The following is a 288,358-nucleotide window of genomic DNA, read 5'->3' on the forward strand; positions in this document are numbered from 1 at the left end:
GCAGACCTCACTATCTCCTAGCTAATGATCTCAAGACTCCTTCCTCCTGGATACACCTGCCAAACATGTGGTAGGAGGTGTGGCTCTCGGATCGGGATCATTAGCCACACGAAGGCTTACAGAACCCACAGTGACGCAGAATTTCCTCGGTGGAAAACTATATACTCATTAGACAGTGATTGCCATCAACAGCATCACCAGAATATTTGGGGAAACCAAGAATCTTGCCACAGTGCCGAATTCTTCCAGTATTTTGTGATTGTATTTATTCCACTAACTTGGAAGTATGGCCTGACATTGCCCATCAGTGACAATGCTAGCCAACTATGACGATGGGCCGAATGACCTCTTTCTGCACTGTATGGACTCTATATTTCTTTGCTCTAGATCAGTGATCCTGCATTATGATTGGCTGTGAAGATGGAAGAGGTGATTGGATGATATAGACACTGGATTGTGTTTAGCTGAAAGGCGTTGCACTCTGATTGGCTGAGACAGTGACTCCATTGTGATTGGCTGAGATCTACCCAGCATGTGAGTGGTTGATACAAATTGTAAACGGCTGGAGGAAGTCTACTCTGATTGGTTAAGACCGAAACTAGTCGAGACCTAACGCCGGCTGTGGTTGGCTGGGATATTCCACATTTCGATTGGCTGAATCAGGCCTATGATTGTGATTCGCTGAAGAATATCCATTCTGAGTGGTGGAGACTACACCGGAATGTGATTGGTCAAGACTTTGTGAGCTCTGATTGGCCAAATGAGGAATTTGACTATGATTGGCTGGATGATGGCCAACCCTATGGGTTACGCTCAGACCGTGTGTAGTGATTGGCTGGAGGATGAGCGTTCTGATTGGTTACCCTAGCCGCTGTGCAGTGATTGGTTGTGAGTGTGAGCGGGAGGACAATGGCGGCGCTGAGTGAGTTCCCGGAGCTGAAGGAGGTGAAGCGGGGCCTGATGGCGGTGAGCGGCCTGTGTCGGGAGCGGGGCCTCCTGCAGAGCGGCAAGTGGTGAGTGTCCGAGCGCGACACACCCCCCACCCCCCAAACACCCCCCACACTCACCCCCCAACCCCCCACCCCCCACACTCACCCCCCCACCCCCCACCCTCAACCCCCCACCCCCCACACTCACCCCCCAACCCCCCACCCCCCACACTCACCCCCCCCACCCTCAACCCCCCACCCCCCACACTCAACCCCCAACCCCCCACCCCCCACACTCACCCCCCAACCCCCCACACTCACCCCCCACCCCCCACCCTCACCCCCCCAAACTCACCCCCCGACCCCCCACACTCAACCCCCACCCCCCACCCTCAACCCCCCACCCCCCACCCCCCACCCCCCACCCTCACCCCCCCACCCTCACCCCCCCACCCCCCACCCCCCACCCTCACCCCCCCACCCTCACCCCCCCACCCTCACCCCCCCACCCCCCCACACTCAACCCCCACCCCCCACACTCACCCCCCACCCCCCACACTCACCCCCCACCCCCCACCCTCACCCCCCCACCCCCCACACTCACCCCCCACCCCCCACACTCACCCCCCCACCCTCACCCCCCCACCCCCCACCCTCACCCCCCCACCCCCCACCCTCACCCCCCCACCCCCCACACTCACCCCCCCACCCCCCACACTCAACCCCCACCCCCCACCCCCCACACTCAACCCCCAACCCCCCACCCCCCACACTCACCCCCCACCCCCCACACTCACCCCCCACACTCAACCCCCAACCCCCCACCCCCCACACTCACCCCCCACCCCCCACACTCACCCCCCAACCCCCCACACTCAACCCCCAACCCCCCACCCCCCACACTCACCCCCCCACCCCCCACACTCACCCCCCCACCCCCCACACTCAACCCCCCACCCCCCACACTCACCCCCCACACCCCACCCCCAACCCCCCACCCCCCACACTCAACCCCCAACCCCCCACCCCCCACACTCAACCCCCCACCCCCCACACTCAACCCCCCACCCCCCACACTCACCCCCCACCCCCCACACTCAACCCCCAACCCCCCACCCCCCACACTCAACCCCCAACCCCCCACCCCCCACACTCAACCCCCAACCCCCCACCCCCCACACTCAACCCCCAACAACCCCCCACACTCACCCCCCCACCCCCCACACTCAACCCCCCACCCCCCACACTCACCCCCCACCCTCACCCCCCCACCCCCCACACTCACCCCCCCTCCCCCCACACTCACCCCCCCTCCCCCCACACTCACCCCCCCTCCCCCCACACTCACCCCCCCTCCCCCCACACTCACCCCCCCTCCCCCCACACTCACCCCCCCTCCCCCCACACTCACCCCCCCTCCCCCCACACTCACCCCCCCACCCCCCACACTCACCCCCCCACCCCCCACACTCAACCCCCAACCCCCCACCCCCCACACTCACCCCCCCACCCCCCACCCCCCACACTCTCGCCCTCACCCCCCCCCCATCCCCACCCCCACCCTGACACTCACCCTCACCCTCACTCCCCACACTTGCCCCTCACCCCCACCCCTCACCTGGCACCCAACCCCCCCACCCCACCTCTGCCCCAACACTCATCCTCAACCTTCACCCCACCCTCGGGGAAGCTCCAACACTGTCAGACCTTTTCCAGCAATTTTTTTTTGTGTGTGAATTGTGATCAGTCTGAACCTTTGGGAGTCAGGGGACCGGTCACGGTCACGTTGGGAGTTATTGCCAAGTAGCATTGAATCCCTACAGTGTGGAAGCTGGCCACTCAGCCCATTGGGTCTACACTGACCCTCCAAAGACCATCCCACCCAGACTCACTCACCCACCTTGTCCCTGTAACCCTGTATTTCCCATGGCTAATCCCCCCTCGCCTGCACGTCTTTGGACTGATGTTATCTATCATCATTGCTGGGAACTAGATAACTTACGTACGTGGTGTTTAATGTTCTAGTTAAGAATCACAGAAAAAGGCCCTTTCACAGCAACATTCTAAAATAAAACAATCAGAAGTTTATATATCTGTTACTCTATAAACTCAAAATTGAAAACATTATCTGTATATAAAAAGAAAACAGCAAGTATAACTGTCCTATATTTGACTAGTTCAACTTTAGAATAGTCAGATCGGAGCACCCGGAGGAAACCCACACAGACACGGGGAGAATGTGCAAACTCCACACAGACAGTCGCCTGAGGCTGCACTTAGATTAGATTACTTAGTGTGGAAACAGGCCCTTCGGCCCCACCAAGTTCACACTGACCCTCTGAAGAGAAACCCACCCAGACCCATTCCCCTACATCTACCCCTTCACCTAACACTACGGGCAATTTAGCATGGCCAGTTCACCTAACCTGCACGTGTTAGGACTGTGGGAGGAAACTGGAGTACCTAGAGGAAACCCACGCAGACACGGGGCGAATGTGCAAACAAATTGAACCTGGTGCTGTGAGGCAGCATTGCTAACCACTGGGCCACCCTTAGCAAGTGTAACCTTATGATCCAGGATCAAGTATGAGGTTTGTGGTTGGGGTGTTATTCCTTATCCATTTGCTGATACAAATGTTGGTGTCAATGTATTTTCTCTGGGAACTGTCGCATCCATCTATTTCACATCTTTGTATGTCAACTGTGACCTCAAAGCCAATGTCATCCTTCTTTCCTACCAACAAAGATATTGTTGCAGGGTTTGAGCTGTAGGGAGAGGCTGAATAGACTGGGGCTATTTTCCCTGGAGCATTGGAGGCTGAGGGATGATCTTATAGAGGTTTATAAAATCATGAGGGACGTAGATGGGTTAAGTTGACAAGGTCTTTACCCCAGGATAGGGGAGTCCAAACCGAGAGAGCATAGGTTTAAGGTGAGAGGGGAAAGATTTAAAACAGACCTGAGGGGCATCTTTTACATGGAAAGGTGGTGTGTGTATGGAGTGAGCTGCCAGAGGAAGTGGCGGAGACTGGTACAATTACAGCATTTAAAAGGCATCTGGATGGGTACATGAATAGGAAGAGTTTAGAGGAATATAGGTCAAATACTGGCAGATGGAACTAGATTAATTAGGATATCTGGTTGGCGTGGATGATTTGGACTAAAGGGTCTGTTTCCAAGCTGTGCATCTGTACCCCTGTGACCCTTTCCTTTTCACCAGTGCCTTCAAATGTCTTCATAATCACCCTTCCGAGTCATCATCTGCTGTAGCTGTGTTTTGTTTTTAGAAACCTGATAGACTCAGGTTTATTTTTTCTCTCTCTCACAAATTCAGGTTGATTCTTCAATCTTGTTTAAATGTTTGAGGTTGTTACTGACATATCTGCAATTAACCATGTTACTTATGGGAACGGAGTCGTAAGTGTTGGAGTTGCCAATTATTGATAAAAGATTTAAAGTATATCTGTAAATCACTTTAACTCAATCTGGATCTCTCAAAGTAGCTCATGTTGTTCAGCTTGACGCTCATGTGCACAGGTTGCCTTGACACATGGCTATTCTAAAGTCGGGTCAAATATAGGACAGTTATATTTGCTGTTTTATTTACAGATGGTGTTTTCAACTTTGACTTTATAGAGTAATTAGTTTATAAACTTCTGGTTATTTTTATTCTATCATGTTGCTGTGAAATGGCCTTTTTCTGTGACTCTAACGAGAAGACATAACATCAGGTACGTAAGTTATCTTGTTCCCAGTGATGATGATAGATAACATCAGACTTTAACTCAATCTGTCAAATCTGCTATTATGTCTAATGATTTTATTCACTGAGGTGTTAAGGTTGATGCTAGAAGTAGACCCTTTATTTAGTCAGAAGATGAAAACATTTCTACAATCTCAACATTTTGACAAGTCATTAAACAGAGTTTCACGTACAAGACACATAACTCAAAATGAACACTGTCCTTTCCGTTACCCTGATGGGTTTATATCTTGTTACAAGGAGCTGAGGGTGGGCTCTGAATTTCTCTTGTCCTGACTTAAGGTTGATGTTTTTATGTGTAGGGCTTCAGAGTTGGCCTTCTCCCTGGATCCTCTTCCTAAAGATGAAATGCCAGCTGCCCCAACGTTAACAGAGGTATGACAGTCCTTTCTTTAAACAGTTCATTACACTCAACTATAGAAACAGTTCAGAAGTAGTGTTAGCCCAGCTGATGTGTTTTTCCAGTCATCTACTAGACTGAGGTTGGAAAATGTTTTAAAAGGAACATTGGGTTGATTCTCTTCTCCGTTGCATCTATTATCACAGTATCCCTACAGTGCAGAAGGAGGCTATTTAGACCAATGAGTCTGCACTGATCCTCAGAAGAGCATCCCTCCCAGACCCAGCTCCCCTACCATAATCCTGTAACTCCCTCGTCTACCCTAGCTAATCCACCTAGCCTACGTATCCTTGAACACTACAGACAAGTTCAGCATTCAGTCCACCCTAACCTGCACATCTTTGGACGGTCGGTGGAAATGGGAGCACCTGGAGGAAACTCACACAAACACTGGGAGGATGTGCAAACTCCACACACACAGTTGCCTGAGGGTGGAATTGAACCTGGATCCCTGGTGCTGTGAGCCACCCTGCCACCCTCCTTACAGAGGAGACATATGGCTTCATTAAAGCTGAAGGGGGATAATGGGATTATAGTAACAAAATTATTCGGTACAATTTGCACTTGTGTATTGTGTTACTTGCTTAGAAGGGAGTTGGAGGGAGGCAGATAAAATCTTTGAAATACCTTTTCATTCTATTCTGTGCATGAACAAACTCGTAATTGGGTAGCAGAAAAATATCAATTGTTTTGCAGTTCAGCACCCAGGGTTGAGTCTAAAGGTTGTTAGCGATTTATTTTTGAGTTATTGGTTGGTTTCACTTTTATTTTTGTAAAACCGTGTTTCTATTTAGGAAGACCTGGTGGATTTGGATGCCTACACGTTAGCCAAGTCATACTTTGATTTGAAAGAGTATGATCGAGCAGCCTATTTTCTCAAAGGCTGTCAGAGTCAGAAGGCCTACTTCCTGTATATGTATTCCAGATATCTGGTAAGGGAACACTCCGGTAATAGTGATGCCTCTGTTAAATCACCCAGCAGATGTGTTTCTGGCCCTCTTTCACTTTTGAACTTTTTTTTTAACATTCAGTCCAGAATGTGGAAAGCAAATTTAGTCTTGTTGACCTAGTTGGACGGAGTTGTAACTATACATTATTTTATAAGATCTGATAGAAACATTATAATCTGTAATGAGTCATACAGCACAGAAACAAATCCTTTAGTACAACTTGTCCATACCGACCGACTTTCCTAAACTGAATTAGTCCCATTTGCCTGCATTTGACCCATATCCCTCTAAATCCTTCCTCTTCATGTAACAGTCCAAATGTCTTTTAAATGTTGTAATTGTACCAGCCTCTGCCACCTCTTTTGACAGCTTGTACCATACATGCTAGACCCCCTGTGAAAATGTTGCCCCGTAGGTCCCTTTTAAATCTTTCCCCGTCTCACCTTAAACTTATGCTGTCTAGTTTTGGACTCCCCTACCTTTGGGAAAAGACCTTGGTGCTTCACCTAATCTATGCTCCTCATGATTTGATAAACCTCAATTAGGTCACCTCTCAGTCTGTACACTCCCAGGGGAAAAAAAAGCTCCGATCTCTCCCTCTAACTCAAATCTACCCATCCCAATAACATCATTGGAAATTTTTTCTGTCCACTTTCTAGTTTAACAACATCCTTCCTGTAGAAGGGTGACCAGAATTGTACGCAGTATTCTAGAAGAGGCCCCACCAATGTCTTGTATATCTGCAACATGACATCCCAACTCCTATATTCAATGCTCTGATGATTGAATGCAAGTGTGCCATATGCTGCCTTCACTACCCTGTCTACCTGCAACGCCTTTACGGTCTTACCTGTAACTCCTAGGCTTGCAATCTCCCCTCCAAAGCACAAGATTCTGGATTCAAGCCACAATCCTGGGTTTGAGCACAAAACCAAAACCAACACTTCAGAGTAGCACAGAATGCAGCACTATCGGAGGTTCTGCCTTTTCGTGAGATGTTAAGCCAAGGCCCAGTCTGTCTTCATGGGTGATGTAAATGATCCCAAGATGCCATTTTAACAAAACAGGGAGATAGTCTCCTGGCCAGAGTTTGTCCCTCAGTCAATGTAATAAAAAAAAGGGTGTCTTAAATACCATGTTGGTGTTTATGCGGGCTTGCTCTGCACAGATTGGTTATCTTTTTTTTTAAAAGAAATCTCTGGTTGCACTTTGAGACATCCATGGTAGTGAAAAGCACCGCACAAAAGAAAGTTATTTTGTTCAGTTTCTCACGTTTTCAATATCGTTACCCTGCTGTAAAATTTTAATGTTCTCATCTTCTGTCAAAAGAATGACAATGCTAGACTTAACACCATAAGACATAGGAGTGGAAGTAAGGCCATTCGGCCCATCAAGTCCACACTGCCATTTAATCACGGCTGATGGGTATTTCAACTCCACTTAGCCGCACTCTCCCTGTATCCCTTAATTCCTTGCAAGATCAAGAATTTATCAACCTCTGCCTTGAAAACATTTAATGTCCCGGCCTCCACTGCACTCTGCAGCAATGAATTCTACAGGCCCACCACTCTCCGGCTGAAGAAACATCTCCTCATTTCCATTCTACATTGACCCCTCTAATTCTAAGGCCGTGCCCATGGGTACAGTCTCCCCGCCTAATGGAAACAACTTCCCAGCGTCCACCCTTTCTAAGCCATGCATTATCGTGTAAATTTCTATTAGATCTCCCCTCAACTTCTAAACTCTAATGATTATAATCCCAGGATCCTCAGCCGATCATCATTTGTTAGGCCTACCATTCCAGGGGTCATCCGTGTGAATCTCCGCTAGACACGCTCCAGTGCCAGTATGTCCTTCCCGAGGGGTCCTGTTCTGTCCTATGGTGACGGCCTGTTCTATGGTCCGGGTCCATTCCTGATTGGTGGTTTTTGAAATTAATGATTTTTGGCACGCAATTTCTTGTCTGTATTTGTGAAGTCTGTTGTGAGCGTCTGTAATCATTACCTGGATCATCCTGAATCCGTTCTGCCTGGCTGTGTCCCTGGCCTATGTGTTGTTGACTGGTAGTCTGCATCTGACACATGGTGGAAGGATTCGATTCTTTCGGCATTCGTGCAGGAACCGGAGTTGTTCGTATGTGGTGCTTCGGCGGTTGGCACAGGATTCCCATTTCCTGGCTTGTCTTAGCGTCTCTCGCCCGTAGGTGTTCAAAGTTTGTGAGAAGATTTGTAGCTCAGGTGCTCGTTGTTGTGGTTCTGTTCGCCGAGCTGGGAATTTGTGTTGCCAGCTATCCTTAATAGCCACGACCAGCTATCCTTAGTAGCCACACATGCAGATGACCAGCAACATGAATTCGACTGGGGCAACACTACTATTATAGGACAAGCCAAACAGAGAACAGCCAGGGAATTCCTAGAGGCATGGCACTCATCCACAGATTCAATCAATAAGCACATCGACCTGGACCCAATATACCAACCACTGCAACGGACAGCTGGAACTGACAACCGGAAGTGGCAGATTCAAACCACTACAAATGCCGGAGGAAAGATCACAGAAGCGCTTCACAGGAGGCTCCCAAGCACTGAGGATGTCACCTAGACAGGGGACGAAACATCTGCAACACACATTCCCAGCTCGGCGAACAGAACCATAACAATCTTTCTTGTCTTTGTATCCTCAATACACCCACAAATTCCTGCCATTGTTGTTCTATTGTCGTCCTACTAGGCTCTGCTTCCAGTCAATTTTGGTCAGTTCCTCTCTCATGCCCTTGTAATTAACTTTATTTAACTGTAACAGCATTACATCTGATTTTGCCTTCTCTTTCAAACTGCAGGCTGAACTCTGCCATATTACGATCACTGCGTCCAAAGTGTTCCCTTAATTTAAGATCTTTTATAAAGTCTGGCTCATTACATAGCAGTAAGTCCAGAATAGCCTGCTCCCTTGTGGGCTCCATCACAAACTGTTCCAAAAAGCCATCCTGTAAGCATTCTATGAATTCCCTTTCTTTGGATCCACCAGCAACATTATTCACCTAGTCCACCTGCATATTGAAGTCCCCCATGATCACCGTGACCTTGTCTTTCTGACATACCCTATCTATTTCTTGGTACATCTTGTGCCCCTGGTCCTGACCACTGCTGGGAGGTCTGTACATAACCCCCACTATGGGTGTTTTTTTGCCTTTGTGGTTCCTCAGCTCCACCCACACAGACTCCACAATATCTGACCTTATGTCATTCAGTGCAATAGATTTAATTTCATTCTTAATTAACAAGACACCCCTGCCTCCTCTGCTCACCTCCCTGTCTTTTCAATAAGTCATAAATCCTTGGATGTTTAACTGCCAGTCCTGAACCCCCTGCAACCACATTTCTGTGATGCCTACCACATCATAATCATTCATGATGATTTGTGCCTTTAATTCATCTACTTTGGTATGAATACTACGAGCATTCAGGTAAAGTGCCTTAATTGCTTATTATTAGAGAAATTGGAAATTATAAGATGTCCTAAGTTATCCTTCCTTTTTGCTGTATTTCTCGTTTGCCTCGAGTTTAAACCCACCTGCACACATGCTATCCTGCTGCTTATCTTTCCATTTAACTCCATACTCCCTGTCGCTTTTGCTTTCCCTTCCCCCCCGCCCCCGACTCAGATGTTTAAAGTCCTACTGACCACCCGATTTATCCTTTTCACGAGAGCACTGGTTCCATATCGGTTCAGGCGGAGACCATCCCAATCCCATCGGTACAGTTGGTCCCGGTTCCAAAACTGATGCCAATGCCCCATAAAATGGAATCCCTCTTTCCCACACCAATCCCTTAGCCACGTGTTTACTTCCCTAAATTCCTTATCCCTATGCCAATTTGCACGTGGCTAAGGCAGTAATCTGGAGGTTATGACCCTTGAGGACCTGTGCTTCAATTTCCTTCTTAGTGCTTGATACAGGTCTTCCACGTCTACTTACGTGGAAATCACTTGCCTTCCCAACAGCCTCCCTGTTCCAACCTCGCTCCCTGCTCTTTAAAACAAAAAGCTCTCCACGTGTATTCGTTGGTTGAAATCCCAGTGCAACTTGAGATGACCTGTTCCCAAACTAGTCCCATCTGCCTGCACTTGACCCATATCCCTCCAAACCTTTCCGAATCATGAACCTATCCAGATTTCTTTTAAACGTTATAACTGTGTCCACATCCAACCACTTCGTCTGGAAGTTCATTACACAGAGAATGGTTTGTGTGTGGAAAAAGGTTGCCCCTTGTGTCCTTTTTAATTCTTTTTTCCTTCCCACCTTAAAAATATGCCCTCTTGTTTTGAACTCTCATACCGTTGTCATATCTATCCCCTCATGACCTTACGAACCTCAATAAGGTCACCCCTCAACCTCCTACACCTCAGTGGAAAAAACTTCCAGTTCATTTTTATATCTCAAACTCTCCATTCCTGGCAAGATCCTGGTAAGTCTTTTCTGAGCCATCACCAGTTTAACAATATCCTTCCTGTAACCGGGTGACCAGAACTGCACATCAGTACTGCAGAAGAGGCCTCACAATGTCCTGTACAACCTCAACATGACGTCCCAACTCTGACACTCAAAAGGTCTAAACAATGAAGGCAAGCATGCCAAATGCCGCCTTCATCACCCTGTCTTCCTGTGACGCAAATTTCAAAAAATAATGTACCTGAATCCCTAGGTCTCTCTGTTCGACAACACTGGGGCTTTACCATTAACTGTACAAATCGTGCCCTTGTTTGTATTTGTTTAGGATGGAATAAAATCAAAATGTTGGAGAAACTCAGCACTTGTGGGGAGACAAAAACAGACTTAACATTTTGAATCTGGTATGAGTCTTCTGCTCTGAAGGGGAATCACATTGGACTCAAAACATTAACTCTTTCTCTCACCACAGATGCTGCCAGACCGACTGAGTTTCTCCAGAACTCTGCTTTTCTTTCAAAGTTCCAGCTTCCGTAGTGTTTTAATTTTTTGTTAGGGTAACATTTGCCTGTTTATCAGACTCCAGTTTCACATCAACTTTGTTTCTGCTGGCTGAAGAAGTGTAACATGCTGCTCAGTTTTATCAAGTCTCTTGGTGAGGGGGAAGGAGTGATTGTTTAAAAAGTCAAAAATGAATAGGCTTATTGTAAAGATAAACTCCATTGGTGTGGAATGTAGCTCTGGATCTATGCTGTGATTTGAATGGAATGAATTTATTCAATATTGAGTAACGTTTTTTGTATTCTAGTCTGGAGAAAAGAAGAAAGATGATGAAACAGTGGACAGTCTGGGTAAGTCAATAACTGGCCACTATAACAATAAAGCTGTGATTTTAGTTATTGTGTAATGGAGTCTTCCTGTTGGAACAGCAATGATAATATTGATATTTTAAAAATGTTGCTTTGCACTGTTTCTCCTTCCTTGCCTGAAGTGTTGGTTCTTACTATGTTATGGTAATACATGCAATGTTCATCTACCAATATCGTGGGGTCATGCTGCAATGAGCCAGGCCCTTCAGCCCACTATGTCTCTGCTGACCAATAAACATCAAACTACAGTAATCCCACTTACCTGCACTTGGTCCATAGACTACTATGCCCTGGTATTTGAATTGTTTATCTGGTTGTTCCTTAATTTACAGTGTAGGTTTGCTCGCTGAGCTGTAGGTTTGATATCCAGACGTTTCATTACATGGCTCGGTAACATCATCAGTGGTGACCTCCAAGTGAAGCGAAGCTGTTGTCTCCTGCTTTCTATTTATATGTTTGCCCTGGATGGGGTTCCTGGGGTTTGTGGTGATGTCATTTCCTGTTTGTTTTCGGAGGGGTTGATAGATGGCATCTAGATCTATGTGTTTGTTTATGGCGTTGTGGTTGGAGTGCCAGGCCTCTAGGAATTCTCTAGCATGTCTTTGCTTAGCCTGTCCCAGGATAGATGTGTTGTCCCAGTCGAAATGGTGGTTTTTTTCATCCGTGTGTAGGGCTACGAGGGAGAGAGGGTCGTGTCTTTTTGTGGCTAGCTGGTGTTCGTGTATCCTGGTGGCTAACTTTCTTCCTGTTTGTCCTACGTAGTGTTTGTGGCAGTCCTTGCATGGAATTTTGTAGATGACGTTGGTTTTGTCCATGGGTTGTACTGGGTCTTTTAAGTTTGTTAGTTTTTGTTTGAGAGTGTTGGTGGGTTTGTGTGCTACTAGGATTCCAAGGGGTCTTAGTAGTCTGGCTGTCATTTCTGAAACTTCTTTGATGTATGGTAAGGTGGTTAGGGTTTCTGGCTGTGTTTGGTCTGCTTGTCGTGGTTTGTTCTTGAGGAATCTGCGGACTGTATTTTTTGAGTATCCGTTCTTCGTGAATATGTTGTATAGGTGGTTCTCCTCTGTTTTCCAAATTTCGTCTGTGCTGCAGTGTGTGGTGGCTCGTTGGAATAGTGTTCTGATACAGCTTTGTGTGTGTGTGTTGGGATGGTTGCTGGTGTAGTTAAGTATTTGGTCAGTGTCTGTCGGTTTTCTGTACACGAAGGTTTGTAGCTCTCCGTTGTCCTTTCTTTCGACTCTGACGTCCAGGAATGAGAGTTTGTTGTCAGTTTCTTCCTCCTTGGTGAACTTTATGCCTGTGAGGTTATTGTTGATGATGTTAAATGTCTCTTCTATCTTTTTTCGTTTTGTGATGACAAAGGTGTCATCTACGTAGCGGACCCAGATTTTTGGTTTGATGGTTGGTAGGGCTGTTTGTTCTAGTCTTTGTATTACTGCTTCTGCTGTGAATCCTGATAGCGGAGATCCCACGGGTGTGCCGTTGGTTTGTTTGTAGATTATGTTGTTGAAGGTGAAGTGGGTGGTGAGGCACAGGTCCACTGGCTTCATGATGTCCTCGTTGGTAATGTGATTGATGGTGGTTGGGGTGTGTGTGATGGTCTCTTCTAAAAGTGTAGTAAGTGTTTCCTTTGCCAGGTCGATGTTTGATGGAGGTGAACAGGGCTGTTACGTCGACAAACAGGAAGAAAGTTAGCCACCAGGATACACGAACACCAGCTAGCCACAAAAAGACACGACCCTCTCTCCCTCGTAGCCCTACACACGGATGAAAAAAACCACCATTTCGACTGGGACAACACATCTATCCTGGGACAGGCTAAGCAAAGACATGCCAGAGAATTCCTAGAGGCTGGCACTCCAACCACAACGCCATAAACAAACACACAGATCTAGATACCATCTATCAACCCCTCAGAAAACAAACAGGAAATGACATCACCACAAACCCCAGGAGCCCCATCCAGTACAAACATATAAATAGAAAGCAGGAGACAACAGCTTCGCTTCACTTGGAGGTCGCCACAGATGATGTTACCGAGCCAGGTAATGAAATGTCTGGATATCAAACCTACAGCTCAGCGAGCAAACCTACACCCTAAACCTCAACCTGAGCTACAAACCTTCACAAACCTTGTTCCTTAATTGTTGCAAGAGTACGTGGCTCCACCACCCCCTCAGGCAGCACATTCCATGTTTCTGCCACCCTCTTTATTCAGACCTCCTCTAAACCACTTCCTCCTTACCTTAAACTTATGCCGTCTGATCTTAGACATGCCTGCCACAGGGAACAAACTCTCGCAATCTACTGTCTATGCCTCTTGTAGTTTTGTATAACTCAATCAACAGCACCGTCCGTGCACACATGCACGCACGCACACGCGCACACACCCCCGAACTAACCCAGGTGGCATCCTGGTGAATTTCCTCTGCACCCTCTCCAGTGCAGTCACGTCCTTCCAATAGTGTGGTGATCAAAACTGCACACAGTATTCCATCTGAGGCTGAAACAATGTCTTATAAAGTTATAACAAGACTCCTTTGCTCCTATATTCCCCGCCCTGGCAAATGAAGACAATCATTCTGTATGCCTTCCTCACCCTGTCTACCTGAACTGATACCTTCAGGGATCCAAGGGCTTGTACACCAAGGTCCCTTTGTTCCTCAGTACTCGTTCATTGTGTAAATCCTTCCCTTATTATATCTCCCAAAACACATCACCTTGCACTTATTGGGATTAAATTCCATCTGCCATTGCTCTGCACAGTTTACAAGCACCACCAATTTTTGTGTCACCTCCAACCTTACGAATTATGTCTCCTTCATTCTAATCGAAGTTGTTAATATAGGTTTAGGGTGAGAGGGGAAAGATATAAAAGAGACCTACAGGGCAACTTTTTCACACAGAGGGTGGTATGTATATGGAATGAGCTGCCAGAGGAAGTGGTAGAGGTTGGTACAATTACAGCATTTAAGAGACATCTGGATGGGAATATGAATAGGAAGGGTTTGGAGGGATATGGGCTGGGTGCTGGGCAGGTGGGACTAGATTGGGTTGGGTTGTCTGGTTGGCATGGGTGGGTTAGACCGAAGGGTCTGTTCCCATGCTGTACATCTCTATGACTCTATCTAATACCTCCCCCTTATTAATCTTAACTTGTTCTCCAATCTCACCAGTTGAACTGCAATCCCTGGTGACAATGTCTTTCGCCTCCGTGATTACAGATTAGAAGTATTAAACCCTCACCCACATCCACTGGTTTCACGCGTAGCTTACCCCCTTTGGTCTCTAATAAGTCCCACTCTTTCCCTGGTACTCATCTTAATTCTTTTTTGTAAATGAATTCATGAGCAAATTTTTTTAACATTACAAACGTATAAAATTATTGAAGAAAAACAATCAATAACAAATATCAGTATAATAAAAAGAAAAAAAAAACACAAATTACAATACAACTATGTACTATCCTCCCCTGTAATACAAAGCAAAGCCAAAAAAGGGAAAGCAAAAAAAAACACAAAACACAGAATAGCTATGCTCGGCGCAAAGCTCCCAAACAGAGGAACGGGAGCATTGTGTATATAGAACATAGAACATTACAGCGCAGTACAGGCCCTTCGGCCCTCTGTTGCACTGACCTGTCATACCAATCTGAAGCCCATCTAACCTACACTATTCCATGTACGTCCATATGCTTGTCCAATGACGACTTAAATGTACTTAAAGTTGGCAAATCTACTACCGTTACAGACAAATAATTCCATACCCTTACTACTCTCTGAGTAAAGAAACTACCTCTGACATCTGTCCTATATCTATCGCTCCTCAATTTAAAGCTATGCCCCCTCATGCTCGCTGTCACCATTCTGAGAAAAAGACTCTCCCTGTCCACCCTATCTAACCCTCTGATTATCTTATATGTCTTTATTAAGTCACCTCTCAACCTTCTTCTCTCTAACGAAAACAACCTCAAGTCTCTCAGCCTTTCCTTGTAAGAACTTCCCTCCATACCAAGCAACATCCTAGTAAATGTCCTCTGCACCCATTCCAAAGCTTCCACATCCTTCTTATAATGCAGTGACCAGAACTGTACACAATACTCCAAGTGCGGCCGCACTAGAGTTTTGTACAGCTGTAGCATAACCTCATGGTTCTGGAACTCGATCCCTCAATTAATAAAAGCTAAATCACTGTATGCCTTCTTAACGACCCTGTCAAGCTGGGTGGCAACTTTCAAGGATCTGTGTACCTGGACACCGAGATCTCTCTGCTCATCTACACTACCAAGAATCTTACCATTAGCCAAAAGTACTTTGCATTCTGGTTACTCCGACCAAAGTGAATCACCTCACACTTGTCCGCGTTAAACTCCATTTGCCACCTCTCAGCCCAGCTCTGCAACTTATCTATGTCTCTCTCTGTAACCTACAACATCCTTTGTCACTATCCACAACTCCACCAACCTTAGTGTCGTCTGCAAATTTACTAACCCACCCTTCTACGTCCTCATCCAGGTTGTTTATAAAAATGACGAACAGCAGTGGACCCAACACCGACCGTTGCGGTACACCACTGGTAACTGGACTCCAGGATGAACATTTCCCATCAACCACCACCCTCTGTCTTCTTTCAGCAAGCCAATTACTGATCCAAACTGCTATATCTCCCACAATCTCATTCTTCCGCATTTTGTACAATAGCCTAAAGTGGGGAACCTTATCGAACGCCTTGCTGAAATCCATATACACCACATCAACCGGCTTGCTCTCATCTATCTGTTTGGTCACCTTCTCAAAGAACTCAATAAGGTTTGTAAGGCACGACCTACCCTTCACAAACCGTGCTGACTATCCCTAATCAAATTATTCTATTCTAGATGATTATAAATCCTATCTCTTATAACCTTTTCCAACAACTGAAGTAAGGCTTACTGGTCTATAATTACCAGGATTGTCTCTACTCCCCTTCTTGAACAGGGGAACCACATTTGCTATCCTCCAGTCTTCTGGTACTATTCCTGTAGACAATGACGATTTAAAGATCAATGCCAAAGGCTCGGCAATCTCCTCCCTGGCTTCCCAGAGGATCCTAGGATAAATCCCATCTGGCCCAGGGGACTTGTCTATTTTCACACTCTGCAGGATTTCTAATACCTCTTCCTTGTGAACCTCAATCACACCTAGTCGAGTGGCCTGTATCTCCGTATTCTCCTCAACAACATTGTCGTTTTCTAGAGTGAATACTGTCAAAATATTCATTTAGTGCTTCCCCTATCTCCTCTGACTCCACACACAACTTCCCACTATTATCCTTGATTGGCCCTAATCTTACTCTCATCATTCTTTTATTCCTTAAATACCTATAGAAAGCCTTAGGGTTTACCCTGATCCTATCCACTAACAACTTCTCATGTCTCCTCCTGGCTCTTCTGAGCTCTCTCTTTAGGTCTTTCCTGGCTACCTTGTAACCCTCGAGCATCCTAACTGAGCCTTCACATCTCATCCTAACATAAGCTTCCTTCTTCCTCTTGACCAGAGATTCCACTTCCTTTGTAAACCACGGCTCCTGCGCTCTACAGCTTCCTCCCTGCCTGACAGGTACACACTTATCTAGGACACACAGGACCTTTTCCTGAATAAGCTCCACATTTCTAATGTGCCCATCCCCTGCAGTTTCCTTCCCCATCCTATGCTTCCTAAATCTTGCCTAATCGCATCGGAATTGCCTTTCCCCCAGCTGCGACTCTTGCCCAGTGGTATACACCTAACCCTTTCTATCACTAAAGTAAACATAACAGGATTGTAATCACTATCACCAAAGTGCTCACCTCCTTCCAAGTCTAACACCTGGCCGGGCTCATTACCCAGTACCAAATCTAATGTGGCTTCGCCCCTTGTAGGCCTGTCAACATACTGCGTCAGGAAGCCCTCCTGCACACACTGGACGAAAACTGACCCATCTATAGTACTCGTACTGTAGTGTTCCCAGTCAATATTTGGAAAGTTGAAGTCCCCCATGACAACTACCCTGTCTCTCTCACTCCTATCGAGAATCACCTTTGCTATCCTTTCCTCTACATCTCTGGAACTATTTGGAGGCCGATAGAAAACTCCCAAAAGGGTGACCTCTACTTTCCTGTTTCTAACTTCAGCCCATATTACCTCAGTTGACGAGTCCCCAAACATCCTTTCTGCAACTGTAATACTGTCCTTGATCAACAATGCCACACCTTTCCCCTCTTTTACTATCTTCTCTGTTCTTACTGAAACATCTAAATCCTGGAACCTGGAACAACCATTCCTTTCCCTGCTCTACCCATGTCTCCGAAATAGCCACAACATTGAAGTCCCAGGTACCAACCCATGCTGCAAGTTCACCCACCTTATTCCAGGTGCTCCTGGCGTTGAAGTAGACACACTTCAAACCAACCTCTTGCTTGCCGGTGCCATCTTGTGTCCCTGAAACTTGATTTTGGACCTCCCTACTCTCAACCTTTTCTGTAGTCGAACTACAATTTTGGTTCCCATCCCTCTGCTGGATTAATTTAAACCCACCCCAATAGCCTTAGCGAATCTCTCTCTCTCTCTCTCTCTCTCTCTCTCTCTCTCTCTCTCTCTCTCCCCCTCCCACTCCCACTCCCACTCCCCCTCCCCCCCTCCCCCCTCCCAGGATATTGGTACCCCTTTGGTTCCAATGAAGACCATCCTGCTTGTAGAAGTCCCACCTACCCCAGAAAGAGCCCCAATTATCCAAGAATCCACAACCCTCCCTTCTGCACCATCCCTGTAGCCACGTGTTCAACTCCTCTCTCTCCCTATTCCTTGCCTTACTAGTACATGGCACGGGCAACTAACCAGAGACAACAACTTTGTTCGTCCTTGTTCTAAGCTTCCATCCTAGCTCCCTGAATTTCTACCTTAAATCCCCATCTCTTTTTCTACCTATGTCATTGGTGCCTATGTGGACCACGACTTGGGCTGCTCCCCCTTAAGGATCCCAAAAACACGATCAGAGACATCACGAACCCTGGCACCTGGGAGGCAACACACCAACCGTGAGTCTCTCTCTTCCCCACAGAGCCTCCTGTCTGTCCCCCTAACTATGGAGTCCCCAATGACTACTGCTCTGCTCCTCTTACCCCTTCCCTTCTGAGCAGTAGAGACAGACTCTGTGCCAGAGCCCTGTGCCCCACTGCTTTCCCCTGATAAGTCGTCCCCCCCAACAGTATCCAAAACGGTATACTTATTGTTGAGGGGAATGGTCAGAGGGGATTCCTGCATTGCCTGCCGGTTCCCTTTCCGTCCCCTGATTGTAACCCATTTTTCTTTTTCTTGTACCTGAGGAGTGACGACCTCCATGTAACTCCTCTCAATAACCCGTCTGCCTCCCGAATGATTCGCAGTTCATCCAGCTCCAGCTCCCTAATGCGGTTTTCCGTATATCCATATTAACCCGGGAGACCCCTCCAGGGCCCAGGGCTTAACAAATCTAATCATCCTGGTTAACTAAACACCTGAGTTAAGATGACTGACAAATCTATATCCAAATAACCCAATAGGGCTGCCATGTCTTATAAAAATGGTCTGTTGTGTGGTGTACCATGTTTGTAAAAAGGTCCAAGGGAATGTGCTCCATAATTAATTTCTGCCATCCCAGCAAACCTGGCGGGTTCTCAGACATCCAATTCATCAGAATATTCTTCCGTGCACAGTATGCAAGAATATTAAACAGTTTCTTCCCATGCCCGTCTAAAGATGGTAAATTGTTACACCTAAGAGGAGAGATATCAGGTCTACTTTGACTTCAGTCCTCAATCCCCTCCCTATCTCTCCTGCCACAGCGCTCCAATAAACACGGAGCCTGTGGCCTGTCCAGAAGCAATGGTTAAGAGTACCTACACTTATTTTACATTTGGGGCACACTGAAGATGCTCTTTTTTTTAAACTTCACCAGACAGTCTGGTGCCAGATGAGCCCTGTGCAGAACCTTTAACTGCGTAGCGCATGTCCTATTATGGATTGAGATCTTTCGAGTGTTCTCCCATGTTTCAGAAGAGATCTCCACTCCCAGCTCTTGCTTCCAGACCTCTCATAACTGGTTAATATCCTGCCAGGGCCTGCCACCCAGCAGGCGATAGAGGGCACTAACTGAAAGGGTGCTTGTGGAGTGTAGCAATAACCTCTCTGTATCGGGTTTATAGGGCTTCGTGAGAAGCGTAGTCTTCTTCTGGATGAAATCCCTAACCTGAAAAAAATAGAAAAGTTCTCTGCTGGGTAACCCATATTTGCGGCTCAGTTGTTCAAAAGACATCATAACCTCCCCCTCAAACAAGTCTCCCAAACTAGAAACTCCTCTCGCTGCCCATAGTTTGAACCCTGAGTCCATCATTCCTGGTTGGAACCCAGGCATGGCAACTATGGGTGTAAGTGGCGAAGTCTTGGATAAACAACCCTCACTCTGACGCATCGCCCTCCATACCTTGACTCTATTAATAACAATGGGGTTCCGGCAGTGGACTATAACTGTCCTCATCTTATCCATGAACAACAGGTTAATAAGAAGACACTTTGCCTGGCGGGCCTCGATATCCAGCCATATTGAGTTTGGATCGTTACCGATCCAATCACAGACAAAGGACAGCAGGAAACTCAATTGATACCTCCTGGTGTCTGGGAAATCAACTCCTCCCCCTCCTTGAGGCAACTGCAATTTAGTAAGTTTGATGAGGGGCTGCCCACGATGCCAGACAAAGGAACCAAACCACCCCATAAGCTTCCGCAGCGGTAACCTGGGAAACATTATAGGGAGCGTTCACGTGGGATAAAGCAAATGAGGAAGAGAGATGAGAGATACTCGGCCCAGCCATGAAATTGGAAGAGCTTCCCATCTATAAAAATCTCGCCTAATATTGTCGAGCAAGTGAGCAAAGTTAGTCCGAAATGACAGATCAAATTTGGGGGTAATAAAAATGCCCCCTGCCCGTGACCACTGAAAAGGGAACTTCAACTTCTGGCACATCCTGAAGGTTCCCCAAAAGCATAGCCTCTGACTTTGCAAAGTTAATCTTATTTCCTGAAATAGTCCCAAATGAATTGATACATTATATCAAATGGGGTATGGAGGTCATTGGGTTCGATACTCATCTTATTCTTAATATATTTCGAAAAGTTATGTTCATAATCCCCAAAATGCTCACCCACTGAAACTTCAACCACTCGACAGGCGTCACTCCCTGGGATTAGGATGAGCACTGCCCTGCCTCTCATGGGACTGTCTACCGACTGACACTAAAAGTTCTCCCGGATGCACTTTAAAATTTCATCCCGTCTATTCCTTTCACGCTGAGGTGATCCCAGTTAATGTTAGCAAAGTTCAACTCCTCTGCAACAAGAAGCTTGTTTCTGTCACACCTTTTGATGATTTGCCACACATCTCCTAGCAAGGCAGGCACCACTTTGGTTTTATTTCTAAGCTCTACCAATTGGCTCTTTCAGGATGTCTTCCCTCACCTCTCTCATTCCCTCCCACCCCAACTTCTCGACTGCGTCTGAAACCTCTGTCCCCTGGAATGTTGGGCTGTCAGTCCTGTCCTTCCTTCAGCCAGTCTCAGTGACTGTATCAATCTCATATTCTCACCTACTGATTAATGCTGTAACTTCACCTGCCTTACCAATCATCCTCCTTGTATTAAAACAGATACAATTCTGGACCCACCTTGTACCTGATCCTGCCCAGGTCTTCTCCACCTACTGGACTGTCCTCGTCAGCCTTCTGTATGTGATTGGACCTTGCTCCCGACTTTGTTAACTCTGTTCACCGTCCCCTTGCCAAATTAGTTTAAAACCACCTCAACAGCATCTCCATATCTATCACCAGGCTGAGAGAGAAACAGGGTCTTTAACTGCTAGAGGCATCGTAGATGTTGATGCAATCTGTTCTCATCTGACATCTGCATGTCTGTAATGAGTGCAGGAGCAGGGACCATAGAGAGTAGGAACAGGGGTTGACTGTTTGCCTCATCCAGTCTGCTCTGTCATTCACCTCGATCATGGCTGATATTCCACTTCACTGTCATTTTTTTCACACTGACTCTTAGATATTAATCTAGAAATGCACAATCAACTAGAATCTGGGATATGTTTTTCCTACTCTCTACTCCTAACTCAGGCCCACTCAGACTGACTGTAGAACTCCATTATCAAGCTGTCTGAGTTAAGTTAACTCATTGTGAGCCAGGAATCAAAACTGGCCACGTCTGATCTGTGTGATTCAGCTCCTCAGTCATTGCTGCTAGAGGAGCTGCGAGAGAGACTTAAATCTTAATGCCACACGTTGGTATTGGATATATGGTGCATCAATTACCTTTTTTTTTGTTTGTATCTCTTTAAAATCAGTAAAAGTAATATTGTATATCATTTTGTATTGGAAGTTTTAATTCATAAATGTGCATCTGCAATTGGAGGTGTTATCCGCAATATTTTTTGATTAATTTGCATTATTAATAGTTTCTGTGTTTCATTAAATGTGCCAGGACACTACGCTGATATTCTTGGGGGTGCTAAACTGTTGAGGAAAGAATGCTTTAAGTCTAAACACACTTAATTGGACCGTAATTTAGATTTCTAAAGGTTTGTAACAGCATAGTAATTCAGTATTTGAAGTTCACGGGTGCGCGCAAGTTTTATTGACATAATGCCAGCCCCTTTTGAATGGAAGCCTGTAAGACGCTGCATTTTTGGTGTGCTGAACTGTAATCTGTGACTGAAGCTCCATCTCGGAGCTCCCCAAGGCCTGTATATCTGTACATCTTCTATCTGATTGGCAGGACCCTTGGAGAAAGGACAAGTGAAGAATGAGTCTCTGAGGGAATTGCGAGTTGAACTGAGTAAAAAGCACAAAGCCAGGGAATTGGATGGATTTGGACTATACTTGTACGTATTAGCTTGCATGAGATAATGCCTTTTTGTTTTCTGATGTGTGTTGAACAAGATAGATGACAATCCTGAGGAAGGTTACGCCACTGAATTTCCGCACCAGTTTGTATATATTAGCAGGTGGGTTGGAGGGGGGAGGAAGGATGTTGCTCAGGAGTTGTCTCAGCCCCATATTTCAGATGCTGTTGCCATGGATTGTAATCCAGAAGTGATAAAAAGACAGCTTGGAAACAAATAACGACCATAGAAACTGCTCTGTGACATTGTGGCCAGGGAGGAATAACCAGCTGAAGGAATATCTCATGTTTTTATTGGTATGGCTTTAATGTGATGTGGAAGGGCTGGTGTTGGACTGGGGTAGACAAGGTCAGAAGTCACACAACACCAGGTTATCATCCAACAGGTTTATTTGAAATCGCAAGCTTTCAGAGCGCTGCCCCTTCAGGTGAAGTCTTGAAATCACGAGCTTTCAGAGCACTGTTCACTTCACCTGATGAAGGGGCAGCACTTTGAAAGCTTGTGATCTCAAATAAACCTGTTGGATGATAACCTGGTGTCATGTGACTTCATACTTTTGACTTTAGTATAACCAGTCTAAATAGCAGATTGCAATGCTGATCAAGTCCTACACATATTCTCAGTCCTTTAATCACACTGCATCTCGAGGAATATTCAGCAGCAATAATGGAAAGAGGCATGCAGTTAATGTTTCACGTTGGTGACCACCTCATTGGAATTGGGTCTGATGAATGGTCATTGGGCTGAAACTTTAGCCGTTTCTCTCCGCACAGCTCTGCTGCGTACTTGCAGCATTTTCCGTTTGTATTCCTGATTTGCAGCATCCATGGTAAGTTGCTTTTTTCTGTGAGTAACAAGCTCAGTTCTGCTCAGTTCAGGTCCTTGGGGTACAGGAAGAAGAGTCTCCGATCAGAGATGCCAGAGAGCGGAGTCAGGAAAGAGTGGAGGAACTTTGGATTCTTAGTGTTGTGCCTTTGTAAAGTGGTGTAACCCAGCAAATGGTATAGAAAAGAGAATTCGAACACTGCCTCAACCTAAACTATAATGATAGTGCAAGGGGCTCGATATAAAAAGTGGTGAAAGGTAAATTGTCGGGAAGGCCCACTTGGTTCCAAGAGGAATCCAAATGGGCAGGGTAATATTGTGAAAAGTCGGAAATGTCAGAGGTACAGCAGGAGAGCTGCTGGCTGTTTTTGGATTGGTGTGATAAATGTCAAGTTCCATGGAAACTGAAGGGAGAGTGGTAAAGTATTCTCTCTTTGTGTCAATTACAATTAAAATATATTCTTTCTCAGGCTGCCAATGGATTCCCATAGTTACTTACAAATTTGTGTATTGATTACCAGTCTAATAAGATCGATATATTTTCCTTCTAAAGACAAAAATGACCGCACACATAATGCCAGCCTCATTGCGGGAGCATTAACTGAAAAGGTTTTCAGTGATTAATTGCAAACTGGGCGAGAATCCGGGTGATTGAGATGTTTGTTTAACAGAACGCAAGCAAGAATTGGTACCATCAGTGAGCATAAGAGATGAGGATCATGTGACGTTAAGTTATTTTAAAATGATGTCAGAGTTTGAAGAGAGAGCTCAACAATTTGCTGTCTTTTAAATTGCCTACCATTATATCTGATGGCACAAGTCATCTCAACCTAAGTTACGTTTTTAATGCTTTCTAACTGGATGCTGATTCTCTTTGCTTTATCTTGTGAGTTTAATTATGATTATGAAAGTATAGATTCATTAATATATCTGTGAGCTGTAATTCAGTCAGCGTTTGTCTGTTAGGTATGGCGTAGTCCTGCGGAAACTGGACTTGGTTAAAGAAGCCATTGATGTGTTTGTGGAAGCAACACATAGTTTACCTCTGCACTGGGGAGCTTGGCTCGAGCTATGCAATCTCATTACTGATAAGGAAATGGTGAGTAGATTAATCAGTCCTTTCTTGAGGGGATTTGGTTACACTTGGCAATTTAATGACTCTTTAATTTCTCTATAACCAAGTGCCAACTTCTGGCAGAATATTTAATTGCAAGGACGTACAGAGGAACCTCAGTTATCTGAAGGACACAGGCCGGGGGGAGTATTTTGTTTGGTTAATCAAATTCCGGATAATCGAATGCTGGATAACATTGTTTAGCCAAGCATCAGGACCTTGCGATCTGGCTGGGTAATCCGAAATTCGGATAATCGAATGCTGAATAATCAAGGCACCTCTGTAATAAAAAGCATGAAATTGGGCTGGGCATCAGTAATTTTTAAGAGCTGCTGTTCCAAAAGTGAATGATAAAGAAATAAACCTTGATGTTGGGCAAACTAATGGGTGAAAACATCCCCTCGTATCATTCTGGGAAAGGTAATAAAGAAGCCCCAAGTTTAGTTTGTCACTCTGTTTTGAGTTAGCAATTCCGCAGCAAGGCTGAGGTGCTGCAACAGTTTTCTGTTCCTGACAATGTTCGCTGTCCTGGGAAAATGAAGAAAGAACTTTACTCTTTCATGGTGCCTCTGGTTAAATGAGGAATCCAGTTGATAGGACTAACACCCAGAGGGAGATTCCTAGTTTGGTGCTGAGTGAGTGCTACAGTACTAGAGGTGTCAACCTATTTGCCCATTCCAGGGCATTTGAGCCAGACATTTACTAATGCTCACTTCAAAGCCCTTTGATCCGCTGGGTGTAAAGCCAATTTGGAGGGTTCCGTGTTCTGAAGGATTGTGATACATCCAGGTGAAGGAAGCCCATCCATCCCAATTTAATTATTTATCTAGAACAATCCCAATAGTCTCCTGTTGCAGCGTTGAACGTAAGAAACATAAGAACTAGGAGCAGGAGTAAGCCACCTAGCCCTTGGTGCCTGCTCCCCCATTCAATAAGATCATGGCTGATCTTTTTGTGGACTCAGCTCCACTTACCCACCCTCTCACCGTAACTTTTGATTCATTTACTGTTCAAAACTCTATCTATCTTTACCTTAAAAACATTCAGTGAGGTAGCCCCAACTGCTTCACTAGGCAGGGAATCCCACAGCTTCACAGCTCTTTGGGTGAAGAAGTTCCTCCTCAACTCAACAGAGATCTGCTGAATTGTTTCTTAAATGGTTCTCTTCCTCCACTGCTTTGCCTAGAGGTTCAGCTGTCTTCTAGCCCATGAGTTATAGCTCTGCTTTCTGTGACTTTCATGTTGGCCTGTAAACCCTTCTCATACCTATTGTACTTTGTATTCCCCTTCCAGCTCAAGCCCATGGTGCTTCCCAACACATGGATGAAAGAATTCTTCCTGGCTCACATCTATACAGAGCTGCAGTTGATTGAGGAGGCATTGCAAAAATACCAGAACCTCATTGATGCTGGCTTCTCCAAAAGCACTTACATCATCTCCCAGATTGCTGTAGCTTATCATAATGTTCGAGGTCAGTATTAGGGTCAGGATGACATCTCCTTGTTTTTGTGTCGTAAGATCAAATTGAGATTGTCCCGCATTTTTGGGAATGTTACTTTTAATTCAGTCCTTCGGTTCTTGACAGTCATCCGTTTAGGAATGTTTGTGGTAAGGGCCTGGTCTCCACAGTGACCCCTCATTATAGATGGTACCTTGCTTTGATCCAGCCCAGTTCCAACCAAATCCTTCACATGTCTGTCTAATATCACTTGTAGATGAGAAAATCAAGTGGAAGACTTGGCCAATCTAAAGTTGGCATTGTCAGTCTTAATGTTAAAGCTGCATGTTTGCATATTTTCTGAAGCTGTAAATGCAAACCAGACACTAGTGTGTGTCTCCCTTTCTTCTTAATCTACAGTCATAGTCTTCAGGTCCTGGCATCGTACAGGAGATGATGAGTCCCTTCTGATTCATTGATCTTCTTTGCAGTGTTTGGAGATGACAGCTTTTGCTGTAGGGTTTGCTGCAGGTCACATTATCCCCAAGGACCCCCTCTAAAGAGTGTCTGCAGCTTGGGATTCTGGAAGGGGATGAGGTTCAAAATTGGCTTCAGCCTGGACTTGCCAGTCACTTCAAAAGCAGTAGGTATAGAGGTTCTGCTTTGGGTGCAGTCTGTGATGGTGCGAACCGCACCCTTTTTGAGAATTCAGGGATTTCCCTGAATACAAAATTACCGAATACAAAATTTGCAAGAACCAATACAACTGGCAAACATTTTAAAGTAGTATTTTATTTTTAATTTGCCTCGGAAGGTATTCCTTAACACATTTGTTTGTTGAAAATGACTTGAACAAAAGTACAAAAACTATTGCTTAGTTGGATTGTGATACAATAGTTAGTTTCCTGGTAAATTTAACTGTAAATTATATCGAAGTCCTTTGCAAATATGTTATTGTCCTTATTCCTAAAAGGTCTGGCTCAATTTTTAGAGCCTGCATAATGGCCTGTGGGTAAGTGCAGTTAGCAGGAACTGGTGGTCAGCTCATCATTAAGCGTGTGGCTTGTTTTGTGAATGAGACGTGCTCCTAGCACATTGTTCTCTCAAAGCTTTTCAAAAATGTTGCGGAGATTTGATTTTCACCAAACTTAAGTTTCCATGATCCTTCGTGCTGGTCCTGCTGAGTTCAGGTGACTTGCACTGGAGCATTGAGACTGATCGAGTGAAAGATCCAGGCCAAAATCCCCAGACTGATTTCTTATTTAACAATTCATTTTACTTACTCTATCATCCCCACGTCAATTTGCACACCTCGACTGGAACTCTTTGATCATAATGGCATCCTGGAGCAAATATCCAGAAAGATTAGTTTCCCAGGAATAAATGGACCTTTGCCATCGAGTGTGCCATGCTAGACATGGACAGTGCGTTGGTGTTTTGGTTGTTGAAATTTAAGGTTGATGTGTCTTTTGATTGGCAGAGTTGTTGTTGTGGTAGAGTATTTGTTTAGTTGCAACTTGATCTCTGTACTTTGCACTGCAGTTGTTGCATGGTTAAACTTGTAAAAGTGAATGTGAATTTATTCAAATAATTTCTTTTTTGGTCACACAAGAATATTGAGGGATTTCCAGTTTGGAAGTTGAAATGTTTTCATGGTCAGGTATTTCGCAGGAGCTGTGAACTCTTAACTGTCGTCTTTAGATTTTACCTCCTTGCCGAGAGAGAAAACACACCTGATCAGTCAAGGGGTGTCTCATCTTGTTTTTCGAATAATGTTCCAATTTTTTTATTCAAACAGTTTCCATGTTTACTTTAATAACTTGTGAAGTTATCTTCACCCTTATGTGTATAATTGCTGAATGATATGTGTGTTATCTGTGTCCATTTAACAAAGGGTTCTTTTGATTTATCATACTCATGTAGTTATCTGACAATCTCGTGTATTCAGGAAATGTGGAACTAATTTTGTTTCTTTTTCCCCTAATCTTTAGATATTGATAGAGCTTTAACCCTTTTCAATGAGTTACGGAATCAGGACCCATATAGGATAGAAAATATGGACACATTATCCAACCTGTTGTATGTTCGGGTAAGGCTGAGTGTTCTCGTTGATACATTAACGATCTGCATGAAGGAACTGAGGGTGCTGTTGCTAAGTTTGAAGATGATACACAGACAGATGGAGGGGCAGGTGGGGAAGTGGGAGGCCGTAAAAGGATTTCTGCTGAAGGGCTTTTGCCTGAAACGTTGATTTTCCTGCTCTTTGGATGCTGCCTGACCTGCTGTGCTTTTCCAACACCACTCTAATCTTGAGTCTAATCTCCAGCATCTGCAGTACCCCACTTCTACCTGCAGGAGGACTTGGACAGGCTAGGACAGTGAGCAAAGAAGATGGAATAGAGTGTGGGAAAATGTGTGGTGATGCACTTTGGTAAGAAGAGTAGAGGCATGAATCGAGAGAGTGGTGCTGGAAAAGCGCAGCATCTGAGGAGCAGGAGAATCAACGTCTCGGACATAAGCCTTTCATCAGGAATGAGGCTTTTACAGACAAGTCTCATTCCTGATGATGAAGGGCTTATGCCCGAAACGTCGACTCTGCTGCTCCTCGGATGCTGCCTGACCTGCTGCGCTTTTCCAGCACCACTCTCTGATCTCCAGCATCTGCAGTCTTCACTTTCTCCTGGAGTAGAGGCATGGACTATTTTCTAAATGGGGAAAAAAAGCTTCGGAAATCTGAAGCACAGAGGGAGTTAGGAGTCCGAGTTGAGGATTCTCTTAACAATAACATGCAGGTTCACTTGGCAGTTAGGAAGGTATTTTGAGAGAGTTAGAATCTTCATCCGGAGGTTGACCGAAGAGGTTACCTAGTATGGTGACGAAACGTCTGAGAACAAACTGCCAGCTCAGTGAGCAACCTAAATCCAGAGTTAGAATACAGGAGCAGGGATGCACTACTGAGGCTGTGTAAGGCTCTGATCTGAGTGCGTTAGGAATAATGGGAGCAGTTTTAGGCCCCGTATCTAGGGAAGGATGTGCTGCCATTGGAGGAGTTCCAGAGGAGGTTGACAAGAATGATCCCTGGGATGAAGGGCTTGTCTTATGCTGAGAGGTTGAGGACTCTGGGTCTGGATGAAGGGTGGATCTGATTGAGCTTTACAGAATACTAAGAGATCTGGACAGAGTGGATGTGGAGAAGATGTTTCCATTAATAGGAGAGACCAGAACCCGAGGGTACAGCCTCAGAGTGAAGGAACACCACTTTCAGAATGTCTTTAGCCCAAAGGTAGTGATTCTGTGGAAGCCAAGTCATTAAGCGTATTTAACACAAAGGTAGGCTCTTTGTTGGCAAAAGGATCAAAGGTTAAGGGGAGAAGGCAGGACAGTTGGGTTTAGAAACGTATCAGCCAAGGTGGAATGCCAGAGCAGACACGATTGGCTAAATGGCCTAATTCTGTTATAGTTCCTCACATCACTCGAAGGTATCTAACATCCGAGGATTACACACTGTTGAGTCAACTTTGTTTATCTTGATCGTTCCGGCCAGAATACAATGGTATTTTGTCCCAGTTCTTCATTGCAATGGTTTTATTTCACTGCTCTTGTAAGTCTGCTCAATGTTACTCCCCTCTTGCATTCTGAACTGTCTTTCTTCTATTAAAGCTTTTGCTGAGGTTGTACAGGACATTGGTGAGGCTTCTTCAGGAGTACAGTGTCCAGTTCTGATTGCACAATTCTCGGAAGGTTGTTATGAAATTGGACAGGGTTTGGAAAAGATTTACCAGGATGATCCTGGGAATGGAGGGTTTCAGATCTAAAAATAGACTAGAAAGGCTGGGAGTTTTTTCACTGAAGCGTAGGAGGTTGAGGGGTGACCAACCTTATTGAGGTTTATAAAATTGGGAGGTATAGATAAGGTTAATGGCAATGGTCTTTTCCATCGGGTGGAGGAGTTCAAAACTAGGGGGCATGTTTTTAAGGTGAGAGGAGAAAGACTTTAAGAAGGACATGAGGGGCAACTTTTTAACATAATGGTTCTGTGTGGAATGAACTTCCTGAGGAAGTGGTGGATGTGGGTGCAATTACAATGTTTAAAAGGCGTTTGGATAAGTACGTGATTAGGAAAGGTGTACAGGGGTAGGGGCCAGGAGCAGGCAGCTGGGACTAGTTTAGTTTGGGAGCGTGGTCAGTGTGGACTGGTTGCACTGTAGGGTCTGTTTTTCTGTGCAGTGTGATTCTATGACTCTTATGTCTTCATCAAAAGAGCTCACTCCTTAAAGCTTAGTAACTTTTCTCATACTCCAGCTTTTCTTGAGTTTCTCTTTGCCTCTCGACCATAAGTCTGCACAAACTGGAATAATATCTGTAAAGCAGGAGATGTTCCCTCAGCACAGCTCTGCTTCTGATTAAGATTGAAGGAAAATGTTTAGCATCTGAATATTTTTCTTTTCTATAAAAGTGCCAGAGTCGGGAATTTTATTTTCAAACCTCAGGCATCAAATTCTTCTCCTTTTTAAATTCCTCTTCAAGTACAGGTAGATAGCAGCAAGGCTCTGTGCAGCCTTTGGGACTCAGTGTAGAGTTCAATCATTCTAAAGCCTGAAAACTATCTTCAACAGCTTTTATCCATCCCCACACCCCAGGTCTGTCATAGCATTCAGCACAGCTAACCCATTGTTTTAGACACTCAACCACTCATCGTCCTTTGCTTCTCTGCTGGCTTGCTATCAACAATACTTTTGTCTGCAACTACCAACCTCTCTCTCTTCTCTCTCCCCCGCCCCCCACGCACCCCCCCCCCCCCCGCCGCCTACTCTTTCTCACTCTCTGTCTCCACTTCCAGCTATCCGCGCTCTCCTCCTCTCCCCTCCGGTCATTGAGATAAATACTCTCCGTTCTGGGCTTGAATCGCTAACTTTGATTTCTCTCCATAGACTTGCTGAGTTTCTCCAGCAATTTCTGCTTTTCTTTCAAGTCCTAAATGTACTTAAAGAGTTAGATTTATCAAATAATTTGATTTAGCAGCTTTGAATTAGGAAAAGTGGACTGGAATTCCAGTGAAGCGACTTGCTTTCTGGCAATTGTGGGAATTTGGAGTTGTTGTTATCAATCTGTGCCCATGTTTATGTTTCCATTAGAATATGAAACCCGAGCTCAGCTACCTGGCTCACAATCTCTGTGAAATTGACAAGTATCGAGTGGAAACCTGCTGTGTGATTGGTGAGTACAGTTGCCCTACATTTTGCATTGATCCACCTGGTGGGTCTCTGTTGCATCCTTAGTTCCTTTCGTTATTTAAGTTTCTCAGTCTTCTGCATTAGCTACTTTTACCAGTACCTCACTAAAATTACATTAACTCTTTGATACATATCAACTGTGTTCCATGGAAGGTGCCTGTACTCTTTGTAATATTCCCTATACCCAGGATTGAGAACTGTATGTAAAGGATTACAAGTTTGAAGATGTTCATCACCCAGTTACACAGAACACTTCACTGTGCTCCACTGCATTCAGTTCTTAGTTTAGAGGGGTTTCACTGAAGTCAGCAGAAGGTCCACAGTGGATTTATTCTCTGACTATCTTGGCCAAGTCCTTCTCACTCAGACAGCTGAGAACTAAATTAAAGAGAAGTAAATGTCTGGCTGCATAAGGGAAATTGAAATCTGCCTTGGTCACAGAACCAACAGGAGTTTGAAGTATCACAGAGCTTCTGTATGGCGAATTGCAATTGCACAGACTAGTTCGTCAGGCTGATTAGATTCGCTACAGTTATGGACACAGGCCCTTCGGCCCAACAAATCCACACCGACCCTCTGAAGAGTAACCCACCCAGACCCATTCCCCTACCCTATATTTAGCCCTGAATAATGTACCTAACATGGTGGGCAATTTTAGCATGGCCAATTCACCTGACCAGCACATCTTTGGATGGTGGGAGGAAACCGGAGCACCCAGAGGAAACCCACACAGACACGGGTGCTAAATGTTGATTCTCTGCAACAGTGGGACAATTCAAAAGAATAAACTATGAAGCTAAAACGTTTCTACTGGAGTTGAAAAAACTGCAATGAAGACTGTGACAATGTTGTTGCTTTAAAAGTTATTTTGTCCTGGTTTTTTTTTGAAAGAGGGGTTATAAAGGCAGAGGTGCCAAAATGGCTAATGGTAACATCTTAAGTAAACAACGTAGGAGGGCTTTAGAACATAGAACATTACAGCGCAGTACAGACCCTTCGGCCCTCGATGTTGCACTGACCTGTCATACCAATCTGAAGCCCATCTAACCTACACTATTCCATGTACGTCCATATGCTTGTCCAATGACAACTTAAATGTACTTAAAGTTGCTGAATCTACTACCGTTTGCAGACAAAGCATTCCATACCCTTACTACTCTGAGTAAAGAAACTACCTCTGACATCTGTCCTGCATCTATCGCCCCTCAATTTAAAGCTATGCCCCCTCGTGCTCGCCGTCACCATACTTGGAAAAAGGCTCTCCCTGTCCACCCTATCTAACCCTCTGATTATCTTATATGTCTCTATTAAGTCACCTCTCAACCTTCTTCTCTCTAACGAAAACAGCCTCAAGTCTCTCAGCCTTTCCTCATAAGACCTTCCCTCTATACCAGGCAACATCCTAGTAAATCTCTTCTGTACCCTTTCCAATGCTTCCACATCCTTCTTATAATGCAGTGACCAGAACTGTACACAATACTCCAAGTGCGGCCGCACTAGAGTTTTGTACAGCTGTAGCATAACCTCATGGTTCTGGAACTCGATCCCTCTATTAATAAAAGCTAAAACACTGTATGCCTCTTAACAACCCTGTCAAGCTGGGTGCCAACTTTCAAGGATCTGTGTACCTGGACAACGAGATCTCTCTGCTGATCTACACTACCAAGAATCTTACCATTAGCCTAGTACTTTGCATTCTGGTTACTCCGACCAAAGTGAATCACCTCACACTTGTCCGCATTAAACTCCATTTGCCAGCTCTGCAGCTTATCGATGTCTCTCTCTGTAACCTACAACATCCTTTGTCACTATCCACAACTCCACCAACCTTAGTGTCATCTGCAAATTTACTAACCCACCCTTCTACGCCCTCATCCAGGTTGTTTATAAAAATGACGAACAGCAGTGGACCCAACACCGACCCTTGCGGTACACCACTGGTAACTGGACTCCAGGATGAACATTTCCCATCAACCACCACCCTCTGTCGTCTTTCAGCAAACCAATTATATATATCTGCTATATCTCCCACAATCCCATTCCTCCGCATTTTGTATAATAGCCTAAAGTGGGGAACCTTATCGAACGCCTTGCTGAAATCCATATACACCACATCAACCGGTTTATTCTCATCTACCTGTTTGGTCACCTTCTCAAAAAACTCAAGGTTTGTGAGGCAGGACCTACCCGTCACAAAACCGTGCTGACTATCCCTAATCAAATTATTCTTTTCTAGATGATTGTAAATCCTATTTCTTATAATCTTTTCCAACACTTTGCCAACAACTGAAGTAAGGCTCACTGGTCTATAATTACCAGGATTGTCTCTACTCCCCTTCTTGAACAGGGGAACCACATTTGCTATCCTCCAGTCTTCTGGCACTATTCCTGTAGACAATGATGATTTAAAGATCGATGCCAAAGGCTTGGCAATCTCCCAGAGGATCCTCGGATAAATCCCATCCGGCCCAGGGGACTTATCTATTTTCTCACACTGCAGGATTTCTAATACCACCTCCTTGTGAACCTCAATCACACCTAGTCTAGTGGCCTGTATCTCCATATTCTCCTCGACAACATTGTCGTTTTCTAGAGTGAATACTGTTGAAAAATATTCATTTAGTGCTTCCCCTATTTCTTCTGACTCCACACACAACTTCCCACTACTATCCTTGATTGGCCCTAATCTACCCAGATGGCCTCCTTCTTCAAAGACCGCAATTTCCCCTCTGACGTGATCGACGATGCCCTCCACCGCATCTCCTCCACTTCCCGCTCCTCAGCCCTTGAGCCCCGCCCCTCCAATCACCACCAGGACAGAATCCCACTGGTCCTCACCTACCACCCCACCAACCTCCATATACATCGTATCATCCGCCGTCATTTCCGCCACCTCCAAATGGACCCCACCACCAGGGATATATTTCCCTCCTCTCCCCTATCAGTGTTCCGAAAAGACCACTCCCTCCGTGACTCCCTCGTCAGGTCCACACCCCCTACCAACCCAACCTCCATTCCTGGCACCTTCCCCTGCAACCGCAAGAAATGCAAAACTTGTGCCCACACCTCCCCCCTCACTTCCCTCCAAGGCTCCAAGCGATCCTCCCATATCCGCCACAAATTCACCTGCACCTCCACACACATCATTTACTGCATCCGCTGCACCTGATGTGGCCTCCTCTATATTGGGGAGACAGGCCGCCTACATGCGGAACGTTTCAGAGAACACCTCTGGGACACCCGGACCAACCACCCCAACCACCCCGTGGCTCAACACTTCAACTCCCCCTCCCACTCCACCAAGGACATGCAGGTCCTTGGACTCCTCCATTGCCAGACCATAGCAACATGACGGTTGGAGGAAGAGCGCCTTATCTTCCGCCTAGGAACCCTCCAACCACAAGGGATGAACTCAGATTTCTCCAGTTTCCTCATTTCCCCTCCCCCCACCTTGTCTCAGTCAAATCCCTCGAACTCAGCACTGCCTTCCTAACCTGCAATCTTCTTCCTGACCTCTCCGCCCCCACCCCCACTCCAGCCTATCACCCTCACCTTGACCTCCTTCCACCTATCGCATTTCCAACGCCCCTCCCCCAAGTCCCTCCTCCCTACCTTTTTATCTTAGCCCGCTGGACACACTTACCTCATTCCTGAAGAAGGGCTCATGCCCGAAACGTTGATTCTCCTGCTCCTTGGATGCTGCCTGACCTGCTGCGCTTTTCCAACAACACATTTTCAGCCCTAATCTTACTCTCATCATTCTTTTATTCCTTTCCAATAGAAAGCCTTAGGGTTAACCCTGATCCTATCCACCAACAACTTCTCACGTCTCCTCCTGGCTCTTCTGAGCTCTCTCTTTAGGTCTTTCCTGGCTACCTTGTAACCCTCGAGCGCCCTAACTGAGCCTTCACATCTCATCCTAACATAAGCTTCCTTCTTCCTCTTAACCAGAGATTCCATTCCTTCGTAAACCACGGCTCCCACGCTCTACTGCTTCCTCCCTGTTTGACAGGTACATACTTATCTTGGACACACAGGAGTTTTTCCTTGAATAAGCTCCACATTTCTAATGTGCCTATCCCCTGCAGTTTCCTTCCCCATCCTATGCTTCCTAAATCTTGCCTAATCGCATCGGAATTGCCTTTCCCCCAGCTGCGACTCTTGCCCAGTGGTATACACCTATCCCTTTCTCTCACTAAAGTAAACATAACAGAATTGTAATCACTATCACCAAAGTGCTCACCTCCTTCCAAGTCTAACACCTGGCCGGGCTCATTACCCAGTACCAAATCTAATGTGGCTTCACCCCTTGTAGGCCTGTCTACATACTGTGTCAGGAAGCCCTCCTGCACACACTGGACAAAAACTGACCCATCTATAGTACTCATACTGTAGTGTTCCCAGTCAATATTTGGAAAGTTGAAGTCCCCCATGACAACTACCCTGTCTCTCTCACTTCTATCGAGAATCATCTTTGCTATCCTTTCCTCTACATCTCTGGAACTATTTGGAGGCCGATAGAAAACTCCCAAAAGGGTGACCTCTCCTTTCCTGTTTCTAACTTCAGCCCATATTACCTCAGTTGACGAGTCCCCAAACATCCTTTCTGCAACTGTAATACTGTCCTTGATCAACAATGCCACACCCCCTCCTCTTTTACCATCTACTCTGTTCTTACTGAAACATCTAAATCCTGGAACCTGCAACAACCATTCCTGTCCCTGCTCTATCCATGTCTCCGAAATGGCCATAACATCAAAGTCCCAGGTACCAACCCATGCTGCAGGTTCACCCACCTTATTCCGAATCTCCTGGTGTTGAAGTAGACACACTTCAAACCAACTTCTTGCTTGCCGGTACTAATCTTGCGTCCCTACTCTCAACCTTTTCTATACTGGAACTACAATTTTGGTTCCCATCCCCCTGCTGGATTAGTCTAAATCCACCCCAATAGCCTTAGCAAATTTCCCCCACAGGATATTGGTACCCCTTTGGTTCCGATGAAGACCATCCTGCTTGTAGAAGTCCCACCTACCCCAGAAAGAGCCCCAATTATCCAAGAATCCACAACCCTCCCTCCTGCACCCTCCCTGTAGCCACGTGTTCAACTCCTCCCTCTCCCTATTCCTTGCCTCACTAGCATGTGGCACGGGCAACAAACCAGAGACAACAACTCTGTTCGTCCTTGTTCTAAGCTTCCATCCTAGCTCCCTGAATTTCTGCCTTCAATCCCCATCTCTCTTTCTACCTATGTCATTGGTGCCTATGTTGACCACGACTTGGGCTGCTCCCCCTCCCCCTTAAGGATCCCAAAAACACGATCAGAGACATCACAAACCCTGGCACCTGGGAGGCAACACACCGACCGTGAGTCTGTCTCGTCCCTACAGAATCTCCTATCTGTCCCCCTAACTATGGAATCCCCAATGACTACTGCTCTGCTCCTCTTACTCCTTCCCTTCTGAACAGCAGGGACAGACTCTGTGCCAGAGCCCTGTGCCCCACTGCTTTCCCCTGATAAGTCGCTCCCCCCCAACAGTATCCAAACCGGTATACTTATTGTTGAGGGGAATGGCCACAGGGGATCCCTGCACTGCCTGCCCGTTCCCTTTCCGTCCCCTGATTGTAACCCATCTGCCTTTTTTTTTGTATCTTAGGAGTGACTACCTCCCTGTAACTCCTCTCAATAACCCCCTCTGATTCCGGAATGATCCGAAGTTCATCCAGCTCCAATTCCCTAATGCGGTTTTCGAGGAGCTGGAGTTGGGTGCACTTCCTGCAGATGCAGTCAGCAGGGACACTGGTCGTGACCCCTACCTTCCACATTCTGCAGGTGGAACATTCAACTGCCCTCACCGCCATTCCCATGATTCTAAATTCCCAAGGAGACTGTTGGAAAAAATAAGGAATAAAAAAATAAACTCATTACTTTACAATCTGGCGCACAGGTCCTTTTTTTGGTTAGAGGAGGAGGACGGGTGGGAGACAGTACCCGAGTAGTGTTTCGGGTAATGCAACCACATAAATATATGACTTCCCAGAAGTCCTTTGCTCCTCCCTCGCACCTCTCGCAAATGGAGGCCCGATTCCCGAGGTGAGTTCCTTTTAATGCGGGAAAACCCACCATTCCTAGCAGCCCTCACTTTACCATTCCTCCTCCTCCTCCTCGCCGCTCTGACGTTTTTGGTTAAAATGTTAGAACAATGGCAGCAGCCTGGATGGGAGTGGCCAGCTCTCAGACACCAGGCTGTCTCGATTTTTGTTTGTCAGTCAGAAGGTGTTTGGCTCCCAGAAGAGTTGTAAACGTCAGTGAATTCAGTTATAACTACAAATTGAGGGGTGATAGATTTAAGACAGATGTCAGAGGCAAGTTCTTTACGCAGAGCGTGGTAAGGGCGTGGAATGCACTACCTGCTAATGTAGTCAACTCAGCCACATTAGGGAGATTTAAACAATCCTTGGATAAGTGCATGGATGATTTTGGGATAGTGTTGGGGGACAAGCTGAGAATAGTTCACAGGTTGGCGTAACATTGAGGGCCTGTTCTGCGCTGTATTGTTCTATGTTAACAGTAGCTGCTACTTTTTCTGAAATCTCTCTTGATATTGTTTCCTCCTGGATTGGAGAACTACATGTAGGAATCTGTCTGAATTTACCTTTTTTTAATCAAGGGATGTGTTTATGGGATGTTACTATAATGGAACAGTTAATAGGTACTGTATCTATTATTTGTTTTCCTACCATGTTTTCTGATAGTTATATTATTCTAAATTCCTCTTTCATTTGTTTGTATCTTAACTACAGTGTTTAAATAAATTGTTTTGCTTAATGTGGAGTAGTTTGACCAGTTGCCTCACGTCTGGAACACACATTTCATACCTACCTTTAAAATAGGAAAACATTAGGGTCTGGGCTACCCTCTTAACAGATCTTGAAAGGTCTGGTCTGGTCTGGTCTGGTCCGGTCCATAACAGGACAGCATTTATGAAGTTGCCTATACGTTATCCCCATGTGTGGTTAATATTTTGCTGACTTGGAGGGAAAATACTTCTCAGCAGTGGTTGATGAGATGGTGATATTTCGTCTTCCCTGACCGAGGGTTCTCGAATACTTAATTACCTGGCTAAATGCAGATTAGTATTTGCTGCTTGGACCTTTAAGTTTTAAGCTGTTGTACAGAAATGTAAGCCTAATGTCACTTCTCTTCTCACCAAGGCAATTACTACAGTTTAAGGTCTCAACATGAGAAAGCAGCCCTGTACTTTCAAAGAGCACTGAAGTTAAATCCTCGTTACCTTGGTGCTTGGACATTGATGGGTCATGAATATATGGAGATGAAGAACATATCAGCAGCTATTCAGGCTTACAGGTATCTAATGTAGTTGTTCACTTACACATGCTGTTTCAACTGATAACATCCAGGCAGGATTTCACTGCCCTGAATCCCCGTTTCATTTATTTACAATAGAAAACTCGACTGATGCTTCACTCCTCATACTGGAGGACAGACTTGGTCATGAAGCAGAACCAAACTGAGGTCTAATACCTGCTGCTGCTTTCACCTTCCCCGTGGCCCCACAGAATCAGAGAATAGTTTCAATCATTCAAGCCAGTGTATCCGAGCTGTTTCCCTAAGAGCTCCTCCCTGCAGATAATTATTCAGCTCCCTTTTGAAAGCCAAGGTTGAATCTGTCTCTACCACATGCTGGGGCAATGCATTCAGAACTTAACCCCGCACTATGGGACTAGATTAATTTGGGATATCCAGTCGGTGTAGATGAGTTGGACCAAAGGGCCTGTTTCCATGCTGTGTGACTCTGTGACTATAGTTGGCTTTTCTAATGTTCACCTGCCTCAGAGTCCTCTCGTTCTCAGCCCTCCTTCCATGGCAGCAGGTTCTCCCTATCTGCTCCGTCCAGACCCTTCATGGCTTTTGAACATCTCTGTCAAGCCTCCTCCCATCCCTTTCCTTGGAAACTGTCTCCGTTATCTTCAGTCTATCGTCGGACACGACGAGGCCATTCACCTTGCTGAGTCTGCTCACTATTGTGGTTGATTGAGTACTTCAATTCCCTTTACTCTCACTATCTCCATACTCCCCTCACAATCGGTAATCTGAAACTCTACATAAACATACTCCAAGATTGAGCTTTCTAGTCCCCTCTGACCTACAGAATTCTAAAGCATAACAATCTTCCAAGTAAAGGAAATTCTCCACATCTTGATCCTAAATGACACCCCCTTCATTTTGTACTGTGTCCATTTATTCTAGAACCTGCCCCCTTCAAACCAGAGGAAATACCTGACTTGCATCAACCCTGTCTACTCCTTTCATTGTTTTGTAGATTTCAGTAATATCACTTCTTCAAAACTGTATAGAATATAGGCCCAGTTTGCCCCCAATCCCTTTTCATAAGTTAGTCTCATGATTCCAGCCTCGGGGTGACTGTCTGTGTGGAGTTTGCACATTCTCCCCGTGTCAGTGTGGGCTTCCTCTGGGTGCTCCCATTTCCTCCCACAGTCCAAAGATGCGCAGGTTAGCGTGGATTGGCCAGGCTAAATTGCCCCGTAGTGTCCAGGGATTTGTAGGCTAGATGGGTTAGCCGTAGGAAATGCAGGATGAGAGGGATAGGGTGAGGAGTCTGAGGGGGATGCTCTTCAGAGAGTTGGTGTGGATTCAATGGGCTGAGTGGCCTGCTTCCACACTTTAGAGATTCTATGATTCTACAATCAAGCCTGGTGAATATATGTTGCACTGGCTGTATGGCAGTAATATCCTTCCTCAGCAAGGAACCCGGGACTGCACACACTACTCCATGTGCAGTCTAACTAAGCTTCATTACTCCCATAAGTAAACCCTTGTGTAATAAAGGCTAACATTCCATTAGCCTTCCTAATAGCGTTTGCATATTAACCGTCAATGACTTAGTGACAAGGGCACTTCAGATCCCTTGTACATTTTATACTTTCCAAACTCTTGCCATTTAAGAAATAACTTTACACCCTTCCTAAAATGTATTGCCTTGAGTTGGACAGTTACTCTACAGGAGGCTGAATCTGCATTTTGTGATGGTTCAATGGGAAACATTAGATGTATGTAACTAGTCTGAACGTAACCCTTTCAGCCCTGGTATAATTATGGAGAATGTGTAACTGCTCTGAGTCTAATATATCCATCCTGAGGCTAAAGCTGGAGTCTGAGCAGGATTCTGAGAAACGTGCCTTTGGTTGGCTCTGTAGCCATGAGGGAGCAGTCTTTATCAGTTACTCCTTGTGTTCCTGCAGGCATGCTATTGAGGTGAATAAACGAGATTACAGAGCTTGGTACGGACTGGGACAGACGTATGAGATCCTCAAGATGCCGTTTTATTGTTTGTATTATTACAGACGAGCCCATCAGCTCAGGTAAGTCACTGCAGGGAATAAAGCTACAGTACCACATGCTGCCTGGAATTTGGGAAGATTTGGAAACAGTGTGTCTTTTCCCCACAGACCGAATGACTCTCGAATGCTCATCGCTTTGGGTGAATGTTATGAAAAGCTGAATCAGCTGCCTGAAGCCAAGAAGGTACTTCCCTGCCTTGTTTTTATTCAGAAGCTAAACTGACTTTGAGAGTGGCCCTGTAAATGATGGTAACTTCGTACAGCTTCAGCAGAGAATTGCGAAAAACAGTGGTTTCAAATCAGTTAAATGATCCAAAGGATTTCACAATAAAAGCAGGGGGCATAAGTCCAAGAGCTTGCATTGCCATTTCGATCCCTGCTAAAAGTCTGTCTGGTAAAAATGGTTATGTTTATTTCTTTTTCTTAAAGTCACTCATTAGAATTATCTGTATTATTCCTGTTGTTTGCATGCTATTTGTCAGCATTATATTGTCTGTTATTCCCAATTGAAGAGATTTTCGAGTTGATTAGACACTTCAGGTTCTTCTGTCTATACTCAGTTCAGATCAGTGGATTAACTTGTAACAATCCTTGCTTGTGGGAGCCACACTTGCACAACCTGTTTGAGAAGACTGCTTCCCATGTTGTGCTGTCTAACCGGTTTGCCACAAGATCCTGAAACAAGTGACTTGTCTTCCTTTCTGTCTCTCATTGGCAGTGTTACTGGAGGGCGTTTTCTGTTGGTGATGTCGAGAAAATGGCGTTGGTCAAACTAGCAAAGTAAGTGTTTCTCCGCGGAGAGCTCTTTAACGATTGTAAAGGTTGGTTTTGTCATATCCTGGAAATTGGGTGAATGTTCCAACCAGACTATTTTACAAATTCATATTATGGAAAAGTTGGTGTTTGTTACCTTATGAAAAGAAATGTAATGAGGAAGGTTGCTAAAGATTATTAGTGTCTTGGAAAGGTTAGTGATGGTTCACTCGAATAATCTCAGTCATAACAGTTTATAGCTTTAGATGTTTTGAATGTTAGAGCTTAAGGTTATGGTGACTGATGCCAAAAGATTTGAAAAGTTCAGTAGGGAAAGTGGGTAGTAACTAGTAACAATAGCCTCCGGATTTAAGAATAATGGCACAAATGAGGATTAACTGTTCGCTAAGGTAGATGTGACGAACCGCAAAAAAGTATATCAGCAAAGAGTCTAGACTCAAAATGTTAGCTTGCTGTCTCTCTTCATGGATGCTGCCTGACCCGCTGTGATCTCCCCAGCATTTTCTTGCTTTCAGAACCTACAACCAAGAGTCATCCTGGCAGTGAAGGAGAAAATAGGAAGTTGTAAAAACGGGAAGAAATGAAGTTGATTTGTATTTGAAATCAAAGTCTCTCTGCACTATTTATAGACTTACAGCACAGAAGCAGACCATTCGGCCCATGTCGAACGGATCATCAAAAATCTAGCTCTACTAATTCCATCGACCAACCATTGGCCCATAGCCCTGAAGGCTCTGGCAATGGAAATGAATTGCTAAATACTGTCTAAATGTTACAAGAGTTTCAGACAGTGAGTTCCAGACTCCAACTGTTAGCGAGTTTTGAGAAGATTTGTAGCTCAGGTTGAGGTTCTGGATGCTCGCTGAGCTGGAAGGTTAATTTTCAGACGTTTCGTCACCATACTAGGTAACATCATCAGTGAGCCTCCAGATGAAGCACTGGTGGTATAAATAGAAAGCAGACCGTACCAGTAGTGCTTCATCCGGAGGCTCTCTGATTATGATACCTAGTATGGTGACGAAACGTCTGAAAACGAACCTTCCAGCTCAGTGAGCAAACATACATCCCCTCCCATGGTCTCCTCAACCTTCCTCTTAACCAGGAGACTTAGAGGTAGAAGATTACTGACCCCTCTACTAGTTACTAATGCAAGATTCCAGTTAACTGACTTGTCCTTAACTGCCTGTTCCATTGTGAAGCAGTTGCTGAGAGATGGACCAAAGTGATTTGGTTGGGAACACACATCTAAGATTGGAAATGACAAGTGGGAAGGCAAGCCGCTGTACCCCTGCTGTGTACTAATACACTGCTTCCTGTAGCAGTCTGAACAGAGGATCAAACAGTGGGACACATTAAGCTGCACTTTTGTTTTATTAAGTCTGAGATCTCAGTTATATTTTACTGTGTTAAAACATCTTTACAAAGGATATTCTAATCTGTTTGTAGCCAAACAAAAATGACATAAATAAAAACCGAAAGCGAGTGCTATAAATCGGAAGCAAAAGCAGAAGTTGCTGGAAAAGCTCAGCAGGTCTGGCAGTGTCTTCCTCAGGTTCTGAGGAAGGGTCACTGGACCCGAAACATTAACTCTGATTTCTCTTCACAGACTCTGCCAGACCTGCTGAGCTTTTTCAGCAACTTCTGTTTTGTTTCAAAAACTACATAAGATTGTGGAATTGGCAGAGGAAGTATAAACAAACATCTAATGTAGTCTGTAATGCTGCCAACATTGCCAGTCTCTCGGTGTTGGTTGGGTCGTATTGACTTAATGTCTATTCCCTTCCATAATGTTGCAGGATTCACGAGCAGTTAGGTGAATCAGATCAAGCAGCACAGTGCTACATCAAATATGTCCAAGACATCTGTGATTGTGGGGTAAGTCTCTTCAAGGGTCATGTGACACTGGCAGACCCGAACAATGTTATCTACACTGGTGGACCCAAGGTAGCAGAAACACGAGTATTTGTTCTGCTGCTGTTTCATTTGCAAAAGGAGGCCTTCCGATCTGACCCCTCCAATGTGTTTTTTTTTTAATCCGTGTACTGTATCCTTCTGTTAGCACATTGTGACCATCTGTCTTTGCAGCTTGTTAAAAGCTCAAGATTTGAACCAGGTAGTGAATTTCGGACCGGATTAGTGGATTGAGCCTGTTCTTCCATTGGACTAAGTCATGGTTGGTCTGCCACATAACTTCATAGATACATTGTGCCTTGCATTCCTGAATATTTTTGGTAAATACATCAACTACAGATTTAAAATTGAACTATTGATCTAGATTAGTTGTTGTTTGCAGAATATTTCCAAAATTCCATTACCTTTGTGCTTAAAAGTGTTCCCTAACTTCACTCGTGAAAGGGCTGGTTCTAATTTTTGGATCGTGCCCCACAGTTACAGGCTCCTCCACTGGCAACAAATAGTTTCTCTCTGTAGCTATCTGTTTCCCTTACTTTATTGGAAACTCTGGGCAGTTCACCCTGGGGGAGGGAATTCCAGGATTTTGAGCCAATGACACTAAAGGAATGGCAATATTTTCCAAGTCAGGATAGGGAGTGGCTTCAGTTATAGAGGAAATTCGAAAACCCGAATTAAAGGAGGAGTTAAGGGTGCAGAACTCAGGAAAGGTTATTAAAGTCTCCAGCACACACAGGACAGAGTGTACTTAAAAGGTTAGCAATCAAACTCCAAGCACACTGGACAAACATGACAATGAGAAGAGGGACGGTTACTACAGGACTGAAGGTGTTATATTGGAATGCACGCAGTATGAGGAAAAAGGTAAATGAGCCTGTGGTGCAGATTGAAATTGGCAGGAATGATGTTGTGGGCATCGCGGAGACATGGCTGCAAGGGGATCAGGATTGGGAGCTGAATATTCAAGGATATACATCCTACTGAAAAGACAGGCAGGTGGGCAGAGGGGGTGAGGTTGCCTTATTAGTAAGAAATGAAGTAGGGTCAGATGGTGTAGAATCTGTGTGGGGTAAAATTGAGGAACCACAAAGGTCAAAAAAAACCAAACAGTAGTCAGGAGCTGGGGTGCAAGATGCACCAGGAGATAGAAAAGACAATGTTGCAGTGATCATGGGGGATTTCAATATGCAGGTGGACTGGGAAAATCAGGTTGGTAGTAGATTGCAAGAAGAGGAATTTGTGTAATGTCGACGAGATGGCTTTTTGGAGCAGCTTGTGGAACCCATGAGTGGATGTTGGGAAGATGCCTCCATTGGTAGGAGAGACTAGGATCCTGGGGCACAGCCTTAGAGTAAAGAGAGAACCTTTTTGAATGGAGCTAAGGAGAAACTTCAGCCAGTGAGTGGTGGATCTATAGAATTCATTGCCACTGAAGGATTTGGAGGCCAGATCATTGAGTATCAAGGGTTATGTGGAGAAAGGTTTCTCATCCCCAATCAGCCATGATTGAATGGCGGAGCAGACTCAGTGGACTGAATGGCCGAATATCTGCTCCTATATCTTATGCCCTTGTATTCTAGCCCTTTTGAAATGAATGCTAACATTGCATTCGCTTTCCTAACTACCAACTGGACCTGCATTTTAACCTTAGGAGTCCTAGTTCTGCATTCTCTTAAGTCCCTTTGTGCTTCAGATTCCCAAAGCTTTTTGTATTCCTCCAACCAAAGTGTAAGCAAAATTAGGGCGCGTGGTATTGGGGGCAAAATACTGACTTGGATTGAAAAGTGGTTGGCTGACAGGAAACTAAGAGTAGTGATAAACGGCTCCCTTTCAGAATGGCAGGCGGTGACCAGCGGGGTACCGCAGGGATCAGTGCTGGGATTGCAGGTTTTTACAATATACATTAATGATATAGATTATGGTATTAAAAGTAATATTAGCAAATCTGCCGATGACACAAAGCTGGGTGGCAGGGTGAACTGTGAGGAGGATGTTAGAAGATTACAGGGTGACCTGGACAGGCTAGGTGAGTGGACAGATGCATGGCAGATGCAGTTTAATGTGGATAAATGTATGGTTATCTACTTTGGTGGCAAGAACAGGAAGGCAGATTACTACCTAAATAGAGTCAACATGGGTAAAGGGGCAGTACAACAAGATCTACATGTTCTTGTACATCAGTCAATGAAAGCAAGCATGCAGGTACAGCAGGCAGTGAAGAAAGCTAATAGCATGCTGGCCTTCATAACAAGAGGGATTGAATATAGAAGCAAAGAGGTTCTTCTGCAGCTGTACAGGACCCTGGTGAGACCGCACCTGGAATATTGTGTGCAGTTTTGGTCTCCAGGTTTGAGGAAAGACATTCTGGCTATTGAGGGAGTGCATCGTAGGTTCACAAGGTCAATTCCCGGAATGGCGGGACATCATAGAGATGTACAGCATGGAAACATACCCTTTGGTCCAAACAGTCCATGCCGACCAGATATCCCAACCCAATCTAGTCCCACCTGCCAGCACCCGGCCCATATCCCTCCAAACCCTTACTATTCATATACCCATCCAGATGCCTCTTAAATGTTGCAATTGTACCAGCCTCCACCACATCCTCTGGCAGCTCATTCCATACACGTACCACCCTCTGCGTGAAAACGTTGCCCCTTAGGGCTCTTTTATATCTTTCCCCTCTCACCCTAAACCTATGCCCTCTAGTTCTGGACTCTCCAACCCCAGGGAAAAGACTTTGTCTATTTATCTTATCCATGCCCCTCATAATTTTGTAAACCTCTATAAGGTCACCCCTCAGCTTCCGACGCTCCAGGGAAAACAGCCCCAGCCTATTCAGACTCTCCCTGTAGCTCAGTTCCTCCAACCCTGGCAACATCCTTGTAAATCTTTTCTGAACCCTTTCAAGTTTCACAATAACTTTCCGATAGGAACACCAGAATTACAAGCACTATTCCAACAGTGGCCTAACCAATGTCCTGTACAACCGCAACATGACCTCCCAACTCCTGTACTCAGTACTCTGACCAATAAAAGAAAGCATACCAAATGCTCCCTTCACTATCCTATCTACCTGCGACTCCACTTTCAAGGAGCTATGAACCTGCACTCCAAGGTCTCTTTGTTCAGCAACACTCCCTAGGAACTTACCATTAAGTGTATAAGTCCTGCTAAGATTTGCTTTCCCAAAATGCAGCAACTCGCATTTATCTGAATTAAACTCCATCTGCCACTTCTCAGCCCATTGGCCCATGTGGTCCAGATCCTGTTGTAATCTGAGGTAACCCTCTTCACCTCCAATTTAGGTGTCATCTGCAAACTTAACTAACTGTGCCTCTTATGCTCACATCCAAATCATTTACATAAATGATAAAAAGTAGAGGGCCCAGCACTGATCCTTGTGGCACTCCACTGGTCACAGGCCTCCAGTCTGAAAAACAACCCTCCACCACCACCCTCTGTCTTCTACCTTTGAGCCAGTTCTGTATCCAAGTGGCTAGTTCTCCCTGTATTCCGCAAGATCTAACCTTGCTAAACATGAGGAACCTTGTCGAACGCCTTACTGAAGTCCATATAGATCACATCTACTGCTCTGCCCTCATCAATCTTCTTTGTTACACTCTTCAAAAAACTCAATCAAGTTTGTGAGACATGATTTCCCACGCACAAAGCCATGTTGACTATCCCTAATCAGTCCTTGCCTTTCCAAATACATGTACATCCTGTCCCTCAGGATTCCCTCCAACACCTTGCCCAACACTGAGGTCAGGCTCACTGGTCTATAGTTCCCTGGCTTGTCCTTACCACCCTTCTTAAACAGTGGCACAAGTTTGCCAACCTCCAGTCTTCCGGCACCTCGCCTGTGACTATCGATGATACAAATATCTCAGCAAGAGGTCCAGCAATCACTTCTCTAGCTTCCCACAGAGTTTTAGGGTACACCTGATCAGGTCCTGGTGATTTATCCAGCTTTATGCGTTCCAAGACATCCAGCATTTCCTCCTCTGTAATATGGACATTTTTGCAAGGTGTCACCATCTATTTCCTTACATTCTATATCTTCCAATCCTTTTCCCCCCATTTTCTGTGGCTCCACACAAAGGCCGCCTTGCTGATCTTTGAGGGCCCCTATTCTCGCCCTAGTTACCCATTTGTCCTTAATATATTTGTAAAAATCCTTTGGATTCTCCTTAATTCTATTTGCCAAAGCTATCTCATGTCTTACTGTCCCACAGGTATAAACACTGCCACTGCATCACAAGAGCCCTAGTAATGTACTACTCTAAAGGGTGTGCAAAAGCAGAGACACCTGTGTGTGTAAATGTTCCATAATCTCATCCTTAATAATGAACTCTCAAATTTTGTCGATGACTGAGGTCAGGTTTAACCGGTCTTTAATATCCCATCTTCTTTCTTCTTCCCTCCTTGTACAAGGGTGTTACGTTAGCTATATACAATAGTCCAGCTGAAATCTAACCAGTCCTATATAGGTTCAGCATAAGCTTCCTGTTCTTTTACTCTCTGTCCTGTTAATGTAGCCTAGAAGAGTTTTTTGTAAACAATCCTCACTATCTGTCCTGCCCTGCCATCTTTGATGATGTCCACACTTATGCGCACAGGTGTCTCTGCTTTTGCACACCCTTTAGAATAGTACATTACTAGGGCTTTTGTGATACAGTGGTAGTGTTTATACCTGTGGGACAGGAAGCCTGGGTATAGTATCATCTCTGAGCAGATTGATATTTGGAAACAGAAATGAGGGTTCTTGTGGTGCGGTGGTAATGACCCTAAACTCTGGTTAGAGGCCTTCAGCTCCTACCTAACACAGGAGATATGTCAGAACGTCATTGAATAGGTTAAGGTTAATTAAAAGGAAGGTCCAGAATCATAGCCTTTATTTTGTACTCTGTCCATACTCTTTGCACATCTCTGTGCGTATGGAAGTAATGTTTGCAAATCACCAGTCCTCAGGCACCATCCTCAAACCTAGAGAAGATTGAAAAATGATTGTTTGTGACTCTGCAATTTCTGCCATCACTTACTTTAAATTGTTGGATGCATTGTATCCAGCCCTGGTGTGTTATCAATTTTAAGTACTGACATCTTATTCAATTCCTCCTCTGTCACAATGACCTGGGAAGGATCTGCCTCTCTGGTCAAGACAGCTGCAAATACCTCAGCCACGCCCCTTACTTCCAAGTTTAAATCCTTTTTTTTGGTCCTAATCTTTGGGTTTGTGAATACTTTGGATTTTCCCTTTGTGTCAATTCTCAGTCTTTGCATAATCCCTCTTCTTTATTGTTTCACCTTCTGAATTTGTCTTGCTAATCAATTATGTTTTTTAAACTTAAATTCAGAGCTGTCTGGTTAACAAAGGAGATTGCTTGTCCCACCATTTTCTGATAAGGGGGAGGTGACGGCCTAGTGTCTTTATCACTAGGTGGTAGAATTTGAATTCAATAAAATTAGAAATTGAGAGTTTTGGGGCAGGGCGGTGGCTAAGTAGTTAGCACTGCTGCCTCTCAGCGCCAGGGTTCAATTCCAATCTCGGGTGACTGTGCAAGCTCCACACAATCTCCCCATGCCTGTATGTGTTTCCTCCCATGATCCAAAGATGTACAGGTTAGGTGAATTGGCTGTGCTAAATTGCTTATAGTGTTCAGGGTTCTTTAGTCAGGGGAAATGTAAAGTAATAGGGTATGGGAACACGTCAGTGTGGGCTTGTTGGGCCAATTGGCCTGTTTCCCCAGTGTAGGGATTCTGTGAATATATCACAACTGTGCCTGAACCATCTCTTTGAAGAGAGAGCCTGTAATACAGCTTTGGTTCCAGTCTGTCCAGTACAGTACAGTTCCTGCCTCTACCAGTTGATTAGTCTTACTGTGGATAGACCAATATCATTCTGGTATCACTTCTTGATGAAGGGCTTTTGCCCAAAATGTCGATTTTTCCTGCTCCTCGGATGCTGTCTGATCTGTGCTTTCCCAGCACCACTCTAATCTAGACAAGTATTATTCTAAAGCTTGTGATATCATGGTCACTGTCCCCCAAATGTTGCTTGGGCCACCTCGTTTCCAAGATCCTACATCCAACAATGCATACTTTCTTGCTGGACCTGTAGGAAATTCTCCTGAATACAATCTAGAAATGTCTGCACTTTAGGCTACCACTATTCCAGTCTATATTTGATAATTAGTTTCCCATTATAATAGGTGTTTACAGTTCTGATGTGTTGTACGTATTTGTCCCTCTACAGCCTAGTAGGCGGCACAGTTGCCTCACAGTGCCAGAGACCCAGGTTCAATTCCTGCCTCAGGCAACTGTCTGTATGGAGTTTGCACATTCTCCCTGTGTCTGCATGGGTTTCCTCCCACCGTCCAAAGATGTGCAGGTTAGGTGAAGGGGTAAATGTAAGAGACTGGGTCTGGGTGGGTTGCTGTTTGCAGGGTCGGTGTGGATGGGTCAATAGATGTAATTGTAGTCACCTTTTCCTTTAGCCAAAGATACCTATTATTCTCCTTTTTATCTTTTCTGAGTACCTTGTAGCCATGGATATTTAACACTCAAACCTGCCATTTGAGCTAGGTTTCCCACCTGATATTTGGTGCCTGTCACTCCCCACTCTTATAACAATTTTAACCTTATTTTGACTATTTTCAACTCACTGCCATCAGCAGAAAATAGTCATAGTCCATCTCTTGTGTGGTTGCTGTAGTCTAGTTTTGGCACACGTTACAAGTTGATCTTATTGAATGATGGAACAGGCTGGAGGGGCTGAATTATCTATTCTGCATAAACCCCATTCTGAAGCTGAATCTTTGAGGTAGTGATTGAAGAGCATGCCTGTGTAGTTTAATGACTTAGAGAACAAAATGTCCTGAATGAATAAATTCTTCAACATTCAGTTTTGTGATAAGGTTGTGAGGATGGTGTGATGCAGTCTTAACACTTGCTCACACATACAAATCTCCAACAAATACAACCTGGACTTTCGAAGCATGAATGTGTTTTTGGGGGGTTGCTTTACAAACTTATCATTTTGCTCTCCCAGTTTTTTTTTTAAGAAAATTCACTTTGCAGTTCTTGACACAATTTACACCACAGCTTGCAAAGTGTGTTTGGAGAAAGGTATGTGTAAGGCTTTTTAAGTTTCTCCCTCACCTAATTATCCTTCTTCACATTTTTAGGAGATTCTGGAGCATCATGAAATGAGCACTGCGTTTAGAGCTCTGGCTCAGTATTATTTCAAGTGTAAACGATGGGATGAGGCATCAGTTTGTGCACAGAAATGCTGTGATTACAATGATGTAAGTCTTAACCACCACTCTTTATCAAATTCTTTGAATTGACCATATGCTGTAGTTGGAACTCAAATAAGACTATTTTGCTAATGTTCAACGTATTTCCCCAGAAAAACCCCTTTTGATTACGTTTAGAGACAATACTGCAATTAGTAATCCCCACCAGCTTCAAGATTTGAATTGTTGAATGGTAAACAAAAACCCACACTGGAATAAACTCAAATCCAAATCCCATCTGCTCATCTGCACTAGATCGGGCCATAAGTGAAAGAAAATTCATCCACTACCATCCCAAAAGCAGAGTGGGAGCCAATGAGACAATGCTCTTGGTAATCTGGCCTCTTTGATGTTTTGGTTTATACAGTTCATATAGTTTACTACCAAATAAAATGCTGAGAAGTGCAGAAGTACCCTGTGCCTCTGACACCATTTGAAAAAAGAGCAAAAGGAATTATTTTGTTGTGATTTGAATGCAAGTTTTTGAACAATTGAGAACAAAGTTAATGTTTTTGCTGTGATTTAATCTTAATCTAATTTGTTCCAGACTAGAGAAGAAGGAAAAGCTCTCCTGAGACAAATTTCACAGCTTCGCAGTCAAGGTGATATGACAGCAACACCCATGGGTGCTGACATATCACGGACATTTGTCCCTGGAGTCAATACCCCCTCTGCAAAACTGCCACCACTCAATTTATCTTCCATCACACCATGAATGTGTCAGTGCTGCTATCAGAAACTAATACATCTCCCACTATTGGCTTTGGTATAGCCTCAAATAACTGAGGGCATGTCAATTGCTACTATTTGGAACTTAAAAGAGATTGTTCAAGTTTACTGCATATCTGTAAATATTAAATGTTTATACACATTCCTGTCTTGGTAGAATATTCTTTAAAAAATGTTTTCTTTTTAGGTAAATAACATTTTAATCAAATCCTTAAGCAAATAACCAGAGCTAGGTATATCCAGCTAGTTGTGAAGAACTGGACTCCCTCATCTTTTGATCAGTCAACATTAGTACTTCAATATTCCTCTGAATTTAATTAAAACTTCAGCTAAATCAGTTTAAAGCCATTCAAATCAGTATCTAGCACAAAAGCAAGATTATGCCATTTGGTCCCTCACCTCAGCTTTTGGACCAAATAACTCAAATCTCTGAGTGCAGTTGAGATCAATCTCCATTTCCCATTTAAGAGACCCCTTTATTGTTAAAAAGGGTGTCCCCCTAGTTCTCATTTCTGCAAGTGGAAACATTCTTTCATATCCAGGATCTTGTTTCAGTAAACTCAAAGGATATAGGTCCAACTTGTCAAACTTTTGTTCACAGCCCCTCATTCCAGCAATCAGAAAATGACTTCACTTTACTACTTGTAATGCAATGGCCCTTTTTCCTGCAAGATGACCAAGACTATATAACCATTTTCTAACAGTAATCCCTCTGTCTAGGGTTGGTGTACAGCCATGGACTCCATGATTAGAAGTCAGTGTTGTTGACTATGCACAGGCAGGGGAACGGTGCTGTCCTGTTGTGGTTTCACCAATGCTTTTTACAGCTGCAGGAAAACTTTCCTGCTTTTATGTTCCCTGTCCAGTCACAAGGGACTACAGCAACATTCTGCAATTTCTCCCCACTTAAATACTACATAAATCAGCAGTAACTCCATATCAAATGCCATCACCGCTTGTAGCAACGCTAGCAGGATATGCCATTATGTATTTAAGAAATTCTTTTTAATTTCACATGCATATGGCAAGTTACAAAACAGTTAAGAGCAGACACCAACTTAAGGATTTGAAGTTACAACAATACCATAGACTATTTTAAGTACAAGAGTGGTATCTTTGGCATTGACAAGCACATACAATCTCTTAGAAGATGCTAATTAAGAATGCTGTGCAATGGGTCCTGTTATGCTATAACAAGAAAGTAGTATTAACAGTTTCCTTAATGTACCAAAAGTAACAATTTAAGTTCAATGACTTGTAGCCCAACAGCTACATACTTTAGTTTGAAGTAGTTAGGAGGGGCTGCTTAAAAGAAACCCAACCTATTATTAGGAGTATTGTATCAAGTTCTGATAGTTAAAGCTCATTTGATCTTCATTAGAAATTAGTGTTCAACAATCCCATTGAAAGTTAGCACTGTAACATTTCTTTAAAAACTGCAGGTACATTGAACACTAGTGTTTAACCATTAAAATCATATGAATTACTCACATTCTGAAATACATTCAATAATATCAAGAGACTAACAGAACAGACTAACAGCTTCCAGGTAAAGAAAGTGCACACAATTTACACTTTGGTGCTAAACTACTTTCACCTCAAATGAATATATCTTTGGAATATACAGGAAGATAAATATATGGCTTACTTGAAAATTTGGTTATTATACTCATAGTAGCGATTATACAAGCTTAAGGAAATAGGGTTAACTAGCTTACTTATTTCCACAAAGCAGATATTACATAATACAGAGGGAAAGTTTTATCTATTCAAAGCCCTCAATCTGTACAAAAACGTCAGGGCAAAAAGAAAAAATTCTAAATCTTAATACTTAAAAATAGTAACCTTAATCTGTCAGAATATTTGAAGATAATCTCTATACACTACCCCTGTTTAAAAAAAATCTAACATGAAGATAATTCCTTGTTCATTAACTTGTGGAGCAGAACTCCAAACCATATCTGAACAAATACTGGCCAGACAAAGTTTGAAAACTGGATTCTGAGCAACATAATATACAAAATACTCAAAAGCAAGCACACATAACCTCTGGCACAAATCTCCCAAACGTACTGTTCCTAATTTCACACAAATCTTTGCAGAAGAGTTAAAGGGTTATAAAAAGAGCAAAACACTGAAGTTGTCATGTAATTTTTTTTTAGATTTAACCTAATTTCCAAATGCATTTAAAAATTAAAAAAAAGTATTATCTACAAAACCCCCAAGGCTTAATAGTTTATTGATATTTTGCACTAGAGAGATGCAATGCCTTATCCATTCTGGCCCGTGATCGCAAAATATAACTGGAGGGAGTGCTACCTCCTGGCTGTTGGGCAAGCCTCAGTGGGGTCAAGAGACCAGTTAGAAATGGCTTTTTCCCTGGAGGTGGCTGATTTTCAATATTGCCAGCACAGCGTCGTTTATTGCAGCCGGGACCTGCCTGAAGTTGGCGGACTGTATGGTACTGCTCCGCGATGCATGCGTTTTTTTTCTTCAGATCCAACTTTACCAAAATAAGCAGCTTCTGCAGATCTGCCAACGTTTGATCCTGTCAGAAAGAAAAAAAAACAGACTTTTCAATATGCTTCGCTATACAGTATTCAAGTCCTAAATGAAAATGCAATCCAATTTTAATTAGTTAAAAATATTACCTTCTCATTAAACCCAAGCTCAGCAACAAAGTATGTGCAGAGGAAAACAATTAGTCTCCTACCAGACCTATTCTAAAATTCTAGGATGCAATCTCTGTTTACTAAATGTTTGGTGTTTGATGTGGGATGTTATTAAACAGTGGTTCTCACAGGAACCAGCTACTTTGTAAAAGCATTTAGATTTAATGCTAAGTCTGTAAAGACGAGCTGAGCTTAAATTTTGATTTCTGGTGTAGATTCATTTGCAGCCAAAATAAGCGTAGACTCAGCATTCTTGGAGAAAAAAAAACATTAAAGTGGGAAACCATGACATTGACCAGCAACCAATGCTGAAAAAAGGAATGTGCAAGGATGAGAGTTAGCAAATGGGTAGCCTTGAATGTGGTGCCAAATAAGGGTCAGATAAAATGCTGGCATGGCAAAAGACCTTCTCAATAATGTATAAGTTGCCATAGTCCCAGAGGACCATAGGTCTGTTCTCATCACAGAGACGATGACTAGTGGTGGTTTAACCAGAGTCACCACACCTCGATGGAGGGAATCTTCAAGTGATCTCAGCCAGTATGGGAAATGAACTCGCGCTGTTGGCATCACTGCAAAAAGCAGCCATCAGCCAACTCAGCAAATAGACTCCCAACATGAGTCACTTCTGAAGTCATATCAGACTGGAAATTTGAGCACACTCACCATAATGCTGACTTTTTCCAGCACTTGCTGTTTTTATTTTGACATATCTGAAAGATGGCACAGACTTGGAATTAAAAGCACAATTGCTAACATACCTGTTTTACTATTAAGTCTTCACATTTGGCTAGAGTGCGCCGTAGGTTTTCAGCTGCAGTGTTATGACAACATGCTCTTTCTGATATCTGCAAAGCCTGGCCTATTTTCTGCAGCTCATTCTGCAGCAGCTTTGCATTCTGAAAATGGGGAGACATAACCAAAAAGAGGTGTGAATTAGGACAATTAGGTTAAAGCAAAAAGTACACTATAATAGATAATGTCCCGGCAGAAGCAGAAGATTCTGCAAATCGCTTTGAAAAGAGAAGTTGTAATTAAAGATTTTACAGCACAGGTGACTGACTCTGCCAGCAGTGATTCCGAAAGCAGAAACACTGAGGTCCATGCCTGAAAGCTTTTCATCTATGGAATGATCTAATCAAATTGAAGTTATTATTGAATCTGTTTCCACTCCTCCTTCAGACATGCATTCTACATCATAACCTGTTGAGAAACCCTCCAGGTTTTCTTTGTCAGTTTTAAAATCTGTTTTCAAAAGTTACCAAGTGCATCATTAGAAACTATTTATCCTGTTCAAGAAAAGTAGAAACAGGAGTGGGCCATTCAGCCCTTCAATCCTGTACTATTATTTAATAACATCATGGCTGATTGGAGTTGAGGGTACAATCCATTTTTAAAATATAATTCCCTCTAACATTTGATTCCGTTGTCAATCCAGGATCTGTTTCTCTGCCTTATATTAAATTGTATTTTAAAATGACCCTACCTTCACCATTGAGAAAGATCATTCAACAGACTAAGCATCCTCAAAAAGAAAATCCACAATCCCAGTCTTAAATGGCAGGCCCCTTATTTTCAAATTGTATCCCTCGTTCTAGTCGCTCCCACAAAGAGGACAGCATTCTTTCAACAACTGCTCTGTCAAATCCCTTCATGATCTCATTTTCAATAAAATTGTCACCCCCAACCCCAAATTTTCTAAATTTCAATTGCTATTAACCCAACCTTTCTTCACAATATACCCTCCATTCCAGGAGTAATTAAAGTGAAAAGTTCGCTGAACTGTGCACAAGGCAATTGAATCCTTAGTAAGGATACCAATGCTGTGTCCAACTTTAGCAAAGGTTTGCTATTTTTATATTCCATTCCCCTTGCAATAGACAACACTATTTGCCTTCTTAAACACAAGCTGTACTTGCAGACGAACTTTATAATCCATGTTCCAGGACGCAGATGGCTCTGGACTACAAAATTCTACAATCTCTCCATTTAAATAACGAGTCACACAGCACATTCAACTCGTCTATGCCGACCAGGTTTCCCAAACTAAATTAGTTCCATTTCCCCCTAAACCTTTCCAATCCACAAACCTATCGAAATGTCTTTTAAGTGTTGTAATTGTACCCACCTCTACCACTTCCCCAGTAGTTCATTCCACATACAAACTGTCCAGTGTTTAAAAAGTTGCCCGTCAGGTCCCCTTTAAATCTTTCCCCTCTCACCTTAAAAATATGCCCCCGGTTTTGAACTCATCCACTTCACAGTAAAAGACCTTTGCTTTTCGTCTTATCTCATGATTTTATAAACTTCTAAAAGTCACCCCTTAACCGCCTATACTCCAGTGGAACAAAGTCCCAGCTTATCCACCTATCCTTATAACACAAACCCTCTAGCCCCAGCAATATCCTGGTAAATCTTTCCTGAACCCTCTCCAATTTAACATCACCCTTCCTATAGTGGTGTGACCAGGACTGTAAACAATGCTCGGAAGAGACTTCAACATCCTGTATAACCACAACATGACGTATCAACTCCTATACTCAAGGGCCTGAGCAATGAAGGCATGTGCTAAAACACTTTCTTTATCACCCTGTCTACCTGCGATGCAACTTTCAAAGAACGATGTACCTGAACCTCTAGGTCTCTGTTCAACACCACTATCCGGAGGACCTACCATTAACTGTAAAAGACCTGTCCTTGTTCATTTTACCAAACGCAACACCTCGCAAATATCCAAATTAAATTCTATTTGCCACTCCTCAACCTTTTGGCCCCAATGATCAAGATAGTTTTTTTAAAATCTTGATGTCATCTGCAAGCTTACTAACCTTGCATATGTTCTAATCCAAATCATTTTATACAAAAACAATAAACAAAATAGGACCCAGCGCCGATCCCTGCAGAATCAGTGGTCACAAGCATCCAGTCCAAAAACAATCCTCCACCAATATTCTGTTTCCTAACGTCAAGCCCATTTTGTATCCAATTGGCAAGATCTCCCTGAACCCCATGTGATCTAACTTTACTGATTAGTAAAACTTTTGACAAGACTCTGTATGGTAGACTAAAGTCTATGTTAACAGTCTACCGCTCTGCCACCACTCTTTGGTCACATCCTTTTAAAAAAAAACTGTTTGTAAGACAATTTCCCACACAAAGCCATGCTGACTACCCTTAATTAGTCCTTGCCTCTCTAAATGTAAATCCCATCTTTCAGAATCACCAACAACTTATCCAGTGATGTCAAACTCTCATGTCTGTAGTTCCCAGCTTCTTACAGCCTATCTTAAATGATGGCACAACACTAGCCACCTTCTAATTCTCCAGCACTTCACCTTTAGCTATAAATGATACAAATGTCTGTGCTTGGGGACCTGCAATTTCCTGCCTCACTTCCCACAAAGTCCTGGGATACACTTGATCAGGCCCAGAGATTTATCCACCTTGGCATTTAACACCTTCAGCACTTTCTCTTCTGTAGCGTGGATTGTTTTGAAGACCTCAATATTAATTTCCAGTGTTCCCTTTCTCCACAGTAAAAATTGAAATATTTGTTTAGTAATCCAAAAATCCAAAGGTGAATTGGCTGTGCTAAATTGCCCAGTGTTCAGGGACCTATAGGTGAGGTGTATGAGTCAAGGGTAAATGTAGGGGAATGGGTTTGAGTGGGATTCTCTTCAAAGGGTTGGTGTGGACTTGTTGGGCCAAAGGGCCTGTTTCCACACAATAGGGATTCTAATTCTATAGCTCTCCCATTGCCTGATTCCACACATATATAACCTCATTGTTCTCTAGGGGGCTCGATTCTCTGCATAGCTCTCAAAACTACTTGCAGCATTTCTTTGGATTGTCCTTAGCCTTGTCAGATAAGGTCATCTCATAACCCATTTACCCTCCCCATTTCCCTCTTAACAATGACCCTATACTTCTTATACTCTTCCAAGATCCACATGATTCCAGTTGCTGAAAACTGATACATGACTTCTCATTCTTGACCAAAACGTCAATGTCTTTATTCATCCATTGTTCCCTACTCTTACCACCTATACCCTTCACTCCAACAGGAACATAATACCTCTGAACTCATTATCTTACTTTTAAAATTCCCTATTATAACCCTATTATTCTTCTATAGGTATCTGAGATCTCTACATAATGGCTCAATTTCCCTCTGACTATTGGGGGGCCTATTGTACAATTCCATCAAGGTGATCATCCCTTTATTTCCAAACTCCACCCATATAGCTTTACTTGACTATCCCTCTAATGTTTTCCTTAAATCAAAAACACCACTTCCCCTCCTCCCACTCCCTCAGCCCATGTTTCTATTATAGTTATGATGTCCCAGTTCCATATTCCCACACTTGCTCTGAGTTCATATGCCTTAACTGTAAGACCACTTGGAGATAAAATGTAGTTTAATTCTTCGAGTTACTTCGTTCTTGAACTTGCTCTTGCCTGCCTTTTCTTTTTTGTTTTAAAAAGTTTCAGAACCATCGTCACTGGTCTCTCCCTCAACTTTGGATTCCCCCACCTCCTCTCCATACTAGTTTAAAGGCTCTTGGATAGCATTAGCAAATCTCCCCACCAGGCAACTGGTCCCCTTCCAGTACAGGTAAAATCGGTCCCTTTTGAACAGGTCTCTCTTACCCCAGAAGAGATTTCAATGATCAAAAACTTAATCCTTGCCCATTGCACCATCTCCTCAGCCATTGATTTATCTGGGCAAAAGTGAGGACTGCAGATGCTGGAGGTCAGAGTCTGGAAAAGCACAGCAAGGTCAGGTTGCATCCGAGGAGCAGGAAAATCGACGTTTTGGGCTTCCTGATGAAGGGCCTTTGCCCGAAACGTCGATTTTCCTGCTCCATTGATTTATCTGCCCTAGTCAGTTCCTCTATAACACGATGGCTGGGTTCTTGTGCAACCCCACGTTATAGAAACTGCTTTAAAGTGTTGGCAATGTAATCATATTACAGCCAACACACTTTAAAAGTTCACACCATAGAAACAACACCCCGCCCTTCAATTGTGTTACAGTGAACTCAATGACGAATAACCTGTATCATCTTATTCCTACTCAATAGCATGTGGCACCAGAAGTAATTCAAACAGTACTAGCTTTGAGGTTCTGCTCCTTATCCTTCTATCTAACTTCCTATATTCACCCTAAAGCAACAACACATTCCCTAATTATGTCATTCTTACCAATGTGTACAACAACTTCCATTTTCTCAACCTCCTCTTTGACAATATGCTGCAAACTGTTAAGGACTTGCATCAAGAACCCCTTAATTCATCACACAAGCAACTTCACATTCAAGCTTTCCAGCCAAGGTCTGGCCCCAAAAGCATTACTGAGATAAATGCATTATGGTGTCTCAACACAGCAGTATGGAAATCTAAAGTCATTCCAAGCAATCAGTTGGCCAGAAGTAGTTTAAAATATTAACCCCACCAAACTGGGTCAGAACAAAGAGGAAATACAGGACTCACTCTCTGCCCTGCTTCTATCTTCCGGTCAGCATCAACAGTGAGATGTTTCATTCCAGCTGGAAGCTCAATCATGTCCTTGTATCGCTTCAACTCTGTAACATGGCAAATTAACAGTCAATGAAAGAAACTGCGGACTTTGTGGAAAGCACACATTTAAGTCTAACTACGGAATACAAGTTTCAAAGAGACATGCTTCATGAGGAAGTCCCACTGAAAAATTCCTACAAATCTTGATGCCAAGCTTTCAGTTTAAGATGTTACTATTAGGGGCAACACACTTTAAAATTGAAATTTAGTGGCAACATGAGAATACAGATTGCTTTTCAAGTTCGTCAACAAATCAGGTCACAAAAGCAGTTCATTGCAACTTGCAGTCACAGTAGAACTAGCATAGAAACCTCAACCCTTACTTAGGCAAGTATTACTTACATTATCATAGTAGTCAGAACCTCAGCTGATAGACAATTAGGGAGCTAAGTAAGGGTCTACAACTGCTGGGGACTGTATCAGTCAAGTAATCCAGGTGGCTCATTACCTACCCAATGTAATTCTTAATTCTAGGGTCATCACTCCAAATTCTACATTGGGGAATGAGTTTTGTAGGAAATGGTGCTATGATTGAGGTTACTAGTAGAGAAATGCAGACAATTCCATGGAAGACAGGGGTCCAAATCTCATGATGTAGAATCTAAACAACTGCAGAATTTTCTTTGGAAAAAAATAATATCCACTAATTGAAACTGGTTTCAGCAATAATGATCAGGAAACTACTGAATGCCATTTAAATCCAGCTGTTTCACTAATGTCTTTGGGAAAGAAAAATGGACCATCTTACCTGGTCCACTATGCAATATGGTTTACTCTGACCTGCCCTCGGAAATGTACTGAGCGGCTTGCCAGGCTAAAGGGCAATTAGGAGCAGACATCCAAAGCTGTCCTTGCCTGCCATCCCATAGCCCATCAACAATTTTTTTAAATAGCTACTTTTCTCAGCGTGGTTGGGGAACAGATGTTCTCCTGAATTATACAAAGTGCAGCACAGAAATAGTCATAGTATTAATATACTCAGATGAGAAAGGCTATTGAAATATTCATTACTAGAAAAACAATATAGAAAATTTGCTCCAGTTTAGAGGGCATTGGCAAAAGCACATTTAGATTGCATACAGCTTTTACTTTAAGGATTTGACTGGGGAGTGAGGTTGAAGAAAGGGGACGAGAATGGGGAGGGGAAAGAGAAAGATACTGCAAGGATGCTTTTTCCCTTGTGGGAAAAACCAGAACTGAGGGACTGTTTAAAAATGAAAGGTTCCTCATTTAAAGCAGAAGCAAGGAGAAATTTTTTCAGAGTTGAAAATCCGAAATTCTCTTCCTCAGCAGGGTGGAAGCAGGGAAATTAAATATTCGAAGTATGCTAAATTGATTCCCTCGGGAGGTCAAGAATCCAAGGGTATAATGGCAGGCAGGAAAAAGCAGCTGAGCTCAATCATTCAGCAGGCACCAGAGCGAGCTACCAACTGCAGAAGAGTCATGTTTGCAGGAGATACCCCTATCAATAGAACCATGAGTAGGGCTGCCATTTGGTACCCAGATCAGTGGTAATTCTATTTCACCATACAGCCGTGTAAGAGTCATCAAGCCACAACTTCCTGAAGCAATGAGCTGAATCACTGCCATGGCAACTCTCACTCTGTGCAAGGCTAGTCACAAACAAGTGGACAACTTGTAGAACATCGAACATTACAGCACAGTACAGACCCTTCAACCCTCAACATTCCACCGACCTGTGGAACCAATCTGAAGCCCATCTAACCTACGCTATTTCATTTTCATCCATATGTTTACCCAATAACCATTTAAATGCCCTTAAACTTGACAAGTCTACTACTGTTGCAGGCAGGGCGTTCCAAGCTCTTAATACTGAGTAAAGAAACTACATCAGACATCTGTCCTATTTCTATCACCCCTCAATTTAAAGCCATGTCCCCTCTATGTCACCATCTGAGGAAAAAGGCTCTCACTGACCATCCTTTCTAATCCTCCGATTACCTTATGTATGCCTCAATTAAGTCACCTCTCAACCTTCTTCTTTCTCATGAAAAACAGCCTCCGGTCCCTCACAAGACCTTCCCTCCATAACAGGCAACATTCTAGTAAAACTCCTCTGAACTCTTTCCAAAGCTTCCACATCCTTCCAAAAATAAAAAAATACAGCGACTAGAACTGGATGCAATACTCCAAGTGCAGCCACACCAGAGCTTTGCACAGCTGCAATATGACCTCATGGCTCTGAAATTCAATCCCTCTACCAATAAAAGCAAACACAACGTACACCTTCTTAACAACCCTATCAACCGGAGTGGCAACTTTCAGGGATCTATGTACATGGACACCAAGATCTTGTGCTGCTCATCTACACTACCAAGAATCTTACCATGAGCCCAATACACTCCTTCCAAAGTGAATCATCCCATTTTTCCACATTAAACTCCATTTGCCACCTCTCAGCCCAGTTCTGCAGCTTATTGGTGTCCCTCTGTAACCTGCAACATCCTTTGGCATTATCCACGACACTAAGGTTAGTGGATTCATCTGCAAATGTACTAACCCATCTTTCTATGCCCTCATCCAGGTCATTTTTATAAGTGACCAACACTGGACCCAAAACAGATCCTTGTGGGACATCACTAGTAACTGAACTCCAGGATGAACATTTCCCATCAACCACCATCCTGTCTTTTTCTCAGCTAGCCAATTTCTGATCCATATCATCCTCAATCCCATGCCTCCGTATTTTGTGCAATAGCCTACCGTGGGGAAACTTCTCAAAGGCCATACCGAAATCCATATACACCACATCAACCACTTTACCCTCTTCCACCTTCTCAAAGAACTCAAAAGGTTCATGAGCACAACCTACCCTTCACAAAATCATGTTAACTATCCCTAATCAAATTATTCCTTTCTAGATGATTATAAATCCTCTCTTATAACTCTTTCCAACATTTTACCCAGAACCGATAAAAGGCTCACTGGTTTATAATTACCAGGGTTGTCTCTACTCCCCTTCTTGAACAAGGGAACAACATTTGCTATCCTCCAGTCTTCTGGCACTATTCCTGAAGACAATGACAACATCAAGATCAAAGCCAAAGGCTCTGCAATCTCTCCTCTGGCTTCCCAGAGAATCCTAGGATAAATCCCATATGGCCCAGGGGTCTTATCAATTTTCACACACTGCAGAATTGCTAACTCCTCCTTATGAACCTCAATCCAATCTAGTCTAATAGCCTGTATCTCAGTATTCTCCTCAATAACATTGTCCTTTTCCAGTGTGAATACTTACGAAAAATATTCATTTAGCACCTCTATCTCCTGACTCCACATACAACTTCCCACTACTGTCCTGGACAGGCCCTCGTCATTTATTCATGACCATACCTATAGAAAGCTTTAGGGTTTTCCTTGATCCTACCTGCCAATTCTCATGTTCCCTCCTTGCTCCTCTTAGGTCCCTCTTGGTTAAATTGTAACCAAAGCACCCTAACTGAGCCTTCACATGTCATCCTTACATAAGCCTTCTGCCTCTTGACAAGAGATTCAACTTTTCATAACCCACTGCTCCCACGCTCACCCACTTTCTCCCTGCCCAGGTACATATAAAGGACACACAGTAGCTGTTCCTTGAATAAGCTCCACATTTCTATTGTGCTCATCCCCTGCAGTTTTCTTCCCGATCCTATGCATCCTAAAGCTTGCCCAATTGCATCGTAATTGCCTTTACCCCAGCGGTATATACCTATCCCTTTCCATTGCTAAAGTAAACATAACCGAATTGTGGTTACTAATCACCAAAAAGTGCTCACCTACCTCCAAATCTTACACCAGGCCTGGTTCATTACCCAGTGTGGCCTCACCCCTTGTTGGCTTGTGTGGGAGAAAATCCGCTTCCCATCCACCCACAGCATGGCCACAAAGAATATAAGGAACCATGTCTGTGCTCAGCCACAACAGAAACTACCCAGAGTGCCTCAGCCTTAACCAAACAGGCTAACTCAGACACTAGGCAGCAAACAGGAGATGACTCAAGTCACTTCCAGACTGGGGAATACACTTTGTAAGACAGCCTTACAATCGACTTCCTAGCACATCGTAAGCATAACTGCTCCCAAAGCAGTAAGGACAGCCTCACTCCTCACACACACTGGAATTCTAAAAGATGCTCAGACTGAAAGGCACCAAGGTGTACCATGCTTGCAGACTAACCACAATGGAAACTCAATGATGCCAGGATGAGAAACATTAACCCCTCCTCTCACAGAGGATCGAAATCTCCTGACTCAAATCACTGACACATTGCCGTCCTCCCATTGATTAGGTTTTACTCTTGATTGTATTGTAACTCGCACCACATTACTGTCCCCCTATAAAACTGCCTGTGCCTACTGCTTGAGGAAGAGAACCCTTGATTTACCTGTACAGACTGTCAGTTCTGTTTCAGCCTAGTCAATTTCTCTTCTAGCTATATCACTCATAATAAACAGCTAGTCAATTTCACCCAATCTGTGCTTGTGTGGTCTCTATTCAATTGCATAATTTCTCCGACAGCCTGTCCACATACTGTGTCAGGAAACCCTCCTACACACATTGGACAAGAACTGACCCATCTAAAGCACTCAAACTACAGCATCTCCAGTCAATGTTTGGAAAATTAAAGTCCTCCGTAGCAACTACCCTACTACACCCACTCCTATCCTGAATCATCTTTGCTATCCTTTCCTCTACATCTCTCAAACCTTTTCAGAGGCCTATAGAAAACCCAACAGGGTGACTTTTCCTGTTTCTAACCTCAGTAGATGAGTCTTCATCAAACACCCTTTCTGCCTCCATAATACTGTCCTTGACTAACAATGCCACACCTCTCCTTTTACCACCTTCCATGTTCTTACTGAACCATCTAAACCCTGGAACCTGCAACAATCATTCCTGTCCCTGCTCTACCCATGTCTCTGAAATAGCCACAACATTGAAGTCCCAGGTACTAACCCATGCGGCAAGTTCATCCACCTTATTCAGAATGCTCCTGGCATTGAAGTAGACACACTTCAAACCACCTTCCTGCTTCCAGTGCACTCTTGCATCCTTGAAACCTTATTTCTGATCTCACTATTCTCAACCTCCTGGACACTGGAGCTACAGTTTAGGTTCCCATCCCTTCAATAATACTTTTCAAAAAAAAAAAACAACAGTTCCAACATATCCAATCGCCAACCTCAGGAGGTACCTTCGTGGGTGTGTACACAGAAGCAAATCTTGGTCAAAGGTTTAAAAGCGAGTCTGACTCCAGTGGCATCCTTTATCAAAAAGTGAACCTAGTTGAACTCAAATCCTGATCTCTTGCCATCTTTTGTTTTCTCTCCCAGCCACAACTTTACCTCACCATTTAAATTTTAAATATGATTCAAAATAAAAACTAGATTAAACGTGGATGGTGCGAACACAGCTTCAGGCTTCACAAAACAACAAGACCAATTCAAAGGTTATTCCCTAGGAATAGTTGGGTAAGTCAGTGCAGGATAATGAGTTTATGACAGTGATGACTTTCATTGCCACCAGATGCTCCATATCTTGCAGTTTGGCATGATCTAGGTGATTCACCGGTCACAGCCTACCCAAATCATTGTGCTTCCTCAGCCAGTACAAACAAGTAGGTGATGTTCAGATCAGCTAACCAAAGTGGTACCTTGCAAGGTAGCAGTTAGCATTTTCATTGGAGTTGCACAAGAAGCTAATGACATTCTACAGTGAAGAAATCCTTATTCTGTCCAGTGGAGAGTTTAAAAATCTGTATTTGTTCACCTTACCGAACATTCAGTTTCATAGTTGAACAACGTTGAATGCTGGCTCAATTCATTAATTGCCATAATCAAGGCTTTAATTAAAAAATGCATCCATCTCAACTTGCCAACAACCCTGTACTCCAAACATTCTTAAAACAAAAACACCAGAAGTATTCAGAACAGCAAAGACCACAAGTATGTTATTTCTTCCTGCCTTTATTTCTACCCATTTTTTATTTGCTGGGATTAGCAGGCACTGGTACCAGCTACAAGGGGCACTCACCTTCTGCACTGAATGCTGCCTGTGCTTTGCTTTGCTCCAGCTCAGTTTTCACATTTGCCAGTTCCAGTTTGAGATTGTGCAGTTCATCAGTGAGCTTCGTATTGGCCAAGCGAGTAGATTGCCTTGTTGACTGGCTGGTAGACTTCCTCTCTGCCTTCAATTGTTGTATAGTTACTTCTAGTTCTCTGATTTTCTGTGACTTGGAGTGGGGAAAAACAAAAAAAACTCAAAAATAAAGGTTGAGCCAAGGAGTTATTGTGATCAGCAAGGCATATAAAAACAAGTAGTATCTCATATGGAAATACTGCACTTAAAAATGAAAAGCCCGCCTGTCTCTGAAGAAACTTAAAAGCTCAAAATATTACATAGGATTGGCAAGCAAATTTGCCTATAAAACAGCAAAGAAAATTACATCTCAGGGTGACCAGAAAAAAAAATCATTGTCAAGTAGAATTGACAATGGGTGCAGATCACACATGGGAGCATGGAAGAGAACCAATGGCTGAAAGGGAAGCTAAGGTCACCAGGCAAGCCATTTTTTCTGGGAGTGTGGAGAATGCAGAGTGGTATAATGACACTACAACTAACAGGCTGTGGAAAAGGTTGCTAAGGATTGGGTGGGATGGAAAGGTGCAAAGCATAAGGTCTTAAACTTCTCAAAAGCAATACTCTGCTAACTGGATCAAGTGAGAAAAACTTTAAAAATCACCAAGATAAATGAACAAAGTAATGAATAAAAGATTATTCCATCAAAGTTAAGAGTTTATGCTTTTGGGCAATTTCTTAAAACAGCACATTCTGGTCATAGCCGGATAGCAGGCTATAGCAAACCTGACATATGCAATAAGATAGGATTTTTGACTTCATAGTGAAGGTACCCAACACAGGTGACAATAGTATGATCAAATTTTACATGCAGTTTAAAAGGGAGGGGAGACAAAAGAGATGGTCCAAAACTCGCATTTTAAATGGAATAAAGAGCAATTATAATAGCATGAAAGCAGAGCCAGTTAAAGTGAAGTGGTAAATTAGGTGGAGATAGATCAATAAAGATCCAGTCACAGACATCAGAGGATATTTCAGAATACACAGAACAGAAATTCCAGTGGGAAGAAAATTCTAAAAAAGGGGGAAGCCTACTATTCACGGTTAACTAAAAACGTTAAAGATAATTATGGAATTTAAAGAAAAGGATTTAATTAAGCAAAGATGAAAGAGAGAAAATTAGAAACACCACAAATAGGAAGAATTCCCATAGACAGAGAAAAAAAAGAATTCACAAAAGATAGGACTGATCATATAGAAAGTGAATGAAGAGTAGGGAATTAATAGTGGAAGTGAGATGGCAGATATTTTGAGTACGTATTTTGCACCAGGCTTCAGTGTAAAGTATTAGACTATAAATTAATATTCCAGGAATAGCTACAAATTCAGAATTGGAAGAGAGAAACTCTAGAAAATTACAACCAAAGGAAGTAGTACCCAGCAAATTGTATCACCCTGAGCTCCAACAAAGCCCATCAGGGCCTGAGCCTAATAAGTTTTAAAAGCAGCAGCTAGTGAGATAGTTGATGCCTTGGTTTTAATTTTCTGGGGAAATTCCATTAGACTGAAAAATAGCAAACGTGACTCATTTATCCAAAGAGAGAGGAACAAAGCAAGAAACCACAAGCCAGTTAACTTAGCTTCTAACATCATGACAGATATTAAAGAGAACTTAGTAGTATCAATATGGGTTTGTGAAAGGGAAATCAGTTTTCTGTGGAGGAAGAGAGATGTATTGTGGATGAGAGAGACCTGTGGATATACTGTATTTGGATTTCAAAGTAGCACTTCACAGTCCATATCAAAAAGACTATTGCATTATAGAATAAATAAAAGCTCATGACCTAGTGGGCAACATGTTGACATGGGTAGGAAATTAGAGAGTGTAGTGCTGGAAAAGTACAGACGGTCAGGCAGCATCCAAGGAATAGGAGAATCGATATTGAGCATTAGCCCCTCATCATGCTGGAGACGTCAATTCTCCTGCTCCTTGGATGCTGCCTGACCAGCTATGCTTTTCCAGCACCACGCTGCTTGACTTTGATCTCCAGCATCCGCAGTCTTCTCTTTCTCCTTCTCCGGGTTGTCTTAGAGCACATGGTTGGTCAGACTAGATTTGTATCAATTGGAGGTTATTAAAAAAAGCAAGAGAACTTTATTGAAACTTCAAGACTCTGGGGTTTTGCCAGGGTGCATATGGATAAGATGTTGACTCTCGAAGGAGAATCTAAAACAACGAGTCTCTGTTTCAAAGTAGAGTATTGCTCAGTTAAGTCATAGATAGAAGAGAAATTGAGGGTTGAACATTGTTGAAACTCATCTTCCAAAGACAGTGGAAGCGAGGTCCTTGAATATTTTTAAAGGCAGAGGTAGATAGATTCTACGTATGAAGAGGATGAAAGGGGATCTTGGGTAGGCATAGAGTAATCAGATCAACCATCAACCACAGCTGACTCAAAAGGATGGTGTGAGATACGAACCCATGAATTAGGATGAGAAGTATGTCATTGAAAACGTCTGCTGACCCTCTAGTTTACAGCTATACAAGTTCAAGAGTTACCATACAAGAAAATACAGCAATTGTTATTTTAAACTATCACCGTCTATTGGTGACTTTGAATCAGAGATTGAGATCCGGTAAAAATTGATAGCAATGGCCTGGTTAAAAAAAGTTCCAGCTTTGTGCAAATGCAATTAAAACATTAGTTCAGATCTCAGTCTGTGGAAAGAGTGCTAGAGGATACTTCCTGGGGTAGAATGTGCAATATTTAATTTTAAATAAATTCCACTGCTTCGTTTCCACCAATTTAAATACTGTGACACCAAGAAAATTAATGGCTTTCTTTGATCTCACTTGTCCTGAGCTATAGTAACAGAAAAATTGAAAGCCAAGGAGAAAGTTAGCTCACAGGCACAATTCCAAAATCTCTGGAGGCAGAGAGAGAGGAATGGTGAAAAAGAGAGGAAAAAAGACTCAAGGATAGCTTCCAGTGGGGCTTGTCCAATCAAATCAAATGGAATGATCAAGTAAAATTATCTGTGGTGAGATTACCACAGGGTTGCCATAGTTAGTAGGCTCTCCTAGGTAGTGAAGGAGTTGGTTTGAATTACATGTGACCTGCAATGCTGGATGCAGTTCAAGATCCTGTCAAATATGTAGGATGCCATAAAACGGAGGACTATTTGCGAAAAAGCATCAAGTTAAACCAGGTAGTGGCAAGAGAATCGCAAAACTATTTTTGTAGGATCAGAAAAGCAAAGTGAGCATAACATAGGATATGGTTATCCATTCCCTTGCCCCTCACAAACCTCCCCCTCTCTGCTAACAAGATCAATCTCTAACAGACCTGATATTCACTAGCAAGCTACAGTTCTCTGAAGGCATATTAAATGAAGCACACAGTCTTTAGTCAGACGACATTATCCATCATATAATAAAGTATAGCTACACAACTAAAAAAAAAATGTGCCAACCCCCAGATTTCCAAAAAGGTAACTAACAGACCAAGAAAGGGCTTGGGTCAGCGTCTCAAAATCCTGGCATTCCTTCCCAAACAATATTATGGATCTACCTGCAGCACATGGAATTCAGGGATTCAAAAGAGCAACTAAGGACAGACAATAAATGCTGGCCCAGCTATCAATACCCACACTCCAAGTGAATAATAACAAAAAGGTGCCAGGAGATTGAAAGTAGTTGAACTATTGAAACCATGCTTCAATCACTAGCCATATAAACAATCCTATCAATTGTGGGTGGCACGGTGGCACAGTGGTTAGCACTGCTGCCTCACAGTGCCAGAGACCCGGGTTCAATTCCCGCCTCAGGCGACTGACTGTGTGGAGTTTGCACATTCTCCCAGTGTCTGCGGTTTCCTCCCACAGTCACAAAGATGTGCAGGTCAGGTGAATTGGCTATGCTAAATTGCCCGCAGTGTTAGGCAAGGGGTAGATGTATGGGTGGGTTGTGCTTCAGCGGGGCGGTGTGGACTTGTTGGGCCGAAGGGCCTGTTTCCACACGAAGTAATCTAATCGTTAGTTCCATAAAGTCTTCAGTGTTTTTCCAACTTTGCTCCATAAATCAGAATAGGATCTTATGCTTCAGATTATTCTAAACATCATAATATTAGAGAGTAAAATATTTACCATTGCTTTACCCTCACTCATTTCATCACCAGAATCATCGGAAACTTCTTCAGAGGATAACTGATAATAGATTTTCACATATTCTTGGTAGTTTTTCATCTTTGCTTCAAAGGCATCTTCTAAGCGATCCTTTTGCTCCTCAAGCTGCTCTCTGAAAGATTGAAAACAGATCGAATTTCACCCCATTTCCACAAGGATACAGCCTTCAATTCAAGGAAACATCCTTCCATAATATTCACTTTGGTGTTCAGGGTCAAAGTAACATTCAGCTGAACAAAAGCCACTGAACAGGACCGAAAAAACCCAGACTTGCAAGACAAAAATCAAACCTCAAGACTAAAAAAAAAGTCAAGGAATGGCTGGCATGTCATGCTTGATCCTTTTCTCGTATATAAAAATGTTCAGGGCAGTTCCAGATTGTGATCTTTAGTATTTCAGGAATGCTACTGAAGGGAAAGATATGCTTACCATGCTTTTTAGCTTGCACTCATCAGGACAAGTGTAAAAATAACATTTCAGACAATTGCAAACATTTGTACGAAAGATAGAGTGAGTGTTTGTCAGCAAGTTGACTGATTTACCAAGGTACTCCCTCAACAAAAGCAACAGCGGGGTTAGGGCTTTAAGCTCCTTAAGCTACAAGGTAATTCTAAAACAAGATGCAAGGTTTGAAATGTAAATCCTTGTGTACAGAAAACAGGTCCCTGCTCAAAACTGTATGTCACTTCTGACAAGAATAAATAAGCCACATTATGAACTTTGACTGATTGACAAATGTAGCTATTTGATTGTTGTGCAAATACTGTCCAGTCATGGAAGCAAATAGTTTTGAGCAACCAAGGAAGAGGCTTGGTAACAAACAAACATCCCTTTCTCTTGTCGCAGAAATTATTCTGATCATTTGAAATTTGGCATTCTTGCATTTATCTTGATGAGTGCAAGACAAAAGGCTTCAGCAACATGTCTCTCTTTCTAGCAATGTTCAAGCAACTATTTCAAAAAGAAAAGATTGTGGAAGGTAGGATTGAACCATCTCCACCAACATGTATTGTAAAATATAGCTCAGTGTACATACCAGACCAGGATATAGAAACTGAACAACAGTTTGGCTCAGTGATTATCTGGAGGTAGGGAACATGTTCCCTTTCCAGGAGTGGCGACAGAATTTCTACACTTTATTGCAGTACTGAGGGGCTGCAGAAAATTCCAGATAACATTTTAAATCAAAGCCAAACGCCCATTCCATTGGGTTATAAGAGACAACATGAAACCACTTTCCAAACAACGACACGTGCCCTGGCTAGCATTCCTTCCAATTTTCTTTTCAGCCACACAGACCTCCAAGGCCTGTTCATGGCTGCAACTTTCGAAACCAGAAGTCAAAAGTTGTGATTGGTGTGCAGATGGCAAATGCAGATCACTGGAGCGTGCAGTTTAGAGGGAACAGTCGTTCTAGCTATGATCTTTCATTAGATTTCTACTTGATGGAAATTGCTTTTGTACGCAAGTGTCTATAATTAGATTGTGAAACACTCTGCTTTGTCCCAGAGACATGAAAAGGTATCACAGGCATAGGTCTCAAAACGGGTAGTTTTGGCCAAAATAGTATGAGCCCAGTAAAACATCTTCATAGTCTGGCAGTATTTTAGACTTTAGTAAGATAATAAATAATATCACACTATAAACTGAGTACCCACCTCCAGTGTCTTTCCATGATGTTGTATTGTTCCATCATCTCACTGACAACACTTTGCCTGATTTCGCTCTCCATTATCAGCTTGTCTTGCTTCTCCTTAATCAGGTGTTGCTGCAGGCTCTCAATAATTTTCTGCAATGACTGAGGAACACAAACTCATCGTCAGTTAAATAATAAAAGCACGAGATGGAACAACTGTTCTTTGCAACTTTTGATAAGTGTAGGCAAAAGTATTAGAAATTAAGTAGCAATATTAGAACATTGCCTGAAGACAAGGTGATCCAGTTAACAAATCTGTGCAAGTGTATTTCCAATGCAAGGTCAACCACTTGAGATGTTAACTTGGTCTCTATCCCTAACTATCAGATCTGTTGGAGTTTTTGTAGCATTTCCTGTTTTCATTTCAACCAGAGTATTTTCAGGCACAAACAAAATTGGGGATGGGTTGGGCTGCTGGGGAGAGGAGAGAAAAAAAGAGAGAGAGAGAGAGAGAGAGAGAGAGAGAGAGGGAAAAAAGAGAAAGAAAGGGAGAGAGAGAGAGAGAGAGAGAGAGAGAGAGAGGGAGAGAGAGAGAGAGAGAGAGAGAGAGAGAGAGAGAGGAGAGAAAAAGAAAGAGGAGAGAAAAAGAAGAGGCGAGGAGAGGTGAGAGGGAGAAATCAATACAGATTTTGAAGTGTATGAAAAAAGGATGTTTATGAAGAATTGCAACACAAACAGAATTGAACTTCTGGGAGTTCAGTTTGCAGACATGATAATAGAAAAGATAGCAGTCTGGACAAGAGTCAAGCTTCAAGTAATCCCTACCCACGAAAGCACAAGAATTTGAAGAAATCCAACCATGGCCTGTATGCACAAGTGAGTGCAGGCACTTGGCTATGCCAGTGGGCTGAGGCTCTTGTGCACACCAACCTAACAGTCACCCCAACATTGTGGGTAAGGATATTGTTGCCGTGAGTGCAGGCAGCCAACTCAAAAAAGGGAAAAAAAGAATTTCAGTCAGTTAAAGCAAAAGCCTCAAAAATAAACTGTGACAATCCTCCATCTAATTCTTCACAATGAATCCAGAGACTGAATCATATGACAACTTTTTTTGGACTCCCTTCTCATTTTATGCACATGTTCCATTATTTCTTCATGTTTAATAACTAAGAAACTCACTGTTAATTCAAGAAAGTCTGATTAAAGTAGGTCCTTTTAAAGCAGATTAAACTGGACTGGAGAAAGAGGTATCCATAGAGGAATGCAGCATTCATAAATTAAGCCTGTAGTAACTAATCAAGGGGATGGATAAGTAATGAGGGGAAGCCACTCATGGCTCCTCATCTCAGAGCTTGGTGATTTTGGGAATTGGGAATATAACTTGGACAACCTCATCCAGGATCTAGTTATAACATTTATCATGTTACCTCTAAAAGCTTAATTACAAGTGAGTTAACATTTATCATTTTACCTTAAAATGTTATTGGGGGATTCAATATAAAATTAAATAGTCAAAACTATTCATCTTGATATCTATTCTTTCTGTACCTGATTGGACATTAAACTTTACACTTGCTTTTCAGAGATTAGACCGCTTATTTCACTGTTTGCTTTCTATCAACTGGTCTCGTTCACCCAGGTGCCAAGTTTCTTTAACTGTAATCTTACCAACTTGAACAATCAGCTACTTATCATACAACAAATGTCAAAACACATGATCTGTTAAGACACTGTCCAACATAATTTTGCTAATTATACATGCAACTGTGATGAACTGACATTGAATTTTTTTTTTAAGTTTATGTAGAGGGAAACTAGAGCTGTACAGCCATAATCTTAGCATACACAAAGATTCAAGAGATACCAAAGTTCAAGAACCACTGAATTTCTGTCATGTGCTATGTCCTAACATGCAATCACCTCCTTATCCAGCGTACTGATATCAGTCTCATCTTCACTGTCATCCTCTTCATCCAATTCCTCCTGTTCTTCAAGAGGTGTTTGAGCATTGCAGTTATTCCAGCCGTCATGTTCTCGCAGTAGTGAGCGGAAGGAAGGAAACAGCTTAGATGAAGGTGCTTGTATCAGCTAGAATAAACAGGACAACAACCAGATATATGATTAAACTAGCTTTGTGTGATACATACAACAGAAGATTAAGCACAAAACAGTATTGCCAATAAGTTTGGCCTCCTACAGGATTAGGACCAGTTCAAAAACTGTGCCACTGAGTACATTAAACTATATTTTAATAGTCATAGAATGTCTTACATCAAAATTATGGTACACTAGTCTCATTTACCACAATTTCTGCTCTGAAAAATTAAAAATATATAAAGAATTCATTGTGAACGATTCACTACAAGAATCACAGGAGATTTTACATCACATATGCAAGAAGAAAACCAAATTAAATAGTGCTCCCAAACATCAATCTGACAGGATTCTTGTAATATCTTGCACCATTCATTGACTTTCAAAAGCAGAATATAGAGCAAGTTAGGAATTGCTTACCTGGCTAGCAATAGCAGAAAATTTCATGACCTGCAAGGTTTCGTCATACATGGATGCACATTGGTTAATGTTCACAATCATACAAGACATCCCGTGGTTAGAAAAAAACCCCTGGAACACACGAGTCAATTTACTATCCCGGAAAGGCACCACATTAGGCTTTGACCTGAGAACACAAAGTTCAGAAATCTGGTCACCCAAAACAAAGGTGGATCAAAAGAGTACTAGAAGGTGCAACTAGCCCACTAGTTTCAAGGCACCCTAGCATTCCAAGCACTAAGCACAGTCAGAGACACTTAGTACACAGTTGAGCAGAACGTTAAAAACCCAACAAAAGACAGGACAGCCAAATCCTCTGGAACTGGAATTGAAAACTTTTTCCCATTCAATTTCCACACTTTTTTTGTGGTTATGGTCCAGTTAAAAAAAAACTTTCACTTCACATGCACACAATTTGATGCTTTTATGCTAATTTCCATTTCTTCTGGTTAATAAAACCAGATCGTATCTGCTGGCCATCTGACATTTTTGAAAATCTGCAAGAGCTGCAGCAATGAAATGAGCAAGATCATGGGGTACGTACTTGTTATGCTGGTTCTGGCGAAGGGCACGGATGCACCTGCCTAGTGTGTGCAGAGAAGTGTTAATATTAGTTGCCTCCTTCATCCGGTCACCACATTTCTGTTCTTTGCAGCGCTCTGAACCCGCCAAGTCACACAAAATTAATCTGCAGTAAAGAAAATGAAGCTGTTTTTATTTAAAGTCTTAAGTTCCTGATCTCAAAAAAGACAAACAAAAAAGAAAGTTTTTGTACCAACAACATTTAAAAGGTAGAAATGGGAAGTAAGAGAGAAACTCAGCAATTCTGGCAGCAACTGTTAAGAGAAAAAGAGTCAATGTTTGGAGTCCGATACGACTCTTCATATTGCACCCAGTCCTTTGTTTCTCTCTCTCTCTACAGATGCTGCAAAAAACTGGAGTTCCTCCAATACTGGTTTTTATTTCAATACTGCATCCACAGTACTTTAGAGTTATAGAGATGTACAGCATGGAAACAGACCCTTTGGTCCAACCCGCCCATGCAGACCAGATATCCCAACCTAATCTAGTCCCGCTTGCCAGCACCTGGCCCATATCCCTCCAAACCCTTCCTATTCATATTCCCATCCAAATGCCTTTTAAATGTTGCAATTATACCAGCCTCCACCACTTCCTCTGGCAGCTCATTCCATACACGTACCACCATCTGCATGAAAAAGTTGTCCCTCCGGTCTCTTTTATATCTTTCCCTTCTCACCCTAAACCTACGTTCTCTAGTTCTGGACTCCCCAGCCCAGGAAAAAAGTCTTTGCCTATTTACCACATCCATGCCCCTCATAATTTTGTAAACCTCTATAAGGTCACCCCTCAGCCTCCGACGCTCCAGGAAAAACAGCTCTAGCCTGTTCAGCCTCTCCCTATAGCTCAAATCCTCCAACCCTGGCAACATCCTTATAAATCTTTTCTGAACCCTTTCAAGTTTCACAACATCTTTCCGATAGAAAGGAGACCAGAATTGCATGCAATATTTGTTTTTATTTTAAACAGAAAAAGTTAATATCTTCCCCTATCCAGCCCTCATAAATTGAGTTTTGGCTTAAGTGATCCTGCACCAGTAGAAATTGACATCACTATAGCTAGAAGAGAGGCATTTTGCCCACTTTGGCAACAGCTTAGATTTCAGATGAGACCACAGGTAAAAAGACTCACAATAAGAGAGTGCTGATCTTATTGTTCCAATGATGCAAGACCATTACAGTTCCATTGCTTCTTCAGAAACAAATTTCACTTGCATCTGCAAATTGCAGTTCAAGAATTCCATGGTAGCCCATGCAGATCATACCACAGGAAGATATCAACGGATCGATTGGTCAGATGGGCAAAAAGAGTAAATGCAATTTAGATCAGAGGTTCATAGCTCCTTGAAAGTGGAGTCTCAGGTAGGATAGTGAAAAGGCATTTAGCATGTTTTCTTTTATTGGTCAGAGCATTGAGTACGGAGTTGGGAGGTTATGTTGTGGCTATACAGGACATTAGTTAGGCCACTTTTGGAACATGGTATGCAATTCTGGTCTCCGTCCTATGAGAAGGATGTTGCGAGACTTGAAAGGCTCAGAAAAGATTTCAAGAATGTTGCCAGGGTTGAAGGATTTGAGTTATATGAAGAGGCTGGATACGCTGAGGCTGTCTGGAACATCAGAGGCTGAGGAGTGACCTTATAGAGGTGTATAAAATCATAAAGGAACATGGGTAAAGTAAACAGACAAGATCTTTTCCCTGGGTTGGTGGGGTGGGGAGGGAAAGAGGAGGAGAGAGAAGAGAAAGAGTCCAGAACTAGAGGTCATAGGTTTAGGGTGGAAGGGGGAAAAGATTTAGTTCTCTTTTAAAGAGGGCAACTTTTTCACGCAGAGAGAGTAGTGCATGTATGGAATGAGCTGCCAAAGGAAGTGGTAGAGGCTGGCACAATAACAACATTTGAAAAGGCATTTGGATGGGTATATTAGTAGGAAGGGTTTAGAGGAAATGGGGCAAGTGCTGGCAAATGGGACTGGATTATCTGTTTGGCATGGATGAGTTGGACCGAGTGTCTGTTTCAGTGCTGTACAACGTGACTGCATAAGATAATGCATTTGGACTGGCCTGAAAAGACAAGGAAATACACAATAAATCCTTGGAAAATAGAGGAAGAGGGGGATCTGGATTGTAAATACAGACTGCAGAGGGTAGTCAGGTAAGCAAATAAAAAAAAGTTAGTTCAGCATGCATACTGGACACTTCATTCGCCAAGAATAGGCATTGAAGAGCAAAGAGTTATGCTACAGTTACATAAACAGTTAAGCCACCACCAGAACACTAAGTACACATCAAGAAAAAACAAAGTTCATCGATGTGCACAAAATTCTAAACTACAGGGCTACAGACTAAGAGCGGGAAAGTGGCTGGCACAGGCAGAATACACTGAATGGTCTTCTGTGCCACAAACTTTGTTTGTATCAAACATGAATAAATAGTCAGGAGAAAAACAAAAATATTTATACAGATGAACACTTACTCGCTGGTTTTAAAAACAGCCTTCCAATCTTCAGACACGTGCAGGATCCGAATGGAGAAGATACTGTGGCTATAAAACAAAATGAGGAGGGTGCAGAAATAGAAGTAGAAAAAGCAAAAAATTATTATTATTATTTCCTTGCACAATAAAGTCACAGCTCATCAGGATACAGAAAGGAACAGTATAATTCAAATGCATTTTTAAATAGCCAAATCTTATAGGAAACAGTTACTTTCATTTCTCAAAATAATTTCATCCAAAACAAAAATAGCCCTTTCTCAAAATGTGAAGGTGGTATGACCTATGGATCTCTCTTAAAACTGTAAGAAAATCAAGATTAAGGGCAACATTTTAACTCAGTCAAAAAACCACCCACCTAAGTCAAATTTGAAATTAATGTTGTTTTAAATACCCTGCTGTGTGCAAAGAAATCAGGCAGACAGGATTAGAGGTCAGCTGGAGTTGACAGGATGTGATGGTAAATCAGAGTCTTTTGAAAAAAAAAATCAAAAATATTTTTCTTGAGGAAATGGTTGTGGGGCATTTTAAATCAACCTGTATTCCAGAGGCTGCCTTTAATGAAGGAACAGGTAGAATCCAGAATGAAAAGCATTACCTCCTGCTGGAGTTTAGGTTTATGTGCGTGCTGGATATGCTTTGGTTTTTACGCCCAACTTTCAGTATTTTCCAGGCTTCTTCTGCATCCATCACATTGATCCAGGTGAGATCTGGAACGGAACCAACAAAAAAAATTTGTAATTGGTCAAAAGGAAAACTTTTGTAAAAGATTTGTTTCACTAATATCCAGAATAAGGGTCATCAACAATGATACACAATTGCCCTCTAGAGGTGGAGTTGCCTTAAACAGCTTAGGTAGTGTAGATGCACCCAGAGTGCTATTAGGAAGATGGATGCTTCACAATTCTGACCCAGCTACATTCCGATTTCTGACCTTAATGACAGAAAAGGTCAATGATAAAGCAGACAAAATAATTGGACCGAGGACACTACGCTGAGGAAGTGGGGCTCATGTGGCACAGGAGTAGTGTCCTTACCACTGAGGTAGGAGATGTGATTTCAAGCCCCACCTGCTCCAGAGCTATGCAACAACATCTTTGAACAGGTCGATTAGAAAATCAAGTAGTACAGTGGCTCAGTGGTTAGCATTGCTGCCCCACAGCGCCAGGGACCACGTCAATTCCACCTTCAGAGTTTGCACATTCTCCCTGTGTCTGTGTGGGTTTCCTCCCACAGTCCAAAAATGCACAGGTTAGATGGATTGGCTATGCTAAATTACCTAGTGTTCAGGCATGTGTAGGTTAGGTAGATTAGCCATAGGAAATATAGGATTAGGACAAGGTTGAGTATGGGATGCTGTTGACTCGGTGGCCAAATGGCCTGCGCCCACACGGAGGGATTCTATGAAAATATTTACCTTACGAACCAGCTCCGATTAGATGATTGACTAATAACCACATTATCCTCCTTTGTGCTCAGTATGACTCCTTATTAGAGGGATCATCAACTTCCCAGCATAATGGTAATGGCAGACTAGGGGCATGCCAGAACACAAAGTTAAGGATTATGATTGAATAAGGTCAAGTGCAGATGATGGTCCAGCATGCCTCATGGCTGCAGAGGCATCAGTTGCTAAATTTGTCTTAAAATCTATCCCATTAAGCATAGGGTGGTGCCACACAATATGGAGGGCGCACTCAATGCACAGTCAGCAATCACTGCACAGATTATAATTTGACCGTGTTACTACAACCTCCTAAAATACCAACACTGAACTTTACACCATAAAACACAATTACTATAAGCACACTCATCCCAAACAGACTGACAGTAGGGTTATGTAATGTTATCATATTGTTTCAATCAAGTTATTTTGTTGAAAGTCCATCCTGCTTCAGCAAGTGTCAAGGATAGACTGTTTGAACATGGGACCGAGTCAGCACATAACTCTGTCTTTCATTTCATTACATCCTCAGCTTTTACAAAAAATGGTTGAGCACAATCTCCACTTTCAGATAATGGAAACAAACATACCTGAATTAGTATATTATTCTGGAAAATAAGCAAAAGTTGTGAACAGCCATTGGTACCTTTTACGTAGCTATTTCCATTCTTATCCTCACATAGCTTTAAGGTTTGTCGTTTGCCATTCACAGTGGGACTAGTGTCCAGCAAGTCATAGATGAGCTCATTATAAATCTCAAAGAAGGAGACCCAAATAGAGTAGTGTATATTCTGCTCCTGACGAAGAATAACTGTATCATGATCAGCCCAGCGGGATGCAGACTCTGAAAGGTCAAAGGAAAAAGAGAAAAAAGAAAGAAATGGCAAAAAACAGTGAACCTTTCAGAAAACTGTTGTGAAAGTTAGAAGAAAGTATAGTAATATCCTGAAACAAACTTATTCAATTGCACTGCACACAGACATTTAAGCAATATTCAACACTTATTAAAACTTGCCTCAGTTTGACCACTGAGAAAGACTGAAAATGTTGAAAAACAAAAAAGTGAAACAAACATACAATACACGAAACAGCCAAATTGGACAACTGGGAAAAGCTATGCAATGTATTAGACAACAGTCATCCCTCTGTCATCAAACACAATTAACTGGCGATTAATTTCATTGAATTCTGTGGAGACCTTTCTCTTCACCCTCAAGTTTGGATACCCTAAAAATAACATGTCAAAAAGCAATATTTTAGTTCTGAAATTCAAGGACCATTGCCACTCCAAGTTCTTTTGTTACAGCACTTTTGAGACTGTCCTCACAACCACTGTAGAAAAGCAGAAATTCAAGAAAATTTTTTTTTTTAAAATCCAGAATTGATCACTGCTCAAAATTCTCAATTTGAGCATAACATCCAAAGCTCAGACATTTCAAATGCGAGACCACCTCACCTTCCAAATTACTGGCAGAGGACATGCCCCCAATGCCACTATCAGAATCACAGCTGAGAGCTGCCCTCAGTGTAAACTCTGTGCTCATGTTCTTCTTCATTGGAGTGTGCAGATCCTCCTAATTAAAATCAATAATTGACAAAAGGTTAGTTTAACAAATAAAGCTCTCCGCTCAACACCAACATTCAAGTCATTTCAATCCTAGTACACCAACAGGGGAAAATGGTGAGCTGGATGGGTTTAAGGGAAGCATACATTAAAGTTAAAGTTAAAGTTAGAGTTGCCACCGAGGCTTGAGGGTTTCAAGATGGAAACTTATCAGCAACTTCAAGGGCTATTAGGGATAGGGATTAAACACACTTTGCTGGCAACACTCACATCCCATAAATTAAACAGAAATCAAGTTGCAAGCAATGTTTGCACAAAGGAAGAGAAAACACTACTGAAGCCCAGAATTTTATGTTTCTCAAATCCTCAGTGAGTACAAAAATTCAACTTAGACTAACCAGCCTTTAGGAAGTGCAAGTAGAAGGTTATCCTATTTGGGACCAGTTTTATTTTTAAATCCAGTTATCCCAACACCACATACATAACTTTTGACATGGGGAAATCTGAAGCACAAACGTTCCATTCTATTCCAGACTCATCCTGTCAAGGTCTTAATACTGCGATGCCCAATCTGAACACTTTAGTAGAGGTCAGCTGGCCTTTGCAAACCATAAGAAATGCAAAAAACATTTTCCAATTTGTTAAAACATATGCAAAAAGTTTGATTACATCTCCTTTCTGAGCAAAATGTATCATGTTCATTTAGTCCCACAGATCTGGTTGAAGTAGATAATAAACAACATCAGAATAGGTCAAAACAGTGCCTGTAGACAAGGGGAACAAGATACATGGTCAGGGAAGACAGATTGGTGCAATACTCAAAACTGGCTGGGAAGAACTACCTGCTTCATTTTTTGTCCTATGCAATTAGAGTCATAGTGTTCTAGAGGTGTGCAGCACAGAAACAGACCCTTCGATTCAACTCATCCATGCCAACCAGATCTCAACTTAAATCTAGTCCCAGCTGCCAGCACCCAGTCCATATCTCTCCAAATCCTTCCTATTCGTGTACCAATCCAGATGCCTCTTAAATGTTGCAATTGTACCAGTCTCCTCCACTTCCTCTGGCAGCTCATTCCATACACTCACCACCTTCTGTGAAAAAGTTGCCCCTTAGGTCTCTTAAATCTTTCTCCTCTCACCATAAACCTATGCCCTCCAGTTCTGGATACCCCCCACCCCAGGGAAAAGACTATTTATCCTATCCATACCCCTCAAATTTTATAAAGCTCTCTAAAGTCACCCCTCAGCCTCCGACACTCCAGGGAAAACAGCCCCAGCCTATGCAACCTCTCCCTATCGCTTTCAACATTCTTGTAATTCTTTTTCGAAACCCTTTCCAGTTACACAACAGCCTTCCAATAGGAAGGAGACAAAAATGGCATGCAATGGCCTAACCAAAGTCCTGTACAGTGACAACATGACCGCCCAACTCCTGTACTCAATGCTCTGACAATGAAAGTAAAGCATACCAAACGCTTTCTTCACTATCCTATCTACCTGCAACTCTACTTCCAAGGAGCTATGAACCTGCACTCCAAGGTCTCTTTGTTCAGCAACACTCCCTAGGACCTTACCATTACGTGTATAAGGCCTGTTAAGATTTGATTTCCCAAAATGCAACACTTTGCATTTATCTAAATTAAACTCCATCTGCCACTCCTCAGTCCATTGGTCCATCTGAACAAGATCCCATTGTTATCAGAGATAACCTTCTTCGCTGTCCGATACACATCCAATTCTGGTGTCATCTGCAAACTTACTCACTATACCTCCTATGCTCATACCCAAATCATTTATATAAATGACAAAACGTAGAGGACCCAGCACTGATCCTGTCACACTCCATTGACCAAAGGCCTCCAGTCTGAAAAGCAACCCACCACCACCCCCCTCTGACTTCTACCTTTGAGCCAGTTCTGTATCCAAATGGCTAGTTCTCTCTATATTCCATGAGATCTAACCTTGGTAACCAGTCTCCCACAGGGAACCTTGCCAAATGCCTTACTAAAGTCCATACAGATAATGTCCACCGCTCTGCCCTCATCAATCCTTTGTTACATCTTCAAAAGAACGCAAATCAAGTTCGTGAGATATTTTCCACACACAAACTCATGTTGACTATCCCTTTCCAAATACATGTACGTCCTGTCCCTCAGGATTTCTTCCAACAACTTGCCCACCATCGACGTCAGGCTCATTGGTGTATAGTTCCCTGGCTCGTCCTTACCACTTTTCTTAAATAGTGGTATCACGTCAGCCAACCACTAGTCTTCCAACACCTCAATTGTGATTATCGATGATATAAATATCTCAACAAAGGAGCCCAACAATCACTTCCCTGTCTTCCCACAAAGTTCTAGGGTACACCTAATCAGGCCCTGGGGATTTATCCACCTTTATGCTTTTCAAGGCATCCAACACTTCCTCTTCTGTAATATGCACATTTTGCAAGATGTCGCCATTTCCCTACATTCTATATCTTCCATGTCCTTCTCCACAGTAAACACTGATGCAAAATACTCACTTAGTATCATCCCCACCTCCTGAGGTTCCACACAAAGGCCATCTTACTGATCTTTAAGGGGCCCTATTCTCTCCCTAGTTACCCTTTTGTCCTTAATGTATTTGTAAAAACCCTTTGGTTTGCCTTAAGACTATTTGCTAAAGCTATCCCATGTTTCCTTTTTGCCCTCCTAATTTCCCTCTTAAGTATACTCCTACTGCCTTTACACTCTAAGGATTCATTTGAACTATCTTGTTATACTTAATATATGCTTCCTTCTTTTTCTTAACCAAACCCTCAATTTCTTTTGTTATCTAGCATTCCCTACACCTACCATCTTTTCCTTTCACCCAAACAGGAATATACGGTCTCTGGACTCTCTATCTCATTTCTGAAGGCTTCCAATTTCCAGCTGTTCCTTTACCTGCGAACATTTGCCCCCAATCAGCTTTTGAAAGTTCTTGCCTAATACTGTCAAAATTAGTCTTCCTCCAATTTAGAACTTCAAGTTTTAGATCTGGTCTATCTTTTTCCAACACTAATTAAATTATGGTCGCTGGCCTCAAAGTGCTCCCTCAGGGACACCTTCCCTATTTTCCAAGAGTAGGTACATCCACATACTAAAAATCAGAAAATTTTCTTGTACACATTTAAATTCCTCTCCAACTAAACCCTTAACACTATGGCAGTCCTAGTCTATGTTTGGAAAGTTAAAACCCCCTACCATAACCACCCTATCATTCTCACATAACAAATCTCCTTACAAAATTTGTTTCTCAATTTCCCACTGACTATTAGGGGATCTATAATACAATCCCAATAAGGTGAGCATCCCTTTCTTATTTCTCAGTTCCACCCAAAACTCTTCCCTGGATGTATTTGCGGGAATATCTTCCCTAAGTATGTTATCCCTTGCCAAAAACACCACTCCCCCTTCTCTCTTGCCTTCCTTTCTATCCTTCCTGTAGCATTTTATCCTGGAACATTAAGCTGCCAGTTCTACCATAGAAGTTTCACAAAAAAAAAGGAACTCAGTCCAAACATCCTCATAAAATAACAGGTTACAATAAGAGATCTCTTGAACCAATAACAGTAGGGATGGAAAGCTTCACGGGTTAAAAAAATAAGTAAATACACAAAAATGGAAACCAGAGCACATTCTGCAGTGCAATACTTTCTGTTCTAAGCTCAAAAGATTGACAGGAGCAATCTGCACATTATGTTCAACAGGGCATACACAAGGCCCCTCTATTGACATTCACATTTTAAACTCCTGTAATCACGTGTTTTCAGTTAGAAACATTAGCACCAACCTCTCTGGCACCACCAAGTAATGAAACTTTTTTCAGCTCTTCTTGTCTCACCATCTTGTTATCCAGCTTAATTACATCATTACACAGGTTAGGCTTCAGGTCCATCCTGGGATATAGTTTTCCCTGTATGCTGTTGAATACCATGGCCAACGATCGAGGGAGTATTCCATTCTCACGCCTACTGCCTACAATGGAAAGAGATCCTTTAAAAATCATACACTAAACACTCCAAGATAACGTGATACATCAAGTGCATGAGAGTAGACATTAATTGTATTTGACCTTGAATGGTATATGTTTTGCCAGAGTTTGTTACACCATAGGTATAAACCAAACGATTCTGTCCCTCCAGTGCTTCCTTTACCAAGTTCTTCATGACAACATCAAAGACTATTTTCTGGTTTGTCTCAGGGGGAAATATCTGAGGGAACAAACAAAATAAATGTTGGGAGTTTATACATTAAAGTCAGAATAATGCCAGGATCTTTTTAATGGTTTGTGATCATTAATGGTTATATTTTAATACAACATTTTATATTGTTCTGGCTGCCTACATAATTAAAATTTAACACCTTATCATAGAATGTTAAGTAGTAAATTTGATTGGATTTCCTTCATGAGCTAATATTAAGATACAGTAAGCAACGACACAAGTATGTATCACATGCTAAGGAGGATCATATGACTTTGCACCTATTGTTTCCAAACATTGCTAACTCACAATGAAGAATCCAACAATATACACCCCTTGTAACTTTCCCACAAAGCATTAGAATTTGAATCTTAGGCGACTAGCTTCCCTAAAGAAAATTAACAAATCAGATTGTTTTCTTGCTTATACCAGAAATAAAATTAGAACAAGCTTTACTGCTGGTGATCGATTCAAGAAAACTTGAAACTGAGGAAAGAATGTCTGGAGACTGTCGCTTGAAATTACTAGTCAGTGAATTCAGGATACAGGAACCCATCAGAACCTGGAAACAATTGTGAACTGCTTGCTGTACATTGGAACATGAATAGACCATTTGGGCCATTGAGGTGCTTCACCAATCAACATGCTAATAGCTGATCCTCCAGCTCAAGAAAGACCATAAGATTTTCCCCACATCATGACATCTCTAGCTTCTAAAAATCAATTTCTTTCATCTCCACACCTTCTGTGGCAGAGAATTCCTCAGGTTCATCTTTCAAGGAAGAACTTTCTCCTTATCTCAATCAAAAATTATATATCCAGAGATCACAATCCTTTGTTGTGATCCATCCATTGGGGAAACATCACCCCTGAAAGCAATTGGTTCAGCCTTGCTAGGATGTTGCATTATAATGAAATATCTTCTCATTCTTGTAAACTCTCGTAAGTAAAGGCTTCATTGACCTAAATCTCTCCTCATACAACACAACTGCCATCCCAAGATTGAATTAATCAAACTGGTGAATATTGGCTGCACTACTTCTATGGCAAGCAGCTTTTCAAAGGCAAGGAGACCAAAACTGTACACAATACTCCAGGTGTAGTCTCACCAAGGCACTATACAACTGCAGAGAGACTTCCTTGCTCCTAGAGTCAAATCTTTTGCAATGAAGGCCAACATACCATTTGCCTTCCTAACTTGTCATACCTGGATGTTTGCTTTCAATGACCAGTGTACAAGGACACCCAAGTGTTTCATACACCAACCTTCAAATAATACTCTGCCATTGTTTTGCCTTTTGAAGTGGACAAATTTATATTTAGTCACATTAAACTGCATGTGATATATGTGCCTATTCACTCAACTTGTCTAAACCATCCCGAAATCATCCTTACGCCCACCTCACCACTCGTGCAGTTTTGCATGGTCAGCAAACTTTGACATATTACTTTATTCCCTCAACCAAATCGAGGAAGTATATTGTGAGAGATGGTAGGCTCAGGGACTTTGTAGAATGCAGCCCATTTTAGCATTCACACCTTGAGGTCAAAGTACAAACACCCTGCTTCAGAGATTCAAGCCCAACAGTCAGGTCAACAATTGCTCATGCTCAGGGCAGTGTACTGCTGGAGAGTCATTGCATATATTTAAGACAGAAATAGGTTCTTGATTAGAAGAGGATCAAGGGTTAGGAGAATGGGATTGGGAAACATTTCAGCCATGATCAAAAGCTGGAACAAACATAATTGGCTAAATGCCCTAATTCAGCTCCTATACATTATGGTGTTATGAAATAGCTGGGGCCTAAGCACAGTGGACTATAATTCCCCAGTGAAGCATGAGCCAAATCTAAAAGACGAAGGTCCCTCTAATGTAAACGACAAGTTGCCTACAAAAAGATAGTGTTTAGCCATAGTACTATGATCAAATTATGAAATCTTGCTATGTCATTCTTTTAACTCTTTACTCAGAAGTCCAAAACTTGATCTGTGGATATCATAATCGCTTGTCAGTCAGTCAATGCCAATAATTGACATCAATCACTTCAGTCAATTGTATCTCACCACACTTCTAGACCTTCCCACTGATTTTATCTTGTCAGATGCTTGGCCTCAAAAATATTAAAGTGTTTATCCTAGTTTCAAATCCCTTCATACCATTACTCACCTTCAGCACTATAACCCTTTGAAAATAGGCACCCTCCAAATCAAACCTCACTGAATTAATGATACAGATGATAATCTGCATTAAAAAGGAATGTACTGCATACAACACATTCACATTTCACTGAACTCTCATGTAGTCCAATTACTTTCATCCCCCTCTATGTTCTCACTTAAATTAGGCTCCCTTGTAACAAAAGCAGAAAAAAAAAATCCACGCAAGTCAATCACAATTTAATTGTAACAATATCCAACAAAATGGTTGGCTCACCTTTAATTTTGACAACTTATGTAAATACTTAAATTTATACTTCAAACCTGAGAGAAGGTGAATTTATGTACAGCCTGGCCAATTCCCCGCTCTGAGCTCCGCATGGCGAATGAGTCTTTGGGAGCTCGTAGTAAAAGTGTTTCAGAACCCTCAATGAAAACACAATCCTGTGGGAATTTGAAAAATAAATCCATATTGAACAGGTGTTTCCAAAATTTAAAGCTAGGTGTACTAAAGTTTAAATTAGATCGGTTTCACTTGAAGTACCACTTCATTATGTTAGCACAATAGGCATTCTGGGAGAATCTGAAGATAGAAGGAAGGTAAAGAACTGATTCAGTCACAACGTGGTTTCCCTTTTTGGATAACAATACCTTGTTTATACGGCTTGGTGTTATTAGAGTTGAACTTGTTTTGATTTAATTAAACAATTTAGTAACTTCAGAAATTATAACACCTAAAAAAAAGGTGAAGCCTCATTATATATTGTGCCCATTGTGGTGGTAATCTACGAGCAACAAGATCCAAAGCCATACTTAATTGGAACAATCACTTAAAAAGGAAAGATAAAATGCCTATAAAAAAGGAAGTACGTCAAATTATATCTAGTTGCATACTTAAAAGGTCAATCAGATGAATACTAAGCTAAAGGTCCAACTGAACAACAAATGTTAATAGCAAATTGACCAGAGGGAATTTCTCAGGATCACCCCATTCCCTGGATTGAACACCAGAAGTGGATTGACCTGTATGATATAAATTCTTGGACCACTACTATCCACCTGGTGTTGTGACATCCATAATGCCTTTACTGAGGGAGCTCCATAATGCAACAAGTGAAGGTACAGCACTACAATGCCAAGTCAGAAAGGTGTATGGTTTGGAGGGGAAATTGTAAATAGTGACTGCCCTTGTTATTCTGGAAGGTAGAGGTTATAGGTTTGGGAGGTGCTGTCAAAGGAGGCTTGGTAAATTATTGTAGCACACACTACTGCTGCTGTACACTGATTGTGAAGGAAGTGGACGTTTAAGGTGATGGTCATGAAAGATACTGCCTGCTAATGAGGAAATGAACATGGAGGAGACATGTATTTTTTGACTAGCACAACATTAAGGGTCAAAAACAAATTGGTCTTCTAGGTTTCAGATCTTCAGAATCTGCAGTTCTTTATTTTATATATTAAGGGGCTATGCATTAGAAATGTTTAAAATTATAGAAGAGAGATAAAGTTATATATTTTTCCAGTAGTTCAGAACAAAGTTGAGGATATAGAAATAACTAAATTTTGCAACACATTTACAGCAGAGGGCAGAACCTTCTTCAGAGTTGAGGGCTTGTGGGATTTATCCAAAGTCAGTGGTTGAGGCAGCAACTATTTTAATATTGCAGATCAAATGGAATAGGTGAATGATGGGAAAAGGAGCTGAAACAAGAAGGGAGCAGAGTGGGTGAAAGGCACAACTATTTTAATGTGAGGAAGATGAGCAAAATGGTCTGTTTTCATATTTGTAAATTCAATATATTCCTATGTTTCAATCTCAAAAGCAAAGCAATACAAAGAATTTTTAGAATATTGGAATGAAAGAGTAACAGTATTTCTAATTTTAAAATTAGATAGTTTAAAAAAAACTGTTGCATATTTTTCAACCATGGGACAACCTGAAGCAGTTCACAGTTAAGTACTTTTGACACGTCTTTACTGTTACAAGTTAGGAAGCATGGCAGCTAATTCGCAAAAAAACAAGATTCCATAAAGTTGATTACAAATAATCAAATAGTCGTGTTGATTTTGAAGGTAAAAAAAATTGGCCAATAAACTGCTGTTCCTCCAAAGCATCTTTTGTGTCTGAGAAAACAGATGGGCCTCAGTTTAATGATGCATATATTTTAAAAATCCATTGCATGGAATGGAAAAACAATGTAAAACAAACTTTCAGCAGTCTGCCACTGACCTGCGATTCTCCTTTCTCGAGCTCAGACTCTGTGAATGGTCTAACCCGGAGATAAACCTTCACTCTATCTTCTGGAACCATCTCTACAGGGGCTCGTCCTGCATCATCGCTTTTTGGTGTGATGGTGCCAGGTGAGATGGCAGAGAGTTCTGGCAACAATTGTTTTTTCACAAAGGCCCCATTTAACGTATCAACAGCAGTCGATTCCCAAACGCCAACCTCATCATCATCGGAAAGTACATTTGGAGAAATTAGTCCTGTTGCCATTTGCTTTCCTTTATAGCCTTGTCCCTGTAGGAAGATACAAATTGTACAATTAAAATCCTCCCCCTCAATATTGTGATGATAGACAGTGCAGAAAATATGATGGTTTTAACAAATTAAAATCACATCCTTGAAGGATTAATTAATAGTTTTGTACAACTTCTTTATGAACTAAAAAGGATGTGAAAAACACTGGCAAGGCCAACAACATTTATTGACTATCTCTGCACAAACTTTTTGTCTCTCTCAGAAGATAAAGAGAACAACTGTTGTGTGGGGGCTAAAGTCACAAATAAGTCAAAACAGAAATACAGCAGATGACTTTCCCTTAAAACAAAAAGGATACTAAATGAATATGGGGAGTTTTTATAACTGCCCCAGTTTCACAAGCAACATTAGTTTATTTTTCACTCGATATATTTTCTCACAAGAAAAATTTAAAGCTGATATTAAGAGATTTGAACTCCTGTCTCTGGAAGTTAGACAATGCCTGAATTACTATACTAGTAAAAACCATTATACCACTATAGCTCAGTATATTGATATGTCAGAAGAAGTGATAGAGATCATAAAATCCCTACAGAGCAGAAGCAGGCGATTTGTCCCATCAAGTCCACACTTCCCCTCCACAAGGAATCCCATCTAGACCCACCCCACAACCCTATCCCTATAACCCTGCATTCCCAAGGCTATTCCACCTAACCTGCACATCTTTGGACAATGGAGTCTGTGTGTCTCTGTCTGTGTGTGTGTGTGTGTGTGTGTGTGTCCCTGCCTGCCTGCCTGTCTGTCGCACAGTCACCAAAGGCTGCAGTCGAACCCTGGTCCCAGGCCTTGTGATGCAGTAGCACTAACTACTGAGCCACCATGCCATCCTAATGAGTTCTTTGATCAGTATCGCTGAAAGAAAACAATGGAGTTACTGTCACGAGAAATACAGTTAACAAAGTCAACAAACCATCCAGTTCAGCATTCCAAAATACTAGGTAAAAACAATGACTGCAGATGCTGGAAACCAGATTCTGGATTAGAGTGGTGCTGGAAAAGCACAGCAGCTCAGGCAGCATCCAAAGAGCAGGAAAATCGAAGTTTCGGGCAAAAGCCCTTCATCAGGAATAGAGGCAGAATGTCTGCAGGGTGGAGAGATAATGCTAACAAAAGGGATGTTAATAGCAGAAGTTTAAATCTTTCTTGAATATGGGAATTATGCACCACGATTGGTTACATTCCCTTTACATAAAGATGCAAGGGATAAATCTGCGAACGAGGCGCCATTTGACCTAATGCCAGAAATGATATGCATCCATTGTCAAGGACAAGTTCTCATTTGGACCATGAATTACAGAGCAACTAAGACAGATTAACCCAATACAGCACAAGTTTCATCCCAAATGAAATGCACAAGAAATTAACAGTATTAAGGTAAATTGGATAGGCAAATAATTGAGGGACAGGTGGCAGAAAGGACTCGAACAGATTACTTCCCTAACTCTAGCAGTCCAAATAGGCAGCTTACCACCATCTTCAAAGGCAACTAGGGATGGGTAACAAATGCTAGCCAGCAACACCCATCCCACAAAAAAAAAGATTAAATAAAAATCCAAACAGAAGAATAAAAGGGCTTCCCACTCAGATTTATTCAGACAATTACTTCCTTGTTAATGTGACCTTAAAACCTAGCAACGTTGTTAATACACAGGTAATTATCTGCATGCCTTCAGAGGACTGAATGGTGAAATGGGCAGATACTATGTAACATGGCTAAAGGTAACGTTATGCGCAAGGAGGCAAAAGAATCTAAATGGTGCAACTTTGAGAGATGCAAGTCCAGAGAGATTGGTGGTTGCACATTCACAAGTGTTTGACAACTAGAGAGCATATATTTAAGGTGAGAAGAGAACATTTAAATGGGATCTGAGGGGCAACTTTTTTCCACACAGTGTTCATGTGAAATGAACTACCAGAGGGAGTAGATGCAGGTACAATTATAGCATTTAAAAGACATTTGGATATATACATGAATAAGAAAGGTTTAGAAAGATATGGGCCAAACAAAAGCAAGTGGGACTCGTTTAGATTGGGAAACATGGTCAGCATGGAAAAGACCAAAGGGACTGTTTCTGTGCTATGACTCTACACATGGCAGTTAAAACATAATAGATACTTGGCTCTGCAAATGAGGACATAAAATACAAAGACACAGAAGTTAAGTCTTTACAAATCACTGACTGGTCTCAAAGTATGGTATAAATGCAGACAACACTCGGAAGGTGATGACATTAAAGGTAGTTTACTAGGGCATTTCCAAGCTGAGACACTGAAAAAAAAAAATTGGAAAAACTATTTTTCCCCTCATCTAAATAGGCAGCTCACCACCACGTTCTCAAGGATAACTAGGGATGGGCAATAAATGTTAGCCAGCCAGTGACACCCACAAGCCACAAAATGAATAAATAAAATAAAATAAAAAAAGGTGGTTAAACGCATACCTAATAGCAGCATTCAGACTAAGGAAAGATGTTAAAGGACCATGTAGAGAGAGTCTTTCTTGCTGATTCAGCAACTAGAGATCATAAAATAACTAGAGATTTAAAATAATTACCAAAAGACCTAGTGGGGAAATTGTATATTTAAGCAACAGTTAAAACTTGGAACACGCTACTGATAAGAATGATGGAAACAGATTTCATAGGAGCATTCAAAAAAAAAATCTACTTGGTGGGAGAAGAGGAAAGAGAACAGGAAAGACTGAGATTTGGGGTACAACTATGCAGCATTAAGTCACTTTAGACTTGCAACTGCAAATGTTTTGTTCCACAGATTCAGCTGGATTTGCAATTGCTCCAGATGGGAGTCTGTATTTCAACTTGAAGAGGCTTTTACAATAATGGTAAAAACGGACAAGCGAATGTTAACATGTATCACCCGATTGTTAAATTGGAGACCTTGTATATGGACCAAAATTTTTATTTAAGAAAAAAACATTGACCAAAAAATTGTCTCTAATGGTCACACGACTATTAGGAGACCTATTGACCATAAAAATGCCATCTGCATTTTTGAAATCAATTTTCATCTTAGGACATTGAAACAAGGCAACTAAATAAGTGTCAAGACAGCACCTGCTGTTTAATACACAAATGAAAATTTCACATATTGGGAGATGAAAGACTCACCTGCCTGTTCTTTTTAAGAAATCCAAGATCTGGCTACAGCTGAGGAGAGAGTTAACAGTGGTTGTTGATTCAGAATCTAACCCCTCAAAACTTCCAAAGAATTTAAAGAACTGCAAAGGTTTTATTCATCCCATCTACAGCAGTCAGACAATTGCCCTTTTGAACTTATTACCAGTCTTTGAGTGTGTTTAATGTTACATTACCATTTTATATCCCTCTTTTTCATAAAGATTCACTCAAGAAAACCTTGAAGTTTGCATCCTTTACTTCCCAGAAAAATCATTTTAATTAAATCAAACGTTCCATGCTAAAAAATTAAATACTTTTCACAACTGACTACGAGTGGGTTCCACCTCTCCACCTGGTCACACAGCTGATACAGTATATGGCCTATTATGTCTGTAAGATGCTACTATATTAATTTCATTATGATAGCACAACTACAGTGGTGATTAATCATTGTCTCAAGAAAAACAGCAGTGAGTTACGAGGATTACTGACATCTGTGGAATTATAAACCCTATAGATCAGCACCTACGCAGACAGGTGGTGGGGGAGTGCAGGGATAAAGAGAGCAGAGAGAGAAAAAAAAGGTGGTGGGGGAAGGGGCTAAACAAAAAAGAACTCAGGCTGCTGTGCATTGCTTACAGCAAAGAGCTCTTCAAGAGTCCTGAACATACCAGTCAACTGCAAGAATAATTTAGACATTATTTCTTGAATGAAGTGGGAAATACAGATTTCAAATGTAATAATTTGATATTACAACATGACTGAAGTCATGTTGAAATCCAAAGGGTCCTGGAGTCAGCAGAACAATTAACAAATGATTTCCAGAAACGCTTGCAGAAATTTCACTGCTCTCAGTCAAAACAGAGACCAGTTGTTATGAACTGAATTTGTATTGTTCAAAAGCTCATTTAGCTGACTCACTGAATTTAGGTAGGCTGGACCAGGCTTCCTATTTGCCAGTGGCCCAGATAGTTATATTTAAAATTACAACGCATACAAGAACAAGCCCAGACACTCCACACACTAAACAGAATGACTTTACATGCAACAGTCTTCAGTCAAACTAGGTGTTGCTCAGTTTCCATTTAGATCAATCACCACACAATTTAAGGAGAAAGACCAAGCTCCAGACAACATCTACTCATATACCAAATTTTGTTTATCTACAAAATTAAGATGCTTGAAAGAGGAAGCAGTAATTTGCAAAGAACATTAGAATAATTCCACCACCAGGAAATCTAACATTTCCTGGGATAAAATGAAATCTCTGCATTTTGAAAGTTTGCCCTAATCCATAGAAAAAGGATAGTAATTTACTTCCAGCAACTGACCCCTCCAGAGCAAAGGGCTGTACTTAGTTAAAGAGCTCACATTTACTTTGACCCTGGATTTAACTAATGAGAAAGCTTTGGGAACAAATATGTTCTGATAGGGAAATGAACCATTCACAATTGGCAAAAATAACTCTACTTTCTCAAAATGGAACTGAAAATACTTGCAATTATGTGGAAATAAGGTTTACTAGCACATCTTCCGGAACTTTCAAACCCAATGGAATAAGATTACCCAAATCGGAATGATCTTTGTTCATCACTCATGTTTAACTTATTTACCATACATATCAGTTTTTGTATTTTCTAATTATACGCTTTGTCAACACCAAATCTGCATGAGTTTCTTCCTTCTCCTAAATTTCATATTGCTTCACAAGTCATGCATTCTATTTAATAATACAAACACTGCTGTTAAATAGCTGGGTCATCACAGGCAATTTGTACACGGTAAAGTCCCACAAACAATACAAATAAAAGTTTAGAAAACCACTAGAAACACTCAGTGCAGGCAACATCGGAGGAGAGAAGTCAGACTAATGTTTCAGCAAAATAATAAATAAATATTAAAATACTTGACACATTGGTTGAGGGGGGAATAGGCCATGTCAGAACTTTCCAGCATGTAGTTAACAGTGCCAGTTAAGTGCAATATTTTACATTCAACTGAACTACTAAAACAAGAGTCTCAGTTCAATGTCTAAACTAACAGAAGATACCTCTGACAATGCATTATCTCTTTAGTATGGCATTATCCAGAAGTTTCATCTTAGATTATGATTTCTGGTTGTGGGTTTAATAACTGAATGATACCACCTGAACCAAAAACTGACAATAGCATTGAGAATAGTGGAAAACTAGAACTCTCTCCTCAAAAATCCAAGTTGCATGTTTACTAGGCAAGAGCATTAAGAATGAAACCAAGTCAGGCAAATGGAGACAAGCCTCAGAACAGTCACTATCTAACAATGCTGAAAAAATTCAAGGTTGAATGGCTTATACTTGCATGCGTTGCCAGGTAATCATGTATTGTTCCACATGCAAATCTGCTATCTTATACATGTAGTGGTTCTTCATTCTTGCCAGACATGTCTACAAATGTGGTAACCAGGAGACAAAGTCCTGGCTAGTCTTCCCTTTGCCCTAACCTAAGTTGTGCTGAAGTTAATTATTTGGTCTGCATGGTCACCCCAGCTGATCAAACTACAGATTTTCCTGGTTTTCTTGAAGAAAAAAGGAGAAAAATTAGTTAAGAAAAGGAAATCGGCAAAAATTAGAACAAAACAGCCAGAATTTTGACAGGTAAAGAGCTTTAGTTATGAATAGCAGACCTTCTGTTCCAACTCGTCCAAGCTAACCCGATATTCTAAATGAATATAATCCCATTTGCCAGCATTTGGCCCATATCCCTATAAACTCTTTCTATTCATTGTAAATATATGACTTACACAAAAAAACTGAAGGCTGGCTGCGACTGTGAATCTCTGCAGCAGTCAAAAGCCTGTGAAGACGCTGTTTAATACACGCAGGAGGTAGTCACGTGACATTCCGTGTCACGCTCGGAAGAATGCGAGGCAGTCACGTGACATTCCGTTTCGCGCCTGGAAGGGTGCGGGGCGGTCACGTGACGTTCCGCGCCCAGGAAGTGGGCCAAGGAGGTCACGTGATGATCCGTTTCGCGGGCAAAAGAAGCTCACGTGGGGGTCGGACATCCGGGAATGCGAGGAGGCAGGGAATGGAGTCAGATCAACAGCCAATGAGAAGATAATTCTACCTCAGTGTGTGCATGACGTTTTTTTATTGTATAAAAGACTGGGGCAGGGACAAAACGAGGTCTTACTTTTTGAACTGGCACACGTGGTAGTTGGTCAGGGAAAAAAGGGTTAGACCCAGAGCTCTGAATGCTTTGTCCACTTACTGTTTAAAATAAATCAAGAGTGTGAGACTGAATATCTTCTCCTAGTGCTTCATTTAAAAGAACACGCAGGACGAGGCTCACACATAGAAGAAAGTAAATTGGTAGATTGAGCCAAAGTCTTACATCATATATACGAAAAGAAAGACTAGCTAAAGGGTGTGGAACACTTGGAAGATGCAAGTCAGATAACAGGATCAGGAAAATGGCAAATCACGTAAATCAATATTTTCCATCAGCTTTCATGCGCGAAGGCACTATAAGCATCCCAAAAACCTTGGAAAAGGAAGTGCTAAGAAGAGGAAAGACATTGGAACAGCTTTCATCACATGGGGCAAAATATTTTATAATCTATGGACGGAAAGCAGACAAGCTGTCAGGATCTGATAGTCTGTTTGAGGATTTTAAAAAGAAGTGCTGTAGAAATAGGATAGGCAGTAGATTCCAGGAGGGTTCCAGCAGACTGGAAAACTGTTGCTTGCCACTCCTGTTCAAGAAAGGAAGGAGACTAAAAGCAGGACAATATAGGTCAATTACTTTAACAACTGTTGTTGGAATTAAGCTAGAGTCCAAGGAAGAAATAGCAAAATATTTTGACATAATTAAACAGAGTCACTATGGCTTTCTGAAAAAGAATTGTGCTTGGCTAATTTGCTGGAGTTCTTTGAGGATATAGTAAGCAGAGTTGAAACAGGGAAATTTAGTAATGTACTGTATTTGGATTTCTAAAATACATTCAATGAAATGCCACGTAGAAAGGCTACTGTACAAAGGAACTCAGTATGGGGGTAATGTATTAACATGGATTGAGGATTGGTCATCACACAAGATAGATAATTGGTCATTTTCAGGTTGGAAACTAGGAGTCCCATAAGGACCATCCCTAGGACCACAATTCTTTCCAATGCACATTAAATGACTTGGAGGGGCCAGTATAATATATCCAATTTGCTGATGAAACAAAAATAGAGGGCAGAGCATGTTGCATGGAGGACATAAGGAATCTTCAACAGGCTATAGATAGGTCAAGTGGGCAAAACCTTAACTGATGGAGCTTAATGCAGAAAACGGAGAAGTCATACACTAGATGGGAAAGGAACAAAAAGGTAGCTTATTATTTGAATAGAGAAACCCCAAAGGTGTGTTTGAGAGATCTAGAAGTTCTTGCGCATGAAACAAAAAAAAGCATGCAAGTGCCACAATTAATTGAGGCAAATCAAATTTTGGCCTTCATTTTGAAGTTTAAAGTCAGTCAGAAGCCCCACAACATCAAGTTATAGTCCAACAGGTTTATTTGAAACCACAAGCTTGAGCACTTAGTGACCTGACGAAAGGGCAGTGCTCAAGCTTGTGGTTTCAAATAAACCTGTTGGACTACAACTTGATGTCATGTGACTTCTGACCTTGTCCACCCTAGTCCAACACCGGCACCTCCATATCATAAGACCAGAAGACCATAAGACATAGGAGTGGAAGTAAGGCCATTTGGCCCATCGAGTCCACTCCGCCATTCGATCATGGCTGCTGGCCACTTCAACTCCACTTACCCACATTCTCCCCGTAGCCCTTAATTCCCCGAGACAACAAGAATCTATCAATCTCTGCCTTGAAGACATTCAGCGTCCTGGCCTCGACTGCACTCTGCGGCAATGAATTCCACAGACCCACCACTCTCTGGCTGAAGAAATGTCTCTGCATTTCTGTTCTGAATTTACCCCCTCTAATTCTAAGGCTGTGTCCACGGGTCCTAGTCTCCTCACCTAACGGAAACAATTTCCTAGCATCCACCCTTTCCAAACCATGTATTATCTTGTACGTCTCTATTAAGTCTCCCCTTAATCTTCTAAACTCCAATGAATACAATCCCAAGATCCTCAGCCGTTCCTCATATGTTAGGCCTACCATTCCAGGGATCATCCGTGTGAATCTCCGCTGGACACATTCCAGTGCCAGTATGTCCTTCCTGAGGTGTGGGGACCAAACCTGGACACAGTACTCCAAATGGGGCCTAACCAGAGCTTTATAAAGTCTCAGTAGCACAATGGTGTTTTTATATTCCAACCCTCTTGAGATAAGTGACAACTTCGCATTCGCTTTCTTAGTCACAGACTCAACCTGCATGTTGACCTTTAGAGAATCCTCGACTAGCACTCCCAGATCCCTTTGTACTTTGGCTTTACGAATTTTCTCACCGTTTAGAAAGTAGTCTGTGCCATTATTCTTTTTGCCAAAGTGCAAGACCTCGCATTTGTTCACGTTGAATTCCATCAGCCATTTCCTGGACCACTCTCCCAAACTGTCTAGATCCTTCTGCAGCCTCCCCACTTCCTCAGTACTACCTGCCTGTCCTCCTAGCTTCGTATCATCGGCAAACTTCGCTCGAATGCCCCCAGTCCCTTCATCCAGATCATTAATATGTAATGCGAACAGCTGTGGCCCCAACACTGAACCCTGCAGGACACCGCTCATCACCGGCTGCCATTCTGAAAAAGAACCTTTTATCCCAACTCTCTGCCTTCTGTCAGACAATCAATCCTCAATCCATCCCAGTAACTCACCTCGAACACCATGGGCCCTCACCTTGCTCAGCAGCCTCCCGTGTGGCACCTTATCAAAGGCCTTTTGGAAGTCTAGATAGACCACATCCACTGGGTTTCCCTGGTCTAACCTACTTGTCACCTCTTCAAAGAATACCAACAGGTTTGTCAGGCATGACCTCCCTATCATTTTAAGATAGGGAAGTCCTGTTACAAGTGTACAGGAGATTCATGTGGTTACACCCGGAGTACTGAGTAAAACTCTGTTCTCTGCATTTAAGGGTATATTGGCACTGGAAACTTTCAAAAACAGATTCACTTGGCTCATTCCTGAGATAAAGGTGCTGATTTATCAAGAACAGCTAAACAGGTTAGACCTTTACTTATTAGCATTATTGAGAAAAAAAACTTGTAAGGAGATCTTAGCTGTCTGTAAGAATAATAGGGTAGTAATGGTAGGGGATTTTAACTTTACAAACATCGACTGGGACTGACAGTGTTAAAGGTTTAGTTGGAGAGGAATTTCTTAAGTGCGTACAAGACAATTTTCTGATTCAGTATGTGGATGTACCTACTAGAGAAGATGCAAAACTTAACGTACTCTTGGGAAATAAGGCAGGGCAGGTGACTGAGGTGTCAGCACTTTGGGGCCAGCGACCATAATTCTATTAGTTTTAAAATCGTGATGGAAAAGGATAGACTAGTTCTAAAAGTTGAATTTCTAAACTGGAGAAAAGCCAATTTTGACAGTATTACGCAAGAACTTTCAAAAGCTGATTGGAGGCAGATGTTCGCAGGTAAAGGGACAGCTGGAAAATGGGAAGCCTTCAGAAAGGAGATAATAAGAATCCAGAGAAAAGTATATTCCTGTTAGTGTGAAAGGGAAGGCTGGTAGATATAGGGAATGCTGGATGACTAAAGAAATTGAGGGTTGGGTTAAGAAAAGGAAGGAAGTATATGTCAGGTATAGACAGGATAGATTGAGTGAATCCTTAGAAGAGTATAAAGAAAGTAGGAGTACACTTAAGAGGGAAATTAGGAGGACGAAACAGGGACATGAGATAGCTTTGGCAAATAGAATTAAGGAGAATCCAAAGGGTTTTTACAAATATATTAAGGACAAAAAGGGTAACTAGGGAGAGAATAGGGCCCCTCAAAGATCAGCAAGGCGGCCTTTGTGTGGAGCCACAGAAAATGGGGGAGATACTAAATGAGTATTTTGCATCAATATGTACTGATGAAAAGGATATGGAAGATATAGACTGTAGGGAAATAGATAGTGACATCTTGCAAAATGTCCAGAGTACAGATGAGGAAGTGAAACGATTAAAAGTGGATAAATCCCCAGGACCTGATCAGGTGCACCCGAGAACTCTGTGGGAAACTAGAGAAGTGATTGCTGGGCCTCTTGCTGAGATATTTGTATCATCGATAGTCACAGGTGAGGTTCTGGAAGACTGGAGGTCGACAAACGTGGTGCCACTGTTTAAGAAGGGCAGTAAAGATAAGCCAGGGAACTATAGACCGGTGAGCCTGACCTCAGTGGTGGGCACGTTGTTGGAGGGAATCCTGAGGGACAAGATGTACATGTATTCGGAAAGGCAAGGACTGATTCGGGATAGTCAACATGGTTTTGTGCGTGGGAAATCATGTCTCAAATTTGATTGAGTTTTTTTGAAGAAGTAACAAAGAAGTTTGATGAGGGCAGAGCAGTAGGTGTGATCTATATGCACTTCAGGAAGGCGTTCAACAAGGTCCCCATGGGAGACTGATTAGCAAAGTTAGATCTCATGGAATACAGGGAGAACTAGCCATTTGGATACAGAACAGGCTCAAAGGTAGAAGACAGAGGGTGGTGGTGGAGGGTTGTTTTTCAGACTGGAGGCCTGTGACCAGTGGAGTGCCACAAGGATCAGTGCTGGGCCCTCTACTTTTTGTCATTTACATAAATGATTTGGATGCGAGCATAAAAGGTACAGTTAGTAAGTTTGCAAATGACACAAAAATTGGAGATGTAGTGGACAGCAAAGAGGGTTACCTCAGATTACAACTGCTTCTGGACCAGATGACACCAAAATTGGAGGTGTCGTGGACAGCGAAGAAGGTTACCTCAGATTACAACAGGATCTGGGCCAGATGGGCCAATGGGCTGAGAAGTGGCAGATGGAGTTTAATTCAGATAAATGCTAGGTGCTGCATTTTGGGAAAGCAAATCTTAGCAGGACTTATACACTGAATGCTAACGTCCAAGGGAGTGTTGCTTAACAAAGAGACCTTGGAGTGCAAGTTCATAGCTCCTTGAAAGTGGAGTCGCAGGTAGATAGGATATTGAAGGCGGCGTTTGGTATGCTTTCCTTTATTGTTCAGAGTTTTGAGTACAGGAGTTGGGAGGTCATGTTGCGGTTGTACAGGATATTGGTTAGGCCACTGTTGGAATATTGTGTGCAATTCTGGTCTCCTTCCTATCGGAAAGATGTTGTGAAACTTGAAAGGATTCAGAAAATATTTACAAGGATGTTGCCAGGGTTGGAGGATCTGAGCTACAGGTAGAGGCTGAACAGGCTGGGGCTGTTTTCCCTGGAGCGTCGGAGGGGTGACCTTATACAGGTTTACAAACTTATGAGGGGCATGGATAGGATAAATAGACAAAGTTTAGATTAGATTACTTACAGTGTGGAAACAGGCCCTTTGGCCCAACAAGTCCACACCGACCCACCGAAGTGCAACCCACCCAGACCCATTCCCCTACATTTACCCCTTCACCTAACACTACGAGCAATTTACTTGGCCAATTCACCTAACCTGCACATTTTTGTACTGTGGGAGGAAACCATAGCACCCGGAGGAAACCCACGCAGACACTGGGAGAACGTGCAAACTTCACAGTCATATGAGGCTTTTCCCTGGGGTCGGGGAGTCCAGAACTAGAAGGCATAGGTTTAGAGTGAGGGTGAGGGGGGAAAGATATATAAGAGACCTAAGCGGCAACTTTTTCAAGCAGAGGGTGGTACGTGTATGGATTGAGCTGCCAGAGGATGTGGTGGAGGCTGGTACAATTGCAACATTTAAGAGGCATCTGGATGTGTATATGAATAGGAAGGGTTTGGAGGGATATGGGCCAGGTGCTGGCAGGTGGACTAGTTTGGGCTGGGATATTTGGTCGGCATGGACAGGTTGGACCGAAGGGTCTGTTTGCATGCTGTACATCTCTAGGACTCTTGAAGAACGTGGGATGATCTTATTAAAATATACAAGACAAGGGTTTATGTTGAGATGTTTCCTCGATTGGAGGATCTCAAACTAGGTGGTATTGTCCCTAATTCTACAACTCATTGAAAACTGAGATGCGAAGGAAATTCATCACTCAGAGTTGTGAATGACTGGAATTCTATTTCAGGGAATTATAGCGGTTAGATCACAACGTCTTTAAAGAGGAAACAGATTTTTGAAAAATTGGGAGGGGTAGCTATGAGGAGCTGACACAAGAGTTGAGGCTCGGGGAACATCAGCCATGATCTTATAGAATGACAGGGCAGACTTAAACTACTCCTATTTCTTATGGTCCGTATAGTTCAACTGCTAATAGTAAACAAACTAATAATAATCAAATTAAAACATACCAAATCAATGTACCACTAAAGGTAACAAGCAGTTATTCCATCTGAACTCAAAAGCAAAGTATACCTTTACAGCTACAGGATGCATTACTTATCGTCTCAAAACTGCCTTTCATTGCCCTCATGTCACAATTTGTTGCTAGATTGCACATCTATCACATGGCATGAAAGACAGCAGGAAAATACAAGATTCAACAAAAGATGTCAAAAATGTATAAATCTGAAATGCCCAAGTTGATTCTGAAGCACCTTTAGCGATATACAAGCTAGATTTTCACACACAAAAATAACTGAAGTTCATTACCCACCGACCAGTTGGATAGTTAAAAAACACAAAACTAAAAATACAACTATTTATATTAACAATTTCTACATAAAGGAGTTTCATTTAATCAATTGTGCTGCATGTCCAATCTCTCTGCCAGACAGATATTTGGAATCTCACCAGTTAAAAATTGTTTGACTGAAATGCCCATAGAATTTAAACCAACAATGGGTAACAATTAGACTCAAATTGCAAAAACTTACTGAAAATACCATCAAGAGGGACAGCACAAATTTCCTTAATTAATCTCTAACAGTGCAAAGGAATGCATAACCTTATATTTATCACTCTGGAGGAAGTGATATCCATGGGTCATCATAAGTGTCAGACATCAGTCTCTCATGCTAATGAACTCAGTTACCCAGAGATACAGGAGTGCATAGAAATGCTGAACACCAACTTAATGTTCTTTGCTGCAGGAGTCTTGGTTTAGTTGATTTTTGTGATTCGCCATGCAGGTTCTGTACTCGCCTGAACTCTTCTGTAAAAGAATCTTTTGAATCCTAAAATAAAGCTATTCTATTGAGTGGAAAAAAAATCAGATATAAACACACGTTTCATAATTCAAGGGCCAACATTACAAGCGCACACTATCAATTGTACAATAGACAAAACTTGCAGGCATGGTGCCCATAATTTTCCACACTATTAAAAATTAATGCTCAGAAAACCACAGACACCTTGCCAAAGATTTGTTGATAGGATCAGCTAGCAGGCAAGGCTCAGTGAGAAGCAAGTATTCAGGAAACCAGCTTAAGTGACTCTTTATATCTCAGTCTGAATAAAGCCCAGAATAGTCAAACCCAAGGTGCATTATTTTATAGGTCACTTCCTTCCCTTTTCTTTTGGGGTGGCCCCTTGCTGTCAAATTGTTTCCACATTGGCCTGATGTAGAATTTCACCTCCAGCGGTGTTTGCAGTTAGTACTTATAAAGGCTTTGAAACTACAATTCTTAGAAATAAATATCCAGCAATAAAACAAAACAAACCCAGGGATCAACACTCCAAAAGGGGAAGCACAACAGCCCATGCAGAATGAGATAACTCAGCAATTAATATAATCTTAGACTAATTAACTGTTAAATCAGCATGATGTAAAATCAAATCCAAATCATCATGGTTAAGAATTTGAAGTCCGGTTTTAAAATTTTCAAAAACAAACAAAGAACTAACCAACCAACTAGCTATGTTCCATACATCCTATTTTGGAATCTTAAAAATCTTAAAGCAACTTGGCCAATTGTTAAGGGCTCAGAAAGGAGACAAGCCAGACAGATGAAAGGAATACACCAAGACATTAAGAACCACTATCACCAAAGGGCAATACAACCACAGAGCTGATCTAGGAGGCATATTTTTAAGGTGAGGAGAGAGATTTTTTTAAAAATGAGGGACAATTTTTTTTTAAAACAGAAGGTGGTTCATTTGTGAAATGAATGCCAGGGGAAGTGGTAGATATGGATAAAATGTTTAAAAGACATTTGGAGAAGTACATGAATAGGAAAAGTTTGGAGGGATACAGGCTAGGAGCAGGCAGGTGGGAGTAGTTTGGTTTGGATTACGATCGGCATGGACTGGTCGGACCGAAGATTCAGTTTCCATGCTGATGACTACAAGATAGCACCATAGGGGGACATTCGATCAATCTTGTCCATGTCGATCAGAGAACAATACAGTACAAATACAGGCCCTTCAGCCCTCAAAAATCAGCATCAACACATTTTGCCCTTCCATATTAAAACTGTTTGCAGTTACAAGATCTGCATTCCTCTATTCCCTTCCGATTAATGTATTCGACCAGGTGCTTCTTGAAAGCTGCTATTGCGTCTGCTTCCACCACCACCTCTAGCAGCGCATTCCAGACCCTGACCACCCGGTGTGTGAAAAATATGCCTCATACCTCAATTTCCCACTCACACCTTAACCAATATCCTCAGTAACTGGGAAAAAGCCACATACTTTCCAGTCTATCTACACCATTCACAATCTTAAAAAGATCTTTGTCACCCCTCAACCCTCTGCATTTAGCAAAAGCCAACTCAGTCTGTCCAATCTTTCTGCGCAGCTAAAGTCTCCCGTATCAGGCAACATCCTGGCAAACCTTTTCTGTACCCTCTCCACAGCATCCTTTTGGTAGTGTAGTGACTACAGCACACATATTCCAAGTGTGGCCTAACTAAAGTTCTATAAAGCTCCAGCATAACTTGTCTAGCCTTGTACTCAATGCTCCTTCTGTTAAAGTACCTATTCGAGACAACTCAGGGAATCCCGAATAGACAACCTGTAAGTCATTCTTGGTTCATCCCGGAGATTATCCTGTGGCAGTCTGGAATATAAAACTCTTACAGACAGTTTAGTTTAAATTATTACTTTTATTTACCAATGGTATCAATGTTGTACTATAAACGTACATACCTACAAGCTAGGTTGGAGCTAAAACTTTAAAACCATTAGCAGAGTAGCAGTGTCAGCTCTTACCTATAAGAGCTCTCTCAGGCTACTTTCCTAGTTGCTGCACACAAGCTGTGTTTAAACAGAAATTAGTACTAAAATTACAGAAACACCACATGTCCTTAATCAGATAAGCAGCAATAGAGGAAGAGAAACTAATTAGGAGACAGTGAAGTCTGCAGATGCTGGAGATCAGAGTTGACCGTGTTGCTGAAAAAGCACAGCAAGTCAGGCAGCATCCGAAGAGCAGGAAAATTGACGTTTCAGGCTGGATCCCTTCATCAGGACTGAGGCCTTCATTCCTGATGAAGGGCTTTTCCCGAAATATCAATTCTCCTGCTCCTCAGATGCTGCCTGACCTGCTGTGCTTTTCCAGCACCATGCTAATCTAGACTCTGAGTTCCAGCATCTGCAGCCCTCACTTTTGCCTAGTACTTTTCCAGCAACACACAAAAGAAACTAATTGCCAGGTCTGAGTATTCTTGACTAATTGAGCTACATGCACAAAGTGGGAAACCCTGATCAAACCAGGCCAAATGGTCAATTGCCTTTAGCTAGGTAAACTTCCCTTTTAACAGTACATCATAACAAGAGTCTTGTCTAAACTATGTGGAAAAGGTCATGAGGTAACCTTACTTAGTTAACATGCCTCGTCCTACAAAATGGCTTTTTCTTTTAAAATAATCTTAGATGCAAATTAAATTTTAACATTCCCAGATCTCAAGCTCCAGGGAACACACAAACATTCAATCCATGACAAGCAGTGTACATCAAATCAGACCACAAGGTTAACCTTTCCACCAGCTTCCATCCTGTCTCTTCCCCTTTCTCTCAGTGCCCCTTGAATCCTTAGGCCAGTGAATGTAATTTAGGAAGAATGTTTTCTCTCTCTCTCTCTCTCTCTCACATATGAATATCTTCCAACTTTCTTACTAACTCAGCATCAACCTTTGTGTTTTTCTAGTTTGTAAAGGGTAAATGAGACATTCACATTTTAAAACAGTCAAGATTAGGGAACTGAGTTTCATAAATTCAAATCTGCTCAGTGTCATATACATACATGAAAATGTATCCGGATTGTTCTATTACATGCATATTCCACTCTGCTTATTAAATTACAAGTTATTTTCCTATTGAGTCTGAGTTTTGTTAAGAGTCTTCAATATAAACCAGAAATTCAGTTATCCAACATCCAACATCTTCCAGCCCTCAGGATCAAGAGGAAATACGGGCATCCAATCCACCAATCCATTGACACTAAGAATAGATGTCCTTAATTCTTCTGAACAAATGAAGGAGCAGCATTCCAAAAACTAATGCTTCCAAATAAACCTGTTGGACTATAACCTGGTGTTGGGGAATTTTTAACTTTGTCCAACACCAGCATCTCCAAATGGTTAAACATATCAGGGAGCCCAGCTCGGTGAACAGTAACCCATTTCTGGAAGTTGGGGAGGTGGGGTAGGGTTGGGAAGGGGAAAAAGGAGGGAGAGGGGAGGAGGGGAAAAGGAGATAGGGAAAGGGGAGTAAAGGGAGAGAGAAGGTGGGGGGGGGGGGGGTGGAGGGAGAGAGAAGGGGGGGGTGGTGGGGGGAGAGAGGGGAGGGGGAAGGAAGAGGAGGTGGAATTGTCGAATCTTTGTTGCCTGAGTTGCTAACTTCCAGGAATGTGTAAGATTTGCAGCAATTGACAAATCGCCTCAGCAGGAAGCTGGACGCCGCCATAACCCACATTAGGAAGCTGCAGCATACAACTGACCGCCAGTCCCACCGGGGGGAACAAAGCACCTTCCTGCCATTCGGACTGTACCTGAGGTCGAATGAGACGGTAACAAGCAAGAGGCGATGAGGGTCCCACACAAACCGGACAAGAATACGTTTCCAACTACACCCGACCCTGCCCGCCACTCGCCAACGACTCCTTTGTTTTCAAATAGCGCGCCGCCGATCCCGTCCAACGGCCGGCCACGTTCCAGTGACCTCACTCCGCATGCGCACCTGAGGGGCGGGGCTGGGCTTCGGGAACGCGGGGGGAGGGGGATGAATGTCACGTCTGCGCAGTCCCGACCTCCTTCATCTTTCCCCTCATCAAATCGAACACCGAGCACAGCTGTGCGCATGTTCACTCACGGCAGGAGGTCGCGACGGCATTCAGCTCATGCGCAGTTCCAACACCAGATGTTTTGTCTGTTTGAAGGAAGATAGGTTTCTATTCTTTTTTGAATTCTTTCGTGGTTTTTCCTTCAGTGAGATAGATGACAGGATTTCTCCCATTGAAATGTATGTTGCCTCTTGTTTGCTTAATAAGTGAGGTAGTTACCAGGTATGGAGGCCATGAATTGGAGGATTTACACATTAAGAAACTTATACCAGCAAACCCATTCTAAAACATGAAAGACTTAAGATTCTAGGTTCGTTCAATAGATCATTTCAGTCGTATGAGACATCTTTTGCTACAAAATCTGTGTCTTATGCTCCTGTTTCATAACCACCTGATGAAGGAGTAGCACTCTGAAAGTTAGTGCTTCCAATAAACCTGTTGGATTATAACCTGGCGGTGTGTGATTTTTAACTCAGGTATGGAATGACTGTCTTATGAAATGAGGTAGAGTAGATTGGCTCTGAACTCACAGTAGTTTAGAAAAGTTTTGGACTCTCCTACCCTGGGATAAAGACCTTGGCTATTTACCCAATCCATGCCCCTCATGATCTTACAAAGCTCTATAAGGTTTCCGCTCAGCCCCTGACACTGCAGTGAGAACAGCCCCAGCCTATTCAGCCTCTTCTATAAATCAAATCCTCCAACCTGTGTCAGTTAAACTGGGTAGTGGGAAGATACTGGTTGGGGGAGCATAGTAAGACCAGTCTGAATTAGGTGCACAGACTTTGAAGAGAATCTTATAAATTGTGTCTAGAACTATGTCCACAATTCAGAGGAGGTGGTTCTGGATGTCTTGAAATGCATAGAAGTGGATAAACCCCCAGGACCTGATCAGGTGTACTCTAGAAATGTGTGGGATGCTAGAGAAGTGATTGCTGGACCTCTTGCTGAGATAATTGTATCATCGATAGTTACAGGTGAGGTGTCGGAAGACTGGAGGTTGCCTAATGTGGTACCACTATTTAAGAAAGGTGGTAAGGAAAAGCCAGGGAACTATAGACCAGTGAGCCAGACGTAGGTGGTGGGCACTTTTTCTGACTGTTTCTGAGTAAACTTTACCCACAGAGGTGAATTATTTGTAGAGATCAGGTACTAACTCCATACCCAGCTCCTGCCTAGGTTATGCACTTACCTGCAGCTTCTGAGCTCTTCTTGGGGTCTCCTTCACTAATGCCATTGGCTAAGCATTTTTTAACCACATGAATTCCCACAGTGCCTTTCTTTAACCACCAGCATTGTGATTTTAGGTGTCCCACTTTCTGGTAGTGAGAACATCTTTTCCCAGTGCCCTTCTGAAACCACTGTCATTGTAAATGTCTGTGTCCCACTCCATTACAGTGAAAACTCCTGAGGCCTTTCACCTCCTGCCCATCCTCTTGGGCTTCTTTTTTATCCTGTGGTAAACTCTTACCAGTGTTCTCTACTCTTGGTTTCATAGTGTAGGGTCTCCCCTTCTCCCAACTTCTATCCCTCCCAGGACAAAATTCTGACTGGAAACTTGTTTTACGCACCAACATGTACTCATCTGTTAATTCTGCTGTCCTTCTCACTTCCTGAACTTTCTGTTCCTCCATGTGAATTCTTACCATCTCTGGAAGTGAGTTTTTAAACTTCTCCAGCAGAATAATCTCTCTTGGAACCCCAAAATTCTTATCTATTTTCAAAGCACGCACCCATCGATCAAAATGACTGTGTTTCATTCTTTCAAATTCAACATAAGTCTGACCTGGTTCCTTCTTTATGTTTCTGAACGGCTGTCTATATGCTTCTGGTACCAATTCATAAGCACTTCAAATAGTCTGTTTAACCTCTTCATAATCTCTTGACACCTCATCTGACAGTGCATCAAATACCCCAGTAGCTCTGCATTCTAGTTTAGTGTGAACTAGCATTACCCATAAATCCTCGGACCACTCCATCTGCCTAGCCAATTTCTCAAATGAAATAAAGAAGGATTCAACATCTCAATAAAAATTTGGCAGAGTTTTGACATATATCACGATCTTCTCTTTTAATCTCCATCCTGTTAACTTGACTTTGCTGACTAAGTCCCAACTTCTCAAGTTCAGATTCTCTCTCTTTTTGTCTCTTCCTTTCTTCTCTCTCTGCTCAGCTAAGAACCTCCTCTCTCTTTTTCCTGTCACACTTCTCTTATTTTCCTCTTTCTCTCTTTTCTCTCTTTTTCCTCTCTCTTTCTCTTTCTTCTCTCTTTGTCTCTCCCTGTCTTCTTTCTGTCTTTCTCTTTCTTCTCTCTCTCTCCCTTTGTTTATCTTCTAAGTCCATTTTCATCAATTGTATTTTAAGTCTTTCTATCTCTACAGCACTTGTCTGTTTCTCTGTCACACCTAGGTGTTTACGTAATTTCCTTACAATTTCAGCTTTACTTTTGTCTTTAGTTAAACCCAAATCTAACATATTTGCTAATTCTAAAAGTATGGTCAATTACTTTCCTACTTAACTTTCTTGTCAAATTTGAGCCTCATCTTTAAATCCCAGAACCTCTTTAGCAATTTTAAGAGCCATTTCTCTCACTTTTAATAAACCCCAAGTCATTGAAATTAAACAAATTGTCTCACCTACGTTTTATTTAAAGATCGAAGACACCATCCTGCAAGTGTTTAAATCTGCTGGGATTTTTCATGCCCCAAATCTATTCAAATCTGTCTAAACCAGTTCAAATCCCAGACAAGCTCCAAACTGTTATAACGCAGGATAAACACCCCTTAATTTAAAACCAACAGCACAGAAAAGATTTATCCCATGCAGTAATCTGTAAAGATTCAAGTGGCCAAGAACTATTTAAGGTAAAAATTAACAACTTTTATTTCTTAATGTATAACAGAGAATAATTAACCAACAACTATTTACTAGTCCTTACTCTAAGCTATCTTTTACCTTCCCTTCTATAATACTTGTCCGATAAAATTCCTGATTACGATTTATAAAACAAAACATCTTAGCTCAAAACCAGGCAGCTTTCATACTTCTTGGTATTTCAGTCATTTTTTTCTTCTTCTTGGGGATCCTGCTTCACAGGATTGATAAAGGTACATTTTTAGAGAGTTATTTTCTGGGCAGTGTGCAGATGTCATTGGCTTGGCAGTTCTCCTCTAAGGTAAAAACAATGACTGCAGATGCTGGAAACCAGATTCTCTAAACTGTTCAATTTTCTCCAGTCTTATACCCCCAAAGGATCAGATTGTGTCATTGGCTTTTAAGATTGTCAATATGCTAAATTCAAACTGGATTGGAGTTTGGTATTTTTTTCGGGTATAATTTAAACTGGTTGGCCTAATTCAAATATGTTTTGTCATTTCCAGGCAACCAGCTAATCAAGTTGTTCCACCAAATATTACATTATATATTTTTTCAGAACATTTGGTTCTGTCAGGTAGTTCTGTTGCTTTTAACTCTTTACAGGTGCAGTATACCCACATCTTCATAACAGTCAACAAGGTTAGCGCTATGGAATACAGGGAGAACTAGTCATTTGGATTGAAGGTAGAAGACAGAGAGTGGTGGTGGAGGGTTGTTTTTCAGATTGGAGGCCTGTGACCAGTGGAGTGCCACAAAGATTGGTGCTGGGTCCACTACTTTTCGTCATTTATATAAATGATTTGGATGTGAACATAGGAGGTGCAGTTAGTAAGTTTGCAGATGACACCAAAATTGGAGGTGCAGTGGACAGAGAAGAAGGTTACCTCAGATTACAACAGGATCTTGTTCAGATGGGCCAATGGACTGAGGAGTGGCAGATGGAGTTTAATTTAGATAAATACGAGGTGCTGCTTTTTGGAAAAGCAAGTCTCAGCAGGGCTTATACACTTAATGGTAAGGTCCTAAGGAGTGTTGCTGAACAAAGAGTGCAGTTTCATAGTTCCTTGAAAGCAGAGTTGCAGGTAAATTGGATAATGAAGAAGGTGTTTCGTATGCTTTACTTTATTGGTCAGAGCATTGAGTATAGGAGTTGGGAGGTCATGTTGTGGCTGTACAGGACGTTGGTTAAGCCACTTTTGAAATATTGTGTGCAGTTCTGTTGTCCTTCGTATTGGAAGGATGTTGTGAAACTTGAAAGGGTTCAGAAAAGATTTACAAGGATGTTGCTAGTGTTGGAGGATTTGAGCTATAGGGAGAGGCTGAGTAGGTTGGGGCTGTTTTCCCTGGAGCATCAGAGGCTGAGGGGTGACCTTACAGAGGTTTATAAAATCATGAGGGGCATGGATAGGATAAATCGACAAAATCTTTTGCCTGGGGTGGGGGAGTCCAGAACTAAAGGGGTTTAGGGTCAGAGGGAAAGATGTAAAAGGGACCTAAGAGACAACATCTTCACGCAGAGGCTGGCATGTGTATGGAATGAGCTGTCAGAGGAAGTGGTGGAGGCTGGTACAGTTGCAACATTTAAAAGGCATCTGGATGTGTATATGAATAGGAAGGGTTTGGAGGGATATGGGCCAAGTGCTGGCAAATGGGACTAGATTATGTTAGAATATCTGGTCAGCACGGACAAGTTCAACTCCCCCTCCCACTCTGCCGAGGACATGGAGGTCCTGGGCCTCCTTCACCGCCGCTCCCTCACCACCAGACACCTGGAAGAAGAACGCCTCATCTTCCATCTCGGAACACTTCACTCCCAGGATATCAATATGGACTTCAATAGTTTCCTCATTTCCCCTTCCCCCACCTCACCCTAGTTCCAAACTTCCAGCTCAGCACTGTCCCCTTGACTTGTCCTACCTGCCTATCATCTTTTCCACTCCACTATCCACTTCACCCTCCTCCCTGACCTATCACCTTCATCCCTTCCCCCAATCACCTATTGCACTCCATGCTACTTTCTCCCCACCCCCAACCCCACCCTCCTTTAGTTTATCTCTCACACATTGTCATCAGATGAAGGAGCGTCGCTCCGAAAGCTAGTGCTTCCAATTAAACCTGTTGGACTATATCCTGGTGTTGTGTGATTTTTAACTTTGTACACCCCAGTCCAACACCGGCATCTCCGAATCATAGCTTATCTCTGCACGCTTCAGGCTCTCTGCCTTTATTCCTGATGAAGGGCTTTTGCCCGAAACTTCAATTTTGTTGCTCCTCGGATGCTGCCTGAACTGCTGTGCTCTTCCAGCACCACTAATCCAGAATCTGATTTCCAGCATCTGCAGTCATTGTTTTTACCAAGGTGAACTGAAGGATCTGTTTCAGTGCTGTACCTCTCTATGACTCTAAGAACTGGGGCAAATTTGTGATCACTTTTTTTTTTATCACATTTTAACATCTATCAATGGTGTATTATGAAAGTGCTTAAAGTTAACTAAAACACCTACTTTAAAAATAGAAACATTAAAATACTTCCGGAGTGACTAGAGTGGCGCAAAGTTGGTGGGGGTTTGTAAATCCATGACCCATGTGACAATGCAGCATTCATGTAATGCCCCTTCAGAAATGCATTTACCCTTACAAGCTTTCGAAAGCGTCTTTTTGGAATATCACAAAGGGATGGTGGCAATTTGAACTTGTTGCGGCATTAATTACAACACTGAATAATTTATCTTCATGTATACATATCAGGATGTTCTTGCGGTGCCAACATATTGTAATTTTCTCGTGTGAAACTGGATCGGCATAGATACACAGTAATGCTCTGAAAGTTTGTCATTTTATGTAAAACTGTTGGACTATAACCTGGTGACATTCGACTTTTGACTTTAGCAAGAAAATAGTGCTATTTGTGTCATTAAAGGACAAGAACAGCTAGTATAGAGGGCAATGATCGTATCGGGAGTAATCATATCGATAATATATTTATTAAAAGCCTATCCTGAGAGGAGAGATTTAACAAACTCCTGAAAAATTAGAAAGCATGGTGCTTCCTACATTGATTTCAGAAAAGCAGTTCCTCAATTGTTCTTGATAAACTACTGAAAAAGTTCAACACATTCTGTTATTCACGGAGTTCTGAAATCCCTCAATTACTCTTGGTAAACCACCGAAAAATGAACCCAACCTGTTCTTCACATTGAGTTCAGAAATCCCTCGATTATTCTTGGTAAACTACTGAACGATTAGACCACAGCTGCTTTTTATATTGATTTCAGAAGAAATCCCTCAATTACTCTACAAACAAGCATGCTGGTGCACTTAAACCTACAACTCGCAGATGTAAAATGAAAGAAGTGAACAGAAACGTTACACTGGTTTTAGTCAAAGTTTTCAATAGAAGGGAGGACACGTGAAAAAGCAGACATTGGAGAATGCGGGCATCGATCCCGCTACCTCTCGCATGCTAAGCGAGCGCTCTACCATTTGAGCTAATTCCCCGACGTTGGAGCGCTTATTTCCGGTTTAGTTTTTGTAATAGCATTGGTCTTTCTGGAGTCTTGTTTCAATTTTAGTGCGAATGTAGGTACTTCCGCATTGTCTCCATTAGAGTGCGGTAGAAGCAGCGATGTTGCAAAATGAGTAGCAATGTAACCCGGGCGTGATACATATATCGTCAGCGCATTGTCACTTCTGCAAATTTCAGCATAAATCAAATATTCAGACACTAAATGATATCCAGTGCCATGAGCTGGTGGAACATATACCTATTCGCATCTACGAAATGCAATTCACGTTGCTGCAGAATTGGGGATTAAATACAAACCAGGAGTAAGACTGCCCATTTTGTATTTTTGAGATCATATTTATAGCCCCGTCTTGCGATGTCTCGCTCTTATTTAATGTGCTGTCCGTCTCTAATTCAATCTGAGCACAATAATGGAAAGAGGAACACGGCTGAAATATCAAGGAAGCGTGGATTCAAATGTCCCAGTAATGAAGGAAGTAAAAAAAAACACTTCATTGTCATCTTCTTTGATTCTCCCAGATATTTTCAGTGGCCCTGTGGTTGCTCACAAGCGAATAAGACAATTTACAAAACGACCTCGGGTTTACAGCGCTCCAACATTTGCCTTTATTTGTAACAAACTGATTGATCTTGGAATGTTCCCCGCATCGCTGGCAGGGTTTGAAACAGTCTTCATAAAAGGAGCTCTCAGTCCATTTCGCTCTGCATCGTGGTAATCCTTAACGTTTCAGAAGATGCTTCAAAAGAAAAGAATGAACTATCCATTTTTTTTTATTTCCCCCCTCGCCCCCCTCCCCCCTCCCCCCAACTGGGGAATAGAAGATTGGGAGAGAATGTGATAACATGATTAAAAAAAAGACCCAAGGGTCTCAACAAGTTGCCTCATGACCTGATAGTGACTTGCACTATTACAATCATTTCCAGTAGATGATGAGATTACCTGCAGTGTGGAAACAGGCCCTTCGGCCCAACACGTCCACACCGACCTTCCGAAGAACAACCCACCCAGATCCATTCCCCCACCCTAATGCAATATGACAATGTAGCATGGCCAGTTCACCTGGCCCGCACATCTTTGTGATTGTAGGTGAATGTGCAAACTCCACACAGACAGTTGCCCAAGGCAGAAATTGAGCTTGGGTCCCTAGCACTATATGAGGCAGCAGTGCTAACCACTGTGCCACCCACTGCTTGGAGCTGAGTTGAATTGCTGTTTGGTCTTCCACTGCTTTCTGGTTGCTTTTTAATCAGTACTTAGCAGTTTTATGAACAATTTTGGTTAATAACATATTGGAAACATAAGTTTTATGATCACCTATGTAGAATTGATTTGACTGAGTAGGTAGTAGGTATGAATTCTGATGAAGGTCTCTTGCCTGAAACATCGACTTTCCTGCTCCTTGGACGCTGCCTGACCTGCTGTGCTTTGCCAGCGCCACACTCTCGACTTTGACTCTCCAGCATCTGCAGTCCTCACTTTCTCCGTATTTACAATTGTCTAGGGCAAAGCCCAAGGTTAGCAAAGAACCTCTCCTTCTTGTATTTTCCACCCTGAAGACTCAGCCTGCAGTCATACACTCTGATCATTAAGTGGCATTGCCGGTCAATTTTACAGTCGTAGAGTTGTACAACCCTGAAACAGATCCTTTGGTTCAACTCATCCATGTTGACCAGATAGCCTAAATTAATCTAGTCCCATTTGCCAGCACTTGGCCCATATCCTTCTAAACCCTTCCTATTCATGTACTCATCCAGATGCCTTTTAACTGTGGTTATTTTACCAGCATCCACCACTTTCTCTGACAGCTCATTCCATACACACACCACCCTCTATGTGAACAAGTTGCCTCTTAGGTCCCCTTTTAAATCTTTCCCCTCTCACCCCAAATCTTCCCTCTAGTTTTGGCATCCCCTACCCAGGGAAAAGGTTAAAAATCACACAACACCAGGTTATCCACCGACAGGTTTATTTGGAAGCACAAGCTCTCAGTAGCTACCTGACGAAGGAGCAGCACTCTGAAAGCTTGTACTTCCAAATAAACCTGTTGGATGTAACCTATTGTGTGATTTTTAACTTTGTCCACCCCAGTCCAACACCAGCATTTCCACATCCTGGGAAAAGACCATAAGACCATCACACATAGGAGTGGAAGCAAGGCCATTCGGCCCATCGAGTCCACTCCACCATTTAATATTGACTGATGGGTGTTTCATTTCCACTTACCCGCACTCTCCCCATAACCCTTAATTCCTTGCGAGATCAAGAATTTATCAATCTCTGCCTTGAAGACACCCAACATCCCGGCCTCCACTGCGCTCTGTGGCAATGAATTCCACAGGCCCACCACTCTCTGGCTGAAGAAATGTCTCCTCATTTCCATTCTTAATCGACCCCCTCTAACTTTAAGGCTATGCCCACAGGTCCTAGTCTCCCTGCCTAACAGAAACAACTTCCCAGCATTCACCCTTTCTAAGCCGTCTTGTAAGTTTCTATTAGATCTCCCCTCAGCCTTCTAAACTCTAATGAATATAATCCCAGGATCCTCAGCCAATCATCATATATTAGGCTTTCTATTCCAGAGATCATCCATGTGAATCTCCGCTGGACATGCTCCAGTGCCAGTATGTCCTTCCTGAGGTGTGGGGCCCAAAACTGGACACAGTATTTTAAATGGGGCCTTACTAGAGCTTTATAACATCTCAGAAGCACATCGCTGCTTTTATATTCCAACGGTCTTGAGATAAATGGCAACATTACATTTGCTTTCTTAATCATGGACTCCATCTGCAAGTCAACCTTTCGAGAATCCTGGACTAGCCGTCCCAGATTCCTTTGTACTTTGGCTTTATGAATTTTCTCACCGCTTAAAACATAGCCCATGCCTGTATTATTTTTTCCAAAGTGCAAGGCCTCACAGTTGCTCACGTTGAATTTCATCAGCCATTTCCTGGACCGACTCTCCTAAACTGTCTAAATATTCCTACAGCCTCCCCACCTCCCTAGTACTACCTGCCTGTCCGCCTAACTTCATATCATCAGTAAACTTCGCCGGAATGCCCCCGGTCCCTTCATCCAGATCATTAATATATAAAGTGAACAGCTGCGGCCCCAACACTGAACCCTGCAAGACCCCACTTGTCATCAGCTGCCATTCCGAAAAAGAACCTGTTATCCCAACTCTCTGCCTTCTATCAGACAGCCAATCCTCAATCCATGCCAGTAGCTCACCTCGAATACCATGGGCCCTCACCTTATTTAGCAGCCTCCCATGAGGCACCTTATCACCCTTTTGGAAGTCTAGATAGATGACATTCACTGGGTTTCCCTCGTCTAACCAACTTGTTACCTGTTCAAAGAATTCTAACAGGTTTGTCAGGCACAACCTCCCCTTACTAAATCCATGCTGATTTGTTCGAATCCGACCCTGCACTTCCAAGAATTTAGAAATTTCATCCTTAACAATGGATTCTAGAATTTTACCTAAAGGGTTAGGTTTAGCCAACATCTATGAATGGTTGGTCATCCACCTAAAGCTGATATCTGGACAGCCCAGATTTTGCAACAGATGTGCGCTGATGAAAACTGTCAGGGTCACCATCATTCCTCTGAAAATTATCAGCAATTTCTAGACACCTTGCAAGCACAGTTTAATGGGGAAATCCAAAACTTGCTCTGATTCTATCTTCCTTGTCTGTGTCACCCCAGCAAAGTTGGTGTTCCTGTAAAAACTCTTAAAAGCACTCAATACATGCAATACAGCTGTGTTTATAACAATGCACTATGTTCATAATTAACACTGAAAATATCTGGCTTTTCAAAACAAGCTTTATTTCTGTGGAGCATCATCTTTCTCCATGATGACAAACATAATCACAATTGCAAAAGCAAAATGCCATTTGAGCTTCAGTCTTAAAGTGTATGTCCAATTATGTGTTTGCTTTTCTGTAAAATTTGACTAAAAGTGAAGGATATCAGTGCATTTTAGAATTGGCTGGTCACTGCTTGATAGGCAAAAGTGAGAACTACAGACGCTGGAGATTAGAGTCTAGATTAGAGTGGTGCTGGAAATGCACAGCAGGTCAGGCAGCATCCGAGGTGCAGGAAAATCGACATTTTGGGTAGGAGTCTGCCTGATATTCCTGCTCCTCAGATGTTGCCTGACCTGCTGTGCATTTCCAGCACCACTTTAATCTGGTCACTGCTTGGTGGCATTTCACTGGTGCTAAATACTTGGAGATCCCCATGACTTGGCACCAGATTAAAACCACCATCTCGAGAGGGGAAATTGACAACAGGAGTCACTAAATCTTTGTGGGCAGCAATTTCTTTTGAAGTCCAAGTCATGTTCTGTTGCTTCATCACCAAGTGCAAAGTCGGGATGATAATACCTGGGTTTTTGTGTCCACAGACATTGGCCTATTTGCAGGCCATTTTGCTTTAGATAGGTTGTACTTTTAAATTGCATCCATAATTTAAAAGACAAATCACTCCTGCGGTGGTTTATTGAACTTTATGTATTTACTCCATGGAAAACATGAAGTTTTTAGCATTTTGTGTGGTAATTACTTTGGAAGCAATCCATGCCTCATGGATTGCAGTGGTTGGAGAACGGCGTTCACATACTTTTCCATGGGAAGTTAAGGTTGGGTGGTTAATGTTGTCCTTGTCAGTGGTGCTCACATCCCATGAATGAAAATATCAAAACTTACAATGAGTCCTCGCCTATTGTTGAAAACCTGAAAGTCTTTAAGCCACCGGAATGCAGGCATCAATGTTTTGGGTATATTTCTGAGGAGCATTTTCAACATCTTCTGCTTTTGTTTCTTCAGTTCTGATGCTCAAAGACATGTAGAAAAAAATGTTATGACCCAACCAGAACTTCAGAATGCAATGCATTCTAAACATCTTTATTTTTCATAAGAATAGAAAGGGAAAAAGGGAAGACATTTGTGCACCTTCTAACCCACGAACACTTCCATCTGGAAGAAAAGGGCAGTAGATACATGGGAACACCACCCCCTGCAAGTTCCCCTTCAAGCCACTTGCCATCCTGCCTTGCAAATATATCACCATTCCTTCATTGTCCCTGGGTCAACATCCTGGAATTCCCTCCTTAAAGGCATTGTGGGTCAACTGACAGCAGTTGGAATGCAGCGGTTCAAGAAGGCAGCTCACCATCACCTTCTCAAGAGCAACTAGGGACAGGCAATAAATGCTGGCCAGCCAGCAATACCAAAGTCCTACGAGTGAATAAAAAAAACCTGAAATGACAATAATCCATGAATTTGCTATAAGGTAATCCAAAAACATGAGGGAAATATGTGTAAACAAGCACACATTTACAAACTTCAGTGAATATCAGGCTGTTAAAAGCAAACCAAGTGCTGAAAGTTTGTTTTTATTCAAAGGGTAAACATATAAACCAAAAGATTATTTTCAAGCATTATATGACCTCAGTGAGATGCAGGCAGTGTTAGTGAACCTACTTTGGAAAGGTTATTCACACATTGGACAGGGTACAGAAGAGGTTGGGATGATGGCTAAATGGTTAGCACTATAACCTCACAGCACCAGAGGCATGGGTTTAACTCTACCTTCGGGTGACTGTCTGTGTGGAGTTTGCACATTCTCCCTGTGTCTGCATGGGTTTCTTCTGGGTGCTACGGTTTCCTCTCACAGTCCAAAAACATACAGGTGAGGTGGATCAGCTTTGGGGGTTCAATGTGGGGGCTGAGTGGCCTGCTTCCACACTATAGGGATTCTATGATTGAAGGACTATATGGTTACTCTCAAATTTAAGTAGATGTTGTAAAAGAAAAATATGAGCTATCCAAGATTTTTTCCCCTCTTGGGAAAGAGAAGATTGGGAGAGGATATGATAACTGTTTTTTAAAATGATCCAAAGGTCTCAACAAATTGGATCCATTAAATATTTTTACTATGTATGGAATTTAGGCACAAGGAGTCAAATTTACACAGCAAGGACAAGAAAAGCAAATTGGACATTCAAGAGGGTTGTTTTTTTTTACAGAAAGGATGTTGCATATGTGGAACAGATTACTGATGCAAAAGCAAAAACAGAAATTGTTGGGAAAACTCAGCAGGTTTGGCAGCATCTGCGGAGAAAAATCATTTAATGTTTCGGGTTCATTGACCAGTCCTCAGAACTGGCATCTTTACATTACTGACACACATGGTGGAACAAAAATTTTTAATATGGTTCATGGTGGAACTAGACTGGTCCTCACCAAGAAATGGCTCACTCAGGAACTTAGGCATGCACCAAGGTGATACTGTGGATAAGTAGTCGAGCTTGATCTTAGGCCTCATTCTGCTTATTAGTGTTCCTAAGTTACCTCCTGATGCCAATATAGCTATCCACATATTAAAATTCCTTAAATTTGATGTAATTGCAATCTTTGGTAGTCCTTCAGCATTGAGGATGACTTTGAATCCATTCCAGTTCAATTCAGTCTGCAATAGCTGTTGACTCTAATGCATGAACTGCAGACTTGGTCACGAGGCACAGTTGATTTTTGAGAGATTAAATAGAGGACACTTTGACTCCACCTCTGCATGTTCCAAACAAAGTTTCTTGATGTGTTCAATGCCTTCTCCTTTTGATTGATCACAGATTCCATACAGTATGGAAACGGGCCATTTAGTCCACACCGACCCTCCAAAGGTAATCCCACCCAGACACAACCCCCTACCCTATCTCTGTAACCTTGCATTTCCTATGGCCAATCCATCTAACCTGCTTTGGACTGGGGGAGAAAACCCACACAAACACAGAAGAATGTGCAAACTCCACACAGACAGTCACTGAGGGCAGAATTAAACCCAGGTCCCTAGCCTGTGAGGTAGCAGTGCTAACCACTGAGCTACTATGATCACAAGCTACAGTATCACAGAGGTATGTTTGACCACTACAGAGATGCTTTGAAGTCATACCTAAAGTGCTCCTTTTGCAGCAACCTAATTCGAAGAGATATCAAGTTTAAGAATAACATGCCACACCCAGAGGAGCTCAGGTAATTACAATAATTCATTCCTGTGGGACTATTCAGACATTCTCCTTTCACTCTATAATCTGACCCAAAAGCACTATTAGCCTTTATAGTCCTAAGGATGGAAAATAGTTTACAAATAATACACCCAGCATCAGAACAAATTGTGTATGTTATATCATAGCAAGAATTGAAAGGGTATGTTTGAGGAAAGTTTACAAATATTTGGGTTCAATTCAAGTTGGTCTGAATGACGAATAGGTGATCTGATTGAAGCATTTAAAATGTTTTGACAGAGTCAAGACAAGGAGCGTATAATTTTAAAATTAGAATTAAGACATGCAAGAACTACACCCCACAGCACTTTACAGAGTCATACAGCACAGAAACAGACACTTCGGTCCAACCAGTCCATAATTCCAAACTAAATTAATCCCACTTCCTTGCACTTGGCCCATGTCCCTCCAAACATTCCCGATTCATGTACTTATCCAAATGTCTTTTAAACATTGTAACTGTACCCACATCCACCACTTCCTCTGGAAGTTCATCACACACACAAACCATTCCCTGTTGTAAACAAATTGCCCCTCATGTCTTTTTAAAATCTTTCTCCTCCCACCTTAAAACTATGTCCAGAAAAGACAGTAGAAATCTAGGACTCTGTCCTTGGTTTTGAAAAGTTATGTCAGATCTCCTGTTCGTCTTCCTCTTTCCAAGGAAAACAATCCCATCCTATCCAACCTTTCGTCGTAGCTCAGACCCTCCAGGAAACATCCTGGTAAATCCCCTCTGCTCCCTCACTTGTGCAATCACATTCTTTCTATGACATGGTGACCAGAACCACACACGGTACAGTCAGTGTAAATCAGTTCTGAGATTTGAAATTATCTGGTTGGAAGAATAAAAAGCAACTCAATGGAAACTACGAGCAGTGTGATTTGTAAGTCAGTGGACAGTGACCTGTGTGATAAGTGAAATGGGATCATTTATTTCTATCGGTTAATGTATATGTTTCCTACAAAATGATAATGGTGTTCAGTATCTAGTGTTTTTAGTCATTTATTATGTTTAAAGTTTTAAGACATGAAATCTTGATGTCATCCTTTCAGCTAATAACTGGAAGTTTGAATTTCCTTTTAAGCTTTATCACATAACACATTGTAAATTATCACATGAAGTACACTGTAAGATTTGGTGGAAGTATAGTCAAAGACAAGTTGCTTATTTTTCATGTACTTATAAATTTTATTTAATCACCAACCACCTTCGGAAGAGTGAAAAAAAAAGAGAGATCATCCTTGTTTACGTTTCTCCTTTATTCATCAGCCTTAGTTGAAAACCCCAGCAAGAAACTTTCAAATGAACATCATGCCTTGTGCTGAAAGAGTAACCACAATAATAGCACCTGTGTGAGAGAGTTAAAGGTTTGCATTTATAGAAAGGTATTTTTTGTGAATTTATCTACAATAATCAGCAAGACAGGCAGACTTGCCAAATGAAATGGGTGGTGTATGGTTTCTATAATGGAATCTATGCAGAATGGCACAATCACCAATGGAGTAAACACCACAGTGACACCATGCTTGTGCCTACAGGTCCGTAACTATACTGTGAATTTCTCATTTTAACTGTTCCATGTGTTGAGTCTCAGATTGAGGATAATTACTTCCTTTACAGAAAGAACTGTACACTTCACAATTTCTAAGAGTACTGGGAGTAGGGTTGTGAATGGCAGGGTTAGTAGTGTGGGTGGAGGTGTTGCTCACCCTCACTGCTGGCACAGTGTGTAGCATAGAGAGTAGTCTTGACCGCAACTGCAACTAATGGCAGCCATTTTGGGTCCTCCCACCTAGCTTCCTCAATATGATCAAAAGACATGGAAGGCCCTACAAATGTAACAGAAACTTGATTCAACACATAAATCAAGGTGACAATCAAATAGGGTTAAAAAGAAGACGATATTATTCCCACAAGAACACCTTCTGGCGTGCTGGCCAGTGGGACTATTTTTAGCATCCGCCTACCTCACACCTGGACCTGACATGAGCTAAAAATCAAGTCCCTGGTCTCAGTGCTTTACATTGCAAGGTCGAGAGGAGAGACTGAATTCCCTTTATTGCCTCTGTTTAACCTCTTGATTCTTTCCCTTCCCCTTCCATGAAGATGTGCTTATCATAATAACATTGCAGGGAAGCTAGAGTAACACTAGTGTTGTTAGGTAAAAATGTGTCCTCATTTGCAATGCCCCTGCTCTGCGTTTTGAGAGAGATAAACTTGACGTTCCTGTGAACTGAGGTCTGAGAAGGAAGAGCTGCTGTTTGTGGGCCACACACAAAAATTAACAGTTTGGGTTCAGTATTCAAACTTCTCAGGGTCAAGAAGGAATGAAATAAAATATCTGAAGACTGTGGAAGCTAGATCATAAGTCTATTCAATTCTGAGACTGACAGATTTCTAATCAGTAAGAAAATCAAGAGCTTTGAGAATAAGGCAGGAAAGTGGAGTTGAGGATTATCACCACAATCACATTGAATGGCAGAGCAGATGGACTGATGGCCTACGTTTGATCCTACATCTTATGTTGATAATCAGTCACTGATAGTACACTGGTTGTTAAAGTTTCACTGTGGTCTATTTTTAAAAGATGACTTTTTTTTACCAATAGGTGCTGAAAAGAGGCAAAAAAATGATTATGTAATGCTGCTCTACATGTCTAAGGAAGACGGAGTGAGATCTTGGTTCAGGTTTGAGTAGGCATCAAGAAGTAGGAATGTTTCTCAATTATGATGAGGCAATTCTGAGCCCTATTCTTGAACAAGCTTAATTGATGATCAAGTAAAATGAATCTGTATTAGTTTCCATTTGTATTGCTTGCTTCTTAAATGGTTTTGACAGAAAGTAAAAATGAAGAAATTAATAAAACAAGTGAAGATGACAATATAACTGAAAGTTCAACTTGCGGCCCAAGTTTATATAGATTTTTAAATGCATCTGTAAAAACTTTGTCAGGTGAGGCAGTGATGTCAAATCTATCAGCAATGAGCAATACAAAGGAAGAGAAAGGGTCCTATCTTCAAACAGAGCAATAAGAACTCCTCTTCTGCACTTGCCAGCTCATGACTTCCCACCCATTCACCGCTTCAATGGAAGTGAAAAGTGTGGCTGGTGAGTGGAGAAAAAGGTGCCTCTGTCCCACTTTCTCATGCAGGCTGGGGTGCCCAAGCCCAAGGGTCTCAGGGTGCTATCACACCAGCTTATGCATGTCAGAAATTTCACTTGAACTCTCTGGCTAACGGTCACATTGGAGAAATTATCATTTTCAACAACATCTGCAGATGTTTTGACGTCTCCTCCTCCCGACTGATGTTAACAATCTGCATCAATGCTTTCATCGGTTGTATTTTGACTCTTGGATTTGTTCTGGACCTGAGCGGGAGTGGTTCTTTGGTCAGGTGTTTCTAGTGGACTGCTTATGGTAATAAGGATTCCCTGGGGTTGAACATTTTCTTGTTTAATTGAACATTTTCTCTTCATTTCTTCCAGGCTGAAAGGAATCATAAATAATAGTATTAAATATAGCACAGAAACAAAACTTTATATCATACCTCTTTTGGTTATGTAAGAAAAGGAAGAGGCCATTCAGCCCCTCAAGACTGCATTGTTTCATTGAATGATTTGTATTTTAGTTAAGAGTCATAGAGTCATAGAGATGTACAGCATGGAAACAGACCCTTCGGTCCAACCCGTCCATGCCGACAAGATATCCCAACCCAATCTAGTCCCACCTGCCAGTGCCCAGCCCATATCCCTCCAAACCCTTCCTATTCATATACCCATCCAAATGCCTCTTAAATGTTGCAATTGTACCAGCCTCCACCACATCGTCTGGCAACTCATTCCATACATGTACCACCCTCTGCGTGAAAAAGTTGCCCCTTAGGTCTCTTTTATAGCTTTCCCCTCTCACCCTAAACCTATGCCCTCTAGTTCTGGACTCCCCGACCCCAGGGAAAAGACTTTGTCTATTTATCCTATCCATGCCCCTCATAATTTTTTAAACCTCTATAGGGTCACCCCTCAGCCGCCGACGCTCCAGGGAAAACAGCCCCAGCCTGTTCAGCCTCTCCCTGTAGCTCAGATCCTCCAACCCTGGCAACATCCTTGTAAATCTTTTCTGAACCCTTTCAAGTTTCACAACACCTTTCCGATAGCAAGGAGACCAGAATTGCACGCAATATTCCAACAGTGGCCTAACCAATTGTCCTGTACAGCTGCAACATGACCTCCCAACTCCTGTACTCAATACTCTGACCAATAAAGGAAAGCATAACAAACGCCTTCTTCACCATCCTATCTACCTGCGACTCCACTTTCAAGGAGCTATGAACCTGCACTCCAAAGTCTCTTTGTTCAGCAACACTCCCTAGGACCTTACCATTAAGTATATAAGTCCTGCTAAGATTTGCTTTCCCAAAATGCAGCACCTCACATTTATCTGAATTAAACTCCATCTGACACTTCTCAGCCCATTGGGCTATTAACCCACTTTGCTTCACATCTTGTGATACCCTTACCAAAAAAAATCCCCACACTGTGGAAACAGGCCCTTTGGCCCAACAAGTCCACACCAACCCTCTGAAAGAGGAACCCACCCAGACCCATTTCCCTACTCTATTACTCTACATTTGCCCCTAACTAATGCATCTAACCTACACATCCCTGAACACTATGGGCCATTCACATAAACTGCACAGCTTTGGAGAGCACCCCATGCAGACATGGGGAGAATTTGCAAACTCCACCCAGACAGTCACCCAAGGTGAAAATTGACTCTGGGTCCCTGGTGCTGTGAGGTAGCAGTGCTAACCACTGAGCCACCATGCCACCCAAAATGATCTCCATCTAGGAACCTTTAATCATTTCAGCATCACAAGAGGATGTGGAAAATGTTCTAGATTTCTGTCACACTTGAGCTGAAGCAATGCTTTCTGATTTCATTCTCTTTAAATCTAAGATCATGTCCTGTTGTTCTGCATTTCGCCACCAGAATAAACATTTCTCTTTATTTACTCATGGGATATGAACATCTCCTAATTATCCTGGAGGAAGTGGTTGTGAGCCTTTTTTTGAATAACTGGGGTCCATGTTATACATGTAGACACACAGTGACTTTAGGGAGGGATCTTTACCAATAATGAAGGCACGGTGAAATATTTCCTAACTGGGATGCTGATTGAATTGGAGAGGAACTTGCAAATGGATTTCTGTTCCAGGGTGCCTGGTGTCCTTGTTTCCCTAGAAGGTTTGGTGTTGTAATGTGGATTCATACTCCCAAAGTATCGCAATATCTTGAGCTGTTGTGGTAACAACACCCGATGAGTTAAACCAGCTTTCCCATCCTACTCATAAAGAGAATGAAGCACAGAAGGAAGCCACTTAGTTGGCCCACCCGTCGACAAAAATCTTACTGCACTTATCCCATTTTCTAGCTGTTGGTCTATAGTCCTGGAGGCTATCGTCATGAAGATGTGGGTGTACTGTACGTTTAAGAGAGTTAAAACCTCGCAGAACTACCTGACAGCACCATGTGTTCTCAGTAAGGTATAATGTAACATGTGGTCCGGCAGCTAGGGTAAACTGATTGGCCTAATTCATTTTTTTTTGCCTCCAAGCAACCAGCTAACCTAGTTGCTGGACCACATGTTACATTGCTTATTCAGAACACTTGGTGCTGTCAGGTAGTTGTGCTAGTTTATAACTTTCTTAAGGGTACAGTACACCCACAAATTCATAACTCTATGGCAATGCAAGTGAATATCTAAATACTATTTCAAAGATACAAGAGCTTCTGACTCAATCATTCTTCCAGGTAGTGTATTCCAAACTCCCACGACTTCATAGGTTTGTCGTTAATGAACTGGTTAAAGTGCCTTAGAGGAGAGGGAATGAGAGATGTCTAAATTTAGAGACATAATTCTATAAGGTGTGGGCTGGGCACTAAAGTCAAGGTTGGCAAAAGTGAGGGCTGCAGATGCTGGAAACTAGAGTTTAGATCAGAGTGGTGCTGGAAAAGCACAGCAGGTCAGGCAGCATCCAAGGAGCAGGAAAATCGACGTTTCGGGCAAAAGCCCTTCATCAGGAATAGAAGCCTTCCTGATGAAGGGCTTTTGCCCGAAACGTCGATTTTCCTGCTCCTCGGATGCTGCCTGACCTGCTGTGCTTTTCTAGCACTACTCTGATCTAAAGTCAAGGTTGCTAATTGTGTAGGGAAGGGAAGTGACAATCAGAGAAATGTGGAGTTTAACAATAACTTACATTCAGATAAAATAGGCTTCACAGGAGCTACTGTTAAACAATATTCAACAGCACATTGAATCATATCAAACAGGTGGCTGGTGGTTGATCAATGAGGTTGATTTGAAGAAACATCTAAAGGAGAAAGAGATTGCAAAGTTTCGAGAGGATTTAAGGAATAGGCAGCTGAAAACGGTTACTATTGAGTGAAGTAAATCAGGGAAGCAAAAGAGGTATGCAAATGGACTGCAGCCGTTGACTTAACAGCAGCGGTTAGATACAGGATCGTGCATTTATGTTTCTTTTCTGTTTCCACCTTGGCCCACCATAAAATGAAGGGTGGTTCCTTTTTGTCATAATAAAATGGGAGGGTATTATAAAAGTAGTGACTGATGTCTGAACACCTACACCTGGACTCCACTCACAAATGTAAACACAGGACAAAATCACACAAGTTTCAGTGTGCTCACGTTAACGCTGCTTACTTTCCAATTTGGGACCCAGAGATTGCAAACTTTAGCGGCAGAAGATGCAGTTTCCAATGCTCAATTGATGGGTGTTAGACTGAGAGTCTAGTAACTGATCTACGCTCACCATGCTTGATTGCTTAAGCCTGGGGTGCGAACTCGAAGCTAATGGATGTGGCAGAAAGGCTGAGAAACTTAACTGTAAGCATGAGTCAAATATTTTGTGCTTGTAAAGATGTTTTAAACTCTCTAAGTAAACCTGCCGCATACTCAGGCACTAGTGTCATCTTTGTACTGTATTACACAGGTATGTAAAATAATCAATAGATGGAATCATTAGAATGATCAGAGTGAGTGACGTGTCTGCGAGAGTTCTTACCCTGATCAGCCATTATGCTAAAATGATTCTAAGGCTTTTTCCACAGGAAAAAAAGACAGAAAAAGCCTAAGCTCTCTGCCTGAGCCAAGATCGATTTTCTTAGAATTGGCAAAGTCTTTCCTGATAGCCCTTAGCTGGCAGAGGTCTTCAAAAGATTTCGAAGGTGGAGTTATCTGTGACAACCCAAGAACTTCCAATGATTTGTCCCTTGATGCAGGAATTTGTGCAGATAACCCATCAGAAACTGGGAGAATCGAAAACTTGGAGTGGAACCCAGTCACAATCTGCTGCTAGTTCATTTTCTACCTCCCACTTGCAGTTCGGTTTTTGATCTTGATCCTAATTTTGGGTCTGTCACTCATTCAGTATAAGACACTCAGCGTATACTTGTAATTAAACAGAATGTTGAACACAATAACACCGCTGTGGGCAGCACGGTGGCACAGTGGTTAGCACTGCTGCCTCACAGTGCCAGAGACCCGGGTTCAATTCCTGCCTCAGACAACTGACTGTGTGGAGTTTGCACATTCTCCCCGTGTCTGCATGGGTTTCCTCTGGGAGCTCCGGTTTCCTCCCACAGTCCAAAAATGTGCAGGTTAGGTGAATTGACCATGCTAAATTGCCCGTAGTGTTAGGTGTAGGGGAATGGGTCTGGGTGGGTTGCGCTTCGGTGGGTCGGTGTGGACTTGTTGGGCCGAAGGGCCTGTTTCCACACTGTAAGTAATCTAATCCACCTACTTATACTGACTTTTCAAGGCTGCATAATATTCTGACAGTGCACAGGAAGATAAATGGAACTCTTGTGCTCCCTCTGGGCTTGAGCCCTCTTTCAGGCCCTCAAGTCCTTTATGTAACATGGCCGAGAGGGTTGATTGCCAGCCTGTAAATCTTTCCAATATATCTGACGGCAGGCGCTCAAATGCAGCACAATCTCATGGTCAACCATCCTGCAGAAGGCAACGGGCCAACATCATACCCTATTCCCAGAAGTGGGGACTAGACAAATGAGAATCCATGGCCTGGAATCAAGGATAAGGGGCTAAAACAGACACAGGAAGATGTCTCAATCTGAACAGGAGCATATTGCGAAAAGATTTGCAGGTCTGGCAGCATCTGTGAACAGAAATCAGAATTAACATCTCGAATCCTGTGACACTCAGGTCTGAGGAGGGATCGCTGGACTGGGAATGTTAACTCTGATTTCTCTCCACAGATGCTGCCAGACTTGCGGACGTTTTCCAGAAACTTTTGTTTCTGATTTACAGCATCTGCAGTCCTTTCAGTTATTATTTGCTAAAAGATTTGTCAGATTTATTGCTAAAGGATATTGTGCAATCTAGAACTACCTAGGTTCACCTATTAGTGTGACAATCACTTTAATTTAAAATAGGTCTAATTTACTGTGTACCCATGTGCTCCATTTACCAGAGATATCTTACAGTTTTACCTTGCTGAGGTGCTGTTACTCTGCTCCCCTGTTGCAGCAGCCTGGTGCACAGGACTGGACTCCAGATCATTGCTTTTTCTTTCATCGCTGTCCTTCAGGTTGAGAGATTTGGAAGAAGTGACATCACTGGTATCTGTTTCACTTCCATCTGTCAGAGAAAAGACTGCATAAATTCTCCTCATGCACGCAGTATTGCAATTGAAAAAGACGATCTTATTCTATCCTTGCCAAGTAATTTTCAATATTTAAATTTGCAGTTTAATTGGGACAGGTGCAAAATTGAAGTGATTGAGGCTTCTGTTCAAACAATGAATGGAAGAACACTAAGGAACAGTCACTTAATCCAAAATATCAATTCTGATTTCTCACGACATACGCTACTAGACCTGCTGAGCTTTTCCAGCAATTTCTGTTTTTGTAAAGGAAATTCTGATCATTGTTCTATTGGTAAAGGAAATAGAGGAAGGGGATACAGAGCTTTTACTCCCCCTCCAACTCCATTTTGTTGTAGTCCCTTCCTGGTCTCCCTCTGATGGTTTACATTGGCCGGAATGGGCCTTGCTTGTAAATACTGAATTGGTTACAAGGATGTTTTTATTGGCTTTAGTTTTTGGGCAAGAAAAGCAAAATAAAAAGGTCTCCCAGTTGTGTATGATATCATTACTGGGTAGAAAGTGAAGCAGATGCTGTGTATATGGACTTACAAAAACATTAGTTACTGCAGAAGTGGCTAGATGCTAAACCTTAGATGCACGATACTGAAAGAAATATGGCAGCCATAGAGTCATAGCGTCATAGAGATGTACAGCATGGAAACAGACCCTTCGGTCCAAATCGTCCATGCTGACCAAATATCCCAACCCAATCTAGTCCCACCTGCCAGCACCCAGCCCATATCCCTCCAAACCCTTCCTATTCATATACTCATACCAATTGTACCAGCTCCACCACTTCCTCTGGCAGCTCATTCCATACGCATACCACCATCTGTGTGAAAAAGTTGCCCCTTAGGTCTCTTTTATATCTTTCCCCTCTCACACTATACCTATGCCCTCTAGTTCTGGACTCCTCAACCCCAGAGAATTGACTTTGTCTATTTATCCTATCCATGCCCTTCATAATTTTGTAAACCTCTATAAGTTCACCCCTCAGCCTCCGTCGCTCAAACGCCTTCTTCACTATCCTATCTACCTGCGATTCCGCTTTCAAGGAGCTATGAACCTGCACTCCAAGGTCTTTTTGTTCAGCAACATTCTCTAGGACCTTACTATTAAGTATATAAGTCCTGCAAAGATTTGCTTTCCCAAAATGCAGCACCTCGCATTTATCTGAATTAAACTCCATCTGCCACTTCTCAGCCCATTGGCCCATCTGGCCCAGATCCTGTTGTAATCTGAGGTAACCTTCTTCGCTGTCCACGACACCTCCAATTTTGGTGTCATCTGCAAACTTACTAACTGTACTTCTTGTGCTTGCATCCAAGTCATTTATGTAAATGACAAAAAGTAGAGGGCCCAGCACCGATCCCTGTGGTCACAGGCCTCCAGTCTGAAAAACAACCCTCCACCAACACCTTCTGTCTTCTACCTTTGAGTCAGTTCTGTATCCAAATGGCTAGTTCTCTCTGTATTCCATGAAATCTAACCTTGCTAATCAGTCTCCCATGGGGAACCTTGTCGAATGCCTTACTGAAGTCCATATAGATCACATCTACCGTTCTGCCCTCATTAATCTTCTTTGTTACACTCTTCAAAAAACTCAATCAAGTTTGTGAGACATGATTTCCCACACACAAAACCATGTTGATTATCCCTAATCAGTCCTTGCCTTTCCAAATACATGTACATCCTGTCCCTCAGGATTCCCTCCAAAAACTTGCCCACCACCGAGGTCAGGCTCACTGGTCTATAGTTCCCTGGCTTGTCTTTACCGTCCTTCTTAAACAGTGGCACCACGTTTGCCAACCTCCAGTCTTCAGACACCTCACCTGTAACTATCAATGATACAAGTATCTCAGCAAGAGGCCCAGCAATCACTTCCCTAGCTTCCCACAGAGTTCTCGGGTACACCTGATCAGGTCCTGGGGATTTATCCACCTTTAACCATTTCAAGACATCCAGCACTTCCTCCTCTGTAATCTAGACATTTTGCAGGGTGTCACCATCTATTTCCCTACAATCTATATCTTCCATATCCTTTTCGACAGTAAATACTGATGCAAAATATTCATTTCGTATCTCTCCCAGTTTCTGTGGCTCCGCACAAAGGCCGCCTACCTGATCTTTGAGGGGCCCTATTCTCTCCCTAGTTACCCTTTTGTCCTTAATATATTTGTAAAAACCCTATGGATTCTCCTTAATTCTATTTGCCAGTTAGAAATTTGGTAAAAGAATGAAAAACAAAGATAAATTAATAATTTGTGGATGTCTTTTGGACCACGTTGGGGGAGGGGGGGCACAAATAACAAAACATTCAGCATTGCTACTACATCATTTGGATTTGCCCATAAGGGACATGATCGGAAAGTTTGCACATGAAACAAAATCACTACATAGTTACTTGTGAAGAGGTCTCCAAAGAACATCGAGAAAGTAGGTAGGTCAGGTAGGAGCCAGGCCTCAGAAAATGAGTGCACTTTTCAATAGAACTCAAAGTTAAGAGAAAATCCGATGTGTCAGAACAATAAGACAAATATAGGAAATAATTATCTGCATTGGCCAGAAGCCCAAATTTTAAAGTTAAGATCATGGAAGGAACAAAAGGACTGATAAGCAAATATTATGAATTTGAAGTGCTTAGAATAGGGAAGGCTTGTTCCAAAACCAGTGAAATTGCTTCTAAAATAGAATGGGATAAACGATCACAAATAATAATTTCAAAGGACGTACACAAAAAGCAGGGGAATTGGATATAGTTAGTATCTGTTTCAGAGGGCTAGTATAGGTGTAATGAGCCAAAAGGCTCCACTTATGTTGCTAGATGTTAGTGAAGGTTGGTGAACTTTTGTTTTCATTCATTTTGTGGGATGTTGCGCTGGCTGGCCAGCATTTATGGTTCACCTGCATGTGTTTAACCACCAGGCCAGACATAATGACACATGTTGAGTTTGCTTGTTACTTAAAACTTTCTGCCAAGAATATCTGCATTTGTACGTTACAAATTAAAAACTGACAGAAAGCAGACACCCAGAATGTTAGTGACTCATTACCTCTTGGACTGTAATCTGAAGTCTGTTTCCTCCTCCGTCTCAGAACAACCTCCAGCTCATTCTCTGCCTTGTTCTGACTTGCATCTGGAAACCCTCGACTTGGGCTCTTCTTCATTGAATCCTATGAGCAGGTAATGAGAAATCAGGGGCACTGTATATCACACTAAGTGCTACCAACCTTCTTGCACATGTGGCACTGATATCAATGTATGCTGGTAAAATTAACTTCTAAGTAATAACTTTCAGCAGTTAAACACTTAAATGCGGAAGTGACATTGTGACCTGGCTCTCGTATATTGATGGCGCAGTGTTAGTTTATAGGAGTCTAATGGCCATCTGAGCTAGTTCATCCCAGGCAGGAATTATTGGTAAAGCCTTGTGCATAAATCAATGCCTAAAACAGGTAGTAGACCCTTTGCATATTTGAATAAAGGGCTTGATTCCTGTTTGAGATTCTGTGCAAAGTGCTGCAGCCAGTTCAGAGCTGCCATCTCTGAAGAGACTGCTAGACATTACCTACAAGAAGACATGTTTTACCTTTTTGACTGTCCTCAATGTAGAGTATGAATATGCCTGATTAAGTTCAGATGCTGCTTCTGGTCTAGGACCTTCCCAAAGCCAACAAGCAGCTGATGGGGCCACAACTGGTGCTCACAACACACAGGAAAGAAACAAATAAGACAAGTGAACCAATGGTGAACCATGATCCTGTCATAGGCATCATTCGGTACAATCAATGTCACCCCAAAAGAGTGTGATCCAACCTCTAGTGTTCTCACTGACTGAGTGAAGCAGAAGGGCATTGCAGTGAGAGGCAAGGTGAATTTAGTTAAATTAAAGCTTTATTCAATATTTCTTTGAGTCATCTCAACATAAATAACATTATTGAGAAAGTGTGTCACTTTAAGGGTTTTCTCTTAGAGTCCTCACAGTGAGAGAATTTTACAATATATTTCATCAGTGTGTTAGTTAGATGTGCACTATGTGAGACAGTATTACAATAAGAGTAGTGCTTTACCAAATAATTGAAGATTGGAGAGAGTGTTTCAATGAGTTATATATAATGTAGCTTTACAGTGCAAGTTTACTTTAATGGGTAGAATACTTTTTATGAGATACCATCAAAGTTAGGGGCCATTATGTTGAAGAACATTTGTCTGGATGTTGCATTATATTAAACAATAGGCAAAGTTTAATATACCCACTGGGTGGCATGGTGGTTCAAACATTGGCACGGTGGTTCATTAGTTAACACTGCTGCCTCACAGTGCCAGGGACCCAGGTTTGATTTCACCCTCAAGCGACTGTCTGCATGGAGATTACCCATTCTCCCCATGTCTGCGTGGGTTTCCTCTGAATGATCTGGTTTCCTCCCACAGTCCAAGGAAGATGTGGAGGTGCTTGTGCTGAACTGTGGTGGCTAAGGTTGAAAGTCACATGACACCAGGTTATAGTCCAACAGGTTTATTTGAAATCACAAGCTTTTGGCACACTGCCCATTCGTCAGGTGAAGCGGCCTGGCAAATGGGCAGCTCTCTGAAAGCTTGTGATTTCAAATAGACCTGTTGGACTATAATCTGGTGTCGTGTGACTTTTGACCTCGTCCAAAGACTGCAGGTTAGGTGGATCAGCCATGGAAAATACAGGATGATGGGGGTAGGGTGGGATGTTCTTTGGAAGGTCAGTGTGGACATAATGGGCTGAATGGCCTGCTTACGCACTGTAGGGATTCTATGGCATGAAGGTGGATAAGGGATGGGGCACTTGATTGGGCAGGTGTCCTGCCACATCCTTACTTCCAAATGATTATGTCTGGTGTGCGAAGGCTCATGGATAATCTCCCTGTCTGGTTGCTAATTGTGAACAATTAATACCTTAAGGCCCCCTTTCCACTGCCAATGATATTCACCCAACAGTGAGTGGGAAGGTATCATTGGGAAGGTCAACAAGCAAACTATTTCCTTTGGGTGGAGTCAGGGAGACCCTTATTAAAAGACACTCAGAGCCTGGTCAAGGAACCTGAGATCAGGATGCTGGACCTCGGTGAACACCACCAGAACCTTTGTTCTTTCTTCCAAGTCCTGACTCATTCCCCACAATCTCTGCCCTTCCTCAGCAGGGACCTGATCTTAGGCTTTTTCTGGGTGCATTACCCAGTAATGAGGCTGGCAATAGAAGGCTGCCAGCTTCCAATTGGGATTTCTGCCCCGGGGTATCCTGAATCCCAGGAAAGGCCCAACACTGGCTAGTTAATTGCCTGGTGGGCACGTCATTCAATTGGGCTTTACCTGACAGAGTGGGTACAAGACTCCTACCAGTTGGAGAACTCATAGGTGTGACATGTGCCACCATGATTAAAGTTTGCCCTGCGTTCCAGGGAGGGAGGTGTTGTTTGACAGATTTACAATCAAAGGTATCAGATATATTAGGATTACAATGAAAGATACTAAAATATGCCAGCAGACAGGAATGGGTGGCACAGTGGCTCAGTGGCTAGCAGTACTGCCTCACAGCACTAGGAAGCTGGGTTCGATTCTACCCTCAGGCTGCTTTCTGTGTGGAGTTTGCATGTTCTCCTTGTGTCTGTGTGGGTTTACTCCCATAGTCCAAAGATGAGTAGATTAGATGGATTGGTCATGCTGATGTGTGGGTTAGCTATGGGAAATGCAGGGATGGGGTGGAGCTGGGTGGGATGCTCTTCAGAGGGCTGGTGTGGACTCAACGGGCCAAATGGCCAGCATCCATCCTGTAGGGGTTCTATGGAGGTGGTATTTTTAATGTTTAATATCAGAGAGATGTATGCTTTGAGTGTGTGTGACAGCTTGTTATGTGAGATAATCATGTACAGAATTGTTGGTTATCATTGTCACTGTAATGGGATTGTGTTATTTGAGAATTATTGAATAAAAGGAATATTGAGAGATCCCAGTGTACCACACATAGGAATAGCTATTTCAGATACTGGAATAATTAAGGTTATATTATAATAATCTGCATTACAATCAGAAGTAATTCATATAATTCCTTGCTTAATCTAAATAGGTTACTTCAGTAAACAGTAATATATTTTACTGTGAGAATAATGTGGAAAGGTTAGTGCGTGTCAAAGTAATCATATGAATAATTTACTGGAACCTATTATTGTCGATGCACTATCTGCTTTGACAGGAGGTCTATCGCTGTCTCTTCATCAACAGTTGCCTAATGTCTGACTATAGTATTAAACTCAAATCAGAAAATCTGCTCTTAACTCACACTGAACACTTGCAACTCAGTTACATTACTCAGGAAATCTGAGGTGATGTTCTTTACTTATTGATTTAAACATACAACGTTTTTTGAAAAAGTCAGGTGCATGTTAGCAACTCTCTAGTTTCAACTAACTGCTGTGAGGTGAATAATGGAAGGGGTTAAGTTAATTATGACACGGGTTCATGATCTTAAGAAACCCAGTGGAATAATAAAGTCACTGGAATCCTCAAGGTGAGGGCACAGGTAGTTATTTTCCTGGCTGCCATGAGAGTTCTAATGTTTACTCGATAAACAAAGAGAAATCTGATTCATCCTGACCGGTGCTGTATGTTTTGTTTTATCTTTCCTGATGGTATTTATAAGTGTGGCTTTTAACAAAGGGTTAAATTTGTTCTCCATATTACCAGGATCCCCTTCAGCTCATCCATGGCACTCTCCTCTGTTTTCTCATCCACTGGTGGTGGCTGTCAGGGTTAAAGCAAACACACAGCGGGTATGAATGATGACATTTGCAGTGAATCAGCTCCCCCTCAGCTCCCCAGCACCTGGCATCCTGCTGAGCCTCTCGAACATCCCCGCAGCCATTTAGTCTCTTGCTCATCTTCTTACCAAGTGCAGATGCCTGCCATCTGCCACCCCAGTTTAAATTAGTCAGAGATGCCTGCTTCCAAACCACCCCTCCTGTCAATTGCTATTGGGCACAATGTTTCAATCAACCAGGTTTGTCCATTGTTAATATTGTCCACAGTTGAGTTGGAATTACTCTATCCAGGGGGAGGAGGGGGCAAGTTTTGCAAGCAGGTTCTCAGCCTGTTCTAGGGAGCCTGCCGTGGGATAGCAGGCCATATTTCGCCACCTCAAAGGGTGGGAAAAGTGTCCTCGATTCCAGCCAGTCTGTTGTTTTTTTCACCTTGCTACTTCCAGTAATGGTGACCCTGAAATTACCTGATTGCCATAAAACTAATTCACTAATATCCCTAATGTCCTTGCCCAGCCTGTCCTTTATGTGGCTCCAGACCTATAGCGATGTAATTGACTTTTAATTGCTATCTGCAATGGCTTCGCAAGTCACGGAGTCACAGAGTTATACAGCACGGAAACAAGTCCCTCAATCCAACCAGTCTGTGCCGAACATAATCCCAAACTAAACTAGTCCCACCTGTCTGCTCCTAACCCATATCCCTCTAAACCTTTCCTATTCATCTACTTATCCAAATGCCTTTTAAACGTTGCAATTATACCCACATCTACCACTTCCCCAGGAAGTTAATTCCACGCACGAATTTGCCCCTCATTTCTTTTTAAATGTCTCTCTTCTGACCTTAAAAACATGCCCTCTAGACTTGAAATCCCATTCCTAGGGAAAAGACACTTACCGACCATTAACCCTATCTATACCCCTCATGATTTTATACAGCCTATAAATAATTGTACTCACATCCACTACTTCCTCAAAGTTCATTCCACATGCAAATCACTCTCTCTGTAAAACATTTGCCCCTCAGGTCTTTTTTAAATCTCTCCCCTCTCACCTTAAACATGTGCCCGCTAGTCTTGAAATCCCCCATCCTAGGGAAAAGACATTTGGTTCTTTAAGCCGAGCCATCCATGCCCATGTACCAAGAATGACATTTAGAAAATAATTATCACCATCAGCTTTGCTTAATTTTCATTTGGAAAAACATATTAAAAGCTAACTTTTTTTAACAGAAGTGTATTGGTTCAACAATAAGCTGCCCAAATGCAACCTGCACTTGAAGATGTATAATATTTAGATTTTTATCAATATGATCTCTTTTGACTGATCTGCTCTAATTTTTAAAATACTAAATATATTGGAGCTCACGTAGCCATGGAAACAACAGCAAAGCAAGATTGATGTCAAAGGTTATATTCCCTCGATTGATTTGTATTAAGAGTTGAGCATCCCTACTGCAGCAGCCTCTCAAACAGCTACAACTGTTATCACTGCTCCTGGAGGGTGTCTCAGCAGCTGAGCCCAAGCTGGTGTCACTCAAGTGGTCTGTCTCCTCTCTGCACTGTCGAACCCACAGTCCTAGAGCACTTAGCCACAGGAGGTTAGGCCTCAAATCTTAGCACAATATTTCTATCAGCTCCCAGACCCCATTGCCGAAGGGAGGCATTTGGTCCTGACTTTAAACACTCATCCTCACCGAGAGGAGTTTGAAGCTGCTAGCGGAACCAGCTACTTCTGATGAAGAAGGGTAATCGATATCCCATAATGTAGAATGCTACGAAATAGTCCAAATCAGAAATTATTCAACCTAATCATAGAGTCATAGAGCTGTACAGCACGGAAACAGACCCTTCAGTCCAACCCGTCCATGCCAACCAGATATCCTAAATTAATCTAGTCCCATTTGTCAGTATTTGGCCCATATCCCTCTAAACCCTTCTTATTCATATACCCAACCTGATGCCTCTTAAATATTGTAATTGTAACAGCCTCCACCACTTCCTCTGGCAGCTCATTCCATATACGCACCACCCTCTGTGTGAAAGACTTGCCCCTCAAGTCCCTTTTATATCTTTCTCCTCTCATGTTAAACCTATGCCCTCTAGTTCTGGACTCCCCCACCCCAGGGAAAAGACCTTGTCCATTTATCCTCTTCCCCATCCCTCTTGTTATTGTGTCACCATACTCTGACCAGAGCATAGGGGCTGCTCTCTCATTAGAGAGAAGCAGCTGGTGGTGATTTAGCCTGAGGGTTACCAGATCTCAGCCAAGGGAAGACGTTGAGAAAGAGAATCCTTCATCGTAACCTCAAACCAGTGATGAGAATTGAACCCACACCATTGATATCACACTGATTTGTAAACCAATGATCCAGCCAACTGAGCTAAATAAATGCTGGCATGAGTTTATAAGGTCACCCCTCAGCCTCCGATGCTCCAGGGAAAACAGCCCCAGCCTGTTCAGCCTCTCCTGATAGCTCAAACCCTCCATCCCTGGCAACATCCTTGTAAATCCTTTCTGAACCCTTTCAAGTTTCACAAGTGCCTTCCTACAGCTATACGTAAAAAGTTCTAAAACAAATGTCAGTAGGGTCCCCCAATGGGGATGGTGATAGGTGCACTGATCTACACTGGTCAAAGATTGATTCAGGTCCTCTGGGTTAGTTTTGGGGGGAGCGAGGTATCTGAATCAGCCAGTTACCCTTCCTGGTAAAACACATGTTTGGGGTTTGAGCCGAGAGCAGTACTTGGCTTGAGCTGTGGTTCACCCCATGTTTCGACTGGCCACAGATACACTGTTGGCTAGACTTAAAGGCAAAGAGTGAATCCTTCTGTGACCAGCAGAGGGCAGCCAGTGCTGTGGCATTATACCCATGATGTGGAGATGCCGGTATTGGACTGGGGTGTACAAAGTTAAAAATCAAACAACACCAGGTAATAGTCCAACAGGTTTAATTGGAAGTACAAGCTTTCAGAAATAAAGCTGTTGCCGTGTAATTTTTAACTTTGTCCACCCCAAAGATCAACATCTTTAGGGATGAAAGGAGAAAAGGAAAAGAAAAAGAGAACAACTCCCTTTTAAAATATTTGCCCTTCACATCTTCTTTAAATCTCTCTCCTCTCACCTTAAGAATATGCCCCCTAGTCTTTAAAGCCCTCATCCTGGGGAAAAGACAGCTACCATTAATCCTATCTAGACTCAAGATTTTATAAACCTCTATAAAGTCACCCTCAACCTCCTATGCTCCAGTGAAAGAGTCCCAGCACTTTTCTGCTGGCTCACAAATTGTGTTCTAATATCCCAGATATTATCCGTGGAAAACTGCTAATGACAACCGGCAAAGCTCAAAGCTGTTGAATAATTACAGAGTTATTGTTACGAAACAAATCTTGAGCAGGCCTCAATCTATTGCTTATGGTTTTAACTTTATTTTGAAAATAACTCTGAAGCTTCCCCTGTTGTCCAGCTATTGCAGAGGAGAGTGGTAACAAGGATTTCTGCTTGCTCAGGGTCATGAGAGTCAACCATGAAAACAGCCTGGGGAAAAGGGTGGAGGTGACGGTGTTGAACTAGGGAGGACAGAGTTAAAAATCACACAACACCAGGTTATGGTCTGACAGGTTTATTGGGAAGCAATAGCTTTCGGAGCACTGCTCCTTGATCAGGTAGCCCAGCCTTCCAGTGGGGATCAATCACAAGCAAGGAAGACAACCTTGACTCATCAAGCCTTTCTGCTCATTTCCAATTCACAGAGCAGCCTAGCTGCCTGGCAGACTGAAAACCTTCCCTCAAATGTGCTAAAAAAAATCAAAATCCCAACTTTCCCCAGCCCCATTGCTGGTCAGTTTCCATCTTTACTCTGGATTTTCAAACAGCTCAAATCTACAACAATTGATTCACAGAAATCAGAGGCCGATTTTAACCCCTTATCTAAAATAAATGTGATAGAGGAAAAGTCATTCCATTAGATTTATTCAAGCTTGAGACAGCATGCTTGGGGAAAGAATATTGCCATTCCCATTCGTTTGTGGCCTCAATTCACCCTCATTTCACGGACCATCATTTTAGGAGGGGCTTCAAATTCTGCAAGGGGCGGGGGGGGGTGCTAATGGGGTGAGGTTTGGCAGGGCAAGTGCAAGGGACGTGCAAGGAAAAGGAGTATGAGTCCTACCTTGTTGCTAACTTTCCTCTTCAGAAAGAGATCCGCCAAGCAGTCAGTGAGAAAGAATAAGAGAGGAAGTATCAGTGTAAGATCTCATATAATGTAACCCACAGTGTCCAGGAACCAAACACATTTCTCATTAATATCCATTCTCGGTAAAGGTCAAGGAAAAGATCCAAAGAAATATAACTGAGAGAAATAAGTACAGATGTACACGGCCATTGAGCCCATCTAAGTCATTCTACCAGACATAATCTATCAAGGTATGTGGCTCCCTTTTGTATGATTTGAGTCTTTATCTCCAATAACATATCGGGATTGTGATTTCTGATATTATTCTTGCCTTTTTTTAAAACTAGCATGTACCTGTTTACACTTGGACCATAGCCATGGTTTGACTTGGTAACATGTACAACCCCAACTCATCCTCATCTCAGAGCTCTTCTATCAGTCACTGTCTCTCGAAGAGACTGAAGTTTTCTAGCTGTTCCTTCTTTGCTAAAGTTACGTCAGTTATGGCTGACATAGTCGAGAGTGTGGTGCTGGAAAAGCACAGCAGGTCAGGCAGCATCCGAGGAGCAGGAGAGTCCACGTTTCAGACATAAGCCCTTCATCAGGAGACGAATCCTGATGAAGGGCTTATGCCCAAAACATCGACTCTCCTGCTTCTCGGATGCTGCCTGACCAGCTGTGCTTTTCCAGCAGCACACTCTCGACTCTGATCTCCAGCATCTGCAGTCCTCACTTTCTCCTTATGGCTGGCATAGTCAAAAAATTGGACCCCAAGGTATATCACCGGTTCCTGATACCCTCTAAATTTTCCGACTGTTGTGATAGAGTAATGTAGAGTATGCACGCCTTTCATATGGAAGGTGTTAAGTTATGAAGATGGAAAAAAAGTATTGTTACACAATGTATTTCTTCTGTTGGCCAGCAACCAGGTGCCATTGTATATGGGAAGACTGAGATGAGTGTAACATGGTTACGCAGTAGATTTCTCATTTGTACCACAAGAAGTCAACAAACTACTGAGCAAGTTAACATCTTCATTGCCAATACAGCAAAATTTTGTTTTAACCTTATGAACTGACACTTTCGATAAACCGGCAAAAATTATACACCTCAAAAAAACCCCGTGAAGTTTACGGTATTATTCTGTCCAATTATAGTTTTTTAAATTTATTTACCTCAGTGTAAATGTACTTCGAATCATAGAGACATACAGCACGGAAACAGACCCTCTGGTCCAACCAGTCCATGCCGACCGTAATCCCAAGCTAAACTAGTCTGCCTGCTCCTGGCCCATATTCCTCCAAATCTTTCCTACTCATGGACTTATCCAAATGTCTTTTAAATGTTGTAACTGCATCCACCACTTCCTCTAGCAGTTCAATTCACACACGACCCGCTCTCTGTATAAAACCTTTGCCCTTCATGTCCATGTTAAAATCTTTCTCCTCTCACCTTAAAAATGTGCCTCCCAGTTTTGAACTCCCCCACCCTAGGGAAAAGACCATTGCCATTCACCTTATCTATGCCCCTCATGATTTTATAAACCTCAATAAGGTCACCCCTCGACCTTTGCTCCAATGAAAGAAATCCCAGCCTTTCCAGTCTAACTTTAAATCTCAAACCCCCCCACTCCTGGCAGCATTCTGGTAAATCACTTCTGAACCCTCTCCAGTTTAATAATATTCTTCCTATAACAGGGCAACCAGAACTGGACGCAGTGTTCCAGAAAAGGTCTCTCCAACATCCTGTATAACCTCATCATAACATTCCAACACAAATGGCCACACAAAATATCAGTAGTTGACTCAATCTCAAGTCAATTTCTCCTCAAATGCTATGATCTCCCACAAGGTCTGAATAGTCAGTTGAGGGTGAGAGTGAGAACAGTCTCTGCTGGTAAAGTTATATTGTTATTTAAGTGATTAATGTAAATAAAGTAACAATGATGTGTATACCCCCCTGTATTACGTTTCTACTAGTTAGTGTATGGTTTTACATTGATTATCCAGAATATTTAACAAACTGGCTCAGTCCTGGTTCAATATGTGCCTGATAATAGAAAATTTACTGTATTATATATGCAAGTTCTGACTGCTTTTCCAATCTCTTTACTTGGTGGCAAATCTCATATTTGTTTGGCCAGGCATAGTTTGAGCAACGCCATCAACACGAGCATTTTAATTCAAGCTGTTTCCTGTCCAGTATTGTGGCCCCACCAACAGTGACAGTGTTCTAACTGGGGACAGTTACACTCATCAAAAGAAATGCCAAATAAAAGGGAAATGCTGTAGGTGCTGGATGTCTGAAATAAAAAAAAACTGAAAGTGCTGGAGAAGCTCAGCAGCTCATGAAGTGCCACATTTTCTGTTCCTACCTTCTGTCAGAGCACCGTTTTTAATGATGAAACAAAGCAAAACTGAAAGATGCAGATAATAATCCTTGTTGATCCCATTCTCTATTTATATAATCAATCTCTCGTCAACTGAAGGTGGCAAAGACTTACAAGTAGCTGATCATTTACACATATTTCTCACACCAGTAACAATTAGTTTTTAATTGAGCTCAGAATGTGTCTATTTTTACCTATTGGAACTTGGAGTTTTATAGGGACCAGGAGAGCTGTCTGGTGGTGCAATGGTAGTGTCCCTACCACTGGTGTTGGAGGTCCAGGTTCAATTCCCACCTGCTTCAGAGGTGTGCATTAACATTGAGCAATTCATTAACTAAAGAGAGTAGGCATGTCGATAACAGAGTAAAGATTAGACAAAGTGGGTGCTGAAGATTAGAGTAGTGCTGGAAAAGCACTCAAGGAGCAGGAAAATCGACACTTTGGGCAAAGCCCTTCATCAGGAATGACAATAACAGGGATGTTGATAATAGGCATATTTTAGCAAGAGAAGAATGATTATGTTATGAGACACCGTTTCCTTTAACTTGCCATTTAAAATTCTTGGGAGATTCCTTGCAATATTTCAAGTCTTGACATTGAATTAAATCTGTCTTTTTATCGACATGGGAAATCTGTAAGGTACTGAACAGGGAGGTGTATCCTTGTCACAAAGCAGTAGCCATCAACTCTGCTACAGAGTGGTCTGATAGCCTTTTATACCTGGCACTTGTATGCCCATTACTGCAGGAGAATATAGAGTCATAGAGCTGTGTAACACAGAAACAAACCCTTCGGTCCAACACATCCATGCCAACCAGATACCCTAAACTGATCCAGTCCCATTTGCCAGCATTTGGCCCATATCCCTCTGAAACTCTTCCAATTCATATATCCATCCAGATGCCTATTAAATGTTGCAATTGTACCAGCGTCCACCAATTCCTCTGGCAGCTCATTCCATACACGCACTACCCTCTGTGTGAAAAAGTTATCCCCCTTGGGTCCCTTTTAAATCTTTCCCCTTTAAACCTACGCTCTCTAGTTCTAGACTCTCACACCCCAGGGAAAATACCTTGTCTATTTATCCTATCCATGCCCCTCATGATTTTATAAACCTTTATAAGGTCACCCCTCAGCCTCTGACGCTCCAGGGAAAACAGCCCCAGTCTATTCAGCCTCTCCCTGTAGCTCAAACCATCCAAACCCAGCAAATTCCTTGTAAGTCTTTTCCGAACCATTTCAAGTTTCACAAAATCCTTTCTATAGTAGGGAGACTAGAATTGAATGCTGTTATGTAGCATCCAGAAATTCTACATTCTACGACGTGTTTTCCTTTCAATAGAGCGTTAGACAATTTTTATACATGGACTTTCATTTCAAAACTTGCAAATTCTGGTTATCTGAAATAATGATGCGGAGATGCCAGTGTTGGACTGGGCTGGACAAAGTCAGAAGTCACATGACACCAGGTTATAGTCCAACAGGTTTATTTGAAATCACGAGCTTTCAGAGCGCTGGCCCTCACTTCACCTGATGAAGGGGCAGCACTCTGAAAGCTTGTGATTTCAAATAAACCTGTTGGACTATAACCTGGTGTCATATGACTTCTGACTTTACCTGAAATAAAACAAAAGAGCAAAGATTTCAAAATTGTCAACTTAAATTATATACTTTCCATGTGGACTCTAGTTACCTATTGATTGGAATTAGAATCCCTACAGTGTGGAAACAGGCCCTTCGGCCCAACAAGTCCACACTGACCCTCCGAAGAGTAACCCATCCAGACCCATTCCCCTACCCTACATTTACCCCTGACTAATGCATCTAACATTATGGGCAATTTAGCACGGTCAATACACCTGACCTGCACATCTTTGGATTGTGGGAGGAAACTGGAGCACCCAGAGGAAACTTGCGCAGACACGGGGAGAATGTGCAAACTCAACATAGAGAGTCATCCGAGGTGGAGAATTGAGCCCAGGTCCCCATTTATAGAGTAAGATGCATTGTGACATCCCAACCCAATCAAACTGAAGCATTCCATGTGTTGTTGATGAGATTACCGAAAGGGGAGCACATTATTGCTCAGTAAAATGTGAGGGGTGTTTTTATTGTCTCACACCTCATGCAAATATAATTACATGTTGAGCACCTACTGACAGACAGCAGAACAATCAGGAATGAGTGACGATTTTAAAATTCTGCAAGGAGTTGTTCCTCTATTTAAAAGTTAGGGTGATTGCCATTTCTGATCTGGTAGACCATGCTGGAGAATGGATTGTTCACAAAGATCCTATTGCTCCAGAGGATGACAGATAGCATGTGGATAAGTCAGACTTTTGCCTGAAACGTCAATTTTCCTGCTCCTCAGATGCTGTCTGACCTGCTGTGCTTTGCCAGCACCACACTCTTAACACACTAATCTCCAACATCTGCAGTATTCACTTTCGCCTTAATTCAATGGCATTCAAAAAGAAAAGTGTAAAAAAGAAATCAGATATGCACAGCATTGTTTCGTTCACATTTAGTTATTATTTAGTTTTGCAACTCTTTTTTTTCTGGCTCTCCATTATCTCAAAACATGGCACACACCGTTAACTAAATGACTAAATTTCGAACCTATTCTAACCTCCAGACTAGCCTCCAAATTACTTTCAAAAATGCACCCAGCTGCTTTTGAAAACCGATTTATAGAATAGTTTGATTTCCTCTGAACTGTCAATGCTCCTTACTTTTGCATTTCTCTGTCTCCAGGATTAAATAAACAGAATTTTAAATCCAATTGTTAATCAAAACACAACAGGTCCTTTATTGTATTTATGTTTCTTACAAAGATATTATTTAGATTTATGGTTTGTTTAGAGAGGTTTTAAATTTTTGTAGTTTCTTTACCATGTTGGTAGAACATTAGAATATTGTTGTCATTTCCAGAATAGCAGTGAATTGGAGTGGATACCAGTCAAGGCCGAGGATATGGATGTATCCATTATTTTAGTCCTGGATTGAAACATGTTCAGCCAGTCTTAATGGGAACAAAAACTACGGGGAAATATACTACCTTCACTGTTGAACAATGGGACCATCAAACTGGTTTGGGAATGATATGAACCAAACTCTAAAGGGATTTTACCTTCGAGACCTGGGCCACAGGCCGTAACATGACACCGTGTTTTATCCGTTCCATCATTTCATTCACAGCTTTTACTTTCACATCATCGATCCCAGTCTGGTCTACAGAAAAAAAGACAGAGAAAATAAAGTGAAAGTATCAATCTTACTCCAAGCCACACTGAGCCAAGGCTGGATTCACTAACAGATGCACTGATCCTGTCTCCTCCATTATCTAAATATGTGAGGAAGTATCATTGGGTTTTAATCTCAAGTCCCCAGGACTTTTCCTTCCATTTCAGATCTATTGAAACAAGGAGGGGTCTTGTGATGCAGGGGTAATGTCTCTACCTCTGCACCAATGAAGATTGGATTCAAAGCCCACATGCTCCAGAGATGTGTAACAACATCTGTGAGCAGATTGATAAGGAAATATCTGCAACGGAGGAGACCTGAGCTCGTTCAGTCGAGTAATACATTTGGAAAGGGGAAGGGCAGCTCATATTCACCTGTAGAGGTTTCTGCTGTCTTTACAATGGGTAAAACTCCATTAAGCAGAACAGCTGTGAGTCAAACCATAGCAAGTTTACTTGACATTCCTGGGGTTAATGTCAACTGAATCCACCCAAAAGTCAACAGAAAGTAAAAGGTATATGACACACAGCTGATCTAATCCTGTCGGTTAGCACAGAACAGGTTATATTAACATTAATCGTTCTGTTTTGGATAGATGCAGGGAACAGAGTTCCCAACAGACTGTGTCAGTCATGTTCATGAGCATTGAGATTTACTTATGGTGATAAGGTGAGGCTGGTTGCTTACTGTTGCTAGGTTCCGGCTTTGGTTGTGTCTTGGAGTTCTTGGATGATCTTCGCACGATAGCAATGAGGGAACTGTAAGAGGTATAGCGTGAGTCCCAGCAGAAAATAAATCAGTTCTTCACAGGCAAAACCAACCAGCCACCAACAGCCTAGCCAGTAATTTTCCACCTTCCACAGTATCTGTGCTCCTCCTGATTTGTTCCGCTACTCCCCGGTCTGATTTGATGGTCTCACCCCCAATTAAACCATCACAAACTTCCATCTCTGTGGTTCCCCTGCTCTGTGCACATTTTTGTTGTCTCACAGCCCAGACCATCACCAAAACCAACCTTCCATCCAGTGACTCCATCTACACTTCCTGTTGCTTTGGAAAGACAGCAATATCATCAAAGAGCCCTCCCACCTCAGTTATAATCTCTCCCACCCTTTTTCATCAGGTAGAAAAACCTAAGGCTTAAACACATACACCGACAGGTTCAGGAATAGCTTCTACCGCGCTGTCATTAGGCTTCTGAATGGAGCTCTCAAATTTCAAATCTGATGTTAATCTTCCTTTTTGTGCACCTTCTCTCCAACCGTAACCTTGTATTCCTTGGTCTGTTTTATTACCCTATGATCTTTGTATGGTATTCTCTGCCTGTACTGCACACAAAACAAAACTTTTCACTGTACCTAGATACATGTGACAATGATAAATCAAATCAAACTATTTATCTGATTCACATGTTCATCTTGTCATGTACTGTGTCCATTGCTCTCCTTGTGGTCTCCTCTACGCTAGGGAGACAGGACATCAACTTCCAGAATGTTTCAGAGAACATCTCTGGGACACAAGCAGTAAACAACCCCACCACCCTGTGGTCAAACACTTCAACTCCCCTCCCACTCCACCAAGGACATGCCAATCCTGGGCCTCCTCCATCACCAAATCCTAACCAGCCAATGCCTGGAGGAAGAGCGCCTCATCTTCCACCTTGGGACTCTCCAATCACACAGGATCAATGTGAATTTCACCATTTTCCTCATTTCTTCCAACCCTCCAACTCGGCATTGTCCTCTTGAACTGTCCTACCTGTCCATCTTCCTTCCCATCTATCCACTCCACTCTTCTCTCTGACCTATCATTTTATCTCTCCACCCTTCAGGCTTTCTGCCTGTATTCCTGATGAAGGGCTTTTGCCCGAAACATCGATTTTACTGCTCCTCGGATGCTGCCTGAACTGCTGTGCTTTTCCAGCACCACTCTAATCTAGTCTCTGACCTATCACCTTCACCCCCACCTTCATCTATCTATCGGATTCCCAGCTACCTTCCCCCCCAGCCCCATCCCACTTATCTCTCAGCCCTCTTGGGCCACCCTACATTCCTGATAAAGAGCTTAGGCCCAAAACATTGACTCTCCTGCTCCTCGGATGCTGCCTGACCTGCTGTGCTTTTCCAGCACCACACTCTTTAACTCACATGTTAGCCTCTACATCATGTCTGATTGGATCGCATTGAGCTCAATTGGCCTTTTTCTCCCAATCGTTTAAGCTCCTCAACAGCAAAGATCAACTATGATTCCTGTCTCCACCAATACTTCACCACCTCTGTCCCCTCTCCCCTCACCCTCGCCTCTAACAATAAGTGGGAACTGTTGATGAAGTTACTTGTCATGGAGATAGAGGGCACTTATTCATCTGCCTTTACTGTTTCCCCACACTACTCCTGCCCTCCAAATGAATCCTTCCCCCATTATTATTCTCCTCAACCCCAAATCCCAATCTCTTTCTCCAATCCCCACATCCATTAATGCACCCTCCTCCCCGTTTCGCTTCCTTCTAATGCACTGAAGACCCTAGGGCCATACCTTATTGGGTTGCAGCGTGTGGATGGAAGAGGAGGGGGAGGTGGTGGGGGAGGAGGGGGTGGAGGAGGAGGGGGAGGAGGGGTCGGAGTGGGTGGAGGGGGTGGGGGTGGAGCTGCAGCCAGAGCTGGGTCAATCTCTTGAAACTTGATCTTCTTTAGTTCTTTCACTGCAAAATGACATTGACACGTACTTTAACTCTCAGGCAAATTTTGTTTTTTTGCCACTACCAGTGCGTGGTGATGGCTAGTTCATTTCTGAAACACAGTTACCATCAAACTGAAGGTGTTCTGTTAGGCTAGATACAGACATTCCATCTGGAGCCAGAAGGGGTGACTACGCTGCACTAACAACATCATGCATTTACATATCATCTCCTGCTGCCAAGGTGTAACGGCGAAAGACCACCACCTGCCAAGGTTAAGTAGGAGTCCATTAAGGTATCGGACCTTCCCTGAGACTCAAATGTAGGTAAAATATAGTCTGGTTCAAGTAAGAGATGCCTTTGGTTTGTTTGGATAGAGTCAAAATCTAGTGTTTGTTAGTTTCCTTGATATGCTACAGTACAGAATAAAACTGCTTAAGTGACTTATATATATGTATACGCAACAATATTTTTTATGATTAACGTATATTTCAAAATAAAAAATTCACCTTTGGCCCTAGTTAAATGTTCCCAAGTCCTTCTTAGGAGTAATATCGAATAAAATTTGATACCAAATCACATCAGCAAATATTAAGATAGTGACCAAAAACTTATTGCTGAAGATAAGTGAAAGAGGAATAGGAACTGGGGAAGCAGAGAGATTTGAACAAGGAATTTCAGATTCTGGGTCCGAGGATAGCAAGGGCACAGTCACCAATGGTGGAGCGATTCACATTGAAGATCCTCAACAGGTCAGAACCTGCAGTGCTGTCGAAGTCCCAGGGCAGGAAGATGATGGGGCACAGGAAGACCATTAGCAATTTGAATATCAGGAAGAGACTTTTAAATCGAAGCACTGCAGGACTGGGAGCAATTGGGTGTCTGTGAACAGAGGAGTAATGGGATTTGATAGATGGACAATAGAGGTTTGGATGAGCTCACATTATACAGAGGGTGAAAGATAGGAAGCCAGTCCAAGAGAGTATTGGAATCCCCTGTTAATATCATAAGCAGAAAGTCTGTATCACTTTTATGTAATTGAGTGTGCACAATGCACTAATCATCTGCAAACAGGAAGATGACTCTGTTACTTGCATTTCTTTAATCAGGGAGTTGCAGCACAAGCAATATGTCTGTCCCATTTCCTACACTGAGTACAAGTGATAGGGTTGATGGTCAGGATCTTTACCCCGAGGTGATATATCTAAGGCTAGCAGGCATACATTAAAGGGAGAGAGGAAAGTTCAAAGGAGATCTGAGGGGTAAGTTTTTTACACGGAGAGTGGTAGCAGTGTGGACCGTGCTGCCAGGGATGGTAGTGGAGGCAGATACGATAGGGGCACTTAAGGAGCTTTTAGATAAACACATGAACATGCAAGGAATAGAGGGATAAGGATCAAGGGCAGGCAGAAGGGGTCAGTTTAATTTGGTGTTATGTTCAGCACAACATGGTGGACTGAAGGGCCTGTTCCTGTGCTGTCCGGTTCTATGTTCTAAATGAAAAGCGCTGCGTCATCTGCAAGGTGCTCCTGTACTGCCTGAGCTATTGCAATGGGGACTATGACTACAAGCTCATACATCCTTTCCATCCAGTGCACACCTTGATCCTCCAGCTCGCTGTTCCTCTGCTCCACCTCTTGTACTCGCTGCTCTGACTCCCGTCTCTCCTCCTCAACCATCTCCAGTTGCCTCTGTAGAGTACCCAGTTCCTTCTGCAGTGCTGACTCATTGAGGTGAGTCTCTAGCTCTTGAATCTGTAGGGGAAGGAATTATTCTCAGTTTGTTCAGAGTGCGGTCAGTCAGTGCTGCACAAACGCCGAGCTCAGAGCCAGATGGTAGACAATGGTGTATCGCTGGATTAAAGTACTCTAACCATGTCTGTTTAAATTAAATCCATCACAAACAATGCTGCTACTCAAAACTCAAAATATAGCAGTGTACACTGCACCTCCGAATTGTGTGATGAGTGTCTGTATCTTTTATTGCCCGGATTGTGACTTGGGGTGGCACAGTGGCTCAGTGGTTAGCACTGTAGCCTCCCAGCGCCAGGATCCAAGGTTCAATTCCAGCTTTGGGTGACTGTCTGTGTGGAGTTTGCACATTCTTCCCGTGTATGCGTGGGTCCTCTCTGGTTCTCTCCCACGGTCCAAAGATGTGCAGGTCAGGTGAATTGGCCATGCTAAATTGCCCGTAGTGTGAGGTGCATTAGTCAAAGGGAAATGGGTCTGGGTGGGTTACCCTTTGTAAGGTCGGTGTGGACTGGTTGGGCCAAAGGGCCTGTTTCTACACTGTAAGGAATCTAGCTTTACTTGGAATAACCCTTCCCTCCAGTATTCCATGTAAAAATATGCTGAAGCAATGTTTAAAATTACAAAAGTTGACTTCCATTTTGTTTAAACAATTACACTCATGAGTAAACCCAGGGAACATAAGAACCAGGAGCATGTTAGCCTCTTGAACCTGTTCCATTTTGGTAAGAATGTTGCACCCTCAATTCCATTTTCCTGTCTGCCCTGTCATAACCCTTGGCCCTTCACAATCAAAAATCTCGAACCTTGAATATATTCAGTGACCTGCCTCCACTGCTCTCTGTGGGGGAGAATTCCAAAGAAGATGACAAACTTCCTGAGGAAGTGGTGGATATGGATTCAATTACGTTTTAAAGACATGAATAAGGACATGAATAGTAAAGATTTGGAGGGATATGGGCCAGGAGCAAGCAGTTGGGACCAGTTCAGTTTGGGATTATGGTTGGCATGGACCGAAGGGTCTGTTTCCGTTGCTGTATGATTCTCTGAAATTAAAAACACTTCTCCTCATCTCACGCATGGGAGACCCCTTATTATACCATATTTTAAAGTATGTCATTTGAAATAAACTGGTACGGGACATTTCCGAACGAAGATAGTGAGGACTGCAGATGCTGGAAAGTGGATAAAGTGTAGAGCTGGAAAAAGCACAGCAGGTCAGGCAACATGAAGGATCCCGACCTGAAATAGCACATCCCCTGTTCTTCTGATGCTGCTGGATCTGCTGTGCTTTTTTTCCAACTCCACATTTTATCGACTCATATTTCTGAATGATCTTCTTGTGACCAAGGCTGGAGGAGTGCTCTGTTGCTTTAGTGCCATTATAACATGCATCACATCATAAAAGAAAGATATATTTCCAGTTTCTGAGATGTTCAATTAAATAGCTTATTTTTATTTGGTTTCAAATAAAAGATCTGTCAACTGGGATGAGTGAATTGCCTTAGTGCCGATTTCCCTGGAGCATCAGAGGCTGAGGGGTGACCTTATAGAGTTTTATAAAATCATGAGGGGTATGGATAGGGTAAATAGACAAGGTATTTTCCCTGGGGTGGGGGAGTCCAGGACTAGAGAAGCATAGATTTAGGGTGAGAGGGGAAAAATTTAAAAGGGACCTCAGTGACAATCTTTTCACGCAGAGGGTGGAGCGTGTATGGAATGAGCTGCCAGAGGAAGTGGTTGAGGCTGGTACAATTACAACATTTAAAAGGCATCTGGATGGGTATATGAATAGGAAGGACTTGGAGGGATATGGGCCAAGTGCTGGCAAATGGGACTAGATTAATTTAGTCAGCATGGATGAGTTGGACTGAAGGGTCTGTTTCCGTGCTGTACATCTCTATGACACTATGAATCTATCACAGTGGACCCCCTCCCTACATTCCTCCCGGATGCCAAATCCACCGAGGGAAGTAGCAAATTTCCATGGCAACAGAAACCCTGACCTCTTTGTGATGCTGCAGCCTTTCCTCTTCCAGGGTCTTGGTAATGGCTGCGACCTCCTCCAATGCTTTGAGCAGCTGTATGCTGGGATCGACCTGCTGCAGGAGAATCGCACTCTGCCGGTTCGCTTCCTTCTGCTTAATCAACATCTGTAACAGGGTGGGAGCAGAACAACAGTGAAACATCGATCACATATTCACCAGCTCCCACACTTACCCAACTACTCTCACATTCAACTCACTTCAACTCCACATGGCACCACTTCGCACATGTCCTGACCTGGTGATGAAAACGATGATCGGCATTTATCCAAACCAAAACATACAAAAGTTTGCTAACCAATTTTTGGTTAAGGTAATCTTTTACTAGGAGAAAGTAGGGTTGCAGATGCTGGAGATCAGAATCAAAGAGAGTGTAGTGCTGGAAAAGCACAGCAGGTCAGGCAGCATCCGAGGTGCAGGAAAATCGACGTTTTGGGCATGAGCCCTTCATCAGGAATGAAGCTTGTCTGCAAAAGCCTCATTCCTGATGAAGGGCTCTTGTCTGAAACGTTGATTTCCCTGCTCCTCGGATGCTGCCTGACCTGCTGTGCTTTTCCAGCACCACACTCTTCGAATCTCCTTTTTACTGATTGGCATTACTATCTAGTCTCATTCCCATTAATACAGAGGGCGGGGTTTATTAACTGTAGTTGCTTTCAGTCCACATCTCTAACATTAAACATCAAGACTCTAATGATGAACCATCAATCTATTGTCGGAATAAAACCCATCTGGCTCACTGATATCCTTTAGGGAAGGAAACTGCCATCCTTACCTGGTCTGGCCTACATGTGACCCCAGACCTACAGCAATGTGGTTGGCTCTTAACTGCCCTCTGGGCAATTAGGGATGGGCAATAAATGCTGGCCTGGCCAGTGATGCCTTCATCCCGTGAATGAATAAATTAAAAATTAAAGGCACAATGGGGACTTAGTTCTATTTAATTGCACAAGCATCTGGCTTCTGAACCTGCAAAATGACACCAAAACTTTGAGATCCAACCCTGATTAAATGAAGACATTGCATTAAGAATGTACAAAAGGACACAGTGATTCTACGAGAGTGTGCAGCTAAGGGGAAACACAGCAACTCCTGGCTGAGCCTGCTATGGTATAGGCTGGCACCGTGTAATTCCTGTTGTGTGGTTTCCTTGGAGAAAGGGCACTGCCACCATGTAATGATGTTTGGCAAGTGTCTGACTGGCAGTCAGAAGAGTCAGAAACAGTGAGCGCCATTGCTGTAATGATGCTCACCACATGCCAATGAGGTAAGCTGTGCAGACAGTGTGGTTTGCATCGCTGTGTTACAGACCTCTCTGCAAGTGAAAGGGAGCTCCCTAAACCCGTGATGGTAGATCTTCCATTTATAAGCACCTAACAATGATGTCAGGATACTGCAGAGTGTTTTACAACCAATTGTCTCATCACTGTAACACAGCTAATTCACACACAGCAAACCAATACACTCTCATCTTGTTAGTACTGGGAGAGGATTTGTTATTGTGGGGATATATGAAACAGTGTGATTGAGCCAATGGCATACACTGTAACAGCTAAAAATACAAGAAAATGGCTTATCTGATTGTTTTAATATTGTATAACAGTTATATTTGTTTCTGCTGCTAATAGGGTTATATGACAAGCAGAGTGTTGACCAGTTTATCTAAATACATACACAAACTACCACTAGACAAATCTGACTGATATCATAACGGTTCAAGTCAAGTGACTTTCTGGTGCAATGTCATGTTGTAATTGTGTTGCGAGGATTTGAAAACAAACTATAATTAAGATAAAGCTATCAGCACCTTAATGTATAAAAATGTAAGCCGAACTTAGAATCGACAGAGTTAGACACTTATTCCCAGCAACTGGAGTGTAACAGTGACTGTTGCTTAATAACAATTCTTGGATTTTTAACTAGTCATTCTAAGACGAAAAAGAGAATATCCGACAGTTATGAACTGTGTTATGGACCAGACCAGACACCCTCAAAATATTTGAAGAAGGTAGCCTAGATCCTAATGTTTTCATAGTTTAAAGGTAAATGTGAAGTGGCATGTTCCAGATGCAATGCAACTGGTCAAACTACAATAAGCAAAACATAATTTATTCAAACACTATGGTTAAAATGCAAACAAAAGAAAGAGAAATTTAGAATAACTTAACTATTGGAAAACTTAATTGAATAATAATAATAATAACTACTACTAATTAACTGTTCCAATATAGTAATATGCCATAAACACACCCCTTGGCAAGAAGGTAACTCAGGCACAGATTCTCACATGCAGTTCTCCAATCCAGGAGGAAGAAACATAAAGAGGAAATTCAGTGAGAGTAGCAGCCAAGAGATTTCCGCTGAAACTTCCAACTCTTTTGAGATCCCTCCTCTGCAAACAGTTTCTGTGGCCAAAATTTTAAAAACAAGCTAGAAAGCCTGATCAGTTGAGAGCAGGCCACAGCCAGGTTGCTTCTATTGGAGTTCAGAAAAGATTTACAAGGATGTTGCCAGGGTTGGAGGATTTGAGCTACGGGGAGAAGCTGAACAGGCTGGGGCTGTTTTCCCTGGAGTGTCGGAGGCTGAGGGGTAACCTTATAGAGGTTTACAAATTTATGAGGGGCATGGATAGGGTAAATAGACAAGGTCTTTTCCCTGGGGTGGGGGGTCCAGAACTAGACAGCATAGGTTTATGGTGAGAGGGGAAAGATATAAAAGAGACCTAAGGGACAACTTTTTTACACAGAGGGTGATACGTGTATGGAATGAGCTGCCAGAGGATGTGGTGGAGGCTGGTACAATTGCAACATTTGGATGGGTATATGAATAGGAAGGGTTTGGAGGGATATGGGCCGGGTGCTGGCAGGCGGGACTAGGTTGGGTTGGGATATCTGGTTGGCATGGACAGGTTGGACCGAAGGGTCTGTTTCCGTGCTATACATCTCTATGATTCAACGACTCTAAGTTGTTTCCTTAAGTCACATTCAGTCATCAGTTTGGTACCTCTGCCTTACAACTTCTCTCCAAAACAAAACCTGTACAAAATAACCTGTTAAAGTGACAGCACCGTCACAACTATATCACTCATCTCCTTCCAGCTTCTGTTAGCATATAAGTCCGTGCAGAGGGAAGAATTTACTGTAAATGAAGGCACTGTTATCTCACCATCTCACAATTAATACGTCTGTACAAGGCAATGTGTTCAAAACGGTCACACATCTCTTTCCTGTGTGTGTGTGTGCTCTCAGATAGTTACAGACACTATATGCAAAAATTATATTGCAATATCCTTTCAAGTACATGTTGTAATCATATTATAATTATGTGTTAAAGTGAAATTGACTACAGTCTCCATTACCAGCCTGACAGGGTCAGTGATCTCACATTAATTCAGTGCAGTATTGGTAATTTCAGTTGGAGAATAAGCAGCACCAACATTCTATCTGTGATAAATATTTCATGTTTAAATGGGTTCAGGCAAGCATATTTAATAGAAGAATAACACAGGCAATGTTTAAATAAAGTCACTTAGCCCTCGCTAGATGCAGACCTTTCACTGCCTGCCCTTTTACACATACCTCGTGAGCAAACGATTCAGCCTTCTGCCTTAGGCTCTGCTCCAGCTCCAGCTGTTGTCTGAGATCCTCGTATTCCTGTGTTGCCATCACGGAAACTGAGCCAGAAAACATTGCACAGACAGGTTACTGTCTTCTTGTCCTTCTGGTTGTAGATTTATAACAGAAATCGAAATGTAAGATGGGGAATGGGAAAGAGTGGTGGTGGAGGAATAGCAAGGAAAGGGCCAATTGCCAACAGAAGTGTTAACTTTGTAACATTGTACACATCCCTCCCAAATGCTTTTCCACTCTGTGCTATGTGTCCTGGAAGAATGATATGTGAAAATTCTTCTCCTGATTGAAAGTGTCTGCGCTGTGCATCATTGAGAATTCTGATTGAATCTAAAATAATTGTAACTAGTTTTCAATCTATTTTGTTGCAATTTGTGTGTCATTTTCCACTGTCTTAAATAAAGTGTTCAGGGTAATCACAGCAGCATTATAACTGCACCAGTAGAAGCAATTAAAGAAACAAACAAAATCATGTATTTATAAAGCCTCATAACCTCAGGACATCTCTCAGCACAAAGAAGTACTTCTGAAATATAGTCGCTGTTATATCACAAGGAAGTGTTTTGCTTGGGCAATTAATTAGTACGATAATGATAAAATCTGAGCTTACGTTTACTAAGGCAACTTTATGACTATAATTTATAACTTTCTTTATTGCTGGCTAATAGATAAATTAATTACCATTCCACATTTAACCACCAAGGCCCATTCGGAGAATATTGCTCTAGGTACTTGAAGTAAAGAATACAGGATGCAGTTTAGTAATGAGTGTTTGCAAATATTCATGTTCATTTTTAAACTAAAGCAACTTCCAATCCCCCTCTCTGCAAAGCACACCTGTTCACATTGACATGGATACCGGGATTTGACGTGAAGGTTGCGACCTTGGCACCCGGTTGAAAGGCTAGAACAACCTCTTGTGCACCAGGCCAGCTCATTCTGCAGTCATTTAACATTCAACAACAAGTCCATGCCGAACTTCCGAAGAGTATCCCAACCCCCTCTGACTAATACACCTAACATTATGGACAATTTAGCATGGCCAATTGACCATTTTTGGAATGTGGGAGGAAACCAGAGCACATGCAAACTCCAGACAGACAGTCGCCCAAGGCTGGAATCGAACCTGGGACCCTGGCACTGTGAGGCAGTGGTGCTAACTACTGAGCCACCATGCCACCCTGGCCATTAAATATCAAACTCTCTGCCCAATCTTACAAGACAATAATTGTTCAGGGACATGTGGCAAATCAACTGTACTGTGATAGTTAACCACATGACGTGGTTTATAATTATGGATTTTATTGGCTTGCTTGTGGCATTCTGTGCCATTTTTCTGTTACACTTATCTAATAGCACTTTTTACTTTCCCTTCAATATTGTTTTTGTTCCACTTCCTATGGATCAGGCACCGAATAGGAATCTGTTCAAATGTGAAGTAAACTACACTTTTGAAGTCAGGTGGGAGATATGCTCAGCCAATCATTCCCTGGCTCCCATTCTTTCGTGAGCTGCTGAGAAAGGATTCATAAATAAAGGTATTGAGTACAAAAGTGGAGGAATTAGATTTAACCTTCATAAAACAATATTGGTGCCAACTACAGTATTGCATCCAATTCTACTCATCAGACTTTAAGAAGTTCCTTCAGTTCAGAAGGGATTTACCAGAAAGGGTCCAGGAATGGGGAACTTTAGCAAAACGTTTAGCTTGCAAAGGGCTGTTTTTTTCTCTCCTTAGATTGAAGGAGAAGGAGAATGAGGGAAGATTTGATGGAAATGTATAAGAGTTTGACAAAGTAGACGGAAAGAAAACACTTCCCATTGGCTGTGCTAAATTGCACCTTGTGTCCAGGGATGTGGAGGCTAGGTGGATTAGCCATTGGAAACACAGGGTTATAGGGATATGGTAAGGGCAGATTTGGGTGGGATGCTGTTTGGAGAATTGGTAGGGGCTGATGGGCTGAATAGCGTTCTTCCATACTGTAGGGATTCTATGATTAGCTGTTGATACAATAACTATGAGCACAAATTTGAGAATTTGGGCAAGAGATTCAGAGGAAATATGAGAAAAGGTTTTTTTATGCAGCGAGTGATAATGAAGCTCCCTGTCTAGGAGGGTGGTACAATCAATGATCACCAAAGGGACTCTGATAGAAGCTTGAAGGAAATAAACTCAATGGAGTGAAACTGACTGGAGTGTTCTCTGAGGGGGTGGCATACATTCAATGGGACAAATGGCCTTCTTCCACCAGAAAGGAATCTGTGAGACAGAGATCTTAGCATTTTGCAGACAGCGTTGATTCCTACACAAACCCTTGAAACTCATCAACTATGAGATTCTCAAGAAATCACTAAATTCCGCTCTCAGTAAAATGACTTTACATCAACCCATTAAAAGCTGATTTCCATTGCTTCTGACAGGATCATCCCATTTATATTTGTGAAATGTGTTTCTTTTCATATCCTGAAGCAAGTCATTATTTAAGAACCACCTGTTGTCTGCAAATTAAATTATCATTCCCAGGAGGCCCAGATTACAAGCTAATCAAGAGAACCAGATCATTTACATCAGGCAAAACGATTGTGAGTTACACATTGGTGTTTAAGCAAGTTCCTGTGAAAATTCTACAGAATAGCAACAGGTATGTTTGAACTCACCCCTGTTGAAACTTTTGATTGTTTTTGTTTGTTTCTCCAGCAAGTTTTGAAGTTCTGTCATCTCAACTTGTTCCTTCTCCAACTAAAAGCACAAACCAAAGACAAAGAAACATTAGGAGAAAGTGAGGACTGCAAATGCTGGAGATCAGAGTCAAAGAGCGTGATGCTAGAAAAGCACAGCAGGTCAGGCAGCGTCCGAGGAGCAGGAGAATTGATGTTTCAGGCATAAGCCCTTCATCAGGAATGGCGTATGCTCGAAATGCCGACTCTGCTGCTCTTTGGACGCTGCCTGACTGCTGCGCTTTTCCAGCGCCACACTCTTCAACATTACAACATTAGTTTTGAGTCAACCCATCTCAAGGGAATTTACACCATTATATGTACTAGGTCTTAACTCAGCTGGGGACTGGACATAACAGGGTTTAAGAACATGGTGTGTGTACACGAAAGAGAAGGGGGTCTACATTTACATTCCTGGGTGATCTTTGGATAGTGAGCAGCTCTGGCAAATGATAGCAACATCCAATAACACTTTCTGCAGTCCAGCTAGATCTGGCAATGAACAATTAAACCAGGTCTGTAACCTTGATATCTATTGGTCTTAAGATGCAAAGCTGAAAGATATTCCAGAGGGAATGGCCAGGCTAAAGGATTTTCAGCAAAGCGAGACTGTAGAGATTGCTGAGCAAATCAGTAGCTGCAGAAATGTTGTTGTGAATGGAGAGACAAAGAGGGAACATTGGGATTTGGATATGCTAATTTATTAACTACACGTGAGTGCTCAGTATTCCCAGTGATGGAGGTGTAAAATAATAGGTCATCCCATTATAAATATTTTGACCCACCCTATTCAGACATGTTCTGACATGCCTCTAGAACTCATAGAGTCATACAGCATGGAAACAGACCCTTCAGTCCAACCAGTTCATGCTGACCATGTTCCCAAACTAAACTAGTGCCACTTGCTTGCCACTATCCTTCCAAATCTTCCCTACTCATGAATTTATCCAAATGTCTTTTAAATATTGTAACTGGACCTGTATCCATCACTTCCTCTGGCAGTTCAGTCCACACGTGAACCACTCCCTGTGTAAAAAGGTTGCCCTTCTGAAATCTTTCTCTTCTCACCTTAAAAATATGCCCCCTAGTTTTGAATCCCCTCCCTAGGGAAAAAACCTTTGCTATCATCTTATATATATTCCTCATGATTTTATAAACCACTATAAGGTCACCCCTCAACCTCCTGCGCATCAGTGCAAAATGTCCCAGCCTATCCAGCCTCTCCTTGTAACTCAAACCTTCCATTCCCAGCAACATCCTGGCAAATCTCTTCTGAACCCTCTCCAGCTTAATCATATCCTTCCTACAACAGGGCGACCAGAACTGGACACTGTACATCAGAAGATGCCTCACCAATATCCTGTAAAACTTCAACATGACAGCCCAACTCCTACAGCTGATCACCCAACTCAATACTCTGTCCCCGCTTTCTCCCCACGTCCATTGATTCCTTTAATCCTAAGAACAATATCTACGTCTTGAAAGTCTTCAATGTTTTGTCTTCAACAGTTTCATGTGGTAATGAATTTGGCCTTGTAGTTCTGAGGTAGTGGCATAACCAATGCTCCACAAGAGTCTTCATTCACCATTCGATACATAGCCTGACTTACCTTTCCATGAATACAAGTAGCCAGTGGCTACCCCATGTTTCCTGCCCCATTGAAGTTGCAAATCAGCTTTGTGGAGTCTAAGCATCAATGAGCCTTTAATTCTGCCAGTTAATAACATCTCTTCTAGAATCTCAGGGTTTTTAAAAGAAGTTTTTAGATGTTGCTGATTGCCTTATCGTAACTGCGCTATGAAAGTTCACCAGTTTGTTGTCCTGACAGTTTTGATAACTTTAACTGGAAGAAGTTAACTCATTCACTCACCATGTGCAGCACCTCAATAGATGTTTTGTTTGTGTAATTGCGAGCTTTTGGTAGATTAGCTAAAGTAAGACTGTCCAAGCAAGCTAGATTTAAGGAATCAAATAAATATCAAACATGGATAACCAGTCTCCATGCAGTTGTTTGATAATGAATTACAGTACAGGATCTACCTGATTGATGGTCCTTACAATGATCACTGTTCACAGCAGCCTTACAAGATAGATAATCAGGACCATAAAAATATAAAGCATGGAGTAGATCTCATCAGATCAGCGACGGCTCAGAGGCTAATTGGCAGCTCATCAACGCGTGCACAATTTATAGATTGCCACCTTCAATTTGCTATAGAATCCCTACAGTGTGGAGGCAGGCCATTCAACTCAACACCAACCCTCTAAAGAACATCCCACCCAGATCTACCTCCCAACCACCCACCCCAACCCTGTCCATGTAACTCTGCGTTTTGATTGGCTAACCTACCTAGTTTACACATCTGTGAACACTATGGGGGCAATTTCCCATGGCCAATCCACCCTAACCTGCACAGTCTTTGGACTGTGGGAGGAAACCGGAGGAAACCCACACAAACACGGGGAGAAAGGGCAAGCTCCACACAGACAGTCACCCGAAGGTGGAATTGAACCCGGGTTCATGGTGCTGTGAGGCAGCAGTGCTAACCACTGAGCCACCATGCTGCCCTCATTCAATTATCCAACCCGACTAACTTTAGTTCTTTAGTTGCCGGTTTTGTGTAAAACTTGGGTGGTAACTTCCATTGAGACTAATGCTACAATGGTGGGGAGAAAACTATGTAGATTTTCATGACTGTAGATTTGCAGAGTGCTAAATGTCCCCTAATGTATTGTCAACAGAAGGCACTTACCCTGGTGGTTAATTCCTCAATGTTGCTCTGCAATTCCTGCACTTGACCAGCAAGTTGTTTCTTCTCCTCCAGAAGCTGTGTTACCGTCTCCTGCAGATCTGTGGACACAAGTAGGAGTCAGAGACAAGCAAATGTCCCCTTCATATACCTTACCACTAGACAGCACAAATGGAAAAGTGCTCCAAAACACTAATGGCGGAATTGTGCCTGAATGTCTTGATGGAGTTCAGGGAGGAACCACAAAAATCTGTTGCAGTAGAGATTCGTCTTGCCCAGACATGATTTTTCGTTTCTTGGGTTCTCCATAAAATGGGGTCTAGTGGTAAGGTTGTGGGGGGACTTTTGAAACTTAGAATGTAAAGTGGACACTGAATGAAGCTCTCAGTTGTAATTATCTTTGTTACACATCCTGCCCTCAATATAAGGTTTTCATTTCTAACACTAACAGCTCAATGTGTTACAGGTATGCTATAAGTTTATGAGAAAATAGAACCTTATTTTCCTTGCTATGCTTTTATAAAACGGTTGACACTCATTTCAACACAGATGACACTTTAACTAGTGGGATCAATTCTTATTATTAAGATTAACTGGAAAGGGTTCAGCAGAGATTGACCAGGATGTTGTGGGGTTTGGAAGGTTTGAGTTATAAGGAAAAGCTGGATAGGTTGGGACTTTTTTCACTGGAGCATAGGAGGTTGAGGGTTGACCTTATAAAGGTTTATAAAATCTTAGGAAAACAGATAAAGTGAATGGCAGTTATCTTTTCCCAAGGGTGGGGGATTTCCAAGACTAAGTGAGAGGAGAGAGATATTAAAAAGTCAAATTATTTTACACAGAGAGTGAGTTTGTGTGTGCAATGAACCTTCAGAGGAAGTGTTGGATGCAAGTACTGTTACAATGTTTAAAAGACATTTGGATAAGTACATAGATAAGAAATGGTTGGAGGGATGTGGGCAGTTGGGACTGGTTTAGTTTGGGATTATATTTGGCATGGCTGGTTGGACTGAAGAGTCTGTTTGTGTGCTGTATGACTCTATGACTATGACTCTATGACTTACTGTGATAGGTTGAATGTTTCTGACTGTGGTCCAGCAAAGTTCCTTACTTTGCAACTCACTGTGAAGTTGCTATTGAATTGTAATGATGTAACACTGTTGGAAGATCCTGACAATGAAGGACATGGGGAGCCAGTAATTGGGGTTCACAGGTTGTGGATTAAAGTTCACTTTTAGTAAACAATTAGTGTGCATTGAAGTTCACCTTTAACTTGTTGCTGATACTGAAGGCAGGGGTCAGGGCTGGTATCTTGGGGCTCCTCCTCCGCGGCCCCACAATCTGAAATACTGGGAAGCAAGTCATCAAGGCACACCCGGGATGTGAGGCTCAGGTACTTCAGCTTCTTGTTCTCGTGACTCAGCTGTAAAAGATTCAACCGACCTTTGTGTGAAACGAGAAAGCAATCTGAAGTCTCAAGCACCATGAGATGTGATAATTCCCCTGATGTTAATTCATGCATTTCTCCCAGGCATTAAAGACAGTCTCACATATCCCATCTCTCAGACTGTGAATGTGAGAATGAAAAAGTTAATGCAGAGTGTGAGAACAGTTTTTACCCATGTTTCATTCACAGGACACAAAGGCTGTCCTTGCAATTTCAGTGGTATACTGGTGAACTTGGCAATGATTTAGCAATGACTTTCTCAACGGCCCCACTCTCCTTCACGAAGGGAAAAGTGCTGACTGTTCAAGTAGCTAATTACACTCCACTGAGACAAAAAGACTAAAGTTGGGAAGAGTAGACACTGACTATTCAATTGTGTACATTCAAGTTCATTTAAAACGTATGGTACCCAGGTAATGTCTTGGAGACCCTGGGTTCAAATCCCACAATGGCAGATGGTAGAATTTGAATTCAATAAAAGAAAATTTGGAATTAAGAGCTTAATGATGACCATGAAATCATTGCCATTGTCAGACACCCGTCTGGTTCACTAATGTCCATTAGGGAAGGAAATCTGCCATCCTCACCTGGTCTGGCCTCCCTGTGACCCCAGACCCTCGGCAGTGTGGTTGACTCTTGGCAATTAAGGATGGGTAATAAATCTAGGTCTGGCCAGTGATGTCCACATCCCGTGAATGGGATTTGGACATCCCACTCTAGTGCTTGTGTCTAGATTGTCAGAAGAACTGTCCAGTTAATGTCACTGTGCCGATTGGTCCAAATGCTAATTAACCCTTGAATCTCAATTTTATTGGAACTGAGTGAATATTGTCTGTGCGGTGTAATGAGATTGATGCTGTAACTGATCACAAAAAGTGGACATCAGTAAGAGAGAAGGCACCATTCTGGAGTGAGAGGTTTCACTGCACTAGAAGGCTGTACTTGATAGCCCACTACGTGCAGATATAGATAAGTGTGTGACAGTGCAGTGGGAGTTGAAGAGCCTTGCTTACAAAGAAGAAACAAGCATCCTCAGGAGCCATGAGCAGACACTCACAGCCCATAAAGTCACATGACACCAGGTTATAGTCCAACAGTTTGATTTGCTCCTTTGTCAGGTGAAGACTCTCATCTGGTGTCATGTGACTTCTGACTGTGCCCATCCCAGTCCCACACCGGCACCTCCACATCAGAAATACTCCAGATTGGTATCCCGATACACAGGGAGCTTAAAGCATAAAATAAAGCAGTCGGCACTCTGCTGTCAGGCCATCTGACCCCCAGAGAGACAGTGAACATTTTAAAGTTGCATTCATTGCTACCTTTGTGGCCAAGACTTCTGCATTCTCTCGACAAGATTTCTCAATCTCCAGCTGTGTGTGCAGAGCGTTCACTTCCTCGATAACCATCTGTGAAACTGGAAGAACCAGAGAGGTCAACTCAGCAGAGTTTTACATGCAGGCAAAAGTGAGTACTGTAGATGCTGGAGATTAGAGTCAACAGTGTGGTGTTGGAAAAGCACAGCAAGTCAGGCAGCATTCGAGGAGCAGGAGAATCGACGTTTCGGGCAAAAGCCCTTCATCAGGAAGAGTTAAACATGCACTCCATCTCTCCTCACAGTGAGAACTTGGAGGAAGTTGTCCCTCTCCTTGATGAGAACAAACAGCTAATGTGCTCATGTAGTTCTGACTGCTGTCAATACTTGGTGAATTACATATCTCAAGGCAGGATGGTAAACTCAAGCGGAATGAAACAGCTTTGGACTCCGAATTACTGACACCCGAGGTGAATGTATCCAAGTTACTAGAATTCACCCCCAAGCTGATGTGAAGACATCTTTGTAGAAGCTCATATTTCATAGCAAATGGAATTATCCAGGATAAGTAAGAGGTTAGTTCAAATATTAACGAAGAGGGGTGGGGTGGTGATGGGGAGGGATGGGAGAATGAGCAGGGAGGACTGGGAAGGTGAAGGACAGGAATGAAGGAAAGTGGGATGGGAGGATGGGATGGGAAGATCAGGAGGATGTGGAGGCGAGAGGGAGGCAAGGAAGATAAGGAGAAAGGATGGGAAGGTGAGAAGTAGGGATGGGGAGGTGAGGAGGGAGGACGTGGGATTGAGAGACGGATGGGAAGATAAGGAGAAGGGATAGGAAGGTGAGGAGGGGCAGGGATGGGAAGGTGAGGGGAGGGATCAGAAGGTGAGGGGTTGGAATGGGAAGGGGAGGGGATGGGATTGGGAAGGTGAGGGGGAGGAATGGAAATGTGGGGGGGGGGGCGTGTTGGAAATGTGAGAGGATGGGATGGGAAGGGGAAGGGATGGGATCGAAAGGTGAAGGGTAGGGATTGGGAAGACAAGGGAGTGGGATGGGAAGGTGAGGGGTAGGGATTAGGAGGGGGAGAGTGTGGGATGGGAAGGGGAGGGGGAAGGATAGTAAGGTTGAAATGAGTAACCAGCAGGAAGTTGGTCGCGTTGGCAATGCAGCAACAAGACAAAGTAACTCAGCATCGGAACTTGGCTGCTGTGAATCAATCCTTCTGATGGTGTACAGTGAGCAATCTGCAGAAACTGCCTCCAAAATAATACTTTCATATTCCCACAGGATATGATAATCAATGGCCAATGAGTAAATGCCAAGTTTGGAAATCCTAAGGGAAAATTAAAATCAACTGTCATAACTATCTCATGAGCCAGGGACTGGAGCAACATCCCTGCAGTGGATTCTAATCTGTGCTGGGAACTCTCCGTTGTATCAGACATCATTTATGAGCCCAGTGTTGTTAACATTTGTGATTTGATTAATAATTTATTGTGAACTTAAGTCACGTTAGCAAATTAATTAAAAACTCTCTTGCCTCTACCAGAGAATCATTTGCATTAAAGCAAGCCGACAAACAGTTCATAAAAATAGCAAGTGCAGACCCATTGCTGATTCATGATGACTGCCATCCAACTCACATCAGCTACCTGCAGAGGGTCACTGTGTGCCAGTCAGCAGTGAAAACCCTGCCTGTTCCTGTCCTGCCCTTTCAACTCACAGGAGACAAACCAATCATAGTACCATTGCTACTTCAAATTTTGGAATATAGCCGAATGAATGTGAAGAGAATGCAAGTGACATATTGATCAAACGCTGTACTGTTGAACAAACAAATGACAGATTAAATTCATAAAGAAAGACTTTGGTCTTTAATTTTGCTCTGTGGCCATCTTTTCCAGTTCACTCTCACAAAGCTTAGGAGTTGACATATTTACATTTAAGCGTTTCATCTTGTTTGTTTCGTACTTAAGTTGTTGAAGATTTTTTTTATCCCTTTCCATTTGTATTTTTGTAGGCATGTTTGTTTTGCAAAGTATCCCCATCGCCCACTCTCATTTCTAAGGGTACATGAAATGAACCCAACCTCTGACTGAACAGTACAGCAGTGCTCCTTACTGAGCCTAGCATTTACTTTCTAGTTTACAATCCAAATCTGAGTTAAAGATCACACAACACCAGGTAATAGTCCAACAGGTTTAATTGGAAGCACACTAGCTTTCGGAGCGACGCTCCTTCATCAGGTGACATGTCTGGGGCTGGCTTTGGATTTAGACTGTGACTGTTTTGAATACAAAGGTGGTGCACCACAGCACAACTGACGACAACCAGAGCTACCAGCACTTCAGGAGTCATAACGCGTCACTTCTTATTAAAATTCCTTTGAAAGTTGTCTAAGGAATATTGCTCAAGTATAACTTCTGCCTCACTGTTTTGTGGAAAAGATGTTGATTACTTGCAGGGAACACAAACTACAGGGCGCTGGCTGCTTTTCATGGGCCACCAGCTGTTCATTTGTAGCACGTAGTTTGACGCTTTGATGTTGGATGAAGCAACCCCTTCAAATAATCTCAAAATTGTGTAATTAAAAGTTCAGTGCTGTAAGAATCATGTGCTGAAAATGTGTTGCTGGAAAAGCGCAGCAGGTCAGGCAGCATCCAAGGAGCAGGAGATTCAATGTTTCGGGCATGAGCCCTTCTTCAGGAATGAGGAAGGTGTGTCCAGCAGGCTAAGGTAAAAGGTAGGGAGGAGGGACTTGGGGGAGGGACGTTGGAAATGCGATAGGTGGAAGGAGGTCAAGGTGAGGGTGATAGGCCGGAGTGGGGGTGGGGCCAGAGAGGTCAGGAAGAAGATTGCAGGTTAGGAAGGCGGTGCTGAGTTCAAGGGTTGGGACTGAGAAAAGGTGGGGGGAGGGGAAATGAGGAAACGGGAGAAATCTGAGTTCATCCCTTGTGGTTGGAGGGGTCCTAGACGGAAGATGAGGCACTTTTCCTCCAACCGTCATGGAGGAGGTTGGTCTGGCGATGGAGGAGTCCAAGGACCTGCATGTCCTTGGTGGAGTGGGAGGGGGAGTTGAGTTGGTTGGTCCGGGTGTCCCAGAGGTGTTCTCTGAAACATTCCGCAAGTAGGCGGCCTGTCTCCCCAATATAGAGGATGCCGCAGCAGATGCAATAAATGATGTGTGTGGAGGTGCAGGTGAATTTGTAGCAGATATGGAAGGATCCCTTGGGGGCCTTGGAGGGAAGTAAGGGGGGAGGTGTGGGTGCAAGTTTTGCATTTCTTGTGGTTGCAGGGGAAGGTGCCGGGAGTGGAGGTTGGGTTGGTGGGGAGTGTGGACGTGATGAGGGAGTCACGGAGGGAGTGGTCGTTTCAGAACGCTGATAGGGAAGGGGAGGGAAATATATCCCTGGTGGTGGGGTCCGTTTGGAGGTGGCGGAAATGACGACGGATGATACGATGTATATGGAGGTTGGTGGGGTGGTGGGTGAGGACCAGTAGGGTTCTGTCCTGGTGGTGATTGGAGGGACGGGGCTCAAGGGCTGAGGAGCGGGAAGTGGAGGAAATGCGGTGGAGAGCATCGTCGACCACGTCCGGGGGGAAATTGCAGTCTTTGATGAAGGAGGCCATCTGGGTTGTACGGTATTGGAACTGGTCCTCCTGGGAGCAAATACGACGGAGATGAAGGAATTGGGAATATGGGATGGCGTTTTTACAGAAGGCAGGGTGGGAGGAGGTGTAGTCTAGGTAGCTCTGGGAGTCGGTTGGTTTATAGTAAATGTCCGTGTTGATTCGGTCGCCCGAGATAGAAATGGAAAGGTCTAGGAAGGGGAAGGAGGAGTCTGAGACGGTCCAGGTAAATTTGAGGTCGAGGTGGAAGGTGTTAGTAAAGTGGATGAACTGTTCAACCTCCTCGTGGGAGCACGAGGCAGCGCCGATACAGTCATTGATGTAGCGGAGGAAAAGGTGGGGGGTGGTGCCAGTGTAGCTGCAGAAGATGGACTGTTCCACATATCCTACGAAGAGGCAGGCATAGCTGGGGCCCATGCAGGTGCCCATGGCTACTCCTTTGGTTTGGAGGAAGTGGGAGGATTGGAAAGAGAAGTTGTTCAGGGTGAGGACCAGTTCAGTCAGTCGAAGGAGGGTGTCAGTGGAAGGGTACTGGTTGGTACGGCGGGAAAGGAAGAAGCAGAGGGCTTTGAGTCCTTCGTGATGGGGGATGGAGGTGTACAGGGACTGGATGTCCATGGTGAAGATAAGGCGTTGGGGACCAGGGAAGCGAAAATCATGGAGGAGGTGGAGGGCGTGGGTGGTGTCCCGAACGTAGGTGGGGAGTTCTTGGACTAACGGGGACAGGACAGTGTTGAGGTATGCAGAAATGAGTTCAGTGGGGCAGGAGCAGGCTGAGACAATGGGTCGGCCGGGTCAGTCAGGTTTGTGGATTTTGGGCAGGAGGTAGAAACGGGCGGTGCGGGGTTGTGGGACTATGAGGTTGGAGGTGGTGGATGGGAGATCCCCTGAGGTGATGAGGTTATGGATGGTCTGGGAGATGATGGTTTGGTGGTGGGAGGTGGGGTCATGGTCAAGGGGGCAGTAGTAGGAGGTGTCCGCGAGCTGGCATTTACCCTCAGTGGTGTAAAGGTCGGTGCGCCAAACTACTACCGCGCCTCCATTGTCTGCTGGTTTGATAGTGAGGTTGGGATTGGAACGGAGGGAGTGGAGGGCTGCATGTTCCGAGGGTGAGAGGTTGGAGTGGGTAAGAGGGGTGGAGAGGTTGAGGCGGTTAATGTCGCGGCGGCAGTTGGCTATGAAGAGATCGAGGGCAGGTAAGAGGCCAGCACGGGGTGTCCAGGTGGATGGGGTGTGTTGGAGGCGGGAGAAGGGGTCGTCAGAGGGTGGGCAGCCTGCTCCTGCCCCACCGAACTCATCTCTGCATAACTCGACACGGTCCTGTTCCCCCTTAGTCCAAGAACTCCCCACCTACGTTTGGGACACCACCCACGCCCTCCACCTCCTCCATGATTTTCGCTTCCCTGGTCCCCAACGCCTTATCTTCACCATGGACATCCAGTCCCTGTACACCTCCATCCCCCATCACGAAGGACTCAAAGCCCTCCGCTTCTTCCTTTCCCGCCGTACCAACCAATACCCTTCCACTGACACCCTCCTTCGACTGACTGAACTGGTCCTCACCCTGAACAACTTCTCTTTCCAATCCTCCCACTTCCTCAAAACCAAAGGAGTAGCCATGGGCACCTGCATGGGCCCCAGCTATGCCTGCCTCTTCGTAGGATATGTGGAACAGTCCACCTTCCGCAGCTACACTGGCCCCACCCCCCACCTTTTCCTCCGCTACATCAATGACTGTATCGGCGCTGCCTCATGCTCCCACGAGGAGGTTGAACAGTTCATCCACTTTATCAACACCTTCCACCCCGACCTCAAATTTACCTGGACCGTCTCAGACTCCTCCCTCCCCTTCCTAGACCTTTCCATTTCTATCTCGGGCAACCAAATCAACACGGACATTTACTATAAACCGACCGACTCCCACAGCGACCTCGACTACACCTCCTCCCACCCTGCCCCCTGTAAAAACGCCATCCCATATTCCCAATTCCTTCGTCTCCGCCGCATCTGTTCCCAGAAGGACCAGTTCCAATACTGAACAACCCAGATGGCCTCCTTCTTCAAGGACCGCAATTTCCCCCCAGACGTGATCGATGATGACCTCCACCGCATCTCCTCCACTTCCCGCTCCTCCGCCCTTGAGTCCCGTCCCTCCAATCGCCACCAGGACAGAACCCCACTGGCCCTCACCTACCACCCCACAAACCTCCATATACATCGTATCATCCGTCGTCATTTCCGCCACCTCCAAACGGACCCCACCACCAGGGATATATTTCCCTCCCCTTCCCTATCAGCGTTCTGAAACGACCACTCCCTCCATGACTCCCTTGTCAGGTCCACACCCCCCACCAACCCAACCTCCACTCCCGGCACCTTCCCCTGCAACCGCAAGAAATGCAAAACTTGCGCCCACACCTCCCCCCTTACTTCCCTCCATGGCCCCAAGGGATCCTTCCATATCCGTCACAAATTCACCTGCACCTCCACACACATCATTTATTGCATCCGCTGCACCCGATGTGGCCTCCTCTATGTTGGGGAGACAGGCCGCCTACTTGCAGAATGTTTCAGAGAACACCTCTGGGACACCCGGACCAACCAACTCAACTCCCCCTCCCACTCCACCAAGGACATGCAGGTCCTTGGACTCCTCCATCGCCAGACCAACCTCCTCCATGACGGTTGGAGGAAAAGTGCCTCATCTTCCGTCTAGGACCCCTCCAACCACAAGGGATGAACTCAGATTTCTCCCGTTTCCTCATTTCCCCTCCCCCCACCTTTTCTCAGTCCCAACCCTCGAACTCAGCACCGCCTTCCTAACCTGCAATCTTCTTCCTGACCTCTCCGCCCCCACCCCCACTCCAGCCTATCACCCTCACCTTGACCTCCTTCCACCTATCGCATTTCCAACACCCCTCCCCCAAGTCCCTCCTCCCTACCTTTTACCTTAGCCTGCTGGACACACCTTCCTCATTCCTGAAGAAGGGCTCATGCCCGAAACGTTGATTCTCCAGCTCCTTTGATGCTGCCTGACCTGCTGCGCTTTTCCAGCAACACATTTTCAGCTCTGATCTCCAACATCTGCAGTTCCCACTTTCTCCTGTAAGAATCATGTGACCAAGTTTCCTACCTCCTTCAAGTCGAGTGGAACAGGTACTATTGAGATAAAGGTTAGCGTTGCTGGTGGCCTACTTTCCACCACCCTTCTCAGAAGCTAAGTGGAATGTCATTAACATTTTCTTCCAGGATATTATACCTTGTAATTCTATTGGATACCTGGAAGATAATTGGTCTCTGCAGCAGTTTATAACATCATAGTTAGCATTCCAGTCCTTTCAGGCAGTAACATGAGACACTGATTGTCCAGTCAACTTTGATTTCTGTAGAAGGTTCCGGAAGTATATGCAGTCACGTGATGTTAACAGCTATCTTTGTTCAGTTGTCTGATATGTTTCTGACTAACTATACTAAACATGTTGGGCCGAGGGGCCTGTTACCATGACTCTAAATCTAAATATACATCGATTATAGACGTTTATAAAATAATGAGACGTACAGATAGAGTTAATGGTGGATGTCCTTTCCCCAGGTGGAGGATGTCAAGACTAAGTGGCACATTTTTAAGGTGAAGGGAGAGAAATTTTAAAAAGACCCAGGGGGCAAATTGTTTCCACAGAGGGTGTGGAGTGAACTTCCTGAGGAAGTGGTGGACATGGGTACAATTACAACTTATAAAAATACATTTAAAGCGGTACATGAATCGGAAAGGTTTGGAGGGTTGTGGGCCAGGTGGGAGTAGTTTAGTTGGGGATTATGGTCGGTGTGGATCAAAGGGTCTGTTTCCGTGCTGTATGACTCTGACTTTATATGCCTTAGAGTTGTTTTTAAATCTGTTTTTGATAATACTGATATAAAATTGATGTTTTGAAGTGGGAGATCCTCTGAAACTGGAGCCGGTGAGGTGAGACACAATGAAAAGAGCTTTGCTGTTTCTATCCCTTAATAAATAATCGGGATATTTGTTCCAATTCCTCACCCTACCCAGTGGAAAACCATCTTGGCGTGACCTGGACCGTAAAGCCTACCGCCCACTGACTGTGTGAATGTCTTGATAAATCTTCTCCACAACTAACAGAATTAAATCGTGTCTTACTTCTTTGTAGAGTAATTCAGCAGAGCAGAGCAGAACTGAAGTCTATCTGATGTCTGTCTCACTGTTTCAAGGAAATGGGAGCAATTCAGCAGAGTCAGCACCCTGATAGTTGGCGAAGTCTGAGGCGATGGGGGCACATTTATATTTGCACATTCATTAGGTATTTGAAATGCGTGTTGTCAGCCAGTCAGAGAAATGAATATTTTGGCCGTTGCTTATCACGGAAAATAATGTAAAGGATGGTACGAAATATAGAATGAGGTGCCTGAGGGAGAATCTCAAGCATTGCACGTTGTTGCTTGGCCAGTTCAGGTCCACAGAGATTGATGATGTGGAACAGAAAATCATTTCAACCTACGTGGCTATCCTTCCTCAATGCTGTTGCAAACAGCATGTTAGAGTTTAGATATGCTGGCAGTGACAGTACATCTGCAGCGTGCAGGCTATTTCAGCTTCAGTTCTTTTCAAGGGAATATTGACAAAGCTTTTCATTAATCAGTGGTCACTTGGCCGAGCAATTCAGTGTCGTGCGTATGTGCCTTGTTCTGTGCTGCAAGTTATCCCCGAGTGGATCAAGATCAGGAGTTACGGTGAGGGCATTACAATTCCCCATAAGACGCGAGGCAAGAAGATTGGCTTAATGATAGCCAGTACCTCGGTGTGCCATTATATTCTTTTACATTATCGTTATAAAAATAGAATTAAGAGAAAAGGTTATATTTTGAACAAACACAGTTTCAACGGGTGATGATCCATGTTGGAAGTCTGAGAGGTGCCATGGAAACAGAATACCACCTGCAGAGCACGAGTATGTTGGCATTGCTCAAGCCCATTCAGGATGTGTTCGACATTTACAGAGTTTCACATGAACATTACCACTAGCTGATAACTCTCTGCAGCCTGCAGTGGACACATGCGGTGTGCATTCGACTGATTCCATCAATTGCTCCAATTCCTATTACAGGGTCTCATTGCCCCAATGCTGGAGTCTTCTCATGGACCCATGGCTGACAGCCAATCATTTACCTTCTGTAAGCTCATTCAAAACATTGCTCCTCCCCTTCACATTTTTGATCATGCAGCATTGCCCTTTGATGAGAAGGGCATTGCTTGTCACTGACCTCTCTTCCTGGAATTGAATGAAGATTTGTACACCTTGTGTCTCTCACTGTGTCTCACACCTGCACACACACAACATGGGTGCTGGGGAAAAAAATAAGCATTACCGCAGTTAGGCGATAGAGTGGGGGAAGAGGGAAAAAAAATCAAAACATTGCTTCTTGCTCTCACCGAGACTCAATGACACCCCATTAACCTTCCACTTTGATTCAAACCGTATTCTGGCATCATCCCTTCCTATTTCCATTATTACCCCTCCAGGTGTAGAACACTCTGTGAATTCTGCACTTTTCCAAATCTGTCCTTCCTCCAAACATTGATCACTTAAATGACACTTTCTGCTGTCCGGGCTCTTAGCTCTGAAATTCCCTCCTTAAAACCTTGTTGCCTCTCCACCTCTCTCCCTCCCCCAATATCTCCATAATCGAGTATTTAGTCACCTATGTTTACGTCTCCTTTTTGCCTTCGTATCAGTTTTGATCTCATTTTGCTTTTGTCAAGCATCTTGGGATTTAATTACCATGTTAAGGCACTATACAAATGTAACCTGTTTTTAATATAGATACTTGCAATACACAGTGGTAACTTGGTAACTCTCCTGCAGTAGATTTGCAGATATTATAAGTAGCACTGAAGCACAGAGTTAAGCTGCCTGAATGATCAGCCTCTGTTAGTATTCAGGTACTGAGTAATCACTGTTGCAATATCAATTAAAATGCCAATCCCAAGCCTTGTGTGATTCATATTGATCAGTGAAGTGCCTGCTGAGATATTCAAGGGCAGGCAAGGAGACCTGTTTCCTGACTTGAATAACTTGAAGTTGCTTAACGGTAAGTGAAGCAATTAAGCATTTGGAGGTCAGAGATGACACGTAGTTCCCATGAACCCGATCCTTGCCTTCCCTGTTTGTATTTTTGATTGTGCATGGAATACCTTTGGATAGCGCCAACCCAATATAGCTGCATGTTAGTGCCAAGGTGGAAAGTGCCACCAGTGGGGCAGAGAACGGGGTAACTGTCGGACAAGGGGAATAAGGAAGGTGAGGGTTGACCGTGACAATGAGGCAGTGGTAGGCCCCATCGCCTGAATTTCCCTCATTCTCCACCATAGAGTCACACAGCATGGAAACAGACCCTTCGGCCCAATCAGTCCATGCCGACCATAATCCCAAACTAAACTTGTCCCACCTGTCTGCTCCTGGCCCATATCCCTCCAAACCTTACCTATTCATGACCTTATCCAAATGTCTTTTAAATGTTGTAACTGTACCCACACCCACCACTTCCTCAGGAAGTTCATTCTACACGCAAACTACCTTGCGTCACATAAGGTGGTTAAAAAGTCCTTTGGCACACTTGCCTTCCTTGCTCAGACCTTTGAGTATCGGAGTTGGGATGTCATGTTGAGGTTATACAGGACATTGGTGAGGCCTTTTTTGGAATACTGTGTCCAGTTCTGGTCTCTCTGTTATAGGAAGGATATGATTAAGCTGGAGAGGGTTCAGAAGAGATTTACCAGGATGTTGCCGGGTATGGAAGGTTTGAGTTATAAGGAGAGGCTGGGACATCTTTCACTGGAGTGTAGGAGGTTGAGGAGTGACCTTATAGAAGTTTATAAAATAATGAGGGGTATAGATAGAGTTAATGGTAGTTGTCTTTTCCTGAGGATGGGGGATTTCAAGACCACGGGGTACATTCACAGTCCCATTCATTTACACTCAGTGACTGGAGGAAGATTTTAGCCAATTGCACTGCACCTTTGAACTGAAACCTGGTCTTAATTCACACAATATGGCCATTCCATGGAGTTTTAGATTAGATTCCCTATAGTGTGGAAACAGGCCCTTCGGCCCATCAAGTCCACACTGACCCTCCAAAGAGCAACCCACCCAGACCAAATTCCCCTACATTTATCCCTGACTGATGCACCCAACACTACGGGCATGACCGATTCACCCTAACCTGCACATCGTTGGACTGTGGGAGGAAACCGGAGCACCCAGAGGAAACCCACGCAGACACGGGGAGAACGTGCAAACTCCCCACAGACAGTTGCCCGAGGTGGGAATTGAACCTGGGTCCCTGGTGCTGTGAGGCAGCAGTGCTAACCACTGAGCCACCGTGCTGCCTGAATTGTGTAAGCAGAATTCAAACCCTGTAGCACCGTTACATTTGATTGTTGTCATGGCCAGAAAAGGCCTGCCATCAGTGTTGAAATTTGATGTTAGCACGACACCTACTCTTCTGTCACTTGTCACAGAGACAGAGTTGTACAGAACGGAAACAGACCCTTCAGTCCAACTTGTCCATACCAACCAGATATCCTAAATTAATCCAGTCCCAATTGCCAGCACTTGGATCATATCCCTCTAAACCCTTCCTACTCATATACCCATCCAGATGCCTTTTAAATGCTGTAATTGTACCAGCCTCCACTATCTCCTCTTGCAGCTCGTTCCATACTCGTACCACCCTCTGCATGAAAGTAGTTGCCCCTTGGGTCCCTTTTAAATCTTTCCCCTCTCACCTGCAACCTGTGCCCTTTAGTTTTGGACTCTGCTACCCTGGGGAAAAGACCTTGTCTATTTACACTATCTATGTCCCTCATGATTTTATAAACCTCTATAAGGTCACCCTTTAGCCTCTGACGCTCCAGGGAAAATAGCCCCAGCCTGTTCAGCCTCTCCCTATAGCTCAATGGAAGGATATGTGTTGATAAACGATGGCTGGCATAGATTTCTTTAAAGATAAATTGTGTCTGATCGAGTGCTCTGCTGATGTAATAGAGAGCATTGATCAGGGTCACATAATTAGTGTTAAGTACCTGGACATTCAAAAAGACTTTGATCCTGCATGATAGCAATATCAAAGACACATCAGAGCAATGCTGGCACAGAGCTACAACTGGTGAAAGGATGGGGAGTTCTGATGAATGGTTAGATTTCAGACTGAGTGAACTGTGCAGTGATGGTGTCCCCTGGGACTGGTCCCAGCGTGACCGCTCTCCTTTATCCATGTCTCCAGACCTAATTTCAACACTCGCGTAAAACTTGAAAACACGGTTAATAGTGACAAGGGATTCAGAAGGACAATAGCAGCATGCGTATGTATTCGAAATTTTATGCAAAGCGGCACAGTGATGCACCTTGGAACGAGGAGAGACACCATCAATTAAATGATATATGTTTAAAGTGGACGCAGGAACTGAAGATGCATAACAGTTGGTTACACAGGGTGTCTATTTACTCTGCGCAATGGGTGCCATTTTTGTTCTAAAATGACCTCTGCAGCGTGCACGCTGTTGGAGGGGGATTTTAAAAAGGAGTCTACGTCTCATGTTCAGCAGCACAAACCCATCTTTATCCGGAGTTCCTTCCCAATGCAATGTGAGAGTGGTCTCTAGGACACTCTCTTTCCCAGTAAACGACAGGATATTTATACAGACCACATCACAATGGCTACATGCAACATTGACATCAGTTTTCGCCACCTTCTGTCTGACCTACACATCCCATCCTCTGAATATACAATCAATCATGAAAACCTCATAGAGTTATAGAGCGATACAGCACAGAAACAGATCCTTCAGTCCAACCAGTTCATGCCGATCTGTTATGAAGATGTGGGTGTACTGTACCTTTAAGAGAGTTAAAAGATAGCAGAACTACTTGACAACACCAAGTGTTCTGAATAAGGTAACCATGTAATACTTGGTTGACAGATAAATTAGTTGGTTGCCTGGAAACAACAAAATAGATTTGAGTTAGGCCAATCAGTTTAAATTATACCCCAAAAAATACCAAACTCCAATCAAGTTTGAAATTAGTATATTGACAATCTTAAAAGCCAATGTCACAATCTGATGCTCTGGGGATATAAAACCAGGGAAAATTGAACAGTTGGGAGGAGAACTGCCAGGCCACCAACACATACAGACTGCCCGGAGAAGAGCTTGCTTAAAGGTACCTTTATCGATCTATGACCCATGAAGCAGAAAGCCCTAAGAAGGAGAAAAGAAAATTCAACATCTGGCTGGTTTTTGAAAAGTTGAATTTTGGTAAATCTTAATTGGGGTTTTATCGGACTAGTATTATAGAATGGAATATAAAAGATAGGTTTGAGGAAGGAGTTGTAAATAAATTAAATTCCCTACACTGTGGAAATAGGCCCTTTGGCCCAACAAGTCCACACCGACTCTCTGAAGAGTAAGCCACCCAAACCCATTTCCCTCTCACTAATGCACCTAACTCTATGGGCAATTTAGCATGGCCAATTCACCTAACCTGCACATCTTTGGACTGTGTGAGGAAACTGGAGCACCCAGAAGAAACCCACGTAGACACTGGGAGAATGTGCAAACTCCACACAGACAGTCACCTGAGGCTGGAATTGAGCCTGGCATGCTGGTGCTGTGAAGCAGCAGTGCTAACCACTGAGCCACCATGCTGCCCTTAGTTGTTAGTTAATTATTAGTTAATTATTCTCTGTTATACTTTAAGAAATAAAGTTGTTACTTTTACTTTAAATAATTCTTGGCCTTTCAAATTTTCAGAGATTACTGCACGGGATAAATCTTTTCTGTGTTGCTGATTTAAATTAAGCAGGAGAGTTTACCTTGTGTTGTAACAGACCATAATCCCAAACAAAACTTGTCCCACCTTCCTGCTCCTGGCCTATATCCCTCCAAATCTTTCTATTCATATACTTATCTTAGTGTCTTTTACAAGTTGTAATTGTACACACATCCATCTCAGGATGTTAAGTCCACACGCGAACCATCCTCTGTGTTAAAAAATTAGCCCCTCGTGTCTTTCTTAAGTCTCTCTGCCCGTCCAGTCTACTCCACTATTAGATCATGGCTGACATGTTTCTCAACCCCAATCTCCTGGCTTCTCCCCATAACTCTTGACAACCCCCTTACTAATCGAGAACCTGTCTATCTCTGTCTTAAATGCACTCAATGACTTGGTCTCCACAGCCCTCTGCGTCAATGAGTTCCACAGAGTTACCTCCCTCCAGCTGAAGAAATTCCTCCTCATCTCAGTTCTAAAGGGTGATCCCCTCACTCTGAGACTGTGCCCTCGGGTTCTTGTCTCTCCTATGAGTGGAAACATCTTCTCCAAGTTCACTTTATCCAGGCCTTTCAGTATTCTGTAAGTTCCAATTAGATCGCCTCATCCTTTGAAATTCCATTGTGTACATTTTCAGAATCCTGAACCACTCCCCATATGTCTAGCATTTCATCCGCGGGATCATTTTTGTAAACCTCGTCCTGGATACCCTCCAATGCCAGCACGTCCTTCCCTAGATATGGGGCCCAAAGCTGCTCATTATATTCCAAATGAGGCCTGAGCAGAGACTTATAGTGTCTGCAGTACGTCCCTGCTCTTGTATTCTAACTGTTTGAAATGAATGCTAACATTGTATTTGCCTTCCTAATGGCCAACTGAAACTGTATCTTAACCTTACAAGAATCCTGAATTAGGATTCCTAATTCTAGTTCTAAGTCCCTTTGTGTTTCAGATTTCATAGAATCGTTACACTGTGGAAACAGGCCATTTGACCCAACAAGCCCACACCAACCCTCCAAAGCGTAACCCCACCCAGACCCATTCCCCTGCGCTATTACCTTACATTTACCCCTCATTATTGCACCTAACCTACATCTCCTTGAACACTCCGGGCAATTTAGCGTGGCCAAATTCACCCTGACCTGCACATCTTAGGACTGTGGGAGGAAACTGGAGCACCCGAAGGAAACCCACGCAGACACAGGGAGAATGTGCAAACTCCACACAGTCACCCGAGGCTGGGATCGAACCTGGGTTCCTGGTGCTGTGAGGAAGCAGTGCTAAGTACCGAGCATTTCTGAGGCTTTTCTCCATTTAGAAAAGTCGATGCCTTATTCTTCTGACCAAAGTGCATAACCTCACACTTTCCCATATTGTGTTCCATCTGCTATTTCTTTGCCCACTCTCCTGTCCTGCTTAAGTCCTTCTGCAGCCTCCTCACTTTGTCAACACTACCTATTCCTCCACCTCACATTGTGTCATCTTCAAACTTAGCAACAGTGCCCTCAGCTCCTCCAACCAGATGGTTAATGTATAACGTGAACAGTTATGGTCCCAACACTGACCCCTGCAGAACTCCACTAGTCACCCACCGGCTGCCATCCTGAAAAAATCCCCTTTATCCCCACTCTCTGCCTTCTGCCAGTCAGCCAATCCTCTATCCATGCCAGTACCTTGCCCCTAACACCATGGGCTTCGTATCATTTAAAAATATCCACCTCATCAGAGTTTTTAAAATGCAGTGTTTACAGCTTTGCTTAGCCCAGTGAATCCACACATTTCAGATAAAAATAGAAATTGCTGGAAAAACTCAACAGGTCTGGCATCATCTCTGGAGAGAAAACAGAGTTGATGATTCAAGTCCAGAGACCTTTCTTCAGAGCAAATTACAGACTAGGGAGAACATAGCTGTGTTGATGTTTATTGAAGTGTGTCCTCAAATATATCACATAACACCAGGTTATAGTCCAACAGGTTTACTTACAAGTACAAGATTTTGGAGTGCAGCTCTGAAAGCTAGTGCTTCCAAATACACCTGTTGGAGTAAAACCTGGTGTTGTGTGATTTTTAACTTTGTCCACCCCAGTCCAACACTAACACCTCCACATCTCAAGTACATCAACGTACGGCTGAAGGCTAAATAATAACACAAGACCCCACCAGAAGAGCCACTGGGTCCATCTCTCCTGACAGTAACCAGGAGTGGTCACATGAGAAGACTAACGGGTCCTGGAGTGCAGTGTGCAAGTGAGTAAAACGACATTTACTCCTGCCCAATAGATGGTGGATATCCCCATCTCAAAACACATCATTACAGGCTGAAAGTGTTCGATTCTGGGTGAAGGTTGCATGAAGTGCTGTTATCCACTTGAGTTCCAATAGTTGTGCAGTGACCTACTCAAGGTATTTAAACTGATTTAGGGATTGAACTGTGTGGATGTCGAGGAATCCAGAATACGAGGTCGTAACATTAAAATTAGAATATTTTTAAGAGTGAAATCTGGTGCAAGTCCTTATAGCTGCCCCTGCTGGGAGATCTATTGTTAAGGTACAGCACACGTATCTGTCATGGACCGTCCCAGAGTTGAAATGTCTAAAACTAGGAGAAAGTGAGCACTGCAGATGCTGCAGATCAGCGTCAAGAGTGTGTGGTTGGAAAAGCGCAGCAGGTCAGGCAGCATCCAAGGAGCGGGAGAATCGACATTTCTGGCACAAGCCCTTCAACATGAATGGTTCTCCTGCTCCATCTGCTGCCTGACATGCTGTGCTTTTCCAGCACCACACTCTCGATGTCTAAAACTAGAACACATGCATTTAAGGCAGAGAGGCAAAAGTTCAAAGGTAATGTGAGGGGCAATTTTTTTTACACAGTATGAGTCTGGAACATGCTGCCAGGGTGAAGGTGGAGGCAGATACGATAGGGACATTTAAGGGACTTTTAGATAAGCACATGAATATGCAAGGAATAGAGGGATAAGGACCAAGGGCAGGCAGAAGGGATTAGTTTAATTTGGTGTCATTAGTGAAGGACCCATCCCTGTGCTGTACTGCTCTATGTTCTAACCTCACACATTGCCATAATCCATCTGCAAGCTCTCTCTGACATTCCATTATCCAGCTCTGCTGAAGTTTGTTCGTGAATTTAGGACGCCCTTTTCTCACAAAAATTTGGGTCAGGGTCTGCAAAAGACAGTAGTAGATGTTGGACTCTTGCAAAGCTGCCATCAGCGGATTTGTGTTGGTGAAGGAGTCAGAGAAAATGAGCAGAAGCAATTGACATGTTATCAATCACCTATCATTAAACTCAACGTTAAAACAGGCTTAAAGGGTTAATGGTCTGCTCCTTTTCCGATGTTCCAGTATCTGAGGTGGGAGTGATTATTATCCAGGCAGCACACGTTGTAAACCACAAAAACAACATCAAGAAATTGTGTCCAACACACAAACCTTTATGGACACCGAATCTAAAAGGCTAAGAATTGGAATTGAATCCTTTGAATATTCTGTGACCAAGTCAACCATGGTATACCACTCACTTTAAACTGCTATTGTTAATGATTCAGATAATGCTCAGTAAACAAAATATCACAGCACACTGAGTGACAGACACAGAGAATATGATGTGGGTGTAGAGTGTACCTAATACTGGGAAACAGATATATAATGTTAAATAACTTTTCAATCACTTTTAATATAACCTTTCAATGGAATTTTCATAGAGGTGTATAAAATGATGAATATCACCTATCACTGGTGATTTATTGCTCTGTGTTTTTTAAGTTTCTCCAAGTCTCCTGTCACATTTATTTCAACAGAGGTAAAAACAATGACTGCAGATGCTGGAAACCAGATTCTGGATTAGTGGTGCTGGAAGAGCACAGCAGTTCAGGCAGCATCCAAGGAGCTTTGAAATCGACGTTTCAGGCAAAAGCCCTCAATGCCATTGATTTTAGTGATCTCTGCTTGTGGAACGCATATCACTCACGACCTATTAGCAGAGAGGTAATTAAACCACAGAGCATGCTGTGACTGTAATTGGTAAAAGGATCAGACAGACATTGGGAGGGGAATATATTTTTACCAGATGGTGATGTGGTCTAGAATTTCCTTCTTGACTCAGTGGTCGAGGCACAGACACACACCCCATCACATTGTAAAAGTACGTGGATGTGTTCATGAGGGGCCAGATCCCACAAAGTTCTGGCCCAGGACCTGGGAAGTGGCATGGGGCTAGATAGTTCTTCAGCTGCTGATATAGATTAAGGGCCAATGGCCACCTTTCAAGCCATCCGTGAATTGTATTTCTAACTCCAGTGAATAAATATCTCCAATAAGCTGGCAGTGGTAAAAGGCTTCTGAGGCTGGGGCTCATCTGCTTTTCTTTTTGTTTCTTTCCTTCTTTTTCTCTCTGAGTCAAAGATCATAGAGCATTGAAACAGAACCTTCAGCCCAACCAGTCCATGCTGAACATAATATTCTCTCATTTTTATTTCTCTTCTGCAAGGTTTGTGAAGATTTGTAGCTCAGGTTGAGGTTTAGGGTGTAGGTTTGCTCGCTGAGCTGTAGGTTTGATATCCAGACGTTTCATTACCTGGCTGGGTAACATCATCAGTGGTGACCTCCAAGTGAAACGAAGCTGTTGTCTCCTGCTTTCTATTTATATGTTTGTCCTGGATGGGGTTCCTGGGTTTGTGGTGATGTCATTTCCTGTTCATTTTCTGAGGGGCTGATAGATGGCATCTAGATCTCTGTGGTAAAAACAATGACTGCAGATGCTGAAAACCAAATACTGGATTAGTGGTGCTGGAAGAGCACAGCAGTTCAGGCAGCATCCAACGAGCAGCGAAATCAACGTTTCGGGCAAAAGCCCTTCTGTGTTTGTTTATGGTGTTGTGGTTGGAGTGTCAGGCCTCTAGAAATTCTCTGGCATGTCTTTTAGAAACACTACGTAGGACAAACAGGAAGAAAGTTAGCCACCAGGATACACGAATACCCCAGCTAGCCAGAAAAAGACACGAGCCTCTCTCCCTCGTAGCCCTACACACGGAGGAAAAAAACCACCATTTCGACTGGGACAACACATCTATCCTGGGACAGGCTAAGCAAAGACATGCCAGAGAATTCCTAGAGGCCTGGCACTCCAACCACAACGCCATAAACAAACACATAGATCTAGATGCCATCTATCAACCCCTCAGAAAATGAACAGGAAATGACATCACCACAAACCCCTGGAACCCCATCCAGGACAAACATATAAATGCCGGAGGAAACAGCACAGAAGCGCTTCACAGGAGGGTCCCAAGCACTGAGGATGTCAGCTAGACAGGGGACGAAACGTTTGCAAGACAAATTCCCAGCTCGGCGAACAGAACCACAACAACGAGCACCTGAGCTACAAATCTTCTCCCAAACTTAGAAAGAGTAGATTGACTATTGGAAAACTTAAAGATATAATAGACACAGTACCTATTAGTATTTAACTAGTAATATGACATAAATACACCCCTTGGCAAAAAGGGAAAATCAGACACGTATAGTTCTGCAGTCCATGAGGAAAAAATATCAAGAGAAAATTCAGAGAGAGTAGCAGCCAGCAGACATTCACTGAACCTTCCAACTCTATTGAGACCATGAGAGCATCTGATGTTACTGAAAAACTAAAACCCAAAAATCCTAATCTGAGAGAGCTGGCCATGTCCATTCAGGCTGTTAAAAAAACCCAAGGCTTCCCAAGCTGTTTACTCAAGTGGTCTTCACTAGCTAGCTCTGTGCCTCTCGTTCAATCTCTGAAGAGAATCCAGAACAAAATACACCTCTTAAAGTCACAGCATCTTCACAGCTACAATTCTCCTGCGTTGAGCTGTTGACACCTCAATTGTGTGCAGGGAACTTGAACAAGCAGATGTAGTTTTGTAACTTAGACAATTAGGTACAACTGGGGAAGCTGTTCCTTCACTACAAGCAGCTGATCAGGGAAAAGCCATCTCCCCGCCAGCACAGAGTATAGTTTAACCGTGAGTCCCAGAGGCAACCACTCCTTCGCAGTGGAAATGGATCAACAACAATAGCTACATGGCAACAGCACTTGCCACATTAATGCAACTCCCCAGTGAAGAAACCTGTGAATGAGCAGATACCAGAACAACCAATGACAACTTATGCATGTTCCCTTGGGAAATGTGAATGATTTAATGACTCAGGTGACTGCCTGCATGGAGTTTGCACATTCTTCCCTGTGTCTGCGTCGGTCCCCTCCGGTGCTCCGGTGTCCTCCCACATGATGTGCAGGTTAGGGAGGATCGTCCGTGGGATATATAGGGTTACAGAAATAGGGTAGCGGGGTGTGGGTCTGGATGGGATGCTGTTCAGAGGGTCAGTGTGGATTCAATGGGCTGAATGGCCTGCTTCCACACTGTAGGGATTCTATGATATGCAGTGCATGTACAGAGATTGATGAAAGTAGAAATGACCAGAGATAATCCAGTGGTTGGTTAATGACTGATAATTATTTTGCCCCATTATTCATCACTAACTTGAGTCATTTGTAACTGCAAATGATATTAGTGCATTTTTCAATGAAAAGTGGGATGTTTGGAGAAATGAAATCGTGCTCAGTATAGTGACCAACTTGTTATAACCATGTGACCTCTATGGAGAGAACTGTAGCCTGTGATAGGCCAAGGCAGTTGCAGGCAGGAGAAAGGAAGAGGGGGAGGTTAGAGGTCAGAGTCATAGTTCAGGGCTCCTTCTAGGAACTGGAGGGATTATAGAGTTACAGAAACACATTTTCTTTCCTAACAGCATCAGTGAGGGATTAAGACTCTAAACAATTTTATAGTGCCATATAAAAGATATGAGTTAATGTTTCCATTAAATGATGCCACATTTTATACAATATCTTCATCATGTGCAAATCTATAGGAAGTACTTACAGTTTATGATGTACTTTTATGGAACAGTCACTATTATGATTTAGAAAGTACAGCAGCTTTCCTGCACACAGCAAGGTCTCACAAATGGGAGTGTGATAATGACAGAACATAGAACTCAGAGGGGAACCTTTTTACTGATAGTATCATGGGATCTACCTGAAGGGGTAGATGGAGCATTTGGCTTAAGGTCTGATTGGAAAGACAGGACTCCAATTGTGTTCTATTCACTCATGACAGGAATCCAACCTAAAGATGGACTGCCCAACTTGAGGTAAACTGCAAACATTGGCTGAGGAGTCTCTAGCTACAGGATCCATCAGTTTAGGAGTTTTAGCTCCCTTTTCCATTTCCGAATATTGTCAGAAGTCACATGACATCAGGTTATAGTCCAACAGGTTTATTTGAAATCACAAGCTTTCGGAGCGCTGCCCCTTCATCAGGTGAAGTGCTGCTCCTTTATCATCTATCGAAGGGGCAGAGCTCTGACCTAATAGTCTGAAAGCTAATAGTCCCATTTTGGTGTCATCCACAGGGCAAGAGGATCTGAGAATTTCACAGTCATTCCACAGAATACAATCTGGTGGGGACATCCATTCATGCAAGTCTCAAAGATACCCGACCACGCAGTGATGTGATGGGAATTCAGGACACCAATCCGCACAGAGTGTGAGATTTCACAGACAGAGCAACACCAACATAGCTCCAGGCTTGCGTTGATCAGGTTGTCCTGTAGTTCTCAAAGGTTCAGTTAGAAATATGATCCAGATGGGATGCATTGCTAACAGTTTAATATCACCTTGACAGAGCTTCATTCGGTGAAGTTAGGAGAAAGGATTATGTGAGACATAAATTGAATGCAGTTGGCGCGTCTCAACCAGAAATTGATAAATGTAACCACAAGAAGCGTTTGTGTAGAGGGTAGGCAAAAGAACAGACTACATCTACACTCTTTGTTCATTCTGAACACAACTCTCGTCTTCCAGTCTTGCTGCCACCAAATCCTTTATCTGGGAGAATGAAAGCCATTTGGCAGCATGCCAGGAATAAGGGCCAGCAAATACAACACAACTCCTAGTGACCCCGGAAAGCTTTACCTTGCTATCTGATGGCAGTCTGTTGTGACATTTTGGTGTGCGAGGTTATAATTAGACTGGAACTGTCAACATTTGCTCTTTATGTTTCATCACAGTCCTGCTTTCAGTGTCTGCTCAGCGGGCACAAGCCGGCCGATATTGTCTGTCAGCTAAAGCCAGAGTGTTTTAATCATGGGGAGCACTTGGACTGAGATTTGTAATCAAAGACTGAGTGCATGTTGCAAATGCTGTAGAAATATGGAGCATTATGTGCATCTTACCGCAGTGAGAGATTCTAAATCAGTTTATGTCAGTAAATATGAATGAAATTGACAAGGTTGGCTAAATGCTGTCTAAGCAGTAGGCAGGCATGATAATTGCAAGCAATGTCGCTCTAAATCAATTTCAGCTGTGGATTAGTTACCACCAAACGTTTTTGCACATGTTTACATAAAAAAGGAATTTCAGCCCATCGTGTCTGTGTCAGTCAACAAAGATTGGATATCTCTAATCCCATTATCCAGCTCTTGGCTCACAGTCCAGGAGACGATGGCAAGGCAAGTGAGTTTCAAAATATTATTAAAATGTTACCAGAGTTTCTGACTCAACCACATTTTCAGACAGTGAATCCTAAACATCCATCACTGTCTGACTGCAAATTTCTCCTCCACTCTCCTCTTAGCTTTCGAAATCTACGGTCCCTGGATGTTGACCCCTCGACTAAAGGAAAATGTCCCTTTCTGTACCCCCATTTTGAACAATAGAATCATAGAGATCTACAGCACGGAAACAGACACGTCAGTTCAGCTTGTCCATGCCAACCAGATGTCCTAAACTAATCTAGTCCCAATTGCCAGCATTTAGCCCATATCCCTCTGAGCCCTTCCTATTCAAATACCCATCCAAATGTCTTTTAAATGTCGTAATTGTACCAGTCTCCATCACTTCCTCTGTTGACTCATCCCATACGCGCACTACCCTCTGTATGAAAAACATTGCCCCTTAGGTCCCTCTTATATCTTTCCCCTCTCACCCTAAACATGGTAAGAGGGGAAAGTGGGTGGCACGGTGGCACAGTGGTTAGCACTGCTGCCTCACAGCGCCGGAGACCCGGGTTCAATTCCTGCCTCAGGCGACTGACTGTGTGGAGTTTGCACATTCTCCCCGTGTCTGCGTGGGTTTCCTCCCACAGTCCAAAGATGTGCAGGTCAGGGTGGATTGGCCATGCTAAATTGCCCGTAGTGTTAGGTAAGGGGTAGATGTAGATGTAGGGGTATGGGTGGGTTACGCTTCGGCGGGGTGGTGTGGACTTGTTGGGCCGAAGGGCCTGTTTCCACACTGTAAGTAATCTAATCTAAAAAAAACCTATACCCTCTAGTTCTGGACTCCCTCACCACAGGGAAAAGACGTAGTCTATTTATCCTATCCAGGCCCCTTATGATTTTATAAACCTCTAAAAGATCACCTCTCAGTCTCTGACACACCAGGGAAAACAGCCCCAGCCTGTTCACTATAGCTCAAACCCTCCAACCCTGGCAACATCCTTATAAATCTTTTCCGAACCCTTTCAAGTTTCACAACATCTTTCCAATAGGAGGGAGACCAGAATTGCACGCAATATTCCAACAGTGGCCTAACCAATGTCCGGTACAGTGGCAACATGACCTCCCAACTCCTGTACTCAATACTCTGACCAATAAAGGAAAGCATACCAAGTGCCTTCTTCACTATCCTATCTACCTGCGACTCCACTTTCAAGGAACTATGAACCTGCACTCCAAGGTCTCTTTGTTCAACAACACTCCCTTGGACCTTACCATTCAGTGTATAAGTCTTGCTCTGATTTGCTTTTCCAAAATGCAGCACCTCGCACTTATCTAAATTAAACTCCATCTGCCACTCCTCAGCCCGTTGGCCCATCTGATCAGGATCCTGTTGTACTCTGAAGTATCCTTTTTCACTGCCCACAACACCTTCAATTTTAACGTCATCCGCAAACTTGTTTGAAATGTTGTGGCTGTACAGGAAAACGGTTAGGCAACTTTGGAATACTGGTCTCTCTCCCCGATAGTAAGGGTGGTCTGAGACTTGAAAGAGTTCAGAAAAGATATAGGAGGGTGTAAGCAGGATTGGAAAGTTTGAGCTGTAAGGAGAGGCTGAACAGGTGGGGGCTATTTTCTCTGGACTATCGGAGGCTGAGGGGTGACCTTATAGAGGGTTATAAAATCATGAGGGGCATGGATAAGGTGAATAGCCAAGGTCTTTTCCCTAAAGGTAGGGAGTCCAAAACTAGAGGCCACACATTTAAAGTGAGAAGGGAAAGATTTAAAAGGGACCTGAGACGCAACTTTCTCACAGAGGGTGGTGCGGGTATGGAATGAGCTGCCAGAGGAAGTGGTGGAGGCTGAGACAATCATAACATTTAAAAGGCATCTGGATGGGGCCATAAATAGGAAGGGTTTAGAGGGATATGGGCCAAGTGGACAGCACAGTGGCTCAGTGGTTAGCATTGCTAACTCACAGCACCAGGGGCCCAGGTTCGATTCCAGCCTCGGGTGACTGTCTGTGTGGAGTTTGCACATTCTCCCTGTGTCTGTGTGGGTTTCCTCCCACATTCCAAAAGATGTGCAAGTTAGGGTGAATTGACTATGTTAAATTGACCGTAGTGTTAGGTGCATTAGTCAGGGGGAAATGAGTCTGGGCGGATTACTCTTTGGAGGGTCAGTGTGGACTTGTTGGGCCAACAGGCCTGTTTCCACGCTGTAGGGAATCTAATCTAAGTGCTGACAAATGGGACGAAGTTAATTTAGGATGTCTGGTCGGCATGGATGAGTTGGACCGAAGGGCCTGTTTCTGTGCTGTACAAATCTGTGATGCTTAGAAGTTTTGAATGGTAGACCTCTGATGTCAGGATTTCTGTAAAATCCACCTTAAATTGTGAGGAAGCAGTCAGTTTCAGAGGGAAAGCTGGTAAACTGTGTCAAAAAGCTCCATCAATTCTCTGTGAATACATTAAGGTTTTGTCGTATCTCTATGTTTCCTGAAAGTCTGCTCACAATGCAGACGATTAGTTAATGATATGCATGTCAGAACCAATGTGACTTGCATTGTCCAATTATTACCATCACAAAGATCCCCTCAGAACCCATCTAAACTGAGCCTCTTAGCTCAGGAAGGAATAAGCTACTTAAACCCCTGCATTAATCTAAATCTATTTTCAACATTGCGTGAATAAATTAATGCTGTTAACATTTTCTGTAATTTGCCAATCTATCTCCATTTTTACTGACACTAATTTTCTGGTTCACTGGAGCTTAAGAAGTCTCTTATTAAACACAGACAATTGTTCCCTTCCCTCCTCATTGTCTGTGATTAGACCCAGAATTGATAATGGTGGTCAGAGTTTACAAAGGCACTGGCCTGAATTGGAAAGAAACTGCCAAGGGCAGCTGTGTGGTTCAGAGTCTTTTCCTAGCATCCACGTGATGAGGCACTTTAACAACTGTCTTTAACAATACCGTTCTCGATAAAGCCTAAGCCTAATTCAACTGGAAAGAAACAATCAAAATGTTTAGGTCTACAGCAAATTCCTCTTCATCGCTTTCTGATTTGCCAAGACCTTTCTTACCACGGCAGCTGTCACCTAAAGAAACAAACTGGACTTGAAATACTAACTGTTTCTCTCAACGGGACAATAGTTAGGCCACTTTTGGAATATTGCATTCAGTTCTGGTCTCCCTGCTGCAGGAAGGATGTTGTGAAACTTGAAAGGGTTCAGAAAAGATTTACAAGGATGTTGCCAGGGTTAGAGGATTTGAGCTACAGGGAGAGACTGAACAGGCTGGGGCTGTTTTCCCTGGAGTGTCGGAGGCTGAAGAGTGATCTTAGGTTTATAAAATCATAGATAGGGTGAACAGGCAAGGTCTTTTCCTCAGGTTAAGGGACTCCAGAACTAGAGGGCATATGTTTAGGGTGAGAAGGGAAAGATATAAAAGGGACCTAAGGGGCAACGTTTTCACGCAGAGGGTGGTACATGTATGGAATGAGCTGCCAGAGGAAGTGGTGGAGGCTGATATAATTACAACATTTAAAAGGCATCTGGATGGGTATATGAATAGGAAGAGTTAAGAGGGGTATGGTCCAAATGCTGGCAGATGGGACTGGATTTATCTCAGATATCTGATTGGCATGGACGGTTGGACCAAAGGGTCTGTTTCTGTGCTGTACAGCTTTATGACTCTAAGATGCTGACAGACTGGTCGTGTTTTTTCAGCTTTCTCAGTTTTTGTTTCAAATTTCCAGCATCTGGCATCTTTGTATTTATTAACTCTTTGCATTTGCCTTTTCCTTGACTTTGAAGCTTTTAAAGTCTTAGCTTAACCTCAACCATTTTCTCAAAACCTGGTTTTGTAAGTAATGTACCTCTTTATAGAAAACACACCTTATGCAGATTGTCATTATCATTCGGATTGGTCCTCACCAGCAAGTTAGGATAGAGTCATAGAGTCATAGAGATGTACAGCATGGAAACAGACCCTTTGGCCTAACTCATCCATGCCAACCAGGTATCCTAACCTAATCTAATCCTGATTTGGAGATACCGGTGTTGGACTGGGGTGTACAAAGTTAAAAATCACACAACACCAGTTATAGTCCAACAGGTTTAATTGGAAGCACACTAGCTTTTGGAGCGACGCTCCACAATCACCTGATGAAGAAGCGTCGCTCCGAAAGCTAGTGTGCTTCCAATTAAACCTGTTGGACTGTAACCTGATGTTGTGTGATTTTTAATCTAATCCTATTTGCCAGCATTTGGCCGATATCCTTCTAAATCCTTCCTATTTATATACCCATCCAGATGCATACAGGAGACAGAGTTTTGAAAAAGCTCAATTATGGCCCATAAATATTCCAGAAAATTTCAAAGCAGTCAGGTAAGTCAGAGGAGAAAGTTTAGTTGGTGCTTCCACTCCGATCAGCCTCACTGTAGCCAGATTAGTAAAGGCTTCCATTCATGATCCTGCACAGTGACCTCAGAGAATCCAATGACCCAATCTTACCCCCTTCCTTTCAGTGCTTCTCATCAATCATCTGAGGATAAAGGGCTCACCTCTGAATTAATTTTATTAGCGCCTATTCCGCCAATGCTATCAACTCCCAAATGATCATTGCACTGTCCATAGGCTTGTGTAATAGTCAGGGATGAGATAAATTTATGCACTCAGGTAAAAAAAAACCGTTGTGTTCAGCTCCTGCCAAAAATTCCACCTTCTTCCCATTGTTGTGAAGTTATGACGAGCACAAGTATTAGAAACTTGAAAATCTAAATTCCAAATCCCTTCCTATTTGTGTTTTTGTGTTTAAATTAGTGTTTAACTTATCCCTATAAAACATTGTCTGCCTTCATCATCACCTTGATCCTAGTGTGATTAAAACACATACTTTCTCCACCTCCAGCGTAAACTGCTTACTCATTCTCCATTTTCAACAGTAAAGGAATAGATGAGCAAACCAAACACTGGGACATTCATTGGGTTCTGGCTTGATGGAACTGAAACCAATGAAGCTCTCAAAAAGAATTGGCACTGATCGTTTCCAATGGAACTTGAGTTCAGAATGCTCATCCTCAAAACAAGAATGTCACAGTTAATATTCCCCAGTGGATCTTTAATGTAAAACGTACCATCTGCCAAGCATGCAAAATCACATTTCTCCTCATTTTTCTTCATTCCATTGTGGGCAGTCACTCAGTGATGGGGTATTATTGTCCACCTAGGAAACTTCGTGACATTGGTCATGGATTGTGAGGGTCTTTGGGAGGCTAATGAGGCTGATCCTGAAGCCACATCTTCCACCATGCATCTGCCAGGTGTTTCTGGGAGGTAGGATCAATCCTCAGTGTCAACATCACTCGCATTCCTTTCTCCAATTCCTTTTCCGTACTTCCTCTCGTGTTCTCAATGTTGAAATGCCTGAGTTCATGGGCAACAGGGACAGTTCATTCTTCCAGACCATTGTTACTGCTCGTTATCCATGAGGGTTCATACATGCTGGGTTCTAGATTGAGTTTGACTTTGATTTTCAATGGTAGGTAAATGAGCGGTTGGATGGGATTTTCCAATTGGGATGGTGATGAAACAGACTATTATTAAGGCACCTATCTTAGTCCCTTCCCCATGCAGGGGTGAAGAGAGGTGCTAAATCAGGAAGAAAGCTGCCAAAATCCTCTCCTGTTTATACAATGTACAAAAACTAAATTGACATAATTTAAATTAATTTCATATTCGCATTTCAGTGACTGTATTGATGAATCTTTATCACATTAGTGTGGATAGAACTGGAATACAGGTCTCCAAGTGAAAAAGCTGCACGTTAATTCACTGCAATATTTAATTTCAAGAAGCCTTAGGCTCTGATATTCAGGACAGTGGGAGACACTGACATTTCAATGAGGCATAGCTCAGAACTGGAATTCTGAAATCTTCAGCACTCATTCTGGGGACCAATCCATATTTGCCGGAAAATCTTTAATGTTTATTGATTAAATTTAAAAATAAGTTTTCGTCCAGTCTCAGAATGTTGCCAGATTTTGATTCTTTCGATGCTGACCGCCTGGATATTTGAATCATTTGCCAACTTGACAACAGTCGGAGGCATCTATTTTGGTTTGAGGCTCCTCCCACTGCCTTTAGTCATGTTTATAACAAACAAGTTACTCTGTAATAGGGCCGATTCTCAAACGGTTATAGGAGGCATGTCTGGAGAGCACTAGCAAGGAGATCTGATGTTGGAAAGCGGCCCATTATTCTGTCACCATCCTTAAGGTCACTTTCAGGATAGCTGTTGGAGAGATAACGACCACCCAACAGCCAGTGAAATGAGCTATTACCGTCAATCTCCCACACCGACTGGAATTTTCCAGTCACCTCACCATCCACGCCAGCACACCATCCTCACTACCCATCTCCACCCCACCCTCAGTCACCAGTAACTTTTCCCTCTTCAATTATTCATCCTGGAACGCGATAAATAGAAGACATAAAAGATTCCCTTCATAAATATTACTAAGATCTGGGAACAATCTTTTAGATGAAGGGGTTTCTGCTTCTATGCAAGGTCTTCCTCTTGGGTTGAGTTTCAGGGCTAAACCTTACATTCCTTCGGCTAAGTGCGAGTTGTGTTGGGTTTTTCAGAGGGTTTGGCACACTGCGGCAGAGTGAGTTCTCCCAGTGTATCTTGCCAAACTCGCCCCTTTGATTACCAACCATCCTAGTAGTATTTCTTACGTCTTACTCTGTACCTTTCCCAGAACAACTCACCATTCACTGGATAACCATGGAAAGACTGACATCCCTGTGCCCACTCCATCTTCATCATATACCTGGGCTACACTGTCAGTGCAGAGTGGAGCTGTGCTGCATGGTTGCTGATGTTTGCCCCACATATGACCAGCAGGGGGTAGTGTCCTAGAGGTCCTCCTAGATGGAGTGGTGCAGGATACAAGGTTTCCTCATTCCCCAGCATCCCTACGGTAGGGGGCCATGACACCAGACTATGTCTGCCTAGGTTAAGGCAATCTCAATTTTAAAAGGGGGAGACGGTGAGGTCTGCAGATGCTGGAGATCAGAGTTGAGAGTGTGTTGCTGGAAAAGCACAGCAGGTCAGGCAGCATCCGAGGAGCAGGAAAATCAATGTTTCGGGCCAGAGCCCTTCATCTGGAGTCAATATAGGCCAGACATGTGGCCAGACATGAAGATGCCATCCTTACCTGGTCTGGTCTACATTTGTCTCCAGACCCATAGCAATGTGGTTGACTCTTAATTGCTCTCTGGGCAATTAGGGATGGGCAATAAATGCTGCATAGCCAGCAACTCCCTCATCCCATGAATGAATAAAGGGGGAAAAAAAAGTCCCTCTCCACTCTCCAAATATAAGTTCCACCATCTTCTCTCCAATACCTCACACTCACTCCATCTCCGTTACTGCACCCACCTCCACCCAAGGCCCGTGCTCTGCCACTCCCACTGATGCTTGCAACATCGTCCCTCACTTGCTGCCCTCTATCCTAACCCTGACACCACTACCTGTACCTGCCCTCTGCACTACCTACTTGCACACTGGGACACCCCTAACCCACACCAACAGGAAAAGCTGTGGCATCCACTTTCATTTCCCACAATATTTGTCTGTCTGTCTCTCTCTCATTCCAGAAGGCAAACAGCTCCCCCTGTAGGGCAGGAAGAATCAGGTGGTGAGGGAGAGGTGGGAGTGGTGGAGGTGGGAGAGTATGGTGTGGTCGGGGAGGGGGTGAGAGGGGGACATTGCCTGTCATTTGGTTCCTCACCCTTTAAGAGGACAACATCTTGACTCTGATCCATGTATTCCCTCACACCCACACCCTCCCCCCCCCCACCAACCCCACGCACACACAGCAAGGCTGGAGCTTGTATCAGAGGTTGCTCTTGACTTACTGTGCCAGGACCCTTTGTGTGAAGGTTATCCCCTTAGAGATAACCCACTGCCGGCTGACCAACACAACAGGCTTCCTGCTTTTGTATCTACGCCTAAACAGCACAGTGAGGGAGCACTAGGAAGAGCCTGGTAGCTTTGGCTCAGGGGCAAAGTGCACCATGGGAAGGCTTGGCAAGTTAGGGGATGCTGTGAACACACCGTTAGATTCAGAGGGATTAATCACCATGACAACAAACAAAGAGCCCAGAGATGCAGCCCAGTCCACTCCAAAAGCTGCTTCCACATTCCTGGGCACCCAGTGTCCTAGCGACACATTACAATAGCATCACTGTGCAGCTGGGGGAAGGGCAGAGGATCCTGTAAGTAGATTGGAGATGTGCCAATGAGGGTTCTCAGAGGCCGGCACATGTCAGATACCAATGTCCCTGGGCACGGAGTTTAGGAAGCTATTGGCCATAGAGTGTGCCCTGAAATGTTGATGCCCATTGTCCAACATTTGGAACCAGCAGAGAGCTGGATCCAGTAGCTGCTCACTGTAGGTTTCGTTTCAAGTTTTCCTGATACTGAGCTTGTTTAGCGGATTTGGTCAGATGGGAGCAGAATATTAATAAGGTGATTTGGACTCTGAGCAATCATTAATGACTGTCAATTGGCAACATGCTGACAGGAAACTCACCGCGCTGCTTATGAAAAGCATAAAAGATGGAGTGAGATGTTCTTACTGGTGAGGTTGTTGTTGCTTGATTCAGCCACACTGCTCCCCATAGCCCACATTGCTCAGACTCACCTTTGACCCCACTCTTAATGTACACTTCAATAAAGGGACCTCCTGTGCTCTATGGAACTCCCTGCACTTTCATCTGCTCAGCATTTAGAATATAGAACAGTACAGCACACAAACAGGCCCTTCAGCCCACAATGTTGTGCCAAAACGAAGCCAAAATAAACATCCCTTCTGCCTGCCCTTGATTCATATCCCTCCATTCCTTGCATATTCATGTGCCTAGCTAAAAGTCTGAGATGTCCTTATTGTATCTGCTTCCACTACACCCCGACAATGTGTTCCAGACTCCTATCGCCCTCTGTGTAAAAAACTTACCCCTCACATTTCCTTTGACCATCCCCTCCATCTGACCTTAAATAAGTTTAAGGGCAAGACTGAACAGCAAAACCATTTCTCCAGCTTGCGGGAATACAATAACAAATCTTCATTTTCATTTCAAAGACAAACATACGTTAGCGATTTTTGAGAAGATTTGTAGCTCAGGTTCATGATAAGTCTGGAAGTTAGCTCACTGAGCTAGAAGGTTTGTTTTCAGACGTTTCGTCACCATACTGGGTGACATCATCAGTGAGAGTCTCTTGTAAAGCGCTGGTGGTATGTCCCGCCTCTCTATTTATTGGTCTCAGTTTCTTAAGGTGGTTGATGTCATTTCTGGTTTTTTTTTCAAGGGAAGTTAGATAGGATCTAAATCAATGTATTTATTTCTGGTTAGAATGCTATGCCTCTAATAATTCTCATGCATGTCTTTATTTAGCTTGTCCCAGGATGTGTAGCGCAGCGAGCTAACTTACATACAAGTATACATTCTGTCAGACCAGGTTCAATCTATAAACTAACAGATAAATTTGCTTAAAATTAGAGCAATAAAATGAGCAGTAAATATACATTTGGCACCATTTGTATATTTATAAGTTACAAATTCTACTAATCGGCTTGAAATGTTGAGACAATAAAACAATTTTCCATTTCACTTATCAACATTTTATTGATCCTTCAAGCATGCTCTCTGATTTCTTACACAATGCAACATTACTGCAGAAATGGATCTCTGTTGGCCTTAATCTTGCTGACTGATTGCCAACTGAGATAGCATCAGGCACCAAGGTATCTCAATCCTACAAAGGGATATCGGAACTGTACTGATTAAAAACAGAAACTCTAACAAAGATTCTGTATTGACTGTTACTTGATGTGTTCAAGCGCAGACTAGGTTTGGACCTTCTGTATGGAAGTAGATGCAAATTAAAAATATTTACCTATTAAAGATTTTACAAAGTCAGAAGTCACATGACACTAGGTTATAATCCGACAGGTTTATTTGAAATCACAAATTTAAGCGCTCTAAAAGCTTGTAATTTCAAATAAACCTGGTAATAAACCAGTAATAAACCTGGTGTCATGTGACTTCTGACTTTGTTCACCCCAGTCCAACACCGGCAACTCCATCAAGATTTTGCTGTTAGATCTCCCATTCAATTATAATAACATTGTTCAGCTTATCCATAACATCCCAGGTGTTAAATCAATCAAATTGAACGTCACCCATCACTTTTTAGTTAAGCACAGCTTTTAAGGAATAATGCATCTAAAATGAGCTGTTCTCCTACCAAGCTGTTATCTATACACTGATGAAAGTTAGCTAGGATCAATAGTAAAACCTGTGTCTACCAAAGCCAAGAATAAAGCAAGACAGAAAGGTTTCACCTCAGTAATATTCTGGTCCTATCTGACCAAATCCAATAAACAAGCTCAATGTTGGGAAAACTCAACACAAAACCTTGAGCAAGCACCCGCTGGATTCAGCTCTCCATTGGCTCCAAATGACTACTTGGACCCTGGGAATTTGTTTCCATCAGGCGGGGATACTAGGACCCATGGGCACAGCCTTAGAATTGGAGGGGGTCAATTTAAAATGGAAGTGAGGAGACATTTCTTCTGCCAGAGAGTGGTGGGCCTGTGGAATTCATTGCCACGGAGCACAGTAGAGGCTGGGACGTTAAATGTCTTCAAGGCAGAGATTGATAAATTTTTAATCATGCTAGGAATTAAGGGATACGGGGAGAGTGCGGGTAAGTGGAGTTGAAATGCCCATCAGCTATGATTGAATGGCAGAGTGGACTCGATGGGCCGAATGGCCTTACTTCCACTCCTATGTCTTATGGACTGCCATGCTGGACAATGGGCACCAATATTTCAGGGTGCACTCCATGGCCCCTAGCCTCCTGAATGCCAAATCCAGGGGCATTGGTATCTGACATGTGCCAGCCTCTGAGAACGCTCATTGGCACATCTCCGATCCACTTACAGGATCCTCTGCACTTCCCCCGGCTGCATGGAGCTGCTATTGTAATGTCCGATGGACACTGTGCTTTATATCTCGATATGTCATTGAACCTTAAAACATTGCTGCTCACTGCCTATGCAAAAAAATGCTACCACAGAGGAAAGCTCAGTCTCTCTATTGACTTTAAACTCCTTGAAGAAGCCAAAAAGACTATTCAACGCAGACAAAAAAAAGTTTCATTCGTCAGACTTCTTGAGCTGAGATGATGTTTCCACCTTGCAGCAACCAAAACTGGGATGGAAAGGAAGTGGGCGTGACCTAAAAATGACCAACTGTGGGATGATGGTTATGTTGAGTGTTGTGAATGTTAATTTTGAGATATTAACTATGTTCCTGTCAACAAATTCCTTGTTAGATCTGCCACAAAGCCAAGAAATTCATCAGCTTTCTCAGCCAGTAAACATTCATTGTTAAAATGTCATACCTTAGAGATGAAACTAACTCGATTTCATCAGTTTCCGAATAGAATCCGTGACACCGATAGAGGCATACGGCTAATTTGTAAATGTTGAGGAATGAGAACTAATTTTTCCTTCATAGACTGATATCCATTTATACTAACAGCACCAGCTAAACTCCTGAGAGCTGAGATGATGGTCCTATAACTGGGCATAATCTGAAAGTGGGTTTTAAGGATTTTTGTATTAACCATTCCTCCAACACATAGAGTCAAAGAGCTGTACAGCACGGAAACAGATCCTTCGGTTCAACTTGTCCATGCTGACCAGATATCCTAAATTAATCTAGTCCCATTTGCCAGCACTTGGTCTATATCCCTCCAAACCCTTCCTATTCATAGACCCATCCAGATGCCTTTTAAATGTTGTAATTGTACCAGCCTCCACCACTTCCTCTGGCAGCTCATTCCATACATGGACCACTCTCTGTATGAAAAAGTTACCCCTTAGATCCTTTTTAAATCTTTCACCTCTCACCCTAAACCCATGCTCTTGAGTTCTGGACTCCTCCACCCGAGGGAAAAAAGACTTTGTCTATTTACCCTATCCATGCCCCTCATGATTTTATAAACCTCTATAAGGTCACCCCTCAGCCTCTGACGCTCCAGGGAAAACAGCCCCAGCCTATTCAGCCTCTCCCTATAGCTTAAATCCTCTAACCCTGGCAACATCCTTGTAAATCTTTTCAGAAGCCAATAAATAAAGATAATTTTTTAAAGGTGAGCTAATTCATGACCTTCTTTTAAATCTCTGCCTAAAGTCATATGACGGAAAGTGTACAAATCCTTTTCCCTTCGGTGGGAGCTGTACACTCTGTTTTCATCCAAATCTCATTAGTTTAATCAGCAAAGTAATAGGAACTGCTTAGTTTATTAGGAAGAGTTTAAAGTAAAGTTACAATTCCATTTAGTTTCTATACACACAGATCGCTTAATCTTTGATCTGCATGTTGTATAATTTTATTGGTTTTACATAACAGGTGAGGTGCCAGTGTTGGACTGGGGTAGACAAGGTAAAAACAATGACTGCAGATGCTGGAAACCTGAGTCTAGATTAGAGTGGTGCTGGAAGAGCACAGCAGGTCAGGCAGCATCCGAGGAGCAGGAAAATCGACGTTTCGGGCAAAAGCCCTTCATCAGGAATACAGGCTGAGAGCCTGAAGGGTGGAGACTAGGGGTAGACAAGGTCAAGAGTCACACAACACCAGGTTATAGTCCAACAGGTTTATTTTAAATCGCAAGTCTTCGGAGCACTGCTCCTTTTGATTTGATTTATTGTCATGTGTACCTAAGTACAAAAAACAAAGAAAATTTACAGCCCAGGAACAGGCCCTTCAGCCGATCCAAGTGTACCGTCTAAACCTGTCGGTCAATTCCTAAGCATCTGTATCCCTCTGCTCCCCACGTACTCATGCATCTGTCCAGATGCTTCTTAAATGAATCTACCATGCCTGCCTCTACCACCTCTGCTCGCAACGCACTCTAAACGCCCACCACACTCTGTGTGAAGTACTGTACAGTGAAAAACTTTGTTTGCAAGCAGTTCAGGAAGATCATAATAATCAAGGATATACAGATCATAGGGTGAGAAAATAACTTAGACAGAGGCATGCAGGTTATTTCACTCAGGGCGGCGCTTGGCAAGATCAGCATTAGCAAGATCAACATTATTCGAAGTTAGACAGGCATTCATCAGTCTAGCAACAGCTGAGAAGAAGTTATTCCTGAACTTGCTGCTGTGTTTGTTCAAGCTGCTGTATTTTCTGCCTGATGGAAGAGGTTGTAGGAGATAATTAGCAGGGTGGGAGGGGTCTGTGATGATGGTGGCAGCCTTTCTGCAGCAGCGAGCTGTGTAAATGGAATCAATGGATGGAAGGTTGGCTTCCGTGATGGTGTGGGCTGTGCGCACCACCTTCTGTAGTTTCTGTCCCAGTGCATAATGGTCCTGGGCAAAGCAGTTGTTATACCAGGCCGTTACACCCTGGGACAGTATACTTTCAATGGTGCATCTGTAAAAGGAGCAGCACTCTGAAAGCTTGTATTTCAAATAAACTTGTTGGACTATAACCTGATGTCGTGTGATTTCGGACATTACAGAAAGAACACTGGCTTGTTTGGAAAACTATTTGTTTTGGATTCCGAAAGCCATCTGAACAATTTTTGAATCATCTCAGAATTTATAAGCTTGAGCTTTTGGAGGTACATAACACATTAAAAACACAAATTCTGACACTGAATAAGAATCTCTCAGAAGCTGCTGGAACAGAGTGGGTAAGAGCCTAGAAATAAATCCTACAGAGTCATAGTTACAGTCATAGAGATGTACAGCATGGAAACAGACCCTTCTGTCCAACCCGTCCATGCCGACCAGATATCCCAACCCAGTCTAGTCCCACCTGCCAGCATTTGGCCCATATCCCTCTAAACCCTTCCTATTCATATACCCATCCAGATGCCTTTTCAATGTTACAATTGTACCAGCCTCCACCACTTCCTCTGGCAGCTCATTCCATACAAACACCATCCTCTGTGTGAAAACATTGCCCCTTAGGTCTCTTTTATACCTTTCCCCTCTCACTCTAAACCTATGCCCTCTAGTTCTGGACTCCCTGACCCCAGGGAAAAGACTTTGTCTATTTATCCTATCCATGCCCCTCACAAACGTCTATAAGGTCACCCCTCAGCCTCCGACACTCCAGGGAAAACAGCCCCAGCCTGTTCAGCCTCTCCCTGTAGCTCAGATCCTCCAACCCTGGCAACATCCTTGTAAATCTTTTCTGAAACCTTTCAAGTTTCACAACATCTTTCCGATAGGAAGGAGACCCGATATGCACGCAGTATTCCAACAGTGGCCTAACCAATGTCCCGTACAGCCGCAACATGACCTCCCAACTCCTATACTCAATGCTCTGACCAATAAAGGAAAGCATATCAAACACCTTCTTCACTATCCTATCTATCTGTGGAGCAGGAAAATTGCTGATAGTCAAAGCAGCTATGAAAACACAAAACATCACTTGCTGAATGAACAAAGGCAGTAGAACTAGATACGGAATAGATAATTCCTGAAAATAAACAATGCTGGAGATCACAACAGGTCAGGCAGCATCAGTGGAGAGAGAGAGAGAGAGAGAGAGGAAACTAATGTTTCGAGTCCAGTTGACATTTCAATAATGTTTTGAATCAGACCTGGCCTGAAGTGTAGGCATGGAGTGCTGGGGGAGTAAGGATGTTGCTGCAGCAGATTAATTGATCAGAATGTGAGAATGGTAGAACAAAGGTGTGTCTAACTGCCAGACTGGAAAGGACAGACAGTCCCACTAGGCTAGGGGTGGGGAAGAGAGGACATGGTGACAGAGAACGTAATAAGCAAAGTTAAAAGAAAGGGAAGGATTGGGAGTAAGTTCACAATTTGAAGGTGTTGAACTCAATATTAAGCTCAGAAGGCTATAAAGTGCCCAGTTTGAAGATGAGGTGTTGTTCCTCCATTTTGTGCTGGAGCTCACTGGACTGTGTGGCGGCACGGTGGCACAGTGGTTAGCACTGCTGCCTCACAGCGCCAGAGACCCGGGTTCAATTCCCGCCTCAGACGACTGACTGTGTGGAGTTTGCACGTTCTCCCCGTGTCTGCGTGGGTTTCCTCCGGGTGCTCTGGTTTCCTCCCACAGTCCAAAGATGTGCAGGTCAGGTGAATTGGCCATGCTAAATTGCCTGTAGTGTTAGGTAAGGGGTAGATGTAGGGGTATGGGTGGGTTGTGCTTCGGCGGGGCGGTGTGGACTTGTTGGGCCGAAGGGCCTGTTTCCACACTGTAAGTAATCTAAACACTGCAGCATGCCAGGGATGGACAAGTGTCATTCCCACCTCCTATACCTTTACAGTGATGTTCCACTCATAATGCACTGTTTTCTCTGGAGCCTCGGAGGGTGAGGGGTGACCTTATAGAGGTTTATAAAAACATGACGGGCATAGATAGGGTAAATAGACAAGGTTTTTCCCCAGAATGGGGGATTCCAAAATTAGAGGGCATAGGTTTAAGGTAAGAGCGAATGATTTAAAAGGGATCTAAGGGCAACTTTTTCAGAGAGTGGCAGATGTATGGAGTGAGTTGCCAGAGACAGTGGTGGAGGTTGATACAATCACAACATTTAAAAGGTATCTGGATGGGTACATGAATAGGAAGGGTTCAGAGGGATATGGACCAAATGCTGGTAAACGAGACTAGAGTAGGTTAGGATATCGAGCTGGCATGTTTGAGTTGGCCTCAATGGTCTGTTTCCATGCTGTACATCTCTATGACTCTATTTCAATAAATCTGTACAAAATTTCAGATGTGGAAACAACTGTTTGATATTGAGAGTAAAGAGGACACTGAGAAAACTCAAAATTATAATATATTATCCCAGATATCCATATGTCTATTCCAGATTCAGTTCAAATCCCATTATCAATGCAATATGTGGATACCTATAACATTTCTGGGCACCACCATTTAGAATCCAGAAAGACACAGAAGACTGATAGGCTGTAACCAAAGATTAGGGTAACCAAAGTCACAACAGCAATTCTCAGTGAACAGGTCAAGTGCAGATAAAAGGGAGGGTTCCAGGCGGATTATTTCAATTATTTCAATGTGAATTAAATCTAATAAACAAAGCATCAATGTTATCTGTAAGATGCACACAGTGACAGACTCCTGTATTATGACACAACTTGCTTTGAATTCTATCAGCACAGAGACAGACTCTCAAACTACAATGAAAAACAGCCTTGACCTACTGTCCCCTTCACTTCCAGTACTTACAACAACAACAACGATTCATCAATGTCCAGTCATCTTTGTAACTGAATCTCCTTCCATTTTAACTGCGGTGCCTGGAACAGACAATTCTGGAATTGCTAATGACTACTCTCTGTAAGTTAACACTCTCTGCTTCACCTGACTATATAATTTATTCAAAGACTCAGAGACAACCAATTCTGTTATACTTTAGTATCTGACTAGAACATAAAGCTCTCAAAACATTGCTAAATGCTGATAAATGATGTACAATTATTCTAAATTGTTGAAGTGATGCACACACAGTTGGCAGTGACCTCCACTGTGTCATTGTCTGCCCTGGCATTGTGCCAGTCAGTACACAACAAATAAGCACTAGTTGGATCAGACAAGCCTTTCTTTGTAAGTGTACAGTAAATCATAAAGGTTTTCTTTACAAATAGCTTTCCAGTGGTAGGCCACTAGTATCCACCATAAACCCACCGACTCCCACAGCTACCTGGACTATACATCCTTGCACCCTGCTTCCTGTAAAGACTCCATTCCATTCTCCCGGTTCCTCCATCTCCATCACAAATGTTCCAATGAGGCCAACTTCAACAAGGGAGCCTCCGAAATGTCCACCTTCTTCCTCAACCGAGGATTCCCCAGCGCCATTGTTGACAGGGCTGTCAACTGGGTCCAACCCATCTCCCGCATTTTCACCCTCACCTCCTCCCCACCCTCCTGCAACAGCAATAGGCTTCCCCTTGTCCTTATCTACTATCCCACCAGAATCCATATCCATGAGGCCATCAGGCAACATTTCGGCCACCTCCAGTGAGATGCCACCACCAGACACAGATTCCCCTCCCCTCCCTTCTCCGCCTTCCGCAGGGACTATCCCCTCCAGGATGCCCTGGTCCACTCTTCCTTCACTCCCAACAAACCCCCCAAACCCCATGGCACCTTCCCCTGCAACCAATGAAGGTGTAACACCTGCTCATTCCCCCCCTCCTCCTCACTATCCAAGGGCCCAAACATACCTACCAGGGGAAGCAGCACTTTACCTGCACTTCTCTCAATCTAGTCGACTGCATTCACTGCTCACAACATGGTCTCCTCTACATTGGAGGAAACAAAGTGTAGACTGGGTGAATGCTTCACAGAACATCCACATTCTGCCCACAAAGGTGACCCAGAGTTTTCATTTGCCTGCCACTTCAACACCCCACCCTGTTTCCTGACCCACAGCTCTGTCTCAGACTTGCTGCAGCGCTCCAGTGAAGCTTGGCACAAACTAAAAGGACAGCATCTCATTTTCCACTTGGGGACCTGACAGCACTTTGCACTCAATGTCGAGTTCAATAACTTTAGGACGCGAACTCCCCCGTGTCCTAGCCCCTTACCGCACACACATCAGGCCTTGTTATTACATAGATTCTGGATTAGTGGTGCTGGAAAAGCACAGCAGTTCAGGCAGCATCCAAGTAGCTTCGAAATCAACGTTTCAGGCAAAAGCCCTTCATCAGGAATAAAGGCAGTGAGCCTGAAGCATGGAGAGATAAGCTAGAGGAGGGTGGGGGTGGGGAGAGAGTAGCATAGAGTACAGTGGGGGAGGAGATGAAGGTGATAGGCCAGGGATGAGAGGGTGGAGTGGATAGGTGGAAAAGGAGATAGGCAGGTAGGACAAATCCGGACAAGTCATGGGGACAGTGCTGAGCTGGAAGTTTAGAACTAGGGTGAGGTGGGGGAAGGGGAAATAAGGAAACTGTTGAAGTCCACATTAATGCCCTGGGGTTGAAGTGTTCCGAGGCGGAAGATGAGGCATTCTTCCTCCAGGCGTCTGGTGGTGAGGGAGCGGCGGTGAAGGAGGCCCGGGACCTCCAAGTCCTCGGCAGAGTGGGAGGGGGAGTCGAAATATTGGGCCACGGGGCGGTGTGGTTGATTGGTGTGGGTGTCCCGGAGATGTTCCCTAGAGCGCTCTGCTAGGAGGCACCCAGTCTCCCCGATGTAGAGGAGACCACATCGGGAGCAACGGATACAATAAATGAGGTGGAGGAATTGGGAATACGGGATGGCATTTTTGCAAGAGGTAGGGTGGGAAGAGGTGTAATCCAGGTAGCTGTGGGAGTCGGTGGGTTTGTAAAAAATGTCAGTGTCAATCCGGTCATCATTAATGGAGATGGAGAGGTCCAGGAAGGGGAGGGAGGTGTCAGAGATGGTCCAGGTAAATTTAAGGTCAGGGTGGAATGTGTTGGTGAAGTTGATGAATTGCTCAACCTCCTCGCGGGAGCACGAGGTGGCGCCAATGCAGTCATCAATGTAGCGGAAGAAGAGGTGGGGAGTGGTGCCGGTGTAATTATGGAAGATCAACTGCTCTACGTAGCCAACAAAGAGACAGGCATAGCTGGGGCCCATACGTGTGCCCATCCCGTATTCCCAATTCCTCCACCTCCACCGGATCTGCTCCCAGGAGGACCAGTTCCACCACAGAACACACCAGATGGCCTCCTTCTTTAGAGACTGCAATTTCCCTTCCCATGTGGTTAAAGATGCCCTCCAACGCATCTCGTCTACATCCTGCACCTCCGCCCTCAGACCCCACCCCTCCAACCGTAACAAGGACAGAACGCCCCTGGTGCTCACCTTCCACCCTACCAACCTTCGCATAAACCAAATCATCCGCCGACATTTCTGCCACCTCCAAACAGACCCCACCACCAGGGATATATTTCCCTCCCAACCCCTTTCCTCCTTCCGCAAAGACCGTTCCCTCCGCGACTACCTGGTCAGGTCCACGCCCCCAAACAACCCACCCTCCAATCCTGGCACTTTCCCCTGCCACCACAGGAACTGTAAAACCTGCGCCCACACCTCCTCCCTCACCTCTACCCAAGGCCCTAAAGGAGCCTTCCACATCCATCAAAGTTTTACTTGCACATCCACTAATTTGGTTTCCAGCATCTGCAGTCATTGTTTTCACCTTATTACATAGATTGTCATTACACACGATCTATTGTTGCCACTAACAGTCCCAATTAACAGTTATTCATCCTCCCAGCCAGGTCGTTATCGAATCCTTTGTCTGTCCAACTATTCTTCTCTCTCTTTGGGCTCTATCCGCACCCATCATTTACTCCTTACCAACTCCCCCCAACCTACCTTCTGCAATAAACCGACATTTTCCTTACTACCATCAGTTCTAAGGGTCACTGGATCTGAAATATTAACTCTACTTTCCCTTCACAGATGCTGCCAGACCTGCTGAGCTTTTCTAGCAATTTCTGTTTTTGTTTCTGATTTACAGCATCCACAGTTCTATCGGTTTTTAATTCAGTTTGAAATGACCTGGTGCATGCAGTTAACTTCATAATGGTTATTGATTCTATCTCAAGGTTCCCTTTTGTTATTACAGGTGAAGAAAGCTTTAAAGAACAACCATAGCAGACCATAAGAATGGGCTGTTACTGTTAGTGAACCAAAACTCTATAGAAAGCAGTCTGAAAAACACCTGAAATTACTCATGATGTGTGCTCCACAATTACCTGATGAAGGAGCAGCACTCCGAAAGCTAGTGCTTCCAATTATAACCTGGTGTGGTGTGATTTTTAATTCTGAAATTACTCAACATCTACAGCTATCTGAAGAAAGAAATAGAGCACTTGATTTTTATTAATCTTGTTGTGAATTGTAGACCCAACATTTAGAATTGAGTCATAGGGCAAACAGAATGGAAACAGACCCTTCAGTCCAACTCATCCATGCTGACCAAATTTCCCCAAACTAAACTAGTTCCACTTGCCTGCATTTGGCCCATGCCCCTTTAAACCTTTCATATTCAAGTAACATCCAAATGTCTCTTAAATGTTGTAACTGTACCTGCATCTACTAATTCCTCTGGCAGATCATTCCACAAATGAACCAGACTCTATGTGAAAAAGCTGCCCCTCATGTCCTTTTTAAATCTTTCCCCTGTCACCTTAAAAATATGCCCTCTAGTTTTGAACTCCCCTACCCTAGAGAAAAGACCTTTGCTATTTGCCTTATCGATGCCCCTCATGATTTTTAAAATCTCTGTGAGGTCACCCTTCAACCTCCTACACTTCAGCGAGAAAAGTCCTGGTCTATCCAGCCTCTCCTTATCACTCAAACCCTCCTGTCCCAATAACATCCAAGTGCTCAGATGGTCATTTCCACTACTGGATTGGTCTTAATGCAGAGAATGGGCAGCCTATCATCCAACAACTCCTCCTCTGAAGAAAGGAACATTAGTATTGGACACCCAGAACTTATTCAGATAGAGGATACAGTGTGGCTGCATGGCTTGTAGTTACAAGCGAGGGTGAAAAGCCCCCACAAAAGGAGTAGGAAAAATATAACCATAATGGAAAATAAAAAATGTCTTATCGTCACCAATGTGAATTATTTCCAAATAATGACATGAAAACCTGTAGAAGTCTGTGAGTAACACAAGATGTTCCTAACAAAGCGATCAGTACTGAATTATTGACATTCAGAGCTGAATTATTCACTAAAATAATGAAACACTCCCTTCTTTAATACAGTTACTCTAATATTAAAAACCTGTGTAAATAACTTATTTATGAGCTGGGAGAATGAATCTTATATCACCCAACCTGAGTTTGATAACTCAAATTTGCTGATCCATTTAGGTATTGTCTGTTTTGGTCTTCTCCTGTTCTGGTTTCCTAAGATTATAATTTCTGATTTTGTGGAATGTTTTATCATTGTTTTCAACAAGGATAAATTGACCTCCAGTCTATTCACGTTGCACCATAATATACTTCTGCCTGTTCCGCGCTCCATCGCATTAATGCAATTGCACTGATAACAAACAATGTAACTTATTCATCCCACTTCATTAGCAGTTGGGCATGCTATTAAACACCATGTGCTATCAAGGGCATAGGACAAAATAAATGCAGATTCTCAGGTACGGTTCTGACGGGGACACTTTATAATGCAGGTTCAAGAACAGCTTCTTCCAGGCTGTTATTAGACTGCTGAATAGAGCTCTCAAATTTCAGATCTCAGGTTGGTCTTGCTTTTGTACACCTCCTGTGCAGCTGTAAATTTGCATTCCTTGCTCTGTTCAATTGCCCTATGGTCTAGGGGTTGCATGGTGGCTCAGTGGTTAGCATTGTTGCTTCAAAGTGCTGAGGTTTGATTCTACCCTCAGGTGACTGTGTGGAGCTTGCATGTTCTACCTGTGTGGGTTTCCTCCAGGTGCTCCAGTTTCTTTCCCACAGTCCAAAGATGTGTCTGTTACAGTGGATTGGCCATGCTAAATTGTCCATAGTGTACAGGGATGTATGGATTAGCCAATGGGATTATGAGTTTACAGGGATTGGGTGAGATGCTCTTGGGACTCAAAGGGTTGAATGCCCTGCAGTCATACTCTAGGGATTCTATGAACATCTATATGTGCTTATATTGTATGATCTGTCTATACTGCATGCAAAACAAAACTTTTCACCATACTTAGGTACATGCGACAACAATAAATCAACTCACAATCAAAATTAATGTCCATAGCAAGCATTGTTGCAGCCAATGTGCCAATAGTTCTCTGGGGCATTAACACACATGGGGTGGGGTGGGGGGGAGTTTAATTGGAGGGTCATCTGACTTTTCATAACTGTAGCAGAAATCATTGAGGAAATATATCATTGAGGTAAAATACCTAAATACAGCGGATTACACAATTCTGCAGAAATGATGGTACAACATCAGAGCAAATGGTCGTTATTTTTAAAACTTTCTCAGTAGTAAGGCATTCACTATGGACTATGGCACAATTTTTAAACAAACACAGTCTATCAAAGTGTTGTAAAGAGATCTGATTAACATTTACCTAATTTTCCTTCTGCTCTCCATTTTTAGCAATAATAATATTTCAGTCAACTTTCCAATGAAATAAACTTCCTTTTCCGTTCCAATACATGATATTTCCTTGGACAAAATCGTCATTGCATGAAATGCAAGTGGAGACAATCACATCTCAAGAAGGAAAGCAGATTGTTCCCAATGAATCGATCGGATTGGGATTCTGATGAAGCAAACATTTTTAACTTCACAGACGGGGTAAAGTAATGTCCCCTTCCCTGCCTGCCTGTGAGAAACCACAGGGTTTTCCTACACTATTTGTTCACAGCTACACAGCTGAGAGGTAGTCAATATCACATATGCATTGAACATACAACCAAGCCTCCGAGGCATCTGAACATTGTTATGCAGGATCCACATTTTATCCTGTATTTATATTAATGCAGTGCTTTCAGTTCATCCATTATTTAAAATGTAATAGTGTGGTGTCAAAGAAAAATATCAAAGAGTAAAGAGAGAGCACAGGAAAATAGGATTGGTTAAAGCGGTTCTTGTGAAGGAGAATTCTGATGCTGACTTGATATTTTAATTGGTGTTATGGACCAGGCCAGATCCCCCTCAAAATACTTTAAGAAGGGAGCCCAGACCCTAACTTTTCCTTATTTTAAGGGCAGATCTGTTGTGGATATTCCAGGTATGATGCAGCTGGTCAAACCACTCGGCTTTAAGCAAAACAGAATTTATTTAAACACTGCGGGTTGAAATACGAACAAAAGAAAATGGAATTTAGAATAACTTAACTATTGGAAGATTTAACCAACTTGATTCAATAACAATTACTAACTAACTGTTCTAACCTAGTAACATCCCATAAAGATACCCCTTGGCAGAAAGGTAAATTCATAGAACATAGAACATTCCAGCTCTTTACAGGCCCTTCAGCCCTCAATGTTGCGCTGACCTGTGAAACCAACCTGAAGCCCATCTAACCTGCACTATTCCATTCTCATCCATATGCCTATCCAATGACCATTTAAATGTCCTTAAAGTTGGCAAGTCTTCTACTGTTGCAGACAGTGCATTCCATATCCCTACTACTCTCTGAGTAAAGAAACTACCTCTGACATCTGTCCTATATCTATCACCCCTCAATTTAAAGCTATGCCCCCTTGTGCTAGCCATCACCATTCTTGGAAAAAGGCTCTCACTGTCCACTCTATCTAACCCTCTGATTATCTTGTATGTCTCAATGAAATCACCTCTCAACCTTCTTATCTCCAATGAAAACAGTATCAAGTCCCTCAGCCTTACCTTGTAAGACCTTCCCTCCATACCAGTCAACATCCTAGTAAATCTCCTCTGAACCCTTTCCAAAGATTCCACATCCTACCTATAATGCGGTGACCAGAATTGCGTGCAATACTCCAAGTGTGGCTGCACCAGAGTTTTGTACAGCTGCAACATGACCTCATGGATCCAAAACTCGATCCCTCTACTAATAAAAGCTAACACACTGTATGCCTTCTTAACAACCCTATCAACCTGGGTGGCAATTTTGAGGGATCTATGTATATGACACTGAGATCTCTCACTCATCTACACCACCAAGAATCTTACCATTTGCCCAGTAATCTACATTCCTGTTACTCCATCCAAAGTCAATCACCTCACACTTTTCTGCATTAAACTCCAGTTGCCACTTGTCAGTCTAGCTCTGCAGCATATCCATGTCCCTCTGGAACCTACAACATTCTTCATCACTATCCACAACTCCACCAACATTAGTGTTATCCGCAAATTTATTAACCCATCCTTCTATGCCCTCATCCAGATCATTTACGAAAATGACAAACAGCAGTGGTCCCAAAACAGATCCCTGTGGGTCACAACTAGTAACTGAACTCTAGGATGAACATTTCCCATCAACCACCAACCTCTGTCATCTTTCAGCTGCCAATTTCTGATCCAAAGCACTAAATCACTCTCAATCCCATGCCCCTGTATTTGGTGCAATAGCCTACTGCGTAGAATCTTATTAAACACCTGACTGAAATCCATATACGCCACATCAATGGCTTTACCCTCATCCATCTGTTTGGACTCAATAAGGTTTGTGAGGCATGACCTACCTTTCACAAACCATGCTGACTATTCCTAATCAATTTATTCCTATCAAGATTATTATAAATCCTATCTCTCATAACCCTTTCCAACACTTTACCCACAATCTGTAATTAAAGGGTTGACTCTACTCCCCTTCTTGAACAAAGGGACAACATTTAGATTAGATTAGATTACTTACAGTGTGGAAACAGGCCCTTCAGCCCAACAAGTCCACACCGCCCCGCCGAAGCGCAACCCACCCATACCCCTAACCTAACACTACGGGCAATTTAGCATGACCAATTCACCTGACCTGCACATCTTTGGACTGTGGAGGAAACCGGAGCACCCGGAGGAAACCCACTCAGACACGGGGAGAATGTGCAAACTCCACACAGTCAGTCGCCTGAGGTGGGAATTGAACCCAGGTCTCTGGTGCTGTGAGGCAGCAGTGCTAACCACTATGCCACCGTGCCGCCCTATCCTCCAGTCTTCTGGCACTATTCCTGTAGACAATGATGACATAAAGATCAAAGCCAAAGGCTCTGCAATCTCCTCCCTGGCTTTCCAGAGAATCCATGGATAAATCTCATCCCGCCCAGGGGATTTATCTATTTTCACACCTCCTCCTTAAGAACATCAATCCCATCTAGTCTTGTAAACACAGATTCCCACAAGCAGGAGAGAACAACATCCAGAGAGAAAGTTCAGAGAGTCAGAGGAATCCTTTACAGAAGCTTGTAACTCCCCTGAACTCCAATATCGTGTGACTGCTGCAGCAAAAAAACCCTAGAAATCCTGATGGGGAAGTGCCTGTGTTGGACTGGGCTTGACAAAGTTAAAAACCTGAACTGGGAGAACTGACCACTCCCCTTCCATTGTTAAGCTGCTACTCCCTTAACTCTTCAGTTTCTGACTTTACCAGCTCTCTTGAAACAAAAGGGTAAAATAACATTTTTAAAGTGACAGCATTTGTCACAATGGCCTTTCCTGCACTGGAACATAATAAGAAAATTAATTTCATTAAGGGTTTCCTTATTGTCCAAATCTCAGTTTTGACTGAAATCAATGAGAGCTTTGTAGAAGTAGCAAGTTGTCAGGAAAATCCCTCCAGAAACTCAATGTCTTTGTTCAGTTTTGAAATGTAGGCAGTAAATGGTAAGGTTGGAGGGATTCTATATCAAGAGGTCGTTGATGAGTAATAGCACAGCAAATTAATCAATTTGTCCTTTAATAACAATCGATAGACTGTTAGAGAGCATTAATGTTCAGGAGTTCTGAGGAAGTTATATTCTAACCTCTCTATCATCTGCAATCCTTTCCATCTCCCAGTTCTGAGGAAGGTTCACTCAACTCGAAATATTAACTCTGTTTTTTCTCCACAAACGCTGCCAGACCTGTTGAGCTTTTCCAGCAATCTCTATTTTTGTTTTTAATATTTAGTGGTAAAGTTTAAGGTAAGTTAATGCATTGCAAATTTAAATCTTTGGCATTGTAATAGAGCCATTGAGTTATAGATTCATACAGCATGGAACCAGACTCTTCAGTCTAATAAGTCCATGCAAAATATGTTTGGAAACTAAACCAGTCCCATTTGCTTGAATTTGGCCCAATCCCTCCGAACATTTCCTACTCATGAATTTATCCAAATGTCTTTTAGATATTTTAGATATTGTAATTGTACCTGCATCCACCACTTCCTCTGGCAGTTCATTCCAAACATGAACCATTTTCTATCTAAGAAAATTGCCCATTGTGTCCTTTTGAAAACTTTGCCTATTCCCCTTGAAAATATGCTCCCTAGCTTTGAACTTCCCCATCCTAGGGAAGAGACCCTTGTCATTCACCTGATCAATGCCACTCATCATTTTATAAGCCTCTACAAAGATCACCCCTCAACCTCCTACGCTCCAGCGAAAAAGTCACAGCTTATTTTTATAAGTCAAACCCTCCATTCCAGACAACATCTGGTAAATATTTTCTGAACCCTCTCTGATTTAGTGGTATTCTTCCTATTGCAGGGTGACCAGAAAAGATAACACTGTTGACATTTTCTCACCTCCATCCAAGGCCCCAAAGGATCCTTCCACATCCAGCAGAGATTTTCCTGCACCTCCAAACACCTTATCCACTGTGTCCATTGCACTCGATGTGGTCTCCTTCACATCGGGAAGACAGGACACCAACTCCTGGAGCGTTTCAGGGAACCTCTCTGGGACACATGCACCAAACAACTCCATCACTCTGTGGCCAACCACTTCAACTCCGCCTCCCACTCCATCAAGGACATGCAAGTCCTGGGTCTCCTCCACCTCCAAATCCAAGCCACCCGACAAATGCAGGAAGAATGCCTCATCTTCCACTTTGGGACCCTCCAACCACATGGCATCAACATCAACTTCACTAGTTTCTGAATCTCCCTTCCCCCCACCTCATCCCAGATCTATCTCTCTAACTTGGCACCGCCCTCTTGAACTGTCTCACTTGTTCATCTTCCTTCCCACCTATCCGCTCCACCCTTCGCTCCAACCTATCACCATTACCACTTACCTGCATCTACCTGTCACCTTCCCAGCTACCTCCCCCCGAGCCCCACCCTCCTATTTATCCCTCAGCCCCCTTACCCCTCTCCCCACGCACATTCCTGATGAACGGCTTATGCCTGAAACGTTGACTCTCTTGTTCCTCGGATGCTGCCTGACCTGCTGTGCTTTTCCAGTGCCACACTTTTCAATTCTGATTTCCAGCATCTGCAGTCCTCACTTTCTCCTTGACATTTTATGGTCCAAGTTAATATTTTATTACATTTTGAAATAATACAGCTTCTTAAGTCAGAAGTTTCACCTCTCAGTCCTTCACTGCCAGGAGGGATAACATGAATAATTTTGAGTTCTGTACCACCAGTGAATATTAACAAGGTGGTATGCTGCCATTAAACAAGTCAATGCTAGTGCAAGGCAAAATAATTCAACTTTCTTGAAGATTACAGGATTGGGTGGTTCCTAACGTACAAAATTCTGAGAACATGGATGAACATCTGCTGTTAATTAAATCGAGCCTTTTTTCTTAAGTGTAAAATATCAACCCAATGGTACAACTCTAACCAGGGCTGCCCATGTCAGTAGTACTGTGCATGCACTGTACATGAACAGCTTATTACAAAGTCATGTTGCGACATTGTCACCAATAGCTGGAAAATGAACAATTTCCCTTGTAAATTAGACTGCCTTATTATCCCAAGCTCTGAGATAATTCTCGTTCTACCACAGCAGAGTGGCTGTTCAATGTAATGTTTCCATTCTCTGCAAATGAGTTAAAGAATGGTGAATATAGGAAGAGAAATAGACCCACCTCGCTTGATCTGTTTCAGCTGCCTCTCAGCCTCATCTCGCTCACGAGCCAGTCGTTTGCACTAAAGATAAAGAAAAAAAGTTGGTGCTTCAGTGACCAGTAAACTAATCAAATTGACTGTAAGCACTGTCCAGTTTCAAACAGCCTTTGTGTTATGCAAGTAGAACATAGCCTGTCTCTGATGACCCAATCTAGGCAGAAGGAGGTATGTGGGGAGTGGTCAAAATGGACGCTTACACAATTCCAATCCTTCCAGTATGAAGAATGACAATCCTGGTCTACCAAGCAAGCTTCTTTATTTGAGGTACAAGTTCTATAGCATAATTGCTGTTTCTTTGTAAAGCCTAGGTACTTGCATGTTGCATGCATGGATTTGGTCCAGATTAAATATCATGCGTTTATGGGTTTGTCATTGAGCTGTGAATACTGTTGCTGTGTGCACATGTGACTTCAGTTTTTCTACCTGTGTGGCCTGCTCATATGGAGCTGAGTGAACAGTTTATGGTATCTCAGCACCAAGAGAACCTTGGGAGATGTTGGCAAATACATTGTGTGTAACAAAGCCATTTCAGGTAGGAAGTGATGACTTTAATTGTTTGGTGCCTACACCCTCTAACATTCACACTGCCTCAGGATACTCACGCTGTTAGCTTGGAACTCAGAGATGTCTCGGAAACATCCAAACCAGTTAGATTAGAGATACACCCAGCCACATGGCTTCATTATTACATATAAGTTAAACTACACAGTTTACACCTAGATATTTTTCAGTGCATCGACACTTACCTGATCATATAACTTCTTAAAGACAAAAGTCAAAGCAGCATTTCTCAACAACCTGCGTAAACCTTAGGAAATCCATAATGATTGATAGCATTTGATCCTGCCTGGCTGACCTAGATACTGGATTATACTGCAACTGTGATAAAGATATAAAACATGGAGCATAGTGTATGTTCAGTCATTCGAGGAGCAGAAAAATCGATGTTTCTGATGAAGGGCTCTGGCCCGAAATGTCAATTTTCCTGCTTCTCGGATGCTGCCTGACCTGCTGTGCTTTTCCAGTAACACACTCTCAACTCTGATCTCCAGCATCTGCAGACCTCACTGTCTCCAAATTGGTAAGGGCTCTGCCATGGGACATATGCCTGAAATAAGTGCCTGAACCCTTCCAGGTGGTCGTAACTACAAGATCAGCTGTGCAGCTGTCAATTTCTTCAGGTGCTTGGTAACCTAGCCAACAGCTTGGAAGCGTGTGCTGGCGATTGCTGCAGATAGGTGACTACATCATGAAAACTGTGTTGGAAATGCTGTGGAGTTGGATTAAGCAGGAAATGTTACCACTTGGTGAGTTCTATTGCTACTAATTTCCATTCACTTTCTAGAGCCTTTTGTGGTATCTTAGCAAAGGTTATGTAGTGAGTAGCCAAGTCACACAAAGCAGTCCATCCCAGGAATAACGAATTGGTTTAAATGACCTCAGTCTGGGTGCTACAAGGCTGCTGAAGTGTCAGCCTCAGGGATGACATTAAAATCAGAAGGTTATGGGTTAATGATCTCATCCATTAATTTAAAGGTATAATCCAGGCTGAGAACTCTTGTGGTGAGGTGTCCCAGCCTCTGAGCCAAGAGGCCTGGTTTCAAGTCCAACCCACTCCAGAAATGTGTCATAGCATGTTCTGAACAGCTTGATTCAAAATATCTGTAATCTATGCTGACCTTCTGTGCAGTGGCCTGGGATGAGGCATCAAATAAAGGCTCCATCTGTTATCTCAGGTAGACACTAAAAAGTCCCACAGCACTAGCATTGCTGCCTCACAGCACCAGGGACCCGGGTTCAATTCCCTCTCGGGCAACTGTCTGTGTGGAGTTTACACATTCTCCTTGTGTCTGTGTCAGTTTCCTTCAGTTGCTCGGGATTCCTCCCACAGTCCAAAGATGTGCAGGTCAGGTGAATTGACTGTGCTAAATTGCCCGTAGTGTTAGGTGCATTAGTCAGGGGTAAATGCAGAGAAATGGGTCTGGGTGGGTTGCTCTTCGGAGGATCAGTGTGGACTTGTTGGGCCGAAGGGCCTGTTTCCACACTGTAGGGAATCTAATCTAATCTAATCTAAACGGGGGAGTTGCTTTGTGTTCTGGACCAACCTACATCTCTCAGCCTACATTACTAATTACTGCTTGGGGAATGTTGATGTGTGTAAATGATCTGGTTGCATTTTGTATATTAAAACAGTGAATACATCTCAATAGGATTTAATTGACATCAAAGTGCTTTCAGAAAACCATTTGCCATGAAAGGCGTTATGTAAATGCAAGAATTCCCCAGTTTATTATGGTTGAACCCTTCCCTCTTATGGTTTTGACTCTGAAATTTATGTTGATGTAGATGAATTGACAGGAGCAGTCCTATCTATAATGTTATGTCCAGTCAAAAACCATGACGATACCTTCATGGCTTACCATGAATAATGAACAGTTAGGCAAGGAAACAGGAAATATTGGTATTTGACTCCATAAGATGATAAGACTGTAAGGAACAGGAACAGAAGGAGGCTGTTCAGCCCCTCAAGCCTGCTCCACCGTACAATAGGATCATGGAATACTCTTCACATCCACGTCCCTGCCCATTTTCCGTAACCCATGATTCCTCTACTGATCGACAATTTATCTCTGTCAGCCTTAAATATATACAAGGACTCAGCCCCTACAGCTCTCTGTGGCCAGGAGTTCCAAAGGCACCCAACCCTCTGAGAGAAGAATTTCCTCCTCAGCTCATTCTTAACTTGGTATCCCTTTACGCTTGATATGTTTCAATGAGATCACCTCACATTCTTCTCAACTCCAGTGAGTAGACTTCCAGCCTGCTTAGCCTTTGCTCTTAAGACAATCCCTCCATACCAGGATCATCCCAGTGAAGCTTCTCTGAACTGCCTCCAATGAAATGATCTCTCCCCTTAAATAAGGGACAAAACTGCTCTCAGTTCTCTCGGTGTGATCTCCCAGCACTTTATCCAGTTACAGTAAGATTTCCCTACTCTTATACTCCAAACCCCCACCCCCCCACCTTGAAATAAGAGCCCATTAGTGATTTTTGAGAAGGTTTGTAGCTCAGGTTGATGATAAGTATATAAGTTAGCTCGCTGAGCTTGAAGGTTTGTTTTCAAACGTTTCATCACCATGACTAGGTAACCTCATCAGTGAGAGTCTCCAGTGAAGCGCTGGTGGTATGTCCTGCCTCCCTATTTATAAATTTATATATTTATAGATCTTATCTACCTTCCCTTGAAAAAAAATGGAAATGACATCACCCACTTTAAGAAACCAAGACCTATAAATGCTATCTATAAATCTGGCTTCAAAGTTTTAAAAAGGACCTGAGGGACAATTTCTTTTACACAGAGGGTGGTTCGTGTGTGGAATGAACTGTCAGAGGAAGTGGAGGATGTGGGTACAGTTACAGTATTTAAAAGACATTTGGATAAATACCTGAATAGGAAAGGTTTGGAGGGATATGGGCCAGGAGCAGGCAGGTGGGACCAGGTTAGTTTGGGAAACGTGGTCGACGTGGACCGAAGGGTCTGTATGACTCGATATCATTTCTCACAACTATCTTCATTTCATCTTTGCTAAATCGCACCACCTTTCCCATCTCTCTCCCCTCTCCAAAAGATCAAATCTTTCTGAATGTTGAGTTCCTTGTTTTGATCTCCTTAGAACCATGTTTCTGTAATGGCTATGATATCATATTTATTACCTCGATTTGCTCCATCCTTTTGTCTACTTTATTTGGAATGCTTCCTGCATTGAGGTACAAGGCCTAAACGTTTGTTCTATTATCGAGTTTCCCTCCACCTTTGTGGTTCCTTGATATTCTGTCCCTTCCTTTAATTTTCTGATAACAAACAGCTCCATTCCTAACCAGCAATCCCTAGTTACGTGATTCACCAGGACTCTGCTCCCAGCATGAGTTAGGCGGAGTTCATTCCTCCACTCCCGTTCCCAATGTCCCATGAATTCAAACCGGTTTCTCCCACAGCAATCTTTGAGTCACACAGTTAACTCTTTAATCTAGTTGACCCATTTTAATTAACTCACGTGGAAGCAAATTACTTCAGATGCTGGAACCTGTACTGAGAACAAAAAATGCTGAAGATCACAGCAGGTCAGGCAGCATCCATGGAGAAAGAGCACGCTAATATTTTGAGAATAGGTGACTCTTCGTCAGAGCTCATGGCTCAGAAAGCAATCCAGAGATTATTATCTTTCTCATTTTGCTTTTCAACTTAGCTAGTCAAAAGTGAGGACTGCAGATGCTGGAGATCAGAGTCAAGATTAGAGTGGTGCTGGAGAAGCACAGCAGGTCAGGCAGCATCCGAGGAGCGGGAAAATCGACGTTTCGGGCAAAAACCCTTTATCAGGAATGAGGCCTCATTCCAGACGAAGGGCTTTGCCCAAAATGGCAATTCTCCTGCTCCTCGGATGCTGCCTGACCTGCTGTGCTTTTCCAGCACCACTCTAATCTTGACTCTTTTCAACATAGCTGCTAACTGCTGACATCCCCTCATCAGAACCTCTTTCCTCTTTCTATCTATAATCGTTGGTATGGAAACATAGTAGAGAGAAACATATTTTAAGGGAGGATGGAAGAAGGAGAACAGGAAACTGTCCTTAATTGACATCAAGGAGTTTATAAATAGCCTTGAATTAGTGCATAACAATTTTATCTCCATTTAGTAATAACAATTGCCAAGGCTGGATTCATCTCATTCAATGATTTGGGAATTCAATGTGTTTTTTTTTAGAAATATCAATACAATTCCATTTCGAATATAAATTTGCCAACAAAGTGTTTTGTGAAAATCTGATGCTTAATTGACCGTCTGCATAACTACCTCAAAATTCACACACACAATCTACGGTGCTGACAATACATCACACAAGAGTTTTGTTGTATTTCAAACTCTCCCAACACACTCGTTTATTGTTACAACAAATGTCACATTCCATAAACAAACCTTCATTTTATTCAAACTGAAACTTGCCCAATTTGACATGACATGAAGGAGAAGGCATGGTACTGGACAGCAATTAGCAACATTATGATTTGCAGGGAACTGTCCACCTATTCCTCTCCTCCCTTTTCAAATGCAGCAGATGTCAATCATTCAGGCTAAACCTAATTTTGAATGTAATTCAAAAATGAGACAATTATACTGAAGCTGGTGTGTGTTCTTTGTGCACACGTTTGTGTATGTGAATGAGTGTGTAAGAGAGAGAGAGTGAGCATGCGTAGCTGTGTATGCATGTGAGTGTGTGTCAATTTGAGTGGCCTTTACAGAGGAACATAGAGTCATAGAGATGTACAGCACGAAAACAGACCCTTTGGTCCAACTTGTCCATGCCGACCAGATATCCCAACCCAATCTAGTCCCACCTGCCAGCATTTGGCCCATATCCCTCTCAACCCTTCCTATTCATATACCCATCCAGATGCCTTTTAAATGTTGCAATTGTATCAGCCTCCAACACTTCCTCTGGCAGCTCATTCCATTCACGTACCACCCTCTGTGTGAAAAAGTTGCCCCTTAGATCTCTTTTATAGCTTTCCCCTCTCACCCTAAACCTATGCCCTCTAGTGCTGGACTCCCCAACCCCAGGGAAAAGACTTTGTCTATTTATCCTATCCATGCCCCTCATGATTTTATAAACTTCTATAAGGTCACCCCTCAGCCTCCGACGCTCCAGGGAAAACAGCCCCAGCCTATTCAACCTCTCCTATTGCTCAAATCCTCCAACCCTGGCAACAGCCTTGTAAATCGTTTCTGAATACTTGTAAGTTCCACAACATCTTTCTAATAGGAAGGAGACCAGAATTGCAGACAATATTCCAACAGTGGCCTGACCAATGCCCTGTACAGCCGCAACATGACCTTCCAACTCCTGTACTCAATACTCTGACCAATAAAGGAAAGCATACCAAACACCTTCTTCACTATCCTATCTACCTGCGACTCCACTTTCAAGGAGCTATGAACCTGCACTCCAAGGTCTCTTTGTTCAACAACACTCCCTAGGACCTTACCATTAAGTGTATAAGTCCTGCTAAGATTTGCTTTCCCAAAATGCAGCACCTCGCATTTATCTAAATTAAACTCCATCTGCCACTTCTCAGCCCATTGGCCCATCTGATCATGGTCCTGTAGTAAACTGAGGTAACCCTCTTCGCTGTCCACTACACCTCCAATTTTGGTGTCGTCAGCAAACTTACTAAATGTACCTCTTATGCTCGCATTCAAATCATTTATGTAAATGACGAAATGTAGTGGACCCAGCACCGATCCTTGTGGCACTCCACTGGTCACAGGCCTCCAGTCTGAAAAACAACCCTCCACCACCAATCTCTGTCTTCCACCTTTGAGCCAGTTCTGTATCCAAATGGCTAGTTCTTCCTGTATTCCATGAGATCTAACCTTGTTGTCCAGTCTCCCGTGGGGAACCTTGTCAAATGCCTTACTACATCTATTATCCAAATTTCAGATTATCCAAACAAGAGCTCAAGGTCCTGATGCTTGGGTAGACTGCATTATCCGAACATTTGATTATCCGAACAAAATACCCCCTGCCCATGTCTTTTGGATAGTTGAAGTTGCCCTGTAAATGGTTTTGTGTGAAAGTTGGACTATTTTCTTTGCTTTCTTTTATCAGATTGGGTTTAAGTGCAATATATACTACCCTTATTTTTAAAAAAAACTCAAGGGAAACCAGTCTGATTGTGATCTTTACAGTCATAGCATTTAAACAATTTAAAAGTCAGCAAATTGGATGCAAATCCTTTCAACAAAAACTTGTTACATTCAGAGACAGGTTGAGAAGAGGGCAACCATTATTTTATCTCTCTTCGCTCGATCGGGACAAGTGAGCCCAGCGGAGATCCTGTGAGCCTTTCTGATATCATTAGGTCAGAATCAGTTGCGAATGTATTTTGTGGGGGTTGAGGTGAGATTCTGGTGATATTTCTATTGTTTGCCTCCACCTGGAGGATGCAGAAGAAACTGTAGCACAGTCTTACCACTGGTCAAGTGCAGTCAAAAGTGAGAGCAAAGCTCTGCCCTCTAACTCTCTGGGTGACATCCATGGTTGCACGGATGTGTAATGGGAATGAAGTGGTGACCACCTTGATCATATCCCTTTGAGCACGCTAATGATTCAACCCCACACAACAGGTCCTGTTTGCTGCAGGTATTCCCAGAGGAATTCTGCTGGATCTGAACAGTTCCTCCTGTGTTGTTGTTCAGCAGGAAGGGAGAAAATATGACTCCAGTGTGTGTTACAAGGAACAAGGTTGTAGTCAACATCTGATCCTCCAACCTCTCCCCTCCTACGACACCTCCCTTTCACTATGATCAACTCCTGGAACATTTTCTCCTGAGAACTTTTGCTCACAATATAGCTTCACTGAGATGATCAGCCAGACAACACTCTGCTCCTATGAGGCATGTGAGTGATGTAATTAATCAGTGTCTACCTTATACCCACTGGGGTAAATCTCATGGAAGCAACTCTGAAGTCAAGACTCAGCAGTGATAAGTTTGAGCCTTCCTCAAGGAGATATCAGAGGCGTTCTTATAAACCCTGGATCTCTATTCATTGATTATTTGATCAATATGGGCACTGTGGTGGCTCAGTGTTTAACACTGCTGCCTCACAACACCAGGGTTCCAGGTTCAAATCCACCCTTGTCTGTAGGGTGTTTGCACATTCTCTCTGTGTGAGTTTCTCCCTATGGGTAAGAGAGTTTCAGGCCAGGTGGATTGGCTGTGCTAAATTGCCCAAGTTGCAGATGCCAATGTCCCATGGTGTTTCTCCAACATCAATCTTTGAGTCCCATGTTTACCTCTTTAATCCTGGCTACTGTGATCCACTTGGCTCATGGCTCAGGTAGTAATCCACAGATCGTAGTCTTTTTGGTTCTGCCTTTCAATTTAGCCCCAAGCTGCTCATATTCCCTCAGCAGAACCTCTTCCTCTTTGTACCTATATCATTGGTACCTACATTGTCCACGTCAACTGGATCTTCCCCTCCCACTCCAAGTTCCTCTGCAGTCCCGATGAGATATCCTGAACCCAGGCATCAGGTAGGTAATACAGCCTTCAGGATTCTCAATCCTAGTCACAGACAACAGGGTCTAGTCCCCTGACTATACTATCTCCAATTACAGCTACATATCTCTGTTCTCTCCTCTCTTGAATGGCTCCTTACATCACAGTACTATGGTCAGTTTGCTCATCCTCCCTACAACCCCTGCTCTCCTCCACACAAGGAGTAAGAATCTCAAACCTGTTAGACAAATTCAAGGGCTGAGGCTCCTTCAGCACTACCTCCTGGATCTCTCATAGTCGACATCTTCTTGCCCCTGACCATTGATTGAATTTGAGTTGGTTAGTCTAAAGGGGTGTGACTGTCTCCTGAACCACAGCAGCCAGGTAACTCTCCTCCTCCCCCTCACCGTTGCATTGTTCGAAACTCAAACTCCAGCCCATCAACACTGAGCCAGAGTTCCTTAAGCAACCAGCACTTACTGCAAATGTGCCCACTGTGATCCACAATGGACTCCACCAGTTCCCACATCATGCAGATACAACACATCGCCTGGCCCAGCAGCTCTATTTTAATTACTTGGTCTTGATTTTATTTGTAATAATTTCACACTGGTCTTTTAGCTTGTAGCCTGTAAATATTTTCCCTGTTTATCTTTTATCTGAAAGTAACTTATAATAGATTGTCAAATTGGTAGCTCTAACCAACAGATCAGCTTATGATTTATCATGATGTCACTCTTTTATACTGGGCCCCCCAATTCTGTGCTTCAATTTTTCTTTTTTAACAAGAAAAAAAGCAAGCTATCACCGAATTCCCATGGTGCCTCCAAATTCCCCAAACGATATACTGACTTGGGCCGTCTCTCACCCTGGATGTAGATGAGTTACACAAATTAACTAACATGTCACCAAGTTTTATGGATGGTTAGAAATAAGAGTAGATATTATGTGTCCCTAGAAAAGCCCACATTACGATAGTAACTACTGTCTTCATGAAAAGGGGTCTGACCAACCCTTAAGAGGAATGAAAAGGGATGAGATGCAAACTAATGTTAATTGAAAAAAAACTTTGTCAAATATTTTTATATTGAACATCTTTAATCATTGATGACCACTTACAACCACATGCCACTTGAAATGGTGGTGAATATGAAAATCTATTTTCTGGTATTGTTTTCGGATGATTATAACATAGGCAGGCTGCACAGTTATTTGCAACTTCCTTGAAGCTATGGGAAAACCAGACAAACTCCATCTCTAAAGAAGAAGAACCAAATTAAATTTATTTTGCCATTTTCTTTGTAAACTGCGATAACAGAAAAGGAGAATGGGGGAGATACTAAATGAATATTTTGCATCAGTATTTACTGTGGAAAAGCATATGGAAGGTATAGACTGTAGGGAAATAGATGGTGACATCTTGCAAAATGTCCAGATTACAGAGGACGAAGTGCTGGATGCCTTGAAATGGTTGAAGGTGGATAAATCCCCAGGGCCTGATCAGGTATATCCGAGAACTCTATGGGAAGCTAGAGAAGTGATTGTTGGGCCTCTTGCTGAGATATTTGTATCATCGATAGTCACAGGTGAGGTTCTGGAAGACTGGAGGTTGGCAAACGTGGTGCCACATTTTAAGAAGGGCGGTAAAGAGAAGCCAGGGAACTATAGACCGGTGAGCCTGACCTCGGTGGTGGGCAAGTTGTTGGAGGGAATCCTGAGGGACAGGATGTACATGTATTTGGAAAGGCAAGGACTGATTCGGAATAGTCAACATGGCTTTGTGCATGGGAAATCATGTCTCACAAACTTGATTGAGTTTTGTGAAGAAGTAACAAAGAAGGTTGATGAGAGCAGAGCAGTAGATGTGATCTATATGGACTTCAGTAAGGCGTTCGACAAGGTTCCCCACGGGAGACTGATTAGCAAGGTTAGATCTCATGGAATACAGGGAGAACTAGCCATTTGGATACAGAACTGGTTCAAAGGTAGAAGACAGAGGGTGGTGGTGGAGGGTTGTTTTTCAGACTGGAGGCCTGTGACCAGTGGAGTGCTACAAGGATCGGTGCTGGGCCCTCTACTTTTTGTCATCTACCTAAATGATTTGGATGCGAGCATAAGAGGTACAGTTAGTAAGTTTGCAGATTTCACCAAAATTGGAAGTGTAATCGACACCGAAGAGGGTTACCTCAGATTACAACAGGATCTGGACCAGATGGGCCAATGGGCTGAGAAGTGGCAGATGGAATTTAATACAGATAAATGCGAGGTGCTGCATTTTGAGAAAGCAAATCTTAGCAGGACTTATACACTTAATGGTAAGGTCCTAGGGAGTGTTGCTGAACAAAGAGACCTTGGAGTGCAAGTACATAGCTCCTTGAAAGTGGAGTCGCAGGTAGATAGGATAGTGAAGAAGGTGGTTATGCTTTCCTTCATTGGTCAGAGTATTGAGTACAGGAGTTGAAAGGTCATGTTGCGGCTTAACAGGACATTGGTTAGGCTACTGTTGGAATATTGCGTGCAATTCTGATCTCCTTCCTATCAGAAAGATGTTGTGAAACTTGAAAGGGTTCAGAAAAGATCTACAAGGATGTTGCCAGGGTTGGAGGATCTGAGCTACAGGGAGAGGCTGAACAGGCTGGGGCTGTTTTCCCTGGAGCATCAGAGGCTGAGGGGTGACCTTATAGAGGTTTACAAAATTATGAGGGGCATGGATAGGATAAATAGACAAAGTCTTTTCCCTGGGGTCGGGGAGTCCAGAACTAGACAGCATAGGTTTAGGGTGAGAGGGGAAAGATATAAAAGAGACCTAAGGGGCAACGTTTTCACACAGAGGGTGGTACATGTATGGAATGAGCTGCCAGAGGAAGTGGTGGAGGCTGGTACAATTATAACATTTAAAAGGCATTTGTATGGGTATATGAATAGGAGGAATTTGGAGGGATATGGGCCGGGTGCTGACAGGTGGGACTAGATTAGGTTGGGGTATCTGGTCAGCATGGACGGGTTGGACCGAAGGGTCTGTTTCCATGCTGTATATCTCTATGACTCTATGACTCTATGAGTCAGATCCAAACATGGGCTTTACCTCAGAGCGAAAGATGTTCTAACGCCTTTGAGTTCAGTAATTGTTGTAAGCTGCAGTGTTGGGACTTTAATGCACTATAATGTACAATACTATTAACAATGGGTTATTTGACAAAGTACTTACAAGAAGGTTGTCAGCACATTGATGTAATCTGAATGGGAAACAAGCACAGGTAGCTCCATAGAATTAGCTACAACAGAAATCAGTCTCCTGTGAGTCAATGCAGACAGCAAGTCGGGGAGAATTGTGCAATAGTAGACACAGAAGGTCCACTGTGTCTCACTCAACTCTTTAAAAAGAGTTTTCACTTTATTCAACTTCCTTGATCTTTCTCCATGGCCATGTCCTTTTCTTCTCCTTTCTAAATATATATCCACTTTTCCTTTTGGACAATTACAGTTGTAATTTATTAGATTCTATTTCAGACAGTACATTCCCAGATCATTCAATTTCTGCACAGTATGCACTATTTGTCAGTTATTTAAAATCTTTCTCCTTTGATTGCTAACCATCTTGCCAGTGGGAACAGTTTCCCTTGGTTTACTCGAGCAAAGCCCTTCACAATCTCTCTCCACAGATGCTGCAGAACCTGTTGAATTTCTCCAGCATTTTCTTGTTTGTTTCAGATTTCCAGCAGCAACAGTATTTTGCTTTCACCTCCCCCGCCTCCAATATTCTTTTCTCTCGGGGAAAACAATTCAAACTTCCCTAGTCTCTTAACTCTTAATTGAATTGGTTCATCTCTGGGACCATTCTCATAAATCTTCTCTGCATTTCCTTCAAGGTAAAATTTATGACTCATTTCTAGCTGTCCCAAGTACATTAAGAATCCTTCCTACAGTTTGGAACTGGAGTCATGTATAGATCAGACCGGGTAGAGGTAATAGATAATCTTCCCTTTAGGACATCAGTGAGTTTTGTTTTCAAACAAGGATTCAAGTTTCAACTTCTAATTTGCCATGGTGGACTTTGAAGCAATAAGTAGGAACTTTCACCAGGATCAGGAAGTCAGGGCCTGTCAAGTGGGCTCTGAAAACTGCATCCCTTGAATTGGGAGGAGTTTTGAATTTTGAAAGGGCCATTGGGCAAAAGGGAACACGAAAGCTGCTTATCACCAATTCACAGTTTAAAGAGCTTGTTCAGAGTCCTGTATGTACACGTGTCTTCAAGAGTTTTCTGTTGAACCCAGACAGCATGTGAGTGCACAACTCTCAGGTTTGCTGTTTAACCCATATCTATTCCTCTGCAGTTGTCTTGAAAACGAATCTGTGGGATTCACTGGCGGAATCGCTGTTCCTTACCTTGCCCTGTGAGGCTGCTGCACCTCCTCTACAGTCTTCTCCAGAACTGCTGGCTAATATCAGTAAGACACTGGCAGTCCCCAATATGGCTGCTACCTACCTTTGACTGGAAGCAGTCGGTGCATCCCATTCACCTCCTGGTCACCTAAGCCATTTCCGTATAAAGATTCAGTCACAGAAGTGTCACAGATTGGGTGTAGGGTCAGGGCACAGAACTCATCCAGGTTCCAGGTTCTGACTAGCATTGAAAAATTGTCCCACGGTATAGTGCAGTACAACAACGTAAATCTACATGGTACGTTTAATGCAATGAAATCACCAAGGTTCTTATGGGAGGATGATAAACAAAGTATGATGCTGAACCATCTACATAGATATTAGGTGAGATGAATTCGACGTGGACGAGTTGGGCCAAGGGGTCTGTTTCCATCTCTATGACTCTATGACAAAAAGCTTAGTCAAAGAGATATGTTTGAAAAATGTGTCATTAAGGAGGAGGAGAGTTGGAAAGGCAGTGAGGTTTAGGGAAAGAATTCCAGAGCGAGGGACTGACGGTGCAGGTACCAATGGTGGAGCAATACTAATCAGGAAAGTGTAAGAGGTGAGAATTGGAGAAACACAATAATCCCAGGAGGTTACAGCGTTGGAGCAGATTAGACAGGTGGAGGGCTTTAGGAACAAGAATGGAAGTATTAAACACCTGGATGTGGTTTGGGGGCAGGGTCTGTTGGGGTGGGGGGTGGGGGGGGTGGTGACGTAAGGTATTTGTTAAGTCGTAGGCTGTACTGTTTTTGATGACCCCAAATTAACACAGGCCACAGAATGGGAAAGCAGCTAAGCGTGTGCTGGAAAAGTCGAGACAACAGGTAACAAATGCATAACTGAGCTGACACAGACACACTGTCTGGAAGGTGGTCTTAGTGCTGGCAGGAATACGGGGTTAGAAATCGGGATCAGATGTGACGTCAGCAGACCACAACCATGAGCTAGCTGCAACTAAAATACCCACAAGGACAGGATCAGGATGGCGATCACCGGAAAGTTGAACAAGCTCAGCTCATTCTAAGGATTTCAAATGAGCAATTACGAGTTTTCACTATTCACCACCAACAGCTAAATGTATTGTCACATTTCTCCTTACTAAATATTGAACAGAGTTCAGACAAATTAAGAAAGATAAATCAGCGTGCCTGTTGATAGCCTTCAATACTCTGAAAGGTTCAGATTGAAAAAAATGACAAAGTCAAATGCTTAAAGCTCTTGAGGGTCTTTCCAGGAGTAGAAGTCATTATAGATAATGTTTTAGTTTATAGAAATAGAGTTATGTTCAAAGATAAGTTTCTATAGCAGAGCATAGTCAGAAACCCAGTACCCTGTTTGAATGATCATGTCGGTTAAACTTAGAGTCATAAATGAGGTTCATTTTGGGTTTTAACTAAATGCTCCTATTAACATCTGATGGATACAGAATGTTTTCAAAGAGAGTATTCTGGTAATAGCTCACTGAAATGATGTCTATTCTGTGAAACAGTGTAGAAGTAGGCCATTCAACTCTCCAAAGAGTGCCCCACCCTATCCCTGTCTTTCCCATGGCCAAACCACTTCACCTGCATATCTTTGGACTGTGGGAAGAAACCAGAGCACCCGGAAGAAGGTGTAAACTCCACATAGACTGTCGCCCAAGGATGGAATCAAACTCGGGTCCCTGGCACCGTGAGGCAGTGATGCTAAATACTCAAGTAGTTCTCAGGTAATATTTCTCAGGTAATGTAATCTGTCCTTCTAAGTTGCAACGTTGATTGTGACCAGCCACTGGAGGTGCTTTAGACAGAGGGGAAGTTGCTGGTTAAAGATATAAGACAGAGTTGGAATGTCGTTATAAAATTTAGTAACATAAAGTTAATAGAGATGTGCTTATTATCGTTGTCTCTGAGCAATACAGACATTTGTATAAAAGAGATGTTTTTTTTGTTTCTCCATGGTATGTGAGCATCGCTGGCAAGGCAAGCATTTATGGCCCAGCTCTGATGGCCTTTGAGAAGGTTGTGATAAGTCCCTTCCTTATATCGCTGCCCCCATGTATTGTGTAAGCGAGGGAGGGAGTTCCAGGGTTTTGATGCAATGACAGTGAAAGTGTGGAACAGTGCTGGAAGCGTTTATCTCAAACAGCTCACTATAGCCTCAAAATCCTCTTCTTCAACCAGGAGTTTCACTATTGGGCTATTCTCACAGTTGCCTTCAAGCTCACACCTAAACCTTGGGTTCAATTCTCTTCCTTTAGATCTGTCATTTCTTTATCCTTTACCATGTGCTTTGGTGAAAATTATGATGTTATTGAGGTATCTTTTGGGATTTGTCTCAAAATTTTGGGAACTTTGTCCCTGTATTCTGATGTTCTCCATAAAATTCCACTCATTTCTATCTTCATGCTCTCATTATGGTTGGGTCCTTTGTGTCCCTTCTAAAGTTGTACAGAGAGCTATAATGATGTGCTAACTTTGTAATGATTGTTCAGTCAACTTTTATTTTAGTCTTTCTAAAATTTGTCAACAGCAGAAAGAGTCAATGTTTCTTTTTCATTTACATGACATTAGCGTTGCTAGGTAGGCCAGTATGTATTGCCAATTCCTCATTCCCCACAAAGCATGATGTGGAGGTGCCAGTGTTGGACTGGGGTGGGCAAGGTCAGAAGTCACACAACACCAGGTTATAGTCCAACAGCTTTATTCAAAATCACAAGATTTCGGATTGCTGCTCCTTCACTTAACATGACGAAGGGGCAGCGTGATTTCTTATATCTTTAGCCACTGTCATTCAGCAACTTTCCCTCTGTGGAAAGCATCTCCAGTGGCTGGTCACAATCAACGTTGCAACTTTGAAGGACAGATGACATTACTTGAGAAATATTACCTAAGAACTACCTGATTGGTGGTGTCATGTGACTTCTGACCTTCCCCACATGGCAGTTAAGCGTCAACCCCATTGCTGTGGGTCTGGAGTCACATATAGGCCAGATCAGGTAAGGATGGCAGTTTCCTTCCCGAAAGGACATGAGTGATCCAGACACTCAACATTTTCATGGTCATCATTAGACTCTTAATTCTGCACTTTTATAAAATTCAAACTCCACCAACTGACATCGTGGGATTTGAAGCCAGGTCCCCAAAATGTTACTTCAGTCTCTGGATTAAGAGTTAAGCTGTGAGGCAGCACTGAGCCACTGCTGCCTCACAGCGCCAGGGACCCAGGTTTGATTCCAGCCTCGGTCTACTGTCTGTGTGGAGGTTGCACATTCTCCCCGCCTCTGCGTGGGTTCCTCCCACAGCCCAAAGATATGCAGGCCAGTGTGGATTGACCATAGGAAATTGCCTGTAGTGTCCAGGGATGTGCAGATTGGATGTAAAATGCAGGGCAACAGGGTAGGGAGTTGTGTCTGGGTGGGATGCTCTCTGGTGGGGTGCTGTGGACTCAATGGGCTGAAAGGCCTGCTTCCACACTGTTGGGAATCTATGGCAAAGACCTTCCAAGGTGAACGACCTGCAAATTCCATTCAATAGCTTGAAAGAAACTCCAAACTAAGCAATGTAGAATGGTTACAATAAGACAAGAGCCCAAGCTGTGTGTCCATGCCTTTATATGAATTTGAAACATGAAAAGGACCAAGAGCAAAGTATTAATTGTTGATCAGCCAGCACGGTATCCCATAGCCTGATTAACAAACAGTGGCCCCGTTGCTCCCAGCACTGATAATCAGCAGCATGTAGCTGATGGTTTCACTACATCGGTCTCCAGCCTCCAGTTATAGAAGCAGCTCCCTTTGTATTGTAACCTGTAAGGCTGGCCATGAACTTGGAAAAAGGAGGAAAAAAAAACTAAAGGATGCATTTGGTGCAATGATCAAGAGGATCATGAGGAGCCCCACCACTCCTTTTAATTTGTATGGACAGAGAATGCGTTTTCCTTCCCTTTCCACCACAGGTATAAACATATTCTTCAAATAATCATTCAACAGAATGTCACTGTGTAGCTGCTCTTTATGCCTTCAGTCTCCTCCTATTACAAGAACACAGAGCACAACAATAAAGAAACCCCTGTCCTTTTTTTTTCAAAAGCATCTTTTATTCTGATCACTTATTTTGCATTATTTCATGAAAACATTTCCATCTCAGGGGTTTACTCATAGACCCGATGTCTGGTAATTTCTTTTTGTTCCTGAATTACAAATCTGTTTAGCTTCCTCCCTTTCCCTATTCATAGCTTCCTGCATATATTCTTCCCACCCCACCCCACCCTCAAATGGTGCGGAACCTGTATATTACATGTTTGTATTATGTCCTGGGCTGTTTGCAGTGACTCTCTATAAAGCAGCCAGTCTGTCCTCTACATTCAACACTTGCCAGAGAGACAAGAGACTAGCCAGCAAGTCAGGCAGATAGCCAACTCCCTGATACACACCTAATCAACCTTCCGAGGTAACTCAATCTGTCCCTGTTACTGAGCTGCAAGAACACTCAGTGCTTCAAAATGTGAACATTTGTCAATTTTTTTTTGATTTTCAATATGCAAAAGCTGACAATTATAGACATTTCATGCAATATTAGTTGAAAGGGGTTAAGATAAGCTGCCTTTCATTGTCAAGGTGTAATGTAAAGACCAGGTGGGACAATAAATATTAATATATTCTACACTTAACATATCAGTAATCAGATACCATCACTTTATGAAAGCATTACTGCATGCAGTAATTATTATACTAGCAGAATATTTTTATATGATTGTAGGCTGATGTCTTCAAGGTATCAAGCTGTATGTAATCCCATTGTTGGAAGCTAAAGAGGCAGACATTTCATTTCCACCTACCTCCACTTTCATTTTCCCCGTTTCATTCTCTTCTCCCTGCTCCTGTTCCTCACTGATAGCTGGGGTGGAGGGGCAAGGTAGCATGATAGCGAGACACCACCAGAACAGACTGTAGCCAGCAGCTGCATGAGACAGCAGCGAGCAGACTGAGCATGTCTAGTGCATCAGCACTTTCTCCCACTCTGCTATTTGATAATAGCTGAGACTGTCAGAAAAACTGGCTCCCTCCCACTCAAGCACCCCCCCCCCCACCCCGCCCCTCCCTCCATACACACCATCCCTTGGGATTCCTTGAGGATTGCACACCGACATATTCGGAACAGGAGCTCCCTCCCCCATTTCTAATAATGAGCACCATTCAAAGACATTAATCAGTCTCTCCCTGCATTGTACAACAGATACATTATATAATCTACCCGACAGCTGCTGTGGGTACCCTGATGCCTCCTCACTGGATAATTCCCCCCACCCACATAAAACAGAGGTCACTGACATGTTCAGCCATTTTCAGAAATTAATACTTTGTAAAGACAACATTTTCTTACACAGTTCCAGGTTCACACTTTTGTCACATGTCAACGTCAGCTTTTGTTTTCTCAATAATATCATGATTTTTAAAACCAAAACTGCAACAATTCTACTAAACCGGAGTTTATTATATTGTTGATTTAAGGTTCATGGAAGAATCGCTTTGTAGATAGGATAGTGAAGAAGGCGTTTGGTATGCTTTCCTTTATTGGTCAGAGTATTGAGTACAGGAGTTGGGAGGTCATGTTGCTGCTGTACAGAATACTGGTTAGGCCACTGTTGGAATATTGTGTGCAATTCTGGTCTCCTTCCTATCGGAAAGATGTTGTGAAACTTGAAAGAATTCAGAAAAGACTTACAAGGATGTAGCCAGGGTTGGAGGATTTGAGCTACAGGGAGAAGCTGAACAGGCTGGGGCTGTTTTCCCTGGAGTGTTGGAGGCTGAGGGGTGACCTTATAGAGGTTTAAAAAATTATGAGGGGCATGGATAGGATAAGTAGACAAAGTCTTTTTCCTGGGGTCGGGGAGTCCAGAACTAGGGAACATAGGTTTCGGGTGAGAGGGGAAAGATATAAAAGAGACCTAAGGGACAACTTTTTCACGCAGAAAGTGATGCGTGTGTGGAATGAGTTGCCAGAGGAAGTGGTGGAAACTGGTACAATTGTAACATTTAAAAGGCATTTGGGTGGGTATATGAATAGGAAGGGTTTGGAGGGATATGGGCTGGGTGCTGGCAGGTGGAACTAGATTGGGTCGGGATATCTGGTCGGCATGGACGGGTTGGACTGAAGGGTCTGTCTCTGTGCTGTACATCTCTATGACTCTATGATGAGTTACCGTGAAAAAGAGTAAATCAGGTAGATTTTGCAAGATGGACAATAATGAGTCCCGAGCTCCGAAAATCCTTGGTACGTGTGTGTATTTGAGATGGGAATACATTCTGAAATAATTTTATTCTAAATGTACCAAGAATTTATTTTTTGCATTTTCCATTGTGAATTCTGGGTGTAAGGAGACCTCAAAATGCCAAAGCCAATAACATTTGTCACACTAAATATCATTCAACAATGGTGAACCGACAAGGAAGTGAGAAATGAACATAAAATGCTGGAGAAACTCAGCAGGTCTAGTAATTGCCAAGAAGAGAGCAACAGAGCTCACATTTTGAGTCCAATAACTTTTTCAGAACTGAAAGGGGCCGGAAATTGATGGTTTTTTTAATGCTGTTGACAACAAACCACCCCCTTCCCTAAACTTCAGTTCTGAAGAAGAATTGCTGGGACCTGAAACATTAACTCAGTTTTTCTCTCTCTCCACAGATGCTGCCAGACCTGCTGAGTTCCTCCAGCACTTTGTGTTTTTATTTCACATCTCCAGCATCTGCAGCATTTTGCTTTTATTTAAGAAAATGTGGAAAATCAGGTGTCAGGTGATTTCCTTTTGTGTTCTGTGTTCCTCGATCACGGTCTTGTTAGTAGATGTGACAATTAGTGCTACAACTTCATAACATAATGTAAAGAAGTAACTGCAGCAGTACTTACCACAATATTTATTGCTTTGCCAGAGAGAATTACAGTTTATTCAGTAAATGTACTTGCTAAAGTTACTTATCTGTTTGTCCCACTGAATAAAATCTACTGTTGTACAAGATTAATGAGGAAAATTACTGCCAGTTATTACAAAACACAATGAAACACTGGGGACTGCAGTGTATTCCAGGGATCAGAGGATTGGCTTTGGACATTAGGTTTTTAAGTGATGGATTCCTGGCTCTTACCCTCTCATGAAACTATGTTTAATATAAAAGCCCTAATTGGGTAGGGGACAAACTCAATGTCGAATTAAGTGGCACTAATTACCTCCAGGAGGCAGCCAAGACAGGGAGCAGCTACTTGGACCCCAGCCAGCACTATCATGTTGGATAGAATGAGCTAGAAGCTCAAGTAAGCACAGACAGTGGTCAGCCAAACACAGAAGAGATACAGCACTAGACCCAGAGCTAGTTAGCCTGGTAAACTTGAACTTCATACAAATTCAGACAGGCTTTCTGAGTTGAGTGGCACGGTGGCTTAGTGGTTAGCACTGCTGCCTCAGAGTGCCAGGGACCTGGGTCCAATTCCAGCCTTGGGTGACTGTGTAGCGTTTACACATTCTCTCTGTGGGTTTGCTCTGGCTTCCCCCCACAGTCCAAAGATGTGCAGGGTAGGGTGGGTTGGCCATGGGATTGCAGAGATAGGGGTATGTTGCTATTTGGAGGATTGCTGTGGACTCAATGGGCCAAATGGCTGTTTCAACACCATAGGCATTCTGTGACTCAGAATTTTCAAATGTCCAATGGGAAGCTAAGAGAAGGTGGGAACCCACTTTCTACCAATGCATGGTCCAGTAAATCCCTGAAGGGGCTTGCCAATCTGGGAATGAGATGGTTGAATGTTCATGTTGCTGAGTATAGTTCATGTTGCCTGCAATCGTCAGGTTCAATGCAGGCACCTCATAGAATCCCCAACAGTGCAGGTAGAGGCCATTTGGCCCATTGACTCTGCACTGACCTTCCAAAGAGCATCCCACCCCATCTCCGTAACCCCACATTTAGCATAATTGACCCACCTAGCCTACACATTATGGGGCAATTTAGCATAACCAATCCACCTAACCTGTATACCTTTGGAAGGAAACTGGAGCAATCAGAGGAAACCCACGCAGACACGGGGAGAACATGCAATCTGGTGGCAGCCATACAAATTGACAGAGGAGTTCTGACTGAGGGAAGGTCCTCTGATTTGATGGGTTACAATTGCAGCATTTAAAAGGCATCTGGATGGGTATATGAATAGGAAGAGTTTGGAGGGGTATGGGCCAAGTGTTGGAAAATGGGACTAGATTGGGTTGGGATACTTGGTCAGCATGGACAGGTTGGACCGAAGGGTCTATTTCTGTGCTGCACATCTCTATGACTCTATGATTCTATGTCATAGCCACTGAGGTTGAAGGAGAAAAACAGGGAGGAAGTGAGGGGCGAAGGAGGAGGAACAGGGCAAAGGGGAAATGAAGAGTAAGAGGGGAGAAAGGGAAGAAAAGAACTGGACTCTACTTGAGCAGACGGAGTTATGTTCACTGAGGTGTGACAACAGAGATTACCTCATGCAGACCCATGCCTGGTAAATGCCCCGTGATGGTTTCATTTTATGCTGGAGGGTTTTGTGAAACTTAAAATGGTGTAGCAAAGATTTACAAAGACATTGCCAGGGTTGGAGGATTTGAGGTACATGGAGAGGCTGAATAGTTTGAGGCTATTTTCTCTGGAGCGTCGGAGGCTGAGACGTGACCATTTGGAGGCTTATAAAGTCATGAGGGGAATGGGTAGGAGGGAATGTCAAGGTCTTTTTCCCAGGGTAGCAGAGTCCAAAAACAAGACAGCTTAGGTTTAAGGTGAGAGGGGAAAGATTTAAAAGGGACCCGAGGGGAAACCTTTTCACACAGAGGATGGTGAATGTCCAGGATGAGCTGCTAGAGGATGTAATGGAGGCTGGTACAATTACAGCATTTAAAAGGTATCTGGTTGGATACATGAATAGGAAGGGTCCAGAGAGATATGGGCAAATGAAACTGGATTAATTTAGGTCATCTGGTCAGCATGAATGAGTTGGATCGAATGGTCTGTTTCCGTGCTGGAGAACTGTATGGTCCTCAAAATGAGTATCGGATTTGAAACCGACTACTTGATGGAGAAGGGCAATTCTCAAAGGTCTTGCACACCTTTAGGGAAGTCAATCACAAATACAGACATAAGGTAGGATCAGAGCCATGGGTCTGGGATAAGTGGCTGCAGACATTCTGCTGCCTGTTTAGGCCTTGACAGGTTCTGAGGCATTAGCTCACAGTGTCTCCAGGGTTGCTGGTGACCACCACTTGCTGCCTGAGTTGGCCATACAGAGTATGGTCAGGGAATGTCAATGGCAGTCTGATGCACAGCTATAAGAGTATGTAGTGCTGGAAAAGCACAGCCAGTTAGGCAGCATCCGAGGAGCAGGAGAGTCAACAGTTTGGCCGTAAGCCCTTCAACAGGAATTCCGGATGAGGCGCTTTTGCTCGAAACGTCGATTCTCCTGCTCCTCGGATGCTGCCTGACTGGCTGTGCTTTTTGCAGCACCACGCTCTTCAACTCTGATCTCCAGCATCTGCAGTCCTCACTTTCTCCATGATGTACAGCTACAGCACATAACAATGACTCCAGTGCAGCTGATACTTATCTTTTGAAAGCCAGACCTGGGACATCATTATCTTTGCTCTGCAGAGTGAGACCACCCTATGGTCCACAGCTCTTCTCTTGTCCTGCCCTTGGTGCTCCACACTTGCACCCATGATGTTCCTCTGTTTGATATTGTTATGACCAGGGCTTGCGGAGTGTACTGATTCCTTTCCTAATCCCGCTCCTCCACTGGTTAGCACACATCCTGCCTGAAGACATAGTTCTCTTCAGGCTCCTCCCAGCTCTGACGAAGTCTGAGTTCCATCACCCTTGAACTGTCTACAGTGATCTTACAATAAGACCATTTCTAGGCAGAACAAACCCATGTAACATTAGATCAACAACTTCCCTGAATGTTACCATTTTCACAGCTTGCTGGCTTACACAGTGCAACTGGATAAAAAAGAAACAATGGATTTCATCACAACATAAAGATATCAATCATACAACAAGGATTGTTCAAAAAATAATGTCACTTCTTTATTTGAAGCTCTCACTATATACAAACAAAGTTAACTTAGAAATTAAATATAATGCATGTGATTTTTATTCCTACTAATTATAGATTGACAAGATGCCAAAGGACAAATACATCACAATCTGTTGAGGGGGCTGTGACTGACAGCAATTTAAGGTATCCCCTAAAGGTTAAAGGTTACCAGAAGGCAATAGGATGTAAAAGCAGAATTAGGCCATTCAGCCCATTGAGTCTGCTCCACCATCCGATCATAACTGATGTGCTTCTCAACACCATTCACCTGCCTTCTCACCTTAAACCTTGATCCCCCTTACTAATCAAGAACCTGTCTATCTCTGTCTTAAATGCACTCAATGACTTGGTCTCCACAGCTCTCTGCATCAATGAGTTCCACAGAGTTACCTCCCTCCAGCTGAAGAAATTCCCTCGTCTCAGTTATCAAGGGTGATCCCCTCACTCTGAGGCTGTGCCTTCGGGTCATTGTCTCTCCTACTAGTGGAAACATCTTCTCCATGTCCACTCTATATCCAGCCTCTCTGTATCCTCTCTGTATCTCAATCAGACTCCCCTCCTCCTTCTAACTAACACTGAGTATGGACAGAGAGTCCTCAACTGCTCCCCATACGACAAGTTCTTCATCTTTGGGATCATACTTGTAAACCTCCTTTGCTCTCCCTCCAACACTAGTACATCTTTCCTTAGAAACAGGGCTCAAAACTGCTCACAATATTCCAAATGTAGAACCTCATACAGCCTCAGCAGTACATCTCTGCTCTTGTATTCTAGCCCACTTGAAATGAATACAAACATTGTATCTGCCTTCCTAACTGCCAACTGAACCTGCATGTTAACTTTATTAGAGTTCTAAACTAGGAGTCCAAAATCTCTTTGTGATTCAGATTTCCAAAGCCTTTCCACATTTAGAAAATAATCTATTCTTCTAACCAAAGTGCAAAGCCTCAACTTTCCCATGTTGTATTCCATCTGCTACTCCTTTGCCCATCCTCCCAACCTGTCCAAGTCCTTCTGCAGCCTCCATTCTTCCTCAACACCTCCTGTCCCTCCACCTCACATTGTGTCATCTGCAAACTTAGATTAGATTACTTACAGTGTGGAAAAAGGCCCTTCGGCCCAACAAGTCCACACCGACCCTCTGAAGAGCAACCCACCCAGACCCATTCCCCTACATTTACCCCTTCACCTAACACTATGGGCAACTTAGCATGGTCAGTTCTTCTAACCTGCACATCTTTGGACTGTGGGAGGAAACCAGAGTACCCAGAGGAAACCCATGGGGAGAAGGTGCAAACTCCACACAGGCAGTTACCTGAGCCAGGAATTGAACTCAGGTCTCTGGCGCTGTGAGGCAGCAATGCTAACCACTGCGCCACCGTGCCGCCCAACTTCACAATAATGCCCTCAGTTCCTTTGTCTAGATGGTTAATATATAATGTGAATAGTTGTGGTCCCAACACTGACCCCTGTGGAACTCCACTGGTCACTGGCTGCCATCCTGAAAAGGGTCCCTTTATCCCTGCTCTCTGCCAGTCTGCTCCTCTGTCTATGCCCGTACCTTACCCCTAACACTTCATTTGCAGCCTCCTGTGTAGCACCTTATCAAAGACCTTCTAGAAATAAAAATAGGTCATGTTCACTGGCTCTCCTTTATCTAACTTGCTCAGTACCTCCTCTAAGAATTCTCCCAGATTTGTCAGGCATAACTTCCCTTTGATGAAGCTATGCTGACTCAGCTGTATTTTACCATATACTTCCAATTTCGCGAGACTCTAGAATTTCACCAACGACTAAGGTCAGGCTAATTGGTCTATAACATCCTGTCTTCTGCCTCCCCTCTACAATACATAACCATCATATTGCAACAGTATTAAAACTTTGCTTAGAGATGACCCTGTAAATCACCATTCAAAGTTCATGCAAGCAAATGTCTGAGTTGGTACTGGCATGAGTGATACTGGATCTGTAATTGGCTCCTGTGTTACCAATGCCTAGGAATTGACCAAGACCTAGAGATAAAGATTCATAGCTAGAAGCAATGAGAAGACCCATAAGACATAGGAGCAGAAATTAGGCCATTCAGCCCATCGAGTCTGCTCTGCCATTCAACCATGACCTCATTCTCCAGATTTCTCCCATAACCCTTGATCCCTTGATACTCAAGCACCTATCTATCTCCATCTTAAATATACTCTCAACAACCTGATCTCCATAGCTTTCTGTGGTAATGAATTCTATGTATTCTCCACTCACTGGCTGAAGAAATTTCTCCTTATGTCCATTCTAAAAGGACATCCCTTTACTCTAAGACTATGCCCTCGGGTCCTAGTCTCTCCTAGCAGTGGAAACATCCGTCCTGCCATTCAGTACTCTGTATGCTTCAGTTAGACCCTCCTTCATCCTCTAAACTCCATTGAGTATAGGCCCAGAGTCCTCAAACATTCCTCATATGTTAAGCTTTTCATTCCTGGGACCATTCTCGTGAACCTCCTCTGAACACGTTCTGGGGTCAGTATATCTTTCCTGAAATCTGGGGCCCAAAACTGCACAATATTCCAAATGTGGTCTGATCAGAGCCTTATAGAGCCTCAGAAGTACATCCCTACTGTTATATTCATTGTAGCTATTCATCAGTCTATTGTAGCTCAGTGGAGTATCACACAGTTATCTGAGAGAGTGAGGGATAGGATGGTTACAGGGTCTTGAAGCTTGTGGTATAATTCCCTCTATCCCCTAATATGAACCTTGACACCTCACTGGGGTATGGGGACATTCAAAACTTCCAAAGCTAAATCACAAATCACCCAATTCTGATTGAGAATTCACTCATGTTCCAATTGGAGGTGGGGGAGTGGAGGTGCAGGCTGAGTTAACAGTATCATCATGGCATGAGTTTTAGAAACGAACTTGATTCCTTCTTTTTGCAGCATTAATAGCTGCAGAGAACAGAGTGTTGGGGGAGGGTGGATAGGAAGACAGAGAGCAAGTCTGGACTAAGCAACAATGTGAATGATAGCACTGTGTTAAAGCAGAGGAGGAGAAAATCCAGGAAGGGAAATCAACAAATGCTGGAGATCACAAAGAGTCAACCAGCACCCACGGAGAGGGAGCAAGCTAATGTTTCAAAGCTGAAACTCTGACAAAGAGTCACCTGGACTGGAAATATTAGCGTGCTCTCTCTCCATGGATGCTGCCTGACCCGCTGTGATCTCCAGCATTTTTGTTTTCAGAGGGAAAAATCGTTTGTGTGTGAATAAATGATAGCACTGTGTCCTGAGAAAGTCTGTATTGTGGTAAGTCTAAACATGCAGATTCAGTATAGGATAACAGTCCGAAAGCTACAGATTTAGATTACATCCCAACATTGCACATTTGGTTTTAAACTGCATACAGTTTTGGTAAGATACTGCTAACCTCATTTGATGTGCCCGATATGTGTAATTGTCTTTTAAGTGAATTACAGCTCAACCACAATTTTGTATTTACTGTGCAAATAGAAGCACAAATCGAAATAAGATTGAAGATGTGTGAAACATAGAGCTGATAATGACCTAATTAAATCAGTGTTAATGGTGTTGTATAAATGAGAGATGACACAATATAAAACAGGGAACCTCCAGGCACAACAACAGGATAAGCTCACAACGTGCAGAGAGCAACTCAAACATGAACATCATTGAAAGTTCACCACAACCAGTTCACCAGCAAGGTTCATTAACTCATTAAAGACCAAATAGTTTATAAGGTGAGGAAGCAGTCCCACTGATTTTTGAGTGACAGGTACTTATCCCAGGATAAATTCAGTGACCCCATTCTCCTAGTGGGGAAGTTATAGCCAGGGAAAATTAGGGACCTTCGATTCTCCTAAAATATTCTCCTAAAACAGCCTAAAATATACGTGAGACTGAGAAGGAATAGGTGCTGGCTCCACTGTTGATTGTCATTACCACAAATGATTTAGATGAGAATTTAGGAGGCATGGTTAGTTTGTTTGTGGGTGACGCCAGAATTGGTGGTATAGTGGTCAGTGAAGAAGGTTATCTAAGATTACAAAGGGATCTTGATCAGTTGGGACAATGGGCTGATGGATGGCAGATGGAGTTTAATTTGGATACATGTGAGGTATTGCATCTTGGTAATGCAAAAACAAGTGGAGGATTTGTACAGATAATGGTAGGGTCCTGGGTGTTGTCGAACAGAGAAACTTGAGGGTTCAGGTGCATAGTTTTTTGAAAGATGAGTGACAGGTAGACAGGGTGGTTACGAAAGTGCTTAGTATGCTTGCCTGCATTGCTCAGGCCATTGAATATCGGCATTGGGACGTCATGTTGAAGTTGTACAGGACATTGGTGAGGCCACTTTTGGAATACTGTGTACAGGTCTGGTCACCCTGCTCGAGGAAGAATGTTATTAAATCGAAGACAGTTCAGAAAAGATTAGCCAGGCTGTTGCTGGGAATGAAGGGTTTGAAATATAAGGAGAGGCTGGACAGGCTGGGACTTTTCATTGGAGCGTAGGAGGTTGTGGGGTGACTTTATTGAAGTTTATAAAAGCAGGAGAGGCATAGATAAGGTGAGTATAAAGATCTTTTCCCTAGGGTAGGGGAGTTCAAAACTAGGGAACACATTTTTAAGGTGAGAGGAGAAAGATATAAAAAGGACACAAGGGCAACCATTTCACACAGAGGGTGGTACATATTTGGAATGAACTGCCAGAGGAAGTGGTGGATGCAACATTGAAAGAGGTTTGGAGGGATGTGGGCCAAGCATATGCAAATTGAACTTGTTCCGTTTGGGAACTTGGTCAGCCTGGGCTATCATAGAATCCCTACAGTGTGGGAACAGGCCCTTCAGCCCAGCAAGTCCACACTGATACCTCCGATCATTGTCCCACCTAGACTCATTCCCCTATTGCCATACATTTACCCCAGACTAATGCACCTAACCTACACATGATGGGACAATTTAGCACGGCCAATCCACCCTAACCTGCACACCTTTGGACTGTGGGAGGAAACCCAAACAGACATGGGGAGAACATGCAAACTTCACACAGACACCTGAGGTTGGAATTGAACCCAGGTCCACTGGTACTGTGAGACAGCAGTGCTAACCACTGAGCCACTGTGCTGTAGGGTCTGTTTCTGTGCTGAAATGACCTTATGACTGTAGTAGAAATAATTAAAATCTGATTTGACTTTACATAGTGCCTTTCTGGACCTCAGAATATTCTAGAGTGTTGTACAACCATGTGAGTACTTTTTAAAGGGGGCAACTAATTTGGGACCAGCAAGATTCAGTAAACAGCAAATTTGGTAATTACTGGATGATAAGTTTTGCTTATCATCCAGTAATAAGTATTGACAAGGAACCGGAGAAGATCTACTCTGCTGTCCTTTGAGTGGACCTTCTAAAATCAACTTATTCAGAGATATCATTGTGCACCCCTGGAGCAGGTGGGACTTGGACCCATATCTCGTGGTTGCTTCTTCGTTGTGTCATGCAATGGGATCATTTACATTCCCCTGGGTATCACAATATGAGCCTTGGTTGAATCCAATCCAAACATTGGCTCCTCTCACGGTAGAACATACCCTCAAGTGCTGTCTAGTTGATGGTGAACTGCTTGGAACATGCCTACACAACCCAGGCTAACATATTTTTTTGCTATTCATTATTTTTGGCAGTGTCAAAATAGTGCTAGTTCATGCTAATGTTTCAATCTTTTTTCAATCTTTTTTATTCACTCGTGGAATGTGGGTATCTCTGGCTGGGCCCAGCATTTATTGCCCGTCCCTAGCAGCCCCTTGAGAAGGTGGGGGTGAACTGCCTTCTTGAACCGCAGCAGCGCACCCGCTGTGGGTTGACCCACAATGCCCTGAGGGAGGGAATTCCAGGATTTTGTCCCAGTGACAGTGAAGGAACGGCAATACATTTCCAAGTTGGGATGGTGAGTGGTTTGGAGGGGAACTTGCAGGGGGTGGTGTTCCCATGTATCTGCTGCCCTTATCCTTCTAGATGGAAGTGGTTGTGGGTTTGGAAGGTGTTGTATAAGGATCTGTGGTGAATTTCTGCAGTGCATCTTGTAGATGGTACCTACTGCTGCTAATGGGTGTCAGTGGGAGTGGGATGTTTGTGGATGTGATGCCAATCAAGTGGGCTGCTTTGTTCTGGATAATGTCAAGCTTCTTGAGTGTTGTTGGAGCTGCACTCATCCAGGCAAGTGGGGAGTATTCCATTATATTCCCGACTTGTGCCTTGTCGATGGTGGACAGGCTTTGGAGAGTCAGGAGATGAGTTACTCTCCGCAGTATCTCTAATCTCTGACCTGCTCTTGGAGCCACAGATTTATGTGGCACTTCAGTTGAGTTTCTACTCAATGGTAACCCCATAGATGCTTATAGTAGGGAATTCAGTGATGATAACACCACTGACTCAAGGGACAGTGATTAGATTGTCTCTTATTGGAGATGGTCTTTGCCTGGCATTTCTGTGGCACGAATGTTACTTGTCACTGGTCAGCCCAAGCCTGGATATTGTTCAGGTGTTGTTGTATTTGAACACAAACTGCTTCAGTATCTGAGGAGTCACAAACAGTGCTGAAAATTATGCAATCATTACTTACAGTGTGGAAACAGGCCCTTCAACCAACAAGTCCACACCGACCCTCTGAAGAGCAACCCACCCAGACTCATTCCCCTACATTTACCCCTTCACCTAACACGATGGGCAATTTAGCATGGCCAATTCACCTAACCTGCACATAGAGTCATAGTCATAGAGATGTACAGCATGGAAACAGACCCTTCGGTCCAACCCATCCATGCCGATCAGATATCCCAACCCAATCTAGTCCCACCTACCAGCACTCAGCCCATATCCCTCCAAACCCTTCCTATTCATATACCCATCCAGATGCCTCTTAAATGTTGCAATTGTACCAGCCTCCACCACTTCCTCTGGCAGCTCATTCCATACATGTACCACCCTCTGCGTTAAAAAGATGTTGGGACTGTGGGTGGAAATCGGAGCACCCGGAGGAAACCCACACAGACATGAGGAGAATGTGCAAACTCCACACAGGCAGTTGCCCAAGGCGGGAATTGAACCCAGGTCTCTGACGCAGCAGTGCTAACCACTGAGCCACCTTGCTGCCTTTCTCAGCTTATGAAGGAGAGAAGGTCATTGATGAAGCAGTTGAAGATGGTTGGACCTAGGACACTCCCCTCAGGAACTCCTGCAGAGATGTCCTGGAACTGAGATGTGTTAGATATGACTCCAACCAGTGGAGAGTTTGCTCCGTGATACCCCTTGATTCCAATTTTGCCAGGGCTCCTTGATGCCACACTCGGTCAAATACATCCTTGATGTCAAGGGCTGTCACTCTCTCTTCCACTCTGGAACCCAGCTCTTTTGTCTGAACCAAGACTGTAATGAGGTGAGGAGCTGAGTGGCCCTGGTGGAACCCAAACTGGGCGTCACTGAGCAGGTTATTGCTGAGCAGGTGCTGGTGATAGCACTATTGATGACACCATCCATCACTTTAATGATGATCGAGGGTAGACTGATTGGGTGGTAATTGGCCGGGTTGGATTTGTCCTGCTTTTTTTATGTACAGAACATACCTGGGCAATTTTCCTCATTGTCAGGTAGATGCCAGTATTGAAGTGTGTTGCTGGAAAAGCACAGCCGGTTAGGCAGCATCCGAGGAGCAGGAGAGTTGACGTTTCGAACATAAGGCAAACGCGATCTCCTGCTGCTCGGATACTGCCAGCTGTGCTTTTCCAGCACCACACTCTCGACTCTGATCTTCAGCATTTGCAGTGCTCATTTTCTTCTAGTTGCCAGTGTTATAACTGTACTGGAACAGCTTGGCTAGGGGAGTGGCAAGTTCTGAAGAACAAGTTTACAGTACCTTGCCAGAATGTTGTCAGGGCCCAAAGCCTTTGCAATATCCAGTATCTCTAACCGTTGTCTTGATATCATGTGAAGTGAATCAAACTGGTTGAAGACTGATATATAACAGGACTGGGGACTATTGGAAGAAGCCAAGATGGATCGTCCACTCTGCACCTTTGACTAAAGATTGCTGTGAAAGCTTCAGCCTTATCTTTTGCACTGATGTGCTGGGCTCTCCCATCATTGAGGATGAGGACAGTTGTGGAGCCTCCTCCTCCAGTGAGTTGTTTAATTACTCACCACCATTCATGGCTGGATGTAATTTAATCAGATTAGGTTAATTAAATTCCCTACAGTGTGGAAACAGGCCCTTCAGCCCAACAAGTCTACACCAACCATCCAGGGTAACCCACCCAGGCCCATTTCTCTCTGACTAATGCACCTAACACTATGGGTAATTTAACATGGCCAATCCACCTGATGTGCACATCTTTGGACTGTGGGAGGAAACTCCCACAGACACGGGGAGAATGTGCAAACTCCATACAGACAGTCACCTGAGGCAGGAATCAAACCTAGGTCCCTGGGGCTATGAGGCAGCAATACTAACCACTGAACCGCCATGCCAACCCAGGACTGCATAGCCTAGATCTAATCCATTGTTTGTGGGATCACTTAGTTCTGTTTATCACTTGCTGTTTATTGCTGTTTGGCACACAGGTACAGTAGAACCCCAATTATTCAACTGAGACGGGCGGGGAATATTTTGTTTGATTAACTGATCGTTCGGATAATCGATCTGATTGTAAACTAGCGGTTTTTTTTGAGTGCCAGTTATCGAATATGCCTTAGTTATCCTGCAATGGATGTCATAATGCTGTTTAACCAATAACTGAATGCTGAGTTGCCTAATACCGTTTTTACGGGACCTTGAGATCTTGTTCAGAGAATCCGAAATTTAGATAATTGATGATCCATGATCATATTGAACTCACTGGAGGAGGAGGCTCCACAACTGTCCTCATCCTCAATGATGGGAGAGCCCAGCACATCAGTGCAAAAGATAAGGCTGAAGCTTTCACAGCAATCTTTAGTCAAAGGTGCAGAGTGGATGATCCATCTTGGCTTCCTCCAATAGTCCCCAGTCCTATTATATATCAGTCTTCAACCAGCCATGATCATATTGAATGGTGGTGCAGGCTCGAAGGGCAGAATGGCCTACTCCTGCACCTATTGTCTATTGTCTATTGTTTATTGATGTTCGGATAATTGAGGTTGTTCTGAAATCTTGTTTGGTGGCTTCACCTCATCTTCAGGTATATCTGGTGATGCTCCTGGCATGCCCTCCTGCACTCTCCATTGAACCAGGATTGATCCCCTGGCTTGATGGTAATGGTTGAGTGGGGGATTTGCCGGGCCATGAGGTTACAGATTGTGCTGGAGTAAAATGTTGCTGCGGTTGATGGCCTACAGTGCCTCATGGATGCCCAGCCTGGAGTTGTTACATCTGTTTGAAGTCTGTCCCGTTTAGCTGGATAATGATGTGAAGGTGGGACTTTGTCTCCACAAGGACAGTGCGGTGGTCACTCTTACCGATACTGTCAAGGACAGAGGCATCTGCAGCCAGCAGATTGGTAAGGATGAGGTCAGGTATGTTTTCCTCTCTTGTTGGTTCCCTCACCACCTGTCGCATGCCCAGTCAAGGTGTTATTTCCTTCAGGACCCAACCAGCTCGATCAGTAATGCTGCTGCCGAGCCTCTCTTGGTGGTGGACATTGAAATCCCCCACCCAGAGTACATTCTGTGTCCTTGCCATCCTCAGTGGTTCCTCTAAGTGTTGTTCAACATGGAGGATACCAATTCATCAGCTGAGAAAGGACAGTACGTGGTAATCAGCAGGAGGTTTCCTTACCTGTGTTTAACCATGAAGCCATGAGACTTCATGGGGTCCAGAATCAGTGTTGAGGACTCCCAGGGCAACTCCCTCTGACTGTAAACCACTGTCCTGCCTGTGAGACAGGACATATTCAAAGATGGTAATGGTTGTGTCTGGGACATTGTCTGTAAGGTATGATTCCGTGACTATGACTATGCCAGGCTGTTCCCAGTCTGAGAGGCAGCTGTCCCAACTTTGGTTCTAGCCCCCAGATGGCAGTGAGGAGGACCTTGCAGGGTTGACAAGGCTGTTTCTGCCTTTGTCCTTTCCGGTGCCTAGGTCGATTCCAGGTGATCCATCCGACTTCATTTCTTTGAGACTTTGTAACAATTGATACAACTGAGTGGCTTGATAGGCCATTTCAGAGGGCAATTGAGAGTGAACCAGATTGCTGTGGGGCTGGAGTCACATGTAGGCCATAATGTGAAGGTGCCGGTGTTGGACTGTAGTGGACAAAATCAGAAGTCACATGACACCAGATTATAATCCAACAGATTTATTTGAAATCACAAGCTCTTGGAGCACTGACACTTTCGTCAGGTAAAGTGACTTCAAATAATCCTATTGGACGATAACATGTGACTTCTGACATGTAGGCCAGTCCAGTTGAGGATGGCAAATTGTTTTCCCTGAAGGACATTAGGGAGCCAAAGGGATTTTTCTGACGATCGACCATGGTCATCAGTAGTCTCATAATTCCAGATTTTTAAAAAATGAATCAAAACGGCACAGGCTTTGAACTCAGGTCCCCAGACCACTAGCTGAGTTTCAGGATTTATTGACAATACCACTAGGCCATCACCTCTCCTACTCCAAAATGATCATCAGATTAAGTTGTTAATTATTCTTCACGTTGTTAAGTATTGCTGAGGGAAATAAATCCTGCAATGTTCCTGTCTGCTTCCAGGAGTCATTGTTTTGTTAAGTGTCACTTTGAGAACAGAACTGGCTGAGACAGTCAGAAGCAGGTTCAGTGAGAATGTAAGTGACTACTTTAAGAACTTCCCTTGAGTGTCGGGGACCTCCATTTCTGGTCCAGCAGCAGGAAGAGCAGGAGTGATGACCAGGAGGCTGCTGGGAAGGTAAATCACTGCTTTAAAAACTTACCTCGTGAACAGGTGGAGCGCACGCTGAGCAGGAGCAGATACAGGACTGCTGAGTAAGTGAAGCAATATATTTGGATGGTTGCGTTACCCAAATCACTACTTAGGTCATGTTTCTCATCCATCCTCCTCCTATAACCAAAAAACAAAGAGTTCTGTTCACCAGATCAGTAAGTTTGATTTTACTTTATTTTTGTACAGTCTCTTTGGGAAGTTATGATCGTGGGAATGGACGTTATGGCAGATGAATGTTCCTCCTGCAGAATGTGGAAGGCAAGGGTCACCACTAGTGTCCTTGCTGACTGCATCTGTGGGAAGTGCACCCAACTCCAGCTCCTCAAAAACTACATTAGGGAACGGGAGCTGGAGCTGGATGGACTTTGGATCATTCCAGAAGGGATTATTGAGAGGAGTTACAGGGAGATAGTTATACCTCAGGTACAAGAAACAGGTAGATGGGTTACAGTCAGGGGATGGAAAGGGAACTGGCAGACAATGCAGAGAATCCCTGTGGTTGTTCCCCTCAATAGCAAATATACTGTTATGGATACTGTTGCGGGGGGACAACTTACCAGGGTAAGCCATGGAGTACAGGTCTCTGGCACAGAGTCTGTTCCTGTTGCTCAGAAGGGAAGGGGGAAGAGGAGCAGAGCATTAGTCATTGCGGAGTCCATAGTTAGGGACAGATAGGAGGTTCTGTGGTAACAGGAGAGACTCAAAATTGGTGTGTTGCCTCCCAGGTGCCAGGGTTTGCCATGTCCCTGATTGTGTTTTTGGGATCCTTGAGGAGGAGGGTACCAGCCCCATGTCATGGTCCACATTGGCACCAATGACATAGGTAGGAAAAGGGATGGGGATTTAAGGCAGAAATTCAGGGAGCTAGCGTGGAAGCTTAGAGCTAGAACCAACAGAGTTGTTGTCTCTGGTTTGTTGCCTGTGCCTCGTGCTAGTGGGGTGAGGAGTAGGGAGAGAGAGCAATTGAACATGTGGCTACAGGAATGGTGCAGGAGGGAGGGTTTCAGATACTTAAAAAATTGGAGATCATTCTGGGGTAGGTGGGACCTCTATAAACAGGATGGTCTTCGCCTGAACCAGAGGGGTACCAATATCCTGTGGGGAAATTTGCTAATGCTCTTCTAGAATGTTTAAACTAATTCAGGACGGGGATGGAAACCTAAATTGGAGTTCCAGTGTACAGGATGTTGAGAGTAGTGAGGTCAGAAATAAGGTTTCAAGGTCACAAGAGTGTACCGGCAATCAGGAAGGTGGTTTGAAGTGTGTCAACTTCAATGCTAAGAGCATCCAGAATAAGGTGGGGGGACCTTGCCACATAGGTTGGTACCTGGGACTTCGATGTTGTGGCCATTTCGGAGACATGGGTAGAGCAGGGACAGGAATGACTGTTACAGTTTCCAGGATTTGGATGTTTCAGTAAGCACAGGGAAGGTGGTACAAGAGGGGGAGGTGTGGCATTGTTAGTCAAGGACAGTATTATGGTGGCAGAAAGGATATTTGAGGACTCGTCTACTGAGGTAGTATAGGCTGAGGTTAGAAACAGGAAAGGAGAGGTCATCCTGTTGGGAGTTTTCTGTAGGCCTCTGAATAGTTCCAGAGATGTAGAGGAGAGGATAGCAAAGATGACCCTCGATAGCAGTGAGAGTGACAGGGTAGTTGTTATGGGGGACTTTAATTTTCAAAATTTTGACTGGAAATACTATAGTTCAAGTACTTTAGATGGGTCAGTTTTTGTCCAATGTGTGCAGGAGGGTTTCCTGACACAGTATGTAGACAGGTCAACAAGGGACAAGGCCACAGTAGATTTGGTACTGGGTAACGAACCCGGCCAGGTGTAAGATTTGGAGGGAGGTGAGCACTTTGGTGATCGTGACCACAGTTCCGTTATGTTTACTTTAGCGATGGAAAGGGATAGGCATATACTGCAGGTCACGAGTTATAGCTGGGGAAAAAGGCAATTATGATGTGATTAGGTAAGATTTAGGATGGGGAAGCAAACTGCAGGGGATGGACACAATTGAAATATGGAGCTTATTCAAGGAACAGCTACTGAGAGTCCTTGGTAAGTATGTACCAGTCAGGCAGGGAGGAAGTGGTCGAGCACGGGAGCCATGGGTTACTAAAGAAGTTGAATCTCTTGCCAAGAAGAAGAAGAAGGCTTATGTTAAGATGAGATGTGAAGGTTCAGTTAGGGGGCTTGAGAGTTACAAGCTAGCCAGGAAAGATCTAAAGAGAGAGCTCAGAGAGGCAGGAGGGGACATGAGAAGTTGTTGGCGGACAGGATCAAGGGAAACCCTAAGGCTTTCTATAGGTATATCAGGAATAAAAGAATGACTAGAGTAAGATTAGTGTCAATCAAGGATAGTAGTGGGAAGTTGTGTGTGGAGTCCGAGGAAATAGGGGAAGCACTAAATAAATATTTTTCATCAGTATTCATACTGGAAAAATACAATGTTGTTGAGGAGAATACTGAGATACAGATGACTAGACTAGACGGGATTGAGGTTCACAAGGAGGAGGAGTTAGCAATTCTAGAAAGTGTAAAAATAGATAAGTCCCCTGGGACAGATGGAATTTATCCTAGGATTCTTTGGAAAGCCAGGGAGGAGATTGCAGAACATTTGGCTTTGATCTTTATATTGTCGTTGTCTACAGAAATAGTGCCAGAAGACTGGAGGATAGCAAATGTTGTCCCCTTGTTCAAAAAGGGGAGTAGAGACAACCCTGGGAATTACAGACTTACTTTGGTTGTGAGTAAATTGTTGGAAAAGGTTATAACAGATAGGATTTATAATTACCTAGAAAGGAATAAGTTGATTAGGGATAGTCAACATGGTTTTGTGAAGGGGTAGGTCATGCCTCACAAACCTTATTGAGTTCTTTGAGAAGGTGACCAAACAGGTAGATGAGGGTAAGGTGTTTGATAAGGTTCTCCATGGTAGGCTATTGCAGAGGCATGGGATTTAGTGGTTTGGATCAGAAATTGACTAGCTGAAAGAAGACAGAGGGTGGTGGTTGATGGGAAATGTTCATTTTGGAATTCAGTGGTGTACCACAAGGATCTGTTTTGGGTCCACTGCTGTTGTCATTTTTATAAATGACCTGGATGAGGGCATAGGAGGATGAGTTAGTAAATTTGTGGATGACACTAAGGTCAGTGGAGTTGTGGATAGTGCCAAAGGATGTTGTAGGTTACAGAGGGACATAGATAAGCTGCAGAGCTGGGCTGAGAGGTGGCAAATGGAGTTTAATGCGGACAAGTGTGAAGTGATTCACTTTTGAAGGAGTAACAGGAATGCAAAGTACTGGGCTAATGGTAAGATTCTTGGTTGTGTAAACGAGCAGAGAGATCTTGGTGTCCATGTACATAAATCCCTGAAAGTTGCCACCCAGGTTGATAGGGTTGTTAAGAAGGCAAACAGTGTGTTAGCTTTTATTGTTAGAGGGATTGAGTTTCAGAATGATGAGGTCGTCTTGTTACTGTACAAAACTCTGGTGCGGCCACACTTGGAGTATTGCGTATAGTTCTGGTTGGCCACATTATAAGATGAATGTGGAAGCTTTGGAAAGGGTGCAGAAAAGATTTACTAGGACATTGCCTGGTATGGAGGGAAGGTCTTATGAGGAAAGGCTGAGGAACTTGAAGCTTTTTTCATTGGAGAGAAGAAGGTTGAGAGGTGACTTAATTGAGACATATAAGATAATCAGAGGGTTAGATAGGGTGGACAGTGAGAGCCTTTTTCCTCAGATGGTGATAGCTAGCATGAGGGGACATAGCTTTAAGTTGAGGGGTGATAGATATTGGACAGATGTCAGAGGTGGTTTCTTTACGCAGCATAGTAAGGGCATGGAATGCACTGCCTGCCGCAATAGTAGATTCACCAACGTTAAGGGCATTGAAATGGTCATTGGATAAACATACGGATGAAAATGGAATAGGGTAGGTTAGATGGGCTTCAGATTGGTTCCACAGGTGGGCACAACATTGAGGGCCAAAGGGCCTGTACTATACTGTGATGTTCTTTGTTCTATGTAAGATAGGAAGGAGATCAGGTTTTGTATCACCTGAAGTCTGTGGGCTTGAAATTGGTTTCTGTCGAGCTGCTGGGGACAATTTTACTAACGGCCTCATGACCATTTGCCGCAGTTTCTTGAATGCCACACCAATGGCCCAGCACCTTAAGGAGAATGCATGAGTCAGCATTTCCCCAAGGCACATTGACAACAATTGACTTAGCACTATCCTGACATTGCACAACCTACAGCTGATACGACGCTTCGTTTCCAAATTTGGACCCCAAGTTTCACAGCGGTCCAGTGTTCGGCTGCACCAGGCCTGTTTGCTGGGTTTTCCAACAGGTTCAGTGCCGGTGTTGTGTCATCATCATCAGCTGTCTGTCGATTGGACGATGATGATGACTCAGAGTCTCCAGGCCTGCTATGGGTCTTCACGGGACTGAGAGGGCTGACTCTCAACCTGTGGATCTTAGTGCACACACAGAGCAGGCCATTCTGGGAGGTAGTGGGATCCGGAATGCAGGATTTGTTTCCTTTACTTTCTTTGTCTGCCTCATTATGAAAGTATTTGATCGTAATGTGTGACCCACCTTGGTGGACAAGCTGCCGCCATTTTGAACACTGGGTGACAAGCTACTCCCAGTCATTCATGCCATTATTCAGGGAAATCTTCAGAGTGTCTTTATCGTGTTTACTTTGTTGTTTTTGGCCAGTTTACAAGGAGAAAGGCAGGATCTGGTAGAGAAATGTCTTGATGTCCACCTTGTCATATTGTTCAGTCCATTGTCATTGTTTCTGGAGTTTTAACTGAACACTTGTGGAGTTCTCTTCAAGAGAGACATTTGATGGTAAAGTCCTAGGGAGTGTTACTGAACAAAGAGACCTTGGAGTGCAGGTTCATGCTCCTTGAAAGTGGAGTTGCAGGTAGATAGGATAGTGAAGGGGGCATTTGATATGCTTTCCTTTATTGGTCAGAGCATTGAGTATTGGAGTTGGGAGGTCATGTTGCAGCTGTACATGACACTGGTTAGGCCACTTTTGGAATACTGCATGCAATTCTCATCTCCCCACTATAGGAAGGATGTTATGAAACTTGAAAGGGTTCAGAAAGGATTTACAAGGATGTTGCCAGGGTTGGAGGATTTGAGCTATAGGGAGAGGCTGAATAGGCTGGGACTGTTTTCTCTGGAGCATCAGAGGCTGAGGGGGGAATCCTTATAGAGGTTTACAAAATCATGAGGGCCATAAATAGGGTAAGTAGACAAGGTCTTTTCCCTGGGGTTGGGGAGTCCAGAACTGGGGGCATAGGTTTAAGATGAGAGGGGCAGCATTTAAAAGGGAGCCAAGGGGTAATATTTTCACACAGAGGGTGGTACGTGTACGGAATGAGCTGCCAGAGGAAATGGTGGAGGCTGGTACAATGACAACATTTAAAAGGCATCTGGATGAGTATATGAATAGGAAGGGTTTAGAGGGATGTGGGCAAAATACTGGTAAATGGGACTAGATTAATTTAGGATATCTGGTCAACATGGACAAGTTGGAGCGAAGGCGGTGTTTCCGTGTTGTACAGCTCCATGGCTGTCTGACTCGAGTGCTTGTTTGACTGTCCCATTGAATCCTGAGAAAGTTGTTGCTGGTGCAATTTCTCTCATGTTCTTATGTGTCAATGAAGCACACTCCAAGTCAGACTGCAGCACAGGAGAGTCGTGACAGCAACTACTCTGTACGCTTGGACTTACTTTTATCACCTTGAACAGAACTTTAATGTCAAACACTTATTGTCATAGTTTTTAGAAGGCTGAGCTTACATAGCAGATAGTGTTGGATTTCCTTGTCAATATGAGACAGGAAGATAGGCAGCTCATAGAATCACTACAGTATGGAATCAGGCCCTTTGGCCCAACAGGTCCACACTGACCACCCTCCAAAGACTAACCCACAGAGTGAAAGAATGTGGAGAAGATGGGTAACTGCATCCTTTGCCTAAGAATGGCTATTGCACATGTATATATGAAGCATCACAGTGATGTAGGATCACATGGAACTGGATCTATATCATACAATCCCTATACTGTGCAAAAAGACCACTGGGCCCAACAAGTCCACACACCGGCCCTCTGAAGAGTACATCCCGCCCCAGACCCATTCCCCTACATTTACCCCTGACTAATGCACCCTAACCTACATATCCCTGAACACTATGGGTAATTTAGCACAGCCAATCCACCCTAACCTGCACAACTTTGGACTGTGGGAGGAATCCAGAGCACCCAGAGGAAACCCACACAGACACGGGGAGAATGTGCAAACTCCACACAGGCAATTGTTCAAGGTTGGAATTGAACCCAGGTCCCTGGTGCTGTGAGGCAGCAGTGGTAACCACTGACCCACCACGCCCCCCCCCACCATGTTGCTGTCCTGTCAACATGGCCTCACCAAATTTCTCAAACAATCCTGCCACAGATCTTGCCATTGTCCATGTTGCTCAAGACCCTATACAATTCCCCTCATGATGCCACAGGATTGCCTGTTCAGTCTGTCTGGGATCCATATGGACTATTTCACTGAGCAGGCCTGGGGTTGATATGAGTTTTGTTTTGGTAACATTCAAGGACAGGTTCTTACCTGCAGAATTGAAGAGATTGAGAGTAACTTACAAACTTGGTGTAGAGTAGACAATTACATTGCAATAACTACAGATCCCGTGCATTGATTGTGGTCAATTTAGATTTTGAAGTGACTCAGTTTGCACAGTGTGGTACAATCAGACATAATAGAACCATTTTTGCTTTCTTGCATTGTTTACAGCTAAACCAACAGAAAAAGAAATAATACTTTGAAAACTGAGTTCTGTAGAACCCAATTTGTACACAGTGTTGATGGTTGTGAAGATCATTGGATATGGGTCCCATATTTGCATTTTTGTATCACATTCTCTTCTGCAGTTTATGAGGAGTTTCTGTTGCCCTGGTAACAATGAGTTTTTTTTCCTTGCTGCAGGTTTCACATCGTATTTGATCCTGTTCCTAGGGGAATTGAAACCAAAGATGAAATGTAATAGCTCTGAAGGCGATATGTGTAGTCTCATCATCAGCTGTGCACCACTCCACCTCTGTTGCAATTCAAACACATCACAGTTAATTAGATTGAATTCACCAGCACTTTGGCTGCCTTGGGTGTGACCTATTACAATTTTGACTGAGGTCTTTTACCAAAGCAACCTCTTCAAAGCAACCCTATGTCTGAGCAGCATATATTTCAAACCAAAACATATCCCAGTATCCTGTCCGTTGAGGTGTCAGTTTCCTATGTCCACTCTATCTTTACAGGGGCTCCTGCTCAACATGACTTCATGTGCAGGCGAGTTCTTACAGAGGTTACCTAATGATTAAAATCAAAAAATGTGGTGCTGGAAAAGCACAGCTAGTCAGGCAGCATCTGAAGAGCAGGAGAGTCGACATTTCGAGAATAAGCTGCTCATCAGGGATTTCTGATGAAGAGCGTATGTTTGAAAGGTTGACTCTCCTGCTCTTCAGATGCTGCCTGAGCAGCTGTGCTTATCCAGCACCACACTTTTTGACTCTGATCTCCAGCCTCTGCAGTCCTTACTTTCTCCTTACCTAATGATTAGCCCCATTTATAGGTGTACATTGTCAACAGAAGCTGAATTAGCCAGTAGACTAAAGCTGTGATAAAAGCAGACCTGGAGGGGATGGTGATGGTCTAGTGGTATTGACACTGGATTGTTAATTCCCAAAGCCCAGACAATATTTCAGGGATCCTGCTATGACAGGTGGTGGTACTTAAACTTGACTGAACAAAGAGTCTAATGATGGCCATGAATCCACAATTACCTGTTAGGAAAAACCCATCTGGGTTACTGAGACCCTTTAGGTGAACCTGACAAAGGAGCAGCGCTCCAAAAGATTTTGATTTCAAATAAACCTGTTGCACTGTAATCTGGTGTCATGTGACTTCTGATCCTGTCTTTCCAGGCAGAATTAGTGGTCAGTTTAAATTTCATTTAAACTATGGTTCACCATTTGCACCAAAGGGTGATATTTGGTGGATATTCTCCCAACATACCAATATTCTGCCAGTTTATTGGCACTCTGCCTCTAGTTCAATCCCGTGAAGGTGCCATCATTCTACACAGTCACAAATAATATGTCCAAAACATTGTCAAAAGGGGGAAACGTTTCACATGCAATGGCCAACACTGGACACTGCCTTTTGAGAGGGAACAGACAGCGTGCTGCAATCAGAAGTATATTAAAATTCATTAAAAAGCAAGAAAATTACTTTTAAAATTCATTTTGTGGGATGTGTGCGGGTCGCTGGCCACGCCCAGCATTTATTGCCCGTCCCTAGTTGCCCCTTGAGAAGGTGGGGGTGAGCTGCCTTCTTGAACCGCTGCAGTCCACCTGCTGTGGGTTTACCCACCATGTCGTGAGGGAGGGAATTCCAGGGTTTTGACCTGGCGACAGTGAAGGAATGGCAATATATTTCCAAGTCGGGATGGTGAATGGCTTGGAGGGGAATTGCAGGGGGTGGTGCTCCCATGTATCTGCTACCCTTGTCCTTCTAGATGGATGTGGTGTGGATTTGGAAGTTGCTGTCTGAGGATCCTTGGTGAGTTTTGCAACAGGATTTACATGCATGCTGGATAAAATTGAAAATAAAAGTCTACTCTCCATCATGGGTCTCTTTGTGTTTTGAGGGTCTGATGAGTTGGTGTTGCAGACTAGACTCGTATTTAACAATCAAATTCGTATCTCTCCAGCAGTTAGTCATAAATAATAAATGAAAGCTCACAAATGTCTTGTATCTTTACCACCTCAACAAGGTAATGCAAGCTGTCAACATCTCTACAAGTCACTTTACAGATACTAACCTTGTTCCTGGCTCCAGAGACTTAGCCTGATACTAAGCTAATAGTATTAGTGAAAGCTGCTTATTATTGCACAGACCTTTCAGTATAGGAGTTGGGAAGTTGTGTTGAGGTTGTACAGGACATTGGTGAGGCCTCTTCTGGAATACTGTGTCCAGTTCTGGTCGCTTTGTTATAGGAAAGATATTATCCAGATGGAGTGGGTTAGAAGAGATGTACCAGGATGTTGCTGGGTATACAAGGTTTCAGATATAAAGAAAGGCTGGGACTTTTTTCACAGGAGCATAGGAGGTTGAGAGGTGATCCTATGGAAGGTTTTAAAACCATGAGGGGTATGGATAGGGTTAATGGGAGCTGTCTTTTCCCTAGGGTGGGGGACTAGGGGGCACAATTTTAAGGTGAGAGGAGAGAGAGTTAAACAAAAACATGAGGGGCAATTTTTTGCACAGAGGGTGGTTTATGTGTGGAATGTACTTCCTGAGGAAGTGGTGGATATGGGTACAATTATAACAATTAAAAAAAACCACTTAGATAGGTACAAGAATTGAAAAGGTGTGGAGGAATATGGGCCAGGAGCAGGCAGGTGTGACTAGTTTAGTTTGGGATTATGTTCGGCATGGACTGAAAGGTCTGTTTCCGTGCTGGACGCTCTGTATCACCATGGAGAGTTGAGAATGAGCATGTACACATTGAATAATTATTCCATGCAATAGTTTCACTGAATCATGGAATAACATTTCCCGAAAGCAGACCATTTGGCCCACAGTGCCCATGTTTGGTAGCATTATCCAATTAACCCCACCACCGCCTCAGGCGACTGACTGTGTGGAGTTTGCACGTTCTCCCCGTGTCTGCGTGGGTTTCCTCCGGGTGCTCCGGTTTCCTCCCACAGTCCAAAGATGTGCAGGTCAGGTGAATTGGTCATGCTAAATTGCCCGTAGTGTTAGGTAAGGGGTAAATGTAGGGGCATGGGTGGGTTGCGCTTTGGCGGGTCGGTGTGGACTTGTTGGGCCGAAGGGCCTGTTTCCACACTGTAATGTAATGTAATGTAATGTAATGTAATCTAATCTAATCTAATCTAATCTAATCTAATCACCCTGCTCTTTTCCTCACAGCCCTGCAATTGTTCCAATGAATTTGAGTATGCTGTCTTCATGATTTGACTTGGATTGAAAGTCAAAACTGATTGTGATTATAAAAAAAATTACCTTTACCCCACCATCAATCTGTTTAATGTCCTCCTAAGTTACCTATGTCTTGCATTATTTCGTACAGTTATTGGTTTTAGATTATTTGTAGTATAAGCAGCCAATCTGAAAAAGTAAACAATCTTTCACCATTATTCTCTCCTTTTTTCTTAGTCAGTTTTATAATCCATCATCACTTTAATCCCACAGGCCTTAATTTTGACACCAAGTCAATGAGATGGTGCTTTGTCAAAACTGTAATGCTTTCCTGCCTTTAAGACAACAATGGAAAGCGATCTAACGTAGCTGATTTATACTGCATCAATGTTCCTCAAAAAGACTCCAACCCCACCATTTCAGCATATTATATGTTGAGTGTTCAAACTTATGCATTATCTTCTGCCTGACATGACCCAGGGAAGTGTGCAAATGTTATTGGGGCAGGGCATGTGCACTTTCCAGGCTGCACCCCCACACCAACAGGTATATAAATACTGTACAAAAGCTTAATTTAACTACACTTTCCCCTCTCTATCCACCATGCAGTGGTCCGTAGCCAAGAGCATGTGATAGGGAACCTAACCCATTCTGCAATGACACTCTGCCATCCTTCAGCAGTGCAAGCAACATATTAATCTGTCTTGTGGCAATTGTAGCTCAACCTTCTTTTACTGTGAGGATCCCTTTTGAACATCTGCAGCAGGATCCTGAAGAGAAAAGCTGAATAACATTTTCATACATAACTCTGAGAATGTGTTATAAGGATATGCTTTATGAGGTGGAATGGTGGCTCAGTGGTTAGCGCTGCTGCCTCACACTGCTAGCAACCCGGGTTCAATTCCAGCCTCGGGCGACTGTCTGTGTGGAGTTTGCACGTTCTCCCCGTGTCTGCGTGGGTTTCCTCCTACAGTCTAAAGATGTGCAGGTCAGGGTGGATTGGCCATGCTCAATTACCCATAGTATGTGGGCTAGCCACAGGGAAATGCAGGAGTTACAGCAATGGGGTGCTCTTTGGCAGGACTGAGTGGCCAGCTTCCATTCTGTAGGGATTCTATGATTCATAAGATGATTGTTTGGTAATACAGAACTGAATGATTGCAGATAAAAGGTTTGGTCAGGACACATATGAGAATGCCAGATTTTGAATGATTGCAATAATTTATATAGTTGGAAAAAAACTGGGTGCTGACTGGTTGTCAAATTGGCTATAATTTGCTGAGGTGTTGCTATGGAGAAAGAAATGTGGAACTATGCGACTGAATTAAACAGTATGTTCTCTTGTTTGTTTGAAATTAGCAGAATGCAAACTGTCCTAAACCAGCCCACGCTTGCAAAGCGCAAAATCAAACTTCTCCAGTTAGATATGATTCTGTGATTGGGCATAATATGCTGAACAAACCTGAATGTGCTAGTACCTACAGTAACAATCAATTTAAGATCATTAGCCAAGTTCATAACTTGGCTCATTTACCCCACCAGAAACAACGCACATTCATTCCCTGAAAATGGATGGAATATGTTGAAGCCTGTAGACTTCTAGTTGTGGAACTCAATGTTTCAGGTTACAGGTGTGGTAAAGATTAAATGGATGCTTTGTCTGGATAGAGTTAAACTTCTTTCGTGTTATTGGAGCTGTACTCATTTGAAGCAAGTGGTAAAGATTCCGTCTCACACACAGCTTGTTCCTTTTTTGAATTACTCAGAAGTCTGGGAAGCCAATAGTTTCTCATTGTACGTTACATCCGATTCTATATTCAAATTGCCAGCCAAAAAATCAGTAGCCTTGTCGTTTAAATTGGTGTGATTGCTTCAATTTGGTGTTCTTGCATTTTGTCCTGATGAGCATAAGCTGGAATGTTTTGCAAAGATACTTCTATATTAGCCATTGCGTGGGTTTGTAACGCTGCTGTCAGAGCCATTTTGTAGAAAGTTGCTCAGCGCTTCCTTGAAGGATCTTGCTCCAGATGTTTAAAAACAGGCCAGAATGGTGAAGCTCCAATGACAACAATTAGGATTAATATGTTTGTCCTTTTGTCGACCTTACTTCTTAATAGGTCATTATCGTTGTTCTGCTGCATTCAGAAAACAGACATCAATCCTTATTACAAGGTGAGCTTCTCCAGATATTCCTTTCCTGTGGTCAACACAAAAATATTTGCATGTTTTCTCCTATAGACTCAAAACAAAACTCATTTGTAGAGGATAGGAATTTGATATATCTCAAAGAATCCCTACAGTGTGGAAACAGGCCCTTCAGCCCAACAAGGCCACAGCGACCCTCCAAACAGTAGCCCACCGAGACCCATTCCTCTACTGTATTACTCTACATTTCCCCTGACTAGTGCACCTAACCTACACATCCCTGCATACAATGGGTAATTTAGCATGGACAATCCACCCTAACATGCACATCTTTGGATTGTGAGATGCAACCAGAGCACCTGGAGGAAACCCAGACACAGGGAGAACGTGCAAACCCCACACAGACAGTCACCAGAGGATGGAATTAAACCTGGATCCCTGGTCTGTGAGGCAGCAATGCTAACCACTCAGCCACCATGCTGTCCTGTCCGTATGTGCAAAGGACTGGCTAAATAACAGACTTGTATATTGTCTCTATGGTCTATTTATATTCACTCACACACTGCGGTGATGCTGACAAGGCAACCATTTACTGCATAATCCTAATTGCCATTGTAAAACTGGTGTAAATCTGCTTGAATCTCTGCAGCCCATATAGTTTAGATCCACCCACAGGGAGAAAGTGAGGACTGCAGATGCTGGAGATCAGAGTCGAGAGTGTGGTACTAGAAAAGCACAGCAGGTCAGGCAGCATCTGACCCACATTCATTGTGTAAGGAGTTCCTTGTTTCTGACAGTGATGGTGAAGAAGGGAAAGGGGTATATTTCCAGGTCAGGGTGTGAGTTTCCCGGAGGAGATTTTGGAGTTGGTGCTGCTTCCATACACATACTGTCCCTTTCCTCCAGGGAGTGGCAATCACAGGCCTGGATAGCGCTGCTAAAGCTAACCTTTGCAAGTTGCTGTAGTGCATCTTCTCAATGATACACACTGCCCACTAGTGGAGGGGAATGTTTAAGTTATGAGCCAGAACAATTGCTTTTTCCTGAACTGTGTTGATCTTGACTGTTGCTGGAGATGCATTTGTCCAAACAACTAGGGACTATTCTGTCACACTCCTGACTCGTTCATTGTAGATTGTGGACAGGCTTTGTACAGGGGAGCAGTGCTTATAATTGATATGTTTAATTTGTCCAATATACAAATGGGTGGTGGGGCAAAGGTAGAGAATGATTGTAAGCCCTCAGAGCGGGAGTATATGGTGTCCACCAATGAGGCTTTTGCAGAGAGCTGGTCACTGTCAGGGCTGAAGTATGGTATCCCTCCCCCTCCAATTCTATTCCCTCTCCTTCTACCCATCCTTTATCTTTGTTGTTACTGTATCGCCCCCAGTGGGCAGTGCTTGGAACTTGGTGTTTGTTTGGGCTTGTTATCTGGATGATTTGGTGATGGGTTTACATGGAAAATAGAACCCATTGAACCCTTACAGTGTGGAAACAGGCCATTGGGCCCAACAAGTCCACACCAGCCCTCTGATGAGTATCCCACCCAGATCCATTCCCCTACCCTGTTACTGTACATTTCTCCTGACTAATGCACCTAATCTGCACATCCTGGAACACTCTGGGCAATTTAGCATAGCCAATCCACCCTAAATTGCACATCTTTGGACTGTGGGAGGAAACCGGAGCACCCGGAGGAAACCCACACATACACGGGGAGAATGTGCAAACTCCACACAGACATTTGCCTGGGGTAGCAATTGAATCTGGGTCCCTGGTACTTTATGCTAACCACTGAGACACCGTGCCACTCAAAGTGATGATTGTCCCTAAGACAAGTATTAGCAGACCACAGAGAAGGTCACCAGTTGGTATCCTTGGAGAGTGAACAGATGATACCTACCAGCACTCCCCACCCCAAGACTTATAAAATGAGTTGGGGGCCAAGATGCATTATATCCCCCAGTAATTCCATATTGATTTATCCCTTCCCTCTTTCCCTCTCCTTCCTTATTGTTGCATGCCCTCGTGACTCAGCTGACTCACTGACAAAAGGCTGACATGGCTTAGTCTTTACCAGGAGAAAGAAAGATTAGAATCCAAGTGGGTGGCATGGTGGCACAGTGTCTAGAGACCTGGGTTCAAATCCTGCCTCGGGCGACTCTCTGTGTGGAGTTTGCACATTCTTCCTGTGTCTGCATGGGTTTCCTCCTGGTGCTCTGGTTTCCTCCCACAGTCCAAAAATGTGCAGGTTAGGTGAATTGGCCAAGTTAAACTTCCCATCGTGTGTTAAGTGAAGAGGTAAATGTAGGGGAATGGGTCTGGGTTGGTGTGACTTGTTGGACCGAAGGGCCTGTTTCCACACTGTAAGTAAGTTATCTAATCAAGTGATATCTGAGCTTATTGTAAATGCTCTATTGAATCAAGGAGGCGTAGGCAATTCTATTATGATTTATAGACAAGCTTTACAAAACAGACCCCCTCATTTTCCGCTTGGGAGCTGTACAACCTTCTGAACTCAATCTTGGGTTCTACAACTTTAGGGCTTGAAGCACCTTCTCCCATGACCTTACCCCAATCCCTACACACCAGGAGAAAGTGAGGACTGCAGATGCTGGAGAGTCAGAGTCGAAGAGTGTGGTGCTGGAAAAGCACAGCCGGTCATGCAGTATCCGAGGAGCAGGAGAGTCGATGTTTCGGGTATAAGTCCTTCATCAGGATTCCTGGTTCGTGATGAAGGACTTATGTCTGAAACATTGATTCTCCTGCTCCTCAGATGCTGCCTGACCTGCCGTGCCTTTCTGGCGCCAAAGTTTCCGACCCTACACACCAGGCCTCATTACTACTTGGTCTGCTATTACACATCATCTATCGTTACCTACTAATAGTCCTGACTAGCAGCTATTCATTCTCTCAGGCTGATTGTAATCCACTCCTTTGTCTGTCCAACTCTTCTTCTCTCTCTTCGGGCTCTATCTCTCACCTAATGTTTACTCCCCACCGTCTCTCCCCACCCTGTCTTCTGCATAAAAGCCAACCTTTTCCTCGCTACCATCAGTTCTGAGGAAGGGTCACCAGACCTGAAACATTAACTCTGATTTCTCTCCGCAGATGCTGCCAGATCTGCTGAGCTTTTCCAGCAACTTCTGTTTCTCTTATGATTTGTTGGAGCCTATAATGTGTGACTGACTTCTGATAAATTTAGCACGTTGAAGGTAGTCAGCCAGTCCATCAAAAAAAAATCATGGATTTGGTAGTCAATAAAAATAATGGAATCAAGGAATTCCTGAGTCTTTGCTTACATTCCAGTGATTAGACTATGAACAAATCTCATTTACAGATAAAAACAGAAAGGACTGTGGATGCTGCAAATCAGGACAAAAACAGAAGTCGCTGGAAAAGCTCAGCAGGTCTGGAAGTACCTGTGGAGAGAGAAATTAGAGTAAATGACCCTTCCTCAGAACACACAGTTCTCACACACCGTGACTTACACATGGCTGATTGGTGCTGTCAGGGGTTCCACTGTATGGTAAAGATTCTCTTTTAGAATGAGTGAGTGCATCCCTGAAGACTTTCTTTGGGAAAACAATTGCTTCCGACTGTCAAAATTTCATGTCACCAATTGGAAATGCTGCAGTGATCGAGGGAACGGAGAATGTCATGATTACAGATTGTCAATACTGCTGGGAGCCTATCACAGTCACTTGTCCAAAGAGGGAATTATCAATAACGTGGAGATGGATCGTACTTTGAATAGATTTGCTGATCAAGTCAAAAGACTGGTTTTGAAAATTATGAAACCAAGAAATGGACAGGGGATGTTTACTGGGTAGTTTTGGTGTGAGGCAAAAAATGTGTTGCTGGAAAAGCACAGCAGGTCGGGCAGCATCCAAGGAGCAGGAGAGTCAATGTTTAGGGCATAAGTCCTTCATCAGTTTTGATGTGAGTCAAGGCACCTTTGCAAGAGACATTGTTTCAGAACCAGGCATTGAGTATTTGAAATAAAGAGTCTGTGTTGAACATTGCTTCTTTAAAATATTTTGCTTTAACACCACGAATCTGTTAGGACCAGAAATCTAATTAAGCACTGTGATACTCCCATTATGGTTGATCATGCAACACCTGAGGGGTGATGTTGGGGTGACCTCGTGCACTAGGAGAAAGTGAGGACTGCAGATGCTGGAGATCAGAGCTGAAAATGTGTTGCTGGAAAAGCGCAGCAGGTCAGGCAGCATCCAAGGAGCAGGAGAATCGACGTTTCAGGCATGAGCCCTTCTTCAGGAATGAGGAAAGTGTGCCAAGCAGGCTAAGATAAAAGGTAGGGAGGACGGACTTGGGATAGGGGCGTTGGAAATGCGATAGGTGGAAGGAGGTTAAGGTGAGGGTGATAAGGTGAGGGTGATAGGCCGGAGTGGGGGTGGGGCCGGAGAGGTCAGGGAGAATATTGCAGGTTAGGAAGGTGGTGCTGAGTTCGAGGGTTGGGACTGAGACAAGGTGGGGGAGGGGAAATGAGGAAACTGGAGAAATCTGAGTTCATCCCTTGTGGTTGGAGGATTCCTAGGCAGTAGATGAGGCACCTTTCCTCCAGCCGTCGTGTTGCTATGGTCTAGCAATGGAGGAGGCCAAGGACCTGCATGTCCTTGGTGGAGTGGGAGGGGGAGTTGAAGTGTTGAGCCACGGGGTGGTTGGGTTGGTTGGTCCGGGTGTCCCAGAGGTGTTCTCTGAAACATTCCGCAAGTAGGCGGCCTGTCTCCCCAATGTAGAGGAGGCCACATCGGGTGCAGCGATTGCAGTAAATGATGTGTGTGGAGTTGCAGGTGAATTTGTGACGGATATGGAAGGATCCTTTGGGGCCTTGGAGGGAAGTAAGGGGAGAGGTGTGGGTGCAAGTTTTGCATTTCTTGCGGTTGCAGGGGAAGGTGCTGGGAGTGGAGGTTGGGTTGGTGGGGGGTGTGGACCAGACAAGGGAGTCACGGAGGGAGTGGTCTTTTTGGAACGCTGATAGGGGAGGGGAGGGAAATATATCCCTGGTGGTGGGGTCCGTTTGGAGGTAGCGGAAATGACGACGGATGATACAATGTATATGGAGGTTGGCGGGGTGGTAGGTGAGGACCAGTGGGGTTCTGTCCTGGTGGCGATTGGAGGGGCGGGGCTCAAGGGCGGAGGAGCGGGAAGTGGAGGAGATGCGGTGAAGAGCATCATCGACCATGTCTGGGGGGAAATTGCGATCTTTGTGACCTTGTGCACTCCCAGCTTGCAGCCTCTCCCAGTCTGGGTAAAGGTTCTGTACCAGCCTCTCCCAGACTCGGGGAAGGTCCTGTACCAGCCTCTCCCAGATTCTGGACAGGTTCTGTACCAGCCTCTCCCAGTCTGGGGAAAGTTCCTGTACCAGCCTCTCCCAGACTCGGGAAAGTTCCTGTACCAGCCTTTAGCAACCAGCTTCCTGGAATGAAATGCTCTGGCCTGTGTATTTTTTTGTCCCTGCTTGATTTGAGTGGTTCTGGCAAAATCAAACTGGGCATCATGGAGCAGGTTATGGCTGTCCTTACTGTTTGATGGTATTGTCATACAGAACTTCCACCACTTTTCTGAGGATTGAGAGTAAATTGATGGAGTAGTAGTTGGGCAGTGTGCATTTTGGGGACAGGACGAATCTAGGCAATTGTCCAGTTGGAACGACGTGACATAGCTATACTGAGGTATATTGGCTAGAGGTACCAGCACTACAGATTTCAGAGCTGCAGCAAGGATGCTATCTGGGCCCATAGCCTTTGGTGCATCCAATGCACACATGCATTTCTTGATATCACAGAGTGGAACAAATTGAATTGGCTGCAGAATGAATTATGTGGTAATGAGATGTGATGATGACTCAGAGGGAGGCCCAGATCTTCAAACTCAACTCCAGACTCCGAGACCTAGGATTCTGCTCCCGCCTTCCTGACACGCAGACAAAAGAAAACCCTGAGGAAATAGGATGAGCCAATCACCGCTGTTACTTCTAATTTTAACCACTTACAGACTGAAGAAGAATTTTCATTGCTCGGATGGTGGGGTCACTGAGGGACAAAGACAGGTCCGGCACCAGTCTGTACGTGTATGATTAGATTAGATTAGCTACAGCGTGGAAACAGGCCCTTCAGCCCAACAAGTCCACACCGACCCTCCGAAGAGAAACCCACCCCCCTGTATTTACCCCTGACTAATCCACCTAACACTATGGGTAATTTAGCATGGTCAATTCACCTAACCTGCACATCTTTGGACTATGGGAGGAAACTGGAGCACCCGGAGGAAACCCACGCAGACACGGGGAGAATGTGCAAACTCCACACAGACAGTTGCCTGAGGCGGTGTAGGGCATTGTGGATATTGTCGAAAAGGACACGTGTGTAGGGTTGTTTAGAAGGACATTGATAGATAGCTCTGGTAAAGAGAATGCACAAGCTCAATGGGACAGTTGGCCTTCAAGCTGGTAAGATTCTATAATTAGTTTCAACTGATAATGTTTGTATTTAGTGCGTCCCAAAGGAAGTAGGCAGACTTCGATCATAGAAATGATATCAGTCAGTCTCCTGGCCCTCCCAATGAGGATATCTGTTCTGTGCCAGGAAATAAGCTGTACTAATGCTTGCTGACAACAGACAGATACATGTTGTTGGATAACATTGACACGGTTATCCATTATCATTGTACAGCCAAAGCCTTTTACACAATACCGGGCCATATCAAGAACTCAAGACCATATGCAGTCATATAGCTTTTCCAAGGAGCTTCTCTTTGCTCCTGTGAGGAACGGGAGTGCTTGAGAGATAGAAAATAGTTTCCTCGTTCATGGTCCATTTGACACTCGAGTCAAGAACCAACAGCAAGAAGCATAGGGTTATGATCAGATAGATCGAGTAATTCTGACTGTCAGTGTACTGGATATCAAAATCAATAAAGCCGCATGGTATTGTTCTCCAGAAATAACTGTGCAGAGGCTGGTATCCTGTCACCAAGTCACCCTTTATTTACACATGCACAGTACACGGGCTGTGCCCATCCAGCTCCCGGCCAGTCCTTAGAGTCAGGAGACTCTCTGACACTCCTGTTTCTTTTTTTTTTAAAACCCCCACACGACCCCCTAACTACGGTAGTGCTTATTTTCCCCCAGCCCCCTTGTTGTGTGTGTGCAGGTATGAGACACAGTGAGAGACACAAGGTGATGAATCTTTATTCAAATTTCCATCACCAGGAAGAAAGGAAACAACCGAGTGCACCACATCCCCAAGCCCTCTATCTCCTTCCTGTATTCGGACTCATCGTTGTTGATATCCATCCTACCAAAGCGGTGTCATCAGCAAACTTGTAGATGGCATTTGTTCAGAATCCAGCAACATAACCATGGGTGTACAGGGAGTACAGTCGGGGGCTGAGAATGCATCCTTGGGGAATCCAGTGTTGAGTGTTATCATGGAGGAGGAGCTGTTGTCTATCTTCACTGGTTGCGATCTGTGGGTAAGGAAGCTGAGGATCCAGCTGTAGAGGGTGGAGCTGATACAAATATCGCAGAGTTTTGAGATCAGTTTGGAGGGGATGATGATGTTTTGAGATCAGTTTGGAGGGGATGATGGTGTTTTGGGATCAGTTTGGAGGGGATGATGGTGTTTTGGGATCAGTTTGGAGGGGATGATGGTGTTTTGGGATCAGTTTGGAGGGGATGATGGTGTTTTGGGATCAGTTTGGAGGGGATGACGGTGTTGAAGGCGGAGCTGTAGTCAATGAGCAGGAGTCTGATGTAGGTGTCCTTGTTGTCCAGATGTTCCAGGGATGAGTGCAGGGTTAGTGAAATGTGGGCCTGTTGTGTTGGTGCGCCAATTGCGGGGGATCGAGGCATTATTATCTACCATTGATGGCCTCAGTCAGTGAAAAGCCCATCAACAGCCAAATGCTGCATTTAAGACACAAAGTCAGCAATTGCAACTCTGTGAATCTTTGAAAAATATGTGAGTGCAGACCTGGTCACCACTGTCAGCTGCAACTTATAATCTAAATAAATCTGATTTATTTCCTCTCAGTAACATGATCAGCTAACGTGTTGAATATGTGTGGCAGGCAATCAGGATTATTGTTAGCATAAAACTGGATAAAGTCACAGCTCAATATGTTGTGTTCAATTGTCCTGTGTTTGATTGAGTCAATTTGTTATTGATGTTCCTTGTGTTGAATTGGCTAAGCCTGTGGATGTAACAAAGAAAAGTCAACAAACCGCAGAAAGAGCAGAAGTACAGAATGCGCAAGTTAAAGCACTGACAGAAAAGAATCATGTAATAAAGCTAGAAAGAAGTGTCAGCTCTGAATGGATCTGAAATACAAAAACATACAACACCATGAATATTCTGAGACTAGTTCCTGATTTCAAATGAACGTGTGAGAAAGTGATGCCTTGATATTAATCCCCAAAAGATAAAAGCAGTTATTCTGGAATCCCTACAGTACAGAAAAAGGCCATTCAGCCCATCAAGTCTACACTGACTGTTTAAAGATGGATGGATATTAATATTAACAACTAAATCTAAAATCTTCCAGATCAGGAGTTTTAGGAGTAAATGCTTAGAATTACATTAAAGACATAGCACAATAATGGACCATTCAACTCCACTGGTCCATGTGGGACTCATGCTTCACTCTAATTTCTTCCCATTCCTCTTTATTTAGTTTTAGATTTTTAGGTTTTAGATTGTTTTTGCCACATGTACTCAAGGACGGAAGTACAGGAGTACAATGAAAAAGTGTATAATGTCGCCAACACATGGTGCCATCTTAGGTGCAAGGTACCTCTAGGTACAAAAAGATTTAGGGACAAAGTAGAAATGTTAAGCATTACTTCATAGAATAGTAGAAAAATAAAGAAATAGGTAATAGTTTATATTAAAGTCTTTCATAGTTTAAACTATGAAAATAAAGGAATAAGTTAAAGGTTCAGTGGTTTTTGGTGATTCCTCTGCTTATCTCTCGCTGTCTGGGGTGACCCCAGCTGTCCGTTCTCAATACCACTGCCACAGATACCCTCGCTGCAGCTAGAACCACCACCTCTCCGGTCTCCCCTGGTGCCTCGGGAACATATCCCGGGCAGGATTCACTTGCACACCAAGTCAAGACACCACCATGAGCTACTGAATGACCAGGCTGGGACCCACCACAAACCACCGAGAGACCAGGCCTGGGACCCACCACGAGTCCCCGAGAGACCGGGCCAGAAACCATCACAAGCCACTCAAAGACCATGCCCGGGACCCACCACAAGCCACTGAGAGACCAGGCCCGGAACCCACCACGAACTGCTGAGAGACCAGGCCCAGGACCCACCACAAGCCACTCAGAGATCAGGCTGGGACACCACCACGAGCTGCTGAGAGACCAGGCCTGGGACCCACCAAGAGTCCTCAAGAGACTGGGCCGGAAACCATCACGAGCCACTCAGAGACCATGCCCGGGACCCACCACGAGCCACTGAGAGACCAGACCCATGACACCACCATGAGCTGCTGCGAAACCAGGCCCGGGACCCACCACAAACCACTAAGGGACCAGTCCCAGGACCCACCACGAGCCACTGAGAGACTAGGCCTGGGACACCACCACGAGCCACTGAGGGACCAGTCCCAGGACCCACCACAAGCCGCTGAGAGACCAGGCCTGGGACACCACCACAAGCTGCTGACAGACCAGGCCCGGGCCTACCACGAGTTGCTGAGAGACTAGGCCGGGACCCAGCACAAGCCACCGAGAGACCACGCTGGGACCCACTAAACAAACATCCTTGTTTCAACTGCACAAGCTTATTAATGGAAGAAAACTAAATTTAATATGTCAGAGTGATTATAGAGTTGTACAGCACAGAAACAGACTCTTCAACCCAATCTGTGCTAACCAGATATCCCAATCTGACCCAGTCCCGTTTACCAGCATTTTGCCCATATCCCTCTAAACGCTTCCTTTTTACATTTTTCCTCTCTCACCCTAAACCTATACCCTCTAGTTTTGGACTCCCAACCCTGGGGAAAAGGCCTTGTCTATTCACCCTATCTATGCCCCTCATGAGTTTAGAAACCTCTATAAGGTCACCCCTCAGCCTCTGATGCTCCAGGGAAAACAGCCCCAGCCTATTCATCCTCTCCCTATAATTCAAAGCTTCCAACCCTGGCAACATCCTTGTAAATCTTTTCTGAACCCTTTCAATTTCACAGCATCCTTCCGATTGGAGGGAGACCAGAATTGCAAGCAATATTCCAACCGTGGCCTAACCAATGTCCTGTACAGCCGCAACATGACCTCCCAACTCGTGTACACAATGCTTTGACCAATAAAGGAAAGCATACCAATCACCTTCTTCACTATCCTATCTACCTGCGACTCCACTTTCAAGGAGCTATGAACCTGCACTCCAAGGTCTCTTTGTTCAGCAACCCTCCCCAAGACTTTAACTATAAAGTGTACAATTATAAGATTTAAAAGGCATCTGGATGGGTATATGAATAGGAAGGGTTTAGAGGGAAAATGGCCAAAAATTGGTAAATAGGACTAGATTAATTTAGGATATCTGGTTGGCATGGACAAGTTGTGCTGTACATCTCTGTGACTCTAGTTTATAGGTATTAAGGCTTCAGCTGTAAAGACTTGTAAAAGGGAACCTCAGACATTGCATCAGACAGATTGCTACATAATGAAAGTACTTATCTTTGCCCTTTCATTTTCTGGAACAACACCAAATTATTGCTTCCTAGGAGACAGAATCCCTATGGAATGCTCCAATAGTCCAGTGAATCGCTGTGAACATTTGACGCGTGCCAAGGAGAATCAGTTGGGCTTGGTATTTTATTTTGGTGAATCTATAGCTGAGTATCTCTATATTTACTGCTTTATTCCGTTCCCACTGAGGCCAATGTTCCAGCAGCAAAGTGATCATGCTCCAATTCTGCAATAAAATGATTAATGTATGCTTTGAACTCGGCTTCAGGATAAACAATCAAAGTAGGCCAAGCAACAATTGTAAATTGGTCTTCCTTTCTCGGTGTAAGATGGAGGAGTGTTTTCACAGAGTTGTAATATGGTCACTCTGATACAGCCAGATAAGGAGTGAGTCCCAGGAGGTGGACAGCAGGTTGTCAGTCAAAAAACAATTAGTGAGATCGAGACAAAGACTAATAGCATCAGAGAGAGGGGGGGATTAAGTTACTGTGCCACAGAAAAGACGGCATTTGCACAATGTGATGGACAGAAGTGTTGACTGCTGCTAACAGCATACCGTACTGAAGCAGATTCCCAGCCTGCTGAAAGGAAATCTTGTATTGGGCTAAGCAAGATAATATCACAATAGATCAATCCCCATTAAAGCTATTTCAGTTCAATGCTGTACTGAGGGAATGGTGCATGATTACAGGCACTGACCTTTGGATGAGATGTATAACTGAAGCCCTGTGTGTTTGTTCTGGCCATTATGTAGATATGAAAGCAGTTGAGAGTGTGGTGCTGGAAAAAGCACAGCATCAGAGGAGCGGAAGGCCTTCCTGATGAAAGGCTTTTTCCCGGAGCGTCAATTTTCCTGCTCTTCGGATGCTGCCTGACCTGCTGTACTTTTCCAGCACCACACTCCCGATCTGATCTCCAGCTTCTGCAGTGCTCACTTTCTCCGAGATATGAAAGCACCATGACCATTGTTATTTTATCCATTGGTGGGATGTGGGTGTTGCTGGCTAGGCCTGTATTTATTGCTTATTCCTAATAACCCAGGAGAAGATGGTGTTGAGTGTTCTGGAATCGCTGCAGTTGCTGGGGTGTAGGAACCCCCAGAGTGTTGTTAGGAGGAGATGTAGCGAAGGTGAAAGAATGGCAATATGTGTCCAAGTCAGGATGGTGAGTGGCTTGGAGGAAAACTTGCAGGGGGTGGTATTCCCATTTCTACTGCCCGTGCCCTTCTAGGTGGAAGTGGTCATTGATTTGGGGTTTTAAAGCTGATGGACTCTTGCAGGTGCACAGTTAAGGCTGTGACTACCTGCTAGATACAGCACTTACTCCCAAACACAGGAACTGTGCAGCAGTGGACAGAGGGAACATAGACTTACAAAGAAAAAGCATATGGCAGTATTGAAGGGCAGCCAGTTAGGTCATTATACCTGGATTGGGGCAGCAAGGGAGGGTCAAAGAGGAAAATGGTAAAAAAGTGAAATCAGTGGCAAAATTAGCTAACAAGGCTTTGTGCCCATCTTGGAAAAGCCTCTGCTTCTTCCTCTGTCAGTAATCCCTCTGCTTCCCTTACAGATGCCACCCCCCACCCCACCTTGAATCCTCCTGGACAGGTTCCTGGGATTGTCTATGTCCCAGACCTCTGACTGACCTCGACCAGTGGTTGCTGGACTTGACTGTCCAGAGCTCAAGCTGCTGTCTTTGCAGTTCCCTGTCAAACCCCCTGACTGCTGAACACCCCTGGACTATAATGGGGCAGTTCCCCGATCCAGAGCGTCCGAATAAGGCATTTGAAAAGGGCAGAGTGCCTGTGACTGATGGTTATGGGTCTGTGAGATCGACAGAGTCTGTCTCCCCACCCCCACCCCACCCTCCACTCCCCAACCCCGCCACCTCGACATGGACTGAGGAGTAACCCCCTGCCCACTTTCCGACGTGGCCAATTGGTTGAATGAATGTGCAATGTGTTTGTGGCGCAGGGAGCTGGCACGTGCTGTTGGTGTTAGACTGGCATCTCAGTGTACCATGCAGCAGAAAGTTCCGGTGCCAACATCTCCCTACCTCACCTCCAAGTGCCCCTCTCACCAGACAGATCCCTTTGACAAGCAGCCTGTGTGAGCTTTATAGAAAGTCGGACAATGTAACATAGGTCAATGCAAATAGTCTTTGGCTCGGGCTGAAGTGCCAGCGTTCTAGTAGACATGGCAAGGCATGTTGGGTAAACATGTAAGTAAGTGCTAAAAGACAATGACAGCCACTCTGAGATGCCGCCCGAGTCAAGGGCCTATCCCTGCACACAAGGTGTTCCTGCTGCAGCATTTCAATGTTCGTTCCTGCGTCACCCTTCAGTGCAGGTCTGTGGTTCCTCAGCATTGTGGAAGTCTGTCAGGAAGGTGCCACGATTGTTGGGAGGGCAGGGGTTGGCAGATGTCAGATGCCAATGTCCATGGGTGAGGGGTGAGTGCGGCCGGTAGCCGTGGATCATGCAGTTGTGAGAGAGAGCTGGAGGTGGGTGGGAGCTAGCAGCTGGAAGGTACCCACTGTGGGTATCCACCTTTTCAGGCTTCCTCCACATTAAGCTTGTTCGGTGAGTTTGGACAGGTGGGAAACTGAGTATTCATAAGGCGAGTTGTGCAGTGGAAAAGGCTTTTCACAAACCTGTTCATTGGTAACTCAGTGATTCCCAGCGAGACAGTGACTCAGCCACTTGCAAAAAGCATGAAGGATGCTCCCAACGTCAGTCACCTTCACTGAATCTCCCACCAAATCCCGTCACCTATCTTGCCACAATTCAAGTTCCTTGGACCCCTATCAGATGCCACCCATTGTTTCAAACACCTATCTCCTGCAGAGACCCGTGCTGACAGACATTCGGGAAGATACTTCCTGAGGTGGCAACATCGAGGGAGAGAAGTCAGAGTGAACGTTTCGGGTTCGAGGGACCCTTCCTCAGAACTGTGCTTTCTCTCCACAGATGCTGCCAGACCTGCTGAGCTTTTCCAGCAGCCTTAATTTTTGTTTCTGATTTACAGCGTCCACAATTCTTTCCTTTTTTATACATTATGATGCGATCTACGTGCTAAAACCTTTCACAATTGGCCAGCTGCCAGCATTTTGTGCGTCTTTGTAATATTACTGCCCAGTCTGGTTACCGAACGGCTGCTGGAAGCTTATTGATGATCATAATGGGGAGAACTGCGCATGGCCTTACAGGGGGGCCCCTTCACTGTTAGACTCCAGGAGGGCCCACATTGGACTAGACCTTTGTGCATGTCAGGCAGCTTGACAAGGGCAGTGGCAGATTGGCAGTGATGGAAGGTTGAATGATGCTACCCTGAGGGGAGTTCACCAGAATGGTGCATTGTCACAGCCCATCGGGTAGTGCCCACTGGTGGGCAGATTGACAAGCGCCTGTCAGACCTCGCAGATCTCTGTGAACATGAGCACCCTGGGCCATGATGAGAGCTTTCTGAGCTTCCACTAAAACTACTCAGACATTGGGCGGAGGGGGGCTGTAGTGTGGACTTAATGGAAGCTGGGAGAACAGCCACATGATTGGCTTTGCTGGCTTGGCCAATGGTATTGGAAGGATAGTGTGGGCAGCAGTGTGGGATGTTAGGACTGGCCTCCTCAGTGCTCACTGACAGTGACAGCAGACTTTCTCGAGGGCTGATCTATCAGGGGGTCCTGGATGTGACATTCAACCACAGCCCTCTCTGCTTCTCAAGTGGATCTGAAAGATCCTGTGGAAACATTTGAGGAAGAACCATGGAATCCTCCCATTCCCTTGGCCAACATTTATCCCATAAAACCTCAGGAAGAAAGATCATTCATAATGGCAGCCATGTTTCTCCGCAGTAGAGCAGTGGCGGAATATTGAAGGCACTCAATGTGATGGAGTTTGGGACACCTTTCTTACCCCATTCCCGTAACCCTGCATTTCCCCACGGTCAAATCACCGAAGCCTGCACGTCCCTGGACACCATGGGCAATTTAGCATGGCCAATCCACCCTAACCTGCACACCTTTGGATGGTGGGAGGGAACTGGAGCATCCGGAGAAAACCCATGGGGAGAATGTGCAAACTCCAGACAGACAATCACCCAATGCTGGAATTAAACCTGGCTCCCTGGCGCTGTGAGACAGCAGTGAGCCATCCATAGAAGGTCAGCTTAAATTCATTAAAGCTGTATTGTATCACTCACCTTGCTGCTGATAGGGCTCTCATGAAATGGTAAGTGGGGTATATGATAGCAGTGATCCCGAAAGTCTCTGAGGTGGAGGTGCCGGTGTTGGACTGGGGTGGACAGAGTTAAAAATCACACAACACCAGGTTATCGTCCAACAGGTTTATTTGGAGGCACTAGCTTTCAGAGCACTGGTCTTTCATCAGGTGATGAAGGAGCAGCACTCCAAAAGCTAGGATCTCCAAATAAACCTGTTGGACTATAACCTGGTGTTGTGTGATTTTTAACCTTGAAAGACTAGGCAGCAACAGAAATATGGACATAATACCATTCCCAATGGATTTCTGGTTGCTACAGTGATGATGACAGAAGGTCAGTGATGGAGGCAGTGAACGTGAGAACTTAACGAATACTAAAACAGCTGTAGATGTTGAAAATCAAAAGATGAGCACTTTGTCATTTTCACAAGGACCAGAATGTTGCCCTTGGAAGTGCCAGAGTGTGAAAGTAGATGAAGGAACTGATATGGAGAGAGAAGATGGATGAGCTTATGGCCAGAAGGTAAATCAGGTGCATGGTTCTAACTGCAAATATATTTGACAGAATTTATCAATCTCCTCAGCAACAATCGGTCAAATTTGGGATATGTAAGGGGCTGCTTTGGAGGCTAACCCCCAGTGACGTTTGGCACTCAGAGTCAAACTGAAGGAAGGCAGACAAATAGCCTACTGCGAGGTGGTGTGTGAGAGTGTTGCTGATGAAGGGCTTATGCCCGAAACGTCGACTCTCCTGCTCCTCGGATGCTGCCTGACTGGCTGTGCTTTTCCAGCACCACACTTCTGACTCTGATCTCCAGCATCTGCAGTCCTCACTTTCTCCCACCAACCGAGTGAAAGTTAGAAACAACATTGTAGCAGAGAGGTTTAAAGATTTTAAGACGTTATTTTTCCATTCATATTTTGTGCAGATTGCTGAGAAAGAAAACTAATCGAGCCCACATTATATCGAAATGCACAATCCAATTCACAAAAGGTTACAGGGTCTGTAAGACAGATCGATCATCTCTGATTTTAAAATTTTGAAATAGTTTACAAATGGACTGTGTAACAGCATATTTTCTAACCTAATATGACAGGATTGCATTGTATGAGTGAACACTGGGATGTGGAGAGGACTCTAACAGTAAATCAATGTCTGGGCATTTGCAAATGGACTCGAAAGGGCTTTTGCCCAAAACGTCGATTTCGAAGCTACTTGGATGCTGCCTGAACTGCTGTGCTCTTCCAGCACCACTAATCCTGAATAAAGAAAGGTTGAGAAGAAGCAGTGACAATAGGTAGGCAGCTATGGGAGGTGGCAGCCGAGAGAACAGCTTAGTGTTTCAGTGCCCATCCCAGTCACAGTGGCTGATTGGGAGTTTTGTTCCCTATAAGCTGTTTCATCAGTGATGAATTCTTACTGTTGTAGCTCAGCTGCTGGAAAAATAGCGTAACCGTATGCAAATTCACTGACAGATGGTCCTCATTTGATCAATCTGACTTTACCATCCAGGAGATAATTATAGACTCTGACTTCGTGCTTTTTTCAAATGTAAATTGTTCTGGAAGCATTTAACAGCCTCACAGTAATGCAGCTTTACACCCTTCTGAATTTCAAACCGTCTCATCACGGACTTCAATAATTAATTTTGTTCATTTACTTCCCTTTTGAGATAAACTGCCTCAATTAATGCTGTGCACCGCTGACTCCAGTCCTGTAGTCTGCAGATGGAGACAGATTTTCACTTCCAGGACTCTGGAATTGTGACTCTAATTTTCTTGCAGCCTCATATTCTAAGAAACCAGACCAAGACAGTATTTTTGAGACTTACTGACATTCAAACAGATTCAGAGTCATGAAGCCATGAAGAGTTATACCCGAAATGTTGACTTCTCCATCTCCTGATACTGCCTGGCTTGCTGAGTCCTTCCAGTCTCCTGCTTACCTACTACAGAGTCATAATGGTCTACAGAATGGGAACAGGCCCTTCAGCTCAACTTGCCCAGTTTTCATAATTAAACTTGTCCCATTTGGTCCATATCCCTCTAAACCTATCCCATCCACGGACCTGGCCAAATGTTTCTTAAATGATGAACTTGTACTCGCCTCCACCACTATCGCTGGCAGCCTGTTCCAGACACTCACCACCCTCTGTGTGAAACTGTCGCCTCTCTGGACTGTTTTGTATCTCTCCCCTCTCACCTTAAACCAATGCCATCTCACTTTAGAGCCCCCTCCCGTGGGGAAAAGCTGTTGGCTATCTCCCTTTTCTCTGCCCCTCATGATTTTATAGACCTCTACAAGGTCATAGAGTCATAGACCCGTACAGATCCCTTTGGCCCAACTCATTCCTGCCCTTAATCAGTTTCGTTGTAGTTATAACAGCTGATTTCTGTTGTCTTTTAAAAACAATGGAAGGTCTTCCGTGGCTGTTGTGGTGTACATTATTAGACCCAGACCTCTAAGACCCAACAGATGATGATAATCTTTGCTGGGGGATCCTTCACTCTAGGTCATTATTTAATTCTGTCACATTACACATTACCGAATGTAATGCAGCCTGCTCTCTGTTTGCTTCCAGAAGATATTGTTCTCAGAAACTGTTCTTAATAGTCTCTCATTTCATCCTCCTTCACCATTTTTATTTGTCCAATGTTTATGAAGATTAAAGTTCCCATGATTATTGAATTACTTTCTTCTGACTCCACTGCTGTTTCTTGACTTACCTACCGTGTTGCTACAAACCACTCCCACTAGAGACTTCCTCCCTTTGCTATCCCTTAACCCGACCCAAACTGATTCAAAATCTTAATCCTCCAGACCAGGATCATTGCTCATGACTGTGCTGATCTCACCCTTCATGAGCAGAGCTACCCCACCTCATAGAATCCCTACACTGTGGAATCAGGCCAATTGGCCTATGGAGTCCACACTAACCCTCTGAAGGAAATCCCACCCAGACCCACCCCATCCCTATAACCAGACATTTCCCATGGTTAACCCACCTACCTTGCACATCCCTGGTCACTACGGGCAATTTAGCATGGCCAATCCACCCTAACCTGCACACCTTTGGACTGTGGGAGGAAACCGGAGCACCCAGAGGCAACCCATGCAGACACGGGGAGAATGTGCAACCTCCACACAGACAGTTACCCGAGAGTGGAATCGAACCCGGGTCCCTGGTTCTGTGAGACAGCAGTGCTAACCACTGAGCCACTGTGCTGCCCCCAAATGGCCGATCCTCTGATTTTACAGTCAACAAACCTGGCTCCACGTATTCTGGGTCCCCCACCATCTGGATCCTTTCTTGCATCGAACAGAGGCATGGGAGGGATGGAATCCCATGGGGGTAATGAACATCAACTGTCATATTACATTTTGTCCATCATGCTCAGTGTTGAAACCTTTTGCTCTATAGGTGATTTGTTATGAATATTCTATTTCTTATGTTTGATCTCAGCCTTGAAGTTTTGAACGATAATACTTGCGACCAAATGAAATGCACTTTTATCTGTGAATGTACACATTTAAAATGGCAGCCTGAAATAATTGCTCAGAGGCCAGTATCCCACGTTACCCTTCATTCACCAGTACATCGGTACACTGGCTGTAACCAGCCAGCTCAGAGTCAGTCCTCAACTGAGGAGATTCTAATCTCCTGGTTATATCGGTCAGCCAGGGCTGGCTGGACTGGCCCAGGTTGACAACCACAATGCTCATAGTCAATGAGGTCCACCTGATCCCAATCACTACACAGCCACTTATATTCAACAAAGAGCCATTCTTCTTTTTAAATTAATGTTAAGTTTCACAGTTGCTAGTTATAGTGTGATGGCTGCATTTATTTTGAGCTAAGTTACTTTATTTACTCATTCTTGCTAAGATGTACTCGATGTAAGAAAGTAACATTTACGACAAATGACCTTCTCCAATAGAGATAATCTAACCACTGGCCCTTGACATTTAATGGTGTTACCATCACTGAATGCCCCACAATCAATATCCTGGGGGCTACCATTGACCAGAAACTTAGCTGGAGTCACCGTATAAACGCAGTGGCTACAAGAGCAAGTCAGAAGCTAGAAAGCACATCTTGTCTCTCCCCAACAAGGCACAAGGCAGGAGTGTGAGGGAACAATGGAAGGGGGCTGCTCCAACAACACTTAAGAAGCTCAACACAATCCAGGACAAAGCAACTCACTTGTTTGGTACCACATCTGCAAACATCCACACCCTCCACCACTAACGCTCAGTAGCAGCAGTTTGCACTATCTACAAGCTGCACTGCAGAAGTTCACTAAAGATCTTCTGTCAGTACCTTCCAAACCTACAACCACTTCCATCTATAAAGACAAGGTTAGCAGATACTTGGGAACACCACCGCCTGCAAGTTTCTCTCCAAACCACTCATCCTGACTTGGAAATATATCACCTTTCCTTCACTGTCAGTGGGTCAAAATCCTGGAACTCTTTCCCTAAGGGAATTGTGGGTCTACCTCTACATAATGAACTGCAGCGATTCAAGAAGGCAGCTCACCACCGCCTTCTCAAGGGCAATCAGGGACAGGCAGAGATACCCATGTCCCAGGAATGAACAATAAAAAGCTAGAAGATTGTTGTGTGTCATTAGCTGAGGAAATTGTACTGCTACGATTAATGAGTAATGATCTCAAAATTGAAAAAGGATCTCCTGAGAGAGAGAGAGAGAGTGCAAGTGAGTGCAGATCTTAATTTAATTTTGCAGAACCATAGAAAAGCAGGTTGGTTGGAATGGCAGAGTTTCTCGTAGGAAGATGATGTTTGTTTGAGGAAAGGCTTAGAAGTAAATGGGAAAGGAAATGTAGCATTTAACACCTCAACACCTAGCCAGTCTGAACAATTGACTGAGATTAAGACTGGTAGGAAGGTAATGTATTCTGAATGCCCTGCTATTGCCCTATTTACCATCAAGTTTACAGGCCACAATACAACACAGGAACATCTTACAGACCCTAGTCTAGAGTTTACTTTTGTCGATGATGATGATATATTTCTATTTGTTGTTGGCATTCCAGCAATGTTTATGTCTGCGATAGTGCAACCTCATACGATAGAGGGAGCTTCCTAATCTTGGTGACATCGGCAATTGTCATTTCCTCCTCTCTAAAGTTGTCTTTAGACTGCTCTTTGTTCTTCCCTTGAGTTAATCCCTCACTCAAAGTGAACCAAAGTTGCTGTGAGAGGGAAAATTCCAGTTTGTATCTGCCATTTGAAAAGCTTGGTTTAGTGGCAAGGTCTGAATGATTACCTCTTCAATCAATTTGTTTCCCCCTTGATTGGACTTTGTGGCTGCACATCCAAGGACCAGCTGTGATGAGAGTCTGCCATTCCCACTCCACCAACATGATCACCCTCCAATGGGGTGGCAAGGGAACACACACATCTTACTGTGATGTGCTGCCATTTTAAAAAGGATTGGTCCTTGGTATTTTTGAAAAGAGGTTGTAAGGGCCAAGGTGCCAAAGAGTCTAGGGAGGAACAGTTTAACAATCGAAGGGGATTGGCTAGTTTTCCCAGTTCAGACTTTTTCTAGTTTTTTGTAACTGTAGCAGTGATAAGACGTTTGATTATCAGAAATGTGTCAAGCCTCAGGACAGAATTCTTGATGGACTTTCTCTGAAATCTCTCTCTTGCCTGTAGGAATCTGTGTTTGAATTTGCCTTTTTGCCAAGGGGCATGTTTATGGGATGTTTCTGTATTGGAGCAGTTGATTAGTAATAGTTACTGTACTGGGTCAGTTTCATTTTCCAACAGTTAAGTAATTCTAAATTCCTCTTTTGTTTATTCGTGTTTCAACTGTAGTGTTTAAATAAATGCTGTTTTGCTTAAAGTTGAGTGGTTTGACCAGCTGCATCACACCTGGAACACCCACTTCACATCTGCCTTTAAAATAAGGAAAGGTTAGACTCTAGGCTACCTTCTTACAGTGTTTTAAGGGGTTCTGGCCTGGTTCATAACATTACATATCCTCACAGTGAGCTTGAGAATGCTGGGAAAGTTTTGAGAGGGGGAAATAGGAGTATGGAGTTTAATGTCAGGGGTTAAAGGTTAATGGTTAAAAGAGACAGAGTGAAAGAAGGTGGAGAAGATGGGTAACTGCATCCTTTGCCTAAGAATGGATATTGCACATGTATATATGAAGCTACGTTACAGTGATATAGGATCACATGGAACCGGATCTACATCATACAATCCCTATATTGTGCAAAAAGGCCACTGGGGTGAAAATGTGTTGCTGGAAAAGCGCAGCAGGTCAGGCAGCATCCAAGGAACAGGAGAATCGACGTTTTGGGCATCAGCCCTTCTTCTTCCTGAACACATTTTCAGCTCTGATCTCCAGCATCTGCAGTCCTCACTTTCTCCTCCAAAAAGGCCACTGGGCCCAACAAGTCCACACACCAGCCCTCTGAAGAGTTAAACCCCACCCCCCGACCCATTCCCCTACATTTATCCCTGACTAGTGCACCCTAACCTACACATCCCTGAACACTATGGGTAATTTAGCATGGTCCATCTACCCTAACGTGCACATCTTTGGATTTTGGGAAGCAACCAGAGCACCCGGAGAAGACCTGCACAGACATGGGGAGAATGTGTAAGTTCCACACAGAAAGTCGCCCGAGATTGGGTCCCTGGCGCTGTGAGGCAGCAGTGCTAACCACTGAGGCACCGTGCCGCCCTACATCAATAAGATTCTAGAAAGACTCTTCGCTGTGTGTGGTTGTGTTCAATCAACTCTGTAAGTGATCCCCCCTGAGGGTAGACCCGATCTCTGTAGACAGAGTCAAAAGGTGTGGTGCTGGAAAAGCTCAGCAGGTCAGGCAGCATCTGAGGAGCAGGCAAGTCAATGTTTCAGACAGTCCTCACTTCCTCCTTCTGAACAGTAGGGTCCTATCCCCTTTTGAAATCTGCTTTTGTAAATGTTTCCTGTGAGGGAGTGTGTTCCAAATTATAACTCAATGTCTCATCTTTTCAATGGGTTTCTTTTACCATTTATCTTAAACCTGTGACCAATTCTCTTGCCAATTAAAAGTTTGTCCTTGTCTATTCTATTAAAACCCCTCATAGTTTTGAACACCTCTACTGTTTACAATTAATGGATCAAAAGTGTTATCCTGTAATAAAGTAACAATGAGTTTCGATGGTGGTATGGTAGACTTACACTGCGTCATTTACACAGCACAGCACATTGCCTGACTCTATACTTTCTAACACACACATTCAAAGGGTGTGGGGGGAGGAAGCAGATGAAATGCCCCTACATCAAATTCCCTGCAACATTTCCAGAGCTCCTGAGACATGGCACTATGGGACCTGCCACAGGCTTGTGCAATAATCAGGGATGAACATAGAACATAGAACATTCCAGCGCAGTACAGGCCTTTCAGCCCTCAATGTTGCACCGACCTGTGCAACCAATCTGAAGCCCATCTAACCTACACTATTCCATTCTCATCCATATGTCTATCCAATGACCATTTAAATGTCCTTAAAGTTGGCGAGTTTACTACTATTGCAGGCAGGCCATTCCATGCCCCTACTACTCTCTGGGTAAAGATACCACCACTCATACCTATCCTATATCTATCACCCCTCAATTTAAAGCTATGTCCTCTCATGCTAGCCACCACCATCTGAGGAAAAAGGTTCTCACTGTACACCCTATCTAACCCTCTGATTATCTTACATGTCTCAATTAAGTCACCTCTCAACCTTCTGCTCTCTAATAAAAACAGCCTCAAGTCCCTCAGCCTTTCCTCATAAGACCTTCCTTCCATACTAGGCAACATCCTAGTTAATCACCTCTGAACCCTTTCCAATGCTTCCACATCCTTCCTATAATGCGGTGATCAGAGCTGTACGCAATTTGTACAGCTGCAGCATGACCTCAATCCCTCTACCAATAAAAGCTAACACACTGTTTGCCTCCTTAACAACCCTATCAACCTGGGTGGCAACTTTCAGGGATCTCTGTACCTGGACACCGAGATCTACATTATCAAGAATCTTCCCATTAGCCCAGTACTCTGCATTCCTGTTACTCCTGCCAAAGTGAATCACCCCACACTTTCCCTTTGTCCTTTTCATCATGAAAAACTTCCAGGTTGCAGCTTGGAGGATCAGGCCAACAGCACACAGTCAGGATTGTAAATCCAGACCATTTCTTTTTCAATTAATGCTTTCATTTGTGCCTAATTGCAAAAGATTGTCAGCTGAGCTGTTCCCTGAAAGATCCGATCTGGCAGTTCTTCTGTGAGGTATTGCTGGAAATGTTATGAAGGAGACATGAAAGAAAATAGGATGAAAATTCCACTTTCAAATTACCCTTCCTCCTTACTTATTCTGTTCCTTTTTAACATTTCTAAACTTGCAAAGCTCATTTAACTTAGATTAGAATCCCTACAGCGTAGAAGCAAGCTATTCAGCTCATCAAGTCCACACTGACCCTCTGAAGGGCATCCCACCCAATCCCTGTAAAGCTGCATTTCCCATGGCTCACCCACCTAACCTGCACATCCCTGGACACCATGGGACAATTTCCCATGGCCAATCCACCCTAACCTGAACATCTTTGGATTGTGGGAGGAAACCAGAGCACGTGGAGGTAACCCACAGAGACACAGGGAGAATGTGCAAACTCCACACAGTCGCCTGAGGCTGGGAATCAAGCCTATGTTCCTGATGTGGCGAGGCAGCAGTGCTAACCATTGAGCCACCGTATTGCCATGCTCCAAAAGTGTCTAATCAATCTATCGACAGAAGCATTGTCCCTATTTTTACCCTGAATGTTCCAACTCATTGAGGTTCAATACTCAATGTGTGAGGTCTGTTTGCAAACTCTTTAGCCAAGGAGGGTGTTAAGGTTAAACTCCGACCATTACTCAGCTGAAATGCTTTATGTCCACATGCATTTTGCAGTAAGGTCATCAGAAGCGGAAAAAATGTGTGGCTTAGCCCCTCTGTTGCTGAAGAGAATATGTAATGGCCTGGCTGAGGTCAGCCAGCACCACAGAGCCTGAAGCAAACTCAAAATATTTCACTTTCTGTAATTAGGGAATTTTAGGCCTTGCAGAACCTGGATCAGGATTAATTTTATGCAATGGTGCCTTTCTTGTCATGGTCTGAGGACAGTAATAGCATCCTGACGAAGGGTCACTGGACCCAAATCATTAAGAACAAAGAACAAAGAAATTTACAGCACAGGAACAGGCCCTTCGGCCCTTCAAGCCGGCACTGATCTAGATCCTCTATCTAAACCTGTCACCTATTTTCCAAGGATCTGTATCCCTCTGCTCCTTGTCCATTCATGTAGCTGTTTAGATACATCTTAAAAGACACTATTGTACCCACCTCTACCACCTCCGCTGGCAACGCGTTCCAGGCACCCACCAACTTCTGCGTGAAGAACTTTTCACGCATATCTCCCTTAAACTTTTTCCCTCTGATTTCTCTCCACAGATGCTGCCAGACCCGCTGAGCTTTTTCAGCAATTTCTGTTTTTGTTTGTGACAATAATAGTGGAGTTGCATCAGATTACATCGAGACATGCTATAACGTAAGAGGGTAGTCTCCAGCAAAGGGGGAAGAAAGGATTACATGCAAAACTGTAGACTCTGGAAGCACTGTAATTATTAACGACCTGACAATGAAGAAAGTACAGGCTCATTTTAAAAGTCAGTGACCCTATTACAGATAGTTCTTAGGCTCAGTTTTCTTTGGTGCACTATGCAGGACTGTTCCCATTTGTACAATGAAAGCGTGTCAAGAAATATAATCAAAAACCAGAACTACCCGCAAGAAATATTAATTCCAAATCTTTTGTGATTTGACCAGCACTCAAGACATCGTGATTTATGAACTAGTATTTGATCGCGTACATTTTAAAAATTTGATTTCAACAGTCACACTTCGGAACAAACAGCTTTTAAAGACACCTCTTGTTCACCACAGATGGCCCAAAGTCATTATAATCACTGAGAGTGATCCACATATGTTTAAAGGATGCTAAACTTGTTAAAATTGAAGCGCCCACCCAAACAGAATAGTTCCTTTCCAGTGGGGCGATGATCTTCACTTGGACTCCACTCGGCGTGTGCAGCTTGATTTCTTTGAGTAAACGATCCTCCATGCCTGAGAAGAGAGTTGAACCACCAGACAGCAGCATGTTACTGTGGAATTCTTTGTGCAACCGTTGTTCACATCTTGCGATGCTGCTCAATATCAGCTTGTGGATTCCACCTTCCTTCACTCCAACACTGTCAGGGGCAAAAAGCAATTCCGGTGCACCAAACAGCTCATTTTTGACCACAATCTGAGTCCCGTCTGGCATCTGATACTCATGTTGGAGTTCATCGGCCGGCTTCTTGCTCTCTTGCTTAGGGTCGAGAGAGATGTAGCAGAGTTTTTCCTTGATTTCCTGGACGAGTTCTGTCTCCATTTTCTCAGTGGAAGAATGCCTGTTCTCCAACATGAGCCTCCAAAGGTTTTCGGTGATGTCACTCCCGGCAAGGTTCAGCCTTTGTACAGCGTCCGGAAGGTAGTAGCCTTCGTAGATGGGCACAGCATCCGTTATTCCATAGCCACTATCTAGCACTATACCTCGGGTACGGCCGGATGCATAAAGGGCCAATGTGGCTGGAATGGCAACGAACATTGCTGGCACTGAAAAGCCTTCGAACATTATCTCGGCCATTTTCTCTCTGTTAGAGAAAGGAGTCAGAGGGGCAGCAGTCAACAAAATTGGCCTCTCTTTGGACTTCACACGCAGTTCGAAACCATATATATATCTCCAAATCATCTCCATCTCCTCCCAAGAGGTCACTACGCCACGCTCAATTGGATGCTTCAAAGCCAAGACATCTCTTCTGCTTTGTGCTGCCTTACCAACATAATAGTCTTTGAGATTGGCATTGCGTGATCCCTTTGTCAACTTAGAACAGCCCACAACCGATGGTATAACTGATGTGGGGATGCTGTCACCCACTATCCCAGACTTGCAGAGTCCAGATCCATTGTCAATGATCACCGCAGGATTCAACACCGTTTTGATCATGTTGGCCGACGATATGTAAACACGTTGAGAGAAGGTGCTTGTTGGTCTTGAGTTTCTATAAACTCTGGGGTGGGGGGGGGTGGAGGGGGTGGGGTGTGGTTATCAATTAATATTTGCTTCCTCTGCACAGGCAACTACAGTCAGTGCCGTCCCCGCTGTGCAGAGGCTGGCAAGGTTAAACAGCTCAAATTATTACACCAATGATGATGCCACAATGGGAAGCCAGGTGATCAGGGAAATGAGCCACTTATCTGGCACCCAGCCCATTCATGAGCTGTGCTACAGCAGCAAGATTTTGGGTAGACTGACGTAACAAACAGATAGCACACCAAAAGGATGGTACAACTGGCAGAACTTCAAATTTATGAGTACAGCACTGTTGATTTTACCTCAAAACATCAATAATATTTAAGGTGTGGAGTTGCCAGTGTTGGACTGGGGTGGACAAGCTCAGAAGTCACATTACACCAGGTTATAGTCTTACAGCTTTATTTGAAATCACAAGCTTTCGTCGGTGAAGTGCTTATTCACTAGAGTTACTGGAAAGTTCACCTGATGAAGGAGCTGCGCTCTGAAAGCTTGAGATTTCAAATAAACCTGGTGTCATCTGATCTCTGACCTAGTAATATCTAAAGTCAGTAACAAGAGATTGCAATATTCATATTTCTCAATATGTAAAATTATATACTGTGATGAAGGCCAATGTTGCATGATATGATTCTGAAATACTTCAAATTAAAAACAGACAAAATAAACAATTCACTTTATTGATTTCTTCTGAACATAATAATCAATTGCTGACTGATGCAATGCTACCTATTTATTCTGAATTTGTCACAATTGCCAGTTCATACTATGGTAAAAACAATGACTGCAGATGCTGGAAACCAGATTCTGGATTAGTGGTGCTGGAAGAGCACAGCAGTTCAGGCCCAGTGGTGCCTGCTTGCTTTGTCAAAAGTTCGGTGTCACATCCTCCTGTTGTACCATGGTTTAGATTGTTAAGGTGCCTGCCTAGGCAACAGGCGATCCTGGATTCAAATCCTAGTCGTGCCTGCTTGTGTTGCCAAAAGTGCCTGTTCACACTATGCTGAGACCACCACTAACTGATTAAACTGTGATTGATTCATGTTTCCACTTTGGTTAGATAGGATTGATGACAGTACCATGTATGTTTTGTATATAATTATGGGACGTGAGTGTCGCTGACAGCCCATGCTCAATCTGGCAATGAGACAGATTTACTTGATGGCCTAACAGGGCATTAAGATTTATCCAACAGTGAGATGAATACGATCAGGTTCAACGTTATGATAAAGGGAGAACTTGAAACAGTTACTAAGATCATAATTTCGGTCAGACAACTTTCCGTGGAATAAGACCACTCATAGAAAACTGGACAAACCTCTCTTTTTTTCATTTATTCATTCACAGGATGAGGGTGTCACTGGCTAGGCAGTATTTATTACCCATCCCTAATTGCCCCAGAGGGCAGTTAAGAGTCAACCACATTGCTGTGGGTCTGGAGTCACATGTAGGCCCAGACCAGGTAAGGTTGGCAGTTTCCTTCCCAAAAGGGCATTAGTGAACCAGATGTTTTCTTCTGACAATCAGAATCATCATTAGATTTTTAACTCCAGACATTTTTATTGAATTCAAATTCCACCATCTGCTGTGATGGGATTTGAACCCAGCATCCCTAGAACTTTATCTGGGTCTCTGGATTAACAGGCTAAGTAATAACACCACTAGGCCATCACCTCCTGTCATGCATACATTGACAGGCAGTGAGAGGTGTACAAAATCAATTTAACTTGTACAGAAACAGAGCCTTAGCATCCCTGAAGTATGGAAACAGACCATTTGGCCCAATAAGTCCATACTGACCCTCTGAAGAGCATCTTACTCAGATTCACCCTCTCCCTGCCTGGTTAAACCATCCAGCCTGCATGTGTCTTGACACTATGGGGTGATCGAGCATGGCCAATCCACCAAACTTGCACAGCTTTGGACTGTGGGTGGAAACTGGAGCACCTGCACAGACACAAGGCGAATGTGCTAACTCCACACACAGCCAGTCACCCAAGACTGGATTCGAACCCAGGTACACTGAGCCACCATGCCAACTAAGTGATCTAAGTTAGAAGGTAAGAATGAATAGTAAAACCAAACAAAAAGGATATAAAGAAAAAGCACAGAAAGGAATTATTTTTGTGGGTGTTTATGTGTGAGGCATAAGAGACAAAGCTCATGGTCAAAGGAATGCAATAAAAGTTACATGGGAGAAAGTGAGGACTGCAGATGCTGGAGATCAGAGTCGAGAATGTGGTGCTGGGAAAACACAGCAGGTCAGGCAGCAGCCGAGGAGCAGGAAAATCAGTGTTTCGGGCATAAGGCCATCATCAGGAATCCTGATGATTCCTAATGAAGGGCTTATTCCCGAAATGTCGATTTTCCTGCTCCTTGGATGCTGCCTGACTTGCTCTGCTTTCCCAGCAGCACATTCTCAACAATAAAGTCATCCACTTAGTAGGAGAAATGTTTCAAAAGGAAGATAGGTTGAGAGTGGTGGAGAGTCTGGGAATTGTTTCCCTTCAGAGGATGAATGAAAGGTAACATGTAGGTGCAGGAAGCAATGAGGAAGAAGGTGGCCTGTTAGCTTTGTTTACAAGGGGAATGGGTCCAGCAGTAAAAGTCCAATTATATAGTGCTTTGGTGAGGCCTGGAGTTCAGCCTACATTTAGTCTCCTTATAACTATGGAAAGATGTACTTGTCGGAGAGGAAGTCCCATTGAAGTGCTTCCTGGAATGAGATGATTCATTTGTGAGAGGGGAAAGGCGGGGCCTGTAATTCTTGGAGTTTAGAAAAGTCAAAGGTGATCTCATAGAAATGTAGACATTTCTCACAACTATTTCTTGTCTAAGAAATTCACAACTCAGAGTTACAGACTCAGAATAAAAGGTCTGCAGTTTATGAATAATTTGAGGAGAAATGTCTACACGCAGAGTGAGGTATTCTGAGGCCTAGGAAGCAGCACATGATTGTTCAGTCAGTGAGCATATTCAAGTCTGAAATCTTGCTCACGAAAGGAATTGAGAGACATATTAGATAGACGATCAATCACTGTCACCTCACAATGCTGAAGGAATCTTGAGGTTCACTCCAGCTCAAATTTTTCATGCTGTGATTCTCTTAACTTCTTTACAGCTATAACTGTTGAAACAACTTGGTATCCCCAATTCATTACTCAGACTGTAAATGATCAGATGGAATTGTTAATGAGCAACAAATGTCCTGAATGATATAGTGCATTAATAAAACAAAAATTAAGCTCTTCAGCCAGCCAAGCCTCATTCCCGATGAAGGGCTCTCACCCAAAACATTGATTCTCCTGCTCCTCGGATACTGCCTGACCTGCTGTGCTTTTCCAGCACCACACTCCCGACTCTGATCTCCAGCATCTGCAGTATCACCTTCTCCTATATCTCCAAGACAGACCAGCGAACCCAAAGGCAATGTTTATTTGTTACTGCACCACACCAGGTCCCTGGCCAGGGAGTGCAAGTTTATTCATTCAGTGTCAAATCAGGTATAGTAAATGAAATGCAAAATAAAAGATTGAGTTAAGACAGGCATAAGAGACAGAGATACAAAATTTAAAACAAAAAGTTTCCTTTTAATTTCCAACTGTCATTAGATTCTGAAGGAATGCATTCCCACATTTGTTAAAGGTGGA

General features: G+C 43.4%; 4 protein-coding genes and 1 non-coding gene across 8 annotated transcripts; 1 reads left to right on the plus strand and 4 right to left on the minus strand.

Moving 5' to 3' along the window:
- The first annotated feature begins 874 nt into the window (after positions 1 to 874).
- On the plus strand, positions 875 to 51,162 carry cdc23 (CDC23 (cell division cycle 23, yeast, homolog)). Its single transcript, XM_072591183.1, has 16 exons — positions 875 to 1,013; positions 4,995 to 5,067; positions 5,887 to 6,024; positions 11,298 to 11,340; positions 22,184 to 22,289; positions 24,102 to 24,234; positions 25,543 to 25,720; positions 27,679 to 27,776; positions 30,823 to 30,904; positions 38,137 to 38,290; positions 40,207 to 40,326; positions 40,414 to 40,489; positions 41,024 to 41,085; positions 42,876 to 42,954; positions 50,181 to 50,300; positions 50,839 to 51,162. The coding sequence occupies exons 1-16, from the start codon at positions 910 to 912 to the stop codon at positions 51,004 to 51,006; spliced, it is 1,734 nt and encodes a 577-aa protein (XP_072447284.1). The 5' UTR covers positions 875 to 909; the 3' UTR covers positions 51,007 to 51,162.
- Positions 51,163 to 52,003: 841 nt separating this feature from the next.
- On the minus strand, positions 52,004 to 106,033 carry kif20a (kinesin family member 20A). 2 transcript variants are annotated; one of them, XM_072591182.1, is made up of 18 exons: positions 105,856 to 106,033; positions 88,424 to 88,714; positions 86,518 to 86,637; positions 83,907 to 84,045; positions 83,625 to 83,809; positions 79,698 to 79,815; positions 78,888 to 79,085; positions 77,396 to 77,507; positions 76,780 to 76,848; positions 74,272 to 74,415; positions 73,689 to 73,854; positions 73,095 to 73,262; positions 71,197 to 71,336; positions 69,500 to 69,650; positions 65,309 to 65,507; positions 59,186 to 59,277; positions 54,454 to 54,591; positions 52,004 to 53,568 (listed from the first exon to the last, which is right to left on the minus strand). In XM_072591182.1, the coding sequence occupies exons 2-18, from the start codon at positions 88,688 to 88,690 to the stop codon at positions 53,257 to 53,259; spliced, it is 2,718 nt and encodes a 905-aa protein (XP_072447283.1). In that variant the 5' UTR covers positions 88,691 to 88,714; positions 105,856 to 106,033; the 3' UTR covers positions 52,004 to 53,256. The 2 variants fall into 2 exon arrangements, with proteins under 2 accessions (XP_072447283.1, XP_072447282.1); XM_072591181.1 differs by having other exon boundaries at positions 83,625 to 83,827.
- A 6,415-nt stretch (positions 106,034 to 112,448) lies between these two features.
- trnaa-agc (transfer RNA alanine (anticodon AGC)) lies at positions 112,449 to 112,521 on the minus strand. The gene has a single exon. It is a non-coding gene; the product is annotated as a tRNA-Ala (tRNA).
- An 8,263-nt stretch (positions 112,522 to 120,784) lies between these two features.
- LOC140492254 (shootin-1-like) lies at positions 120,785 to 230,340 on the minus strand. 3 transcript variants are annotated; one of them, XM_072591184.1, is made up of 17 exons: positions 230,171 to 230,340; positions 212,826 to 212,886; positions 163,232 to 163,326; positions 161,729 to 161,885; positions 160,466 to 160,563; positions 157,652 to 157,733; positions 154,943 to 155,037; positions 151,326 to 151,472; positions 149,172 to 149,325; positions 147,430 to 147,595; positions 145,582 to 145,652; positions 144,782 to 144,882; positions 139,260 to 139,277; positions 135,015 to 135,074; positions 131,359 to 131,479; positions 128,151 to 128,298; positions 120,785 to 123,107 (listed from the first exon to the last, which is right to left on the minus strand). In XM_072591184.1, exons 1-17 carry the CDS (start codon positions 230,252 to 230,254, stop codon positions 122,930 to 122,932), a joined length of 1,836 nt encoding a protein of 611 aa, XP_072447285.1. In that variant the 5' UTR covers positions 230,255 to 230,340; the 3' UTR covers positions 120,785 to 122,929. The 3 variants fall into 3 exon arrangements, with proteins under 3 accessions (XP_072447285.1, XP_072447286.1, XP_072447287.1); XM_072591185.1 differs by lacking the exon at positions 139,260 to 139,277; XM_072591186.1 differs by lacking the exons at positions 212,826 to 212,886; positions 230,171 to 230,340 and adding an exon at positions 201,567 to 201,608.
- Positions 230,341 to 283,493: 53,153 nt separating this feature from the next.
- On the minus strand, positions 283,494 to 284,621 carry LOC140491833 (actin-1-like). The gene is made up of 2 exons (XM_072590227.1): positions 284,366 to 284,621; positions 283,494 to 284,254 (listed from the first exon to the last, which is right to left on the minus strand). The coding sequence occupies exons 1-2, from the start codon at positions 284,619 to 284,621 to the stop codon at positions 283,494 to 283,496; spliced, it is 1,017 nt and encodes a 338-aa protein (XP_072446328.1).
- Between the last annotated feature and the right edge of the window lie 3,737 nt (positions 284,622 to 288,358).

The sequence above is a fragment of the Chiloscyllium punctatum genome, chromosome 20, assembly GCF_047496795.1.
Source record: "Chiloscyllium punctatum isolate Juve2018m chromosome 20, sChiPun1.3, whole genome shotgun sequence".
Taxonomy (NCBI): Eukaryota; Metazoa; Chordata; class Chondrichthyes; order Orectolobiformes; family Hemiscylliidae; genus Chiloscyllium; species Chiloscyllium punctatum.

Excerpts from the sequence above, each read along its gene's own strand:
- cdc23 (XM_072591183.1), top strand. The coding sequence starts at position 910 with ATGGCGGCGCTGAGTGAGTTCCCGGAGCTGAAGGAGGTGAAGCGGGGC. Across the intron at positions 22,290-24,101 it reads GATGGATTTGGACTATACTT|GTATGGCGTAGTCCTGCGGA; the intron begins GTACGTATTAGC and ends TTTGTCTGTTAG. Across the intron at positions 40,327-40,413 it reads AGACGAGCCCATCAGCTCAG|ACCGAATGACTCTCGAATGC; the intron begins GTAAGTCACTGC and ends TTTTCCCCACAG.
- kif20a (XM_072591181.1), bottom strand. The coding sequence starts at position 88,690 with ATGGCAACAGGACTAATTTCTCCAAATGTACTTTCCGATGATGATGAG. Across the intron at positions 73,263-73,688 it reads TTTCTGCTATTGCTAGCCAG|CTGATACAAGCACCTTCATC; the intron begins GTAAGCAATTCC and ends TGTTTATTCTAG. Across the intron at positions 65,508-69,499 it reads TGAGTGAGGGTAAAGCAATG|TCACAGAAAATCAGAGAACT; the intron begins GTAAATATTTTA and ends CCCCACTCCAAG.
- LOC140492254 (XM_072591184.1), bottom strand. The coding sequence starts at position 230,254 with ATGCTACCTTGCCCCTCCACCCCAGCTATCAGTGAGGAACAGGAGCAG. Across the intron at positions 163,327-212,825 it reads GCTGAAACAGATCAAGCGAG|TTTCACAGATGGTTATCGAG; the intron begins GTGGGTCTATTT and ends TGGTTCTTCCAG. Across the intron at positions 161,886-163,231 it reads CAGAAGTCTTGGCCACAAAG|CTGAGTCACGAGAACAAGAA; the intron begins GTAGCAATGAAT and ends AATCTTTTACAG.
- LOC140491833 (XM_072590227.1), bottom strand. The coding sequence starts at position 284,621 with ATGATCAAAACGGTGTTGAATCCTGCGGTGATCATTGACAATGGATCT. Across the intron at positions 284,255-284,365 it reads CTCTTGGGAGGAGATGGAGA|AGATAATGTTCGAAGGCTTT; the intron begins TGATTTGGAGAT and ends AGAAAATGGCCG.